Source organism: Desmodus rotundus, chromosome 11, assembly GCF_022682495.2.
Source record: "Desmodus rotundus isolate HL8 chromosome 11, HLdesRot8A.1, whole genome shotgun sequence".
In the NCBI taxonomy this organism is placed as follows: Eukaryota; Metazoa; Chordata; class Mammalia; order Chiroptera; family Phyllostomidae; genus Desmodus; species Desmodus rotundus.
In genome coordinates this window covers 58,544,471-58,832,828 of record NC_071397.1, presented here as the reverse complement: position 1 = coordinate 58,832,828, position 288,358 = coordinate 58,544,471, and the positions used below count along the sequence as shown (strand labels likewise).

The following is a 288,358-nucleotide window of genomic DNA, read 5'->3' as shown; positions in this document are numbered from 1 at the left end:
GAAAGGTTGGTCTAGCTGTCTCAGGGATGGCAGAGGAGGACAAGGAGGAAGGGGAAGCAGGAGAGAGAGAGGCACACTTAGGGTAACTTTATGGAAATTCCCCTTAATTCTCTAAAAATGTTTCTATGTGGTACCAATCCTTCATCCACCAGTGGCTTAAGTTTCAGTGCCCATATCATAGAAAGGTCCATGTCATCAAAGAAGCCAAAAAGAATAATTGGAACCCTAATGTCAATTTGTTTTCTGGCCCTGCTTCTTCTATGTCTTCGTCCTCATTGTCTGGCACTGGCTCCGAAGCATTCATCTCCATCAAGTCATCTCTGTTCATTCCTCTGGTGTGGCGTCTATTTGCTCTTCGGTTTCTCCAAGATCCACATCTTGAAAGCCATCCCATACCCCACCCCCCAACACACACTCACACACAGCTTTGTTGCCGTATCCACAACATCTTTCCTTATTTCCTTGACTGGCTCTGTTGTAAATGCCGTGGAGTCATGCACAACATCTGAGCATAGTTTTCCTCTTAGAAATTTATTGTTTCAGGCTTGATGGCTTTTTCAATAACAACAATCATGTCATCAGTGGTGTAATCCTTCCAGACTTTAATGATGTTCTTCCCATAGAGTACTCTGGGTAATGAGCTTTAAAGGCCCTCATGAGCCCCTGATCTAGAGGCTGAGTTACAGACATCATGTTTGGGGTTAAGTAGACCACTTTGACACTTTTGGTGTTGAACTCATGAGGTTCTGGGAGGCCAGAGGGCACTGCCTAATATCAAAAGAATCTTTAAAGGCAGTTCTTTGTTGGCAAGGTATATCCTGACTTCAGGGACAAAGCACTGATGGACCCAATGCAGAAAAGGGGTTCTCACTCTCCGGACCTTCTTGTACAACTAAAGAACTGGCAACTGGTGTTTACTTTTTCCCGTTGAGGCTCAGGGCTCAGCAGCTTTATAGATAAGGGTAGTCCTGATCATAAACCTATTGCATTTGCACAAAGAGTGCAGTTAATCTATCCTTTACTGCCTTAAATCCTGGTGCTTGCTTCTCTTCCTTACCAATAAATGTCTTTTGTCACTTTGCCCCCCAGAATAGAGCACTTTTATCCACATTAAAACTTATCAAGGCAGGTATCGGGCAGATATTTTTCTTCAATGATTTTCTTAAGGGTATCTGGAAACTCGTCTATTGCCTCTTGATGGGCGGAAGCTGCTTCTCCTGTTATCTTGCCATTTTTTAAGCCAAATCTCTTTCTAAAATTATGAAACCAACATTTGCTGGCATTAAATTCTCCAGCTTTAGATCCTCCACTTTTGTTTTACTTTAAAAGTTGTCATGTCATGACTTCACTTTTTCCCAAGTCATATAGTCTATAGGTATGCTTTCCTTATAGATAAAGGGAACACACACACAAGCTGCATTTTCAATATAAGACTATAAGGTACTTTGCAAAAAAGTGCAAAGCCTGCTGTGTAATTTCCAAATGTCTTTTTCTTTTTTAATAATGGTCCTTATGGTGGACTCATTTATCTTGAAACAGAGGGCAACCACAGCTGCAGACCTCGGTCTACAGCACATATCAACCCATTCAGCCTTTTCTTGTAATGTCATGACTTTTATCTGCTTATTGGGAGCACTTCCAGCATCACTGGTGGCACTTTGTATGGGTCCCGTGGTGTTACTCCAGGTTCACAGTAACAGACTAACCACAGGGAGAAAGATGCAAGAGATCACTTGTTACAATGAGAGGTCACTTTTCACCCACTTAGGCAATTTATTGGAGAAACAAAATGCTCATGTGAAGGAGGTTAGTGCCACACAGCATTTTAAGCGAATACTCATAACACAAGCTCATCACAGTAGCAGTAGGAGGTGGCTAAGTTATTACAGCAGTACAATATGTAAGACAGCTAATTTTATGTGGTTATGACTTAATACGATCTTCACATTTGTTTACATTTCTCTTGACGGCAAATGGAGCCCTATGTAGTCTGTATTTCCATGTGTAAGTTTTGATAAATTTTAACTTTCTATAATATATGTTCATCTATATTATGGTAGTATGATATTCTAGTATCTACAAATAGTCTATAGTTTTTTCTTATTTTTGTTGATATTTCTAAGCTACAAGTTTCATCTGTGAGTTTTCAAATGGTCACAAATCTCTACAGAAATTTTTATTAACTTTTTTCCTTATTGAAAAAGATCTGTGCATAACTAGATTCAAACCTGACAGTTCAAACATAGTTATTCAAGGGTCAGTTGTATTTGTACACATTACATTAAAATTAATTGGACAAAAAAAATGTACAGTAAGTAAATTAACAGCAAAATATTTTCACAGGACTGAAAAGAGATTCATCTACGAATGAATCTCTAGAAAAGTTATGCTACATGAAAAAAGCCAATCCAAAAAGCTTACATACTATGTGATTTCTTTTATATAACATTCTTGAAATGACAGCAATCCGTGGATAACGGATTAGTGGTTGCTAGGGAAAGGAGGCAGTGGGAGCAAGAGGGAAGAGAGTTTGGCTGTAAACGAGCAACAGAAGAGACCCTCGTGGTGGTAGAAATGTATCTGGACTGCATCAGCGTCGGTGTCCTGGTCAGTACTGTACTATAGTTCCACGAAAGGCTGACACTGGGGAAAACTGGGTAAGGGACACAAGGCAGTTGTCTGTATTACATATTACAACTGCATGTAATCCTACAATTATGTCAAAATCAAAAGTTTAATTGAAAAAATGAATGAATTACTTAATCATTTAGGAAAAAATTAAGTTATTTCCCTATTTTATTCATGATACCAAAACTAATTCCAGAAAGAAGAGTTAAGGCTAAAAACAGCTCATTGCTACCATTTACTGAGCAATTACTATGTGCTAGGTATGTTCATATATATCCTCAATTTATCTGTCAAAAAAACCTGTAAAAATGGAGGGCAACCTCCATTTTGTAAAAAAAAAAAAAAAAATGATATTACTACCCACATTTTACCAAGGAGGAAAATCATGTGTTTTCCAAATTCATGCATTAAAAGTGGAAAAATATGCAAACAGACAGACAAGAAACAGCATAGACAAGAAACAGTGTGTTAGGCTTGATTTGGATAAACATGATTATAAGCATTTTAATTTTTTCTTCTATAATTATTTATATGCCCTGAGTTTTCTGTAATGAACATATTTTAAACCTTTAAAATTTTTTAAAGGTTGAGCAAAGGTAACAAATAAAACATTTTTGTCAAGGACAAGTTAGCAGGAATATATGGTTCACACAGCGCAACACAAAAGCTCTAGCTTAGCATAAACTATGTTTTAATAATTGTATCCAGTTATAAGGGTGAGTTGATTATTAATAATGTTTAAAGATGTTTACAAATAACAATTATCAATCAGAAAGGAAAAATTTGGAAATATTTAGAAAATGACCAAATGATATAAATACAACATATTTTGAAACATGGATTTTGTAATTAGTAATTATTGTATTTTTGTTCTCATTTCTACCCAGTTGAAGGAAGAGAAATAGGCAATGCTGAGGCCAGAGCTGAGCACAATCTCCTAGGCAAATGGGACAGGAAGGAAGGACAGAGGTCAATAAAGCTAGGAAGGAAGTAAATAAGACAAGGTGACTCATTAGCAATACATAACAATGGGCAGTGAAAAGCTCAAGTGTAAGGTGATAGAGAAAAACAATGCTGGTTTCAGTGTTGGTTTTGCCATGACCCAGATCTGAATACGCAGCACAGTCATTTAAAGTTCTCTTGGCTTCGTTTTTCTCCTCCCTACAATGAATGGGTGTCCAGAATGACAACAGTGGCGTTAACAAAATCCCAGGGAGGAATCTGATCCGGAAGGCTGGGATGTAGTTAATTCCGATGATACCACAGCTGTGTGACCTTGAACAAGTTACTTAACTCCTCTGTGCATCAGTTTCCATTATAAAATTAATAATAATAATAATAATGCCTATTTCACAGAATTGCCCCACCTAAATCTGTAGGAAGTACCTGGCATATAATAAGTCTCAATAGAAAGAGCAATTAATAATAGTGCCATCCATACTTAGAATTGACCACAACTATACCTCATGGTTCCAGCAAAAACTTTGGTTAGAAAATTAAATTTTTATTACCTCACTAACATAAGAATGTATACTTGAAGGAAATGGTCAGTATGTATAAGAATATGATGCATATGTATCTGGCATTTGGGTAACTGAGTCATCAGACTTGAAAACTTATAGCCTTCAGATGCTAATTCCTACAGTGAATGCCAGTTGTCACATCCACTCTTTCTAACCTTGCACCATCACGTCCTAATATTTGTCATAGGTATTACCCTAAAGCAAAAGAACATAAAGATCTGAGTCATTCTGAAAAAAACAAGTGTTGACCCAACATCTGTAACTGTCAGAAACAAACCACTCTGAGCACAGCGGATGCCCCTGTACCAGGAGGAAGAGAGAGGGCGGCTGACCTCCCGCCTGGGCCTTGCTGCCTTAACTTGCTTCCGGAGCCTCAAGCAAGAACAGAGTGAGATGGCACATGTCCATGTGCACGTTGATTCCTGCCCCTGCCCATGCCCGTCCTCACCTGAATCTCATTCCCATACAGGAATGGCAGCTCAAATAATGTCTGTCAACTGAAAAAATAGCAACTATCTGTCTAAGATTACAGTAGTACCCAGTACAGGAAAGTCCCTTTGGAGGAAAGGTACAGTTGAACAAACAGTATTGGCACATATGCCTTGATATTAAAATCCTAGAAGACCTGTGTATAAGAAATGTAGAGAATTCTTTGTTGTTATTATTTAAGATTTAACCTGCTGAATTTGGTTTAAAAATATAATTTCAGAGCCAACTTTCGATTTCAACTTACATAAGGCCGCAAGCACACAGCAGGCACTCCCTAAGCCACCCTCTAGAGCAGTGTTAAGGGTGCTTTCCAGTCTCAAGCCGGGGTAATTACCTTGATGTTCCCTCAACTTCAATTTACAGGCCACCAAAATTGCTAGTTTGGACATCCCTATAATGTAAAGAAGAAATGGCAGTTAAAGAATTTTTTCTTTGTTTCCCTAGTGGTAAAGAATATTTTTGTTTTATCTGTTTTTTAAATTGTTATTATCATTCTTAAAATCATACACTAAATAGGCGGAGTGGCTATATCAAACCTTAGTATGTCTCATTAAAAAGGGCCATAAATTTGAAAAGTGACTCAGTGTTTATGTCTTCCTGACCACCCAGAAACAAAACTCTGTAACCAGCTCAGGGCTGAAAACCCAAACATCATGAGCCTGCCCCCTTGGACCTTGAACACCTGCTCTTAGTAACATTATAATTTCTTATCAGCTATCTTTTTCCCTACAAGTGTTAGCAGAGATAATCTGTAGTTTTGATTTGTTTCTGCTAACAGGGAAAGCTGGCGAGAGGAGGCTGGGTGCTGCAGAAGCTGCTGATGTAGTGACGGTGCGTTCTTGAGCGCAGTGACTTCAGTGGTGACTCCATCCCTTCAAGCAATTTTTAGAAAGCCTATTTCCCTGAATTGTCTCTTCCTTTTTAAAATAGCTGGAGGTCTTTCTATTTCCAGCTCAGAAATTGGACTGATAATTAATTCAACTTGTCTAAGACAGAGGACCCCTAAGGATGGTCCCACCATAGCATTACAAAGTCATGCCTTCTTCTGATATTCTGATGTTTGCTCACGTGGCGCTCCGGGCAGAAGCAGCTTCATCTTCAGCCTAGAAAGTTATTTCAATACACATGATGTATAAAATTACATGTAGGATTAGTTTTCTGGTCACATTACTTCTTCTAACTCGAGTTACTTTTATTGGTGTTTCCATTATTCCTGTTTTTCTGACTATTGAAAAAAAAAAACAGTAGAATAAACAAACAGGACAGCCAGAAATTGTTAGCTCAAGAAATGGAATTTTTCTCTATGCTAATTTTTTGTCTACTAAATAATTGAAAAGAGATGATATCCGTGAATCTTAGTAGGACCATGAAGTAATTGGCTAAGAGCTATAAAGTCAATGGTCAAATGTTTCCTTGTAATGAATAACTGCATAAACTTTACGGAACTCAACATGTCGCTTTATCATTATGCCAATTTCAAATATGGGAAAACTGAGACTCAGAAAATTTTGGTCACAGAACAGCAAGTGGCCAAGCAAGGACTCAGACCAGGGATACTCTGGTTCCAGACACCTTGTCCTATCCTAGAGCAATTGTGAGTATGTCTATGAGTTTGCATATGCACATGTGTGTGTGTGTGTGTATGTGTGTTGATTAACCTCTGTGGTTTGTTAAACACTGACCTTCACCTTTGGGAATTGAAAGGAGGGAGAGGCACATTAGGGCTTAATGGTTCAATCCTGTTTTCTATGTTTATATTATCCATACAGAAATGAAGCCACTTTAGCCCTGGCTGGTGTGGCTCAGTGGATTGTGCTTGGGCCTGTGAACCAAATGGTTGGCGGTTTGATTCCCAGTCAGGGCACATGCCTGGCTTGCAGGCCAGGTCCCCAGCATGGGGAGTGCGAGAGGTAACCACACATTGATGTTTCTTTCTCCTTCCCTTCCCCTCTCTCTATAAAAATCTTTTAAAAATAAAAATATTAACTTCAAAAGAAAAGAAAGAAATGAAGCCACTTTAAGCGTGATGCTCATCGTGGCAGTTCTCTTCAGAGCTCTCTCCCCTGTTTGAGAAATTCATTTCTTCTCTTTCTCTTCTAGTCTACCCACACTTGGACTTTGTTCTTTGGTAATCACGTGGTATCGAAAATCTTCCTGAAATAATGTAGGTAAATTTACTCTTCCTTTGGGTGCCTCAACTCCCTTGAGGGGCTCTATTTCCTGTCCAGGATGTGCCATCCACAAGCATTTGGAGGCTCTTCTGACAGAGCCTTCATGACTCATGCGTATGCTTTCCTGCCTTATTGTAACTGCAGGCTTAGTACAGGCATGACTATAACCAAAGCTGCCGCAGCGAGACCAACGGGGGAAGGGTGAGGAGGCGATGCTTGAACTCAGCGCACCTAAAACATGAGACCCAGGAGGAAGTGGATGAACAGCCATAGAACAGTGATCCTCTCATTCTTTGCTCGGTGGTATTTGCTACATAACAGAAGACCAGCTACGGGGGTCGTGTTCTATTATTTCAATTTACTACCTGTGTTAAAAATGATTAAAGAGGACAATTTAGGTGATACAAACAAACATTATTTAACACTTCATGACTCAGAGAGAGAGTCTCTTTTCCGAGAACTGCAAAATGGGGCGGGAGGCAGGAAGCTTTTATGGGATAAGAAATCAAGAACAAGAAAAAGAAAAATAGAAAACATCTGATTGTTTGGGGCGAGAAGGCCCAGAGTTGACCTGGCATTTGGGGACTGGCTGACTGAGCATGCTGTTTGTCTGGTGGAGCAGAGTATTTACAGGGACCAGAACGTTATCTGAGTTCCAGTTGGCTCACGTGGCGCCCCGGGCAGAAGCAGCTTCATCTTCAGCCTAGAAAGTTATTTCAATACATATGATTTTTCAAAGATCATTACATAACATTTTAGAATGTCTTCAGCCACATGGCACTCTGTCATACAGTATGAGAGAAGTGTGATTCTGCCAGTGTTGCGTTTTGCTCCAAGTGCATCTTACCTTTCCATTACCCCTTGGTTTGGACATGTGAAAAAGTGAGAAAGTGTTGTCAGCAAGTCAGCTGGCAAACCAGAAGCATGCACACTTTGGGGGAATAGCAAATAGATTGGATAATAGGCTTGGGGCTTGGGACCAGAAGGATCTTGACAAGCCTGAACTGTGGACCAGAAACAATGCAGTAAAAGCCGTGGCGGTTCAGGTAAGACCTGTACCTACCTGCACAATGAAGAAGAGAGGCTCAACTTCACTGAATATCTTCTTGGTATGGGGTGCCCTTCAATGTGCTTTTGCTTATCTCATTAATGTTATCAGTTACAGTGAAATCACACCCTTCGAGTATGCTTTTTACCCAGTGAGGTAAGATAGTGCAAGGTTAATGAGGACAGGAGCTGGGTGAGAGCTTAGTGTTGTATCTGAACTCACGTTATGCGTGGGCGCCTATCTTTGGGTTAATGGCAGTAACTGTGAGGAGATGCAGGGCTGTGGGTTTTCAGTAAGCCCTACGCTGCACGCAGTGCTGCATGTGGAGAACTGTATCACAGCCAGAACTGATAAAAGTGTAACGCGTTACCGAGACCACGTAGGGAGTCCTGCTTCCGACTCTAAAGATTATTCTGTAAGTGTGAGAGGGGCAAATAGGACCACCTTCAGAAGAGCAGAGACTGGAGTCTCATTTTGGTGAGGTACAAGTTCTGAAGTCACCACACTACAAATTATGCATGGTCAACTTTAGCTTTGTAAATTCCTTAAATCGATTTTATATTGCCTGGACCTGGGCAATGTAAAGGCCAAAAGCCAAAAATTAGCTCTTTTTGTTTCACCGTGTACATTTTCTAGGGGTTCCCTTTGCCTGGTTCCCCATGCATCCCGTGGGGGTGGTGGGTGCCAATGTGGTGGGGAGGAGGCAACACTGGGGAGGAGGAGATTTTTACACACACACCTTGTTGTCAGTGTTTGCTGCAGCACAGATACCACTGAACTCCTGAAAGTTAAATGAGCTTTCGATGAAGCTCCACTGTTACCAGGAGAGAAGGAGGCTCCAAACCTTGTCATATAACTCAAGGAATTAGAGATACTGAGTGTTAGGGCAACGTGCTCACAGAAGGCCCCTAGCTACCTCAAAATCTTTGGAGAACTGTCCAATGAAACTCGAATTAGAACAGAGATGATCATTTTCAAACTGTTGGCAATGGCCGTCTGCAGCTTTGAATTAAAAAGAATGTGAGGCAGCATCCACGGTCAGTGGGGAAGCATTCTGCTTGGCAATGGTGTCCAACACTTGAAAGAAAGCCAGTGCCTAGGTGTTGCACAAGTTGGGACGCATAGGGAGCACTTGAAAGAGGCGTTCACGTGGGGTTGGGAACGCAGTTCTCTGTCGAATACACGGAGAAGTCAAATAGTCAGCCTGGAAAGAGAGGGGAGGAGAGGATTTTCAGAGATGAGACAACTTACCACTCTAAACAGCATTCTTCATTCCTGGGAAGGTTCCACTTTTCATTCATTCTCTCATAAGGAAATCCATGCATGTATCCTTCTAATAAATTTCCCTTTTTTGGCTTTAGCTATTTATCCTATTCACCTAGGCTTCTGCTTTTTGTAACCAGAAGGGGTCTATGTCTCGGCGGGGCAGATATATTTCAATCCCGTTTAATTCAGTTCAGCCAATGTTCAGTGAATGCCTGGTATGCTTCTTGTGCCTGATAATTTGGGTCCAGGTATGAGCCGGGCCTATGACTAGTAACTAAGGAAGAGTAAAAGGGAATTTCAGGCATAAATTATGAGACATATATAAATAAAACACTACAGAACATAATAAATGTCCTTAGTTCTCCCCACCCATGTCTTATTTCTGAGTTTTCTTTGACTTTACTTCAAATCGGTGCTAGTGGGCAAGAGGTGTGGGTGGCAGTGGCTGAGATGAAGCCTTTCTAATTGTCATAAGTGCAAACCTGAGGGACGAGGGGAAATTTGACACAGGAAATAGCCAGCAATGGGGCTCTCTGACGATGAGGAACACAATCCAGTGAAGCCCTTTAATTAAGCAAGAGTTTTTTAAAAAATTGTTCAGAAACTACTGCCTTAATCTCTGAAGATAATAAACCTCACTTACAGTCCTGAATTGACTCACTGTCCATAATGACTGAAATACAAGCAGAGCTTTTATCCCACGTAAACCATTACCAGGACATAACCGATTAAAAACTTAACCAAAATCCCTGTCCCAAGTTAGAACCCTTACTTCTAGGAAGAGCCTGAGGGTAATAATAAACACACAACCAGTTTCTATTTACGTTCTGACTGCAACGTCCAAAGCAGAGGAAACCCAAACAGTCAAAAATTGGGGTGGAAACTCTTTCAGTTGGCCTCGAGCAGCCAAACTTCTTCTTCTGGGTTATCTGTGCTTAAATAACTGACGCCAGAACGGGGTGCCGCTGCCTTCCCCAAGCAAACTCCTCTGCCACCAGCCCCATCAGAAGAGGTTTCTGTAAAACCTCCTCCTGGTGTGTGCCTCTGAACTGAAGTTTTGACTTGTGTGTCAGGCTGTCAGAGCCTGGGTCACATGCTCAGAAAAAACAGATCCTGGAAAAAACAAACGATCACCTTTACTCGTGAGGAAACAGAAGTCACAAAGTGGGAAATTCTCCAAACTCTGGAATGTTGTTCAAGAGATTCTACTCAGGCAAAAGCATGCGCATGTTCATTACATAACCCCGAGGACTTATTCCTCAGGTATGAAATTCAGTTCATTAATAATCTAGTCTGGTAAAAAGCTGCCAGCCATCCCCCCCTCAAAACCATTCTTCCCTTTTTATTCTTTGTAATGTAACTCTCTCCGAGTTTAACTGGGCACGTGACACCCCAGCTAGCAACTACAGTTCCCAGCCTCCTTTGCAAATATGACTATGTGACAGAATTCTCACCAATGGATGTAAGAAAAAGATGGCATTTATAGCTCCTCAATCTTTTCATTAATGATAAAAGAACTTAGTCTATATCTCCTCCTTCTTCTTCCTTCTAGGCAACAATTGACCAGCTGCATCGGACCTATTGAGGGACGCATGTGTTTACACTGTCAGAACCAAACCATGAGCCTTGTTCCTGCATGACCTCACAGAGCAGCGGTTCCTGGGTGACTTTGCAGGGCAGTCCTGCCTTCCAGCCCTGTTAGAACACCTGTGGGTTGTCACGTGAAAAAGAAATAAATTCTCTCTTATTGAAGGTGACGTTTTTATGGGCTCTTTGGTACAGCAGCTTAGGCTCTACACTACCTAATACAGTTATTCATTCAAGAGATAGTATGTACAAGTGAAGGTACCCAAAAAGACCCAGAATTTATTTATGAAAAAAATGTGTATTTATTCTTACATGTTTAAACTCAGTCACCTTCAAGTACTCTCCACTTGATGTAATGGAGAGTAACACCTATTTGATGTAGTATCTATCGAGATGTTTTTTCCACTGTTCAAAACAGTTTTGGAACTTATCGATTTTGATGCCTTTTAGTGCTTCTGCCTTTTTTCTCTTACCTCTTCCACAGTGGCAAAACCTTTGAAGACTTTTTTCATCAGGGAAACAAACAAAAAAAGTTACTCAGGGCAAGGTCAGGAGAATGAGGAGGGTGGGGCACAGGGGTCATGCCACTTTTGGTCAAAAACTGCTGAATACTCAGTGTGGTGTGGGCAGGTGTGCCCATAAATTACCCATCATGAAATGGGCAAATGTGTTGAAAGAGTCTTAAAACAAATTCACTGAAGCCCATATGCAGACTCGCACAACACCACCAGCTAGTACACTGATACAGATGGGTTCCTAGAACACTCACCTAGTGCAGGAAGCTTGCACTAAAAGGGGCCCACCCTCCAGAAGATAATTTTGGGGTTTGGGGGGCATCCCTCCACACGACTCTGTAGCTCTTGCCTGAAGTACCAGAGATAGGCTCATAGGCTCCTGGATTTCGGATTGCTGCCTCAAGTAATGCCTAACAAATAGGAGCCCTGTGGGAGGTCTAAGTGACGTTCTAAATCCCTAGGTCATTGCATGGAACGGAGTTAGTCAGTGCTTAATAAATGCTGGCTAGTTCTCTGACTCCTCTTTCTCAGGAACCATGGCAGCTGAGTGTCCTGAAAGAATATTGTTGGTCTTGCTCAATAGGGAATTCTTTAACATTTCTGGGAATGTTTCAAAAGACTCTCACAGATAAGATCATCACATTGTTGTTACAGCTTAAATTTACTCAGATAAGAATTTATCAAAGAGGAGGGAACTATGCTTGAGTCTGATCCTATATATTCCCAAAATATGCAACTTGTTTAGGCGGAGTGCTCATAAAGATGGGGCACCTGGCTTAGATCTGAATCCTTTTAGGAAAGAAACCTTCCTACAATCTTCAAACGGATGCTGACCAAGAAAGCTGCTGAGTTTTCCAGCCATGGGTAGATAATCCTAGGGGCAATAGGAGGTTTCCCACCATCATAGAGGGCACATGATGCCTGATGATTGGGGTCAGTGGGGAGTTTGAGGTTAAGGAGACTCGGAAGGAAGGGAACCATCAGAAGACTTCTGGTGGTGACTGTACTGTAATTATCCGTGAAAGTGTCCAGTCCCATTAGGGCTCAACGACCAGCCTGTTGTTCATTCACTAGTTTAGTGATGTTTATTGAACACTGACCATGTGCCAAATGCTGGACGAGGCACTGAGGGCATAACTATGAATAAAACAAAATCTATAAGGTATACAGAGAAAATTAAAGCAATGGTGTGAGATGGTATGTGACAGGGATGCTTTCTTAGATGAGGTGGCTTGGAGCTTCTCTGAGGAGGGCAACTCTGATCAGAGACCAGAATGAAGTGAGGAGGGAATCCGGTGGGTGCATGTCTGGGAGTACCAGGTGTGCTCAGTGTCAGAGATAAAGGCTCCAAGCAAGGGCTTACTTGGCAAGTTTAAGGAACAGAAAGGAGGTTGGTGTGATGAGTATACAGGAGGAAAGTCATTGGAGATGCAGGCAGAGAGGGGTTCCAGGCTTAGAAAAACAGGCCTTCTCAGAACAGTTATTGACCACTAAGCACGAGGGTTGAGTCTCACTCACTGCAAGTTCCCTAAAATGCTTTTAACACTCTAAACACTGCAAAAAACTGGAATAAACTGGATAAACTGCTCTGGAATAACCTGTACACAGCAACATTAGGTATACCCAGCCATGAGAAATACCTATATAGTTGACTTAGAGATTTTAGCAATTCTCTGCACAGCAAAGCCTGTCTTTGGCAATCAACTAGTTGCATGTATTACAAGAAAGGACGGCTCATTTTTATTTCCACATAACTGCCGATCTTAGAACTAGGGGTGCAACTGCTGGAGATAAGTGCCCGACATGTCATAAGACCTGGCGCAGCAACAGCACCGGTCTGTTTTGGTAATTATTTTGGCAGAGTCAGTAGAAGCATCTGTTGAAAAAACTACTTCTGTATTTTAGGAATACAGAGTCAGGTACCCAGGAAATGCACAGGCCTGCGGCCTGCGGGGCAGGCTCCTCATATTGGTAAAAACATTTTTCACTCTCAGATTCTCTAAGGGAACTGAAATGACATAGCTTAGTCTAGAAATTGTCTTTAGTATGTGTTAATTTGGTGTTGGCTTTAAAACAACTACCTCTCCTTTTTAAAGAAAGATGTTAGATGTTAAATTGGCGGTGGGGGGTGGTGCGGAGGAGGGAAATTTTCTTTTTCCAAAGGCAAGAATGGCCTTTGACTCAAGGTTAGATTAAGATACTCCATAAAGGACATTGAGGGCTTTGTGATGGCAACAGGGAAGCCCAAGAAAAGAGAGAACCTTGCTGAAGGATACATGCCTGAGAGGGAAGGGTGGGCTCTGGTGGGGGAGGAGGGAGGAAGGCAAAGAGTGAAGAAGATGAAGGAGACCTGGAAGTAACTATTATTTCAAGAGATGGCTCTGATAAGCTTATTGTAGAGTGTGGAGCACGGGCAGTGACCTTTAACTGGACTCGGGTTACACTTGCTGTCAGTATTCCATCGTCACAGGAATGGTCCCATTCTTTTGAAAGACACGTACGTACAAAGGACAGCTAGACTGAAACTATGTCTGTAACGGCATTAAAGTTTTCACCTCTTCTGTGTCCCATCCATATAGGTATTTCAGGCCACTCTGCCTTGTAGCCTCCTCCTGATTGCTATGCCAAGTAGGGCACTGTGGCCCACAATTTCAGCATATGAGCACTGGGTGCTCAAATATATTGCAATTGTTGTGGGAGATGGGGATGCAATCTGAGGGGGAAGAGACATAGCTCTTTGTATGGGATGATTTGAATTTCATTGAGATAATTTCTTAGAGATTTTATAAGTGTTTTTATAATAGTCCACAAATATGTAGTTTTGAATAGTTCCATTTTTAATAGTTTCTTCATTTTTGTTTTTCTCTTCTTCCCCAGAAGAGATATCATCTCATATATTTTAAATCTTTTTTAAGGGACTTAATTTTATAGCACCATCAAGACCAAAAAATATGTCAATTTACTGAGGGAGGCCATTTCATTGCTTTAGAACATCTACATTTTGAAAAGTGAACATGTTTCTTTTTCTCCTTGGTCAATTTGGCAGCATGAAGTAACCTATTTGTAGCTGTTATTTGTCTCCACAATTCCCCTTAATAGTAGGTTTCACAGTCTTTCTATTCATGAAGCGTTTCCTTATGTCTGGACCAAATCCCTTTTGCTCTAATTTGAAGCCAGAGACTCGGTAGAGTTCCTCACAATTATCTATTGGGCAGACTGGCACTTGGAGTGTGTTTTGAAAACTCACGTCGGCCTCCTCTCTGGCAGGGTAAACAACCCCGATGCCGGCAGCCTTCCTCAATGGCATTAGAACGCAGTCACGGTAACGTGCTTGGGCACGACTGGACGCGGTGGAAGCATCTCAGGACTAGTTCAAGAAATGCAGTGCAAAATTTATCGGACTTAATCCTGTTATCCCTCATACTTGAATGTACTTTAATTTGCAAAATACTTTTGTAAACAATAGCTCATTTCATCTCCATAACAAATCTATGATGAGTATTACTTTTTTTTCCTCTTTTTTTTGCTTCTTCTTTACAGTGAGGTCACTGAATCACGGGCCCCATTGCTAGTGTATGGGAAAGGAGAGATTCAAGTCCCACTCTTCTGACGAGGAACAGGGGGATTTATACTACCCAGCAGCTGCCTGCTACGTACAAAGCCCTGTGCAAGGAGACAACAATGATTATTCAGTTCCCACAGACTTGCTTGCAGAGGTAAGGAAAATTGAGGGGTAGGAAATGGAATGAGTTGGACTCTAAGTGTTAAGCAGAGTTTGGGTAGGTGGAGAAGAAAGTTAGGAACATTCCTGGTGTGAGGGCACTTGCCTACGTAAAAGTTATGTTGTGCAAGAATATCACATGCTAAGCTTATCTCTTCTCATAGTAGAGCACATACTTGAAGATCGATCAAGTTCCACAGCGAAGACCTAGGGCTGTGAAGTCCCAGAGGCTTGGATTTTAATCCTGGTCTCACCAAGTGCTAACTGCATTGTTCAGGGCAATTTTCCTCATCTTTTTGCTTCATCTTCTCATCTATAACATGGGAGGTTTAAATGTAATAATTCATGTAAACATTCAATGAACTTTAGCTGTTATAGCACCAAAAATGCTAGACTAATAATATGCAGCATTTAGTAAGAATAGAGGGTAGATGGGGGTATTCCTCACTCATATCTCAGTTTCTTATTTCCAGAGGACATGACGTAACTCAAAAGCATTCTTTGCCTTGCCACCAGTTTCTTGTGGTAACTCGTAAGATCATTCTATTTTCACTCGCATTTTATGAGAAAGGAAACTAAGGAGAGATTCGGTGAATGAACCCCTTACCCATTTCACAAACATAACTTTAGTTTTCACTCTTGAATATTAGTGAGTTCAATGTAGCCAAAGTGTGCACACACAGGTACACACTCCACAAACTAGAAGGATAGGAAAGTAAATCAACTTCTTATTTAGCCTGAACTCCCATTTATTGTACTTAATATCTTAGAATATAGGTTTGGAGTATATGTTGCATATGATTTGCATTTCATTGGAATGAAAATGGTTATTTCAATAAAACTCACCTCTCTTTTGTGTCCCCAATCCTGAGCCAGAAGTTAAGTGACACGATTGGAGTCACAATGCACTCCCAGGGATTTGAGCCCAGCCCTGAGTACTCCCAACTGCGGTGTCAGGCATGTGAAAAACCTTCTATCACGTGTACTCTGGATGAAAAGAAAAGTGAAATCACTAATTTAGGGGCCAGTGAAGAGGGCTTTTGTTAGAGCGGTCAGGGAGGCAAGTAAGTGTAGATTGCTGTGAGGTTGGTCGGTGTCTGTTCTCGGGTGGGAGAATACAGCATCACAGATAGTCTTCATTGCCATGGTGAATGGCACATGAGTAAGGCTACGAAGTACTCACGGTTCTTGTTCCCTTCTCCCAATGGACTACTCACGGTGGTGAGAGGAATGCCATTTGGAATTACAAAGGCAGGTGTACCAGATTTCTGTGAGTGCAGTTACAAAGTACCCCGAATTTAGTGGCTTGAAATGATGCAAACTTATTTATTTTGCAGTTCTGTACAATAGAAGTCCAAAGTAAGTCTCACTGGGCTAAAATCAGGGTTGTAGTTGACAGGGTTGATATTGACAGGGTTGTAATTCTTTCTGAAAGCTGTAGGGAAGAATCCATTTCCTTGCCTTTTCCAGCTTCTAAAGGCTGCCCACATTCCTTGGTTCCAGGTCCTCTGCCTCTCTCTCCAAAGGCAGCAAAAGTAGATCTAGTCATTCTCATCCCACACCCTTCTGACATATTCTACTGCCTCCCTCTTCCATTCATAAGAACACTTGTGATTACACTGGGCCCAGCTGGATAATCCAGGAAAATCTCTCTAGTTTAAGGTCAGCAGATTAGCAACCTCAATTTCCCTTTGCCATATAAGGTAACATATTCATAAATTTCAAGAATTAGGACATGGACATCTTTGGGGGACCCAATCCTGCCCACCAGCATAGACAGTAGCACTAAAACCATTTGTCCACGTGATCCACCGATAGCCTCTCTTTTGTCCAAAAATACCTACAGAAATTGGTGTTGTCACTTATTTAGAACAACAGCTCTGCCAACTCACTTGGAGAGGGGCAGGGAAAGAAGACAAGAGTGAAGGCTCTGTGTCCTATGCTCTGTCACCCAACCTTTTCTTTGTCTTGATTATGTACACTAAGGGCTTCTCCTGCTCAGAAGGACCACCACCCCACACTCCAAGGAATACCAAGAGCCTCTGTTCAAAGTTCTGTTGTTCTCTACCATGCCCATTTGCCATCCCCTTAGCCCAGCTAAAGTGGCTCGCAATAATCCCTGGTTCATCCCTTGTTGGCTTTACTTCCTTCCTAAGTATTAAACTTTCGCTTCCAAAATGCCTCAGGGCAACAGAACTCCAACTCTGAACTAATTTAAAGAAAACAGATACATTCAGCTGTACCTTTAAAATGCAAGTCATCAATCCATCTATCCAGCTGAGTTCGTATCATAAGAAAGGAGTAACCAAAAAAAAAGGTATTAGAGCTATTTCAGGAAAATTAAATTTAATTTTTAAGTTATACATTAACCTACTTTTAGACCTTGAATGTTTTTTCTTTATTCATTTCTCTTTTGTACCAGAGTCAGGATCAAACCACTTACATCAAAGAAAATTATCTGGTTTGGCTTTTAATATCTTCATTCCACTAGAGTATACAAATCCACAAGTTTTCATGGCAATATATTCTGAAGTTTAAAAGTTCTCCTGTCTGGAATATATGCCGGGTGCAACCTACCTTAATCCACTTTTCTTTTATATCCTTAACGGAAATGTAAAAATTCTATTTTTCAACTTTATACAGAAGATGTTTAGATACTTAAAGACCCTTATCAATGTTCATCCTTGGGAGGTTTGCCAGGTCGAAATCTGGAGAATGTGGTACATAGTCTGACAAGACTTGTGCTAACGGTAATGCCCTGCAGTGTTTAATCTGGACTCAATGATTGTGAGTGTGAGTGCACATGAGCAACGGCACGTGTGTGCATGTGCGCGCATGTGTGTTTGTTCTTCTAAACACAGAATTACCAGAAAACCCTATCCATATGGGACATCTGGAAATCCTGCCAAACTCTCCTTTTTTTCAGATCAAATAATCCCAGTCCCATTTAATTTTGCTTCAAAAATTCAGATTTATAAACATCAAAATGAACCATTAATGGAAGCAAGAACCACACTGGCATGCACATGTAGCTAAGCATCTAGGGTGACTTAGAGTGGAGCTTTCCTAGAAACAGAAGAATAAATAAATGGCTTTTTTGTTTTTTTCCTTTTCCTTCTATCATTAGAAGTCTATTAAACAGCACCAAATATACCAAGAGATACTTGAGTGTCCAGTGGATTTTTAGCAGTGACCTAGGATGTGTGCCCCAGAAAAGTAACTTGGGTTTTGTGACCAACTTAAAATACGCACATATAAGACATATGCCAATGGAGCCATTGATTTGTAATTGACTCAGGCTTCTCATTAACCCAGGGCTTCAACTGTGTACTTTTGGTTCTTTTTCCCAAAGGAAGTCTTTGATTGACAGAAGATGTTCATCATTCAAATTTAAGCTTCTGTCTCATTATGGGTACCCCACCTGTGGTATACTACTTTAAATTCAATATTTTTTATAAATCCTATAATTATCTTATGAGAAGCTCAATTATATTGCATTGTTTTTGTATCAAAAGCATTAATTTATTAACCATAAGCATTTAAAATACACCACAATTATTTACAACCCTGTTATAAAGTTGGGAAGTGGCCCAGGGCCTCTCTCAACCTCTGGGAAGACCTGTACATATAAAATCCTGTCTTGGCGTCTGAGCCTTTCAATAAGAACGCAGAGGCTCCCATGAGTGGCACTATGCCAGTATCCAAAAAAAGCAGGGTCTGCCTTTATTGGCCTGATGCTTTGATGGCCTTTGATCAAGCCATTGTACCAGAGCGGCCAAGATATAAGGCAAGATGTGGCCTTTCAGTAACCTTCCTTCTTTGTGTAAGGGTAAGACAAGTTAATTGGGCTTGACAGTACAGATGACCCTTTCAAGTCAGGTAAAATGAGACTGTTGTGCTTATCACAGGTAGATAACCATTAATATTGCTTATACTGTGTATGGGAAGAGAAAGGGGCTTGTTTGTTTTAAATGTTTTTCAAGGAAGGCAACAAAGACTCCTGGGGGGTTGCCTGGCCATCTAGGGAGACAATGCTGCCATTGGAAGGGCTCACAACACATTGAAAGTTAGAGAACACGCTCCCATTGATGAATTATTACTATGGATAACCCTGTCTTTGCCCTTTATTTCACATAATTGTCAAAGTTCAGACTCTGGGACCTAGTGCGCTTACTTCAGAGCTTTCTCTAGAAAGCTACATCTGAAAAAAGTCACCTTCTTGTACTTTAGTAGCAACGGAATCCCAGGCAATCTGAGCTGATATTGTTTATATTTTAATAAGCAATTTGTTTGCTCACAATATACTCTGGAACTCTTTTCCCCTTTGTGTTAGTTGGATTCTCTGTGTGCGTGACATCAGTGACCATACACGTGTTCCCTGGGGGAGAGGGAGACTGTGGGGGGGATTGCCCCCGTAAGAGAATCCGTCACTCTGTTTATTAAGCAAGGTCTCTGGGGCTGGAAGGTGGCATCCTCTCCTCTTCCCTGCAGAAAACCAAAAAATTACAGGCTACTTTCAGGGAGGCAAAGGCCATTTGAGGAGGGACAACTTTGGTGTTCACTATTCTACGTTCATCTGTGTTAGTCCAGCTCCTGTTTCAGCACTTCAGCATCTAATGTATTTTTTCTTTTGTTTATTGAAATGTATTTGACATACAACACTTGTGTAAGTTTAAGGTGTACAGAATTAATGACCTGACTTACATATGTTGCAAAGTCATTTTCATAATAAGTTTAGTTAACATCCATCATCTCATATAGATACAAAAGCAAAACTAAAAGATAAAAAATGATTTTTTCCTTGCGATGGGAACTTTAGTGTCTACTCTCTGAGCAACTTTTAAGTATACCTTACAGCAGTGTTAACTATAGTCATTGTGTGGTACATTAAGTTCCTGGTACTTATTTATCTCGTAACTGGAAGTTTGAACCTTTCTACCACCTTCATCCTATGCCTCCCACCCCTCCTCCCCTCTCCCCCCACTTCTGGTAACCATGTGTATGACCTCTTTTTCCATGAATTTGATTTTTTTAAAGACTCCACATGTAAATAAGATCACACAGTACTTGACTTTCCCTGCCTGGCTCATTTCACTTCAGCGTGATGCCCTCAAGGTTCATGCATGTATCCATGTTGTTGCAAATGACAGGATTCCCTTCTTTTTGTGGCCGAATACTACTCCATTGATATCATCTGTTGACAGACACTTAGGTTGCTTCCATGTCTTGGCTATTGTAAATAGTGCTGCAGTGAACATGAGGGTGCAGATATCTCTTCGACATGATAAATTTATCATATTTGAATACATACCCAGAGAATCTAACTTAGAAAGAGAGGGGGGGAGGAAGGAAGGAAGGGAGGAAGGAAGGAAGGAAGGAAGGAAGGAAGGAAGGAAGGAAGGAAGGAAAGGAGGAAGGAAGGGAGGGAGGGAGGGAGGGAGGGGGGGAGGGAGGGAGGAAGGAAGAAGTACTGGGTTTCTGCTCCCTGTGAGCACAGTCCTGGCATTAGGGGCATGATCTAGGGATTGACATCGTGTGTCTTATATTAGCAAAGAGAGATTTCTAAATAACTCCAAGACTTACTGGTAAAACTAGAAATGAAAAATCTGAGGGTTTTCTTTTTTTTTTTTTTTTTGCCTAGCACTAATGAAATTTCATCATTATAGTATTGGCAGGACTTCAGAAAAGTTTTGTCCATTTATTATTCTAGGCTTTGTGAATGGGTAACATTTATTTTGCAGAACAAGTTGACAATGCATATCCAATGGCAAGTAATGTAATACCCTATTTTTGGAAACATATCTTAAGGAAACAATGCAAGAGGAGAAAGTCATATTATTGAAAGTATCTCTAAATAAAGAGACAAGCTTAGAGCACCATTATATATGCTATTCAAAAGTGAAAATAATCTAAACTTCCAACAACAAAGGCTAATTACATAATTAAAAAAATCAATGCTGTGAATATTATACAACCATGAAAATAATGTGTGATGGCTAAGCATGGAAAAATATAAACAAAAAATGACATAAAATTGTGTAATAGAAAAGACCAAAATCATTACATAATTTTATATCTGTTGAAAGGGCCTATAAATAAGTGGAAATAAATTCTTCAGTGTTTTTCTTTTTTGTCTTTTGCAATTTCCTGAACTGATGACAACTAGGTGTGTAGTGGGTGGAGGTTAAGAGGTGCAGGGATTGAGCAAAAAAGAAAAAGGACTCATGGACATGGACAACAGTGTGGTGATTGCAGAGGGGAAGGGAGTATAAGGGGACTAAGTGGTAATGGAAAAAATATATAATAAAGATTATATATTTAAAAAATAAAATAAAATAAGAGCTGATTTAATCATATTCAATTTATAATAAAATCAACTCATGTTTAGCAATTGGTGATTGTTGCCACGGCTATATTAACCTACGTCATTATAAGTGAGGGGATGTTAGAAGGTTAGGTTAGGCACCAAACTTAGTCCATAGAAATTGTTTGCCATCGAAGGTTTTAAGTATGGTGTATGCTTAAAGTAAGTATGGTGTACACTCGGAAATACTGGGATGTTAGAGCCAGCACCCTCTCTTCATGGCATGACCAGCGGAAACAAATCTTTTTTCATCGTCTTAAAAAAAAAAATTTACCATGTGTTTCAGAAAAATAGTGAAAGTTTCTCATATAGTTAAAACAGTATCAGTTCTCACCATTTTTGAAATTAGCCCAAGAGCTTTTAATATTGTTCCAAATTCAATAAACTAAGTAAACTAATAAGTATATTGTGGGTAGGACATAGTCTTATTTAAAAGGCAAAAATTCATTTTTCAAAGTTCTGTGTGTGACAACTGGGCTTGAACGAAGACATCAGTTTCCTTCTTTGTTGTTTGTGGAAGTCTGTCCCTCTCTCTTGATTGTAAGCAACTTTAAGGACAATTTGCTTTTACATCATTTATACCCCCACATATTGCTAGCACCTAGCACATAATTGGCATTCAATAAATATTTGCTAAATAAATAACAAACGAATAGCCCAAGCCAAATTTTAAACAGACCTTTCCCTGTTTTAATTTCTGTGTACTGTGTTATAGTAGGATTTGTTTTATAACCAGCATCTGTGATTAAAAGCCAGAAAGAATTCAGCGTTTAATAACAGAGTAAATTCTGCCGTACGCAGAGCCGGTAAGGCCTCTACTTTCATATTTTATGTACTTCTGTATTATTTTAACTTTCTATTATAAAAACATATTATATTTGCAACTTTAAAAATATGGTAAAATAAGAGGTGAACAATGTTTTGTTTGGGGCATGAACATTCACACTTTGGGAATTTGTGTTCGTGACAGGGTAGAGACTAAAGGAAGTTTTAAGGGCGCTGAAACACAGAAAGCATTTAATGTAAATACTAACATTCCCATAGCTGGAAGTTATAAAAATTAGGTGGACCCAGATCTCCCCAATCCTTGCTAAAGCAATTAAAAAGAAGCATATTTCCCTCCACCTTTAAAGCAATAGATTATTTTCACTAGACCTTGGGGAAAAGGGAGGCAGGGAATCATGTTGTTTTCCACTTCTTGAGAGGTAGTACAACTCCCCGTAAGAGAAGGAAAAATATTAAAATATTGAGGAAGGATACATCACTGCCCTTTTCTTCTTCACCTCCCCCTACCCACCTCTAGCAATTTTGCTCCAGGTTAGTAAGAACTAATAACACTGTTGCTAAACCTACCTACCAGTCTCAGAATTGTAGCTAAGCACTGAGAAGGTTTTAGTCTAAAATTTAACTTGTGGTGACTTAACAATGAGTTAAATCTTCCCACCCCTTAACTGTGAGCTGGACAAAGTGATTTCCTTTCTAAGAGTGCAGAATGGACAGGTGACTTCACAGTGGAGACATCCCACAAACACCCATGTGATCGAAGTCAATAACAACCGCAATAAGTCTTGCTGATAACATGTACCCTTGCGATGATGTGAGGAGACAGCGCTTTACCTCTCTGGTCTTTCTCCTAAAGCCCCCAATTCTAGTCCAATCATGAGAAACACATCAGACAAATCTCAATTGAGGGAAAGTCTACAAAACACCTCGCCAGTACTCCACAAAATTGTCATGGTCATCAAAAACAAGGGAAGTGTGAGGAACTCACAACCAAGAGTTGCCTAAGGTGATATAATGAAATGTAATGTAGTACACTGGGTGGGATCCTTCCTGGAACAGAAAAAGACATTAGGTAAAAACTAAGGAAATCTGAATAAAGTATGAACCTTAGTTAATGTCAGCATATTGAAATTGGCTCATTAGTTATGACAAATGAATCATAATAAGATGTTAATAAGGTAAATGGGGTGCAAGATACATGGGAATTCCTGTAATATCCTCACAAAAAAGATTCTGTAACTCTAAAACTATTCCAAAATAAAGGTTTCATTTTTTAAAGGTAAATAACAACATAGGGATAGGGAGGGGCAATTTAATATACCAATGTTAGAGGTTGAAGATTTCTTCCAACATGTAAGTTCTGATTTTCTGAGAAATATGCTCTAGTCTTTGTGGGTTAGTATTAATCCCAAAATATTCTTTCATGCCATATCCTTTCAATAAGTTTGTTTTTTTTATAATTTTAATTTCTTTCAATAAATTTGAATACACAAAAAAGAATTATACCTGAAGATTGGATGAGATCTTGGGAATATTCTCACTCAAACTCTTTATTTTATGAATGTGCTGGAAAGGAACTAAGAGGCAGGGCCACAAGGTAACCCAGGCCCCCTAATTTCATGCCCCCAAACTATAGAGATCCCCTATAACCAAATGCCTCTTGAACACAACTAATTTTATTCTCAAGTGTGTACCAGTCTGCTGGCCTCTGCCTTTGCTTTTCATTGGTTAATTCCTAAGGAAAGATGAGTCTCACATCCAGAAATTTAGTAAAATTGCCCAGTATTCCCCAGTAACTTAAAAAAAAATTAAAGACTTTATTTATTTACTTGTTAGAGAGAGGGAAAAGGGGAGAGAAAGAGAGGGAGAGAAACATCAATGTGTGAGAGATACATTGATCGGTTGGTTGCCTCTCACACGCCCCCAACTGGGGACCTCACCTGCAGCCCAGGCATGTGTCATAACTGGAAATGGAACCAGTGACCTTTTGGTTCACAGGCCGGTGCTCAATCCACTGAGCCACACCAGCCAGGGCCAATAACTTAAAATTTAAAGGGATCTAGGTATCAGCATGGCTGAATACAGTACTTTAAAAATCATTAATATTTCTTGATTCTTTGCTTTGAAGCCACTCTGCATCCCTGGAGTGTCAGAGGAGGCAGGCATTGCAGACTGCTACTGGCTCAAAGTCTGGGCAAGTTTTCAGCTTATATCTTAGCACATCTCAGAAAGAGAAAGCACTTATCATAGCTTTCAGCCACATAAGCTGCACCTCAGTTACTTCAAAGACATGTGAGTTAGACACCAACTTTAGGGAAAGAACATTTTCTTTATTCTCCAGTCACTTCTTGGAGTGACCAAGTATCTCTGCTGATGTAATTAAAGTGCTTCATGGAGGCCATCTTGCATGGTTGGCAGATTGTCCATTGTACAACTAGGGCAGCCATATGTGACTGTGCTGACTGGGGCTGACACTGCGCCAGGTGTGAATCAGAGTTGATATTTAAAGTGAGAAGAGGTCTGGGTGTTCGTGTTTCCTTTAGCTCTTGTGATGGCTGAAGTTCTTTGGTAGCTACCTTTTTAAACATGTAGATAACACTCTGTTCATGATAGTTTTCATAAGTTTATTGTTATGAAAAAATACATGCAAGAGGTATGCTCTGATATTCCTTCATAAGTGTATGTCCAGCAAGCTTTCTAAACCCCTCCTACTTTCCTAAACAATGGAACGTGGATATCCCAGTGCTTAGGCAAGGTTACTAGATTTTGTAATACCTCTGTGAGCCCAATGAATCTGTGCCAGAGAGAAGTCAAGTTTCTTGACTCAGGATACAAAGTTGTAATAATTTAGAATTGTTGGAATCACTTTTTATTATTAAATCTAAAATTTCAAGCCAATTAACTACAAAGCCAGCCATTATTAGGTGTCATAAAAAAAAATCCCAGTTTCAAGCACTGGATGCAAAGGTTCTGTCAGGGAGATACACACTAGCCCTGCATTTGAAATATTAGAACCTTTTTGCCATCCAGCAAAGATGCATTTAATACTTACTGAGAGATTCTCTCTGAGTTATTTTCACCTATAAAGAGGGGAAATAGTGTTTTTAAATATTTTCCTAGAATCTCATGCCAACACAAAATAATGTAGTAGATATTTTTAGTGGGGGAAATACTTCAGTTTACATGTTTCCACAACTCCAGACCCTAAAAGAGAATAAGTTGCTCCCTTGAGTTGGCTGACTCATCGCGACTATTCTAAAGTAGAATTAAGTAGTCTCATTCACAAGATTCACTCCTAGATCAACACCAGATATTACAGTGACTGTTCTGATTAAATTTCCTGCATCTGGGCTTCTGGAATACAGGCAGACAAGACAGTCCAGGATGAACTGGGTCAAAGGGTAACCTGTCATGCCACTGCCTCACTTTTCTATTTGGTGGCACAACTGTCCACTTATAGAAAGCTAGACATGGCTTATCAGGTCCAAAAGAAAATAGAAGAAAAAAAATTATCCTGTATGAGATAATGCAAAGTTACCTTAGAAAGAGATTTCATCAAGAGAATTTTCTTTCAAAGGTAGCATGATATTTTGTTTCGTGTGACATACTCCAGGCAAACAATATTTAACTTCAACTTTGCTATATGAAGATAAATCATAGGCTAAGGAGACCAATTTCAAAACAAGTGTGTAATTTCCTTCCGATGTCTATTTCACATTTTTCCAGTTGTGAAGTTGGGTATCACATATAACAAAGATGACACCTGAACACATGGAGAGCCATAGTGTTCCACATCCCAGGCCAGTGCTGTCCAATAGGACTTCCTGTGATAATGGAAATGTACTCTATCTGTATCATCAAAATGGTAGCCACTAGCCAGACACTGAGCACTTGAAATGTGGCTGGTGTGACTGGGGAAGTACATTTTCATTGCATTTCGTTTACATTTAAGTAGCCGTGTGAAGCTAGTGGGTACCTCATGGAGCAGTGCAGCTATATCCTCTCCGGAAGGAGTAAGAGTATTATGGCACGTGGATCAGGGTAAGCACTAGTTTAAGTACAAAAAAAGCGAAGTGTGGAAAGTATTGGGCTTTGTGCCCATCAGTTATCATCATTAAATCTCTTCAGCTGTAAAATAGGAATTTGTGACATCATAGAAGGATGTACTTTGATAAAAGTCTAATAGTATTTTTCAGAATTTTATATGAATCATGTATTTTTAACTAACCAACAAGGATTGTTCCTTGTATATTTTTTTTGGTATTCCTCTATCTATTGGTTGCTCTGTAATCTTGATGGTTGCTTTGGTGATATCTGATTTTAAACTAATGTATATTTTTATTTTTTTTACCTCAAAAACATTTTCTTTTGTTTTTCATTGTTGTTCAGTTACAGTTTTCCCAATTTTCCCCCATTTCTCACTCCTACCCCACACCCCTAACTCCCATAGTCAATTACCCCTATTGCCCATGCCATGTATTTTTTAATATAAAAAATTTTATAAAGATTCAAACATTGCTAATAAATAATGTAATTAAATCTCCTGATCAAGGGACCTGAAGTTTCATGTTCATATAAAGTTCTCTGTCTCAACTAAGCCTTTTTGACATCTAAGTGGAGATGTCAAGGAGGCAGTTGAATGTACAAGTCTGTAATTCAGGAAGGACTCAAGACTACAGTTTACTTAACTTCCCTGCAATGTTAAGAGTAACATACTATCTAAATATTCACATTATTAAAATTTTTAATTCCTTTAAGAGATAGCCTACAATAAAGCTCCTATCTTCAAGAGTCTTTTCTATAGGAACTTCCAGTCAAGATGGATGCATAGGTAGACATGCTTTGCCTCCTCGCACAAGCACAAAAAAGAATTACAACTAATCTCAAAACAAATATAACCCAGAACTCTCAGAAAACTGAGTTGTATGGAAGTCCAACAACTAAGGAGTTAAAGAAGCCACATTTATCCAGCTGGGAAGGAGGGACAGAGACACAGAGATGGGGCAAGGAGGCATGAAGGCGCAGTGTGGCATGGAGAGGTGGTGGTGGCAGCGGAATGGGCATGGGTGGTCCCACATTCATGTGTGGTAGATAAAAATGGGGAGGGATACCTTGGGAGTGGGCAACCCCAGCCCAAGGCCAGACTGCACAGCCCAGGGTTCCAGCACCAGGAAGATAAATCCCCATAACTTTTGGCTGTAAAAACCAGTGGGGGTTGGGACAGTAGAAGAACTGCCAGATTTTCAGAAAACTCTGGTTAAAGGGCCCACATGGTCTTAAAACATATGCACACCCACCCACTCTGGGATTCAACATCAGGGCAAGAGCTGGAAGAGCACCAGTCTCATACAGGGAGTGGGTGAAGTGGCTGGAAATGTGACAAGTACCAGGCAAACCCCCAGAAAACAGGCAGTGGCACAGTCTCCAATCCAAGCCCTCCACCCACACACAGCCACAGAGAGGTGAAGTGGGTTACCCCACCCTGGCGATTACCTAAGGCTCCGCCCCACGCAATTTACTGGTGCCTTTTACATGGAGTCAGTGTAGCTCTACCTAATACCAGAAACAAACACAGGGAGACTGCTAAATTGAGGAGACAAAGAAATATGGCCCAAAGGAAAGAACAAAACAAAACACCAGAACAAGAACCAAACGAAACAGAGACGTCCACCCTATCAGATGCAGAGTTCAAAACACTGGTCATCAGGATGCTCAAAGAACTCACTGAGTATGGCAACAACATGAAGGAGAAAAAATGAAGGTTACACTAAGCAAAAGAAAGAAAAATCTACAGGGAACCAATACTGAAGGGAAGGAAGCCAGGATTCAAATCAATGAATTGGAACATAAGGAATAAATAAACATTCAATCAGAACAGAAGAAGAAACAAGAATTAAAAAAAAAAAATAAAAAAAAACAAGAAGACTCTGGAACATCCCCAAACGTGCCAACATCCTAATCATAGGGGTGCCAGAAAGAGAAGAGGAAGAGAAGAAATTGAAAACTTATTTGAAAAAATAATGAAAGAAAACGTCCCTAATTTGGCAAAGGAAATAGGCATACAAGTCCAGGAAGCACAGAGAGTCCCAAACAAGTTGGACACAAAGACAACCACACCAAGACACATCATAATTAAAATGCCAAAGGTAAAAGATAAAGAGAAAATCTTAAAAGCAGCAAAAGAAAAGCAGAGAGTTACCTATTAAGGAGTTTCCATAAGACTATCAGCTGATTTCTCAAAAGAAATTTTGCAGGCAAGAAGGGGCTGGCAAGAATTATTCAAAGTCATGAAAAGCAAGGTCTTCTGGTTATTTGGAATGTGGCCATGGCTAAAGGTTAGAACACTAAAACTATTATGTAAAGTGATATTTAGAATGGGGTTTTTATATCTTTTATCTTTAACTTAGCTACATGGGGGTGTATGAACAACTTCAGAAGTTTGATATTTTTGTAATAAGTATATTGGAAAAAAGTTAATATACATTGAAGTGTATAAAGGACCCATGAACAAAGCCAAAGGCGGGTAGGATTGAGGGTGGGAGGTTGGGTTGGGTGGGTCATGGGAGAGCGGTGGTGGGGGTGTGTGTGTGGAGGCAACTGTACTTGAAAAACAATAAAAAATAAAATAAAATAAAATAAAGATAGAAAGAAAAAAGATAAGATAGGGAAAAAAAGCCATCCTTTTCAATTCATTGGACAACATTGTACAAATTTTCTTTCTACCACAAAGTCTTTAAAGGCAGTGATTTCATTTTCTCATATGTTTAAGATGAACAAAATTAACTAAACATTCTCTAAAATTCTGAAGATAAATCAAAGGCAGTTATGCGTTCTTTTCTTAACTCACTAAAGACTGGGATTTTGCTGCCACCTGTTGACAATTGTAAGTAATGAATCTTGTCCACAAATCACAAATTTCATATTGGAAAAAGTCCTTAGAAATTCATCCATACTACTTCTTTTATTTTATGAATGATAAGAAGGCTCAGAATGGCTAAACTACTTTCCCAAAGTTGCTCACAGGACACAGATCTGAGACTAAAATGTAAGTTTGGGCTGTGGAGGTCAGTGTTTATTTTCCTACGCCAGTTACTACTACCTGTTTAGGTGGCCAAACATCTGAAATGTGTGATGCTCTTTGAGCAAATCATGAAACACTGATGTGCTTAAATCTATTACATTAAGTAGCAATATTTTTTGCCATATGGAATAACAAGTCTCTTCCTTTTAAAAAATATTGTAGCAAGCAGCTCCATTGGATGTGGCAGTCAGACAAGTATGGGCATGCCTGGAAGTTGGGTAAGACGGACTCGCCAGGTGTCTGTTTGCAGGAGTGACTGAAGGGCTTTCTGGGAAAGAGTTCATCATGAGAAGAGAAGAGAAGGGAAGGGAAGGGAGGAGAAGAGAAGAGAAGAGAAGGGAAGAGGAGAGAAGGGAAGAGGAGAGAAGGGAAGAGGAGAGGAGAGAAGAGGCCTACAAGTCTGATGCAAGAGGACAGGGAGATTCTGTATGTGTCACGGAGTGGCTAAAGTCTCATGTTTGAGTCTGAAAGAGAAAGAGTTGAAACAAAAGAGTCAATAAAGCCTAAAAAAGTTTTTCCCACATTGGGCACTGGCTTCCTAGCTGAAAAGAGACAGCTCCCCTGAGACCTCAACCCATTTTACAAGTGCGTCATTTCTCTGGAGGGAGCATGAGTTCCTTCAATACAGGCTTCAAGGGCTTAGCGGAAATGGTCACCATGCAGTCAGGGCGAGGACAGAGGACCACATGGCACCTGGCTGACCAGATTGATTAGCACATGGTAAATATCCCCTGTGACTCCTAGAATAGCTGACAGAAAGGACTAGAGTTTTCTGATTGCTGATGGGCTCCAGAGACAGAGAAATGTTGTTTGCTTTCTATTACTCTGAACACCAGGCTACAGCACTGGCCCGTGTTCACTCAATTATGCTGAATTGAGTATGCTGAACTTACAAACATGCTGTTGAAAAATTGTAGTTAATTTTTTAAGCCCCTCGCCATCATGATAGCATACCCTAAAGGGAACATGTTTGACCTTAAAATGTATTCATCTCTAAACCTTGGTTGTCTTGTATGTAAAATGAAAAAAATATTAACCTACTTTTCCTACTTCCCTGAGAAAAGAAAGTGCTTTCAAATTGTAAAACTTATTCAAATAGATGATGTTTGTTAATTTAATGTATCCTTTGTTTCTTATTGATCTACAGTTAATTGTGACCATTCATGTTCCTTTGGTCAATAAAATATGAAAAGCCAGTGTGTGTTTCGCTGAATTCACTTCACCCAACATGATGATTATGGAACTGATGTTAGCACGGAGCCCATTGTCTGTCTGGCTCAGGTCCCTTCTTATCTACATATGAACAGAGCCCCCTGAGCCATACTATACCTGCGGCATGAGGAAGAAACACACTTGGTGATTTAAGCCAGAGATTGGGGATTATTTGTTACCACAGCATTCATTGGCCTATCCTGACTGATGCAGGGGCTTTGCTAGGATAAATAAGAAACAAATGTAAAATATAAAGAAACAATATGAGTCAGGTGGAGGTGGTTGAAGGAGGGCTTCTTGGAAAGGTTTAAAAAAAGACTAACAGAATAAGAGATGGGCATCAATGTGAGTTATCATGTTCATATAGCTAGCTCAATTTGAAATATGGCTAAGAATCAGGTGGTCAATAATAACTATGTGTTGTTTATGGATAATATCAAAATAGTAATCTCTTATACACTGTAATACCTAAATTAGCCTTAAGGAAAAATTCTTTGCCTGGATTTCCATGAGGCTTGTATATTAAATGAAGGGAGTAATAAAAACCCTACCATGCAGATGTCCTTTCTCTAGGTAGAACCTATTTTATTTATAATGCCAGTATAGGTCTCTATGAATCACAAGCACAGATATGATTTTAAAATACCTGAATTTCTACAAAAAATGAGACATACCCAAGAACGTAAATAAAAACAAATTCTTCATCAACAAATTTCTCATTCCTCCTCATCTCTGCTGAATGTCAGTTTAAACTCTTGATAAAGAAAGGTATCTCCAAATCTTTATTTTACCACTTTCGTCCACACCTTCTCAGTGTTATGAAAAGTGACCCAGAAGACGTTGCTGAGTGAAAGGACACCTTACCAAGGTGGCACAATGAAAGAGAGAAATGACCAAACAATGAGGCCTTTGATGTTGAGCCCTGGGATTTCCCAAGCAAATAGGACTAACCAGTAGTGATGAAAGTAGCAGCTCCAACTCCCATTAAAACAACACTCACGCCTCTTTCCATACCTCCTGAGAAGCCCCAGGGAGAGCAATCTGTGGCTCTTCAACCCAGACAGGTCGAACTTCTTTGCCTTTCCTGAGTGCAATATGAAGAAAGCACCCGCACAAAGGAGATATTTTTGTTGGCAGTCAGATCAGAGCATGTTGACATCCCTGTTTTTAATGATCCACTGGTCAGCCTGGGTGTGTTCACTTTTTCTGAAAGCTGAGTCTTGAGGAAGCAGGGCGAGTGAGCCAATGTTGTGTTGTGAGCATGACTACATCCTTGCACTCATTCAGTGTGTGTTGCTTTGGAATTGGTATCTTGCTGACATAGAGTGCCACCTAGTGATTCACCAACCAGCATTTCTAGTTACTCCAACTGACCAGCAGCGCTGGACTCTTTCCTCAAAGCAGGCCGAGCTGGGCAAGCAAACATCCTGTTGTGCTGAGAGTCAGAGGAGATTGATGCATGTATTGAATGTAGTTGAGGAAAGACTGGTGGGTAGAATTGAGATAAATAATCTAAGGGGGCCTATGTGGACATCGAAAGAAGCCAGGGACTATGAGATGACCAGAGGCAAGCAGACAAAGGGTTTTGAGAGGAAAGTGTGAGCAATGGTCCTGTGGAAAGTCCACTAGCTCTTCCTTCCCTCACTATGGTGGAGACTGCCAGTTCTTCCCCCAAACCCCCTTCTTCCTGGAGTACAGCTGGGCTCCCTTTTCCAGGTACCTTGCAGCTAGTGTCGCCATGTGACTGGGTTCTGACAAATGAACTGTGGGAAAAGCACATCATGCTACTTTCAGGCCTGGCCCAATATAGCCGCCTACTCAAATCCCCTTTTCCCCTTCTGTGGTGGTGTCAAAGGCAGCTCAGCTGCAACCATCCTGGGTCTCTGCCAGGAGCAGAGCCCACCTTCTTCTTTATTACTCCTAGTTACTGACTTGAAACCACTCAGTCCTATAAAGCAAGAAAAAAAGAAACTTCTTGTCCTCTCAGGCACTGAATTTTTAAGATCTCTTTGTTAGAGCAGCAAGGCCTATCTTGACTGTTACTGTTTTTATCACATCCACAATGACATTGTCTGACACACAGCATTAAATCTACTTACTATAAAACCAGGGCACAACTCCCCCAGTTCCCTGACAACAATGGTTATAGGAGCAGTTTTCTTCTCCAGCTTCATCTCTCCTCATTCCCACATTGCTCTGAGTGCTCCAAAAACACTGAAGCACCCTGATCCCTCAGATGCGTCCCTCTTCCTCAGCTCTCAGCATTTGCAGAGGATGCTCCCTTAAACATTCCTCACCTCCCACCTCACCCCCACCTCCTGGGCTGTACCTGGTTAATTCCTACACATTCTTCCAATTGTAGCTTAGACATTACTACCCTGGGGATCCCTTCTCTATCTCTCCAAGACTGAATTAGGCGGTCTCTGTGCTCCACAGCACCCTATCCCGCAGGCCCTACTGCACTAGTCTCCACTCCAAAATCTAGGCTCCGTGAGAACACGAACTGTGTTTGTGATGCTCATGCCTGAATCTCCATTTACTCACATGGTTCCTGGAATGTGGTACACACTCAATAAATATTAATTAAATGAAAGACTTACTTCCAAAGAGGCTATCAAAATCCTAATATAATAATCTGAGTTAACATTTGAGAACATGACAATGATTTTATGTCTTTTTATAATTCCACAATTTAATTCAATCCCTCTATGTAGAGGTTACCTATACATATGTCTTAAGTGACTGTTTTTTTCTTTGAGAAAGGTTTATGTTTCATTATTTCAGGGAAAACTGAGTGAAGTTTTGCTGTCTGACTCAATATGTGCATTTTATCCTAAAAATGACTCCTTTATCCATTTTTCCTAGTTGTACTTCCCTATGCATAAGTAAAGTTTTTCTTGGGTAATAATTGGAAAAATTCCAAAAAGAGAAACATAACAATTAAATGTAGATGAGGAATAAATTTCTTGGTAATTGACATAGATGCAAAAGAACCATTTTAGGTACATAGAGCAACACCAGGTGAAGTTTAGAATTGAGGCTAAGATGTTCATCTGAAGGTGTAGAAGCTTTTAGTGGGTTGTCAAAACCTGTAGGCCAGCAAATAACAATCTGATCAAGAACTCTTAGACTCATGTGAGAGAAGCAAGTTCAGTGGTGGAAAGGGGTGTGTGTATACACACTCAGCATTCTACGCACACACACGCATTCTAAGGGAATAGATTCCAAAGAACTGAGTCTACGAATGTCAAAAGGAGAGAAGAAGCTAAAAAATCCTATTCTTGTTAAGGTTTTGAATTACAATGGCAAATCTCGAGTTTCCAGGTAAATTGTCAGTAACACACTTAGTGTTGGTGCTGTATTATGATGAGAGATTGCCTTACAGTAGATAATTTTTGAAAAATATCTGTATAGTCTTTCTATAGCAGGCTGGAAGCTGACAATCTTAGGTTGTACACAGAGGATGACGGCTGATGGCAGTTGGAAGTGCCGTACACATGCATTTTCGTGGGAATGGTCTTGATCAGAACAAACCGGAAGCAATCGGTACTTCCAGGATTTGTATAGTACCTCAGGGAAGAGGTGTCTAACCCCATGGTAAGGATCTAGGTGACGTGTAGGACAACATACTTGAGGACTAGGAGAAAATCAGTAGCTTAGAAAGTAGAGTAAGCCCTCAGACCTTGGCCTTAGGAGAATACATCACTGCAGTGGTTAAGCCATGGGTGGGTGAGCAGCCTCAAGAAGTCTCCCTTTCGGAACCCTCATACAACATTTGCAGACACTGTCCAATAGCATAGGCATTTCCAAGTTCTCTGTGAATTGGAAACTTCACAAGATAAGTAAAGGGGCCCAAGGGCAATAGGAACTAATCAAGCAGTTGATGCAGGGTAAAGCTCTCATTAGAAATCTAGCACTTAATAGTAAGAGCCACCCCAGCCTGCTGTGAAAGTGAAGCTGCCAAATCTCAGGCAGGCCAGCAGAGGGCAGAGCACTGAACTTGGAAACCCTGATGGGTGGGGCTTAGGAGAGTTTGGCAGGTGTCAGCCTGAACCAGAGCCTGTTCAGGAATTAGAGGGAGGGGATTTCCCTGAGAATATAAGGAAGCCAACAGGAGTGAGCCCACACTTCTGATGAGTAGGTTTCAGAAGCATGACATGGTGACTTTAATTTGCATCTCCCTAATTACTTGTAACCTTAAGCCCCTTTTCATGTGTTAATTGGCCCTTTGGACCTCTTTTATGAACAACCTATTTAAACATTTTGTCCATTTTTTACTGGCCTGATAAATTTTTTTATTCATTTCTCAGAATATTTAAAATATATTCTGCATGCTAGATTTTAATACTTATATGTGCTATAGATATTGCCATCTTTAATGTAGACTTTTATTTTCATTCTCTTTTTTGTTTACAAAGTTTTTATTTAATTTTATTGGCTTAGCTATAGATTATAAATTTTCTAATATGTACATGTAGTTCTTTTGTAATAAAGGGAAAAGCTTTAAAACATGTTAACCAGTTTTTACCTTCAATGATACAAAAATTTTACATAGATTCTATCACATTTCCATACATCAAAAAATATTGAGCCCTATTTTCATCATCAGGGAAGTAGCTTCAGAAAAACATATTCCAAAATAATCAAAATAAATTATTTGGATGAAGAAGAATAGTTAATTTCTCAGGCAAGGGTTATCCAAAATCAGGAACAGAATTTGCTTCTAAAAATATATTATTTGGTTAAAGTTTAATAAATGGAGCAATTGTTTTCAGTACATAAGTCAGAAGTAAATATTTTTTGTCAGAAATGTTAATTTGAGTTAACTTGCTTGATACAATTGTAGATATCTCCCTAGCCTCATTACCGTTTATGTTCCTCTTATATATATTTTTTCTACTATCCAGGAATTTCTTGGAGACTTCAGAATATGCCTCATGGAATTACTTTAAGACACATTTGTATATTTAAGACAGCTTGAAAATTTAAAACATTTGCAAACTGTTACAGAAGTCAATCTAAATAAAATTTGATCACCACAGAAGTACATGATATTATGGTAGTTGCCATTATATTGCATCATAAGAAATTTTTGGAAAATATTTTTCTATGTTAATAAGCTTTACATTCTACATATATGAGGTCTGTCCAGAAAGTATCCCACCATGTGACATGAAAAATAGAGACATTTCTTGAAGAAGATACAAGATACAAGAAACATTTTACATAGGACAATGACACCTCAGTCCCCTTCAAAGTAGGCACTTTGGGACCTCACACAGTTCTTGCAGTGTCTTTTCCACTGTCCAAAACACTCTGCAAAATCCTTTGTTGGAATCACCTTCAGCTGCCCTGTCATATTTTTCTGAATCTCATCGACATTCTAAATCTCTTCCCTTTCAAAGGTGATTTTAGTTTTGGAAAAGCCAGAAGTCGTAGGGTGCCAAATCTGGGCTGTAGGGGGGCTGAGTCACCTGGGTGATTTGATGTTTCACCAAAAATACTTTACAAAAGATGTGGTTCATGGGTGAGCCCATTGTAGTGATGAAGCTGCCAATCGCCAGTTACTCATAGCTACGGCCATTTTTGTCATATTGCATCTTTCAACCAACGAAGAACACTGAGGTAGTCGCTCCTTGTTAAGTTTTCGGCCTGCAGGGGTGTACTCATGATGGACAACACCTTCCCAATAAAAAAACACAGTTAACATGGTCTTGATCTTGCTGCTACTTTGCTGCACCTTCTTCAGGCATGGAGAACCCGGCAACTTCCTTTGGGATGACTGGGCCTTCATTTCCAGATCATACATGTAGCCGTAGACCCACGATTCATTTCCAATGATCTACTTAAAGAACTCTGGTTCATTGGTAGTGATTTGAATCAAGTCATTAGCAGCTGCAGCACAATGTTCTTTCTGCTCTGGTAGCAGAAGCCACGGGACAAATTTTGCCATGACATGTTTCACGAAAGACCCTGCAACAGTTTTTGGAATCCTCAGATCAGCTGCTAGTTCTTGCACTGTCAGTCACAAATCTTTGTTGATTGCAGCCCTACACATTCAACATTCTCAGGGGTTCTGCTGGTTGCAGGCTTCCAGAAGATGGTCACTTTCAACAGATTCTCAACCCTCTTTGAAGCATTTGTGCCACACTTTTATCCATGCTGCACTCATTGCATTGTCCCCAGAAGTCTTCTGAATCACCCAAATAGTTTCTGTGAAGGAACGTTCAAGCTTAATGCAAAATTTGATGCAGATTCACTGCCCTTCTTGCTCAGTCATTTTGAATTCGACAGCCACACAGTACACAAGCTCACTCAAAGGTGTCTACCACCCCCACTGACTACTACAGTGAAGTTGTCATTGCTCCCGCACGTGCATCCCAGTCCATTCTTCTTGGCTGCCAGGTTCCATCGATGTCACACAAACTATTCTCATTATATTAACAATGGCTGGACTTTTTCGGACAGACCTCATATATTTTTAGGTGAAATTGTACTGTGATTGTTTTCTTAATTTCTCTTTCTGATAGTTCATTATGGGTATATAAAAATGCAAACGATTTCTGAATATCAGTCTTGTATCCTGTTGATTATTGAATTCAGTTGTCAGTTGTAATAATATTTTTTTTAGGAAGCAGGCAAGAAGGGAGAAAAAGAAAGACAGAAACATCAATGTGAGAGGGAAACATTGAATGGTTGACTCTCACATGCATCCCAACCAGGAACCAAACCTGCAATCCAGGCATGTGCCCTTACCAGGAATTAACCTGGCAGTCTTTTGCTTCTCAGGACAACATCCAGTTAACTGAACCACACCAGTCAGGGCAGTTTTAATAGTTTCTTGGTAGAATCTTTCAGATTCTTTATATACAGTATTATGTCAGCTGCAAACGACAATTTTACTTCTTCCATTCTAATTTGAATATCTTTCATTTCTTTTTGCTGATTTCTGTGGGTAGGACTTTGAATACTATATTGAATAACAGTGGTGAAAGTGGACATCCTTGTCTTGTTCCTGATCTTGAAGAAAACACTATTAGCTTTTCCCCATTGAGTAAGATGTTAGCAGTGGGTCTGTTATATGTGGTCTTTATTATGTTCAAGTATCTCACTTTGCACAGAGTTTTCACCATAAAAATATGCTAAATTTTGAAAAATGCTTTTTCTGTATCTGTTGATGTAATTATATGATTTTTGTTTTTCATTTTGTTTATATGGTGTATCACATTTATTGATCTGGAGGTATTGTATCATCCTTGCATCCCTGGAATAAATCCCACTTGATCATGAATTATGATTTTTTAAGAGTATTGCTGAATTATGTTTGGTAATATTTATTGAGGATTTTTGCATCTTAACTCATCAGGGATATGGGCCTATAATTTTTGTTTTTTGTAATGTGTTTATCTGGTTTTGAAATCAGGGTAATTGTGACCTCACAAAATGAGCTTTGGAACTATCCCTCCTCTTGAATTTTTTGGAATAGCTTAAGGATAGGTGTTAATCCTTCTTTAAATGTTTGGTAAAATTTACCTGTTAAGCCATCTAGTCCAGAGCTTTTCGATTACTGATTCAATTTCATTGGTAGTAATCAGTCTGTTCAGATCTTATCTATGCCTTACTTCTCGATTCATTCTTGGGAGATTGCATGTTTCTAGGAATTTATCCATTTCTCCCAGATTGTCCAGTTTGCTGGACAAAATTATTCATAGTATTTTCTTAAAATTCTTTGTTTTTCTGTGATGTCAGTTGTTAATTCTCTTTCTTTCGATTTTACTTATTTGGGTCCTCTCTGCTTTCTTTCTTGATGAGTCTGGTTAAAGGTTTATCTATTTTATTTATCTTTTTAAAGGTCCAGCTTTTGGTTTCATCAATCATTTGTAATTTTTTGTTCATTTATTTTCACTCTGATATGTATTATTTTCTTCCTTGTACTGACTTTGGGGTTTGCTTGTTGTTCTTTTTCTAGTTCCTTTAGGTATAAGGTTAGATTATTTATTTGAGGTTTTTCTTGTTTCTTGAGGTGGGCCTGTATTGCTATGAATTTTCCTCCTAGGACCAATTTTGCTGTGTCCCGTAGACTATAGGTCATTGTGTTTTCTTTCATTTGTGTCAAGGTATCTTTTGATTTCTTGTTTGATCTTATTACTCCATTCATTGTTCAGTAGCATGTTATTTAGTCACCCTGTGTTTGTATGTTTTTCAGTTTTTTTCTTGTAATTGATTTCTAGATTTATACCATTGTGTTTGGAGAAGACATTTGATACAATTTCAATCATCTTAAATTTCCTGAGACTTGTTTTGTGCCCTAACATTTATATTTTGCTGCTTTGGAGTGAAATGCTCTAAAAATATCATTTAAACCCATCTGATCCCATTTGTCATTTAAGGACACTGTTTCCTTATTGATCTTCCGTCTGGAAGGTCTATCCATTGATGGAAATGGGGTGTTAAAGTCCCCTACCAGGACCCTGTTACTGTTGATCTCTCCCTTTACATCCATCAATATTTGCTTTATGTATATTCATTCCTATTTTGAGTGCCTAAAAGTTTACAAGGGTTATATCCTCTGTTGGACTAATCCTTTTTCAGATCCCCTCTTCGTTATGAAATGTCCCTTTTTGTTTCTTATTAGAGCCTTTGTTTTAAAGTCTATTTTGTCTGATATAAGTTTCCCCAGTTTTGCTTCCCCAGTTTGCTTCCCCAGTTTTTTTGTTTCCTTTTACAGGAAATATGTTTTCCCATCTCTTTACTTTCAGTCTATGTGTGTCTCTTGGTCCGCAGTGGGTCTCTTACAGACAGCATGTACATATATGGATTTTGTTTTCTTATCTATTAATCTACCCTATCTTTTAATTAGAACATTTAATCCATTTGCATTTAAAATGATTATGGATCGGTACCTAGGGTGTTTTTCCATTTTATTGTTCATACTTTTCTTCTTCTTCTTCTTCTTCTTCAAGTAGTCCCTTTAACATTTTTTATAACATTAGTTTGGTGGTGATGAACTTCTTTAGCTATTTCTTGTCTGGGAAGCTCTTTATTTCACCTTCAATTTTAAATTATAGCTTTTCTTGGTAGAGTGGTCCTAATTTTCATAATTTTGAATATTTCATATCAATCTCTTCTGGCCTAAAAAGTTTTTGTTGAGAAATCAACTGACAGTCTTATGGGAGCTCCTTTGCAGGTAACTAACTGCCTTTCTGTTGCTGCTTTTAAGATTCTTTCTTTGTCTTTAACCTTTAATCATGATGTGTCTTGGTTTGAGCCTCTTTGGGTTCATATTGTTTGAGGCCCTACACTTCCTGGAATTGTATGTCTCTTTCATTTGCCAAATTAGGGAAGTTGTCAGTCATTGTATCCTCCAATAAAGTTTCAATCCCTTGCTCCCTCTATCCTTTTTCTGGTACCCCTATGATGAAAGTGTTGTTACACTTGAAGTTTTCCCAGGGTTTCCTTACACTATCCTCATTTTTTAAATTCTTTTTGCTGTTCTGATTGGGTGTTTTTTGCTACCTTGTCATCCAAATTGCTGATAAAATTCTCTTCTGTATTCAATCTGCTATTAATTCCTTCTAGTTCTGAATTCTTTGATTCAGTTATTGTATTTTTCATTTCTAATTGGTTCTTTGTTATGGTTTCTAGCTCCTTTTTTATTCTTACTATCTCTTAAGTTCTCACTGAGTTCCTTGAGCATTCTTATAACCATTGTCTTGGACTCTGTATCTGGTAGATTGCTTGCCTCAGTTTCATTTAGATCTTTTTCTGGACTTTTCTCCTGTTCTTTCATTTGGGATATGTTTCTTTGTCTCCTTGCTTGGCTGTCTCTCTGTGTTTCTTTCTATTTATTAGGTAGATCTGCTACATCTTCCAGTCTTGGCAGGATGGTTTTATGAAGTAGGTGTCCCTTGGGGTCCAGTGGCACAATTTCTCTGACCAACTGAGCCTGGTGCTTCAGGAGAGTCCCTTGTGTGGCCCTCTGTGTACCCTTCTGTTGTACTTGAGTCTTGATTGGCGTTGGCATGTCCATGGGTGGGATTGACCCTCAGGCTGACTGTCTGTGAGACTAGTCACAACCACAGCATACAAACTGCTGTGTGGGGGTTGGCCCCATGGAGTGGAATTCACCCCAGCAGTCTCTGGTGCTGCCAAAACCACCCTTTGAATGTGCCACTGTGGGGCTAATGAGTCATGCTCTATTGTAGTCTGGAACTAGTCACCAGGTATGGTAGTTCTAGGGCCTCTTAAGAGGTGTTTTTGTTTAGGTCAAGGTCAGTCACTGCCTGTGAATGGCCCCAGGCTGGTGGCAGCTACAAAGTGATCCACAGTGGTAGCTGCCTGTGCTGATCCTGGAGGTACATGGGAGGGGCCATGCTGTGAACCAAGGCAGGCTGTGACCAGTACCAGACCTGGGGCAACTAGGCAAAATGCACAGAGCACCCGAAGTCCTACTGCAGCATTGCTAGTCGCCTGTAATGCTCCACCACTAAAAGAGCCTCAGAAGGTATGGAGTTTAGGTGAGGCAGGGTATCTGGGAGTCCCCACAGTGGGGCCAGTTGTGCTCACTAGGTTACTACAGATCCGATTCTGCATCAGTGCTGAACCTGTGTCCATTCAGCAAAACGCACAGGGCACACTGAGGCCAGCTGCCATGTGCCTGGGGCCTGAGAAACTTTGAGAGTTTTTTAAGAAAGACTGTAGCCCAGGCCAAGGCTGCTTCTTGCTGTTGAAATAGTCTCTGGTGTTGTGTGGTGTGTGAATTGGGTGGGGTGGGGTATCACAGAGTCATTACGCTGGAGCAAGTGGAGTTCACCATGCTAATGAAGGTTCATATTTGGCTATGCGGGGAGGACTCGACCCAGGAAAGATGGCACTTCATGGTCAGTTGTGTTGGAGGAGGGCTCAACCAGGACAATGATGGCTGTCCCTCCACCCTCTCCCCTGAAGCTACACAACTCAGTTTCTCCCTGTGTGTCTCTCGCACTTCCCAGCCTGCTATCCCTTCGCCATAGCCCAGGGTAAGTGCCTGCCAGTGAGTGAGTCTGTGCATGAGCCTCTTAAGAGGACACCTGGGTTTCCAGCAGCCTTTCAGTCTCACCCAGAGGGATGAAATCACTGATTTTCACAACCAGATGTTGTGGGGACTCCTCTTCTTGGCACTGGTGCTCTCCGCTGGGAAACCCTATGTGGGGCTGGGATCCCTCATTCCTCGCTCTAGCTGACATATCCCTCTGAATTCCCAACTGCCACACATGGGGGTACTGCCGGCCTGTTTGGCTTCTCTGCCCCTCCTGTCAGTCTCTACATGGCTCCTTCTTTATGTCCTTAGTTATAGGATTTCTGTTCACCTAGTCTTCAGATGGTTCTCCAGGTTGATTGTTGTGTAATTAGTTGTAATTTTGAAGTGGTCATGGGAAGAGATGTGAACAGCATTTACCTGCTCCACCATGTTGACTGGAACTTCTCTTTTCACTGTCTGTATGATGTATTTTGATGAATAGAAATTCTTAATTTTAATGCAGTCAAAATCATCATCTTTTTAAACCCTCACTTGAGGATATGGATTTTTTTGTATATTGATTTTAGAGAAAGAGGAAGGGAGAGAGAAAGAGAGAGAAAACATCCATGTCAGAGAGAAACATTGACTTGTTGCTTCCTGTATGTGCCCCGCAGGGATCAAACCCATAACCTAGGTATGTGCCCTAACTGGGAACGAGCCTGCAACCCTTTGGTGTGTCAGAAACACTCCAACCAACTGAGGCACCTGGCCAGGGCCACCATTTTTTTCATGGTTGATGCTTCTGTTTAAGAAATCCTTCCCCATTCTAAAGCTATGAGAATTTTTTGCATGTTTTATCATCTAAAATGTTTATTGTTCTTTCTTTTTAGTTAGGCCTTTAATCTACATAAACTTTATTTCTATATATGATATAGCTGTAAGTCCAATTTTATTTTTTAATATTAATGAACAATTATTTCAGCATAATTTATTGTATATAAGAACACAGTTTTTATATACACATTTTATAACCAGCAGGTTCTTAAATTCTATTAATTCTAATCATTTATGCATAATTTTTAAAAATTATGTACATGCAAAGTCATACTCTCTTTAGTCATAACTCATGAATAGCTGTTGGATTTTAATAATTAACTTTTAATTAAAAGTTTCTATAAAATTAATCACATGCTTTTTTCTCATTTATTATCCTAAGGTAGCAAATTATATTAATTGATTTTTTAATGAAAATCAACTTTGCACTCCTGAGATAAATTGACTAGACTCTGATGGATTTTCCTTTTTGTATATGCTGATATTTTAGAATCTACATTAACAATTTGTATTAGCCACTATAAATTTCTTTTTTTTATGCTATTCTACTTATATTTTTATATCTAGGTTGTGACCCTAATAAATGAATTGGGGGATAGTCCTCCTTTATCTACACTCTGGACTACTTTGTGTGAGTGGTTACTTTCTCCTTGGATGTTTGGTAGGCTTCAAATCATCCAGGTCTGGATGGTTTTTATTACTAAGTCATTTAATAGTTATAAAAGGCACTTTCCTTTTCTTTTTCTTTTTATGTAGTGTTTAAAAGATACTGTTTTCTAAGACTTTGACCATAATAATAAAGTTTAAAATTTACTTGCATAAAATTGTTTGTATCTTCTTTGTCTGCACCATCCATAACTCTGTCTACTATCCCATCCTGACTTTGCTTGTTTTTCCATTTTCTATTTTTTACTAATCTTACCAGAGTTTTATGAATTTTATCAATCTTACCAAAGAAATAAATTTTGGCTCTTTAGATGCTCTCAATATATATTTTTATATCATTAATTTCTTTCTTTTTTATTAACTTTTTCTAATTTATGGAAGTTATTTTTCTGTTCTCTTCTAATTTTACAAAATAGATGTATTACTCATTAATCTACATCTTTTCTAATGTCACAATATAAGCATTTAAGTCCACAAATTTTTGTCTTAGTTCTGTTTTATCTACAAACCACAAGTTTTCATTTCCATCAATGCCCAGCCCTAAATATTTTCTGGTATCTTATTTGTCCCATGGATATTTAGAAGCTGATTTTTAATTTCTAAAAATGTTGGGTTTTTCTAGTTAAGAAATGCCCTTTAATTTCATTGTAATCAGAAAACACATTCTATATTAATTCATTGCAAATTTTTGAGACCCATTCGGGGCAGGTGTTTTTAAAATATTTTATTTGTGCTAGAAAGGATGCATAATTTGTAGTGTTGAGTAGAATCAGATAATTTGGGCCACTTATCTGACTTCAATGTGTGTAACAGTTTTAGTGAAAAGAAACATTGTCCCCTAATTCTTTTCTCCTCCCCAATATTTCTGTAAAACTTAACCATATCTCAAAGGTTACGAAATTTAACATTTTGAATAACTTTCAATGAGTATAAAAGCTTACATTCTGGGGGGAAAATAAAATAGCATATCAAGTTTGTCAATCATTGTGTTCAATTCTTCTGTATTTTTTAAAAATATATTTTATTGATTATGCTATTACAGTTGTCCTGATTTTTCCCCCCTCTACCCAGCACCCCCTACTCCCTCAGGCAATCCCCCCACCATTGTTCATGTCCACGGGTCATGTGTAAAAGTTCTTTGGCTACTGCATTTCCTATACAGTACTTTACATCCCATGGCTATTCTGTAATTGCCTATTTGTACTTCTTAATCCCCTCACCTCTTCACCCATTCTTCCACACCCTCCCACATCTGGCAACTTTCTGGTAACTCACTTCTCTTGCTTTTAAGAGTCTCTCTTTATCTTTAACCTTTGGCCTTTTAATAATGTTGTGTCTTGGAGTGGATCTCTTTGCATTCATCGTAATGGGGGGACTCTGTGCTTCCTGGACTTGCATGTCTATTTCCATCACCAAATTCGGAAGTTTTCTTTCACTACTTTTTCAGATAGATTTCCAATTTCTCATTCACTCTCTTCTCCTTATGGCACCCCCATGATGTGAGTGTTATACCTCTTCAAGTTGTCCCGGAGGCTATTTATGCTATCCTAATTTTTTTGGATTCTTTTTTCTGCTTATTGTTTTGAGTGGTTGTTTTTTGCCTCTGTATGTTCCAAATCACCGATTTGATTCTCAGTTTTATCCATTCTACTGTTGTTCCCCTGTAAAATGTTCTTTATTTCAATAGTGTAGCCTTCATTTCTGACTTGGTCTTTTTTATGCTATTGAGGTCCTCACTAAATTCCTTGAGCATCCTCATAAACAGTGTTTTGAACTCTGCATCTCATGGATTGCTCCGTTCCATTTAGCTCTTTTTCTCTGTTTTTATCTGTTCTACCTGTTCTTTCATTTGGGCCATGTTTCTCTTTCTCCTCATTTTGGCAGCCTCCCTGTGTTTGTTTCTATGCATTAGATAGACCTCCTTTGACTCCGCGTGTTGGTAATATGAGCTAATGTATAGTAGGAGTCCTGAAGGATCCGTGGCACAGCCTTCCCTATCACCCAGGCTGGATAGTCAAGGTGCACCTTTTGGGTGGGCTGAGTACACCCTCTTCTTGTAGCTGAACCTTGGTTGCTGTTGGCAGATCAATGGAAGGGATTTACCCAGGCCAGTCAGCTGCAATGACTGGCTGTGACCACTTACTATGAACCTCTGCCCTCTGTGAAGGATCAGCTGTGCAGGGGCAGGGTGGTGGTTCTCCAAAATGGTCTGTAGCTGTCCACTGGGTGCATTGGCCCTGGGGTTTCCAAGGTGGTACAGGCCAAGGTCAGCCCCCTACCTGTGTTTTGCCCAGGGTACCCAGCTTGACCTGTAAAGCAATCTGAGATGACTGCTACTTGTGCTGGGCTTGGAGATTCCCAGGTAAATCCAAGCTGTGACTTTAACCTGGCTCATTGAAGCCAGCTGTTATTTGTTTCATAGAATTTAGTAGTCAAAACCAGCCATTCATATGGAAAAGCAGCTTGGGTGGGTCCATAAGTTGGGTCGGATAGAGCCTCTGTGGATCTCCAGGGTAGGTCACACCATGTTAGCCAGGTTGATAGTCTCAGATATGGCACCAGCCTATGGGCTCTGTTGGGGGGTGAGGGGGGCACTCAGTAAAGAGACAATGGCCTCTGCTCATCCCAATGCCAGACACTTCAGTCTCTCCCTGTATACCACTGGTGCCCTTCAACCTGCTACCCCAGTGCTGGAGCTCAGAGGGAGCAAGTCTGAGTAGGTGAGTTTGTGTGTGGGTTCCCCAAGAGGAATTGCTTAGGGCTCCAGCAGCTTCCTGTACGACTCAATCTCTGCTGGTTTTCGAAGCCAGAAGTTGTGGGGACTTATCTTCCTGGCACTGGAATCCTGGGCTGGGGGGCCTGGTGTGGGTCTGGGACTCTGTGCTGCTGAGATATCCCTCCCAAATTTCTGTCCACGTGGGTGTGGGGCCAGCCTGTTCCACATCCACGTCCTTCTACTAGTCTGCATGGATGTGGTTTCTTCAGTTCCGTAGTTGACTTCCATTCAGCTTGACTTCTGATGGTCCTGAGTGATGGTGGTTCTATATTTTAGTTGTAATTTTGATGTGATTGTGTGAAGAGGTAAGACATGTCTGCCTACATCACCATCTTGACCAGAAGCCTCTGCTGTGTTTTCACTGACTGTCTGATTGCTCTTTAATTGCTCTACATTTTAAACAGAGATTAAAAACTTCTGTTATGATTGTGGACTTGTTACTGTTTGTTATTCTATTAATATTTACTCTACATTTTAAGATATTATTAGATGGTTTTTATGGGGTTGGACCACCGGCATTATATAAGAATCTACAACCTCTCCTATAATTAGTACTGTATTTTTTTTATGTTTTGCTAATTGAAATGTATAAAATGGAACTTCATTGTGATTGTAATTTTCATTTCCATAATTATTAATATTATTGCTCAGCTCTGAGTGTTTATTGACCATATGTGCTGCCATTTCTGTAAATGCCAGTTTATGTCTTTTTCCATTTTCCTATTGAGTTGTATGTTCACTTTTCAGCCCATGAGGAAGTTATTTTTATGTGTAGCAAACATCTTTTCTTAGTTTATGTATTGCCTTTTCCTTCTCTCTCTCTCTCTCTCTGTCCCTTTTTCCATTGTGCAACCCACTTCATGACCGGTAGCCTATGGGCAGAGGCCAGGCAGTGGTTCAAGGCCGCAGTTTACTCTGGCACAGGGCTCTCTGAGAGACCTAGGGGGCAGGCCTGCCATAAATCCAAACCCGTGCTTGCTTTTTCACTCTCTTTAAAGTCTTCTTTGATGTCTAGAAGTTCTTTGTTTTAATGTAGTTAAAATAATGTTCTTTTTGTGTGCCATGTTTAAGAAATTTTTTCCTAGCCCCAGATAAGAAAGATGTTTTTGTTTAAGTCTTAAAATTCTGCTTTTGAAATTTAAGTTGTAATCTTTTTGGAGTTTATTTTTGGGCATCTTTAATACTGGTTTCTTTTGGTTTATTTTGGAGTTTATTCTGGTATGATATGAGGTAAGTAAACAACTTTACTTCTTTCCTCACAGATAAAGATAAACATTTACTCTGACTCTATTTATTAAATAGTTCCTACATTCCCCACTAATACAAAATACTAAAGTTCCCTGTGTTTGTGAAATTGTTTTTAGCTATTCTATTCTATTCCATTTTTCTATCCATGTACATATACCATACCTTGTCAACTAACTGTAGCTTTACAATAATTCTTGATAGGAAAAGCCTTCCTTCCTTAGTATTTTGACAGTTCTTAGCCTTTTACTCCTCCATATAGAATTAACTCATCACATTCCACCAGAAAAGAAATAAAAGTATTGAGATTTTAACAGTGTTGGCATTGTATCCACTAATCAGCCTGCGGGCTGCCGGCATCTTTTCAATATGAAATACAGCAATCCTTGAACATGGGGTATTTCTCCATTTATTTAGGTTTTCTGTCATGTCTTTCAGGAAAATATTCTAATTTTCTATGGTCCAATCTTGAACCTCTTTTAGGGTTTATTCCCAGATGCTTTATGCTTTTTATTGCCACTATAAGTGGGGTTACTTTACATTAATTTTTTGACTTGTTTGTTGGTGCACCTAGAAATACAATCGACTTTTACATGTTGATTATATATCCAACCCCAGTGAGCAACTTATTATTTTGAATAATTTTTGGCAGATGCTTTGTTCTCTAAGTAAATAATTATATCGCAAAGGCAGTTTGTCTTCTCCTTTCTAATCCTCTAGTGTGAGGTGTAGTAGAGGTGGTGATGGTAGCATGCTTATTCTTCTTTTGAGGTTATACAGAGAATGCTTCCAATGTTCCATATTTAAAATGGTTGTGGTAGGGTTGAGTTTTTTGGTCTTTTTGTTTTTGTTGTTACCTTAATCAGCATTAGGATGTTCTCTTCTATTCCTACTTGCCCTTGAAACTTTTTCATGAATGCATATGGAATTTTGTTTTCTTAATGTATACAGATGTTTACCGAATGTTTTTTCTACTTTTTCACATTTAATATTTCTCTCTTACTTTCATGTTATTATCTTTGTCTCTCTGTGTTGCATTTAGTGTTATTTCCCTAGAGCTACCTTTCAGTTCACGAATTCTCTTTAACTTTCTAATTTGATATTTAACCTATCCATGACTTTTTTAATTTCACCAATTTATTTTTCATTTGTAAAAATTATATATTTTTCCAAATCCAATTAGTCATTTTTATACTTTCCTGTAGCTTACTATTTGGAGGATGAAATTTTTTTCTTGATATAATTCATATCTTGGCATTCTATATTATGCATTTGACTTTCCAATACCTAAAACCCTCAGAGAGTCTACTTATGTTGCTTGCTATTTTCTTCTTAATCTTATTCATGGTTAAAAGAATGTCTAGGTAGAAAAAAAAAAGAGCCATAGTAGATACTTCAAAGAGCAGGAATTTAATATAGTTTGCATAACAAACTTTAAGAAGTTTGTTATGCAAATGTGAAGGCCAAAGATTAAAAAAGGAACGGTGATGTTACCTAAAGATGAGTGACTGTCAGAAGCCATTCTTTCTCCTAAGGTGGAAGGAGCAAAAGCTTAAAGTGGTGTCATTCAGGTCCCTTGAATACAGCGCTGCTGGTGTAAGAGCCTGGGCACCCCCTAGTCCCTTTGACATTGCTGCATTTGCTGCTGACTCTTTGGGGGCACAAGTTCCCCACCATGGAGCCAACTGTGCTGCCAGTGCAACAGCCTTCAGTGACCGGCCAGTGCCTGCCATTGCCAGAAAGAACCTACCCAAAGGAAAAAAGTAGTCTCTCTCCTCCTCTTCCTTTTCAGTTTTCTTCCATTGACAGGACCTAGCCAAGAAACCAGCTGACTATACAAGGAAATGTAGTTTACAGGCTCACAGCCCTTTGCAATACAAAGGATATCAAAGAAGTGTGGAAATATTGCCGAGTGCTAGCAGACCAAAAGCTAGTATCATTTCTTTGCATGATCTGTGATTGAGTTAAATCATGGTTGGTTTAATCAGTAGAAAATCCCCAGGCTTCCATTAGAAGGATGCTTTCTTTCAGAGACAGCCCCCTGTGATAGACAATGCAGCTATAGTCATTTGTTTTCAGGACAATCTTTCTGGAATATGTACAGAGAAACTATGTTGTACAATTCCAGAGGGTACCATTTACATCGAATGCAATGAAAATGATGCTCCTAGGTGTTCTTTATCCTGGTGACCCAACTGCTTCCCATTCTCACTCAGATTTTTTAGTGGCCAGTCTGTGTGGAGGGAGTGAGGGAGGTGTCCCGGAGACCCTAGTAATGCATTAACAATTCTTTCTTTAGCGAGACCTATCTAATCTGCCTCTGCCCAGATATGTAGTACTTCTATAAAAAACAATAAAGTGATTCTTCTTTCTCCCTCCCCACCCCACAAAAAAAAAAGAAAAAAGAAAGAAAGAAAAGAAAAGAAACTGTTAAGGCCTGTGTAGAGTTGGGAATTGTCAGCTACCTTTTGGGGATTTGAGCTATCAGCAAGAGAGGGTTTAGAGACTTCAAATTGTCCTAGGGATTGGGGCAACTCCTAAACCAGCTAGCCACCAAACTCTTTAGGTTTTTTTGAATTTCTTTTTATTGAAAAGTGCAGAGGGTAATGGACTGAAGGTGACTGCCCCCCAGCTTATTAGAGGCTATAATATTGCACTGTGGTCTTTTGTGGAATGGTTAAAATATAAATGTCAAATAAGACCAGCACAGTGAATTTGAATTCACTGATTCAAGATGATACCTGTGAAGACTGCATGAGGGAAGAAGTAGTAAATGGAAAATTGGTCTGGTTGCTACTTAGACACTTCAGACAAAACTGGAGATATTGAGCAGGGTGGAGAACCTTGAATAAGCAGGTCAGATGTGCTATTTAGTCTAATTAATAAGAAAAACACCAAGAGGTCATATCATTATCCCAGAGTTGTAAAGGTTCCAGTAGAACTTAAAAATTTAACATTATTGCTCTAAAGACCGTAAGACCATGAAAGACTTTCTGTGTCCAGCTATGGTTGTCTACCTGTGCTTTTATGAGTTTACTATCTGTCTCCATATTATCTCCTTATGCTTATCCCTACCTTTCTTGGTATTAGCAAATCTGGGATGCTGTCTCTCCACTTTGCTTCCTTTCCCCCTCTGTTCCTTCTGAATCTTGACTCTCCTCTCTAATTTTATAGCCAATCATTTTGAACCGACACATTTTTCTGTTACATATATTTACTGAATAGTTTTAAGTTCTCAGTTCTTAATTTAAAGCAGATGAATAGACCATTTTCTTCTCTAGTTAAATAAAACAAGTTCATTTTACGCATGTGTTGGGGGGGGGGGAGTTTCCTCTCTCCAGATCTAGAAACACCCCGAATTTGAGAACTTCATTAGAAATGGTAGATAAGTTCCATGGCCTGAACTAGAAACATGCTCCAGATTCATTGTTGATCAGCTCTCTCTGCCCAAATTTTTCACCTGGATTGAATTTGGCCCTATCATCTCATTCCAGTGTTTAATGCCGTTGGGCATTGAGTTGAGAAGGGAGGAGGAAGTGGAGACAGATTTCACAGCTGCAATGCCATCCATTTAACCATATGCTTATATCAAGAAAAGGGTATTAGAGGGGAACAGCTATAGTTCTTGAAAAGGTCAGACCTTTGAATTTGCCCTCATAGATTGTTTGAAAACAGAAGAAAACTACAGAGAAAGCCCGTTCAGTTGACGATCACTGCCCATTCTCACCTCCATCTGTTCACAAGATTTGAACTGCACTCCCCCAAGACAATTTCATTCTTAATTCCAGAGTTAGTTTGGAAGCTCCTACATCTCCACTTCAGTTCTCACTTAGAATCAAAATCTTCCAATTCTTTGAGACCATGTGATCTAATTCTCTCATGTTATAGACAGAGATACTGATGATGTAAGGACTACATTAGTGGAAGGGCCAAAAAGAGAACCTTACTTTTATTCTTGGTGCTGTTTCATACTTCATGATGCTATGCATGTATTAGATACACAAGAATATAAAAATTTTTATTAAAAGTTGCACTAGAAAAAGGAATATAAATCTTTGGGGAATAGTAGTCAGAAAAGACTGAACTCACCAATTAGTAGCTATCTGGAAACCAGAGTCAAATTAAAAAGATGGATTATCACCCTGGTTTGTGTGGCTCAGTGGACTGAGTACTGGCCTGTGAACCCAAGGGTCGCCAGTTCGATTCCCAGTCAGGGCACATGCCTGGGTTGCGGGCTAGGTCCCTGTTTGGGGGTGTGCAAGTGGCAACCAATTGATGTTTCTTGATGTTTCTCTCCCTTTCTTTCCTTCTCTCTAAAAATAAATAAATAAAATCTTAAAAAAAAAAAAAAAAGCCCTCGCTGGTGTGGCTCAGTGGGTTGAATGCCGGCCTGCAAACCAAAGGGTCACTGGTTCGAATCCCAGTCAGGGCACATGCCTGGGTTGCAGGCGGGTCCCCAGTGGAAGGGCACTCGAGGGGCAACCACACATTGATATTTCTCTCCCTCTCTTTTGCCCTCCCTTCTTTCTATAAAAATAAGTAAATAAAATCTTTAAAAAATAAAGTTAGATTATCTGGCAGCACCCATTAGTCTTTAAGGAGTGCCAACAAGATGGCACTCTTGTGTGAATTAGAGAAAAAGCCTTCCCCTGGGCAGACACAGCCCCTTAGCAGTGGACCTTTGTGACAATATAAAGATAGACCTTCCTCCTTGAATGCAGCCAGTGCCTGCGTGCAGTATGGCAAGTGGAGAGTGAGACGGATTTCAGCTGCCCCTTGCCTCTTGACTAAGTGTCCCTGTGCATTGACCAGAAATCCTTGGAGATGACTATATGTGGTTGAAAGTGATGCCTTCACAAGAACTGGAGATAGGATTGAACCAGCCAAGAAGCAATAAATGATTACTAGCCTGCCTCCCTAGCAGCATGATTCTGGGTAACTCAGTCCAGAGCTTGAGGTCAGGCACTAGAAGGGAGGCTGCAGGCTTCCCTGGAGGTCCTTCTGTCTCTGCTAGCCCCATTATCCCAAGGGCCTAGTGTTGTGGGAATGGGTTGCTCTAGGTGAGAGCATGAGTTCTCCCAGTGTTACTTCTATACTTCCCCTGAAATAGTGTGCAGTGACAGAGGTCAAAGAGTGCTCTGGTATACATTCTGGAGGTAGCACTTCCATTTCCGAGATACTTCCAATAATACTTCCCTTTCCTCCATTTTCTGTGGACAAGGTACAGCATAGACTTTGAGGTTAAATGATGAATTTGAATCTTGGCTCTACCTTCTCTGTGTGATGACTTCAGACAAATTCCTCTAAAGTTGCTGAGATTCCTTTACCTTTATTTTTTTAAATCTATTTTATTGATTACGCTATTCCAGTTGTCCCAATTCTCCCCCCTTTATTCCCCTCTGCCCTGCACGCCTCCCTCCCACCAGCATTCCCCACCCTCAGTTCATGTCCATGGGTCATACATACAAGTTCTTTGGCTTCCACATTTCCTATACTATTCTTAACCTCCCCCTGTCTATTTTGTACCTGCCATTTATGCTTCTTATTCCCTGTACCTTTTTCCTCATTCTCTCCCCTCCCACTCCCCGCTGATAACCCTGCATGTGATCTCCATTTCTGTGATTCTGTTCCTGCTCTAGTTGTTTCCTTGGTTTGTTCTTGTTTTTGTTTTTTTAGGTTCGGTTGTTAATAGTTGTGAGTTTGTTGTCATTTTACTGTTCATATTTTTTATCTTCTTCTTTTTCTTAGATAGGTTCCTTTAACATTTTATATAATAAGGACAAGGACCTACATCCAAGATTACTCTATCCAGCAAAGGTATCATTCAGAATGGAAGGGCAGATAAAGTGCTTCCCAGATAAGATAAAGTTAAAGGAGTTCATCATTACCAAGCCTTTATAACAGGGGTGTCAAACTCATTTTCACCAGGGGCACATCAGTCTCCTGGTTGCCTTTAAAGGGCTGAATGTAATCTTAGGACTGTATAAATGTAACTACTCCTTAACAGTTAAGCTAGAGCTCAGGGGGGTGGGGCGCTGCTGCTGGGTAGAAACAAGGTGCCGGGCCGATAAAACAAGGTGGAGGGCCGGATTCGGCCTGCGGGCCTTGTGTTTGTCACCTGTGCTTTATAATATGAAATGTTAAAGGGATCTATCCTTTTTACCTTTTCTGTAAAATGGACTTTGCTAAGAGGATTAAAGCAGAAAACACATAACACGTATGTGGCAAGCATAAGTCGTGTGCACTCTGTCCAAGAGGAGGGGGATGGTGCTCACGTTCCTCTCCACCCCACTGCAGTCACGGACAGGACATTGCTGAGGGCCTATTACACTATCTGTGCCATGTATTACAAACCGTTGGCTTTAGAGCCCAGAGGAGCTGGGCACCAGCTAGCTGCCTCCATGCAGAAAACAGAAGATGATACCTGAAGTTTGATTTGTCCTTTGTGTAGCACATTCCCGTAATTTCTACTTTAGTTCCCACTAAAATGAAGTCCTAGGGAAATTCCACATATTAACGGGTATTCTTGTAGATCACAGAGTACCCCTACTTATGTATGAAGAGAAAGGTCATCAAAGTGGTTAAGAATGAGTGCTGGCATCAGAGTGATCTGGGTTTGAATTTTAGCTCTATTTCTCCTTTTTTTCTTCTTCTTAATTTGTGAATTCCTGAGTGAAAGTCTTTTTCTCCACTGTAAAATAGGATAATATTCGTTTTTATCTCATAAAGTTAGAGAAGAAAATTTCCTGGCAGAAGAGAAGCACTCAGTAAGCTTTTAGTTATTATTATTGTTATTGTTTTCATTAGGAAATGTGCTGGGTCATGTGTACCAGGTTGCTCTCAAGGAGCCCCCAAAGTGGCAGAAGCATAGGACAATGTCTGGCAGCCCCTGGGCCAGTGGACTAGGATCAGGGATGCTAGGCTGTAGCGTGCTATGTCCCTGTGTTTGTTTGTACTAAGTTTGACATCAATAGGGTGATCCCCCCCAGAACTGAGAATTCTCAGGTTGCTCAAGGAGGGGGGTCTGGGGACATATGCAAAACATGATAATAAAATATCCTGCCATGAACAGAAACACTGAATTAGGGGTGAGACATGGAGTTGAGATAATAATAGAAAAGAACCACAAGACAGGAGTTTACAGTAGATACCATGTCCACTGGGAATTCAGGATGTGAAGGACTTTCTGTTCACACCCATGACTCCTCCCAGGACTTTAAGAAACCAGGGGTACAAAACACATTGAGCACACACCATAGCTCAGGCTATAAAGCTTCTTCCAGGTAGGCCAGGAAGCAAGACCAGAAGACATATCATCTACTAGCTAAGAGATGAAGAAATGTAATTATTAAATTGTCATCACATTGAGGTCAAGCATCTTAATCTAATACCCTCCCCCACCCCAGGGGCAATAGTAGGTGCTCACTAAACAAACGTGTTGGCAGGAGAGGATAGAGGAACCCAACAGAATGAACAAAAGACCCTAGATGATTTCCAGATAATTTCCAGTCCTCCCACTTTGGTCCCTTCTTAACGGGTAAATCTCAGATAAGGGCTCATCCATTGTCATACCGACGACTCAAAGCATCTTCATATTCCAGATGTCAAACATATTCCATTGTCCACCAGGGTGTTGGAGTGAAGAGAGATGTGTTCCCTTCTAGGTCCTCACGGTCCATTATCCCTTCCCTTCCAAGTCCAGAGTGGCAGGTAGTGGAAATTAGGCCACCGTAAGATCTTTGCTTTCAGGAACAGGAAGGTGGGGGAATCGACTAATAAGTAATCCTTGCTGTTCTGGACGCCGGGCGAGGGGTGGAGGGGCAGGGGTGGCGGGTTGCGCCCCCGCAGGGGTCCCAGAGGCGTGGCCCGGCTGCCGGTGGCCCTGGCGGGTACAGCGGTGGCCCGCGTGTCCCGGCGGTGCATCCCACGCCCCGCGCTCCTGCAGAGGGAGCTGTGAGCCCGCCTGGCGCACGCTCTGACGCCCGCGCCCGGCTTCCTCTCGCGGCCGCTGGGCCCGCCCGCCGGGGAGGGGCTCCGGCGCTCGCAGCTGCTTCCTGCTTCCCGGACGTCTCCGCGGTGCTCTGCCGGTCCTGTCGTGCTAGCCCCACCCGAGAGCCCCCCTCGTTCTGTAGCCTGCACGCTCCTGCCGGCGCCCCAGCCTCGCCCCGCAGCCAGGCCAGCTCGCTCGCGTCTGCTCCGGGAGCCCACGCCCCACGCGACCCCCTGCTCTCTCTGGCCATGCTGTCCTTCCAGTACCCCGACGTGTACCGGGACGAGACTGCCGTGAGTACAACTGCCCGTGCCCACCCGGCTCCCCTCCGACCCTGCCTCACCCGCAGCCCCTTGCCCCCTGCGTCCCTCCCCTCCCCCTCGGCCTTTGTTTGCGAGAAACGGCCGGGGGCGCGGGGCTCCTCCCGAGCCGCAGAGTCTCCAGTGGCCGTCACTGACCGCTGCTGGCGGCGGAGCCTGTGGTCAGCAGCCGCTTGGCGGTTGCCTAACATCAATGGGGTCAAGGGCAGACGCCCAGGTAGGAAGTGTTACTGCTTTTTGACTGGAGGAGACTCTTGCCATAAATATGGTGGTAGGAGAAAGAGTGTGTATGTGTAGGTGATATAGAATTTAACCACAAAGCAAACTTTTTAAACTTCCACATTTAAAATCCTCCCAGTTGAAGTTCATTCATTCGATCTTAAAACGTGTATTGAGCGCCTACCCTGCCCAAGGCCAGGTGCTAGGCATTTGGGGATGCAGAGACAGAGAAACGTGGAAGGGGAACAGTGACCGCTAAGTGTGGCCGTGCTGATCCAAGTTTCCCTAAACAAGAAAAGGAGTTCATCGGGTGCGAGAAGGGAGAGAGGCCTTATAAGAGAGAAGGAATGGGCTTTTTCAGGATGAGTTTAAGTTTTGCCTCGTGAAAGGGTTAGCTGCCATTTACCTAAACTGTAGATGAACTCAGGGTAACTGTTCAGATCCAATGGGTGGAACTGGTGGACAAACAGCTTTTTCTGTGTGTATAAAAATAAATCTGGCATCTTAAGAACTGTAGTGCATCCAAATTTTGTAGGCATGATTCTCTTAGGAAAAGCCAGATTTCTCAGGTTACTTAAAATAGAATTAGAAGAAAAATATTTTTGTATAATACAGTTATAATTTTTATTCTGCTTACTTGGACCCAGTTTATGCCAGATTGTACTTTAAAGCACATCTCATTTTAGGTTAAAGGATACTGGGCTTTACAATAAAGAACATGTAGTTTTCTTTTTATTTTTTAAAAATATTTTAGAGAGAGAGGAAGGGAGGGAGAAAGAGAGGGAGAGAAACACCAATCAGTTACCCCTCACACTCTCTGCACTGGGGACCTGGCCCAAAACCCAGGCATGTGCCCTGACTCTGACCAGAATCAAAACTGTTGACCTCTCTGTTTGCAGAATGCCTTACCCCCGACCACACCGGTCAGGGCAGGACATAGTGTTTTAAATTAAGACTTCCAAGTGTCACTGATGCATTCACGGTTTCGTTGACCCCTGGCCATCTGGTAACCATGTTTTCTAAGGCTGTTTAACCTTTTGCGTATTAAATTTACTCTAACAGCCCAAGAAGCCCTATTCCTGTGGTTCAGAAGGTTGTTTCGTTTGTGTTTGGGAGCAAAGCGATCCTGTCAGCATGGAAAGGACAGACCAAGTAAGACCTGAGTGCTGTTCTGGCTGGTCGCGCACTAGTAGGATGCCCTTTGGCAGATCATTTGCTTGTTATCAGCCTTCTTTCTCATCTATGAAATATTAGGGCTGGCTTACAAACTAACCACAGGGCTTACTGGCTTCTGCAGTAAGGATGTTGTCTTTCATTCATTCACATGACAGTCTAGCCCTGCGGTGTGCCAGACTTTGGTGATGGAAGACACGTGAATATCTCCGTTCAGGTCTTCAGGATCTTTGAGTTTTCGGGATTGACAAAAATAGAAACAATTACCCATTATGTGGTTTGATGAGGGCCCTTTCAGATTTGTTTTGTTTGGTTTGTTTTGGGGTGGGGGGGTTGCTTCTCACTTTGTTTTTCCCTATTTGTGTTTCCAGAATCCTACAGTTCATTTATTTATGTTTAAGAGTTTTTGAAAGGGTTAAGTGAGGATTTCATGAAGACATTATACAGATTATGAATAATTAACTCAAAAGGGTATATATACAGTACCATGGATTCTAATACTCTCCAGTTCCTCCTCACCAAAGAACTCATGATAACACTAAGCCTCATGGCCCAGGGGAAATAACTGTGGCCCAGCCGGGACTCTGCTCTGTGGATCCCACAGGGTACTCATCTCAGCCCTGGTAGCCTGCACGGGGTATCTTTTCTCCTGCAGCATGAGTCCCGATTACTAAGCCGTAGGATGGACTTAAGCATTTGCTCACATTATAGCCTTGATTTCTAAGATGGGTTTACTTCTCTCCAGCAGTACTAGACATTGCTGTAGCTCTCTGTCTCTCTCACTTGATTATCTTTCTCCCACGTACTGGGCAGTCTCCTGCTGAACTGTGGGGTTGCAGCATGCAACCCCTCCTGGTGGATTTCTGCTCTGGTGAGCAGAAATTTGGAAACCATGGTACTTCCTGTGTAATGCCATTGCCATCCCCTGTGAGTGCTGCTGTCGGTAATTCATGCTTGCGGCAGGGGTTAGAAGAGTGTGTAGGGTGAGTGGGGAACACAAGAGGATGGGATTAATTTCCATCGGTAGCAGGATATAATATGTAAGTTGAGCCTAGAAGTTGGCCAGTTGGATAAGGTAGAAAGGACATTCCTGGCCCTATGACTAAAATAAAGCCGTAGCTACGTAGGGCTCGATGGCCGTGAAACTGCATGTGTTTGTAGGATGGCAGGAAGGCCTTTGTGAACACAGCATCTGTGGGTGGACACGCTTGGATAGGGTTGGGAAAGAAACAAAAGTGGGGCCAGGCTTCATGGGCTCTGCCTGCTATGGGTACATGTCTGCACTTTATCCTGAGGGTAACGGGCAAGTTGTTGAACTGTGTGAGTAAACTATTGAATAGTAGCAGTGGCTTATCAGGGCTCTCTTTTTGGAGCCGCTCAGGGGAGGTGAGGAATGATTTGCAAACTTAAATCAGATGAGAGAATTAGACACTGCATCACGTGAATTCAGGGGATGCGGCTCTGTGACCACCCCGTTTGTAAGACATGGTCGTGTAGAAGAAAAAAGGGGAAGCAGGCGCCTGGCTGCTGGGAGTGTCTTTGGGACGGTGAGGACAGATGAGATCATGTGGCTGTGAGCTGTGCACAGTGGTTACCTGCCAGGGACCTCTGAGTGAATGGCAAATCTGTGGCCTTTACTCCTACCACCGCCCTGAATTGCATCCTGAATGTGTACAATAGGAATGTCATTAAGCCCCCTACCAGGCTCCTTTAAAACATCCAGCACCACAGTGTGGATATTCAGTAAAGGGTTATTGCCTTGGTTCTAGCCTTTGGCAACACCTTCATTTACTTGGCTATAAAACTATCATGGTTTCCAGTTAATCTTTTTGTTTCCATATGAAAAGTCAAGTCTGGATACGGGTAGATTCTAGTAACATCATAACCGAGGAACATGTTTGAAGTGTCTGGTCTGCCCCCTCTGAGGATTATTGGGGGAAAGCTGTTGGCAGACTGTCTTTAATCCCAACTCTGGTTGTGAACTCAGTGTGGCCCTGGGCATGTCGCCCAACCTTGTTCCTGCCAATCCAGCGTTGAACTGGAAGGTCCTTTACAGGATTCTTTATCTGGTTTCTTATTGGCAGGAAGAAGAAGGTTGTTACTTTACACATAATTTATAACCACTTCAAAGTGTGTGAAAAACTTGAGAAGATAAAAAACTTACATTCAGTTGTGACAGGTAAAATGTAGTGGCTTTAGGTAGGGTTTGAAAATTGGTTTTTTTCCCTGAAAATCAGTAATTTTATGAAGACTCATCAGAAGTTTTAGTCTGGTTTTATGTTCCTTGCACGTGTCAGTCCCCGTCAAGTGTTCCACCTTAATTTCCTATTCTTCCAGGTGTGCATCTCCCCAGGTGTCCCCTTCCCTGGCACCAGGGGAGAGCAGAGGCAGACCCTTTGCAGATAGCCTGGGGTTTTGGTCTCGGGGGATGCCTCTTACTCGGCAGCAGCCACACGGGAACTTTGACCAGAAGTAGAGACAGCAGCTTTCTCTTTTCCGGGAGCGTGTTTGCTTTCCTTAGGGATTAGCCTCTACCTCCTGGTGTGACAGCATGGAGCAAGCAGGCAGACTAAAAACTCATCTGAGGTAGCGGTAGTCCTCCCAGCAGTCGTGGATGGGAAGCCTCATCTGGCACGTTGGGGTCGCTCAGAGACTGGGTCGGAAGGACACCGTCAGTGTGGTGTCAGTGAACTGGTTTAGTCGTGATGGCACAAAACGGAGAGGTTTTGTAATGATTTTTACCTTTGCACAGTTTCTTTCAGCATCAGCACCTGGGGGAGGGATGTGTCCAGATTACTGGTCTAGACTCAGTCTGTCTCAGAGGCCGGCCCAGGAATTTGGGCTTTTCTTTAAGCTCCCAGGTAGTTCTGATGATCAGCCCCCAGGGGAGCCCCCAAAGGCCTCCCCTCAGCCAGGCCCTGCTTTCACCAAGCAATTTTATTTCCATCAGGGTAAAGAAAACATTCCATAACAATACACAAAAAGGAAGAAAGACTTCAGTTAGAAGTGCTCTTTCATTGCATTTAAGTCCACCTTTTCAGCGGATGCCAATTAGAATCATAACTACACATTAGTCACTTTCTTTGTGGCAGTTGAGACTTAAAGGCAAGCCTGATCATATCATATATCGCTGGGAGATTTTCTAATCGTTACTGAGTTTAGCCAGAACGGGAAAATAAGCACACGTACGTGCGGTTTTCCCGCCCCACTGCATTGTGTGATTCTGCGCTGTGCCACCGACAGCACGTTTTCGGGTTTCTTTAGCACAGCAGCCGGCTTTTGTTTTGTGTTGTACAGACAGAGCCGTTTCCTCTTCTGACCTTTCATCCCTCTTCCCTCTCCAGGGAAAACATTCTTTTCACGAAGGGTGGCTTGACACCTTTGAGAACCTGCCAACTCTGGCTCCCGTGGTAATATGGGCACACGTGCTGCCAGTGAGCTAATTGGGCTGTTTTTGTCTGTCCCTTTCCTATGTCTCCATCACATTCAGAAAGTAATCATTTAATTGGGGTTAAACACCGATGCTCTAGTGACTCATTTTGTCTTTTGCAGGTACAGGATTATCATGGGCATAAAATTCCTGACCCTTATGCTTGGCTCGAAGACCCAGACAGCGAGCAGACAAAGGTAATCGGGGCTTATAATTAAAGACAAGGCAGCCTTAGTGGCTAGCACCAAGCCAGACGTTGCTAACCGTGACTCTTCCTTCTGGGTACCTCCCTGTGTTCTCTGCGGCAGGACGGGGAGTGTACATGTCCGTACTACCGCTTTGTGTCAAGTGATTCATGGGAAAAGGTGAAAGTATTTTTAGCCCCAGAGAAGATCAAGTAACTCTCCTGAGTAATGTTTATGGTTTGTAGTGACACTGATGAACCAACTATTTGAAATGAAAATATTAGAAAGAAAGCTTATTTTGACCAAAAGAAAACCTAGAGAAAAATCATGTAAAAGAAAATACTGCCCAACCCATTTTTTTCCCAAAGGGAAGAAAATCTTATTGAACAAATATCAGGTCTTGAAAACTAAAAGCTGAAATTAGTATGATTACATGCTAATTTTTAATGTAACAATAAAAGATGAAACAAAATTATGAGTAAACTAATAAGTATCTTCTTATATTTTATAGAAGTAAAGGATTGAAGGGGAGAATTTTCTGCTCTGTTTAAAAGATAAAGCTTTCCTATTCTTTTGGAGAAACAGTATTTTGAGCTGCAGTCTCATTTCATTAATGAAGTTACTTCTAAGTGCTATTTCCCACAGATATATTTTCTTCCTTGGAGTTCCCAGGCCTCATCATGTGGGACTCATCATTTACACATGCTGTGTGTGGTTAAATAAGTTTGCCTGGGTGAGGGAATAGCGTTTCTCCAATCCACTTCAAGTTCTGTGACTCTTATTTACAACTGTATTTACATAAGAATATGTATACAGTTTTCATTTGCTCACCATTCCAGAATTTGATTACAGTTTCTTTAGAATCCCAGAGTACGTTTACCATTTAAAAAAAAAGTTAAACGCACTGTGGGTGGTTTTCCAGGCCAGTCTCTGAAAAGCCTGTGTCTTAGTACCTCTTGTATTTGCGGCCCCTAGCCAATGTTCTCTGGAGAACTGAACTCGGATTTCCAAGGCAATTCAGATTTGTCAGGAAAGTATTCGCTCCTGATGTGGACCTGACAGTGGGGTGGGATTCCCCCCCTCCCCATCACCCGCTCCACAGTTCCTGGTCAGTGGGGTTACAGATTCCACCGTATCCTTGGGGAAGAGCTGGAGGAGGAGAGGAGTGGGGTGAGCTGAGCACGATAATCTATGGAAGAGAAAAAATGGAGGCAGGACGAGGTTGCTGCTACTCAAGTAGGTCTCATGTCATCTCTTTCTTCTTCCTTCATGCGCTGCCTTACCTGCTTTCTTTTTTCACCACCCTCACCTGTTCTGGCTTGCGTTGCCCTCTCCCCTGGCATTAGTGGTGACGGTGACCACAGGTGCGGGAGGACTTAGACATGGCTTCTCATGGTAGAAACACCTGAAACTGCTCCCCTAATGATGTGAGCATAGCATCATTTTGAGACTTTGTAATGGTTTTTACTGCTGTCTGTGATCCTCCTTCTCTCCCTTTTCCAGTTGAGAATGATCAGTATTGGGGTTTTCATTTTTCTGTCATGAACCATTGCGTTATTGAGGCAGACAGGTAGAGATTCTCAAATGAGAAACAGATAGGTATGTTAAGGAACAGGTGAAGGCTCTGCCTTTACAGGTAAAGCGAGGAGGAGCAGGGAGCAGGTGTGGGGCTGCCTCCTCACCTGGAACTGGCCACGGATGACCTTGGTCATCCAGCACTGGCCTGGGCTGAGACAGGGATTGAGTTTGGGAATGAGAATCCCAGGCGGCCACATAATCTGTGGTGATGGAAAGCACCAGGGAAGGGTAATAAACTTCCTGCGTGTCTCTTGGAAGACTGTCCCCAAGGATTGTCTCTTTGATGGTTACTGTGAAGTACGGGTACATCCTGGATCTCTTCAGTCTTTGATGGTGATTGAGTGATTCAGCAAGGCCAGAGTGGCCCAGCTTTGGTTTCTGTGTTAATGGGTGCACACTTTGCCATCCTTAATTAATAATGGCTGGTCCTATGGTTGACAAGCCACTTATGAGTAGATGACTCTTTGCTAATTAGTGGTTTTACAGTCAATAATGGATGGAACTCATGAGTATATACTGATATTTTCATGGTATACACTTACCGGATGCTTACTGTGTGCCAGGCGCTTTGCTGACAGCTTTGCCTACCCTATCTCATTTCATTCTCAGACCCTCAAATGAACTTTTTATTTTCCCCATCTTACAAATGAAGAAACTGAGTTACTAAGTGATTGAGTAACATGTCCAAGGTCACTCAGCTAGCCAGTATCGGAACCCAGTAGCCCAGGTGGTTTTCAACTTCAGATGTTAAAAATAGCAAAAGAAATAAAAAAGACTCTGGGTGTAAGAGCTTTGGGAATACAAGCTGTAGACATACGAGCATACTCATGTCAGGTGTGTGCTGTGGGGCTTCGTAGGTCCTCCTGCGTGGACCCTGCGCCCACCGCCCCACTCCCACACGAGTCGGTTCAGACAGCATACCTCGGGTGTCGGGGCTCGTGCGAACTTTTGCCCTCCCTCGGCATCCTCCTTACACACCTTCCTCCCTCCTCTCTAAGCGGGATTGTTATTGACGAAGGCTGCTACATCGTCTGCGATCTCCTGAGATGAATTCTGGTCTCGGACTGAAAAGGCAGGGATTGTGTTTCTGATGAACAGAAGAGTGGCCCGAGCGTGTCCTGCCGTGCTAGTTCTGCGCACGAGAAGGTGCTTTAGCCGTACCTCCCTGTAAAGAGGAGGATCTTCCCATTGGTTCCAAAACAAAGAAGCAGCTGCTTGTTACATTTTCAGTAACACCCAGTCAGGAAGTAAGGAAAACTGGTAGCTGAACCGCTCTCGGCAGCCCTTTGATTTCACCTCGTATTTCATATGGGCTCTTCATTTCTGACAGTGTCTGGCATTTAAGGCTTTATCCTTTAAAAAAGAATATCAGAGCAGACTAGTAACTTAGAAAGTTCTCAAAAACAAGGGTGGGGGAGTTGAATCTGGATGAATCCTTTCAAGCTGTCAAATCCCATATAAACACATTTTACAGCAAATGTTCCCGATTCGAGGAGATCCTACACAATGTAACTGATTCGTAGAAGTAAATCCAACCTTGATGTGAAAACTTAATAGAGATGCTTTGTAAAGAGGAAAGAGCAGACCCACGCTGCACAGTAGATATATAATGGAAGCCACACGTATAATTCAAATTGTTCTAGTAGCTACATTTTAAAAAGTAACAAGAAACAGGTGGAAATCATTGTAATACATTTTATTTAATGTAGTGAAGTTGACCCTTGAACAGTGTAGGAGTTAGTGGTGCCAACCCCCAAACAGTTCAAAATCCGGGAATAACTTTTGGTCGTGGGGCATTGGATCTAGGACCACCCCCACCCCCACCCTCTCAGCCCGCAGATCCCAAAGCGTGTACTGAAATTCTGTCTTCAGTCCATGGCTGGTTGAAATGAGAATGCAAAGCCAGGGATACAGAGAACTGACTTTATACTTACTGAAAAAAGTTCCCGTGTAAGTGGACCACACAGCACAGACCTTTATTTATTGGTCAAGGGTCAGCTGTATACTCAGAGTATTAACATCTCAACATGTAATTAATATGAAACAGTAAGATATTTTGCATCCCTTCAGACGAGGTTTTGAGACACGCTGTGTACTTCACACGTGCAGTACACGTCAGTTCAGGCCCGCCCCAGGCGCATCGGGGCTGCAGGTGGCGAGTGGCAGCTGTGTGAGACAGCAGACGCACGGACGGGCCGCCTTTCTTGTGAAGGCAGATGTAAAGGGCATAAATAAATGTTAACAGATTTTCTGAAAAGAGTTTATCACAGGGATTGGAGAATAGTTTAATATTACTAGATTAAATAAAGCCATATAATTATCTTAGTAAATATTAAAAACAAATTTAAAAAAGAAATGAAAGAAAATCTAAAACTATAACCTGGAATAATAGTGTTTTACCAAGATGACATCTCAGTCAAAAAAACAGTCTAAACAGGAGGCCCGAATGTCTGCGTCAGTACTGTTTCTGTAGGTTTGCAAAGCTTCGACCAGTGCAATAAAAAGTACACCAACATTTGGACAGGAGAAAAGAAAATTATTACTGATTGTAGGTTATATGATTGTGTATCTCGAAAACCTAAGGGAAGCAACTGAAAACTTACTATGAATAGAATTAATGAGTTCATTATAAAGCGAATGCATACAAAGTAAATATAACATCAGTAGTACTCATATATACCATCAATAGTGAAAGATTAAACCCGTCTGAGAGCAACAGCAGAAAGCAAATACTTGACAAAGAAGAAGAGATTTCAAGTCTACTGGGAGAGTAATGATGTTACATTGGATTTGTGGAGATCTTAAAAAGGGCCAGCGTCAGGCATTACGTAAGTAGTGAAAAATTGGGAATGATCTCCATTTCCAGCAATAGCGTAGTGTTTCAGCAGAATGTGGGGAATCAAAATGTTGCACTATACAGATTGCTTACTAAGATAAAAAAGTGCTTATGGCAGAATATTAAGTGGGAGAAGGATGCAAGATTGCAGCGCTTCAAATAATTGCAACTTGAAAAACTACTTTCATAAAAACAATTCTAGGAGCATCTTGATGGAAATACAAAACTAAAGAACAAAAATAAGATTAAGGGAAAGCTCTGTTTCAAACCACTTTTATCTACTAAGTGTTTTCTACGCTTGACGAGTCTGAGCTGTAGAGACATTTGAGTGGTGCACAGTGAGAAGTTTCAACACAAGGTGCCGGAGGGGAGGTTTGCAGTCATTAAAATCGTTCGGGAGTAGGTAGGCAGGAGCCAACAGGCAGTTAGCCCGTACTTGCCATTCAGCAGGGTTCCCAGCTTGCCCTTTGCAGATTGTAGGAGGAAGTTCGTGGTGTCTTGTTGTACCCCAGTGTCGTGACACTGAGATAGTTTGAGCCCTCGTCCTCCATCCATGATGTTAATATGCACATGGTTGACTTCCTAATCGTTAACTTCCTAAACTTCCCTCGAGTTTCCTGGGGCAAACCAAATAAGCTAACCCCAAACCCCACACTCTGCCTTTGCTCTTCGTGATCTTTTCTTCTTTCCCCAGTTGGTCTCCAGGCCCCTTCAGGTATGCCCTGCTCAAGATATTATTTCAGATCTTACCCCAGGCCATCCCCCTCTTTTCCTCTGCCTGTCTACAAGGTACTCTGCATGTCCTTCAATGTAGCTGGAAGATTCCCGCCACCCCCCCCCCCATTGTCTCCCAGTAACATCTCCCATCCATGTAAACCCTTCTCTTCATCATCAGCAGTGACCCAGTGGCCAAATCCAGAGACTTTAAAACCGTCCTGTGTTTATCACTGTGCAGATGGACCACAGGTCCGGGAGAATCGTAGAGACTGTTGTTTAGACTGGCCAGGGGACCACTCTGCCGACTCTCAGGCTCTGGGAGTTGCTTCCTTTGCTCTCTTCTCTGAGGCAGCAATCTCACTCTCAGGTCACTGTGAGAGTGCTACACGCATGTTTATTTTTCCTGGCTTCTCCGCCCATTGTAGAGCACATTTACTTTCTGATGGTGATAGATTCTGTTTACGTTGCTTGGACTTGGTTTGCAGCCCCACAGTCTGGATAGAAGCAAGTGCCTGTTACCTCTTGAGGAGTCTCCTCATCCTAACTATCTTTTGTGGCTTCAGTTTCATAGTTGAATATTCCACAATTTGTTACTGAGTTACTACAGGGCAGATAGACAGAGAAAGGAAGAATGTATACTTTTTAGGAGATAGTTGTCTTAATTGTAACTAATTGTCAAGTCTGGCTTTCATAGAAACTGTCCTGGAGCTTTAGCACAGGAGGGCAGGAAAGGTAGAGGCTGTCAGCTGTGTATGTATGTGGGTGACTAATTATTTGTTTCCCCCTGGGGAAAGGGAAAGTAGCAACAGCTCTATTCCTTTTGTGGATTGTACGAGAAGAACTCTAATAGGAATCAGCTAAAAACAAGAGCAGAACATTTGTTTTTGTTCATTCTTTCTTGAAAAGCAAAATTACCATTTGTTTCAGGGAGGATCAAAGGAATACACAACATAGGTCCTCTTTTCTAGGACATTGTTTCCTCTCCCTTCCCACATCCTGTTTTGGCTGAATAGTTAGGGGTGGTCCATTACATCTGCTGATAAGAGGCCAGGGAAGGTAGAGAGGAGAAATCTTTGTCTTGCAGGCTAAGAAACCTGGAAATGTCACCCTTCTCTTCCCCTGTCCCCTTACTGTTTCCTTCCTTGGCAGGAAAGATTTTAAATCTTAAAGGACTTCTGATCATCTCCAGGATATTTGGGTAGCCTAGGATTTCTGTATAGGTATTTTAATGTCAGGGAGGTCAAAGTTTAGGGAGTTCAGCACCTGCTTTAAGTTATGCTTCTTGTCTAATGAAATGTGTGTTTTTGGTTGGTTGGTTTGTTTGTTTCTTGCTTTTGTTTGCATTCTTTAAGATCAACCCTGAAAGTGTGTAGCGTGAAGAATTTCTGTTCTGTTCCCTTCTGGTACCAGCGTGGCCTAGATCTCCCTGCACAGTGCTTTCCCGAGCGTAGAACAGAGCCAGCGTGTGCAGGAACTAGTAGGGAGCTAGGCGTGCAGGGATTCCTTTGTCACATTTCTCCCTGAGGCCACTTGCCCTCAGGCTGTAGAACCAACAGGAGACAGCTTGCTCCCAGGACTTCCAGCACCGTGAACTTCTAGTTCAATGTCTCTGAGCCAGAGACAGCAGATCACGTCTACTATGGGACTGTGGAATACATTAATTAAAAGTATAAAAGACTGGTTTGGTTTATGGTGTCCTTTGAAGACTTGAAGACAAATTGTAACTATCCATTTTGTGGATGGTGCCTTCACCCCGTGAGCTTTGCAGGCATCTACGGTGTTACTTCCGTTGGGAGGCAGGGTGGATGAAGGAACAAGTCCTTGCCAGACGGGACTACAAGTCAGAACACACAAATCGTAGCCCTTGGCCTTCCATTTTCTTGGTCTGTGAGTGTAGTAAGCTACGTTACCTGGATTCATTTTCTTCATCTATAAAATGAATGTAATCATACTCAAATCTTCTAGCGCCAAGGTTGTAATGACACCCGGCTGAGCAAATGCTTGTGGAAATTCCTTTTCCATCCGCAGCAGTGGCCTGTGCAGGCCAGACAGGCAGCTCGGGCACCCCTGCTTAAGTGTGTCCGGGCAGGACTGCGACTCCAGGCCTCCAGGTGCCTTCGTCAGAAGGTCAAACTGCAAGTCTCTCAATTTTAATCCATGAAACTAAGCAGGGTTTTCCTTTTGAATTCTAGTTTTTTTTTAAAGACATACTGAGCATTGCTTTTTTTTTTTTTAATTTAATGGAACTGTGACTCTTCGTTTCATTGTTCTCAGGAATGATGATTAAACTAGGTCAAAAGTACCTTGAAGCTGTTTGGTAGTGTTACTTTTAATTGCTGCCTTCTGAACCCCACCGGCAAAGCTGTGAACACCCATTACTGTGTCATGTAAGGACCTGAACTGAGAGTTCCCACTGCGTCATCCCTGCTCTAGTGGAAACCGGAAACGCTTTGGGTAAATGTATTACCAAATATGATCTCAGTCTCCAGGACTTCTGAGGTCTTAAATGTCTCACCACCTCCTATGGAAGTGTTTAGCCTTATGATAGTTTGTAAACAGAATGCTCATAAACCCGTAGTTGAAATATGTTTTTAGGGAACAACTGCCTTTTGATCTGTGGATGGGATAGTTGTAGGAAGTATGAGGGTGTTACTGGAACGGGGTCAACTTTTTCTAAGCACTGCCTTCTCTTTTCTTTTTCTCTCTCCTTCTCTTGGCCTTGTGCAACAAGGTTTTCGATGCAAGCAGTAGAAACTGATAGTGGCCAAGGTGGGCACCTGGGGGACGTAGGGCAAGCCCACGGGGCCAGCTCCTGGGATGGGCTGAAGGGGCCAGGCTTGGAGCAGGCAGGAACCAAGTACTTGTGGGGGCCCAGGGCGGGAATTTCACTTTCCACGGAGCACTGCGAATGGCCTCAGTGATCTCCAGTCATTCAGCCCTCTGTCACTTGTTCGAGTGACTGGGTCCCAAGCAAGGGGGTTTTGATTGTCACACGCCAGACAACTGTTCATCCCTTGGGCTGGTTCTGCTGGCAATAAGAAAAGCTTGGGGTTATGCTCAGTAGGACAGCTACTAGAGCTACCGTCCCTCTGAGAAGGGAGGACACTGGCCACCCTGCATACCACAGGTCCACCGGTGTCCTTCTCTCTCCCTTCTCCGTATTTGCTTGCTCCCTCCCTTTCTCTCCCTGCCCCAAGTTTACCTGTGTGCTCACTTTACTGAGAATTAGGTTAAGTGGGAGGGGGCAGGAAGGAAGGGGAACACTGTCATAAGCAAGACAGATGTGGTGCATGCTGACGTGTAATTAACTATATTCCAGCTTGGGAGGACCAGAGATGGAAGTTGAGCAAACCACTGAACCTCTGAGCTGCTAGAGGTCAGTGGGAAAGGAAGGCAAGGCTTGTCTCAGCTAGAAGCTAGGTATCCAGCTGTGTTTGTTCACAATCAGGGAAAGCTCCACTTTAGAAAAGCAGACCCTAAATTGTTGATGTAATGCTAAAGTGCTGGTGTACACTTAACATTGATATTTTCCCTGTAGACCATTACTCGGCGTTGGTTTCAATCGCCTACAGTTCCTTTATGAGAAATGCTGATACCAGGTATGGTGTGTTTGGGAGGACTAACAGTTAAAGAAATAAGATACGTCCGACTTGTCCTGGGCTCTTCTTTTCTGTCCGTCTTCCCCACTTAGGTATCCAACACCCATCCACCACCCCATTCTGCCATGACCAGGGGAGACAGCATCTGCCCTAGAAATCCCCCGGGCACTTGTTCAACATCTCCAAGCTCTACCTCTGGAGCGTCTGACTTCAGTAGGAGGCTCTGTCTCCCACGTACCTCACGTAATTAATTCCTAAGATCCAGGAAGCTTGGGAAAACTGCCCTAGAGAATGCTTAGGTAGACACAATGGGGGAAAGGTAATGACACCTTTGATTATTATTGGCCCACTTTCAAGGAGCTGAAGTTTAGTAGACTCCTCGCTGTCGTTTACAGAGTCTGTGAATTGGCGGGGGTGGGGGCGGTGTTTATGGCTGTAATTCTTCTCCTCGGGGAAACCAAGACATATGCCATGGTAAAGGCGTCTGGGACTCTTCTATATAATGTGGCGTGGGGCTCTGACTGTTTGAATTGGATCTCTAATCACACACAAGACTCTTTGGAGTGCCAGTTCTGACTCCATAAAAGCTCGTACTTTTCTCTTTGCTTTCATCTCTGCTGACGTTGTCCTTGTTCAGGCACGCATTGACACTGAGCTAGATGGTCAGTCGCCTCCTAAATTGTCTGCCTGCTTCCACAATTTTCTTTCTACCTGTCTCCCCCAGAAACTAATGAGGACCCTTAGAGATTATGGAACCTGTTCATGGGAAGGCAGTGGTGTATTTTCATTAAAGGAACAGCTTTAGCCATAGAAAGACAGGTTTGAATCTGAGCTTTACAGTTTCACCAGATGTGGGACGTTGGTCGTGTTGTTTAACCTCTCTGGGTTTCAGTTTTCTGACATAGTTTGGAGGCCACTGTATGGTTGTAGCGAAAATGAAGTGATGGTGTTTTTGAAAGATGCAGCACAATGGTAGACACAAGTGGGCACTTACTAAGTGTGGGCCGTTGCGCCAGTTGTTGAACAGTTCAAATAGCATGGGTGTTTGGTGCGTCCAAATTGAAAGAGCGTGCTGACAATTTACAATAGCCAAGTACTGGAAGCAACCTAAGTGCCCATCAGCAAATGAGTGGATCCAAAAACTATGGTATATTTACACAATGGAATTCTACGCAGCAGAGAGAAAGAAGGAGCTTATACCCTTTGCAACAGCATGGATGGAACTGGAGAGCATTATGCTAAGTGAAATAAGCCAGACGGTGAGGGACAAATACCATATGATCTCATCTTTAACTGGAACATAAACAATAGAAGAAAAAAGCAAACAAAATATAACCAGAGACATTGAAGTTAAGAACAATCTAACAATGGTCAGTGGGGAGAGGGGAGGGGACAGTGAGGAGAGGGGATTACGGGAACTACTGTAAAGGACATATGGACAAAATCAAGGGGGAGGGTGGAGGTGGGGGAGGGAGGGGGGTTCAGCTGGGGTGGGGTAGGGGGAAAAATATATACTTAGCATTTTACTATTTTTTTCTGTATTTGAAATACAAAATTCAAGTCAGAACACTGAAAAAAAAAAAAGAAAGAAAGAAAGAAAGACCGTGCTGTAGAGCCGTCTGGGAAAAACTCTTCTTTCCAGCTGTGGGCTCTTTTCCTCCACTTTCATGGTTATGCTGTGGTCCGATCATTTTTCTTTTGGGATCACTTTGGTCATTTGTATTTCCTAGAAAATGGTCTGTATTGTTGGCACTTTAAAATTTATTAGCACAGGGTTATGTGTAATATTTCTTCATTATAAGAGACTTTACTCTCCCTGTCTGTGGTTTTCTTCATTGTTTCTAAGTTTGAGTTATTTGTAACTTCTTTCCCCTTTTTGGTTAGTTTTGCCAGAGCTTTGGTAGAATGTGTGGTTTCTTCTTTTTTCTAAAAAGCATCATTTCTAGCACTTAGAAATTATACGCCTTTGCTTCTCTAGTTCATTATTTTTTTATTGTTAGTTTAAAACTTTTTTTTGAATGTTTAGTTTAATTTTACTATCTCTCATTTACTGATAAAACGCCTTTTCGAGGCTTTCCCAGTCGGCCCTTGGGCAAACTTCTGGTCAGTCAGCCCTCTCCCAGACTGCATGAGTGCACCCAGCCTCACCCTGCTCAGCACACTGCAGGCATCCTGGGAGAGCTGCATCAGTCAGGACTCCTGGCGAGCGGTCCCTGGACCCAGCTCACACTAGCTCGTATAGAAGAGCTGAGTAGCTCACATAATTGATGACCAGGGTATATGTGCTGTAGATTCAGCCTGAGCCAGGAGTGCACATGATATTTCTGGGTACCTGTCTCTTTGTCTCTTAGGTCATCTGCTTTTTCTGATCACTTTCTGATCACTTTCCAGCAGCCTCTCCTGTGTGGTAGGAAAGATGGGCCTTGGCTCTCTGTAGGTTTCACACAGTCCTTATGACCCCAAACCTCATAAGGTGACATAACTTGTAGCTCTCAGTGTTCATCTCTGTCCCTGCAAAGGATTCTGCTGGCTTAGCCTGGGTTCATGAATACTTTCCTGACTGTTGCCTCTAGACACAAATTGAGCACTCTGCTTATGAAAATGAATAGGGCTTACTTATCTGAAAGATGTAGAAAGGAGATAACACAGTTAGAATACATGTAGAGGCATCAGTAACATCATCTATGGCAGATGGTGGTACAACTTACCAGTACCTAGAATGATGAAGTCTGATCAAGAGAGAGAAAAGTTTGGCGAACCCCAAACTTTCTTATGGCATAACTGTCACTTTCTAGACCCAGCTTTTGTTTTACTTTGTTTTTTGTTTTTGTGGGAGGGTGACACTGAGCACCTCGCTGGGGCCAGATGTACCGTGTCAATCACTGTGATCACTGCCCTTCGGTACACGGCCCGCCCAGTGCACTTCACACTTTGGAATCCAGTGCTGTGGGACCAGACCAGGTCAGCTACCCCGCATGAGGGAGTCATACTAACAAGCCTCTAGACCAGCTACCAGCCTCATCCTGCATGGATCAGCCCCAGGCCTGGGGGAAAGGAGTGCTGCTGGCCAGCAGAGGTCCCATCCCCCACGCTGTCAGTGGGAGGGACTTCCCAAAGGTCACAAAAAACCCAAATGTCAGCTTTGAGTGTTTTTACCACACCCCATGAACTTTATGTTATTTGTTTTTAAAATATTTTATTTATATTTTATTTTTAGAGAGAGGGGAAGGGAGGGAGAAAGAGAGGGAGACAAACATTGATTCTGTTGTTTCTCACATACACCCCAACTGGGGACTTAACCTGTGACCCAGGCCTGTGTCCTGACCGGGAATCGAACTGGTGACCTTTCACTTTGCAGGATAATACCCAACCAATTGAGCCACACCGGTCAGAATGCCCCTCATGAACTTTAATTCTTAGTGGGTTTGTCTTTTTTTCTAAATATTCCTGTTCTAATTTGGATTCCCTTATTTATACAAGAATTATTCAAGAGAGGATGTGTATGTGTTTAACTGCTTCATGATCGGGTTTTAAGCTAGGTTTGGGTTTGGGGTGCAGATCACCTCTCTCCTTGCCGGGTGTCTGCCCAGGAGTGTGTACACTGCAGAACTGAGCTACATGGGGCTAAAGTTTCAGCTTTGAATGAGCTCTCTGCTAATGACTAGATTTGAGAAGGTTGAATCTCAGGTCAAAAATGTGTATTTCCGCTTCCTTGTGGTTGACAGTAACTTGCCCCCATGAGGGAAGTGATGTGCTCAGATGGGGACAGGCAAGAAGGTGGAAAGGGATGTGGGGGGGCTTCTGGAAGGTTCCACCTGGTCTGCTAAGTGTGTGCAGCTGGGAGCTCGTGAGGAGCGTTCCTTACCAGAGAACAGATGTTCTCAGAGTGAAAAAATGAACCCACCCTGGGGTTTTAATGTTAAAAGACAAGCCCAGTGGATTTGGGGATCTCACGGATTGAATTTGATATTTCTCCACTTTGGGAATGTGTCGGGAGTTTGTGAGGCCAGGAAGAGAAAGGCACCTCACGTAGTTGACGTTAATGGCATTTGTGGTCATAGTGCTTCTTGGGCTTTAAGGATTCCTTTGTTATCTGGTATATGCTAATTTTTGTAAATATTCAGTGAGTGCTGGAAAATAGGGGCATTCTTTTCTCTTTTAAGTATAGAGTCCTCACATAGTCTCATTAAGTACACTATTCCATTTATAGCCTCAATTTCTAGGCATGTTTCCTAAAGCAGCTGCATCTATCAATGATTTTCTGTTCGGCATGACCTGTCTCCAGGGTTTTTTTATGTGACCGTTTAGCCCTACTGGCCCTGGGTCCTCAGGAATGAGCTTTGCCACCTTTTGACTTCTTTTTTATGGGGTGATCCCTGCCTTTGGAGAGTTGATTCCAGATTCTGCTAAACTTCCAGCAGAGGGGATCCAAGTGTACTTCCCCCTCTGGCCACCAGGGTGCGTGCAGCCCTTCACGTGTGGCTGCCATCCCGGTGTTCTGCCAGGCTATGCTGTGACACGACAGCCTTTCTTTCTCCAGAACCCCCTAGTAGTTGCTTAAACAAGGTCATCCTACACACACACACACACACACACACACACACACATGCATAAACACACACACACGTATTTGTAATTTGCAGCAGAAACTCCTCAACGTCTGTGGGGTACAGATAGCCCTACCCCCAGTTTTCATTGGCATTGTATTTGGGAAGACTGGAGGTCTTCGACTGGAGGTCGAGAGCCGTGCCTGCGTTGGTCGTCTGCCTGGTACTCCCTCCTGGTCGTCCTGGTGGCAGGGCCTCCCCAGCCCACCCCGCACCTTCACTTGCTTTCCTGTAGCACTTATTTTTATCCTTGATTTAACTTTTTAATCCCATGTTTTGTAATTATGCTACTTTGTGTATATTTATAGCTATTTAATGAGTCATATGCATCATTTTTACTCATATATGTAAGAATTGTACTTGTAAAAGGACTCGATGTATTTTGTGGACTAAAATACAGTCTGGTGTGAGGACACCTTGGAAAATTCTTCCTGAAGACAGGTGGGGTGAAGGGCTATCCAGCTGTCACACTGAGCGGCCCTCTGCCCCCTTGAAGTTTTATGTGTACAACACGGTACCGTTAACTCCATGCACAGTGTGGTACAGCACCTCCGGAATGCATGCATCTCGCACAGCTGAAACTTCCCTTCACTTTGAAGCTTCCTCATAGTCAAGGCAAAATGATGTATAAACAAATGATGTGTTTATACATCATTTTGTTCATAGGTTTTTTTGTTTTAACAGCTATTCTTAGGAAAATATGTTCAGATTCATCAATCGCTACAAAATCTAAACTGTGACCCTCTTTAGAGGCTTAGCTGCAGGTGGTGTTAATGGGCTTTCAGGCCTCAGTTATTGTAATGACGTCCCAGAGTGTGACTTGGGTGCTCGAACACCTGAGGAACAAAGAGTTTCATTCCTCCTGGTTTTTCCACTTGTCCTTATACCTTTCCTCCTTTTCCCCCAAATGTGTTCTAATTTGTCAACCAAGAAACACTAATAAACCCATCAATGAGCAAGAAGGTGTTTTTCTGGTTAAAATATCAGAAATTTCATTGGCATTCTGTGGAACCCTAAATTTCACAAAGCTCCTTCATGACAAGGGTTTGCTTAATTGTAAAGGTGTGTACTTGTATTATGAAAGATCTTCAGACTTTAAGGAATTTGAACACTCATTTTGCATTAAGGTATTTGCCTTGAAAGGGTGCAGTCTTTAAATATTGCTCTATTAAAAGCAATTGAGTAACATTTGTGGGTGGGAAGTGACAAAATTGGATGCAGTAATCCTAGAATTATTTAGTTATTTGGTGGCATTATTGTGCCTGGCATTACGGTGTTATGAACATTTTAAACGTGAAGAGCCCATGGGTCTGCCTTAACCTGAGATGGATTCTGTTGCAGCAGTTGAGATTACACTATGAGACACCTGAAAGAAGCAAAGCAGTTAGAAACGTGATCAGAGAACTCGATTCCACCTTTCCAAGGAACACAGACTGAGCAATCTGTGGCTCTTGGACCCTCCACGGTCTTCCTAGAGCCTGGATAGGGCCTAGATGCAGCCTCCTACACACACAAATCAGAAGCATGGAAAACTGAAGTCTGCAGGGTGCCCTCCTCAGAGCACCACCCCCATGGAAGGGGAGGGGCCAGCCAAGGCCTTCAGCGTGCTGGGGTCTCAGGGCAGGAGCCCTAAGTAGCTGGAATGTCTTGGTGAGTCCTTTCTGCAAAATGCCATCAAACCCACACATCCACGTGGCCAGTGCCCGTTTTCTCCATCCTTCTCCCGTTATAATGGCCATTCCCTCTCCTTTCAGGGACCAGCCATTCCATGTGGCCTCTCCTCTCACCAGGCTATTGCCCCAGCTTTCTAACTGACCTCCCTGTTTTTCACTTTTCCTCCCCTAAAGTTTTTTCTTCACCCTAAGCAAACCAGATTGCATAACTACGCATCTCCTTAACTTGTCAGAGTTAGGGTATGCTTAGCTACAACTGATGTGTTGTAAAAATCTGTGTTGCCCTTAGAACACAGATTCCAACTTCATAACTGCCCGGCAGGTGATCTGGCTCCTGCCTGGGTAAGTAAGTGTCCTCCTTCCCATTGCTTCCCAGGATGGGTGGCAAATCACCGGTTTTTAAATTTCCAAAACAGGAGGATTGATACTTTAGTGAAATGTAACAAAGACATCTCAGCAGGGTCACATGGCTTGTAGCACTCCCTCACTCCCAGTTTCTGCTCATCTCCTCCTGGGCTGGTAGCGAGTCATTCAGGACCAGCACAGTTTGGGTGCTACTTTGAGTAGCAGCATCTCTCTGCAGTGACCCTGAGGGCTAGCCACTCTCTGTATCCCTCTGGCTTGCGTTTTATCTCCCCCAGTACAGTGTTAGCTCCACAGTGACAGGGAGCTGGTCATGGACTTGCCACTCCTCCATCAACAATGCCAGAACCAGTGCCGAAGCACACTAGTTTCTTACTAAATCCTTGCTGATGCTCCAGCAGCTCGAGGTGCCTGTCCTGGCCAGCCAAAGCAGGAGAAAATCACAGGAGACCCAGGCTCCCCACCTTCTCCCCCCGTGGGTTCACTTCCTCTCCACATCCAGGATTGGACATGGAGTCTGCCTCAGTTACTGTTACAGTGACTGGAATAAAGTAATTCCAGCGTCAGAGCTATTGCTAATTCACTGCATGACCTTGACCAGTGACTGCAATACGGCATATCTCTATTTTCATGTCTGCCAGGTTAGCATGGCATTTCCTTCTCCCATGCCCATGAAATCAGGTAATACTCCCACACACCCTTAGTGATCTCCAAAATGCTAAGCCAGAGTGCCTTTGCAACTGTGTGTCACTTTTGTAACTAAAAATCAAGAGCTAATTTGTAACTTTCTAAGTGCTTAGTTATACATAGGGTATGCCTGGCTACAACTGCTGTGTTGTAAAAACTGCCCTTCCCTGCCTTTATGGCCAGGTCTTCTGGCTTCCTGCAGGCCACCTCTTGCCCTTGGTATAAACCATTTGTTGCAAATATTCAGTGCCACCTATTTTCCAATTTTTTAAACTATTCTTTAGCTTCAAATTTTAGGGAAGTTCTGTGAAGTTGACAAGGTAGTAGCTCTTGGAAAGACGGTAAGTCAATATCAAAATTGATAAAATAGTGCCTAGGTACCTCCGACTGTATTTCTTTAACTCTAACGTTGTTTGGGATCACCGGCCACTGCCCCAGCAGCCCGGAGCCTTGGTGCAGTGTGCGTGGACTTCACTGGCCAAGTGATCTGTGCAGCAACGGGGTGTGTGCGTTCAGAACCAGAGGTTCCTGGCTGCCTGATGTCGGGCACCTTTTTAACTGCTCTGAGACTCGGTTTCCCTATCCATAAAGTTGGCCAAATTAAAGAACCTTCGATTATGGGTTCCAAATGAGGTAACGCTTGCCTGGTACATAGTTTGTGCCATGTAAATATTAGTTATTATTATTTATTGAGAGAAAATACGCATTCACAGATACATTTTGAAGTCTTTTTTCTCCAGTTTTATTTGAGATATAATTCGCGTACAAAATTGTATATCTTTAAGGGGTACTGCATAATGACTTGACTTGCATGTATATTGTGAAAAGATTAACATATTAACTTTAGTTAACATCTATCATCTGATGTAGAAACAAAGAAAGTATATTGTGGTGAGGACTCAGGATTTACTCTCTTAAGAGCTTCCGTACATGTCGCATGTCGCGCAGCGGTGGTGACTCCAGTTGTCGTGTTGGGTCTCACATCCGTAGTGCTCCATAGTGCTTGTTTGTTTTCTAACTGCGAGTGTGTGCCTTGACCCCTTTATCCAGTTGCCTGCCCCCCACCCCTGCCTCCCCTAACCTTAAATCTGATCTCTTTCTCTGAGTGTTTTGTTTTGTTTTTTAAGATTCCACATATTAGTGAGATCTTTCGCGCTGACTTACTTCCCTTAGCCTAATGCAGTTAAGGTCCATCCGTGTTGTCACAAATAGCAGAACGTCCTCCTTTTGTGGCTGAATATATCCCCTTGTATATACTTATAAGTCACGTTTTCTTCATCCATCCATCAGTGGACACTTCCACGTCGCGGCTATCATAAACAATTCTGTCCTGGACATGGGGGTGCAGGTATCTCGTCAGCATAGTGCTTCTGTTTTCTTTGGATACATTCCCAGAAGTGGAATTGCTAGATCTCTCTAGTACATGTTAAAGTGTAAGGTTTCTCATGGGAAGTTTTGTATCTTACTGTTTGCCACTTGAATTTTTCCTGCAGGCTTTTGTGGAGGCCCAGAACAAGATCACCGTGCCATTTCTGGAGCAGTGCCCTATCAGAGGCTTATTCAAAGAGAGAATGACTGAGCTGTACGATTATCCCAAGTACAGCTGCCACTTCAAGAAAGGAAAACGGTACGTGAGGCTGCTTTCATTTCGTTTGATTCCACTTTTCTGATCGAATGCTTTCTTAAATGGTAAAACAAATTCTAAATACCTTCCTAGTTTATCAGTTAACTCATTATAAAATCTATTCATTTCTATGCTTAAATATAAGAATAATGTCTTTCAGCCTATTGTCCAAATTATTAAAATAAAGATTAAGAAATTTAGTAGATGTCAACTATAATTAAAAATAAATTTTAAAAAATGAACATAATCACCAAAAAAGGAGGAAGAAAAGAAACTTAGTAAAGATATGTCCTGGGAAGAAATCTGGAGCCTAAGGGATTTTTGTTTTGCATGCGTAGTAACTGGTGAGATGGGACGACTCGGACAGCAATGGAGGTCTGTTTGCCTATAAAACAGGTTATCTTTGGCTTATACTACTTGAAAATACTTTATTAGATACACTTTTTTATCCACAAATGAAAATTGTCCATTAAGTAGAATCTTGTAATTCTCTTGTTCCTCTCCTTTTTACACTCATGTAGACATTCTCTTGTTTTTTTAACCCTCTTTGGAGGTACCAGCAAAAATTTACTGTAGAATTTCTTAGGTGCCCGTCTCCCCACCAAGGATCAGCAAAGCACGATCCACATGCCAAGCCCCGCCACCACCTGTTTTTGTAAATAAAGTTTAAGAGGCACACAAGTGTATGCATTCATTTCCGTGCTGTCCGGAGCTCCTCTTGTCCCACTGCAGAGTTGCGTGGTAGCGGCGGAGACCTGTGGCCCACAAAGCCTAAAAATCTGCCAGCCCCCCCCCCCACCCCCGGCAGTCCGGCTAGGGAAGGGAACCAGCATTTTGTTTTAGAAAACCTGCTTTCTTCTCAATTGAAAAGAAAAAAACTACTGCTTTATTTGAATATTAGTATTAATTTTAGTAAATAAAAGTCTTTGTTTCTATTTGTCTAAGATGCAGAATTTGAATACAATTTATCTGAAAGCAATTCAGATAATACACTAGGTCCAGGGAGACGGTAGGACCGTCCACCCTAGTCCCCTGGCCCAGGCTCAGCCTGTTTGTGGTTGTGTCACTGTGTGTATGTGTGTTTTTCTTCTTTTGGCTTGTGTGCATTTGTTTTTATTCCACCCGTAGAAAACTCTGTAGCTAAATAAAGACTATCTCTGCCCCCCAGGTATTTCTATTTTTACAATTCAGGTTTGCAGAATCAACGAGTATTATATGTACAGGATTCCTTAGAGGATGAAGCCAGAGTGTTCCTTGACCCCAACGTCCTCTCCGATGACGGCACCGTGGCGCTTCGAGGTGTGTGCTCCCCAGCCGAGCGCCCAGAGTCCCAGGGCGCTCACGTGACGCTCTCTCTGTGTTGGTGTGGTCACCTCACCTCTGAAATACCAGCCAGAACGAGGACCGCACTGCAGAACAGATGCACACACAGTATCAGGAAAGCTAATTTTTGCTCAGTGTATTTGGAATACACAAGAAGTCACCTGTGCTTCTGAGGGCCGGAAGCAGGGCTGGAGAGTGCCGCACTGGTCCCAAATTAGCTTCTTGGTCTCCTGGGGTCCTGGAGTATTATCATCACTTCCTATAACATCCCTGAGAACTATCTATGATTGGGGAAAAAACTTAATCCTCATCTATAAGAAATATAAGCTATACAAAAAATGTTTCAATTATAAAAATAAAATAGGAAGGAATGTTTATGAGAGTTAGTTCCTTGGGAGGGGGGAACTGATAAGAGTTTTACAATTTAGATAAATGTCAGTATGTTAGAATTAAAAGTAAAAAAATATAATCTTGTAAAACTTGGACAGCTGTCCCCTAATGATGCAAGTTTAAAATCTGAATGAGTAAGTTTAGCCTGCAGTTGCGTTATGTCACTTAAGATAACCTTCGCCACAGGCATAAGCTTAGATTACCCCAGGCTCGTGCCATAGCACTAGTTCTGGGGTCAGGAAGTTTGCTTTCTGTGGTTCAGTAATGGCAGACTGTGAGAACCACACTGTGGTAGCATTATAGATGTTTTTAGTGAAGTCGGCTCATCTTCAACTTCTGTTTTATTTTAAAAAAGCGCAGGTGTAGGTTCAATCCTATGGAATTGAGCAGTGGGAACACTGCGGCCCTATAATCAGAGGGGATTACCCTGTGCAAAGACCCTGTTGTAAAGGCATTCAGTTAGTTAGTGGTTCCCCCCTTCCTCTCCCCAGATAGGCCATGCGTGTAGATGATGATTCTTTACCAGCTAGTATCGAAAGTCAGGTGCCGGCCAGCTTATAGGGGTATTCCTCCATGAATTGGAGCTTGGAGTTAAGTGAACTTAATACACTGGTTCCATGTAATAATATACCTTCTATAGGAATTCATTTAGTTTTAACAAAGGTCTATCTTGCAACTCATCCAGAAAGACTTCATTGTAACAGAGTCTCTCCTCTCTTGCTCTGATACTCCCTTCTAGTGACGTTTAGTGGGATTTTTGCCATGTACAGGTTCTGGTGGATGAAAAGGAAAATTAGACACGGGACCTGGCTTCAGTTTTAGATACTGGTGTTGTGGGGAAGTAACAGTGTGGGTCGACATTCAGATTCTTTTGATAGTAGATATTGTGCATTTTGAAATATGTATTTCAAATCACAGTGTTTTATTTAAATTTTTCCTGAAACATTTCTAATTACATATAAATAATTTAAACACTACAGTGTTGTATAGAGTGGAAAGTGAGTAATTTCTCCTAACCATCTTTTAGATGCTTTTCTGCCACTATGCACATATGAGCCTGGATATTTTACAGGAATTATAAGTGATTAATAAGTAGGCTTTTTGAAATTTTAAACAGATTTCCCATTGATAGAAGTTTCATGTAAAATAGTAGGAAATCTCTGAAAATAGTTGGGTTTCTGAGGATAATTTTGGACCCCGTAGTAAAGCTCAGCAAACATCACAGAAGGGGAAATCCCCGGTGTCTGTGTCTGGTACCAAATGCTGCATACACTGTTCTCCATAATTATCAAAGCCACAGTAAACACGTAAATAAATATCCATCAGGAACCCTCCTGTACTGATTGCAGTGTTCTCTCACAGCCCTGAAGAGCCGCACACAGTCGCGCAGTCCGTGGGTGGTGGTGCTCTTCTTTCCTGTGGTTGCCTTTGGAATGTGTGCCACGTGAGGCCTGCATTGCAGACCCTTGGGCTTTATCTGCCCGGGCTGGCGGTGGTCAGATAGTGTGGATGATAATCCCCGAGGGCCGGCAGCGCTCAGGAAATGAGGTTATAAAGACTGAGCTCAGATAGTTTGGAATCCATTCCAAAAATTACCTAATGGCTCCAATTTCATTCTGATACATGGTATGTCATAATTCAGTCATTACTCTAAAAGCAGTCTCCTTATTTCTTTTCCCTCTCGTTCTTTTCAGAATATAAATAAAATATGCTAAAAGTCCAAGATACGCTCTGCTTTTAACTGAACTGCCTATTGAATTATAGAAATGTAAAAAATGGAAGCACCTTAGTGGTCGTATAATCCAGTACTTCATTTTACAGATGAAGAAACAAAGACTTGCCCAAGGTCATAAGACAAAACGCCTGTAAGGCCTGGGCTCAGCCCTCAGAGTTTTTCCCTCCACGTGCTGCCCCCACGTGTGACAGGGAGTTTTGTCCGGCAGTGCAGAGGGCAGTGAGCAGGGCTGGGAATAGCATCTCCATCACTGTTTGATTTCTCCCCTGTTCCACAGGTTACGCATTCAGTGAAGATGGTGAACATTTTGCCTATGGTCTGAGTGCCAGTGGCTCAGACTGGGTGACGATCAAGTTTATGAAAGTCGATGGTGCCAAAGAGCTTCCAGATGTGCTTGAAAGAGTCAAGTTCAGCTGTATGGCCTGGACCCATGATGGGAAGGGAATGTTTTACAACTCTTACCCCCAACAAGATGGGAAAAGTGATGGTAAGTCAAGACTTCAGATGGAGGCACAGCTTTGTTATGAAATAGAAGTGTAACTCACATAACTTCAAAAGTGAAGCTAAACCCTAACAGGGGTTGTTGGTCTAGAGCCAAGACTCCTCCAGGATGTTGTGTCAGTTAGCTTCGTTGTATAACAGATCACCCCAAACTTTGGTGGCTTACAGTAATGACAATTTATGTTGCTTGAGTCTGTGGGTTCACCAGGCCGTTTTTCCAGGCTCAGCTGAGTTCATGTACCTGTGGTCAGATCAGTTGGCTGATCTTGGCTTGACTCTCACATGTGTGGGGCCTTGGCTCAGCTCCACGTGGTCTCTCATCCTTGAGCAGGAGAGCTCTCACAGCAGCTCAGCAGGATTCCAGTGGGGAGAGCTGAAAGGCACGACCTCCTGGATGCCTAGGCTTGCTGCTGTCATATTATCACTTCCCTGAATTCTTCTGGGAAGAATAATATCTGTTCACCACCTCTTCAAAGGGCGGTGAAACAGATACAGGGAACTGCGAAAACTTGAGGCCATTACTGCACTCAGTCCTTCACAAATGTGTTCTATCTCCCAAGGGGATCATGGAGAAATGGATTTTTTTTATTTAATGATGTTGAGTGATTATAAAATTTTCCTACTGCAGTAATCATATCTCTTCCCCTGATTAGAAGTTGCAAGTCCCCTGTTGGCTGCATTTATCTTGACACTTTTCTCCTTGTTAACTTCCGATACACACCTGTTCTCTTCCTTTGCACAAAGATCCTATTGTGTTCAGTGGTCCCTCTTGCTTTCCCCCTCACCCCTCATCTTCCCAGTTAGGATTGGGAAGATAGCATCATCTCAACATCATCTTATTTATTACTCCATTCCGTATTTCCGCGTGGGGCAGAGCATTGTCAGGTTGTCTTGGCTGGTCTTCACAGGTGGGTTTCATGGTCCCTTTGATAGAGATTTGGAGTTGGGTTGCAGCGTCTCATTACTTGTTCCAGGGCCTGGGGCTGCCAAGAAGCACTGCTGCTCCTGGGCGTTCTACTGCCCATGCTGTCCCCTGGTCATGCCTTCTGCATCTTTGCCATCTTTAGGTGTGCTTCCTTTTCTGTTTACCCCCCAGTTGAATTGGGAATAAGGCTCTAACACTTTTCATCTCTTTTGGCTATGTTTAGCGTCTGCTGCCTTTTGATTAGACTGCTACAGTACCTTTCTCTGAATTCACCTGTGAACTACAAGAGGCGCTAAGAGGTTCTATAATCAAAGATGTTGACTAAGGAAATACCTCTGTGCTCTGTGCACTGAAATAGCTGCCTGTGTTAGGAGTGCCAGTGGCTTAGAGTTTTTCCAAGTGATGCGAGATCAAAAAAGTATGTAACTGGCCATATCTTGTTAGAGATCAACGTTGTTAAATTAACTTGTGAAAAACATGAAGATTTGTAGTTACCCTCAACTTTCAGTGGCAAAAATAGTGACCTGGTTGAACTAAGGAAAGCCAGCACCGCCCAGGCATCAGTTGTTGCCCCGTAGCCCAGAACCTCAGCAGCCCTTAGGTGGCGTGGTGGAGGCCTGCGCGGGAAACGCAAAGCAATTCTGGCTGTGCACTGCTTACTGGTGTTCCTGGAAAACCCTTGGAAAGTCACCAAGTACTCTAAGGCTTTTTTTTACATTATGGTATTACCTTAGCTTTTCTCTTCATTGTCCTGAAAGCTTGGTACATTTTCAGAATGAAAAAAAAAAAAATAGTTCAGTCTCGTAACAGCCTCAAAAATCAGCGGATATGTGTAAATTACTTCCAGGATGATATCCAACTAATTCTTAACTTTTTAAAAAATAGCTTTTAGAGCAGTTTTAGGTTCACAACAAAATGGAAGGCACAGAGGTTTCCCGTACATCCCTGTCCCCCCACATGCGTGCCCTTCCCAATTGTCAGCATCCCCCACAGAGTGGGAAGGTGGATGAGCCCACACTGACACGTCGTAATCGCCCCAGACCCGCAGTTTATATTTGACTTCAGTCTGTGTTGTGTGTTCCATGGGTGTGAACAAATGTGTGAGGATCGGTACCCACCATACAGAGTAGTTTCACTGCCCTAATAATCCTGTGTCCCCTATGTATCCTCCCTCCCTGCTCCTAACCCCTGATCTTTTTACTGTCTCCGTAGTTTTGTCTTTTCCAGAATATCTTATAGTTGGGATCGTAGCGTATCCAGCCTTTTCAGATTGGCTTCTTTCACTTAGTAGTATGCATTTAAGGTCCACGTACGAGTGAACTTTAGAAATCAGTTTGTCAATATCCATAAAATAACTTTTTGGGATTTTGATAGGGATTGCATTGGATCTATAGATCAAGTTGGGAAGAACTGACATCTTGACAATCAATATTGAGTCTCTTCCTGTCCATGAACATATGGGATATCTCTCCATTTATTTAGCTCTTCTTTGACTTCTTTCACCAGAGTTTTATAGTTTTCCTCATGCAGATCTTGTACATATTTTGTTAGATTTATACCTAAGTATTCCATTGGAAGGATGTTAATATAAATGGCATGGTATTTTTAGTTTCAAATTCCACTTGTTCATTGGTGGTGTACAGAAAAGTGATTGACTTTTGTATCATAACCTTATATCCTGCAACCAGACTCATAACTGTGTTTCTAGTGTAGTACATATGTGGGAAATAGATTCTCTTAACATTTTTTTAACTCCTTCAGGCACGGAGACATCCAGCAATCTCCACCAAAAGCTCTGCTACCATGTCTTGGGGACTGATCAGTCAGAAGATATTCTGTGTGCTGAGTTTCCTGATGAGCCTAAATGGATGGGTGGAGCTGAGGTATTGTACTATGGGGAAATGTTACCCCCAAAACTGTCTGATGGGTTGTGTGTGTAAATATCCTTGTTTTGTGATGACCTTTATGAGCGGTAGACGTCCTTTGAGAGAACAGTCTTTTTGTTAAAAACACTGGCATTCAAATTGACGCTTAATAATGGTGATGATAAACCTTTTAACTGTAATTGCAATGTAAAAGTCTTACTAGTAAAAGTTGCACGTGCTCCTGGTAAGAAATGTACGAGTGCAGAATAACGTAAAGTGTAACAGCAACGTGGTGACACTCGGGACCCTGCTTCTCAGGGGTGAGGAGGGTGTCCTGTCAATTTTCCTCTCTTCTACCAGCGAGAAAGTAGGGAGAGCAGTGTGTTTTCCTCTTTTACTGCTTGTGCTCTTTGTGTATGTTGTTTACTTGTTTCTACAGTAAAATACGTGTCCCTTAGATGTCTCCCCACCTTACGGATAGTTCTTACCTTCCTTGGGGATCTTGCCAATAACCACCTCTATCGAAGTGACGTGTCTGTGAAGTTACTGGCCTAGATTTTACTCTGTATCTTGATAATCAACTGAAAGAACTTAGTGGTGCTTGGAGTAGGCATTTACTCCTGTGAGTTCACTGGTGGGTGCTAAGAAATATAGGTAGGCTGTCATCCCACTTTTAGTGGGAATGAGGAATCCACTAGAAACTTTTTAGCTCGTTGAGCCACTTAGCTCTTCCCTGAGAGACAATTAGAACTTTTGTAAGAAAGAGATGTTTTAAATGCTGCTCAGGGATCTGGTTCACGGGCGCAGGCTAGGAATCCATGGTTCCTGTGTAGGGCCATGTGTGTTGGTGCACCTCGTTCCAAACTGTCCTTTTACTTATTTATTGTGTTTCTCTAGACTAGGGCTTGGCACACTTGCCTCAGCCCAGATCTGCCTGCTGCCAGTTTTTGTAAATGAAGTCTTGTTGAGACAGCCACACTCCCTTGTTTACACATTGTCTGTAGCTACATCTGAGTTGTAGCAGCAGAGTTCAGTGGTTGTCACAGAAGGCCATGTGGCCCCCAGAGCTCACAGTAGTTACTCTCTGGCCCTTTATAGAAATGGCGTGGTCATCTGCAAGCAGTGTCCGCGGCATTCTGGCTGAGACAGACAAATTCACACAGACTACAGAGTCCTGTGGAGGAAAAGGGACAGCATGGCCAAGAGTGGACAGCACGGCCACTCTCTCAAGAGGAGAGCACCCCAACCCTTGCCTTGACAGGCTTTTATTGGCTTAATTTGCATAGGAATATAGGGTGCATATGGAAAGCTCATCAATCATTGTCAGGCAGAAATGATCAAACAATAGGTGACATTCAAAGAACTCTGAGGGCTTATTCTGAGTCAGGGTCAGATGGCTAAAAGGCCGTAAAACTTCGGGGAAACAAGCTCATTTCAGGCTTTGACCCTTATCATTTAAATTGAGGGTATTAGCAAAGCAGGTTTCACAAGATTTTATGCATTCTTTCTTAGGCCTGATCTCCCCAGGGAACCCACCCTTTCCAGCACAGGGCTGTACCACCCTCTGTCATTGTTTCAGGCTTAAGTCAGGGAGGGGAAGTAAGGCAGCCAAGAGATTAGGAGACTCCTTGCAGGCAGAATGAGGACTCAGGCTATGTCAAAGCCAAGGGGCAAGGGTCCATCACCCCCTTTTTCCATTGCCCCCCAAGTCCTTCCCTGAGGGCCCCTTCGCAACCATGCCTGTCTTAGGTCATTCCTCCTTTGAGGAATCTTACCCATCATTGGCTAATGAGTCATCCGCCTGCGGCCAAGCAGGGTGAGGTGGAAGGGGGTAGAGACGGTGCCCCTACAAGGAAGATAAGCTTTGTCTCCTAAGTGGCTTATGGTCCCAAGGTCTTTTTACTCAGCCTTAGCCTCAGGGGATCACAGCCACAGAAACCAGGCAGGGCGGTTCCCAACGAGAAAACTCCACCAGACTTTAATACAGTGTGTTCAAAATGAATTTATAGGACTTCCGGTGTATTACCTGAAACTGTGCCCTTTTTCATGCTTTTTCTTTCCGGCCTACTTCCCCACCCTGCACACTTTTCTGGTGCAGTTCCTGTTGTATTTCGCTCACATTGCTTCTAATGGCTTTTCTGACTCCGTTTGCAAATCTCTCTACTAAGGTTTCTTCTTCTCACTTAAGACTTCTGCTTATTATGGATAATATGTCTTTGTCTATAAAATTATGTACATTTGTACTTTCATCTGAGTGAAACAGTTAGGGAGATGTAATATGCTACCAAAAAGCCTAAAAATATTAGGTCATATGTTTCTCCTCTCTTTGGGAGAGGGGAGTTGATGTAGAAAACATAAACATAGTATACTTTAGTAATCAAATTGTATTCCCTCTGGATTTATCATAAAATCAAAACCACACTCTCCTAGAGAAATCTTTTTGCTTCAGGGCTAATAATTTTGTTGCACCAGGCCTATTTTAATCAAAGTAAACTTATTTGGTTGATACAGTAACAGGAATACTAAAAATAAAGCCTGAATATCAAAGTATAATAAAGCCTGAAAGTATATTTTCACAAATTGATCTAAAAGAAAACAGCCTAATGGTGGAATCCATGTGCCACTCCAGTGGCTCAGATCTCTTTGTTAGCACTTGGTTGCAGCAACTAGTTTTTGTTTAATACTTCTTTTAAAACCATGCTACATGTACATAACCTAAGATTCGCTAGTGTAATCACTTCACGGGCAGAGTGGCGATGAGCGCATCTGCGCTGTTGTGCAGCCGTCAGCACCGTCCACCTCCAGAGAGGTTTCATTCTGCGGAACTGGAGATGCTCCCGTTAAGCAGTACACCCCCATCCGCCCTCCTCTCCAGTCCCTGGCGACCACCAGTCTACTTTCTGTCTCCGTGGCTGTGGGTGCTCTAGGCACCTCGTAAATGTCATCATATAGTATTTGTCCTTTCGGGTCCATTTCACTTAGCATAATGTCAAGGTTCGTCCGTGTCAGAGCTCATGTCAGAATCCCCCCTTTTTAAAGCTGAAGAACATTTCACCAATGTATATGGCACGTTTTGCCGTTCATTCACTGATGGATACTTGAGGTGTTTCCATAGCACTATTTGAATAACGCTGCTATGAGCAGCAGTCTTTAAAAATACAATGGCGATACATCATTGTATCATGTAGAGATACATCACATCTACATTTAACGTCTGTATATTCAATTCTGCTAAGTAGGCAACTGAAAAGAAAAGCAGATTTAAATAGTTTGAGTGATCCTTCTACCACTCATTCAATAGACGTTCACTTTCCGTAAGTTGTCTAATGTAACCTTTACCACAACCCGGGGAAGCGGCGATCATTCCGCCGCATGGACAGGATAGGGCGGGTGACCTGCACGTCCACAGTCAGCACTGCCTGCAGGGCATGTGTGGCCTCTGTATCCTCCAACCCCCACGCACTCCTGTCTCTAGTCAGGAGGAAAAGTCACACAAAAACAACAGCAATGGCTGTTTAAACAGTGACAGTAGGTGAAGAGATGCAGCTGTAGTGAACAGAAATAAATGAAGTTGTTTTACAAAAAAAAAAAAGGACAAATTGGGACCTAATTAGTGATCCTAATTAGTGAATAGTGCGAAGAAAGTCTGTAAGAAAGCCGGCTTAGCGAGCACAAACTAGGTGGAGACTTCCCCCAAGCTCTATTTCAGCTGCCTGGGTCGTCCTATTGGACAGACGTCACCCCACCAGTTGCCAGGGTTGGCTGGGCAGGCCTGGCTGACATAGGTGGGTGTCCCCATCCTTCCTCTCCCTGCCGTGTGTGATCTTTCTGAGCTGCGAGGACTTCCTGCTGCACAGAGGAGCACGCTGTCACCTGGACATGACTCCTGTAGTTCTGTAATCTGTAAGCCTTCAGAAGCCTCAGGCCCATCCTCAATTGATGGTTCAGTTCCAGGTCAGAAAAAGCTAGATCATGAGAAAAATACCGATGTGGGGAGTTGCTTGTCCCTGGCATGGAAGTGTGAGAAGGCCCGGGGGCTCCGCGAAGCTGGTGTGTGGTCACTGCCTAGACCCAATCTCCCATGACTCCACACAGATGAGCACTCAGAGCAATGAAGAGAAATGAACAGTTTCCCAACAGTTTCTCTAGTGACCCATGCTGTTGAGAACAGCAGTAGTCCTTTCCACAACCAGGCAGCAAATGCATGTGTTGCAATTGTGGCTTTTATTTTTCAAGTGGTTGCCTTTAGGATCATCATTCTGACCTCGAATTTCATGACTACATTTCACAATGTCTCTGAATGGAGAGCCAGTGTTACTGAGATGGTGGTGTCCTGGAACAGGGATCGGGAGAACTTTTTTCTAGTCCTGCCCCTGTGGTGTTGGGTAAGTCCCTTCATCTCTCCAGGTCTGTTTCCTCCAGGGCTTTTCAGCTCTGGAAGGCTGATTGGAGGATTATCACAACCTCTCAGAGACCCTGAAGCAGGCTTCCTGGGTAAGAAGGTAGCTGCTGGATTTGAGAGCACTGGGACCTGGAGTGTCGGGCATTGTGGGTGTGGTTCGAGGCACACGTGGCTGGCTGGCTGGGTGTGGAGTGGGTGTCAGTTTCTCTGGCTTGCTGCCGTCCCCCTCCTCTCTGGCTGCTGCAATCCAGATTCACTTCCCTTTGTGCCCTAGATGCTGTCTTCTCATGACTCGGCTGCCTCCTTCACAGATCGCTCCTCTGCTTTCCCTCACTGGACAGGTCTTTCTTGGCTTGAGCAAATCTGTAAATTCCAATCAGGAAGCAGCTTTACTTTTCCCATTGTTGCCTAGGACAGAGCTCTCCCCAGGACGAGCACCTTCCACCTGGCAGAACCCATAGCCGTCTGGACACTTTTGGGTATTAGATCTGTTACTGCAGGGTCATTGCAGTCCAAACCAAAATATCAACTCCAGTTTACATGCTTCTTCCTCTCCCCAGCTCAAGGCTGGTGAGCAGATGGGGCAGGGATGATTCATCCTTCCCCTTGTTTTTTTTTTTTTTTTTTTTTTTAAGACTTGCATGAATAGTCATAACAGCCTTGTTCATGATAGCCCCAAACTGGACATAACCCAAATATCCACCGGAAAGTACATGAATGACCAAATTTTGGTATATCTGCAATGGAGAAATACTCAGTGGTAAAAAGGAATGAACTGTTGATATACCTAACTACATGGATGAATCTCAAAATAATTATTTATGCTCAGTGACAGAAGCCACAAAAGAAAAAGTACACAGTGTTTCATTCCATTTATAAAACACTCTAGAAAATGCAGACTGGTCTGTAAATGCAAGGGCAGATCAGTGGTTGCTTGGGGGCTGGGAGGGAGGGAATGTGAAGGGGCAGGAGGAACCCCTGGGGATGGTGCGACTGGATCTTGGAAATGACGTTTCACAGGTGGGGCCATCCTGAGCAATGGCAAGATGCCCATTTCCCTTCCCTCACCCTGGTTTCTTTGTCTTCAGTGGCCAAGCAGGGAAGGGGAACAGGAGTTTTGCTCATCGGGAGCCTTTTTTCAATCTCTCATGGCTGCTCCCTGTCCACCAGCTCCCTTAGGTGTCCTTTTGTAGTGAGATCCCCTCAATCCTGGGAACCTCTGTATTTCGGTGTTCTCCCATGTGGGTTACAAAAGGCTGGCCTTTTGACATTGTCCCTCAAAGCTTCTGCTCCTGGGAGGATTCCCTTGAGATTGCTAGCTCTCTGCCATGTCCTGCCCCTCTCCCATCCTTTTCCGAGGGACCTTTGAGGTGACCAGAGGCCAGCTACCTTGTTGGCACCTCCTGATCCAGGGAAAGCCAGAGCCCTGGGTTACCCCATCCTGGAGGTGCAGGCCGTGTTCACCCCTGCCCTCCTCACCTGCCAGCCTCCTGCTCTCAGTCCCTCCCAGCAGCATCCTTATGTCCCTGGGGATAACACACAGCAGATACTTAGGATTTGGCTTGGAAGAACAATGATATCAATTATTATTTAATATAGACCGTGAGGCTTCAGTTGTAGGGCAATGATTGCAGAAGGATAGAGGTTGTCGTTTCCTTCTTGGTCAGAAAGGAAAAGAAAAGCTTTTTATTTAAAAGTATTTGTAGAGCATCTCCGGGGAGAAATCACAAAGAAATCAAGCACTTTCAGGCACTTTTCCCAGCAGAGGGTGCTCTAGAATGAAGATTCTGAAAATGTATCAAGTCCCTGTGGACAAGATTAGGGAGAAAATACCCAGCCTCTTTGTGATTATCTAGCTGAATCCTATACTGAGAACCTAATTCTTGAAGGAAAAAGAGGGCTTTTTGTAAAGAAGTAATCCTAGTTCTTAATATTCATTACATATTTCTCCATAAGCCATTTTCATGTGTTCACTTGTGACCCTTTGAATTAACATACACATACTTTTATGTACACATTTTTAGGTATGTATTATACACGCATTAACATGTGAAATCATTGCCTGATGCTTGACTCACCATAGGCACTCATGAATGTTGATTTTCTTCCTCCCCTGCTGAGGTTCATGCCCACAGAGACCGTCTGGGCCTGGAGTGCACCCAGCCTTGCTTACAGAACATAAATGGTCAAAGGTCCAGGTGTTCCTCAGGGACCTGGGCCTCACCTGTCCCTTACACGTTGGCTAGTTTTGCGTTGGAGTGGTACTTGCTCAGCAGCCCTCTTCCCAGTCAGCACAGTTCATGCATTTATTCTCCAAATACCTAGTAAGCCCTTGCTTTGCACCCCCTGCTGTGCTAGTGCCAGGCGACACTCCAGAGCAAAGAGCAAAGCGCTGGCCCTTATAGAAGATGGTTTGGTCTAGTAACCTAATCTATTTCAATATTTTCATATGATACAAAGAGTGTGGGGGGTCATGACAGAATTTCTCCCATGTTTGGTTTGTGTGTCACTTCAAAGACACCGTTGTCCTCTTGACCTGAACCTCAGAAATTGAGCTGTCAGCAGGTGTTCTTACTGGGGACCCTTCAGGTCCTTATGCTGTCTGCGGAGAGTCCTGCACTTTCCAGTGGCTCCTGGAGACTGACTCCCTCTGTTCAGCATGGGAGCGGCTGAGTGGCTGTCTTTATGTTAGCCCCGGGGTGGACTCCTAACTGGACTGTGTGTGCCCAAGGCTCATTGTCTGTGTCCTTTTTTTCATCAGCACTGCATGAAGTGATAATATCCATCATGCTGATTAGCACGCAGCAAAATCTCAGCAGCATGCTTGGGAAGGCAGAAAAGTCAGGAAGCCAGACTAAAGACCTGGATGTGAGTAAAGCTAGAAGGCGGTGCTGTTCTATGTGTACCTGAAACACATAGATGGGAGGGTTGGTTTTTGTCACAATAAGGCAGGATTTGCTGATCAGCCACTTTTCTCGCCTGACCCCTGTATTGCTCAGCAAGGGAGAAAAGAAAACAAACAGCGGATTCCTATATAACCGGGCTTATCTGCCAGAAAAACAACCAAGTAGATTAGAAACAGTAGTGGCTCTATCATGTGTAGAATCTCTGCATTATTTACTTCACTTCGAATGGGTTATCTTCTCTTTCCTGGAAACTTCTGCTGTATCTGTTTGTGGCATACCAAACAGCCTATCATACCGTGTGTGGATTGATTCCTCTTCCCCCCACTGCTGTAGTACCATACTGTATTCGGAAAGCTGGGTATTTGATTTGATGACTGCCTATTGGAAATGTTTGCTAATGCACATCACGTGTGTTTATGACTCCTCTGCACTTCTATTACTGACATAATCTCTTTTTATTACAAACCCATGATGAGCTCCATGAAAGAAAAGCCATCATTGTAGGTGATTAGTTTGACATTTAACAGTTTTTCTAAGTTAAGTTTTGCAGACATGCTTATTATTAAAGGGATGTTATGATTAACAGCTATTACAAACGGAATTCAAAAGCATCTCTGAAACAAAATTGACAATCGTGTTCCTCTCAGAGCAGAGAAGGTTAACTCTCAAAGCTATTAAAATCCATTTCCGCTCCTTTTGTTAATTTCCTGGACAACTTTAAGTCTCACTGCTTTTTAGTATACTTATTTTATATACACAATTAATTATTTTATTATAATATATAAAAGAAAATACTTTCCTCAGTTTGAAAAAATGCATATAGATTCAAATTATGAGTAAACTTTCTTTGCCCTCCTCTCATTGGATTCTAAGTTTATACACACACTTCTTGTCCATAAAGTTTTGGTTATTAACACAAGTCCATGTAACTGCGGTTTGGCAGCTCTGGCGTAAAATACCTCACGGGTTTTCTTTGAAAGTCCACATACTCTGTGTATATGTAAATGTTGGTTGTGTGTCCTGTCACTTCGGAAAGCAGACAAGTTTGTTGGTGGTTAAATGAATGGGAGTTTAAATCATTAATAAGTGATCTGTTAATTTTCTCTAAATAAAAGATGCACAAAGAAAAGCTAGCTCATTCAGGTCATTTAGAAAGCCTGGCTGTTTTTATTACGTACTGTTGATACTGAAAATAGACAGGTTCATTGACTTAAAAGGTTTTATAATGCTAATAATGATAAGTAGTAATACAGCTTTCTTGCAAAAACAAAGATCCTGTTCACTAGACAAACTGCAATTATCACCGTATTAGTTCCAGTTCACACTTATTTCTGTAGATTCATAGTTTTAAAAGCCTCAGATAAACCGATGGCAGAGCTGACCACGACCCGTTGTGAAAATGAAGCCCCTGGACGCAGACCCTGAGGGTCTGGACGAAGTGCCATTACACCCACATTAGGCGTTAACTGGACATTCCATAAAAACATTATTCGGGGCCAGTTTCCCTGAGGTGTGCTCTGGTCGCTGCTCATCTCTCTAAATTCCGGGGTTTCGTGGCCACTGGGTTTGTAGGGGTTGTACTCTTGAGTATGCTGGGTCACATGGACTATATGTTTGTTGGACCAACACATGTGAACCTGACAGAATAATGTGGAAAATACTATTTGAATGATGTCTGTTCTACTAAGGGTTTCCTTGGTAAATATTACTATCTTAGCATAGCTTAATGTCACAATTTGCACAACTAAAATTTCTTAGTGAATTAATGTGGCTCCTTTACAGAAAGTATAAAGTCCGATACCCCTATACGTTATGCTTTTCCTGTTGATAAATGCAGGTGAGTACGGTAGCTGTTGTTACTGGGTGTCCCCTTCAAAAGCAGCATTTCGTGGACTGAAATTGACACTGTTTCATGAGGCCTGATGGGGCCCTTAGCTTTCCTGCTTATCTCTGTTCCCTTTCACATTCAGGATTTCAGGAAAGTCACCTTATGTTAATTCTGTTCATTCTTAATTCTTTTAATTTTCACTTTTAATTCTCTAATGAGATTCAGGTGTCCTCGTCAACACGATTTTTGTCTTCCCCTCCCAATGATTTCCAAAATTCATTGTTTTTAATTGCCTCAAAATATAGTGTAAATGTGAGGCCACGGTTCAGTAGGTATTGTTATTGGTTAAATTATGCCAGAAGAAGGTGTATTTCTAAACTGTATATTTGGGCTAGTAGTGACTTGTAAATGATTCTGAGAGCTGAGACCTTGAGCGTTTGAAAACTCAGGTACACATCCACCTCACAAATGCAGTCAGTGGCTGTGGGACATCTCGGGTTGTCCAGAGGGGAGTGGGAGTGAGAAATGCTGACTTCACTGGCATGCCAACAGCAATGTGCCTCAGGACTTCCTGCCTTACATGAAATTTAGGCTGCTATTTAGTAGAGCCAGAAAGGCTGAGAAAAACTTATTGCATGTGCTTGAAACAGCCATCATCAAAAGTTCGGTGTGGTTTTTGCAGTGAGTTTTGCGGCCTGATCTTTCTCTTGGATGAATTACTACAGCTGAATTAAATTAAACATCACTTATGATTGATGTAGCACTACTTTAAACACTTAACTCTAAAGATTCTGTCTTTAGAGCTTCCGGCCAAGATGGAGGCGTAGGTAGACACACTGTGCCTCCTCGCACAACCAAAAGAAGGACAACAATTTAAAAACAAAAACCAACCAGAACTGACAGAAAATCGAACTGTATGGAAGTCTGACAACCAAGGAGACAAAGAAGAAACATTCATCCAGCCCAGTAGGAGGGGCAGAGACGGGCAGCCAGGCGGAGAGGACTCACGGCAAGGTGGTGGCTGGTAGACCCAGCAAGGTGGTGGATTGTGGAACGGGGCTGGCCTGGCTGCAGCTGGCAGACCCTGGAGCCCCACATTCACACACAGATAAACCGGGAGGAACGGCAGGGGATCAAAACAGACCACGCAACCCAGGGCTCCAGCTCGGGGAAATAAAGCCTCAAACCTCAGATTGAAAACACCGTGGGGGTTGGGGCGGCAGCAGGAGAAACTCCCAGCCTCACAGGAGAGGTAATTGGAGAGAGTCACAGGGTCCTAGAGCATGCACAAACCCACCCACCTGGGAATCAGCACTGGAGGGGCCCAGTTTAATTGTGGGTAGCAGAGGAAGTGACTGAAAGCCAGCAGAGAGTGGAGCAAGCACCATTGCTCCCTCTCAGCCCCTCCCCCACATAGAGCGTCACAGTGCAGCGAACCACCGTTACCCCACCCCTTGAACACCTAAGGCTCCGCCTCTTTATGTAACAGGTGCACAGAGACAAAAAAAAAATGGCCTAAATGAAAGAACAGATCAAAGCTCCAGAAAAAATATAACTAAGCAGCGAACAGATAGCCAACCTATCAGATACACAGTTCAAAACACTGGCAATCAGGAAGCTCACAGGATTGGTTGAATTTGGTCACAAATTAGATGAAAAAAATAAAGGCTATGCTAAGAGAAATAAAGGAAATGTACAGGGAACCAATAGTGATGGGAAGGAAACTGGGACTCAAATCAACAGTGTGGACCAGAAGGAAGAAAGAAACATCCAACCAGAAAAGAATGAAGAAACAAGAATTCAAAAAAATGAGGAGAGGCTTAGGAACCTCCAGGACATCTTGAAACGTTCCAACATCCGAATTATAGGGGTGCCAGAAGGAGAAGAGGAAGAACAAAAAATTGAAAACTTATTTGAACAAATAATGAAGGAGAACTTCCCCAGTCTGGCAAAGGAAATAGACTTCCAGGAAGTCCAGGAAGCTCAGAGAGTCCCAAAGAAGCTGGACCCAAGGAGGAACACACCAAGGCACATCATAATTACATTAACCAAGATTAAACAGAAAGAGAGAATCTTAGAAGCAGCAAGAGAAAAGGACATGGTTACCTACAAAGGGGTTCCCATAAGACTGTCAAGTGATTTCTCAAAAGAGACGTTACAGGCAAGAAGGGGCTGGAAAGAAGTATTCCAACTCATGAAAGGCAAGGACCTACATCTAAGATTGCTCTATCCAGCAAAGCCATCTTTTAGAATGGAAGGGCAGATAAAGAGCTTCTCAGATAAGGTCAAATTCAAGGAGTTCATCATCACCAAGCCCTTATTATATGAAATGTTAAAGGGATTTATCTAAGAAAAAGAAGATAAAAAACATGAACAGTAAAAATGACAGCAAACTCAGAGTTATTAACAACCACACCTAAAACCAAAACAAAAACAAACTAAACCAACAACTAGAACAGGAACAGAACCACAGAAATGGAGATCACGTGGAGGGTTATCAACAGGGGAGTGGGAGGGGGAGAGAGGGGGGAAAGGTACAGAGAATAAGTAGCATAAATGGTAGGTAAAAAACAGACAGGGGGAGGGTAAGAATAGTATAGGAAATGTAGAAGCCAAAGAACTTGTAAGTATGACCCATGGACATGAATTATAGGGGGGAATGTGAGAGGGAGGGGATGGGCAGGATGGAGTAGAGTGAAGGGTGGGAATGGGACAACTGTAATAGCATAGTCAATAAATATATTTAAAAAAAAATTATGTCTTTATTAAAGCATAAAGAACAAAATTTTGAAGTATTATTTTGTTTTGTCTTTTATCCTTACCTAAACATGCCCATTGATTTTAGAGAGAAAGGAAGGGAGAGAGAGAGAGGGGGAGAGAAACATCAATGTGAGAGAGAAGCATTGATTGGCTGCCTCTCACACGCACCCAGGCCAGGGACAGAACCCGCAAGCCAGACATGTGCCCCAATTGGGAATGAAACCCACCACCCCTTGGTCCATGGGACAATGCTCCAACCAACTGAGCCACAATGGTCAGGGCAGAATACCAAAAGAAGGAATTAAGACTCCCAGAAATCTTCCTTGCATCCCCTGGCATCTTCAGCTGACTATTAGGTGGTGCATGCGTGGAAGGGGACTCCATGGTGCAAGGTAACGACTACCAGGAAGCTGTAAGCCAACAACTGCCAAAGTCTGGGAGACTCACATTCTGACCAAAGTGGAAAGACCTTTTGAATAGCCAGGGCATTCAGCAGAGAACCCAGAGAGCCATGCCTCCGAGGCAGGACTGTAGACCTTACCAACAAAGCCTGCAAACAAGCCTTGAGTGGATCAAGCTGATTTACCAACAAATTATCTGCCTCAGAACTTATAAAGAAAGAAAAATCCAGACAACATTCAAACTATTCAGAATCCAATAAAAATATTACTATTTGTAAATAAGCAGAAAATTGTGGCATAACCACCAGAAAAATTAGTGAATAAAACAGATCCAGAAATGCAGGTAGTAGAATTAGCAGACAAGGACTTTTTTTTTTCAATTTTTAAATTATCTTATTATTGTTCAGTTACAGTTGTCTGCATTTTCTCCACCCCCACTCCCCACTTCCTTCCCCTGCTTCCACCCTCCCCCTTGGTTTTGTCCCTGTGTCCTTTATAGTAGTTCCTGAAAACCCTTCTCCCCAGTATGCCTTCCCCTCTCCCCTCTGGCTATTGTTAGATTGTTCTTAACTTCAATCAGACAAGGGCTTTTTAAAAGCTATTATAAAAATGATTTTAAAGGGATTTTAGTAGTGTTATTATAATGAAGAAAGGAAAAAATATAAAAAAGAAATATTCTAAAGGTGATGATTTAACTATCTGAATTGAAAAATTCTCTTCATGGGTTTAACAGCCGTTTAGATACTATTAAAGAAAATATCAGGGCATTTGAAGACAAGACAATTGGAACTAAACCATGAAGAGGGAAAGATGAACACAGTCTTGTTGACTGTGGAACAAAACCGACCGATTCGGCCTTACATATCTGAAGTCTTAGGGATGAGGGGACACAAAATACACAGGCTGAGGGAAAGTAGGTTTCCTGTTGTTCACATGGAAAAATAATACAATAATTAATAAATACTAATACAAGAATAAGCCGTTTTATGTACTCACCACTGTAAACCTACTTTTGGTCCAGCCTGTATAAGAGGAAAAAATGGCCAAAATGTTTCGAATGTGATAGACATGCCCACAGATCCAAGGCACTCAGCGAATCTCAAGCAGGGTCCTATAGCAAAGCCCGTTGTGGTCAGTCTGCAGAAAACCAAAGATAATCAGAAAGTCTTGTAGAAAAAGATAAATGGCGTTTTATCTGCAACAGTGCCAGGAGAAGACAGCGGAAAGACACCTTCCTAGTGAGGCCGCACTTGACTGTCACCCTGACGACTGTAGACCCTTCCCACACATCCCGCCTCCCTTACCCAGACCAGTTCGTGTCCTCCACAGCATTTATCATTTTACATGTGTTCCACACAATTCTATACTTATGTGTTTGTCTCCTCCACTAGGCTGTGACTTTTTATTGATTTGTTCACTGATGTATCTTTAACACCTAGAAAATGACTTGAGCATAATAGCTGCTTAGGAAATTTTTATTGAATGAACAGATGGCAGTTGTTAAGCAGGATAGGGTTCTCCAGAGAACCAGAACCAACAGGATCTGTGTACGCGCACAGAGAGAAAGATTTATTTTTTAGAAAAAGGCTAGTGTGCTTTGGAGGCTTGACAACTCCCGATCCTGCAGGAAAGCCTGGCAGGCTGGAAACCCAGGGGAGGGTTTCAGCTGGAGCCCCTCTCCTGGCAGAATTCTGGAGATTTGGGGAGTTAGTCTTTTTCTGTAAAGGCCTCGGGCTGATTGGGTCAGATTCTCTCACAGTTACGCAGGATAATCACTTTTATTCAAAGTCCACCAATGGGAATGTTAATCTTATCCAAAAAGAATACCTCCACAGAAACATCTAGAATAATGTTTGACCAAATACCTAGGTACTGGTGTTTGGCACATTAGAGCCAAGTTGACACATTAAATTAATCGTCATAGTAGAATGTGGAAAAATGGGAACTGTTACGCACTGCTGAAAAGGAAGAATGAGTTGATACAACACTTCATTTGGCAATATCTAATAGAGTTGAATTTATGCATTTCCTACCACTGAGCAATTCTACTTCTATATAGAAACATTTGCGTAAGGGAAACACTTATATAAGGCACAATAAACATATTCAAGAATTTTTCTAAAGTGTTGCTTTTAATAGGAAGAAAATGGAAAAAATTGTTTATTGGTGGGAAAATGCATCAGTTAATTGTGGTATATTCTGAGGTTGGGATATTATACAGCAGTTAAATGAAATAAATGTACATAAATCAACGTGGAATGAAAAAATTAGTTTCAAAAGGATACATATATATGTATAGTTTGATACCATCTATATTTGGTGATATATTTGGCAGCTATATTTGGTACCATCTATATAGATGATACCATCTATATATCTACCAACTCAAAACCATAATGTCTGTTGCATTAGTTTTTTATCAAGATTGTTTTGGTTACTTAAGATTCTCCTGCCTGATGCTATAAAAGAAATGCACAGAAGGACAGGCCTTTGTTCCCGACATCTGTGGTGGAGATGACTACAGACACGCACAAAGAGTGGTTCCGTGGACATTGTTAATGTGACCATAGTGAACCACAAGTGAACTTCCTTGCATCCATGCCCATTTTGCTAATTTTTACTCATTTAGGACAACTTTTAAAATATGTAACCTGTGATGAAACTTTAAAGTCAGGCATAGTAATATATACAATGACAGATTGTGTGTATTTTCAGTTAAGAAATAGGCTGAGGCTCTGTTCTAAGACCAGTTCCTTAGGAATGAAAAAGCTCTGGGGGTGCCCCAGGGCCAAGACCAAGGACATCGCTACAGGACAGAGACCCTGTTTTAAGACAGGTCGTTCCTGCTTTCTGGAACAGCACTGAATCACAGTGAATCATGACTGCACCTGCGCAGGAGATGCTACATGACCCCTGCTTCATTATAACAGCATTATAATAAATTAGCATTGTGGGACCCTCCTGCCCTGGTGGCCAATCAAGGAAAATCATGGGATTTTTGCATGCACGATACAACCCCACCAAAACTAGCCAGGAAATATCCGCCCTATAACAATAGAATCCCTCCAGCCTCTGAGGTGAATCTCTGCTCAGAGCCGACCCACTCCCGTGTTCTGTGGAATGAACTATCACTTAATAAATCTCTCTTTCTTCTGTTATTAAAAAAAACAAATAGGCTGAATTTTAATAAAACATCATATTGAGTCATTTTTGATATTCAGTTTTAGCTATTGATATTTTGTACTTAAATATTTCACTGTTTTGTTAAACTGTGATTATGAGTGAAATAAGTTAAAATGGATGGATGTTCATCTTTTTTTTCTGATAACTTTTGAGTTTAACCTTTATTTTTTACTTAATATTTAACAGCACTCTCACCAAAAATACGTTCTAATCAGCCCCCTGCGTTGTTCTAATTTCCCTCCTAGTTGTCAGATGATGGTCGCTATGTGTTGCTATCGATAAGGGAGGGATGTGATCCCGTAAACCGACTCTGGTACTGTGACCTGCAGCAGGAATCCAATGGCATCACTGGTGAGTTATCTTTCAACCACAAATAATTACTCCAGAAAGCTCCATTAAAAAGCAATAAATATATTTTAGAGACTGTGACACAGATTTTCAAATTATACACTTCTAGTTATTAGATTACTCATTATTGGTATCTAATATATATTACATTATAATACTATATAAATTTTTTATTATTGATTGGGCATTGCATCATTTTTAAACCTCTCTGAGTAGGATTTGCACCCTAACATTCGTAGATATTACGGAATACCATTCATACATATAGCAGGATGAAGTCAACCACTTTTGTCCTAGTGTTAAATATTTAATAAACCACTTAATAAACCTACTTTTTTTTCTGTTTTTTTAAAAAAGATACATCCATTTTGATCTCAAGAAAATTGGACCAGCCCCATTGGTGTAGCTCAGTTGGTTGGGCATCCTCCTGTAAAGCAAAAAGTCGCCGGTTCAATTCCCAGTCAGGGTCCATGCCTGGGTTGTTGGTTTAGTCCCTGGTCAGGGCAGGTATGGGAGGCGACCAGTTGGTGTTTCACATATCAAGGCTTCTCTTTCTCCCTTCCTTCTTCTCTCTCTAAAAATAAATAAATGAAATCTAAAAAAAGAAAAAAGAAAATTGGCTCAACCACATCAGTGTTCACATTCCCTGACAGGAGCAGACTACACCCTAGAATTGTTCATTCACGTGGCAAGTCCGAGTGTACAGAGCACTGAGCAAACCTCAGAAGACGGAATCTGAAAGAGACAGGAACAGCGGCCACCGTGCTGTTGTCCTGCCCGGTGTTCCCGTGTGACTCAGATGGAGGGCGGGGCTTGGCCTTCCCTTCTAAATGCCGGTCACAGTGGTCTTTCTCCAGAGAGTTCTGGTTTCGTTTTCTATTTAGTACTTCAATTTTATATAGTTAAATTAGTAGGTAGACTTATTATTAAACAATACAAGTTACCAAATTAAAAAACAAATTGCTTAGTTTAGATACAGAGAAGAAAGTGTTACCTACATATCTGTATACTGAACTGCTGTTGCTGTGTCCACTCTAATAGTGGACAGTGATGCTGTGAATGAAACTTAACTTACTGGTGCCAACAGAATTTGAGGAAACCCTCTGTGTTTTCCTCCTGAGCTCTTGGTCCTTTTTTCTTTCACCTTATGTAATTTTTATCCCCCAGTTTGTATCATTGCAAACGTTAGCAAAGAGTTAGAGAAGAGGGTGTGACACCTACAGATGGGGAGTCCTGAAGGGAGACAGAGCAGAGCTGCACCAGGCCCTCATAAACAAAACTCCAGACAGTACGGCCATGAGCGAACACGCGGAAGAAAAAAGGGACACATCTAAGAAACCCTAAGTGGCTGTGATGCATTCCGATTGGAAGACCCTATCCCCTAAATGAGCCGGGTCCTGGCCTGCCTTCCCAACGTGCCCTTTTCTTGAGTCACTTGACCAGTGTCTTCTCTGCTTCCTAGGTGGGCTCTATGGGAACCACACATTTCTTGTCAAACTCATTCCTAGGTATTTTGTGTTTGTGAGATGTTGATGGTTTGTGAAGGTGTCTGTCAAGGTTTAACCAGTAGGAGATAGATAGGAAGAGATTTATTGTAAGGAATCGGCTTTCATGATTGTGGGGCTGGCTAGGTAGGTCTGAAATCAGTAGGGCACGCTAGGACTCTGGCGGAGGCTGGAGCTACTGTCCACAGTAGAATTTCTTCTCCTTCAGGGAATTCTCCGCTCTGCTTAGAAGTCTTTTCAACTGATTGAATCAGATGCACTCAGGCTGTACGGAATAATCTCCCTTACTTAAAGTGAATTGATCATGGTCTCTAGTCACAACTACAAATACCGTCACAGTAACACCCAGCATAGTCTTTGATTGACTAACTGGGGACATTAGCCTAGCCAAGGTGACCTGTCAAAAGAACCATCACAGTGAGCTCACGGCAAACCATGCGGAGAGGGATAGAGCTGACAAGTCTTACAATACTAACTGATTTTATCTTGAATAAGGTTACTAAGCTGACCAGTGTTTGGAGTTCATTTTCAGTATTTAGAGAAGTATGTAACATCTATAGATAAGAAATCAGAAACTGAAGTGGACTTGAAGCTGTTGAGGTACACGCTGATGAATTGGGATCAACTTGCAGAGAGCTCTCCAGGTATAGCCGCCAAATTCTGGGTATAGCGCTGTGCCTGTCGTATTTTTTAAATCATTGCTTTACTAGCATGAAATTTGTGGATAGCATTAACCAATCAGTGTAGTTAATTCTTTCAAGTGGCAGTCCTGGGATTCTGAAGGCTCTTGAGAGTGGCAGTGGTTGACCAGACCTAAAACGATGAAATGTGTATTGGTTTCCACCTATGGGTTCAAAAGTCAATTGTGCAGGACAAGATTAGAGAGACTTGGTTTGGGGGGCAGGGGTTTTGTGTGTGTGTGTGTGTGTATGTGTGTGTGTTTTAATTGATCTCTAGTGTATTATAACATGATTATGACTGTTTAAAGAAACAAGTTCTGTGTGTCAATTAACTTTGAAGATATTGACTAAGTATATTTAGTTTATAACAGGAGAGACATAGCAGATTGAGAGAGTGATTGTTAGTTTTTTTTAAAAGTTCCTATTAAATACAGCTGGATATATTGGGACAATAACCATAAGACTTTCAAATCAAATTTTAATTTTAATCTCTGCTCCATCACTAAATAACTTGTGACCCCCGGAGATAGGCAAGTTATTTTCCGTCTCTCAATATTTGCATGATTGCAGAAGGGGAAGTAATATCCACTGCATGAGGAATTGTGTGGAATAACAAAAATGCACAGAAGGGGACTACCAGGGTTCCTGGCATATAGCAGGTTTTCAAGTTTTCCTTCTTTTTCCCCACGCACCCCCCGTTTCTTGACTGAACAGGGAGTATTTGGAATGGCCACACTTTGGTTTTAGGTAGCATAGTAAAATAGATGACCGCGCCCTGAGGTAAGCATCATCCTCAGTGCTACAGCGGTTTGGAACACAGTTCTTGGTATTGGCTTATTCTCTGCAAAGCCAGGTTCATAATCAGAAGAGTCTCTTCAAGAAACCCTAAGTGGGCGTGCCTCTAGTGGGAGACCGTAGGGGACCCTGTCTAATTTTGCAGGTTGACAATTGAAAATTCAGGGGTTTATATCCCCAGCTGGTGACTGTTATCTGGTATCTTTTCTTGCTATTTTCTCACCTGCTCCTCCATTTTTATTTTGCTTTTTAAACTAAGGGGAAGATTAACACTTAACTTCAATGCTAAGTGTGCTCGTTAACCCTGAATAGCTGGTGACTGAACACTAAATCCAGCGTTATGAAATCTTTAATTTTATATGACTGAAAGTTATACTCCTTTGGGTTAACTAAAGACTTTCTGCTATGATTTTAATCTTTTTACCTTAAAAGCAAGAGGAACTACCAGCACTTTTCTACCTTTTCTATCATTTTTGTCAGAAAACCATTTTTGCCAAGGAAACCTTTTTACCTTGTGTATTTTGAAATGAAAAGCACCAAAAAAGTGGCTGGTGGCTATTGAATATCATAGAAAGAGACAGCACATAAGGAAAACAAAACTACATAAATATAGGATGGAAAAAAATCTTAGAAATTTGAGAGTTAAAAGACTTCTCTGCAAAACCGACACCTTTGTCATTGACATGACCATGTAAACTTGAACTCCTGTTCTCCGACTTGCTGACCATCTGCTGCTTGCTGCTCTGTGAGCAGGACGGCCCTGCTGTTACCCTTTGCCTCTCTTTGGAACCTCCTTTCTGCCATTTACAGTTGCATGTTTGTTACACGTTTGAACACGTTTGTTACAATCTGTAGGCTTACAATCTGCCTTTCCACAGGGCCTGCAGGTGAGGCCGGTGGCTGCTCCTTTCCTTACCTTCCTGACTCACCGCATTTGTCACTGGGATTATTTGGCAGAGTTGTACATACTGTTTATTGCACTTCATGTGTGCCAGATTCTGAGCTACAAACGTAGATATTGCTTTGTCTTCTCAGCAACCTCTGAGGGGCACGTGTTGTAATCCCTAGGAAACCGAGGTTGAAGAAGCCAGGGAGCTTCCCTGGTGCCCCTAAAGACTCAGACACATATCGGGCGAACTCCCAAGCCCATGTTCCCAGCATCCCTGTGTGGCGGCGTGGGCGGGAGGAAGATGTCAGACCAGGAGGAATGGCAGCCTCTGGTCCCCTCCATCTCGGAGCAGGACCCACACTTTGCATTTGTTATCCTTCTTACAGGTTTTGTAAAGTATAAAAACACATTTTGCTCCTCTAATTAGAGAGCCTCCAAAACATTTTCTCCCAAACAGGCAATAGTGTTGACTTTCAAAGAAAGCAATAAAAGTAATGACGGCGCTCGAGGGAGAGCGTGAGATGACTGACTTTAGGGTAACCCTCCCTCCGTAAACAGATCATTCCCCCGCCAAGAAGCAGGTTTATAAAAAGTAATTTTAACTTTAATGTTGAGAGGTTTAGGAGTTGAATTCTGTTGGCTTCGGAGTGAAATACCATTTACAGACAAAAGAACCTCAGAAAAGGTGAGCAAACGTGAGATGGTTTAGCCATGTCTTTTTTCTTTAAGTAATTCCTCTAGTTCCCATTTAAATCAGTCACATCCTAACTTACACATAGCGAAAGTGAATGAGCCCCATCGTTCATCTGAAATGCTATTGCTCTTGAATTAGGTCGTGTCCAAAGCCCCATGGAGCGAGGCTTCGGAAAGCTGCAGGATTGAGTGAACTCCCATCTTTTGCACGCTGCCCGGGCAGGGCCTGCACTCTGAACTGTTTTTCACATTTCCAGCTGGATGGGTATCAATCAGTCCAGCCACCTGCCCTAATCTGAATGAATTTATGACTTTGTAGTATCTGTTTATGACTAGGTTAATGCTTCCAAATTTGGTTGCAGATAAGACCACAAATTTTTGGATTTTCTTGTGTTCCCTGGAACTCGGTTATTTAAAACGCGCGTGCCGCATCTTCAGGCTCGCTGGGTCACACCGAGGTCCTGAAGGAAGTCTGCCCTGTGTTTGGGCTGTGGTGGGTATGTCAGTGGCTTTTTTGCAGAGGTGAAAAGGGTCGTAATAAATACCACTGCAGTGACTACAAGACCTTTTCAAGCAGAAGCCCTAAGGTGGTTTCTTTGAGGAGTAAAGGTTTCACATTACAAAGCGTTTTCTTGTCAGAGACATTTAAGGAATCTGGCATTTCCCTGAACCAAGATTCTGTGTCTACAGAAGTCATAGTCCAGAAAATTAGGTTTTATCATTCTTATTATACAATCAAATATGCTTTTCTGAGTGTCTACAGGTTTCGCACTGCCAGCTAGTTTTTTACTTATTCTTATAAGTGGTAGTGTTAGGTTTTTTTCCTTTTAAAGCATTGTTTTATGTAAATAAAGATGCGAATTACCGTTGAGTGGTCACCTGCTTCACAGGTTAGCAGTTTGTCACTGAAAGTAAAATTGTAACTTTCATGCAGAGCTTAACTTTCTTTGAAAATTAATTGTATGGACTTCTCTTTGAGGGAGTTTGTCAGATTATATATTCTGAATAGCCTTCCAATTGAAAAACTAAAATGTAAAAACTTTATAAAGCATCTTTCTAAGTATATTGCTAACCTGGCACAAAAGAAGAGAAACCTTAGAGGCCAAAGACAAAATGAAAGCAGGAATCCTGGATTGTCCCTGGATGTTTGTGCTGGGCCCTGGAGGCTGAGCTTCCCTCTCTTGACCACCTGTGGCAAGAGGGGTGGTAGATAAAGCCTCTGGTTCTCCATGGCAGAGAGTCTAATGAGGGGGACACCCTCAGCATAAGAGTGACTGAGAAATAAACCTGTGGGAAGTAGAGCTGGGGAGTGAGGGGAGGGAGCGTATGGGAAGGAAACCTGCCTGTCACTAGTGAAGGGGAAGGGTAGGCAGGATGTTGGTTCTCCTAAAACAGGAGAAAGGCTGACCTCCGCGTGGTTCACATTGTCTTCATTGTCTTTATGAGGTCCAGAGATCCCCATACCAGGAATTTAAAGTGCACCCAGTTTCGTTGCCTCCCAAGAGGCAAACAGTGGGCAAATACAAATCTTCTCTGAACAGTGCCACTTCTACTCATGTTTCTAAGAATTCCCACAGATAACGTTTCAAATCAGTTCACAGTCAAAAATCATAAAGCCAATGAAGAAATTCGCCAGCATGAGGAATAGAGCCAGCAGGAATACCGGTATGGAATTACCAGATTCCTACTGCAAAACGAGTGCATTACATATACGTTTTAAAATAAACTATTAATGTGATGTAGCTCTTACAAAAAAAATAAAAATAAATAAACGAGAAGCTTGGCAGCAAAACAAGAAACAAGATAGTGTAAAAAATGACCAAACTGATTTGGAAGAGGACTAAGTATAACTTCTGCAAATAAAGTTATGATTATTAACATTAAAAAAACAGTTATTAGGTTAAAGACTAGATTAAACCGCTGAAGAGGGAACTAATCAAATAAAATACAAATGTAAAGAAATTGGCTAGAATGTCGCCCACCAACAGGTAGGAAGCATATGGGTAGTTAAGAGACATGGAAAAGAGCAAAGCTTTTTAGAAATTTAAGCCACATGATTGGGACTGACCAGTCTGTAGAGGACGACGGGCCCCAGTTGTCATTATGAAAATGATGTGGCGTCTTAATCTCAAAATAGGCTTTAAATTAAAAAAGCATTACTAGAGATAAAAGTTCATAACCAGAAAAGGCTCACTTCAGTTCTTATTTAAGTACAATAATTCTGTCTTTGTGTACATCTAGCTGTGTGCATGATTTCAACATACAGAGGGCAAAAACGAATAGAAATCCAAGTAAAAATAGATAAATCTGCAATTATAGAGGAACATTTTAACATCTTTTCTGGAACTGATAGGGGGAAAAATGGCCCCCTAGATCAATTAAATACATAGATTTGAAAAATATGATTAACAAATTATTCACTGTATTTTTCAGACTATAAGACCCCCCCCTAAATTTGGGAGGAAAATGGGGGTATGTCTTACAGTCCGAATGTAGCTTACCTGGCTTCCGGGGGGGGGCGGTGGAGCAGGGTTTTTCCCCCCATTTTCCTCTTCTAAAACCTAGGTGCATCTTAGAGTCCAAAAAATACATTAATAGCTATATTTAGTATATCACACCAAAAGGCTGCAAAATACATTCTTTTTACTTACACACAGAAACACTTAAGAAAAAAACAGGCCATAAAGCTTTTCGGAGCTAATTTTAAAAGATTGAAACCATACAGAGTGTGCTGCTTGAGCACAGTGGGATTTAACCAAAAGTCAGTAACGGTCACCAGAGGTTGAAGATCCCATAAACATCCTATCGAGTGAAAGACGTCAGGTACAAAAGAACACACGTTGTATGGTTTCCTTGTATGTGAAGTTCAAAAATAAGGTAAGATTTGGCAATAGTGTCTAAGGATGTATTTTAAGGCAGAAAAAGAACAAAGGACAGTAAGATGGCCATAAAATCCGGGATGGTAATTACCTTCAGGAGAGGCGGGGGCTTCTTCAGAACGTCACAGTGCAAGAAGTTCCTTCTCATTCTGTTGTCAAAACTGGATTGGTTATCCTAGGTGCCTGTTCTGTATCTCTGGACTTTAGAATAATCTTGTCAAATTCCGTAAAAATCTCATTTGGATTTTGATTGCAACTGTGTTAAATTTGTAGATTTTCCCTGGGATTATTTGCATCTTTGAAATATTGAGTCTTCCCTTCTAGGGTTATGGTAGTGTTTCCAGTTATTCAGGTGTTGTTTGTTTTGTTGTTATTTTTAAGAATCCTTAGAAGGTTCTTGTTTTAAATCCTTAGAAGAATTTTAAAGCTTTCCTCATATAGATCCCACATTTCATGTTAAGTGCATTCCTAAATATTTAATGAATTTTGCTTCTGGTGTAAATGAGCCCTTCCCCTGCCCCACCATATTTTCTAACTGGTTATTGCTAGCATGTAGGAAAGCTATAGATTTTTTTTAAAACTGCTTATCTTATTATTAGCTTTAATTTCAGTTGTTTACTTTAAAATATTTGCTGAGGTTTTCTTGTGGAATAGGTATTAGTAGTCACTTCATGATAATTTTTTCATCTGTTCACTGGTTCTAGTTTACAGTTGAGAAAACGGGGCTTGTCTAGGGCTACAGAGATTGCTCAGGTCACACACCGGAGTAGTGTTGGAGCTGATGTTTCAATCCAACTGGTGTGAGCAAAAAACTGTTTTTTTTACCATGGGATTATATTTTTCTTGATAAATTTAATTCCATAATCAATTACATGTAAAGATATTATCTATGGAGATGAGTGAGATAATTAATATAAAACTGCCTTGAACGATTCAGGAATATAAATGAACTATCCAAATTAATGTAGCAATTTCACTGTGAAATTGAAGCTAGGAGATGGATTGGAGAAGAGCTATCATCTGGCATTGCCTTCCAGTTCTTTAGAAGTCATGGAAGTTTTTGTTTATAAAACTTTTGAGATGTAGTCTGAACATCCGTGTCTGATACGCTGTGAAACAGGTGTCTTCCCAGTGGCGTCTTTTTTAATGTTAAAAGCGGCATTTGGTGAGCCATTTAAACGGTGATGACAGTGAGCCACGTGTAAGATTTTTTTAGTAATGTCCATCTCCAGACTAGATCTCAGCACCAAAGGGCTGGAAAGTTGTTCCTTCTTTTGTTCAACCCCAATTTTATTTTGCACCTTTGAAGTACCTGCTACTGTATTTAGGTGCTGAGTATTAAATAATGAATAGAAAAGACAAATTTTAAACAAGAAATGAGTATATATCTTGAGAGAAGTGCTATGAAGCATTGGACTGGGCCCTGGAGAGTGGGCCAGGCAGAGGGAGCGCCCCGCCACGAGGTCCTGAAGTATGTTTTAAGGAGCTTAGCAAAGGCAAGTGGTGCTGGAGAACAGAGGTGCAGCATAAGTCGGAGCAAGCTGAGGTTGGCTAAGTGGGCAAGACTAAAACGTGCCAGACCAGGGAGACCACAAAAAGGAAATCGGATTTTGTTCAAGAGTAATGGGGACGTTTTTAAGAAGGGCACCAACAAGGACCGATTCAGGATATTACGGGTTTGCGGTGGCCATTATATTGAAAAGATCCAGAGTGGCTGTGGAAAGACCGGACTTGAGGCTGCCAACCAGGGCAGGCTAATTCTTTGTTGTAGCAGCTGTCCTGTGTGCTGAAGCGCATTTAGCATTCTCTCTGGCCTTCACACTGTAGATTCTAATAGTAGCCTTCCTCTCACCTTCCAAGCTGTGACAACGAAAATGTCTGCAGACATTTCCAAATGTCCCCTAGAGTGGGATCATCCCCGGTTGAGAGCTACTGGCAGAGGCCCAGAGGGAAGTGATGAAGATTCGGAATGGTGTGGTGGCAGAAGAGGTAGAGAGAGGTGCGCAGATCTGGGGTCACTCTGAGGGAGAAGAGGATTTACCAGATCACGTGGCACAGTGGGCCGAGAGGAGAGGTCCTTCACTCTCCCTCATTGCCAGGTTTTTCAGGAAAAAAAGGTTCTTCACAGGTTTTAGAACCTTAAAATTTACCCACACTTGTCCTCTTTCTAAAACCTTACATTGTCCATATATTGTGTCCACTTTGTATTCTGTAAACAGGCAAGACCTGCCCTCCCTTCCCTACACACAAACCACACAGTTTCACATGCTGTGGAGGTGACAGGGATGCTTGCTCTCTCCCCAGGAATCCTGAAGTGGGTAAAACTGATTGACAACTTTGAAGGGGAATATGACTACGTGACCAATGAGGGGACAGTGTTCACGTTCAAGACAAATCGCCATTCTCCCAACTACCGCGTGATCAACATCGACTTCACAGATCCCGAGGAGTCGAAATGGAAAGTGCTTGTTCCTGAGCATGAGAAAGATGTCTTAGGTAAGACTGCGTGCTGCTGGAAACTGTGCTGTTGTTTTCGTGAGAATGTCAGCAAATGGGTGCATCTCTCATTCTCCGGTGACCGATGACAAGGTAAAGAACCTTCGACCTCTTGATTTTGGGGCATGAAGCATCCGAACAATTCAACCAGGTATGTACTGTATGACATCTTTTCAGTTACTGCAGTATTATGCAGCAGCTTTGTAATAACTGTGAAGGTATGAATCCAAACTTGCAAAGGTGGTGCTCTTTTAAAAAAAGCAGTTGTCTTTGCGTAGTTATTGTTTGATAATAGTCACACATTTAATTTTTTAAACCATTTGGATTCCAAAGCCTTAGCTTTTAGCTTTTGAATAACCTACGGCTGTATTATACCAATTGTAGGTTAAAGAGTGGATTTATAGTCCTTTTAGTAGAAAGAGAACAGACTAATGTCAGATTTAGCTGAAATGCATTGCAGTTGCTGCTATGTGCACTGAGCCCCATTAACCTCTTGAGACTCTCACCTCTGCATCAGTCATTTCAGGGTGCCTTTAAGTTCCCTTTCATTCATTTTCTCTGATTTTCCAAAAATGGCATGCTGCTTTATATCCTGGAAGCTGCATTTGATTAGAATAAGACTCACTCATTTCACTACAGTTTTTTACACAAAAGGAGAATCCATTTATCTTCAAGCCAGTGAAGAGTTTACTAGTTGGAGGTGAACTTCTGCTAATGGGTTCAGTAGGGATAAAAGCTAGGGCCATCCCCAAATGGGAAGCTGTAAGGTAAATAATTAGGAAAATAAATCCTCTTGAGATCTGCAAAGGCGCCCTGTCTCTGATGAAACAGTCCTTCCATGTGTTTCTCATTGAGGTAAACGCATAGCTGCCGGAGTCTAACAGACCCATGTTCACACGGCCTGAAAAAGTAAGGGGCTCTTTCCCCCCTGGCTCAGGGCAGTGTGCTCTGGGCCTGGCAGGTATGTAAAGCAGGTGTGCAAAGCTGTAAAGTAGTGGGTAGGGGGAAAGGTGTGCAGATGGTCATACCGACTGTCTCAGGGAGGGCCGCCCGTGGTCTCCTTCTGGGCCCTTCCTTCTGCATGTATCTTGGCCCAGGAGGAAGCACTACTCTGGTCTGTCCTTGAGGTTCTCCCCCACTCCTGGGTATCTGTCTGTGCCCTTCAGCCCTCTTCTGCACTGAGGTCTCCACAGCCCTCCAGGCAGTTCTGTTGTACAGAACCAAGACGACCTCATGCTTGCTCCTTTCTGCAAAACCAACATCTGCGCCTCCAGGACAGCAGCCTGTCCATGCTCTTCCCTGAAGCATTCAGTCCACCCTTCTCCTCCTGCCTTCTAGATGCCCCAGTCCCAGTCCCTTCCGCCTCTCAGGTTTGGATTAGGCACCAGTCTTCTGTCCCTCAGGCTGCTTCTCCCAGCAGGAACGGAGCTGTCAGCATGACTGGGCTCTTTCCAAGGAAATTCCTCCCCTTGTCTCTTCAGAATCTTCTGTCCACTCTCTGCCCTCATTTATATTTGGGTGATGGGTCCATGGGTCAGGGATCAGGGTTCTGGCCATTTCCTTTAATATCTTCATGTGAGGATCAGGTTTGTAGTGAGTTTGGTAGCTTGTGGCCAAATTGAGACAGACAGACTGGCCCCCCCAAGGGTGATAATAGCTGGGCACTAGTGAGTGCTTCCTCAGTGCCACATGACTTGACCTCATGTTGGCAGGTCCAAGTGAGACTTTGGTAGCATAAGTCTTCACGTTGGGTGTCCTGGCTGTTTTTCAAGTGCAAGTCAGGTTGGATCAGTGATTGTCGAATAGGGTGCTATCAGAAACATAACTTTCCCAAGGCATGTAACTTTTCTGCCCTTTAAAGCCACAAAAATGGTTTGACCATGCCTTAAGGTGACATCCCCTTTCACTTGTAGATCTAATGAAATGCAAATCACTGCTTAGAGATTTGGTGCAGTGATATATTTTTATAACCTTCCTTCTGGAAGATTATAAGCTCTTCAGACTGGAAAGGGGAAACCTTCAATATTCCTTAGAGCTCATCAGTTCAAAGAGAAGCCCAGTTGAATTTGCTATATATCATTCGCACAGAATGCCCTGTTGAGAATAAAAACTAGAGATGACTCATAAAGTACAGCTGTAAAGTCAGAGCGCTTATTAATGACACTCTACAAATCACCTTGCACTTTTCTCATTCACTGTTTTATAATTCTGATGCACTTGTAGTTAACACAGATTAATTATTCTTTGACAGAAATAATTTACTTCTGTTTTCCCCCCATACTTTCTTTAAAACTTTAAGGCCACATGAAATATATTATTCGATTGAGGCACTTTTTAAAGTAAAATTGTATTGGAGAATGAGCAAATGACTTTCAGCTGTAGAAGTTCTTTATGCCTTCACTTTTGAGGGACAGTTTGCTGTGGTAATCTAAACAACCCAACGAGGTCGAAGCCTCTGGGGATCCTCCCATCTCCCTCTGACAGATAGATGCCTTGCTCGTGATGAAAATTGATAATGTTTTAAACATGAACTATTAGTTGCGTGGGTTTTAAAAAATAAGCAGTGTCCAGGATCCCACAACCACACTTCCCACCATGAAACCCAAGAGAAGCTTGTCCACATGTTTGAGCTGTTAGCTGCAGCCCTGTCCCTGCTTCCATTCACACCAGCATCTCTCGCTTCGGAAGGCCTGGCCTTACCTCAGGCCAGTCTTTGTCCAGAAAGAAGTGGATCGTGTTCTGTGTCTGCCCTTCTGTTTCCTCCTTCCCCCTTCCCCTTGCCCAGCCCCACTCTCCCAGCTCTGCCAGAGGACAGCACCATTACTGAAGCTGCAACCCTGGGAGTTCAGGAGGGTGCATCTCTTTCCCTTACTTTCCATTTCCCCATTTCCCCAAGTCCTGGGCATTCTTCTTGAGAAACAACTTTCATTTATTTTCTTAGGTCTCTAGACTTGATCCCTACCTGGTTTGGTTTGACTGGCTTATGTCTCCTGTGGCATGACACTGAACCCAAAATAGATAGGCAGGGCAATTGATCATACTCACTTTATCTCTATAATCAAAAGCTCTTGGCCCAAGGTGGAAAATATTTGTTTCCTCTAGACATAACAGTGATAACCATTTATTAAAGGAATATGCTGGAAAGGAGACGAACGATTGAAAGCATTTTTAAGTCACTTTGCGGCCTCATTGCTGTGGAGCACAGTGGAGAGCTCCAGGTGACATCAGTGTGCTTTCCATTCCTTTTCAGAACGACATTGGCCTTGATCTGTTATTATCTTTTCAGAATGGGTAGCCTGCGTCAGGTCTAACTTTTTGGTGTTGTGCTACCTCCATGACGTGAAGAACACTCTGCAGCTTCACGACCTGGGCACGGGTGCTCTCCTGAAGACCTTCCCACTCGAGGTCGGCAGCATTGTGGGGTACAGCGGTCAGAAGAAGGACACTGAAATCTTTTATCAGTTTACTTCCTTCTTATCTCCAGGTGAGAGTCCAGTGTGGTTCAGTTTAAAAATCAGACTAGTTCCGGCCGGTGCCTTCAGTTGATTCGAGCACCGTCCCGTGCACCAAGGGGTTGAGGGTTGGATCCCTGGTCGGGGCGCTTACCTAGGTGGTGGATTTGATCCCTGGTTGAGACGCGTGCGGGGGACAATCAATTGATGTTTCTCTCCCTCACCCCTCTCCCCTTCCTTCTTTCTCTCCCTTCCTCTCTCTGTAAAATCAATGAACATATCCTCAGGAGAGGATTAAACAACGAAAAAAAATCAGACTAATGTTTGGGTTTCTTTTGGGAAATGGGAGTATAATGCTATGTTGTTGAAAATCACATATGCTCTATTACGGCCAAATCACTTAATGGAAATAAGACAGTAAAACAGATGCTCAGGAAAAAGGGACATGCAGCCGCCGAAAGTGCACTGTCATCAGTCTTGTATCCTGAGCCTGTGCTCTGGGGACAGGACCCACTGTTGTTCTAGATTGGTTTAAAAAATTAATACGAACAGGTGCGACCATAGATTCACCTTGGTTTACATGTACCAGGCCACACGTGGTACAGACATAAAAGCTGAAAATAAACATCAGGAGTCACATCTGACAGTAAAAATTGTTTTCTAGAACAAACAGAATAAATTCTGCAGTTTTAAGTTGGTCATGCTCACTTTGCTTTGTTCCTCCCCCCACACACACACTTGGCTACACCGTTCTGTTAAAGCTGAAACATGCACCTACTGTGATCCGTCGCAGGCGCCTGGTTCAGCCGGTAGTTTGCACTTGCCCGGGCAGACCCTATCCTAAAACCCCTTTGGCTGAAAAAAAATTTCTGCACATTTTCTTGTTTGATTTTCAAGTTCCTCCATAGCCCTTTTTGTCGTACCCATTTTTGTTTCAATAGTTTGGTCCTTGGCAAATAAAGCAGACCTTGGGGAGAGCTGGGCAGGACTGAAGTAGCTCCGTCTTCTTCCTGGGGTGTGGCCAGATGACAGTGATGTCCCGTCTGCACTCTGTGTGTGTGCCTCGGAGTCACAGGGCAAGCCATGCACAGGCATCTGATCACCTGACAGGTTGCCATCAGGGATGCTGAAACCAGGAGAGTGCTCTCTGAGTCGGTCTGGTGACGTGCCTGGGATGCACAGCAGGCTTTACCTTCCCCAGTGCCTTTCAGAGGAGCTGGCAGGCTAGGAAAAGTGCCTACCACGTGTGGAAACCCAGCCAGGAGCCAGGGACTGACAGGCTAAGAACCCCACGCCGGGGAGTCCTGAGCCTCACCTGTCTCCCGCAGGGACTGGGGTGCAGCGGCAGCCAGTGGACAGGAACCAGGAAAAGCCAGCTTCCTCCAGACAGTCCCACCCACTGCGGTAACGTCCATAGTTTAGTTGCTCCGGTTACATTGGTTCTAGAAATTTTACACCAGAAAATCTCATGGCTCAAACAATTGAAATGGATAAAGGACAATGTGAAGAACAGAGGAGGGGGTGACTCACCTGCTCTTAATAAAAGCCAGGGTCACCGAAGGCCTGTAAACCTCCTTGGGTGACCCCATGTGGTCCATTTATTTCAGGAACAAGCTCATCATTACCTGGATAAGAAAGGACTCATTGTCCCAGTGTAAAGTGGTGGGTTGTGTGCCAAGCAATGAAATGTTACCCGTGACTGTGGCTGTGAAGTTTGAAAAGGGAAGTGTGTTCTTAGTTCTGCACCGCCAGGCTGCTGCTGAACAAGCTTTAATTTGTTACCATAATGCTTTGTTCTTTCCTTCGTCTGTTCTTCTTCAGTTTGCATCTATCTTTGTTTTTTCTCTCTTTGATGCAATTCGACACCTAAATCAGAGAACAGGATTTCCAGACCCAGGCCTTTTGGTCCAAGTATAAAAATGGTCATCAGATAATTAAACTAGGTCCCTTGAAAGCAGGGACTGTCAGCATGTGTGTGTGTATCCGTACACATGCATACCACCTTAAAGGCAGTCTCGCCCTGGTCTCTAAAGGTTAGCTGTCCACTGCTGCAGTAAACAACAGAGATACAAAATTATAAGGAAAGCCCCAGGGCCAAAAATAACTGCAGCTCCAGCTGCTGCGGACATGTGATACATCTGGCAGGTTTACACCACAGCTGACATTTGTCCCCGTAGAGGTACATAATTAAGATGTGCTTTGAGCCCAAGCCACTTAGGACTTTTGTACCTCGAGTCACACAAAATGCCCTGGGAGAGAACGGGCAGCCAGGGCAGTTTGCAGCGCAATGCTCTCACTCCCTGCGGCTCCAACTACTTAGTGGTTGAGCCAATTAATTCCGTACTCAGGAAACCTTGGAGGGTTGTCTAAGGTTAGCTCCAGACAGACTTGCAGTGGTCATAATCTAGTACAGCAGCCCCAGGCGCGTGGCTCTGGGAAATAGTGGTGAAAAACTAATCTTCCCAAGCTGCTTGAAAAAGGCAAAAAAAAAAAACCCTTTTCAGACTATTTTTTAGAGCAGATTTAGGTTCACAGCAGAATTAAAGGCTAGGTAGAGAGGTTTCTCTTACAACCCCTGCTGCCACACGTGCATAGGCTCCTCCACTGTCAAGGCTACGCCCTTCCAGAGTGTTACAGTTGTTACAACCAGGGAACCAACATTGACCCAGCAGCGTCACCCAAAGTCCGTAATTTACCTTAGGGTTCATTCATGGTGATACACATTCTGTGAGTTTGGATAAATGTATGCGGCCTTGTATCCATCACCCCAGTGTCCCACAGAATATTTCACTGCGCTGAAAATTCTGTGCCCTGCTTTTTTACCCCTCCCCCCATCTCCCAACCCCTGGCAACCACTAATTTTCTTAAAAATTTTCTCCATAGTTTTTTCTTTCTCAGAATGTCATATAGTTCAAATCATACAGAATGTAGTCGTTTAAGATTGGCTTCTTTCTCTTAAGAATACACATTTGAGGTTACTTTATGTTCTTTCATCTCTCGATAGCCCATTTCCTTTTAGCACTGGGTAATATTCCATCGTCTAGACGCAGCACTGTTTATTTACACGTTCACCTACTGAGGACGTCGCAGTTGCTCCTGAGTTTGGGCATTCATGAGCAAAGATACTGTAAACATCCATGAGGAGGTTTTTGTGGGGACGTGAATAAGTTTTTGACTCCTTTTGGTAAATACCAAGGAGCACAAACATTTTTAAGAGACTTGTTTTAGTGTTTGGTTTTTTTCTTTTAAAACCATTAAAACTCAACCTAGAATCAGATAAAGCAGTATGTACATGGGTCATCTTTTGCAAAGTTCTCTTGCCTTTTCTTTGCATATGTAGTGTTTCACATCCCTCCGATACTTCTTTCACAGTTTCTCCTACAGTGACCATCCTCCTAAGTCCCATTCTTTTAGCTCCTTGCATTTATTTTGGATTATAGCAGGAACATCCCAGCTGATCATCCCTAACTCTTTCCTGTTGCTAGAATAACCTTATTAAAGCAGTTATTTTCGTCAGAGACCTGCCTCCTAACTCCAGACACCTTAAGGGACTTCGGTGATCCAATTCTCTCTTTCATCCTTAAGTTTTGACATTGATTTCCTAGAGGTCACCTAACCAGTCCTCCCTGGCTCATGATTCTAGGATGTTTTCTCCAAACTACCCCTTCCTTTGTACTTAAGGAGCCAAATCAGGACACAAACCATCGTTGCATTATAAGGATTCACGTTACAATGTGAATGTGTGACGGCTAATCCAGCCTAACCCAGATGGATCTGTGAATAGGAAGTATTGATCACATATATTAGGCAGATCTACCTTCAGGGTTAACCCAGCCTCCTCCAAAAGGACAGAAGAGTAGAGGTCAGGCAGTAGCCAGCCCCTGTGGTGTATATACTTCATTCTGCTGTTAGGGGATTTATGTCTCAGTTTTTTTCTAGATAAACCAGCATTTAGAGTGTGTTTCCTATTCGTTGTCTTTCTCTAGGGATTTCGCATTCTAGGACTTCGATGCCTTGTCTGACTGAGCTCACTGACCCAGCGGTGGTCAGAGCGGGGAGCCCTGGTCCCAGGCCCTGTGAGGGTCCCTGTTCTGGAGGCAGCAGTGGTGCCGGGGTGAGGCAGGTGCTCGGACAGCACGTGCTTGGTCTGCTGTCTCTGTTCTTAACTATTTGGTTGGAGAGGGTTTCTCTCTTCAGAGATTCAGATTTGTTTTTTATTTTGTGGAAGGGGGCAGGTACTGATCAAGAAGCTTTTCAAAACTTCACTTATATCCGAAGATAGCCTTTGGCCTCAAATCACATTCATCTACAAAAGTTCACCGTACGCCCAGAGTGTAGTTTGGAAACAGTGAAGAGAGACTTTACGTGTAGGTTCGGTGAAGAAAGCCAGTACTACAGTCACGTTACAAATCTCCCCACCGTCAGTGTCAACCATACGCCCTGTTACAGTACCTGGAAATAATTTGTTAGTGTGACAGTTAAGATAATGTTCTTGGGGATTAGCAGTCCTGCTGTTAAGGAATCTAAATGTACTACTCTTTGCCAGCGGGCGGGGGCAGAGTATTGCTTCTCAACTGTTAGTGAAGAACACACACAGAGGCTCTGAGAGAAAAAACAAGCCACCATTTCAATACCAGATCAATCAAGTAACATGTGCCCTGTGGGACACGTGATTTCTGGCTTTCCAGCAAGTGTGGGGATCACTAAATTGATTTTTCACATCCTCAACAGCACATGTTTAAAGTATTACGTGGTAGGGCTGTTTGCACACCAGACACTCTGGATGACTAATTCTGTTTCATAAACCACAACAGTGTTGTTTTCAATAGTAGGACTCGTCTTACTTATTGTTCCCTGGATTTAGTTCTTAAATGTTGGAGTGTAGTAGCATTAACGTCAGGAAGTGGAATTTTAATTAGTGGTTAAGTAAGCTGGAAATCTTGGTACGCATTTATCCATTTCTGTTGTGCCGAATTACAGGGATAATCAAAATTTAAAAAGCAGTGCAGTGCCCTGACCCAGTGGCTCTGTTGGAGCATCGTCCCATACACCGAAAGGTCATGGGTTCAGTTCCTGGTCAGGGCATGTGCCTAGGTTGCAGGTTTGATCCTTGGTCAGGGTGCCTATGGGAGGCAACCAATCAATGATTCTCTCCCTCTCTCTTCTTCCTTCCTCCCTTCCTTCCTTCCTTCCTCTCCCTTCCTCTTTTTCTAAAATCAATAAACATATCCCAGGTAAGGATTTTTTAAAAAACAAGTAATTCAGAAATGGCTCCCTGAACATCTGTGGTCCCTGATGCTGCCCACTTGTGTCCGTGAAGGAGTGGCTGTTGGGTAGGTAGCAAGAGCTTCAGATTGCCATCAGGAGACCCCCTGACCACCTGTTGATTTGGGGCAGATCATTTGAGTTTTCTGTCTTAATTGACTCTCCGATAAAATGGCTCTGCTTGAAGTTTCCCACGTTTGTTGTTTTTTGGATTTTTTTTTTTTTTACCTGTACTTCTGAGTGACATGGAAAAGACCTGTGAAGTTTCCACAGTTGGGATTTTTACCTCTTCTCATACTCCCCAGTGCTCTGCTCTTGCTCCTTATGGCATCTGATTATGCTTGGTGATCCTTGCCCCCCTCGTATCTAGTGGATTCGTAGACTAAACTAAGACTTCCGCTTCCTTCTAGGCATCATTTATCACTGTGATCTTACCAAAGAGGAACTAGAGCCAAGAGTCTTCCGAGAGGTGACTGTGAAAGGAATCGATGCTTCCGATTACCAGACAGTCCAGGTATGGAGGAGTGTTTGCTCTTGATGATGTGAATTAGAAAAGCTGACTTTTAGGCAGGGCCATTCACATCCCAGCCTGTCGGAAGCTGTGGAGGCAGTCCATAGTAATGTGGATGGCAGATGTGTTTGGAGCTCCTGCTATTTCTGGGCATCGAGCCAGGCACAGCCCCCGCCCTCCCAGAGCTTACAAGTTCTCCCAGAGCCGCACTCTGACGAGGCTCCAGAGTCCCTTGTCTGGGGGATCTAACCTCAGTAGCTATCAAAGCAACACAGTTTGTCGGTATTAGTATGTTTGCTTGAAAGTGGATTGTGTTCTCGCTCAAGTCTTGTGGTGTCATAAATAACAACACAGATTTGCTCTATGTAAAGTATTTACTCAAGTGCAGTGAGTCAGTCTTTGCAGTCTGAAATTCATGTGTATTTCTGCCTGGCACAGAGTGGGCACTCCATGTAATGTTAGAAGGAATGCACCACAAGCTCAGTCTCTGGTCACCATCCTTTTAGGTTAAGAATCTCTGTTTTTATCTATCCAGCTCCCCAAAGGTACTGAGTTTCCCAGAAACTGAATCACTTATTGATCGATGGCATAGATTTTCTCTGATCCTTTGCAGTGAGAGGTAGCCTGTCAGGCACCAGGTGTTTATCAGGGTTCTCCCACCTGCAGGGGAGGACACAGGGACTACAAATTAGGAATTTAGGGATGAAGGAAGGAAGGTTAGAACAAAGAGCACGGGATGCTCCCAAGAATGCTTCTTTGAAACTAGGGCATTGTTTTATCTCGGTGAATTATTCTTCAGTCTAGAAATAGTCTAGATGGTGGGCTAGATCTCAATCATAAAAAAAATAAAGCTTTGCTTACAAAAAGCGATGGTGGGCTGGATCTGATTCCTAAAAAAAATAAAGCTTTTTTTTACAAAAGGTGATGGTGGGCTGGATCTGGCCCAGCTCTGCAGCTTGCCAGCCCCCTGATGTGTTTTGGGAGCTGGCAGACTGGCCTCCCGTTTTACTGGAGAACATCCACACCCATTTGTTTACGTAGTACCTGTGGCTGCTTTAGTGCTTTAGCTGGGTGGGTGCAACAGGGACTGCATGGCCCACAAAGCCTAAAATACTTAGTGTTTAGCCTTCCAAGAACACGTGTGTTGATCCCTGATCTATATTAACAGTATTTATGAACTCAGAATGTTCTCAGTAGCTGCCTAGGGCCTTTGTCATGAAGCTGTGTCGGGCCTGAAATATGTACAACCTTGTTGGGTGACATTGGGCAAGTCATTTAACCTTTCTGCCACAATTTTTTCGGCTGTAAAATAGAGATAGTATCTGTTTTGCAGGATGTGTATTAAGTGTCTGTCAAATAGAATATAATGAATGTGTTCCTGTCAGTATTGGCAATAAATATAACAGACTTTTAGTCTTCCGTATCTGTTTTGGCTTGTTTCTTCTTTCATTTTCAGGGTGAGCTATTGCCTGAAGAGAGATCCTGTGGGGGCCAGTAGCCCCTGTCTGGTACTTACGTGGTTCGTTAATTCAGCCTAGTTCCGCATCAGACTGTTGCAATCACTTTTAGGCTTTCATTCTTTGCTGTTTTCCCTTTTCTCCATGTGTACAAAATTTGCCTCTGTCAGCTGTAACATTCAGCCATCTCAGGGCCTTCTGGTCTTGCCTGAGCCTCCCCAGCCTCAGGGGTTTGGGTGGGTATGTCTGCAGTGGCCAGGATGTGCAGGCACAGGGACCATCCTGCCAGCAGTGGCCAGGATGCCCGGGCACAGGGACCGTCCTGCCAGCAGTGGCCAGGATGCCCGGGCACAGGGACCATCCCCTCTTCTGCCCTCACAGGTGCAGCCTTGACTGTGCAAGAATTGGGCTGAGTTGCCTACAAGAGACCCCTGTGTCTTGTCCTCCTCATCTCTACTACACAGTCCCTTAGGTTTATATTAAAAACTAACAAACAAAATTCTCTTCCATCTTCCCAAAGCCAGCACTGCCCAGGTGTACAGTGACCTCTGCAGTTTGGGGAAGAAGGGGGACCTGGAATAACAGCTGTCAGGGAGGCAGCTTCTCACAAGGAAGTAACTCTTCTCAATGAGGATACTTGCAACTGTTCCTCTTATCAAATAGCTGGGGGGGGGGGGGTCCTACTCTGGTAATACTAGTATTCTTTACAGGTAACACGCAAAGTAGACCCAGCTAATATGTATTGTTTGCTGTTGTAAATGAAAAGATAAAACTTTACAGCTGAGCACGTGCTTGTGTGGAGTGGAAGTCTCTCAGCCGAGTGCACAGCAGCCTGAGATTTCCAGGTTAAACTGGGGAGGAAACGTGCTTGGGAGATGCCCGTTGCCTGTGTCATCGGAAGTTCACTGAATTCCTTTGCCTGACTCTCTACTTCACAATGAAAACTCCCCTGACACTAAGCTACGCAAATACTTACAACCTTTTGTTTGTACTGTGGCAGTAGTGGGGAAAGAGATTCACAGTGAATATTTAAAGAGATGGTAACTGGGCAGAACCCCTTGGTTTACAGATCTCCCTGCTCTGCTCCTCATTTCCATGCTTTAGAAACCGGAGCCGTGCCTGTGGGCAGAGGAGCACCTCTGTCTGTAATGCCAGTGGAAGATTTCATATCTGTCGATTACACACATCGCATATTGCACTGAGTCATTAAAACAGGGTTCTCTCCTGTGTGAAGGTGCCTTTGAAGCGCACGGCGCCGTAGACTTGTTTCACGTAACACCCATTTTGCAGTGGCTGAGATTCAGGGGTGTGCAGCAGGGCTCGGACACGAAATGTGGGTGTCACAGATATGCTCCGTTTTGATTAGGCTGTCAGTGGTGTCGCCGCCAGTGACCGACCACTGTCAAAGGGGCCCTATATGGGATCTGTTCCTGAAGGGAGAGCATCCCGACGCTGTGTACTAGAAACAGTAACATTTTAGAAAATGGATATTCTCTTTTTGTTTTCAGTCACTTTAGGGTAATGCTGCTTTTGATTCCCCGTGACCCTGGTGTTTATATTCATTCCGTGTGTGGATTAAAAAGATGATCCCTGCACTGTTCGCCACTCCTTTTCACAGTGGGAGAGGCACCATTGTCGGAAGCAAATACTGCAGCCACAGATTACCCTGCACGGCTGGCCAGTGCAGTCTGTGGTGGTCACGACCGTGCACAGCTACCTGCTGGTGTAGCTGGTGAGCTAGACCAAGCCAAACAGAGAGAAGGGAGGGGTCAAAGGACCTGCAGATGCGTGAGCCACCAGGGGCTGTTCTTTGTGTGATCTGCACTCACTCAGGGCCCGGAGCGTCTGGAGAGGGAAGGGCTGGGGAAGGATATGGTATCGGATTTTGCTGACAGACGCGCAGAGCTGCTCCCTATATAGCCTTCATCCATTCCCAACCACAGCTGTGGGTAGAAAATCGATCTGTATCAGAATTATAATTTTGAAAGATCCTGGAACACTGTTCATTTTTCTTCCTGTCTGGGGTACGTTAGGAATTTACTTTTGGACAGGTTTATCCAATCTACAGTTGAGTAATCTTTTCTTTTTCCTTCTTTTATTGTGAATGACAGGATCACGTAATTTTGACTAGAACCTCTGTGCCCATGTCTTCAAAAAGAAGTTGAAATACTGGACATTAGAAATTACATTTGTTAACCAGGTTGGGTAATAAGTGACTTACCTGAAAAATCTGTCTACATTTATAATCAGCAATATGTTTTATTTTAAACAAAACTGAAGTAATAGGGAAATGTTAGTTAAATTTAGTTCATTGACACATATTTATGACATGACATTCCGTGCTGGGTGGTACCGTTTGAATACAGAGAAATTTCATACAGCCAATTTATATTAATTTATCTTAAGTTAATTCTGGAAATTTATAGTCAGACTGGAAATGTGAGACATAGAAATCTGAAAGGTCAGATACCCTAAGGGTGTTGCCACAGTGACGGAGGGAAAGCTGCAGGCTTCAGTCCCCCCTCAACTGGGGGAGCCCCACTGGCCGGGTCCTGGAGGAAGTCTTCACAGCAGAGATGGAAGCTGCACAAGGCTCTGGGTGCTTTCAAAGCTCCTCCTGACCCACCAAGACTCCTGAATGACTTTCTTACCACCCTTCATTCAGAGACTGGTTCTGCCTTTCATAGCAGTGTAAGCTCACAATTTCACAGTAAATTCAAGAAGAAAGGAATCATGCCCTCAGTCTCCTGTGCAACAGGGTTGACCTTGGCAGTTACCTCCATGGATGGAATAGTGTTTGTGCTGTGATTGAATGTGGCATGATGAAGAAATGTAGAGTAGCAAAAATGCAGCTTTTTGGTTTCTCAGTATCTCATTTTTGTTTATCCAGCTGAGAGATTGGCGTTTTTCCTCCTAACATGAAACAAAACTTACAGACCTGAAAAAGAACAGTGAACTAAGTATACTGTGAATAAACTCCATTAACAACAGTTTTCCACATTTTATGAAAGACAGTTTTTAGAAGGAAGAGCCAATTTAATGAGGCAAAGACAAACTTAAGTCAATATAGTACAAAATAATACCTTTGAAACACCAAGAACATCCCAAAGGTGGTTTGCTGTGTAGATGAACAGAAGTGTTAAAATTAGATGATTCTTTGGGTTTACCAAGATGCCTCAGGGTAGTAGGAGTGGAAATGTTTTTCCTTAACCTTGATGATAACTGATTTGTTATCGCTAGCTACAGGCTTTCCCATTCAGAGAGCACGGTCTCAGAACGTGATACTGTTCTGATGCTCATTAACTCTGAGCATCAGAGCTGAGCACATGGCACGTGGTTTTGAATGTTGACTCATCCACATCCTTGGTGAGCTTTTGAACTAGTGACAGTGTTTTCTCTAACACCATATTCTCAGAAATCTTCAAAACATGTTAGTGAAGAGTGAATGGGGGAAGATTTTCAAAAAGAACTTTTTGAGGGACACTGTGCTTACAATTAGAAAGCTGCTTTAAATTTAGCCAGTTCCTGAACTCTTGTCTTGACTTTAGCCGAAGTGTGATAGGAGTATAGGGGGTGATTTTGAGCATTAAACATAAGATGATCTCTGGCATTATGAGGAAGCCATGTAAGTTAGTGTCCAGCTGGCTCTTCAGATGTTTCATTCTGTGCTAGAGTATTCTTGCCTGGGATAATGAACTCTAACCACCCTCATGTATGTACCTACAAAGGAAATGGACACAGGCTGTCCTTCAGGCCCCTGCTTTCTGGAATGAAAGCATGGTATGAATCAGCCTTTCAGGAGGTGAGCAGGCCCCTAATTTCATAGCTGCCTCTCATGCTTTTCCCTCAGTGTACATTTTTTTGCCAATATGGTTTTGGGCTCTGGAAAGTCATATGCCTTCCAATTACATTGGTGTTCATCTAGCTGAGCCCTCTCATTTTACAAATGAGAAAATTAAAACTCAATCGATGTGTTTTAACAAAAGCCACACTGTTAATAATTGACTGAGCCAAGACAAAATGTAGAACTCCAAAGCTGTGCTAATCCTGCACATTTTGTTCTCAGGGTAAGTTATTTGCACTCTCTACAGCTCAGTTTTTTGGTTTGGACTTTTTTTCACCTCTAAAATGAACAAATTAGAATAAAAGGCCTCTAAATCCTTAAGATTCCTTACCTCTAAAATTATGTTTTGGAGATCCAAGATGGCAGAGTAGTAAGTGAAAACTACACTAACCTCCTCCCAGGACCAATCTGGAATTACAACTAAATTGTAGAAAAATTATCCCAAATAACTGACTGACCACTAGCTGGAGAGAAACCTTATAACCAAGGACAGACAGAAGAAACCACTTCACCACAACCAGACTGGTAGGGAGTGTGGAAGAGACATGAGAGGGCTGGCTGCGCTCCTATGGTGGCAGCTGAAGTTCCAGGGGGATATTTCAGCGGCTGGAGGGATCCACCTGAGAAGTGTGAGGTCTAAACTCCAAGCTGGGCTCCCCAGACTATAGCACCAAAGCCTGAAAGGAACCCAGATAACATCCAGCTGTGAAAAGCTGCATAGTTTCTGTCTCCCAGGGAGAGACAGTTGGAGACACAGAGAACCTCTTAAAGGTTCAAAATTAAAGGTTCAAAGCACAAAATTTCATTTGCAGCCAATTTCATTTACCCTGGGCTGTGGCAGAGGGAGGGCAGAATAGACTACAGATGCTTGAGGTGAGTCTGGGTTTGGTGGCTCTGGGGAGAGAACTGGAAGAACAGCCTCAAGGATCCCTTCACTGAGTCATTCCCCATACTGCAGAAGCCATCTTTCTCAGGCAGAGCACTCCTCTCCAAGTGACATCAGCCTGAGAAAAAGCAATAGCCCTGCCCACAGGAACTACTCTGCCTCACCCTGTGGTGCTTAAGACAGACTGCTAATTATAGCTTGAGGCTATATCACTGATTAGGTTAACATATAAGGTGGAAAATACAAAGAAGCAGCCAAAATGGGAAGACAAAGAAACCCCAAATGAAAGGACAAAAGAATTCTCCAGGAGAAGAACTAGATAAAATGGAGGTAAGCAATTTATCAGATAGAGAGTTTAGAGTAATGATTATAAGGATACTCAACAACATGAAAAAAGATATAGAAACCATAAAAAAGGACCAGTCAGAAATATCTGAAATTAATACACTGGAAGGAATAAACAGTAGGTTAGATGAAGCAGAGATTACATCAGTGATTTGGAAAACAAGGTAGAAAAAAACACCCAGGCAGAGCAGCAAAAAGAAAAAAGAATTTTTGAAAAATGAGGAAAGCTTAAGAAACATTTTGGACAACATGAAGCAGAACAACATCTGCATCATAGGAATACCAGAAGGAGAAGAGAGTGAACAAGGGATTGAGAACATATTTGAAGAAATAATGACTGAAAACTCCCCAAATTTGGTACAGGAAAAAGACGTACAAGTCCAGGAATCTCAGAGAGTCCCAAACAAGTTGGACTCAAAGAGGCCTACACCAAGACACATCATAATTGAAATGACGAAGTTTAAAGACAAGAAGAGAATCTTAAAAGCCACAAGAGAAAAGCAGGTAGTTACCTACAAGGGAGCAGTAATTAGACTCTCATCTGATTACCCAACAAGAACATTTTAGGCCTCAAGGGAGTGGAGTGAAGTATTCAAAGTGATAAAAAGCAAGGACCTACAACCAAGGCTACTCTACCCAGCAAGGCTATCATTTAAAATCAAAGGAGAAATAAGGATCTTCCAAGACAAGAAAAAGCTAAAGGAATTTGTTAGCACCAGACTACTACTACAACAAATGTTGAAGGGCTTGCTTGAAGAAGGAGGGGGAGGGGAAGGAGGAGGAGAAAAAGAGAAAGAAAAAAAAAAAAACAGAGGAAAACAGTCTGACATTAAAATGGCACTAGATATGTATCTATCAATAATCACTTTAAATGTAAATGGCTTAAATGCTCCAACCAAAGGACAGAGGGTAGCTGAATGGATAAGAACACAAGATCCATATATATGTTGCCTTCAAGAGATCCATCTCAGATCAAAAGATACACACAGACTAAAAAAGGGTTGGAAAACGATACTTCATGCAAATGGAAAAGAAAAAATCTGGATTAGCAGTACTTATATCTGCCAAAATAGACTTTAAAACCAAGGCTATAGTAAGAGACAAAGGATACTACATAATATAAAGGGACCAATCCCACAAGAGGATATAGCTCTAGTAAACATTTACACACCCAACATGGGAACACTTACATGCGTAAAGCAAGTCTTGATGGACATAAAGGGGTAGATCAACTGAAACACAGTCCTAGTAGCTTCACAATCCACAGATGGCTTCACAAGTGAATTTTACCAAACATTCGAAGAATAACTAACACCTTTCCTTCTCAAACAATTTCACAAAATTCAAGAGGAGGGAAGACTCCCAGACACATTATATGAGGCTAGTATTATCCTAATTCCAAAGCCAGATAAAGACTCTACAAAGAAATAAAATTATAGACTAATATCCCTGATGAACATAGACACTAAAATCCTCAAAAAATATTAGCTAACTGAATAAAGCAATGCATCAAAAAGATCATTCACCATGATCAAGTGGGATTTATTCCAGGAATGCAAAGTTGATACAACATTTGCAAACCAATAAGTGTGATTTACCACGTAAACAAAATGAAGGATAAAAACCACATGATTATATCAGTAGATGAAGAAAAAGCATTTGATAAAATCCAGCATGCATTTATGATAAAAACTCTCAACAAAGTGGTAAAAGAGGGAACATATCTAAACATATATTACATATATGACACACCCACTTCCAGCATCATACTCAATGGCAGAAACTACAAGTGTTCCCCTTAAGACTGGGAACAAGACAGGGATGCCCCCTTTTCACCTCTCTTATTCAACATAGTATTGGAAGTTCTTGCCATAGCAATCAGACAAGAAGAAATAAAAGGCATTCAGATTGTAAAGGAAGAAGTAAAACTGCCTTTATTTGCAGATGACATGATACTGTACAGAGAGAACCCCATTATTCCACCAAGGAACTACTAGAACTGATAAATGAATTCAGCAAAGTAGCAGGATACAAAGTTAATATCCAGAAATCAGTTGCATTTTTATTGCCAATAATGAACTAACAGAAGGGAAATTAATAAAACAATCCCATTCACAATTCCTTCAAAAAGAATAAAATACCTAGAAATAAACTTAACCAAGGATGTAAAAGACCTGTACTCAAAAAATTATAAGACACTGAAGAAAGAAATTAAAGAAGACACAATAAGTGGAAGCACATACCATATTTGTGGGTAGGAAGAATTAACATCATTAAAATGTCCATGCTACCCAAAGCGATCTATAGATTCAATGCAATTCCTATCAAGATTATAATGATGTATTTCAGAGAACTAGAACAAATATTTCAAAAATTTATGTGGAACCACAAAAGGCCCCACATAGCAACAGTGATACTGAGAAAGAAGAACAAAGCTGAAGGAATCACACTACCTAATATCATACTTTCCTATACAGCCATAGTATTCAAAACAACGTGGTAGTGGCATGAAAACAGGCCTCTACCTGATACATCAGTGGAAACAGAATAGAAATCCCAGAAATAAACCCACACATTTATAGTCAATTAATATTCAAGAGAGAAAGCAAGCACATACAATGGGGTAAAGGTAGTTTATTCAATAAATGGTGTTGGGGATATTGGAACAGATACATCCAGAAAAATGAAACTATACCACCTTCTTTCACCACACACAGGAATAAACTGAAAATGGATCAAAGACTTAAATGTTAGACCTGAAACCATAAAAGTCGTAGAAGAAAATTTAGGCAGCAAAATCTCAGATTGCTTGTAGCGATATTTTGTCAGATATATCTTCCCAGGCAAGGGAAGCAAAAGAACAAATAAACAAATGGGTCTACATAAAACTAAAAAGTTTTTGCACAGCAAAGGAATCATCAACAAAATAAGACAACCCACAGAATGGGAGAACATGTTTGCCGATATATCTGATAAGGGGTTAATATCCAAAATGTATGAAGAACTTACAAAACTCAATGCCCAAAAAACAAACAACTTAATTACAAAATGGGCAAAGGGCATGAACAGACACTTCTCCAAAGAGGACGTACAGATGGCCAATAGACACAGGAAAAGGTGCTCAACATCACTAATCATCAGAGATAATGCAAATTAAAACCATAGTGAGATATCATCTCACACCTGTCAGAATGGCTATCAAATAAATCAAAAAACAAGTGCTGGTGAGGATGTGGAGAAAGGGAAACCCTTTTGCACTGTTGGTGCGAATGCAGACTGGTGCAGCCACTGTGGAAAGCAGTTATGGAGTTACCTCAAAAAATGAAAAATAAATCTGCCTTTTGACCCGGCTGTCCCACTTGTGGATATATATCCGAAGGAACCCAAAGCACTAATTCAAAAAAGCACAAGCACCCTGTGTTCATTGCAGCGTATTTACAATTGCCAAGATATGGAAGCAGCCCAAGTGTCCATCAGTAAATGAGTGGATGAAACAACGATGGGACATTTACACCATGGAATATTACTCGGCCATAAAACAAAAGGAAAAAAGAAAATTTTCACCTTTGTGACAGCGTGGATGGACCTGGAGCACATTATGCTAAGTGAATTAAGCCAGTCAGAGAAAGACAAATGCCATATTGATTTCACTCATATGTAGAATCTAATGAACAAAGTGAACTAACAAGGAAAATGGCAACAGATTCATAGATGGAGAGCAGGATGACAGCCAGTGTGGCGGGGTAGACTAGGGGGTGGAGGGATTGAGCAAAAAGGAAGAAGGAATCAGGGACAGCAGTGTGGTGATTGCTGTGGGGAGGGTGGTGTAAGTACTAAATGGTAATGGGAAAAATACAATCAAGATTAAATTAAAGAAATAAAAGTACCGTATGTTTCTACACCATGTCTCTAGTGACTGTAGGCTCCTATGGGACCTATTAAATAATAAAAATACCCTCTGTGTGAAAGGGGAGACTGTAGGGACCCATACATTTATTTTTTAATGATTTACAAATATGAGTTTATTCCCCTTATTGCATGTTAGTGGAGATTCTCATTGCCTTATCCATTTATTTATATCATACACATACACACGTGTGCACACACACACACACATACATACATTTATATTTTAATCTTAAATGTTCGTCACCATATTGCAGCTTGAAATTCCACTTAAAGTATGCTCAGAAGTAAAACTTGTGTTTATGTTTTTGCTTTTTCATTTCATTTCTGCTGGACTTCAAGATCTTACTTGGATTGGCATTGGTGCCACTCCTGGCGCCAGGAGGCTCCTAACTCAAATTCAGAACAGTCTCAGGTTTATTGGAAGCGCTGGCCCAAGCCCTTTGTCTCTGGTGCAGGGGAACTAATTTCTGTACCCAAAGCAGGCGCCCTTCTCGACTGCTTTCTCTTGGAGGACTACGTCCATTCCAGCGTCTGTCTGGGTATTTTTGCCTTTTTAATAGGTGAAGTTAAACGAAGAACTAATAGAATGTGGAGGGTATCTAGAAATGAGAATCTGAGAATTGTTTAGCTCCTCTCCACATTGAGAAGGCTCAGCAGGAGAGAGCTGGGGTGATCTTTCCAAGCGTTTCTCTGAGGGTGTCAGCCCTAAGCCCGGGGTACGTCTTCTGTAGGTTGCCAACTAGACAAGTGGTCTCTGGCCTCCTGCTCTATCTTTTAGGGCAAAAGATAAGAGAGCATAGGAGCTTAGTGTGGGGTCTCTTTCTGCTGCACAGTTTCTCCTCTCCCCTCCGCTTTGCCTGGCGTTACACTGATGGTCCTCGGAAGAAGGAGGTGGGGAAAAATAGACCTAGCACTGCCATTATTCCACTATCTTCCCCAGACGCAAAACCGTTACAGGCCGAACTCTGTAGGTGTGAGGAAGGAAGGAAAAAGTTTGCATTTCCTCTGGGTTTGGAGAAGTAGACTAGATCTACTGTTTACTCCTAGGGTTCACTGAGGGTAACAGGCAGACTAGAAATGTTGTAATGGGAAAAGCATGACGTAAAATACCGTAAAGTGGAAGCATCAGGACAGGACTAAATGGGGACACACACAGGTTCCCTGTCTTTTGCTCCAGACTGAGTTCGCAAGGGCAGGAATAAGAAGAGAAGCCTCTGTACAGGAGTTGGGACTTGGTTGAATACTGAAAATGGAGTAAAGAAATTAGCAGCACAGGATGGAAGAGGAGGAAGGAGAGCCTGGCAGAGGTGAGCTGAGCATGCCGGTCGAGGGCTGGGGTGGCAAGCGAGCCTGAGTGCCGCGGAGGACTGGATCAGGGTAGGGACTTGGGGCAGTGAGGTGGCGCCTTTACAGGGACGGACTAAGGACAGCATCAGGAGTTAGGTAGAGGAGTTGGATATTGGAGACTTACAGTCCAAGGAGAGGTCCGAGTTGGGGTTTTAAGTGTGGGAATGTTTGGCCTAAGTGTGTAGCTGAATCCAGGGGCAAAGACAGAATCACAGGGAGGAGCTTGAAAAGAGTGAGAGGGCCCAGGACTGACATCTAGAGGTCAGTGGGAGGAGGAAGAACCAGCCAAGGAGCCTGAGAAGCAGTAGGGGGGGGGGGGGGGGGGGGGCAAGGAAAACCAGCAAAGCAAACCACGGACCAGGGGACCTGAGCGAAGGAAGAGGTGGTAGAAGGAGGGAGTGGCAGACGACACTCTGAGTGTTTGGCTGGACGGATAAAGAAGGAAGAGGAGTTCTTGGATTTGACAAAGTGTGTCCCTTGGTGATGTTGACAAGAGCACTTTCGAGGAGCAGTGAAGGCAGAGGGTGGATGAACAGGGAACACTGAGACAGGGGAGAAGGTGTACATGGTGTCGATATTACAGATTTGCTGTGGGTGACTGGGATTGAGGTGTTGGCAGATTAGCTTTGCTTTCAAACATTGTCATATTGTGTTATTTTTCTAGTTATTTTTCTAGTCACAACAATCTTGTATTAATGCTATCATCTGAAAAGCTTAGATTTTAACCTTTTTAAATTTTTTTAAGAAAAAAGTCATCTCTGGTAGGTTAACTGAACATCTCTGACCTTTAACAGCTGTGGCTTATGTCTTTCTCATTCCAGATTACTTTTCAAATTTGTGGTTTTCGAGCTGCAGAATAACTTGTACAGCTATGCTAAAAAGACATAGCAATCCAAAAAATCGAACTTTAACTTCGTGAAACATTTTACAAATGGAGCCTTTCATAGCTTTTGTGGCAGTAAGTTCAGGGTCAGGGGGAAGGTCTGAGAGGACGGGGAAAGACAGAACCACGAAGACAGACAGACTTTGGGGAAGTTGAACTGCATGCGGCACAAGGTATTATTAAGGTGGGAGAAACCGGGTTACAGTGGAATGTTGACAGATTGGTTCTAGTAGGAAGGGATCCACCACAGAAGCCAAGGGCCTTGGAGAGGCGAGGGGATCCCCAGCCCTGGTGGTGGCACTGGCCTCCATAGAAGGGATGTTTACCCCCTTCTAGGAGGGAAGAGAGAGAACACGGGTGCGAGAGTGACCGGGCGCTTCAGAGTTGCAACTCCAAGTACTAACTCCTCACTTTCCTTCTGTGAGATGTCTTAGGTTCTGAATTCTCTATCTTCTTACCTATTCTTTCTTGTAACAATTTTTGAGTTTCACAGAGTAGTTTTGAGCCAGGTGACTAAGTTGGAGTTGTCCTGTGCACCATGTAGGTCCGATCCCCCATCAGGGCACAGGCTGGGTTGTGGGTTCCTCCACAGTCAGGGCGGGAACGAGAGCAGACGATCGATGTTGCTGACGTTGATGTTTCTCTCCCTGTCGCTTCTTCCTCCCTCTCTCTCTAAAACCAATAAATATATCCTCTGGTAAGGATTTTTTTTAAGTAGCTTTGAGACTTTGAAGTATATACATTTTTTGTTGTGTACTCAGAGTAGGAGTGGGAAGACGCTCAAATATTGAGCATTTGAATTTTCTGTTTCTTACAAATGGGTTTCCTCCTGGCTGCTCTTTTCTGTATGATTCAGAGCAGGCTAGACCACTGCACTTCACAAGCACCTCTGAAACCACGGGCCTAGCGTCAGGAAAGTGCACGTCACGTTCCGTGGGCTCTTTGTCAGACGCCCGACGGGCCCAGCCTGAGGAGCCTCCCCACCAAGGCTTTGCCTGCCCGTGCAGCACGGAAGGCACTTCACATCCCCTGGTGGCCCACAGTCCTTTTGTCTAGAAGCATCACACCCCACCCCCAGTCACGTATCATTGGTCAACATCATGTCCTGAGGACAAATCAGCTCCAGAGTGGACAGCTGGTGATGTCCATCCTCCTGTGCTGGAAGGAGAGAACAGCACACGTGGGACTCGCCCTGTTGACACCAGCAGCCCTCCCCCTCCCCCCTCCAGCAGGCAGAGTAGGCCCTGGGGGCGTTGGGCAGTTGCCAAGTACTTGGCCCCGTCCTTTGACTGCAGTACGTAAAATTCTGTCAGTGAAATCCATTCCATTATTATTAAGCTTTCATTTTTCCAAGTGTTTTCTTTAAAAATACAAGCAGCTCTAGAAAACCTATTGAATGGTCAGTCACCTTTTTTCCTCCAAGGATCTTATTATTTTCTCTGGCGGACTCAAAATTGTAGGAGAGTTTCTCAACACACTATTTTAAGTAATGCTTATTTTCCTTCTTACTAAATATAGAACTGCCAGTCAGGTTCTGCTTGGCCTGAACTGATGTTAACTGCAGGCTGACCTGCGCAGCCTTGTCTTACAGGCCTGCTTCCCACTGGGCCTTTTGGAGCTCTGCCGGCAGCTCTTGGGCCTCCGTTAGTCCTTGGTGGGCACCTTTGGTCCAGGAAGCCCTCAGATGTGTAGGGTCTGTGAGAGGAGGGGAGGAGGGCAGGACGATGCCGGAGGCAGGGAAGCAGCAAGGGGCCGGCGGGGGTGGGGGGAGCTTGCCAGCCACTAGGCACTGGCTCAGTCTTCCTGCTCCACTTGTCCACCCACCTGCTCCCTCCCCTCCCTGACCACCTGCCTCTGTGTCGTACCCCTGCAGGACACCTGCCTCTCTCTCACCCTTCAGGAGCCCTTCCAGGAGAGCTGGGATCCTCCATGACTACTCTCCTCCTCGGCTCAGGGCTTGCCCCACACTGCAGGGCCAGTAGCAGACTTGGTTTGTGGAGGTGAAACTGGCCCTTTCTGCTCCAGTGCCTGTCATATGCTGCTCTTTCCTCAGTGGGAAAATGTCAGTGTGATCTAGCCAAACTCTCCTTGGGATGACCTTGGTGAAGTACAGCCTCTTGTAAACATATTATCCCCACAGGATTGAGAGTTTATGCTGGTATCAGTTTGGGAGAATGATTTATCTTCTTTTTGATACATTAGCAGGCAGGCTTTTTGGCTGGGGTCAGTGTTAGCAGGCAGGGCCACCAGTTCTGTGATCAGTGGTCAAAAGGAAGTGAATATTTGCTATTGTTTCCTAGGATAAAGTGGCTTCTTAATAAACTGCGTATGCCTTGTGATTACATTCATCTGCCAGTTTGACCAGCTTGGAGTGATGCCCACAGACCCCACAGTCGGCCCCTGCCCTATTCCCTCAGCCACTCACCTGCAGTCAGACGGCCCCCTTGCTTTGCTTGAGGCCCCCACACCCCAACATTGCCCCTCCCTTCCTCTGCCACTCCTTCACTTCCTCTGATCTCCGCACTGCTCAGAATCCCTTCCTTCTCCCTCTGTAAAAGACAGCAGTGCTTCCCATCCCCCTCCTGCAGCCAGCTTCACTGCCAGCCCATTGCACTTACCACCAGCTGACATCATCTTCTCATTTGTTTACATATTCTTTAGAAAGTGGTTTTGCCCACTGCTGTGTCCCCAGAGCACAGAATAGATAACATATAAGTACTTGAGTGAGTAGGCCGTGATAAATGATACATTCTGATGTTATCTCCTGATTGCCTGAAACCTATAAAGAGGGAACATTTCCTTTCTGTAAAAGTTTGATATTGGGCCATCTGCCTCTCCTGTCCCATGGTAATTGGTCCTGTCCACTCAAAACCAACAAATATCATCATAAAATGAATGCTTGCTACCGTTTGTACTTCTGTGGGACTTTTTGCATGATTTAGACTTCAAGAGTATTTTGGGTCACAGTCTATGACCCAAGCAGGAAACAATACTGCCCCTCCCTGTTAGAGCATCAAAGGAAACATTTTTTATGTTTCCCTAGCACACATGTATTGCATGGTGCCTGCTCACAAATGTTTGAGAACCTTTTGGACAACTTGACCTATAAAAACAGTAATTCCACTAACATGTTAATTCAGTTAATCCAGTCCTTATGTTTTATGAAAGTTTGTGATCATTACTTTGGATATTTTTTATTACTTTTTTAAGACTTTGAAAGCTTAATTTTCTCTCTTCGGCTTTTAGCTTTTCTAACATTTTCCAAAGGAGCTTCTTATTTTATGCATTTAATTTTCCTTTCCTTCTTCGTTTCTCATATTATTATTGATTTATATGCATGGTTCTAGTCATCATTGTTTGTGTTTCTTGTGATGTCTTCCCAAGCTGTTACTCTGAGTGAGGTTCTGCAGTCCCTGTGCCTCAGCAGGTGCTTGAGGCAATGATAGTTATAGTGACTAATAATAATTTAAATAAATTGAAATTTTCAGCTGAGCAGATGACATTAATGAACATGTGTGACTATTTCACAAACATTGAGTAAGCTACTACCTTGTGATCTGGCAGTGCCGGAAATATAAGGAAGGATAACTCGGGGAAATGCAATCAAACATTTTTAGCGATTTGGTGGCGGGAAAACTGTGTGGAAGTGGATCACAGGTTCTGCGGGAACCCAGATGTGGAGGAGCATCTGAGACCGCACCCTGGACCACGGCTACCGGGAAAGGAGCTTCAGGCAGACAAGAAAAGGGCGCTGGAGGGAGGAGAGCTTGAACCAAAACACCATGGCTGGAACCCAGGGGCAGGAAATGAGCCTGGAAAAGGAGACGGGTTCATACCCTGAGGGTCTGGTATGTATCCAAATGGGGTGAGGTTTTACCCTCTCTAGGATGGGGGCTTGAAAAGGCCTGCGCCAAATGTACTGATGTCTACTGGGGGCCCAGAGAATCAGGGTCAGGAGTCAGGGAGAATCATGAATGCTGGCAGGGTTCATGACTGATGGTTGATGAACCAATGGGCTTGGCTTGAAAACCCATCGGTGTGGATAGTCTTAAGGAAGCACTGTCATTTAGTTGGGGCTGAGGAGAGGGGCCTGCATCATGGGAGCCAGAGGGGGAGATTCACGGAGGATGGCATGGTGTTATGGAGAAGTCACAGGGGACACAGTGTCCAGCATTGGGATTGGCCGTGAGCATTTGAGAGCAGCCAGTGGAGGTCAGGTAGTGATGGACTGAAGAGGCCGTGAGGGGAGCCAGTGGGCACAGCTACCTCTAACCGAGTAGGGATCTTCTTCCAACCCTGGGCCCTGGGTGTGAATGCCTAGGTAGTAGAGATTTTACAGGAAATTCACTAAGTGAAAGGTTTTATACTCAGCGCTGGCTTTGCAGCCAGCTTCCCCACACACAAAGCCAGGTGCTGCACCATCATATGATGCCCCCCGTCCACCCTCCTGGACGCCATCCACCCACTGTCAGCATGACGTTCTGTCCTAGATCTTCCATGAACATGACCCAGGCATTCATCTGGCGCCGTCATTTTTCTTAGACTTTGATTTTTTTACTGCCTTCACCTTGATTACCGGTGATAATAAAAAAGCGTGTGTGTAATTAAAAATATATTATTTCCTCATTGTAAAATGAATAGACAAGATCCTTCTATCATGATGGCGCTGGGGTAAATGAGGTGCAGTGGGGGGTGGGGGGCATTTCATAGCCCCCCAAAAAGAAAAAACTATATATGGTTTCGCTGATGAGATTTTTGCTACTCTTACTCCACTGCACAATTATAAAACATTTCGCAGAGCCAAGTTTGCTTTCTAAATCATGGAAGAATTTGTGCTTGTACCTTCGCAGCAGAATTTCTGAACTTCGTGATTTGCCTTCATTTTCCCCTTCCTCTTTTCCACCCTAGTGAGTTGTCCCCCACTAGCTATTTGTGATGCTCCTATGAGCCTCTAGCTCCCTCTTCTCTAGCTGACCATGTCTCTGCACCTGCCTTTGCCAGCGCGCATCCACTCCTGGTCCCACGTTTTCTAGTGAGCACAGCGAAACGCACTGTGGTACTCATGGCTGATGTTGGTTAAGCGATTCATAGTCTTCTGTGATGGGTTTCTTCCTTGCCTCTTGCTCACCTGAGGGCTTCATTTTGGTGATTTGTATTTGTGTTGTCTGAGAGACTCTAGGTAGAAATAGATCAGAGTGTATTAACAGCATTAGATGTGTCCAACAGAAACTGGCCTGTGTTTGTGCAGGAGAATTTTACTTCCAAATCCACCTTTTCACTATTCTGGTTATTCATTTTTCTGCAATAAAACACTGTGTGCATTTGCTTCCCGCAGGGTTTTGCTATATCTCAGTTTCCCCTTGTATTGTACAAACGGCAAATGATAACTGGACAGCCGAGCCAGCTTCCTAGTTCCCGGGTTTTTGTCATTGCTGTCCCCAGTGTAGGGCTATGCTCCGCTGTACGCAGTTCCCTTCGTCCCTGCCGCCATGAGCTGCTTCATTGCACACCCTGCGCTCTCTCCTCCTCACTAACAGCTGTCTCTCTTTAGTTCCTTTGAAAGAGCGCATAACTACCAGCCACCAATTTCTAGAGCTGTGCAGTTTTTTTTCTGCTCCATTACTGAACAATCTGACCAGTTTGCCTTTTCTCCACTTTGGTTACTGATTTTATTTTTCTAATGCAATAAAATAAATAAGCAGCCTGCTATAGTTTTGAGTTAATGAGGGTTTGGAATGGATTTCAAGTGTTCTTGTCTGGTTTTATGATGCAGGTACGGACTCAGGCAGGGAATTACATAACTAAACAATTGCAGAGCCATGGAGCCCTCTGCCGTGGCGTGGCTAGAATAGATTAATAGCTGTGCGTAAGGAAAATGTCAGCTGTCACATACTTTTCTTTAATAATAAGTTGGAAATTTATAACCTTGTCCATGCTTATGTGGCCTTCTAAGTCCCTCAACTAGAGTTAATTTGTACTTTATTACTCTTCAGCTTATAAGCATCTTGTTGCCAGACTCTAGGTTGCTCTGTTTGTATGGATTTTTTTTCAAGTGAACTGCCATTTAAAGTACTCTTATGCTGTTTGATAGAGCAATGGGTCCAGTTGGAGCTTTAATTCATGCGTTTTTCTAGCTCTTGTTTCCAGGTGCTTACTATCTTTGGGTACCATTCCAGGTACAGAAGTAGATAGACTCGCGGTACCAGAAGGGAGAAGCATGAGGGCACAACCTGCTGCGGAGGGTCCAGGAGGGGCCCCTGGAGGAGGGCCCAGCGGGGTTGCTGACCCCTTGTCCATGGTGACTCAGTGCATGGAGTCTGGAGTCAGGCAGCTCAGGTTCAAATCCTGACTCCATTACTTAGGAGATCTGTAACTTGGACTAATTACTGGTCTGAGTCAGAGTGACCCCCTCCAAGAAATGGGGGTGTTCATAGTACAGACCTCATATGTACATTAAAGTGAGGGAATATTTATAAAGCCCTTAGAATAGTGCTTGTTCCATGGTAAGATCTACTCTTTTAAACCAAGTAAAATAAATAACATATTTTGACCAAAATAAGGACTAAGGAAACCTCTATTGTGAAAAATACAGAAACTTGCCCTGGCTGGTGTGGCTCAGTGGATTGAGTGCCAGCCTGCAAACCAAAGGGTCACCAGTTTGATTCCCAGTCAGGGCACATGCCTGGGTTGCAGGCCAGGTCCCCAGTAGGGGGTGCATGAGAGGCAACCACACATTGGTGTTTCTCTCCCTCGCTTTCTTCCTCCCTTCCCCTCTCTCTAAAAATAAATAAATATTTTTTAAAAAAGAAAAAATATAGAAACTAACTGGCAGATATTTTAATATTTGCTTTTAAATGTATGGAAATTTTAGTTGGTAGTTAGCTAACAGAGGAATTTATTATCACTACGTTCTGTCTCTAGAGCCTTGGCTAACTTCCGTTTTCTGTATTTTCAGTTATTTTGATGTTTTCAGGGAAGAAGAACTTTCCAACACCTAGAGGGGCTCCAAAGTGAAGTGGGCAGCCATTCGTGCTGTGGTGAAGTTCTTAGCACCAGAAATAGCCACGCAGGTTGAACCTGTCTGAGATGGAGCTTTGGGGATGCCTGCATTGGGTAGGAGGGGGGGTCAAACAAGTGAGGGGCTAAAAGCCAGTTCATTTTATCTCCTTCGTGGTCATGCTTTGGTCTACAGAGGCGTGCAACATTGGGAGCAGGGGCCTGGGGGTGTGAAACGGAAATGTCAGTGGGGAGGACAGTTGGAGAGGGATTCACAAAGGTTGGAGGCAGAGAGTAGAGAGTTTTCATTGCTGGTCTAAATGTGGAATTGGTTTTGTAGAGAATGGGGAGGTATTGCATGTTTTCAATAGGGGAGTGGCTTAGATTAAAAGGAAGATCTCAGGGAGAGTAATATGGTAACGGGTGCCCAGACTGGGAAGCAGGAGGCCTGTTAGGTGCAAGGCTACCATGTAGGCAGGCGGGCAGAAGAGGGTGTATGAGACGAGTCCAAGATGACATTGAGCCTCAGGAACTGGGGCAAGCTGGCTTAGGGATTGGATATCAGAAAGATAGTGTTTCATATGCCTTTCTAGCTCATTTATTCATTCAGCGAGTGCGTATTGAATGCAAACAGTGCAGAGCTCATAACCCCTGATGATGGATTTGTCCTGCTGTTTTCATGAAGAGCAAAACAAACGCATGTGCATTCCACGTGCAGTTTAAACCCCATTGTAGTGAGCCTCATCACAGGGCAATGTGTACATTCTGCAAGCACACCCCAGGTACAGCACCCATTAGAAAGCAGGCTGCTCTCCCTGGACCTCTGCATGTAGCAGGTCCTTCACTTGAGTGAAAATGTCTAATGAAGTGTTTGCATTGACCACAGAGAAATCAGAGCAGTAGAACTGAAGACAGCTTTTATATTCTCCTCTCAGGTCGTATTTACTCTTTATAGCCCTGAATGTCTTTCTACCTTAAAACACCTGAATACCTCTAAAATAAACTCATCAAAGTGCTCATAGCCCAAGATCCAGATGTACCTCTACCACCATCCTTCTTTCTAGTGTCCAGCACCTTCCACTTTCTATGTCACTTCCGGCTGCATGGTTTGAGACTGGGAATAGGCTTATTATTCAAAAGAACAGGTGGCCAAGCCTTAGAGAGCTGATGCATTTCCGCGGACTATCAGCATAGCACTTAGGACATTGTTAGTGCTCAAGAAATGTGCCAAAAGTTAAAATAGATTTTTAATAGACCGACTTTGCTGTTTTGATGCCAGCATGAGGTGCCCTGTAGGAATTTTTAAATCTCCAGTGTTACAGAAATCTCTAGCCGTCCTTTGAAAAGTAAACCAAAACGGAATGGAAATTTCCCTTTACATTTTCTGCCTAAAGGTGACTCTTAAACTCCTCCCCACTCCTCCAGAATTAAATGCCTGGAAAATAGATGGGATTATCACTTTCTGGTGCCTGACTACTGTTTTTAACCCAAGCACAGTGCAGAAATGTGCAGTGCTGCTCGGAGTCCTAGGAAGTTCTCCACATACGACTTGTTTTACAGGAAGAGGGGAGCACGGAGGTGGCCTTCTGCTCAGTTCTTCGGGCGAAGGAATGTCTTGCTCCTGGCTCATGTTGACTGCAGGACTTCTGAGCAGCTCTGCTCCTTGTCAGCTGTATTTGCCACACTCAGCACAGGCCACACAAGTGGCCCCAGTCAACTCTGATAAAAAGGGAAGCTCAGTACCCTTTTATGAACATTCTCCTTTGAACCTGTCAGGCTCTAAAATTAGGCAGGAGTTGCTGTCACCAGACATTCTTCCCTCCGAAGGGCGTGCCCTTTGCGGCTTACCTTTGCAAACTGGGCACGTCCCCATGGCTGGAGATGCTGCGAGTCCGGGCATTTGCCTCAGATGGCAGCAAGCCTGAGCTAGATCCAATGTGAGGGTGAAGACTGTTTTCAGGAGCCTAAATGGTTGCACATCTTTGAGTATCTTAACCAGGTTGAATTTGTTACTAAATGTATTCCTCTCAAGAAAAGTAATCATTTTGGTAGAGACAGCTGACCTTTCATGACTGGTATCATTCTCTTGAAGAGCAGTGGTGTTCCCTCAATTTATGTTTACTTGCTCCTCTTTTGCCTTTAAAGGCACGTGTTTTTATTCCATCATTTGAAACCGTATTCAGATGTTAAGACAGCTGGGCACCTATCCCGTGACTTCTGTCTCGTGCCCAAACACCCTTCCGGAGTAAAACCATGTTCTATCTGGTCACGTCTCTGGAAAGGCATGCTTGGTAATAAAGATGGGTCATTTCTGACAGTTTGTACTGTGTACTTTATATAAACGTAAATGTTTTCTCTCTTTTCCTGAATTATATAATAGCACAGGAGAAATTTGAGCCTGTTTGTACACCACAGAAAGGACGAGAATACAAAAGAAAGCTGTGGCAATGGGAAGGGTGAGGCAGTTGTGGGGTTGGTAAGAAATGGAACCAAGGCCGAGTGGTCCTTCTTTGTCTGGCCTGAGTGAAGTTGGCAGAAAAGTGGTTTTGTGGGAACTCCTGGTAGGTGGCCAGATAGGTATAAAGTGTAGGGGATGCAGATGTGTGGTATGGGGAATGGAAGAAAATGGAAGACACCAGAAAGAACTACTCTCGAATTGGTTTAGGGACAAAAAAAGGTACCATGAAGACATTTTAAAAAGACATAGGAATCCAAAAAAAAAACCCAAAACAAAACAAGGGAAAACATAAGGAATTCATCTGGGGGGTGCAGGGGAGACATAAGATGTAAATTCAAAGCCCAGGAGTTCAAGTGTCATCAATTTAGCACAAAGTAAGTTGGCATTTCCTGAGTGCCCAGCAGCCCAGAGGAGAAGGAATCAGTAGGCTAAGTAAGAATTAAGAGGTTTTCAGGCATTAGTAACACTGAAAGTGCTGGCCAAGGGTTCCAAGCTGGGCAAGAAAACCCAAGGGAGGCAGACAGCCAGACGAGGTACAAGGGACTGAATGTCATAGTAAGAGTTCGGGGGGGAAAAAGGTAGGTGCCCCAGGAATAAGGAAGGAGGTGGTGAAAGAACAAATGGCATCCCAGGGGGAATGTCCAAGTTCCTTGCAGAAGAGTTTGAAGTTCTCAGGGCAAAGGTGAAGCCAAGGCCATGGGTGTTTGTAGTGCGCGTTGGTTTACTCTGCAGACGGTAAGTCCCGTGAAGGAAGGCACTATCCAAGTCTTGCTTGTCTTTGTCTCCAGCACTTAGTGCAGAGCCCAGCACATACGGGCTCAGCACTTATTTGAATGGGTAGGATGGAAGCACAGGTCTTGACATTGAGGCATTTAAGCCTATGGTGGAAGGGCAGGATGCTGGACAAGTCATCAATTTCATTGATAAAGTCACTGAAGAATATCATGATGCTCTGGGTAGAGTACTCCAAACCCTCTCCAGGTCTGAGCTGAAGGCCCCGGATGTTAGCTCATTAGCCCCAGCCAGTCAGTTGTAATGTGTTCCTCGCACTCAGCATTTACACGTACCACCCACATAGTTACACTTTATTAGAGACTGCTAATTGCTGCTTAATCAACTTTAAATAAAACTGTGCTCTTCTGATGATTTTGAACTCAGCAGAGTATTCTCTGTGCCTCTTAAACTGTCGAATTTATCCATTTCTCAGTATTTCTCTCCAGGTCAGAACCAGAGCTTTTTATACTACTGTTCTTGGCAGGTTTCAACAAACTGCCAGGCTTGCGGCCACACTGTTGTGCCTTCTCCGAATCCGCACGGCCTCCCCGCTTGCCCCTCCAAGCACTTTGTAGCATCTTTCTAACCTGAAAAGCTTTGGACAAAATACGGCTGCAAGTCACATTAAGTGTAAGGGCTTATGTCCTTGACTGCAACATAAACGCCAGCAAGATGTTGCTGAGCAGAGTTCTCTCCGCATGTCAGTTGGAAAGAAACTGTATTTGGCCAAAGAGAAAGCTATCTACAGATTTTCTATCCAAGACAAGCCATTATTAGCTTTTGGTGGCTTTTCGCTTAGTCTATGAAAGCATTTAATATTCTCTTCTTATCCTCGTTCTCTTATTCCTTTTATCCATAAAGTAATGAATATAGAAATGTTGACTGAACTTGCCTGAGGTTGCTCAGATTTGGGAAGGTTTTATGAGCCTTACTTAAAAATACTGGAGAAATGTCTTTGACCTAGAATAATAGGATTTCTACATGGTTTCTCATCTACTCTCTAATATACATTTTATTGTTGCTAACATTAATTTAACACCTGTACATAGAAAAATGAAGGCAAGTTGAGTATCTTAACATTTAAAGAAGTTTAATGTGAAATTTGTTTCTTAGAAATCTCCCGTATTGAATTGTTTGGCAGGGAGGCCAAACCTGACTTTTTCCAGTGCTGGGAGCGAAAAACAAACGTGTTTTGTGTGCCTTGTGAGGGTTGCATTTTAGGGATAAAGAACTGAGGCCAAGGGAGAATAAACAATACGCCCAAGGTCACCTAGCTAGACAGCTGTGGAGTAAGAATTCAAACTCAGGTCTCCCTATGTTCAGCCTCACGTGCTTTGCACCACTCCACGCTCTCCATAAAAGCTGAAAGATGCTCCCACATCAGACACCCTCAGTGGTCCAGGATTTCCACTGTGCTGCTCTGCATCTTGAAGAGAACATTACTACCTGTGTACGCTTCCCATGTAACACCATACAGGTGTTCACTAACTCTTCTCTTTTGTTCTAGATTTTCTACCCTAGCAAGGATGGCACAAAGATCCCAATGTTTATCGTGCATAAAAAGGGCATAAAAATGGATGGCTCTCATCCTGCTTTCTTATATGGCTACGGTGGCTTCAACATATCCATCACACCCAACTACAGGTAAGCATGGAACACTCTTGGCACTTCAGCATGTAGTCGATCCCCTCCATCCAGTGGAAGGAACCAGAGCATAGTCTATTACATCATGTTTTTCTAATATATTTAATCATATATTTCTTGCTTGTCCTTTTCACAAAGAGGCAGGGTTATGTGTTACCACATGCGTTTTGGGTCGGGGATTTCAGGATCGTGACAAGGTAATCTTGTGTCTTCAGTAGAATAGGTTGTGTGAGACCTAGATACTGAAGCCGTAGCTAGCTGCCAGGCTACAGAAGGTTGGTATCAATTGACTTTTGAACAAAGGGAGCTCTTACCTTCAGTGTTGGGCATTTCCTACCACCCCACTGGCCCAGACTCTCTTCAGAAGGAAAGCTTTTTCCAGCTTATGATTATGTTGTTTCAGCAACACAAGTCTTAAAATAGACTGTCTTAACATTCAGCCATAAATATATTTTCTTTGTACACTATTACTTCATTTTAAACTGTTTACACTGTTTCTATGATTATTTCCTGATAACTTATGTTCAGGAAGAAAAATCTATACATTTGCTACTGTTTATATAAATTTCTCCTGGCAGTTATTTGCCAATTTGATTTTAATATCCCATCCATAGTATAAAGTGGAATTTGCTTTGAGCATTTTTAATAAAAGCAAGGAATTTCCTACCAGCAATGTCAGTTTTAAGCCAACTTCTAAATAGTGCCTCCCATGGAATCTGCTTCACAGATTCATCTTTCTTATTTGGAAGGAAATTCATGGGCTGATGTCCATGAGGACATAACTTCAGGTAGATTCCATCAGCTGTCCCAAATTTAAATATAATAAAGTGTTACTTTGTTTTGAGTACGTGCTATCAGTAGAGCATTCTGCTAATTATTTAGGATTTGATGAAGTAAGAAACATGATCCCTGCCCTCAAGTGGTTGGAGCCACATTGTGAACTGTCTTGAACATCTGGCTAAAGAGTTTGATTTTTGTCCATTTCTCAATGAGGAGCTGATGAAGGTGAGAAAGATAATGTAGAGCAGCATTTTCAGAAGCTCTGTGAGCATCGTCATAGGAGTGCGCCAGTGGTTGCTCCTCATTCGCTGTGCAGTGACATCGCCTTTCTACATTCTAGAATGCTGCCTCTGCACCAAGCACCACCCTAGGCAAAGCCTGAGCCCACAGATGAGCTTCCTGTCTCTTCCCAGAATTTCTCGGGCGATGAGATTCGTTAGCATCCACGTCTGTGTGGTAAAACCGGAAGCCGTATTTATTCTCTGTGACTATTAGTTTAAGAATGCAAGGCAATAGCTGTTGGTTCATTAGATTCACCTAATCCCTACAACAAAAAATACAGTGTGTCATTGTTTGCCCCTCTTCTCAAAGTGATGAAATTCAAGCTTCAGCTTCAAGTCACAGTGATGCCTGAGTGTAGGCCGGTGAACACGTGCCTCATCCAATGAACAAGTTGGAGGCTTGCACCTTGAGCCCCACCCCCACTTGTCTTCATTTGTGCAACAAGCATTTATTAAGCCTGCTCTGTTGGGAATTGGGAGATGAGTAAGGAAGGCCCTTTCCCATTTTGATCCCAGAACCCAGTGGCTGTGCTGATAGTTTCAGTAGAGGCCATCACAGGTGCATGAACAATGTCGAAGAAAAGACCAAACAATTGAAAGTCCATTTGGCCAGTCTCTCCGCCTACCTCAGCTCTCCTTTTCTCCTCATCCTCGAGATCCAGGAAATTAGCACTCACACCAGCTAGAGCCTCCCTCCCAGGTTGCAAAAGCCCATGGTTTCCCCAGTTACGGAAAGAAGAATGATAACATTTCTCAGAAATAGTTCTCAAAGACAATTTAAATTTAAATAACAGCAGCTAGAAAAATAAATGTCACTCAGCATTTTTAGGTTCAGAGTGGAAAGAGGAGGAGAAAAACATAAACTCCAAATTTTCCAAAGGACTTAACTCTGTTTCCCTAGACGCTTTGTGCTCTAGTTTCTTCTGTTTATTCCTGGGAAACATCCTCCAGCCATGAGCTCTCCATTCTTATTTCCTGGTCTGTGTCCTCCACCTCCTCCACCTCCTCCACCTCCTCCACCTCCTCCACCTCCTCCACCTCCTCCACCTCCTCCACCTCCTCCACCTCTCTCAATGTGTGTTCTCTAGTTTAACATCTAAGTTTCTATAAAACTGCTTAAAGTCCATGTTTCAGAAAGAGTTCCTGTTTTCAATTTGAGCAATATGGAGAGAGATACTGGGAGCAAAGCAGGGGCCATTACTGGGTGTTCCCATGAGCCTGGCACCATTCACACCAGGCCCGGGTGCGAATACATGGCTGGCAGTATTTGGTTTGCCAAGATACCTGTTAGAAGATAGATTCAGTAGGAAATGAGGACCTCTTTTTTTTTCTCTGTTTTCATTATGAATTTGGTATTTCCACTTTCTATAGTGAAATATTTGCCAATATGGTAAAATGAGGTATGCTGAATACTCGTGAACATGTGTGAGCTTTGCAGTTAAACATTAATTAGAAGTTATATGCTTTTACTTTAATCAAGTAATACAAAAATATTGGTCTCCAATTTAAATGACATTGCACATGGAGTGTTTTCAGGGATACTTGCTTTTTGGGGGGGGGGTGCAGGGAAACACCATGGTCCTTACTAGGCGGCTCATGGAAGGTTAACTATTTCTACTGTTTCTCAGCGTGTCCAGGCTGATCTTTGTGAGACATATGGGTGGTGTCCTTGCCGTGGCCAACATCAGAGGAGGCGGTGAATACGGAGAGACGTGGCATAAAGGTGAGGTGCTTTCTCTTTGGGAACAAGGATGGCATAGTCAAAGCCAGGTGTGAATGAGCTGAGGGGACTGTGGGCGGAAAAAGCATTTTGACTAAAGAAATGAAAAATAAGGATATTTTCAAACACATTGCAGGTACCACTCCCCCTTTAAAAACAACTGCATCTACTTTTTCACTTTTTTATTGAATTATTGGGGTAACATTGGTTAATAATACCATACAACGCACCACCTGTACGTAGTATTATATGTTTACCTCCCCAAGTCAAGTCTCCTTCCATCTCCATTTATTCTCCCCATAGCCTCTTCTTCACGTTTTATTTTCCTTTGTATTCTGCTTACTGAAATACCTACTTTTCGGCAGCATTCACTAAAGACCATAATCACAATTGTTTGCGTTGCTGGCAGTGCGTCGAGCAGACTTTTGTCTGTCACTGTCAGAAGCAAGTCGCGGCAGCCCTTTCGGGTGTTTGCTCTGTCTCCCGTTAGCCTGGCCTTTACTGTTCAGCGTTATTTGACTATCTCAAAACAGTGTTCAAAACAGGTCGTTTTCTTTCACAAGAAAAGAGCAACCCAGAACAGAGCTTTCCTGCTCTCAGTGTGGCCATCCTCTTGCTGGTTTTCTCCATTTCCCCACCAGCACTGAGAAATGGCGTGCTCCTGGCAGTGCTGCTGTGACTGTCACCCGCAGGTTTTAGACACACACCTGTGTCACTGTTCTTCCGGGGTTTGAATGGGTCCCTCTGCATCTCCGGCCTCCTGAAGCATGCCTTCTAGTTCGTTGAGGCTGTTGCTTCTGTGCTCAGCTTCATTTCCAGATTGTCACAACTTTTTTAAAGAATAATAATTTTTATTTTTAAAGTCCTACCTCTTCCTTTTCTCTGTACATGGAGCACACCCCCTCTCCCTGGCTTTTGTGTATCTGGAATTCACAGAGTCACCAGTAGCCTGAAGAAGATGATTTCCACTTGCCTTATTCCCGTGTCCCGTGGAGGGGATTTTGGCACCTTCACACCCACCAGCTCCGTGCTCCTTCCCCTCTCTTCGTCAGCCATCACTTAGAAGAATGCCAGCTGGGACAAAGGTAGCCACTCGAGCTTGGGGTTGGTCAGCTGCACCACAGGAGAAATACCAGAGACCACCCTTCATCCACTTGTTCTTCTCTACCTTCCCGACCCTGAGGCCAATGGCTCTGGTTTTCTGCATCAAATCAAATCAGCAGAGAGGATGGCAGATCTGTAAAGAGATTTTTCATAAGTACCTGTTAGATGACAAGATGTAGGAAAGGCCTAGGCCTGACTGCTGGCCATTCAGCAGGCATCCCAAGGGCTGACGGGAGACAAACTATTTGAGCATCTTAGCAGGAGCTGCTAATCGACACTTGGGCTCTGGGCCTGCCTGCCGTCTGAGGGCGACTCCTGCCCAGTCATCCCCAAAGGCTTTATCAGTTGTCAGTGTATTTGAAACAGCATAGGATTCACTGTATAATTTTAACTCTGACCTGATGCTAGAATTTAGTTGCACTAAAATCATACAGTGAAATTGTGGTATTAAGAGATGACTGATAAAAAGAGAATAAACAGAATAGAATCTCTGTGTACTGTATGTTTGATTTACATACCAAATCCACATGCTAAGTCCAGACCCCTTAACTCGCCTGGTGTCCTGGCCGGAATGTGTGTGGTGTGCCCAAACATGCGGCCACCTGCACAGACCCCTGTGGTCTTCTCCTCAAAGAGCCTGGATTCTTCTAAGACCCCCTGGTCACCAGGGGCCCGCTGTGCTCTGACAGGGCAGAGTGCCCCTGGTCCTGGCCAACACTTTCTTTCTCATCTCTGGAAGTTAGAACCAGTTACCACCCAAATGCCTTGGGGAGCTTGACTGAGGCTAAAAGCAGACCCTATTTAGACTGATTCATAAACTTTCTCCGAATTAAGGCAATGAAATAACCAGAAACGGATCTTTTCCAGTTAGAGCCCAGTGTACTGAACATTGATAAAGCTAAATTCCATTCTGCGAATGCTCTTTAAAAAATATAGTCATATACCCAAAATAATATTGTTCCTGCAAACTAAGTAATCCTAGCTGTTCTAATTCACCAATAATTTCTTATTAAAATCTTAATAACATTTGTTTTGATATGAAAAAGTTTCTTCATTAACACTGCTTCATCTTTAATTGAATTTCTGCAGATGTGTTTAATCTCAAAAATCTAATTAGGTCTGTCTGCCTTTTCTTCACTTCACAGGCAGTTATGTTAGGCATCTGTCCCTTTGAGGTCTTGCCCTGGGCCATTTGGCTTTTACTTTTAGATATTCCAGAAACTTACAGATGTTCCTCTCTTTAAGTAATCACCCTGTGAGGTTTTGTACTTTGGAATGACTTCTAGAGGAGAAAGCCCAGATTCCCTGGGTACATGTTTGAGACCCTTTTTATTCAAGACTTGAGAAACCTCTCCACCTAATTCTTATTTACAACAAAATTGGAGAACTTATTCCTCACTTACTCATTTCAGACTCCCACAAAGAGGGATGAGAAGCACGCTTCTGCAAAGCCCTTTCATCTTCCCAGGGCAGGGGGGCCAGGTGGGGAAGGCCGGAGAGCCCAGGGGCCCATCAGCCCATAGTCATGTTCTGGTGGGACTCAAAGGGGATTTGAGCACTGCTCCAGGTCTTGTTTCAGGTTCAAGTTCAGCTTCTCCAAAGTACAAGTTCTTTTCATTCTCACTGACATAACAGATCATCTCTATTTTCCCTGTGGCACATTTGCCTTTTAAGTCCTAGGAGTTATTAGAAAAAAATACAAATCCAGATGGATTAGCAACTGTGGAATTGATTATAGATTTTCACGATGCATAACAAAATAAGAGCCATTTCTCTAAGTGTAGTGTTAGCCCATTGTGTTTAAATCAAATGAGCAGTAGTTGAAACTTTGCCCCACATCAATTGCATTCCCTTCAGGTTAAACTGTTGCGTTTCTAACGTTTCGGTGGTTGATTAACCATCTTCACTTTGGTACGTCGTAGGTGGTATCTTGGCCAACAAACAGAACTGCTTCGATGACTTCCAGCGGGCTGCGGAGTATCTTATCAAGGAAGGCTACACGTCTCCCAAGAGGCTGACTATAAATGGGGGTTCAAATGGAGGCCTCTTAGTGGGTAAGAACTGAAGTTTATTCACTGTAGTTACTAATTAGCATTCGGAGTTTTCAGGTACACTGTCATTTGTCTCATGGATGGAAGCAGTGGTATAGTGAGAGCAAAACCCGTTTTTATTTGGGCCTAAAGACCCCGCTGAGCCCCATCCTCAGACTTGACTCGTGATCGCCTGGAAAGCTGTCTGGCCTCCCTGCTCTGGGCTCTTCCAGGCTGGATTGCAGGTCTCTCCCAAGCTGGGGAGGGGGGGGGCCGTGTACCCACACACTGGAGCCACAGGTTTCAAGGGTTCAGGCAGCACAGTACTGAGCCTGATAAGCCCCCTGATTGTGTTACTCAGAACTTGTAAGATGTGATGATCACTAAACATTGGTTGAATAACTATCCCCGGTGATGCTAAATGCTGTGGGGGAGAGAGAGGGATGACATCAGGAAAATGAGGTACATATAAAAATGGATCCACAGCATGATAGTAATGAACTAGTTCACAGAAATAGTTCCCAAAGTAATGAGCGCCTGGGGTGCCGGGCCCAGCCTGCGCTCTGATGTGCACGCAGCCTGGGAGATGGGGACTGGTGATGTCCACTCTTAGGGAGGAGGACACACTGGGGCACTGAGAGGCCGAGCAGCTTGCCCCGTGTGCCGCAGTTGGAAGTGGTGGTGCTGGGCCTGGGGCCGAGCACCGTGGTTTTAGATTCTGCTCTTTCAACCTCTCTGTGGCTCTGCCTCTAAGTACCTACTTTTTTGGTAGTTAATGAAATTTTAGTTTTCATTTTCTCTCTCAATAGCACTGAACGTTGTAATGAACATTTATGGTAGACCTGAATTTTGCTTGCTGGGTCTTACATCTAGTGTCATTAGGACATGGGGAGCCATCGTACCTGTGTAGAATAGCATATATAAGCTCAGCTTAAAACACACGTGACAGTTGTCAGGGTTTTCAGTTTATGGTTTTGGAGGAGGGCGGTCAGGTGGCAGCACACACAGTGTCCGTGCCTTGGAGAGACACTGGGTCATGCCAGAGCCTGAATTCCCATTCTTACTCTTTATCTACCCAATAGAATATAGAACATTTTCCTTTGGAGGTAAAATATATACGCCCAAAATAATTTGCTTTAAATTTAGAAACTATGTTGATAAAATTTTTATGGACAACACAGAAGCCCCTCTGCCTTCCAGAGCTTTCAGTCTAGCCTGAGCAGGCATTCAGCCCGCAGAGGCCCTGAGGCCAGCACGCGCTCCGAGGGTGAGCAGCGGTGAGGAGGGTGAGCAGCGGTGAGGCGGCTCCCGCCCACGGCCGGGTACAGTGAGCGAGGGAGAGTAAGGGGGCAGGGGCTGAACCAGGCAGGACCGCAGAGCCAGACTGAGGGACCCAGATTCCTGGGAAATGAGAAGCCTTTGGGGGAGTTTTTAGAGGAGAAGTACCATAATTTGACTTGTTTTTCCACAGGATCATGGATTAATCCTATTATGGTGATAGTGTAGATGGAGGGAAAGTCAAGGGCAAAAAAGCAGGCCAGGTAGGAGACTTCTGTCTGGCGAGTGACACTAGTGGCCTGGACAGGGGTGTAGTGACAGAAGCAGTGAGAAGTGGTCAGATTCCAGGTAGATTTTCAATTGGAGACCACTGAATTTACATATGGTTTACATATGAAGTATAAATGAAAAAGAACTAAAAGCAAATCTTAAGATAGGAGGCAATATTAAAAATACCATCTGATGTCAGTAGTGGGAGACTGTTTTATAATTTACTGGTTCATCCAATGACTCCTTCGTATTTTCAGAATTTCATATTCAGGATTGGTCTGTGTCTATTGACAAACCTGGTCCCTTAAGGAACCTGCAGAGATGGAGCGCCCCCATCAGGCTTCTGAGTGTGTCTTCAAAGGACAGATTCCTGTGCTTCCTGCCTCTGAGTGAGAGAATGGGGGTGTCCCAGGGCAGGACTCAGGATTCAGTATTATGAGTGAGCTCTGAAGTCAGAATTGGGCTGGGAGCTGTGTTTTTTGCCAGAGGCAGGAAAAGGCCAGATGCCTCGACACAATGTGACTTCTTCCCTAACTGCCTTACACCTGGTTAGGCAGCCCTAGGTCCCACTTTCATAGCACCTGGATTCTCAGTGCTGTCATGGCCTATTCGCTTCTTTATCTTCCCCACTGAGGTATTCACTGCCCTGTCCCCAGGCCTGGTGCCAGACATATGGCAGATGTTCAATAAATATTTGGTAAATTATCAAGAAAAAATAACCATTTAAGTAACTTTAGTATACGGAGAAGAACATTTTTAAAACAGGACAAGAAGGCATGCCAGTACTGGTTAGAGCCCTGAGCTGAGTTTGAGGCCCTATTCTGCTTTGAACCAATTGAACTACTTCTACTCAAAACACCTCATCACACCAACCAACAACTCTGTAGACACCACCTTCAGTTCTGCTGCTACTCAGAGTTAGTACAGACCCCACAGAGGAAGGGCTCAGACCCACAAGACTGCTTCACTTCAGATGCCAATCACATGTCCTGGGCCTCCCATACTTCTTGTTGATTGGCTGTACACGGGGGTTCCAAGGACCCCCTTCTCAGGTTCAATTATTTGCCAAAACAACTCTTACAAACAGTCTTTTCTTGCATTTACCAGTTTGTTATAAAGGATACAACCCAGGAACAGATGGAAGAGACACAGAGATAGGGTAAGGTATGGGGGATGGATAGGTGTCAACTTCCCATGCCCTCTGGGCACACTGCCCTTCTGGCACCTGAATATGTTCACCAACCTGGAAGCTGTCCGAACTCCATTGTTTAGGGAGTTTTACAGAGGTTCTATGTGTACACATATGTACACACAATTGATTAAATCATTAGCCATTAGTGATTGCTTCAAGCTCTGCCAGGGGTGGTTGCATGTGGCCCAACACAAAATCATAAATTTACTTAAAACCTTTTTTTGCTCATCAGTTTTCATTAGTATTTGTGTATTTAATGTGTGGCCCAAGACAACCCTTCATCTTCCAGTGTGGCCCAGAGATACCAAAAGGTTGGACACCACTGCTGGCCCCTCTGCCTCCCCAGAAGTCGGTGGGGTGGGGGTGGCCTGACAGTTCCAAAGCTCTAATCACATGGTTGGTTCCTCTGGCAACTGGCCCTGATCTGAAGCTGTCTAGGGGCCCACCAAGAGTCACCTCGATAGCATAAACTCAGGTATGGTTGAAAGGAGCTAGTTATGAATTGTAAGAGATGCTCTGGAGTTCTGTACCAGGAACAAAGACCAAAATATATATTATTATATCACAATATCACAGGCTTGTTTTGAGGTCCCAAACAGGTTTCTTAGCCTTCTGCATCACCTGTGAAAGCAAGTAGTAATGGGGGAGGAGGAAACACAGGCTTTTTTGAAAGTCCTTGAGTTTTTCCAATAGCCCTCTCCCCACTGAGATTCATTTTGGGGAGTAAATCTCTGTTACTGATGAGAATACTCCACCCTCAGATATATTGGAAGAAGAGGGGGAAAACTTGTGGACCATTAGACAGGTGATTTATGATGGTTTATTCCTCTGCTCTAAGAAAAAAGGCAACCAAGGTTCTGAAAGCATCCAAGTATTGTTTGGTTTGGTTTATTTAGGTATTTTACCATAAACTGCCTTCCTTTTCTTTCTATCTTGGTTTTTAGCTGCTTGTGCGAATCAGCGTCCTGACCTCTTTGGTTGCGTTATTGCCCAAGTTGGAGTAATGGACATGCTGAAGTTCCATAAATACACCATTGGTCATGCCTGGACCACCGACTATGGGTGCTCAGACAGCGAACACCACTTTGAATGGCTTATCAAGTAAGTTTTAATTCATATTGACGTATATGTTGCTGACAATTTGATATCCTTTTGACTGATTATTCAGAATTCTGGTGTTTGACTCCTTGCTCTGCTCCATGTCTCTTCCTTGCATATAATTTACTGCAAAAGTAGGGGAAGTGATGGGAATACCTGTCTGTCTTCCTTGTCTTGGTCTTGTCTTTAAGAAAAACAAACTACAGAGATGCGAAAGAATTCTAAATGTCCTCCTGTCCCCCCCTTCTCTTAAACACCAGTCTCAGGTACTGCTGTGAGGGACTTTGCAGATTAAACTAAGGTTAGTAATCATCTGACATTGAAATAAGGAAAGTACCCTGGATTATCCAAGTGGGCCTGTAAAGGCAGAGCACTTCCTCCAGCTGGAGTCAGGGGTACAGTAGAAAGGGAGGTCACAGAGATTGGAAGCATGAGAAGAACTTGACCCACCAGTGCTGGCTTTGAACATGAAAGAAGGGGGCCTCTAGGACCTGAGAACTACGGCCATCAAGAAATGGGGACCTCAGTGCTTTAGCCTCATGGAACTGGATTCTGCCAACAACCTAAATGAGTCCAGAAATATATTTTTTCCCCAGAATTTCCCAATCAGAACCCAGCTAGCTGACACCTTGACTTCAGTCTGGAGAGGTCTAGAGCAGAGAACCATGCTGAACTAACCCAGATTCTGACTCACAGGACTGTGGCATAAAAAATGAGGGTTTAGGGATCCAGGGAACAGGACAGACCAGATGCCTGCTCTTCAGGAGCTTGCAATTCTGTCTCCTTTTTTTGGTTAAGCAGCTACCACAGCTCTGGCAGGTCTAATGCCCTTTTCATTAGGAGAACCATCAGGAGTGAGGCTAAGTCACAGTGCCAATTAAGTGTGGACTTGGAGAAAGCCTCTGTTTCGGGGGAATGGGTGTAAGGAGATGCTACAGAGGGCAAAGAGGTTGGTTTTGATGATGCGGCCACAGTCAACCCAGAACTCTTACAGCTTCTTCCCTCACACCCGAGGGAAGATATCCTGCCCTGGCGGAAAGGATACACAGATCACATAAGTCCAGAATTCTCGTTCCAAAGATGCTCCAGTCATATGTCCAGTCTCTCATTGGTTAGCATCGCCTCTCAGCTGGATGACATGGAGGGGGAGCTGCCCGCGCCTGCAAATTCCCTTTGGAAGAAATGAAGGCAATGGGAAAAATGAAGAAGAAATGAGCAGAGGGCCCAGACTGTTGAAATGAGAATAAAGCAAGCTCAGGAGTATGACAACAGCTTTGCAAACTTGGAATTTGCCCAGATGATTAAAGAATTTGGGCTACTTTGGATTGTCATCCACTTACCATATATGACTGATTCTGTGGAAGAGCACAGGATATGTGTTTGTGTTACGAAATGCCCACTGGAAAAAATGAGAATTGGCCAAGAAAGAAATTGTGAGCCCTGACTGCTGTGGCTCAGATGGTTGGGCATTGTCCTGCAAACCAAAAGGTCACCCTTTTGATTTCCTGTCACTGGCAGGTCCTTGCAGGCAGGTCCCTGGCTAGGGGAATGCAAGAGGCAATCAATAGATCAATGTTTCTCTTGTACATTGGTGTTTCTCTCCCTCTCTCCCTCCCTTCCTCTCTCGCTCTGAAAATAAGTAAAATCTTAATTAAAAAAAAAAAGAAATTGATGTGATTTCTGTTCCTAGCAAGTGTGTCCTTGAAGGTACATGAGCATAGATTACAAGTGGACTTGACAAAGTATCTGGAGAACCAGGCATTCAACTTTGACTTTGCATTTGATGAAACAACCTCAAATAAAGCCATCAACTGGCTCACAGCAAGACCACTGGCACACACAATTTTCCAGGGCAGAAAAGCAACCTGTTTTGCATAGCCAGACAGGAAGTGGCAAGACACATACTATGGGCCGGGGCCTCTCTGGGAAAGCCCAGAATGCATCCTGAGGGATCCGTGAGATGGCCTGCCAGGACATCTTCCTCCTGAAGAATCAGCCTCACTACCAGAACCTGGGCCTGAAGTCTCCGTGACACTCTGTGCTCAACAAGAAGGCCAGGCTGTGTGTGCTGGAGGGCGGGAAGCGGCGGGTGCAGGTGCTGGAGCTGCAGGAGCACGTGGTTAACTGTGCTGGCAACATCCTCAAGGTGATCGACATAGGCAGTGCCTGCAGGACCGCTGGGCAGACATTCGCCACCTCCAACTCTTCCTGCTCCCACATCTGCTTCCAGATGCTTCTTCAAGCCAAAGGGAGAGTGCATGGCCTGTTCTCCTTGGTGGATCTGATAGGGAATGAACAGGGTGCAGAAACTTCCAGTGCTGACCAGCAGACCCACATGGAAGGCACAGAAATCAACAGGAGTGCTTTCACTCCTTCAGAGCCCTCCGGGCCCTGGGACAGAACAAGGCTCACACTGTTCCGTGAGAGCAGGCCGACACGTGCTACGGGACTGCTTTACCTGGGAGAACTCAAGGACCTGTATGATTGCCCTGATCTCCCCAGGCATAAGTGCCTGTGAATGTACCTTAAACACAATCAGACGTGCAGACAAGGTCAAGGAGCCGAGCCCCCCACAGTGGGCCCAGTGGGGAGCAGCCAACTCAAATGGAAACAAGAGACAGAAACCAGCTCTCACAGGTCCCTGATCACAGGCAAGTTACCTAAAAGGAAGAAGAGGAACTGTCTGCCCAGATGTCCAGCTTTCAAGAAGCCATCACTCAGATCCAGGGGCTGGAGGACAGGGCCATGGAGGAGCTCATGGAGATTGTACAGCAGGGCCAGGCTGCCTTGAGCTCTCCGGGATGACTGTGCAGCCAGACTACGACCTGCAGGCCTGTGTGCACGAGGCGGAGTCTACCCCGGCCCAGTGGCCCAAGCACTTCTGAGCCCTGCAAGATGTCATCACGGCCTTGCTCCTGGCCACGCAGCTGGAAGAGTCAGCCTACAAACAAGCAGCAGTAAATGGCCCCAGTGACAACTGCAAATAAAGATGTTTGGTTTCACACTTAAAAAAGAAATCAGTGTTTAAAACATTACTAAATTTGTGGTACATCAATCAAAAACCACTTTTTTGAAAGGTGTCATTATACCTTACATCAATGTATATGGGATTTCCTTTTTTAAATAAGAAATATGGAAATGAAGGGAAATATGTGCAAATACAGTTAAGCTTATTTGTGCTGTCTGCGTAAGTACATGTATTTGAAACTACATGTTACGTTATGCAAATACTGCACAGCTTCCCTCTCTCATATCCCTCAGCCACTTTGGCAGGAATGAGAAAAGAGCAGATATTTAGGTTCTCAAGACTGCAAACTACATTCTTTTTTGGCTCTTCGCTCTCTTTGCTTCCCACACATAGGCGTTGGGGGATTATCAGCAGGATTTAGGGATTGCCCTTGGAATAGCACAAGAAACCCTGTCACAGTCTTTTCAGCCCATTTGAATGTATTGAGCTTTTCTTCCATTTTGTGTGCTTTTTATGGCTAGCTCTCTCCAACTAGAAATTCAGCTAAAATGACTGAAGTTTTGGAATTGGATATTTTTAAACTACTAAATTCAGTTCTTTGGCCAGGAAGAAGAGGATTTCACTTTGTAAACCTACTACTTCTAAAAACACAAGTAGCCTCATGGACACATACTGGTAAAAGCTAAATATCTGAAGAAGCGATTGTTCAAATTAACTTGGAGAAAACACCCATTTAGGAGGGATAAGTCCCATTTAAACTCAACTGAAAATACTGAGTTAGGTGATATAAAAGAATATAAAACATTTGATGGAACCTGATACTTCTGAGATTAATTTGAAAGCAAAAAAAGAAAAAAGTTCTAAGTATTTTTTTTCTCTTAAGATATCTGTGATGTACGAGGTGGACAAAGGTAGGTTTACAGTTGTGAGTATGTGAAACATAGTTTATTCTTGCATTACTTATAATTACTGTTTTATTTGCAGTACAACTGTAAACAGACTTTTGCCTACCCCTATATATTCCTGCTGTGGACTTTAATTTTCCAACTGAGCACTCACCATCGTGCATTTCCTCTTACCTGCTGCTCCCAAAAATGAGCAGAACTCAGCCCCACACACTAGAGCCAGAAGGGGTCTCACAAGAAGCTGCTCGAACCCTCCACCCTTGGAGTATGTCCCATGAAGCACCACCTGGGATATTAGTAGGACCCCCCCCAAAAAAAAAGCTGGATAAATAAAGCCTAACAGATATTTTTTTTCCTACAGAACTTCTGAGTCTTTAATGTACACAGTGGTTGTGAATCTTGGGGCAGGGCGGGGTGGGGTTATAGTAATAGGCAGAGTTTTCCAAACCTGTTTGCCCGCGGAACTGTTATCGGGAGCGCTGGGGCTGGTCCAAAACCACTCTGAAATGCGGTCAGAAGACCGGGCCATTGCCACCCCACCTTATCTATTGGAGACTAAACCCCAGAACGTTTAGCCTTGACTTGGTTAACTGAGTAGAAATTTTACTGTTTTTAACTACCCTTCAAAATAAAATTCAGCTAAAATATTTGATTATATTCATTAATGCTGAACCCTTTGAAAACCATGACACCCATATTGAGTAAAATGTAAAGACAAACTGTCCAGAGATTTCCCTCACTTAACTACTATCAATCACTGTTGAATTCAACTATGCTTTTATTCTAAAGCCTTTGTTGTTAACATTACTGGCCACTTACCTTGTACTTCAGCAGATGCCTTCTCTGCTCCTCCGCAAACTCATTTACCATTGGCCAGAGGCAGCTGCTTCCTGCTGGAGCCAGCAGGACATCGGCACCCGCCCCAGGGGTACGGACTGGCAAGTAGGCCCAGGGAGGGTCTGTGATCTTCCTAAGACTGCCAAGCGGAGCCTGGAATAAAGGTTTTATAGATATTAAAGGGGCAGAAAGCTGATTTCAAATTCTTCAACATAAGAAAGGCTTGCACCTATTATATCCACAACTAGTGTTTTAGAAAGAAAATCAGTCCACTTAGTAGTAGTGAAAAAATAAGTCTAAAGACTATGAAAATACTCAAGACAGTACGTGTGCATATAGGTGGGGTTATTTCAACAGCCCTGTGAGTTTCTTTTCTTACATAGTCCTCCCAAGTAGGAGCCAAGTAAAAGACAGAGCTCTTCCCAATTTCCTGTGGCCTGGCCAGTTACGCTCTAAACCACGGACAAGCGCAGTCTGCAGGGGTCACCCATGTACTAGTTAGCTGCAGTCCTTGTTGTGAGTGACGCTAGGTGGGTCAGCCGCACAGGTTACTGTGCCCAGCAGCCCTCCTCGATTATCCTAGTGAAAAAACAACTCAGCTTTTCATACTTAGCATCATGAGAGTGCCTTGCCTTTCAGATATTCTCCGCTGCATAATGTGAAGTTACCAGATGCAGACGACATCCAGTACCCATCCATGCTTCTCCTCACTGCCGACCATGATGACCGTGTGGTCCCACTTCACTCCCTGAAGTTCATTGCCACCCTTCAGTACACTGTGGGCCGCAGCCGGAAGCAAACCAACCCCCTGCTTATCCACGTGGACACCAAGGCGGGCCACGGGGCCGGGAAGCCCACCGCCAAAGTGATAGAAGAAGTCTCAGACATGTTTGCATTCATAGCACGGTGCCTGAACATTGACTGGATTCAGTAAATGGATTTTCCCACTCCCTCCAGACAGCCGCAGAAAACCTCAAGGGCTTTCACACCGTTAAACCGAGAAACCACTGGGCACAGCACTCCCCACGTGAACACGGCTCCTGCACGCACAGACTGCAGTCCAACAGAACTGCTGCAGGACCAATTTTATCTTTTCTAGGCTTCTCCTTTTTAGCAAGCCCTTGGCCCTTTGGGTTCGTTTTTTTTTAAGGCATGTTTGGGTAAATAACTAAATGGCAGCCTACACATTGTGAATATTAGATTGCTGAATTAAGATTCATAGTCAGGCATACTTCATATATAACATCTCAGTGAAATTTGCTTCTATAACCAACCAATATATCTCTAAATAAGTGTGAGAACTGTTCTCATGAAGACTTCTCTGCAGCGACAATAAATGTTATTTAAGCGTGGGAGGCTTTATTTCCGCTTCCTTTGTGTCGAGGGCAGCTCCAGAAGTGCAGTCATTCTGGATCATGTCACTTTTCCATGGGAGTAAGCAGTTGGCCTTTCCACACAAGTTAATTTCTGAAAATGAAGTCATAGAATGTTAGCCCCAGAAACCAGTTGAAGGCATCAGTTGCGGTTCCTCTGTTTATGGGTGATGAAGCTATTTGAGGTGGTTCGCTGTCTTACAGGTTAGCTACTCAGCCACCTCCTAATCTGAAGCTCTTGATTTCGGTACCTCCTTTGAAAAATCAGTGGACCAGAAACTAAAGATTATGCATCATTTTGTCTACCCACGTGGTCACAAAGCATAACTGGAAATCAGAGTACTGGGATGTAACACTGAGAGAACACAGGAGTGAAATATCCAGACAGATACACTTATCCAAACTTATCTTACACTAAGAATTCCAGCATTTCCCAGGCTATTCCCCCACACCACCACAGAGCACTTTCTGGAAATAGAAAGTCATGTTAAAAAAATGTGTTTGGACCCCTCACGACCACCCTGAATCCTTAAGAGAAGGATCTACTATTCCTCAAACTATTGTCTATAAAAAAAGTTTTAAGGCATTTGTTTTACCATCTTACGAAACCCCTTGGGCATCAGTTTGGGAAAAGCTGGTCTAATTTATGAGAAGAAAAGTTTCACCCTGGCTGGTGTGGCTCAGTGGATTGAGTGCCAGCCTGCAAACCGAAAGGTCACTGGTTCGATTCCCAATCAGGGCACATGCCTGGGTTGCAGGCCACGTCCCCAGTGGGGGGTGTGCTAGAGGCAACTGACCAACATATCTCTTGCACATTGATTTTTCTCTCCATTTCTCCCTCCCTATCTCCCTCCTTTCCCCTCTCTAAAAATAAATAAAATCTTTTTTTTTAAAAAAGTTTCTTCTTTGTCTTGCTTCATCAGACATGACAAAAAGAATTACTATGTATTTTGTATGAAGTATCTTAACCTTAAAAAAAGAAAAGCTCAACCTGGCTGGTGTGGCTCGGTGGATTGAACGCCAGCATGTGAACCAAAGGGTCAACAGTTTGATTCCCAGTCAGGGCACAAGCCTGGACTGCAGACCTGGACCCTGGTGGTCTATTGCTTCCCCTCAGGCTGATGCCATTCAGAGAGGAGAGCTCTGCCTGAGAGATACGGCTCCTGCAGTATGGGGAATGACTCAGCACAGGGATCCTGGTGGCTGTTCCCTCAGTTCTCTCCCCAGAGCTACCAACCCCAGACTCACCTCAAGCCTCTCTAGTCCACTCTGCCCTCCCTCTGCCAAAGCCCAGGGTAAGTGGCTGTAAACAAAATTTTGTGCTTTGGCCCTTTACAAGGCTCTCTGCATCTCTAGCAGTCTCTCCCTGGGCGTCAGAACACTTGCTGCTGGTTCCTTTTCCAGCTCTGGTGCTGTAGGCTGGGAGCCAGCTTAGGGTTTGGACCCCACACTTCTCAGGGGCAACTGCCTGGGTGCTGAAATATCCCTCCAAGACCACCTGCTGCCCGTGGAGCCCAGCCAGCCCTCTCAGATCTCCTCCACACTCCTACCAGTCACATTGTGCTGAAGCATTTTTTTCTGTCTGTCTGTGGTGGTAAGGCTTCTTTCCAGCTACTATTCAGTTGGTTAGTTAAGATGATTTCTCTACAATTTAGTTGTAATTCCAGATTGGTCCTGGGAGGAGGTTAGTGTAGCTTTCATTTACTCCTCCGCCATCTTGGATCCAAAAGACACATTTTTCATTTTCACCAATAACTACTGACTTAGATATTTTGAGTATGTTGGCTACCTCCTGCTATTGGAGGCCAGGAGTGCTGCTATACATCTTCCAATGCATAAGACAGCCCCACAGCAAAGAACTAGTTGACCAAAGTGGCAACCAATAGTACTGAGAAATTTCACAAACCTCTTTTGGCTTGCTTGATCTATCACAGCACCTTCTCCATACACTACACAAATCCTTTTTTGCATTTTCACCTCTCTTGAAATAATAAAGCACAATATGCCAAAACAGTTACATATCTTCTTCCATTTTCAATATTAAAATGGCCACACAAAAATGCACCAATTTTGATAAGGTTTTGCAGATGCACACTGATATGACAGCTGTCACAATACAATCTAACAAAATGGTTTTGAATGAAGTGAAAGACAACTAAGCACTACTAGCACCATCATATGGAAAAAACCAAATGAACTTTTTGGCCAACCCAATATATATGGAAAGAAGCAACTATCTCTGAGAACAACCTGAACACCCACAGAACAGATTCTCTACAGTGGAGGATATCAAGAAAAAGCCACATTCAAGAGGGGCAGCAGTACAGTGTCCAGTAACCAGGAGGGATATCACCACTTCAGTAGTCTCCCCCAACAAAGAGTGAGACATCTGGGACCCACATCAAGCTCCCAGCCCAGGAGCCTGCCCGAGGCAGAGGAGCCCCCTAATATCTGGTTGTGAAAATCAGCAAGGCTTATGTCCTAGAGAGTTGAGGGCTGTGGGAAACAGAATCCTTGCTTAAGGGCCCCATGCACAAATTCACTCACTCTCACAGCACAGACAAGAGTTTGAAAGGCACCATGTCGTACCTGAAAGAGATATATTGACTGATTTTAAGATACTCACCAGGAGGATTTCTTGGAGTTCTCTCTGGGGACACAGGCAATGGTGGGCATTGTTCTTTCTTTGCATTGTTTGCTCTCCTTCCACCGAGCCAGCACCTGGTGGACACCAGGTCTGACACTCTCCATTAACCTGCTGTTTGCTCTACCTGGCATTTCCCTGAGGACTCACCCAGCACAACCACTCTCCAAAAGCAGCACATCCCCAGCACCCAGGAAGTAGCACAAGCAGGCCTTCAAAGCAGCACCCTGCTCCCAGCACCCAGCAAGCCTCCCAAGTGGTGCCCCAACCCCCAGCACCTGGTGGATGGCATGAAAGCAACCCCAAAGTGGGTTGAGGGACCAGCCCCTGCACACCAACACACAATAGTGAAGCCAGGCCTCTCAGCCACTCACACTGGAGGCCTGCGATGCATCCCAGCGTGCCAGCAGCAGTCACAGCCAAACCCCCTCAGCCAGCAATGCTGGGGCTCTGCCCCGCACACCTGCATGCTTGCAGCCATTGGAAATGGGCCTCACAGCCAGGGGCCTGTTGGACCCACCGGTGCAACCACAGCAGTTGGGGCTGGGCCTCATAGCTGTGCCAGGGGTCAGCCCCATCCTACAGAGCACCCACAATAGTCATGGCCCAAACAGAACAGGAAGGTTCATGCAGCCCACACAGAAGACACCCCTAAAATACCTGGCTCTGGTTACCAGAGGGAATTGTGTTTTTTGGCCCCACAGGCCACTCTTCTACAGGCCACTCTTAACACTATGAGATGCAGCTGACCTACATAATACATAGAAACACAGAGTCCTGGGCAAAAGGAGGAGACAGAGGAATGTGTTCCAAATAAAAGGACAAGACAAAACCCCAGAAACAACTAAATGAAACCTAAATAAGCAGTCTACCACATAAAAAATGCAAAGTAATGGTCATGAGCATGTTAACCAAACTCAGGAGAAGTATGGATGAACACAGTGAGAACATCTATAAAGAAATAGAAAATATTTTTTAAAACCCCATCAGAACTGAAGAATACAATAAATGAAATGGAAATATATATACTTGTGTACTAGAGGAAATCAACAGCAGATTAGATGATGTAAAAGAACAGACTAGCAACAAGGAAGACAAAGTAAGGGAAATCACCCAGTCAGAAGAGCAAAAAGAAAAAAAATCAATGAGAGCTTAAGGGGCCTCTGGGACAACTTTAAGCATACTAACGTTCACATTATAGGGGTCCCAGAAGGAGAAGAGGGAAAGAAAAGGACAGAAAACCTATTTGAAGAAATAATGACTAAAAACTTCCCTAACCTGGCAAAGGAAACAGACATCTAAGTCCAGGAAGCACAAAAATTTCCAAACAAGATGAATCCAAAGAGACCCACACCAATATACATTATAACATCAAAAGTTAAAAACAAAGAGAATCTTAAAAGTAGCGAGAGAAAACAACTAGTAATGTACTAGAGAATTCCCACAAGACTATCAGCTGAATTTTCAGCAGGACTTTGCAGGCCAGAAGAAAGTGGCTTGATATATTCAAAGTAATGAAAGGAGAAAGCCTGCAACCAGGAGCACTCTACCCAGCAAGGATCTCATTCAAAATTGAAGGAGAGGTGAAGTTTCCCAGACAAGCAAAAGCTAAAAGAGTTCATCACCACTTACATGCATTACAATAAATGCTAAAGTAATATCTTTAAGTGCAAAAGAAAAAGTCCAAAACTAGAAATAAGAAAATATGTGAAAGAAAAATCTCACTGGTAAAGGCAAGCATATAGTGAGAGTAGTGGATCAACCACTTACAAAGCTCGTAGGAAGATGAAAAGAAAAAGTAAGAAAATCATCTATATCTACAATAGTAAGGCATACATATGCCAACAAAATTTAAAATATGACATCAAAAATATAAAATATGGAGTGGGTGGAGTAAAAATATAGTACTTGTAGAATGCATTTAAACGTAAGTGACCATCAACTTAAAAAAAACTGCCATATACACAGGAAGTTATATTTGAATCTCAGGGTAACTACAAACCAAAAACCTTTAATAGATACACAGGAAATAAAGAGAAAGGAATTCAACCATAACACTAAAAAAGTAACCAAATCCTGAAGGAAGAGAATAAGAGAAAAAGAAGGGGACAGAGAAGAACTACATAAACAACCAGAAAACAATGAATAGAATGGCAATAAGTACATACCTATCAATAATTACTTTAAATGTAAATGAACTCAATGCTCCATTCAAAAGACATAGGGTGGCTGAATATATTTAAAAAACAAGACCCATGGCCAGGCTGATGTGGCTCAGTGGATTGAGTGCCAGCCTGTGAACCAAAGGGTCATTGGTTCGGGTCATTGGTTCGATTCCCACTCAGGGCACATGCCTAGGTTAACAGGCCAGGTCCCCAGTAGGGGTGTGCGAGAAGCAACCACACATTGATGTTTCTGTCCCTTTCTTTCTCCCTCCTTTCCCCTCTCCCTAAAAATAAATAAATAACAGAAATCTTTAAAGGAAAAAAAGAAATCTTGAAAAAAATAAAAACAAGACCCAGCCATAATGCTACCTACAAGAGACACACTACAGATCTAAAGAAACACAGAGACTAAAAGTGAAGATATGCAAAATAAATATTTTGTACTAATGGAAACGAAACAAATCTGGGCTAGCAATACTTATAGTAGATTAAATAACCTTTAAAACAAAGACTGTGACCAGAGAAAAAGGAGGACGTTACATAATAATAATCATTCTAACGAGATGCTCTAACACATGTAAATACCTACACGCCCAGTATGGGACTACCTAAATACATAACGCAAGTATTAACAGACATAAAGGAGAGACTGACAGTTAGACACTAATAGTTCGGGACTTTAACACTCCGCTTACGTTAATGAAGAGATCATCCAGACAAATCGTCAACAAGGAAACATAGGCCTTAAGGCCATCTGCTCTAATGTGTCATTTAATGGACATTTACAGAATGTTCCAATGAAAAAGGTAGAATACACGTTCTTTTCAAATGCACATTCTTTAGACTCGATCTCATGTTAGGCCGCAAACCAAGTTGCAATATATTTAATAAGATTGAAATCATATCACGCATCTTTTCTGACCACAAAGGTATGAAACTAGAAATCAACTATAAAAAGAAAACTGGAAAAAACACGAACACGTGGGGACTAAACAACGTTCTGCTAAACAATGAGTGGGTTAATGAAGAATTCAAGAGAAAATAAAAATATCTTGAGATAAATGAAGATGGAAACACAATGTTCCACCATCTACAAAACACAGCAAAGCAGTTTTAAGAGAGAGTTCGCAGTGATACGGGCCTATCTGAAGAAACAAGAAAAGCCTCAAATAAATGATCTAAGCCTGCACTTACAGGTACTAAGAAGGAAGGACAAACAATGTCCAAAATGAGCAGAAGGAGGGAAATAAAAATCAGCATGAAAACAAATGAAATAGAGACGAAAACAAACAACAGATCAATAAAACTTGAAAGCTGGTTCTGAGAAAAGATAAACAATATTGTTAAATCTGTAGCCACTCTTCAAAAATAAAAGGAGAACGAACTCACATAAAATCCGAAGTGAAAGAGAAATTACAACCAACACCACAGAAGCGTGGTGGCAGAATGCTCCGGTTACTGGGTTGGCCAAAAAGTCCGTGTGCTGTTTTCTGTAAATTAAATGGCAAATTTTTCATTTTCACCAATAACTTTATTGAGTTGGATATTTTGAGTACGTCAGCTACCTCCTGCGTGGTAGAACGTTGATTAGTCTCAATTAACGTCTCGACTCGATCGCGATCAACTTCAGCTGTTCTACCAGACCGTGGAGCAGTGTCCAGCAAGAAATCTCCAGCATGAAACTTCACAAACCATTTCTGACACATTCGATCAGTCACAGCACCTTCTCCATACACCGCATAAATCTTTTTATGTGTTTCAGTTGCATTTTTACCTTTCTTGAAATAATAAAGTATTATGCAAAAACGTTGCATATTTTCTCCCATCTTCAACGTTAAATGGCTACACAAAAATTCACCAATATTGATGATTTTTAAATGCACTCTGACATGACAGCTGTCACAATACAATCTAAGAAAATGGTTCTGAATGAAGTCCAAGACGCCTAAGCACTGCTAGAGCCAGCGTATGGAAAAAACCGAATGAGCTTTTTGGCCAACATGATATTTCAGTCAAAGAGGTCAGAGAGGGCCTCTTTAAAGAGGCGACATTGGAACACCTCCCTGAAAACGGTGGGACAGAGTGGTGAAGGCAGGGAGGCTCGGCACAGGTGAGGCCATTCGAGTGTTGAGCGGGAAGAGAACAGGGTCAGGCCCAGCAACCATGCAGAAGACTGACCGTAGGAGGACACGAGCAGAAGTAGGAGGACCACTCAAAGAGCAGGTGGGCTTCGCAACCTTAAGGAGTTTGGGAGCTGGGGCGGCAGAAACCCACCATCACAAAAATAATTAAGGCCTGCTACCTCAAACTACCGTACTACCGCTGGACGAACCTCGAAAACAGGATGCTAAGTGAAAGAAGCTAGACACAGATGACCACATGCTGTATGGTTCCATTCATACGAATGTCCAGAAAAGGCAAATCTATAAAGACAGAACATAGGTAAGGGGTCGCCTGGAGCTGGGAGTGGAAATGGGGCTGGACTAACTGGGGATCTGACTGGGGTGATGAAATGTTCTAAAACTAGATTACAGTAACAGTTGCCCACCCAGTGAGTTTACAAGAAAGGAATTGCACTCGATAGGGGTGAGTTTTATGGTATGTGAATTATTCCTCAACAAGTTGCCAAAATAAACTCCGGTAGGGAAAGCAAAAGGAAAAAGGAGCAAATGAATCTCTGGATGTGCACCACCCACGGATAGCCACCTAGAGAACTGCAATGTCCAGTAGAAAAAGCAGGTGACAGCAATTGAGACTAAAGCTTTTTTTTTTTTAATCCGGTTCAAGCAAGGAGGAAGAGGACTATTTATTTGAGCACTGGTTCTTATGTCAGAGTTCACCTCGGGGGGCACAGCCGTCCCTCTACGGAGTCTGCTGCAGCACATCAGCCTGCTGATACCACCTCCTGCAAATAGCGCCCTGAACCCACTTCACGGGCTCCCCCTGCCCCCTTTCAGGAGCGTGGGGCCCCCTGCTGAGGCCCGCTGCAAGCAGGCAGGGGACACAAAGGCAGGTAAGCAGGCTCCCTTCAAGGCTTTAACTGACTAAGAAAGCTATCATTTTCTCCACTGTTCAAGAGAAAATGTCTTGGTGGCCATGTATGAGAGTTACTATGCCAAATAACCTTAGGAATTGCACACAAACTACCTTAATGGTGATAAGCAATTTAGAATGTGAATTACATTTAATTGACAATGTAACTACTACACTATGCTCTGGTTCCAAAGAATATTAAAGGCTTTGGTGAGTATCAAAAGCAAGAGGTTAACCTGAAAACAAGGTCAGTATCAAAATGTAACAACACTTCCTTCTGGGGCAAATGACAGACATTTACACAGATATCGCCACATTTCTTTCCCCCAGGATGTTCAGACATTGGCCCTGCAATTGGCCTTTTTCAGAACTTGGTTCCCTGCCATCTCGGTTCCCAGAAGTCGCACGTACCTGAGACACTCCAGGAACAATGGGGATACTCCAGCTTTGCCACTGATCTGGTCTTGCCTCTTAGAGCAAAATTCCCTCTAATTCAGCCAGGATGGTTGTTAAATGTGAGTGTGTTTTGAGAGGGAAGATGGCTGCAAGGGGCTTCATCGTTTGCTAACACCTGAACTCCCGAGTTGGCTTTGCAATTTCTTACTGAATGGCAAGGCTGGGCTGGGTAACACGGGGGAAGCAGGTTTCAGGTTTACTCAGTGAGGGAAAGAATGGCCAGAGTCAGGAGGTAGGAAAGGGATGATTCCAGAAGGGAAGTTAGGGAACAAATACTGCGGGAGGAGTTTGCCTACCTCTCACTCTTGCTGTTACCCTGAGCAGTCCCACCATGTCAAGAGCTGCCGCTGATCCAGGTGGACATACAGAGGTTTTGCAGCCGCAATCAGCCCAAACAAGTGAAGAAGGAAGACACGTAGGACCCAGAACTAGTTCACAGAGACCTCGGCCACCGTACGTAAGCCTTGTTTCCAGTACCAGTTCTCTCTTTTTTATCCCAGAAGCTTGTATTCCTTTTAGAAAAGTGTCTTTCACTAATATTTTCCAAAAACTGTTGCAAAAATAAATGTTACCTGTAGTTTTTTCACTTCGTAGTTTAGATGTACAAGAACATTGCCAAAATTGTACAGAGGGAACCCATCTGCCCTTTGCACCCAGGTTTCGCTCATGCTAACATTTTCCGTACTCAGAACAAGGATCAAAACTAGAAACTGATGCCAACACGGAACTATTAACTACCCTACACAGCTGATTTGAAGGCAGTCAGCTTTCTCACCGGAGGTCTTTCTGCTGCCCCGGCTCCCACGCTGTATTTAGTTGTCGCGTCTCCTTCACTCCTTCAGCCTGGGATGGCGCCTCCATCTTTTGCTGCCTCTCAATGGCCTGAACACCCTTGAAGGGGACTGGCCAGTTACTCCATAGAGTGTCCCTCACTTTTAGTTTGTGTGGTGTTGTCTCATAAATGAAGTTACTCCTTTTTGGCAAGAACACCCCCACTGTGATGTTGTGCATAATATCAGGGGTATTATGGCACGAATGTCTTGTTCCTGGTGACATTAATTTGGATCATTTAGTTGAGGAGGTATCTGCCTGATTTTCCCACTTCTGTAGTTACTACGTTTCCCTCCCAAAGATTGCCTTATAACTTAGTGATAGTTATACTTTGCCTAAATTAAATATATATTTAAATGCCATCTTTTGGAAGAGTATTTGAGGCAAATTACAATGCAAGATATACACAAACAAGGTTCTCAGGAGTCCTCTCTCAGCACATAGTCCTTACCTGTTTATCCTAAGCTGGGGAGAGGGCTTGCTATTTCTTTCATTGCCAGGTTCTACTAATTCCACCTTCTAAACATGCCCCGGCTGTGTGCTCTGCTCTCCAGCCTCACCGTGTTTCATGATTTGTCTCCCTGACTCCAAGACTTGCTCCTCTCAGATTGGATCTACTCACTAACTCCACAGTGAGCTTTGAAAAGCAAATAAGATAGGTCGCCTCCCACTTGGAGCCTTGAGTGGCGTCCCACTGCCCTTGGGCAGAGAGGATCAAAGCAGCGATGTCTGGCATGGGCCCCCTGGATGAACTGGTGATAAAATGATCCCCTGGGCAGCTGAACAAGTTCATCTTCCAACTGCAAATCAGAATCAACCGGGGAGCTTGTTAAAAATGTAAACCCACAGGCTCCTACCCACAGAGGTTCTGACTCAGAGGAGAACCTGGGGACTGCACCGTAACGAGCTTCCCAGGTGACTCAGATAGGGGGTCAGCTAAGGAACCACTGTTAGACACACCAAAATATTAGTTCTTAGGGAGAGCTATGAGAAAAATTTTCTCTAGTTTTCAGATTTCTGTAACGATGTTTCAATCCTGTCAAAATTATTAAATGTACCTAAATTTATTGAAATTTACATTAAATAAAAAATCAATGAAACGAGAAGTCCTGGCGTATTCTAACTTCTGTTGAATTTGCACACATTACAAGAATGTTGTAATTTTTCTTGAGAAAGGTGGTTGTTTAATTGCCTAAGTCTCATTAAATTTAACTCCCTAGTGGTATGGATAGAATCCTTTTGGAACCATAATATGCAGTCTAATTATTCTGTTTTAAAGACCTCAACCACTGCAGTGTCCAGCAAAGCCACCTGCCAAGCTCTGGCCCCGTGTTTTAAAACCCCGGCGGGGCAGAGTGCCTGGCGGTGGAGCACAGGAAACTCTCACGTGGTGCCGGCACCCAGGGTCTGAAAGACAAATGCGGCCAGCCCCAGTCCTAAATTTGCCTTTTCAGTCGCTGCTGACATTTTCAAATTTAAATAAAGAATTAAGCAATTTCAAAAGCTCGAGCAAGCAATTATTTGTCAAGTTCATTATACTTGTAGAAGGAACAAGACATTCCAAAGCCCTGTGCCCAACTTCTTTAAGCTTCAGCATAATTCCCAATGGTCACTCTTAGCCTAGTATTTTTTTCTTCTTTTTTAAAAATTTTTATTTTTAGAGAGAAGGGGAGGGAGGGAGAAAGAGAGGGAGAGAAGCATTGATGTGAGAGAAACATCGATCAGTTGCCTCTCCACGCACCCTGACCTGTGGACCGAACCCGCAACCCAGGCATGTGCCCTGACTGGGAATTGAACCAGCCGTGGCCTTTTGCTTTGTAGAATGATGCCTGACCAACGGAACCACACCGCTCAGAGCAGCTTGGTATTTCCAAACAAAATACATATTACACCAGTGAGATTTAAATGTACAACGTGAACACATTTTATCTCCCAACAAAATAAGAGGAGTGACATTTAATCAGATTTTTTCAACATGCACCTCCCTCCACTCTGGTTTTGCAGTTGAACTTACAGGGGAAATGCTGGCAGAAGGAGGAGGTGGGGAACCGCAAGCCGGTAACGTACTGGCCTGTGACAGGCTGTTGCTACCTGGCTCCCGAAACTCCTCTGCTGGGAGTCAGAACCACAGGAATGGAGATGCCCCCGCTCGGGCCCAGCACCAGCACCTCCACCACCCCTCCCTTTGTTGTTTTTTTCTTGTGACAAATACGTACATTTTTTAACTCTCAAGGAAAAATGGGTATGTAAATTATGACAAAATCTTGATTAAGGAATAAAGTTTCTTTTGGTAGTACTTTCTGTTTTGGTAACTTAATAAGAATAATACAGGCATTGATATAGATCTTAATGGAGACTGCCCATACGCAAAACAAAGGAAAACGGAAAGTGTGATGCCTTTGAAAATTCAATGTTCTGTTATGTTTAACTACTTTCTGTTGAGTTTGGTGTCTAAAATGTAAATCCAATGAGCTCCAAATGGGAGAACTGACGGGTCATCTGCTGACCACTGCCGTCCTGTGCAGGGCTTCCCATTTGGGATTACTACAGCGTTTTTGTTCAATGGTTGAGTCATTACCACAGTGCCAAATCACACTGCATTTTATTTGTTTGGAGCATGTCTCTTAGAAGAATTCTGGGCATCTTTCAGAGTTAAACACACATCTGAAAGTGGGAACCAGAAAACATAAAAATTGTCAAAGGAGCAGAAAAAGTGACATTAAGCACCTGGATGAACCGCTGGAGCTGAGAGCTGAGTTTAGCCCTGAGTCTGTAGACCCTGGACAGACTTCGGCAAGTCACCCGCAACTTCAGGAGCGGCAGCTTCTTTAGCAACAACAACAACAAAAATACTATTGAACTCAAAGGGCTTTTATATAACTTAATGAAAAAAAATGTCTTCCCTGATAAAAACAGTCTCTCCTCTAGCTGGTGTCTTTTCTCCACCCTCCATCCAGGGTACAGGCCTCTCCACCCGTGAAGGTCTCCTCTGTGACCTGCCCTGATGACTAGGGATGCTCAACAGACCCGTGCATCTATCTGCCCACTACATCCGGTAACCCACCACCTGGCTCCAGCGTGCTGGCAACGTTCCCTCACCCCGCCATTTCTTCATCCTGACCTTGGGAACCAGGTAGTCCTCTGTCCTCCCAGAACCTCTGAATTCCTTCAGTGGGCCACTTCAGGACCTCTGGCTCTCTGCACACAGCTTGCAGGCTGTGGAGAGCTAGGAACAGCCTCAAGCCCATCAGTCAAGCCAGCTTCTCTCTCAGGGATGCACCACAGCAGGTGTGCCAGCCTCCTAGAGATCTGAAGGGGTGCAGGGTACAGCTCCCTTTATTTTTGTCTCCACCTATTTACCGTACCTCCTGGATGTCAGCTCAAACAGGGGTGGTTAGAACACATGTGTGTCACTGCCAGCTGCCCTCCATTTTCTCCCCCTTTCTCACATGCCATCTGCCCTATGTCATTCGCTTTCTCTCTGTCACTGCCTTTTACTGTGGTCCACAGGACGGCTCTTAATAAGCAATAAAGATATCGCCTCTCTCCACAAAGCTTGCCTTTTAAAACAAATGCTTTTCTTGAGACCCAGAAGTCTTACTCAGGATGTCAAAGGCTGGATATCGAATCTTTTTCTTTGCATTCCTGCGCTGGTACTCCTAATCCTCCCTCTAGGCAAAGCAGGTATTTCTGGCCGGAAAATGTAAATCCATGCCTTCTTTCATATATTTCAAAGAACACACTCATTCTTCAGAAAAACCTCTTCCTGTAACAGTTTCTCTGTCTGCCTCACGTTTCCTCTCTCCTGATTGAACAGGGCTGAAAAGCTCCCCTGAGAAGATTAGCTTAAACTGGGAACTCGGGGAGAACAGGGAGGGAAAGGGGATAGCTGAGGATGAAGCAAGCCACGTGGCTTTTGCTTTACCACATCAACTCCCGCCTTTGGTCATGTGTATATACCAAGACGACTGAATCAAACATGCAGTCTCCTTTCTTTTAAATGCTGTTTCAAAAGACGGCACATCCATGCTGTAAGAACTTCGGATTCGCAAACCTCGCGCAGCTGCAGAAAGGTCTTTTGCTACCTAATGGTTCATTGCCACCCATAAAGGTTTTGCACAATTCTCAATTACAGTTCTATGAAATATTTTGCGAGATTCCTTACACAGACCTTTTATTAGGCTCTGTCTAGGGCACAAAGCTGTAGGTAAGGTGGAGATGAGTAAGTCAGGGTCTGCAAGCCAGGGATTTCCAACCTAGTGAGAGAGCAGACAGGGGAGGTGAGCAACTGCATAAGTAGCTGTGAAACAATGGAAAACAAAATGCTATGGAAACGCTCACAGTGGATGGTAAAGATCATGTCTCACATGTGACCCCATTTGGTGACACTGAGGCATGAGCTAGCAAAGGCCCTGACATTTGTTCCACAGCCAGTGCACAAGTGGCCTCCATGAGACTGAGTTCTCCTGATGACCGCCTTGAGCCAAAACATCTTGGTTTCTGACCAAATGGTGGAGGATGAAGTGGTAGCAAAGCCCTCAGACAGAATGGCCCGTCTCCATGCCAAGCTTTGTTAGAAGCTGAATGGTGGGCAGGAGCCAGTAATAGCCTATAGGGGCCGGCACAGAAACTTGCTGCCATTCATCGTGGTGTTCTAAGCTGCTGATTTAGCATGTACATGTGCTTTGGAAACCAAATAAGTGGAGGCTAAGGTTGCTATTGTGCTGTGAAACTTGAGACCCATACTCTTTCCCCAGAAATTGCATCCAGATGGAAGGCAGATAGGGGTCTGCAGAGAGTAGTGACCAAGGGAGAGCACAGTGAACAGGGTGAGCTGGCCAGGGCTAGTTGTCAAAGCAAATAGGGAGAACACTCAAACCAGGAGATCACTCAAACCAGGAGTCTACTGACAGGGTTAAATATTGCATCCAGAATTTGTTATGCATTTGATAAATCCTTTAAGAAAGAAGATGAGGAAAAAGAACCAGAAAAGGTAGCTTTGGAGGGAAATAATAAATCTTAATGGGAGAAATCAAGCAAAATTTAGACTAAGCAACCCAAATATTCATTGGGAAAATGTTGATAGGAACATGGACATTAAAATAGATGTACTTAAACACCTCAGGGTCTCTTATTTCACATCACGGGCCGGGAGCTGGCAAAGCCCTATCGCAGTGACCGGGGTGCAACCCAGGGCCTAGAACGTGGCCAGCGCACTGTACTCCATTGTACCGTAAACTGACAGTGGGGAGTGACGTGCTTAGGAAAATGTTGTCCAGCCCAAAGTCTGGATAAAGGTGAGTGAAGAGGCCGGGTACGTAAGGGCTAGCCAGCCCTGTCCTGGGAAAGGGATGCTGAGTCCAACTGTTCTGTGTCTCCATGCAAGTGAATAAACTGGTGTTCTGGGTTGCCACTTGGATCTGACAATCCAGTGAATGAGAAGAGTCTACAAAGCAAAAACTTTCACTGGCCCAGTTCTAGTGCATTGTCTTCAACAAAATCCCAGAAAGATGTATGCATAGGAACTGGGCCAGTAAAAAGTCTTGCCACATATTTTAAATATAGAAAGAATATTTTTAAAAATCTGTGACACAAAAATTAAGTAGAAAGGATAAAATCTAAATGGCATATTTGGACATTAACCGAAGGAGGAGGACAAAACTTAGACTAAGCACTTTCTTGGCGTCAACACTCTGTGAATTACAGGTGGCCCATAAGAACAAGGACGGAGAGCCGACAGGTGGAAAACTTAGCAGCCAGCCCTGTGACATGAGGACAAAGACTCAGAAAACACTACACTGCCACCAGAGGAAGTGGGCACTGTTTAGGTACAATTTCTCCTTGGTTTAATAAATTCATCTAAGGCAGAAGATGACAAGACATGGCAGTCAAGGGTCCACACCCCACCCAAAACGCAGTGATGGAGCTAGAGAGATGCAAGGAGGGAAAGAAGCTATGCCCTGGAACGGTCACAGTACGTGGAGGCCAGGGGTCTGATGACAAGTAGGAAAATCTTACCTCAGAGAACAGAAAACAGGTTGAGAAACTTGAGAAGAACTTGAAACAATCCTCAGGAAGTGATATCACCCGCCTAAACCTCAGATTCACAGCTATGAAATAAGAAAGTTTGATTAGGCAACTTCTGAGATCAGAGTCAGCTTGAGAATTTCATTACTAAATGATATTTAAGAATCAGCAGAAAGCAGGAGAATTAGGCCAAAGCAGAGAAATGTCTTTTGTGACAAACTACATTAAAAACAATAACAAGCCCCAGCCCAGAGTTTGAGCAAAAAATGGAGTGGCGTATGATTTATGCACAAAGGTTTTTTTTAAAGTGGGTTCTATGGGGTCATAAGGAAGGAGCTACAGTGCAAGAAAAGGTTGATGGAAGGGAGAGGAGGTGAAAGGAAAACACGATAATTTGAGACCTTATATTCAAAATTAATTCATACTTAATATCTCGACTTTTCGTTGGTTTTAAGGGTGGAAGAAGATACAGTTGTCTCAATTTTAAAAAAAAGTTGTAAGCACAGTTTTGAAGCACTTCACCAAGATGCCGTAGTCACTATGTTTGTTACCATTGAAATGGTTTGATGGGAACACCAATTCTCTGAATTCCCAGTGCACTCAGCACTTGGGGACGTTGGAATATATGTATGCTATGGAAGCAGCGGTTCCCAACCAAAATCATAGATGATCTCTTGAAACAATTAATATGGCAAAATAATAATCTTGAAATAATGATGGTAAAAATTAGGAGGGCCAAACAGCCCCACATGCAAAGGAACAAGATGAAAGTACCAGAAGAACTTACACTTTTAGTGCCTTTTGGGTTACTGTCAGTATGGGTACTAGCGCAAACGTGTGAAAGGTTTTAGCTAAGCTCTCTGAAATCACTCATGCTTTCACGAAGATGACAGAGCAAGAGGGAATGCATTTCAAGACTGAAATAATGGTAATAATGCTAGTGTCAAACATCCTAGATATTAGACAGCCCTAACACTTATTTCTTAAGAACATGTGCCAATTTTCTGGGAATCAGAGTATGAAGTTATCTCCCTGATGCCTCCACCCCTGCCCCTGTCATCTTTGCAAAGATCGGCAATGAGATATGATAAAAGTTTCCCGCATTAAAGGGAGTCTACACCGCAGCACTCCGTCTGCTGTCACGATGACGGGCAGCTGCACCATGCCAAGAAGTAGCCTAAATGTTTAATGAGGCGGGAAAGTCATTCTTCAGTTGTAATGCAGACCCACTAGGTCTGAAAAGATCTCCTCTGTTTGTTTTAAACTGGGGATGGTTGCTGAATATTTAATGAGTGCCACAATATTCAGCTCCGTGAGCGGCCAAGCAAGGGTCAGGTTGTGGATGCCTGCTGCTCCCTGCAATTTCAGATTCCCTCAGGCTTAGGAAAGGTGGAAGAGAGTAAGGTCAAACCAAGTCAGCCTCCAGCAGCACCCTTTGCAGCCCTGTGTACGCAGAAAGGGAAATGGGAGGCCACATGCCTGTCCTCAGGGAGCCAGCTTCGGGGAAAATGAGGAGTAGGCCTCGCATTTATTCACAGTTAATCATCTTTAATCCCAAAGGTGAGGAGAACAATAGTGTCAGGAAAGAAAGCAATCAAAAATCCTTGATGTGATTATGCTGGAAAGGATATTTTACATCTAGTTGATCCCATTATTTACTTGTTGAATTAAGTACCCTCTGTAGCTGAAGAGTCCCAGTGCAAGAAAAGAGCACTTTTGTGAACAATTTCCTCATAACCAGACACAACCTTTAACTGACCTCAAGTCTGTTGCAGTAACACGGGGGAGAGTCAATGGTGGTCTGGATAAGTATGGTAGCAGTAGGAGTGGAGCCAAGAGGCATTTTCTGATAGACTGAATGTGGCATATCAATTTTTTTTAAAGAGTCAAGGAACAATCTAAGATGTTTGCAAACCGTTTTGGCCAGACCATTTACTGAGACAGAAAAGGAATGAGGAAAAGCAGTTTTAAGAGGAAAACAAAGAGTATAGTTTTAAATGATGTTAAATTTGAAATGCCCTTTTGACATCTAGACCTGGAGGCCTACTGGGCAATGCGATAACACTGAGCTGGAAGTCTGATTCGAGATATTTGAGATTCACCATTGTAACAATGGAATATGACTAAATAAAATTACCTGGGGAATGTAGATAGAGAATATTTCTGATAACTGAGCTCTGAGACACTTCAGTATTTAGTGGTCAGGATGTTGAAAAGAACTATCAGAGAAGACTGAGGACTTAGTTCTTCAAGTTGTCACTTCAAGATTGCAAGATGGCGGCTGCAGACATAGATCTGACTGAGGAAGGGTGACATAGGTGAGAAATACCAGCATTGCTTCCTACACATCCCTTGTTTCCAGGTAGGAAAGTTTTCCCACCCAGCAGACTTCCTCTCAGTCCCATGGGCGAGAATCCTGTCACATGCTATGTTCTCAGCGGAAGATGAGCTGGCAAAGGGAGCTTCTGGCACTTTTAACACCTTTGTGGGAAGCAAATGCTACGATAATGACGATATGAAGATAGCTTACGGTTCGCTCTCAGTTGGATCAGAATCAGTTGATACTGATCAACTGTGGACAAGATTAACAAGTATGAATTAAACATTTTAAAGATAACTATTAAAAAATAGAAATAACATGAATAGCTTCCTTATTTTTGGATAGAAATGAAGGACATTTTAGGAAACGGGGATTTAGAGGGGATCTGTGACTGAGCTGCGGCAGAGAGAGAACTAGCCCTCTAGATCTGGGTGCCCAGCCCAGCACTCTGTCCGCAAAAACGGCCAGTCCTTTGATTTATTGTTCTTAGAGTTACACCGCATGATTTTATTACTACCGTAAATGAACAGTCTTTCTATGTTACACACACAAACACCAATCTGATTCATTGTCGTACGTCATTTATTTTATTTTCCAGCAGCATTGATAAAGTTGCATTGTTCTATCAGTACTTTCTCCCACCTTGCTTGGACCCAAGCTATGCATGCATACGGTACCCAATGAGGGTGATGGAGCGGTCTAATAGAGAAAGCTGACAAGTCCCTATGAGTATAACGTGTATGACCGTGGCAGCGGCTCTACCAACCGTAAACTCCCACATCTCTCACCTACCACTGCCCACCTTGTTCTCCGTACTTATCTCAGGGCCACTTTCCCTTCCAGTGTTTCTTTTTCATCATAGTAAAATATATATAACCTAAAATTTACCATTTTAACCATTTTTAAGTGTATAATTCAGTGTCATTAAGTACATTCACATTGCTTTGTAAGCTTCACCATTATTTATTACCAGAACATTTTAATCATCCCAAACAGAAACTCTGTACCCATTCAAAAGTTCTCCCCACTCCCTCCTGCCCACCAGCTCCATAGTAACCACTTAATGAATTCGCATATTCTAAGTACCTCATATAACTAGCACTCTATAATATTAATATTTGTCCTCTTTTTGTTAGGCTTATTTCACTTAGCACAATATCTGCAAGGTTTATCCATGTTGTAGCACGTATCAGAATTTCATTGCTTTTCCTGGCTGAATAATATTCCATTGTGTGCACATACCACATTTTGTTTACCCATTCATCTGTTGATGGACAGTTGGGTTGTTTCTATCTTTTTGCGGTTCTTTCTTCATATTGTTAAGACTGGAGAACTTGCCTTCCCTTTACTTATTGTTATTCGTCAAGCTCATATTTGTTCTTGGTTTGTTTGCCTACTATCTTCTTTACTGACCTTACTATCTGCAAACTACCAGTAGTTGCCATGAATCATTCTCATCACCTCACTCTCAGATATGAATCTCCTTTCTCATGTGTGATTTTGAACACTTTGTCTTCCAACTCAAAAAGGTAACCCCCAGGTGTTTCTCAATTCACATCTAAGAACAACCAGTAACAAACTCTCTTTCCCCCTCACCCTAATTCAACTGGATTTATTTCAGTCCATACTCTGGTTCATGTGAACCAAATATTTAACCAATATTTACATGTGACCTATCCATTCTCATAAAATAGATCTTTCTATCTGGTTGGAATCCCTCTGTCCCTTTCCAATCATTTTCTCAAATGCACCTGAAACGTTTCCTTAAATGTTCAAAAATCGTTTCACTTAAGAGTCTATGACAAACCCCAGTTGTCACCAATTGTACCAACAATGTTCTTGGTGTTTGAAAGCGGACCTGCCTACTTGTGGCACTCTGATAGACGGAGCTGGACAGAGCTAACTGGAAATGGCTGCATGGTTGTTGTGCAAGTAAGAACTTGGATTAAGGGTGTAGTGATCATGTTTTTAATTTTACAATGTTTTGACATCTTGAGGGCTTTACTGGTGGGAAGGGAAGTCCCTGCTAGGGCTAGCTAACTTCTAGAAATAATAACTCACATGCAAATCTTTTCATATACAAACCAACCATTTCCAAGTTCATATCCCCAACTACCTCCTTTAACCAACTCTCATACACCAAGCCCTAAATATTTCCCCTGCCCTAAACCAACCCAGGGCCAAGTACCAGAAAAACCCAAGACCATCCCTTTAGCCCAGAGGCTGCTGACATTAGTCAAACAAACCAATCCAACCTGCCTTGCCTTTCCTGCAGGAAAGGCTCTGGGCCATGCTTTCTCTTTGCTCCTTCTGCCTCCTGAACAGACCTGGTGCTCTCTCCTGTGGCCCCAAGTGGCCTCCTCCCCCCACCCCACACCTTCTCTTGGAAACTGTCAGTAATAAATTCCTCTTTCCATGGCAGCTGCCTCTTGTGTTGTCACTCAGTCACCTCCATAAATTAAAAATCCCGAGGGTACAACTGGAAGACAAAGGGCCAGTCAAAACCGCCAATGGTATCCAAATATTCAAAAGGGGAGTGAGAGTAGCGCAAAAGCTCTATCAGCTGCTTCTACCTACGGAGAATCCAAACCAGGCTGTGCGGTTAAGAACTGGCCTTCGCAGGCCTGATGCTATCTTTCGAAAGCCCTGTTTACAAAGTTGGCCCTTGGCAGTGTCTGAAAACTTGGATTTTGGGAGGGTTCCCATCATTAACAACTAAGAATGGCTCTCTATTTATCCAAATGGTGTGGTTTATAACGAACACATACTTTCCTTTTGGGGGGTTGGAGTTTGGGTATCTGCCTGGCAGAGGGTGACCCCAGTGAAAGCCCTGGACACTGAGTCTCTAATGAACTTCTCTGGTGTGCAAAGTTGCATATGTGTTGTCACGTCTCATTGTCGGTAGAATTAAGCCCATCCTATGTGGCTCCACTGGGACAGGACCCTTGGAAGCTTGCACTTGGTCTCCCTGGACTTGCCCCATGCAGTTTTTCCCTTTGCTGACTCTGCTTGGCATACTTTTGCTGCAGTAAATCATTGCCATGAGTACAGCTATGAGCTGCGTCCTATGAGTCATGATAGCCATTCTTCCAGTTCAGATGCCATTATTTCCCCTTTTCTAATCAAAGTGAGCCTGCTCCACAGCCATCATTCACTGTGGCTGATATATACTGTTGTCAATTTTGAGGTTCTTTGTTCTCCCTGAAATCGTGGAAGAGCCCTGAAAAATGTTTCCGGTCTGTGGCTGCAGCTATTTCACTGCTGAGTCTTTTTCTGAGGCCCATGCTCTCTCTAGTGGTGTCCCTCTCGGTGTCCTTCCTGCTGTCCACAAGCTGACATGTGGAGATCCCATCCCACCCTCTCCCACCCCGTCTCTAAGTCCAGACAACTCCAGGATAATGTAGGTTCTAGAGATTCCATTCCAGCTCCTTTCTTTCTTGCAGAGTACCCCCTCCCTCTCCCTTTCAGACAATTAGCTGAAGTCTTTGCTCCTTAGAGTTTGGTACCCAGTCCCTGGTAACTGTTCATTCCTTTCAGGAGCTATGGATCCCAGAATGCAAGAGCAAAGATCTAATACCTGGTAATGGAGTTGAGGGTGTGGGTGCATGTGTGTCTTTGTGTATAAGTGTGTCAAAAAAAAAAAAGCAGAGGGTGTTCCAGGTGCTGTGGCTCCATTGCTTGGTGTCATCCTGCAAACGGACAATTCACAGTTCAATTCCCAGGCAGGGCACATGCCTGGGCTGCAGGTTCAGACCCTTGGGCACATATGAGAGGCAAGGCAACCAATGTTTCTCACATCGATGTTTCTTTCTCACCCTCTTTCTCCCTCCCTTCCCTCTCTCTAAAAAATGAAATATAAAATATTTTTCAAAAACAGAGGGAGAAGAAGGGGGAATAAAAGAAAATAACTGTTTTCCTACTCACAACACTTCTGACACCAAATATGTAGTGTGTTTTTTACCCACATCAACCAATTTTCCAACATTCTGGACACCAGCTGGGAGTCCTAAAATTTAATTCAGTTCTGTCACTAACCACCTGGAATTAGCATCAGACTCCACAGGTTAAGGGCTCAGCCTCACAACAGTGCCTCTTCTTCAAGTGCCTATTGCAAGTCTCTGGTACCTCTGACCAACCTGGCTACAAATTAGGGGTTCCCACTGCCTCCTCCTCAGGTTTGGCAATTTGCTATTATGGCTCACAGAACTCAGGGAAACACTTTGCTTGCTATTTAAGGCTTTGTTTTGTTTGTTTTTAGAAAGGATATCCAGATGAACAGCCAAATGCAGCGGTACATAGGAGGGGTCCTGAGCACAGGAGCTTCTGTCCCTGTGGGGTCGGGGTGTGTCAACCTCTTGGCACATGAACGCATTCACTGACCTGGAAGCTCTCCAGACTCCATCACTGAGTGGTTTTATGTAGGCTTTGTTATGTAGGCACGACTGATTAAATCTTTGGTATTGGAAATGAATTTCCAATCTCTCTCCCCTCCCCATGGGTTGGGGGGGGGCTGACTGTTCTAATCCTCTAATTGAACGGTGGCCTCCATCCTCCAGAAGTCAGTTTATTAGCATACATGCTGGTGTGCTTGGAAGGAGCTTATTTTAAATAACAAAAGATGCTCCTGTCATCCCTGTCACAAACTCCAAGGTGTTTAAGAGCCCAGAGGGAGAACTGAGGACAAAGACCAAATATCTATTTTTTATTATATTCAGTACCAGGGGATATTAACTATTTATTCTTTGCATCTTCTACAACTGTACAAATAAAGGAGAAACTACTATATCAGTAGGTTGTCCTGCCACAAAAATAGTAAAATTTTTAAAGGAACATCCTGACCAAAGACATTTACTTACTAGTACCAGTCAGCAATTTTTCTTCACTATCATCTCTGCTACTGACAGACAATTCACTATTACTCAGCCTTTCTCTGATCCGTAATCTGCACAGGACATCGCCAGTCTATTCCTTGCTTACGACATTCGTAGCCAACAGTCCGCAACAACAATTCATGACTGGGAAAAGAGATTGCTAACTGAAACAACAGTTGGCAATAGAGGCATTAAGATGAACTCCGGAAGACTAATAATCACAGGTGACAACCACAAAGGCATAATCAACAGATATATTTGATGTAGGCATCCCGATTCCTGTTGAGAGACTGAGCAAAAGGATTTACATTTCTCAGCATCAACTAAAAGGCCAGAAAGAGGTACCCCCGTCCCCTCACACTCAATACAAATCTGGATCCCGTCCTGAAACCTCTGTAGGGCTGCTCGATGCGATTGCATTTTAATTCTCAGTCTGGGCCCAAGGTAGGTCCACTTTGTGCCAAAGCTTTCTGTACAGAGAACACTGCAGAAGCTTCCAGAGTGGCATTAAATATGAGGCAGGATTCTCCAATAAAAGGAATCAAGGCTTCTTAACGAAACGGCTGATCGTAGAGCTGTGGAAATACAGGATAAACTGGGGACATCTCTTAGCACCATAAAGGAAGGAAATGCTCAAAAATAAACAAATAAATAAATGTTAAAAGGACAGGACATGTCAAAGGGACTCAAGAGTGAGGATGACAGTGCTTCAATTGGACAAAGCTGGAACAATTTGAGCAACAAAATAAATAACATAACATTGGATTGTAACCCAAAGAATAATGTAAATATCCATGAGATCCATGCTAATATAAATAAGTGAATGAAGAAATAAATGGGGGAGAAGAGACAAATCCCCCTTACAGAGAATTGCATATAATTTATGTAGATATTCCACCCTTGAGTAGGTGGAGCTTAATCTTCTTTCTTCCTTAATTTAGTGACTTGCTTCCAAAGGACCGACTGTGGCAAAGGGTAGAAGTGACTTTAGAGTGGACAATGTGGCAAACACTACCTTGGTCAGGTGATCAAAGTTAGCACCACCCGTGATAAGTCAAGTTCATCACATATACTCCTTGATATGATGTGACAGGAATGGCACTTTGCCTCTGCGGTATTTGTCCCCCAAACCTCTTACCCCAGTCTAGTCATAAGAAAACATCAAACAAATCAAAAATCAAGGGACAATATACAAAGTACCTGACCAGTACGCTTCAAGGCTGAGAAATTGCTGGAGACCAGAGGAGATGAAGGGGCCATTACCACTCCATGGTGCAATGTGGTATCTTCAATAGGACCCTGGACCAGAAAAAGAGTAGGAGTGGGAAAGGTAGTAAACTGAATAACGTCTGCAGTTGAGTTCATAGTATTCCAACACTCTGCTCTTAGTGTGACAATATATTATGGTTATATACGGTGTTATTATAGGGGAAGTTGCTGAAAACTGCAGGAACTCTCTGTTCTATATTTGTGATTTTCTATAAGTCTAAAACTATTCCAAAATAAAAGATTTTAAATACATAATATTATGTATATACTAGGTGTGTATTATATAATATATAATGCATTGGCCAGTTACTCAAGCAAATAAAAGTGTCTTCTCCATTCTGGTGTTTCTATTTCATTTATTCTGAATTGCTTTGCCTGGAAGCTGACACCTGATTCCTTAAAATTGACCAGGCAGGATAAATGGATCTAGAAGAAAGCTTTCTTCTCCTGAACTAAAATGAATATTAGAGAAACACTTCCAACCCCATGGGCAGAGCTCGTGATGCGCTGGGAAGGCATCTGCCAAAGATGAGCAAATAAGAGTTATAGGTCAGCGCCGAGAAGGCTTCATCTCAGTCTTTTGTATTTAACAGTTTGCTTCCATGCTGTAATTCAGCACAAAGAAACCACAAAGGAACCAGCAGTCTGTGCCATTAAGAATTGCTGGTGAATGTGTTATTTGCAGCTATTAACACTTCTCAGTTGTGAAGTTTGGTAATTATTTCTATACTCCAGAGCTACCTTCATTTTTTGCTCCAGTTCTAAAACTCTCTTACAACAAGTAGCATATCTTCACCTGCACTGCAGGATTAATTTCACCTGCAAAATCCAATTTTAAAAACTATTGTTTGAAAAACATTTGGGATCATTTTCTCAACTAATATCTTTGTGAACAAGGTAAAATTTTCTCTTTCGCATGAAAATTTAAAATGTAAACCTGTTAATAATATCTCACTTTATACCACACATTTGCAACACACTTTCATGCACCTAAATTCATCCTTACAATAACCTGAGTAGGCAGAGCAGATACTATCAGCGTGCAAAGTGGGGCGTGTGGGCTTATGTCACACTGGGATCTCGGCAGTAGACGGGTGGGAAAGAGAGAAGAGCTATAGTGGGAGGAACTGCAGTTCGGAGAACTGGCACTGTTATGGGGCAGCCTCCCTGGGGGAAGCACATGCAAATTACAGCGAAGGGAGGGGCTGGGCGGGCCAAAGACGTCTGGAGATGGTGAATGGCAGAAGGAATATCGTGGAGCCCGTAGAAGCCCAGCTGATGATAAGGTCCCCAGAGAGAGAGTCTCCTATGCCAAGGCTCCTATCCTCGGTAGAATATTAACCAAAACCAAGCAGAACACCTTGCCCAGGGAACTTTTTACTTTGCCCCAGATTGCCTCAGGAACTACACAGAACTCAGTCTTCTTCTGGAAATCTCAAGACACCAGCTTTGAAGCCTGGAGAGACAGGTTGTAACTTTCAATCCCACTTTTCAAATGAAGAAGGAGGTTAAGTGATTTAACCAAGGTGGGCTACGCAACCAGACTGCTTGCATTCAAATCCAGATTGCTCCACTGCCCAGGGTGTTAGCTCAGCTGGAGTTGGTGATACTGTGGTAACAAGCAGACCCTCCAAGATGCAATGTTCAGACAGACTAGAAGTTGTTTTCATCCATGTGATACTCCAGGGAGGGTGTTCCTGATTGCTGGAAGTGATGCAGGAACCACGGCTCCTTCCACCTGTGGCTCTGCTACCCCTGTACCCTGGGTGCCTCATCATCATCTTCATCCAGCTGGCAGAAGGTGAAAGAGCATGGCAGGGACACTCCTGGTTCTAAGAAGCTTTAGTCTAGAAATGGCACACATCTCTCACATTCCTTTGCTGGTATGTAGTCCTTTGGCCACTCTTACTGCCGAAGAGGCTGGGAAATGTCAGCTGGGTATGTTCCCAGGAAGAAGAAACAGGTCTTGGGTGAGAGGTGTCTGCTACACTAGCGGTCTGAGTTCAGCAGGGTTACGTAGCATCTCTTGCCTCACTTTTTCTCGACTATAAAATGAGGATTGTAATATTTCCTGCCTCAAAGAGCTTCTATGAGGATTAAATAAGTTATGTGTGGAAAGCACTTGAACAGGGCCACGATCTCAGTAAGCACTCCAGAGAGAACTAGCTTTTGTCATTGTCATCATCAGCATCTTCGTTATCACTCCCTTCATCACGACCATGATTACTGAAAACTAGGTGGCTGGGATTTAGTCTCCAGCTTTTGACTCAGAATCCAGGGAGAATTTTTTCTGCTCTCTAGATTGCTGCTACAATCTTGAGCATCTGTATAAATGACTCAATTCTCAACTTTCCTCCTGAAATAAATATTGTTCCTCTAAAAGGCACAAATGAGGAAATCTGGCCACAGTAATTGGAAGCATCTATTTGGGCTAATGGAAGGACATGGTAGGCTTATTTGATTTCAGAAGTAAGATTTCAGGGTTATTTTCCTACTTTGAAATCTTTCATTTTAATGAAAGACAGCACAGAAATGCTGGTGAGAAAATCCAACTAAGGGCTCATCGTTCCCTGCGCCTGAATTTTCTAGGGGAGAATATACATATTTAATTTTTTTTCAGAGAGCATCTCTCCCAACACTTTCATATATCAATGACATTAAAACAGCCATGGAATGCTTACTAGATTATCCTGTGCCCTTATAGCCTTTCGGCTAAAACAGATTACATCATTCCATTTTTAGTTAATCCTATTTCATTTGCTAGAGTATTGAGAAGAGTATCAGGAAATGAAAATTTCCTTCCGTTTGAATAAGCCAGACACTTTTCAATCAGGTAAATAAAAACAGAAGGGCAAATATCATCAGTCATGAACAGTAAGTCTTTCATTCAATATCCTTGGGCTATTTGACCATCTAATGCTGCTGACCGTCTGCATATAAACTGGGGATTTATTGTAAATGTACTGTGGTTATGGTTCATTGTCGGGCTGCCTGGGTATGTTGCCAGTGGCCTGGACTCGTCTATTCTCTTATCTCACTCATCACACAGGAAAACCTGCAGCCCAGTTGATTCCAGCAAGACTGTCTTTGCTAGAATAATGTGACACTGGGTTTGAAACATCAATTTATTCTCACCCAAACAGGAAGCATTGATAAGTAGACCTTGCAGAGGAGTAATCTGGCCACCTCGTTCACCTCCAAAGTCATGAAGGTGGAAAGAGAAAGTCTGCTCTCAGATTCTCTCCTTAATAGGCCACCTCTGTACTCAGGAAGTTCCAGGAACCGAGCATTTCAAGAATGTGGTGAAGGAGAGAGTGCTATGAAGTGCAGGCCTGGAAAGAATCCTGGACACTTTTCTGAGTGCACCTCACCTGATTGGGTGACCACCAGAGGTCTCTGGGAGGTACATGAGGGGACTTTAGATACGATACTGTGGCAGGGACTGTGAGCTGTCTGCCAACATCTGTTCCCTGCTCTTTAAAAGTAACGAAATTATAGCTGTGTGCATGGCTGCCCAGCAAGATTACATTTCCCAGATGCCCTTGCAGAACGCGTGGCACATAACTAAGATTTCACCCAAAATAAATGCGCAGAAGTGATATGTGTCACCTCCAAGTCATAAAGCGAGCCTCCACCACCCTGCTTTTCCCTTCCTTCAGGTTAGACTCTGAATAGAACAGTGACTCCACTTTGACAGTGTGGACAAGGACAGCTCCACGGGATGCCCCTGCAGCGTGCTCAGGGAATGGCAGCGGCAGCGGGGAAGTATTAGAAATGCAGACTCTCAGGTCCCACCCAGACTTACTTAAATGGAATCTGCCTTTTAACAACATCCCTAGGAAATCCATATAAACTATATATATAAACTCTAAAGACTCCACACACAAAAAATGGCTAGACCCAATAAATAAATTCAATAAAATAGGACAAAAAAAGTAATATTCAGAAATCAGTGGCATTTTTATACACAAATAATGAACTATTAGAAATAATCTTATTTACAATTGAATTTAAAAAAAGGAACCTAGGAAGAAATTTAGCCAAGAAGGTAAAAAATCTGTACTCAAAAAATTATAAGATACTGAAAAAAAAATTGAGGGAGATACTAATAAGTGGAAGCATAGACCGTGTTCATGGATAGAAAGAATTAACATAATTAAAATGTTCATACTACCCAAAGCAATCTATAGATTTAATGCAATTTCTATGAAAATACCCATGGCCTGTTTCACAGAACAAATATACCAAAATGTGTATAAAACCACAAAATACCCCAAATAGCCTCAAGAATCGTGAGAAGAACAAAGCTGGAGAGAGTATTGCTGCCTGACAACAAACTATACTACAAGACCTTAGTAATCAAAACAACATGCTACTGGCATAAAAATGGACATATAGATAAATGGAATAAAATAGAGAACCAGAAATAACCCTATGCCTTTATAGTCAATTAATATTTGACCAAGGAGGCAAGAACATGTAATGGGGTAAAGACAGTCTATGTAATAAATGGGGTTGGGAAAATTGGGCAGATACAACAACAAAAAAAACTAGACCACTTCCTTATATCATACACAAGAATAAACCCAAAATAGTTTAAAGACTTAAATATAAGATTCAATACCATAAAAGTCCTAAAAGAAGACATAGGCAGTAAAGTCTCAAACATTTCTAGTAGCAGTATTTTTTTCTGATATATATCCTCAGGCAAGGGAAACGAAAGAAAAAATAAACAAATTGGACTACATAAAACTAAAAAAACTTTGCAAAGGAAGCCATCAACAAAATGAAAAGACAACCCACTGAATGGGAGAACATAATCACCAATGATACATCTGATAAGAGGTTAATATCCAAAATTTATAAAGAACTTACAAAACTCAGCACCAAAAAACAAACAATCCAATTAAAAAATGAGCAAAAGACTTGAATAGACATTTCTCAAGGAAGACTCAGAGATGGCCAATAGACATATAGGAAGATGGTCAACATCATTAATCATTAGAGACATGCAAATTAAAGCCACAATGAGATACCATCTCCCACCTGTAAGAATGGCCACTCCCAACAAGTCCACAAATGACAAGTGCTGGTGAGGATGTGGAGAAAAGGGAGCCCTCATGCACATGGTTGATGGGAATGTACATTGGTGCACTATGGAGTTTCCTCAAAAAATTAAAAATGGAAGTGCCTTATGACCCAGTGATTCCATTTCTGGGAAGATATCTGAAGAAACCCAAAACACTGATTCAGAAGAATATATGAACCCCTATTGTTCACTGCAGTGCTATTTACAATGGCCAAGATTTGGAAGTAGCCCAAGTACCCATCAGTTGATAAATGGATAAGGCTGTGGTACACTTCACAATGGAATACTACTCAGCTGTAAAAAAGAAGGAAATCTTACCGTTCATGAGAGCATGGATGGACCTAGAGGCCATTATGGTAAGTGAAATAAGCCAGTCAGAGAAAGACAAATACCATATGATCTCACTAATATGTGGAATTTAATGAACAAAATAAACAAATAAAATAGAAATAGACTCTTAGATACAAAAAACAGACTGAGAGCGGTCAGAGGGAAGGGCAGCCTTGAGGGGCTGGGCGAAATAGGTGAAATGATTAATTAAAAAATAACCTCATAGACACAGGCAAGAGTATGTTAACACCAGAGGGAAATGGGGGTGGTAGGGGGTAGAAGAAGATAAAGGGGAAATAAATGGTGACAGACGGAGACTGGAATTTGGGTGGTGAACACACAGTACAACATACAGATGATGTATCATAGAATTGTACACTTGAAACCCATATAATTTTATTAACCAATGTAACTCTGATAAATCCAATTTTAAAAACTTTAAAAATAAAAATCACTGCTTCACCCTGCTAGTTTAACAAGTAAAGAAATAATTGCACAAATAAAGATTTCTCTGTCGGTGTGAAAAAAATCATCATTTGTAGTTAATATTTGTATCAAGCTGTGAAGTTAGATGATGATGTAGATAGATGGATGATAGATAGGTAGATATGGATATATGTGTATAATACATACACACACTGTGTTCTCATATGTTACTTATTTAATACTAGCTACAATTTACATTCCTTGGGAGCAAAATGCCTCCTCCAGGGTTTCTTCTCCTAATGCTCCAGAACATGAAAACAGGCCGCTATATACTGTGGACAGACACTCAAGGAAATTTAAGAACTAACTGATGAAGTTATTGCAGGGAATGTCATCATTTCCTTTGTTCTTCTAGAAAATATGGATGTGTTTTTTTATGAATCCCCCCAAAAAGCTGCTTCTCTGGGTTTCATAACATTATTTTCTTCTCTAACACATTTACATTCCCAAAACATAATTCTCCAAATTTAATGATAAGAAACCGACGGCTAAAGATTTAAGGGATTACATCTTACTGTGAGAAACAATTCTCTCATGCAGGAATTCAATTTTGCTATGAGAGCTGGAAAGGATCTTTTTGTCAACACAGATGTCTAAGACTTAGTGTTTCTGTGTTGACGCAGGCATTAGCAGAATTCAAGGCAAGCTCCTTAATGTCCTTGGAATACACAAGATGCAGAAATAGGCAGCTACCTGCTGGAGAATAAACAAACACACACCTGTGTATATTTTGCACTGGGCTTTCCAAGGGAGTGGTTTAGGTATTACAGTCTCTCACTGCAGAGCAACCTCTCTTCAGTCCACAGGGCCACATGCTTGTGACTCTGCCAACACATTTTTTTCCATGAAGCACTTTGGACCACGCCATAATGAGGATCTGTGAGTCTCACAAGGTCAGTAAAGCTTATCAGTAAAGACCCAGAGTCAACAAATCAATCCTAGCCAACTGAGTTACAGGACCGCTGTAATAAGAGCACCAACATCAGTAGAATCGCAACCAACAAAGAAAAATAATGACTTTCTCGATCTGAGTGCAAGAAGTGACTGGCTTGTTAACTGGCAGCAGCAGAACCGACAAGCATGGATGGTGATCTCCGAGACTTCTCAGAAATGCTGGATTTGTTTTAGTCTTTATTTTTTTACCGTGAGATCCACAATACAAGTAATTTCATTTGGGCTCTTTCTATCTATTTTTCCCACATTAGTCTTATTTTTTTAATGTGATTCTAATCCTAGCTGTAATAAGAAAAAAATTGTTTTCAATAAACTATTATTTGTAAAAATAACTAACCTAAGGACTAATAATGGAAATCAGCATTCACATTATTTTTTAGAGAGAAGGGAAGGGAAGGAGAAAGGGAGGGAGAGAAGCATTGTCGGTTGCCTCTCGCACACACCCAACTGAGGACCTGGCCTGCAACCCAGGCATGTGCCCTGACCAGGAATTGATCCTGACACTTTTACTTAGTTGGACGACACCCAACCCACTGAGCCACACCAGTCAGGGCTGTCTTAATCCTTTAATGCATATTTACATCTACAATTGAATAGTTCATAATGTATTACAATTATGACACTTGTCACATCTCTATTATTTCTTAGCAGATAAGAATAAACCAGTGAGAAACTTTGTTGGGAGCCTTTCGGGAGCAGATGTTTAGGTGTGTATGCTCATGTCAGGCTGATCCTGAAGAAGATGTTCACCAAATAACATGAACAGCAGTTCAATAAAACATGGCTAATAATATTGTTATTACTGGGAGCAGTAAAACACAGTAAATAAGAACACATTTTTAACAGATAATGCAACAATCAGTATATTGAATGAGTGTTGGAATTGTTTTAATGAGAAAAGTACATGGAGTAAAAGTTTTGAGAAGATGGACTTAAATATGTTTTTCAAATCAATTTGTTAAGGTATAATTTACATACAACAAAATGCATCGAGATTAGGCATAAAATTTGATGAGCTTGACAAATGAATACAACCATGTGACCATCACCACAATTAAATATGAAACCTTTCCACCACCCCAAAAATTCCTTGTGCCCTCTTTCATTTAGTCCCTCTTCAGGACTAAACCCCTGGCCTTGGGCAACCACCACTCTAATTGCTGCCTCTATAGATCATTTTTGTCTTTTCTAGAATTTCATATAAATGGTACCATACATAAGTACATATCCTTTTGTTCAGCTTAAATTTTTGAGATTCATCCATATTTTTGCACAAAAAGTAAATTTCATTGCTGATTTGCTATTCGTTGGGCATAATTTATTTATTTGATCAGTCATTTTTGACTCATAATACAATGTAGTGAAATTGTATTTTCTACTTTATTAACAGTTAGCTGCTGATCTTAGACTAGATGCATCCTAGGGTCATCACTATGAAAACGTGCAGATGGTTGGCCTGACCATGATTTTGGTTAAACTGATATAAGAAAATCACATTTAAAAGCTTAAAGAATTGAGTAAAGAATGAACATGCTATGTTTATTAGGGTTAGTATTATATTCAATACTAACATAATACCCTTTGCAAGTAGCCACGATTCTTTTCTGTTCCTTAGGGACACTAGACTTTTGATATAATGATTTTAAAGTTAAATTATTGAATATTCTTATCACTTGCAATGTTTAAAGTTTTAAATATTTAAAACCCAAAACAAAAGAAGAAGTAAAACAAAATATGAGGGAAAAAGCACCCCAAGACCCTAGCCCTGAGAAACTCTGCTATGTGTCATCCGCATTTGTCAATCAGTTCAGCAGAGCTCTGAAACTGACTTAAAAATCTAAGTTCATCCATATAGATGTGAATTGGATCACAGCAGGTAAAAATAAAACAGCTAGCTAGTTAAAAGCACAATGGCAAAGGATTTATTCATTTGATTTTTTATATCACCAAGTTTGTGCAATGAGGACAATGTTTAAAATATACTTAAACACAAAAAAATTCTCAACTGAAAAAATAGTACAAAATCATAAGCAAGCCTTGTTGAATTTCTTCTCTTGAAAAGAAACTTGTGCTACCAAACCATTCTTGTTATATTTCACAGAAAATAGGGCAACATATTTTAATTGAGTGAGCAGACACTCAGTGATAACATGGTGAGCAAGGCAAATAGATCCCTGGCTTCCGTTGGGCTCGCATCTACTGCAGGAGTTGGGGAGAGAGCAGGCAATAAAAAAATTTTTAGCCCACGTATTTGAAAATGTAAGAAACAAATAAGTGATAATGAGAAACAGAAAGCAGGGACAGGGGAGAGAGGACACACAGGCCATTTTAGATGAGGTGTTCTAGAACGGGCTCTCTGAGAGAGAGCTGAGGAAGTGAGGCAAGAGCCGTGCGAAGGTCTGGGAGGGAAAATACCAGGCAGAGGGAAGGGCAGGGCAAGTTTGGAGATCTCATGTTGTACTCATGAGAAAAACCCCAGACACATCCCGATTGAGGAATATTCTGTAAAACACTAACTGCTGCTTCCCAAAACTGTCAAGGTCATGAGAGCAGGAAAAATCTGAGAAACAGTCAAGAGAAGCCTGAGAAGACACGATGACTAAATGTAATGCGGTATCCGGCATGGGGTCCTGCAACTGGGAAAAAAAAAACCAAAAACCAACCCTTAGATTAAAAACAAAGAAAATTTGAACAGATTGATCACTAGTAAGGAAATTGAATCATTAACAAAAAACCTCCCATGGAGCAAAATGTCAGGACCAGATGGCTTTCAGGGTGAATTCTACCAAACATTTAAAGAAGAACTAGTATCAATCCTTTTCAAACTTTTGCAAAAAATAGAAGAGGAACAAACACTTCCAAACTCATATGAGGCCAGCATTATCCTGGGGGGTGGAGGGAACACTACAAGAAAAGGAAATTACAGGCCAATATCCCAACGTATATACAAAAATCCTCAACAAAGTATTAGCAAATCAAATTCAACAATATAAAAAAAAAAAGACCAAAAAAAGATAAATGAACTCATCTGTACACACAGAGAACAGCGAACAGTTTGGTGGTTGCCAGAGTCAGTGAGTGGGGGATGGGTGAAATGGGCGAGGGTGGTCTAAAGGCACAAAATTCCCATTATAAAATAAACATGTCATCCCCATGACATCCCCATTAATAAAATATATAAATATAAAACATATTTATGTATTTTATAAATATAAAATATAATGTACATTATATAATGTACAGCACGTGACTATAGTAAACAACACTGTATTGCATATTCGAAAGTTGCTAAGAGGGTAGATCTTAAAAGTTCTCATCACAAGAAAAGAAAATTTGTACCTATGTGTAGTGACAAGTGTTACCTAGACTTAAAGTGGCGATCCTTTCACAATATATACAAATACTGAATCGTACTGTGTGTACCTGAAACTAATATAGTGCTATATGTCATTTATGTTTCAATACAAGGCTCAGCAAATCTGGATAAACTACATGGACTTTAGTTAACAATAATATATTGACATTGGCTCGTTAGTTATGACAAATGAACCATACTAATATAAGATGTTAACAATGGGGGAATTAGATGTGGGATATACAGGAACTGTTGGCACCATCTTTGCAACTTTTCTCTAAATTTAAAACTATTCTAAAATGAAGAGTTGATTTAAAAAGAAGATGAAGAAGGCCTGCCATTCAGATGAGTTAAGAAACGGGGTTGTGATCTCTAGCTCCAGACTGGTAAGAATTCCCCTCCTTTTTTCCTTCACTGGTCTTTATAAGTGGAAAAGTTGTGGGGGTTTTTTAAGAAATATTTGACTTGTCATTCTCAGTCTGTGGTCTCCTTTTCCTATGAGTCAATTTCTCCATCTATAAAACTGGGATATTAAGTGGTGGTATGGAAGAACACCTTCAGCAACAATGAAAAAGCAATCCTGTGTTTGGGTATGTTAACTTGTAAAATTGGGTTCTTACTAATGTATGCAAACATCTCCAACAGTGATAGGCAAATCTGCTGCCCCTCTTCTGCATGTGAAACTTAAAGTGGACCTACCTCTGTAATAGTACAAAAGCTACTTTCTCAGGCCCTCTTCCCCAGAGCGGGCTAGACCCCCAAGCAGGACTGGCCCTAGTCGCTCTATGAGCCTTTATCCTCAGGACTAGAAAATTACTGGAAGATCCCTGAAGGTGCAGAGCCTCTGGGAACTTGCAAAACAGGACATGCCAGACCACAAGGACTACTGGACCCTGCACCCAAAGATAACCTCGAAATAAGCTGCAGCCAAACCGAAACATCCGGTTCTACGACCACCCCATTTACCCCATAAAAACTCACAGTCCCCACCCCTCAGGGCTGGTGCTAGTGCACAGCTGCGCACCTAGCCCTTGCCCTCCCTTGGGAAAGTAAAAGTAAAAACCCTTTACTCTCTGCACTTTCTTCTCTTTGTGAATTCTTTTACAGCCCTCCTCACCGACCACCCTAACACTCTGGATCCTTCCTTCAGGACGCCTCATTCAATTCACTTAAAAAATGATAACAGTTGCCCTACCGTTCTGGCAGTTTCTGAGTCTTCCAGATAATGCTGGTGGAGTCTGAGACAGGCAACCAGCAACTTCTGCTGAGCCTCGTCAGGGTATCAACAGCTCATCTATCGTTCGAACTGTTCACCTTGGATGTTGTCAGAAAAAGTGAATGGAAAGATCCATCAAGTGACAATTAAAAAAAATAGAGCAATGTCATACGAAAACAAAGAACTCTTTAGAAGGGTCTCTTTGTTTTTCTGCCTTGGTACAGCTTCATGTGTAGGTTTGTCTTTCATGAAAGAAAAGACCAGCATACAATTAATCAGGGACAGAAATGAAGAGTCACGCTGTCTAGCTTTACTTCAATCGGAAACTATTTCCAGCAGAGCTTATTTTGGCACTGCTAACGCAAAGGTAGGATCTTTAGGGGACATACTCCTATTTTTATACTGAGGAAATAAATATAGCAACCAGGCTATCACATCATGAGTGTGTGTATTTGTGCGATAAAGTAAGTAGCAGTTTTGACACAGTCAGAAATCTATGAATTAACCTGAGGTAACACACCAAGAAGAGTATAGAACTACACACATCCACGCTTTTGCTGTTGGGGATATTTACAATCAAATGGCCTGAAATGCATGCGAATGTCAGGAGGAATTAACATTTTTCACCTAAAAGTTGTTACTATTTTGCTCTGCAGCATCTAAATGCTTTCTGTGTCTGGGGAATTCCCCTCCTTACAAGTTTTGGTTACAGGTAAAGGCCACCTCCTGCCATCCAAGCTGAAGTCGCCAGGTACTGACTCTCACAGCATCACTGGCAGCTAACAACTTGGTCCTCAGAGGTTTCATGTACCCGCTCCGACTTTGAAACGGGGTGCTGGGGAGCAGGAACAGCAGGGAATTTTCTCCCGCAGCACCTGGCGCCAGGCACGGAATGTTCCCTCGTCCAGTGCACAGGCTGTACAATTCAATGTTTGGCCTACTGGTGGCGGTGTCCCCACTGAGCTAACTTTGTGGCTTAATTTTGGATGGCTAGGATCTGGATAAATTGGACTACCTGATATCAGTGGGGATAGCAAAAATCCATCCCCCTTGGTATAATATGAATTACCCCACATTCTCTTAATAAATTTCTAAGTCAGAGTGATCTCGGGGTCTGGTCTGCCACTCTCCGGAGTTTCAGCGTGGGTTGCCTTGGAAGCAGACTCAGACAGAGACTGGAGAGCAGGAGCTGGATCAGTGTACGGTCTTGGAATTGCCACCTGCAGATAAGAAGGGAACAAAGCAGAAAGGGGGTGAGAGATGTGGAGCCGTGACAGTGGTATGCTGGTGCTCGCTTGCGTGGAAATTGGCAAGTGCTGTAACTCAGGGCTTTCCTCTCGTCTCGAGAGCCCACTTACAAGCCCGTCTTTGGCTGTAATGCAATCTCAAATAAGGTCTCTGCTGAAGCCACAAAGTGTTTGAAAGCTGGGGTGGCTCTTCAGAGTTGTAGAATCTGTTGTGAGGGAGCTGGGCACCTATACCCCTGCATTATCAGTCACTGGTTGTGGGCTTCCCCTCGGAGGGGGCAAGACCTTGGCCAGGCTCTCTTCAGCTGAGGTAATTACCAAAGAGGGCTGGCCGCTGGAGGCTCTCTGTAGGCACCATCCTAGCCCCTGGGGTAGTAAGTTCTTCAAGAGAAGCTTGCCACAGGTTCCATATGGCCTCCCCATTTACAGCTCTCTGAGCACCAATGGCTCTGCTGGGTTGGGAGCAAGTGGCAGAGCAAAGCTCGTCTCAAGCTTGTGAGTGGGCTTTGACTTCATAGCCTGGAAGCTACAACAGGTAAAAGAGGCTTTGGCAAAGACAGATGGATTTCCTGTTTTCCCTCCATCCCTTGAACTGAATGTTTAAGAATTATGGACCATCACTCTCTTTTATTAAGCTATCCACCCCAAAGTCCTTTAATTCATCAGCTGCTTCATGCTCCATTATGGCAGTGGTTCTCAACTGAAGACAGTTTTGCCCCTAAGGGGACATTTGACAATGTCTAAAGACATTTTTGGTTGTCACAACTGTGGGAAAGGGTACTACTGGCATTTAGTGGGCAGAGGCCAGGGATGCTGCTAAACATCCTGTAGTGAACACACAGAACACCCCTCAAATCAAAGAAAGACCCAGTCTAAAATGCCAATAGTGCTGAAGCTGAGAAACCCTGGTCTGTAGCAATAACCACTCACTGGGCGCGTCCTTCACTCCGATGACCATGGGGAAATAAGGAAAGGAACTCTTTCACCTCTGCAGGGTCTGAGAGTCAAGAGTGTCCCTCACCCACACCCACCTCCCAATTCTTCAATCCTAGCTAAATTTTTATTGCCTTTTACCCTCACCAAGCCAAGTAATCAACCTCAGATTCCACCCTATTTCTCTGAAGTCAATTGCCTGCAGCTATCCCCTTATCAGTCAGGACACCATTGCAAGAAAAATAAACCAAATCACTGTCAGGGCTCCACATCTCTCATCCCCTTTCTGCTTTGTTCCCTCCTTATCTGCAGGTGGCAATTCCAAGACCATACACTGATCCAGCTCCTGCTCTCCAGTCTCTGTCTGAGTCTACTTCCAAGGCAACCCACGCTGAAACTCCGGAGAGTGGCAGACCAGACACCGGGGAAGGAGAATGAGCTCCCTTTATGGAGAGAAAACAGATCACTGTTTAAATCATGATAGCCTCCAAATGCTCGCCTAGGGGGAAAAGGAATGCAGCAATCTCTTATCTTTTCAAAAACACAGATAAAGGCTGTTGTCAAAACAACCCCGAAATGCAAAGAATGTTAGGTCACATCACTGCTGTCCTGGTTATTATGTTATGACTACAGTGATGTAACTGGCAGTAGCGGAATGTCTATACAGGACTTTATAGTTTCTATCTTAACTCTAATTTTAAAGTAAAAAAAGAATCACAATTTAAATTCACTTCAGAATAACTGAGTCTTCAGGGAAGATACATATTTTTGAAGAATAAGTTTCTCTCCACATCTTGTCTTAAGAGTATAAAAGTTTGTTCAGTTTTTTAAATTTTTCCTTCCAAATTGATTCCCCTCTATCTATATCTTACCAGAACAAAAGAATGACAAGGTTTACCTATGGACTAGCTGATAAATGCAATCAGGTAATCTCTGCCCTGAAGAAATTTAGGACCTGCCTACTCTCTGGGATGCAAGGCTTGAGAGAACCCATTAGGGGCTCATTGCAGGTGCTGCTTTCCTCAAGGGGTTTGGGAGGAAATAAAATACCATGAAACGCAAAGAAATAATGTAAAATAGAAATTATGAAGTCCCCTTAATTCAAATAATTTCTAATAAGTCTTCAACCAATGGCAATGTCATGGAGAAAAGTACCCTATATTTTACATCAAACTTTAAAAAGAAATAGAACATAGGAGTGGGCCACATATTTTGAATGAGAAAGGAATAAACAGATGCAAATGCCTGTTGAAGAGAAGAGGGTGACCAATGTACCCAGCAGAACAGGTTTGGACAGCATGGTTCATCTCCATCTCAGAATGGAGACCTACCACGCAGAAAATGAGGTTAAAATGAAGAATGGAGGAATCCTGACAAACCACAGAATAAGAGATAGCCTATGTTTAAAATAAGGGCATAATTTAAAATGAAGAACCAACATTCTCCTTCTAAAGAATCCAGGAATTTACTGACAAGCGTGGACAAGGAAACTGTGTCGTAATTCTTCCTTAGAGAATTTGGGATTCTTTAGCCCAAGACATACCACAGATCCAGAAGGAAAGGACCCACCGCATTTCTGAGGAACATCATGATGCCTCAAGTGGTAGCAGAGATTTTACAAAAAGAGCAAGGGCAGGGAATGGAAGCCACTTAGATTTTTCTTTGGGGTAGAAACAGAAGAATAATTCAGAGTTCCCAGGGAAGTAGCTGCATGCATATGATGAGCCATTGTGAAAATTAAATAAAGGTGAACTAGAACCAAACTTAGTATTCAACAATATTCTAATAATATTATGAATAATCAAAATAAAAGATCACTTAGCAGGTGCCAGACAGGGTGGTAGGTCTGTGCTCCCTCTCTGCAGATGAAGAAACAGGCTTGGAATGAAAGGGGCACAACTGTCAAAGAGCAAGATTAACACCCAGCTCGGACCTCTGATGTCCTGGTGGGAGTAGTGCATCCTAACTCCACGGTATAACCTAGTTGGGGGAAGTCGTCTCTTCCTACACTTAGAAGACAAACTATTTCCGTTGCTCCTATTTCCTCTTCTCAGGGTCAAGGCCTAAAGCTTTCAGGAAGAAGTCATTGATCAGCTTCAATTTCATTATGTTAACACTTTGTCAGTATAAACAGTTTTTTGTTTGTTTGTTTGTTTTAATGCAAGGTCAACATCAGGCAGGCTGATTTTATTTCTTAAATAAATTTATGTTTTATATTTTATTTTAGACTTTTTCATAATATATATTTTTATTCAAGTATATATACAGAAACTGTACATGCAAAAAGTGTACAGTTCACTGCTTTTCACAAAATGAACACACCTATGTAACAAGTTTTCAGATAAAGCAATGGAACATGACTTGGTCCCCAAAAGTCTTCTTGTGCCATCCCTCTTGCTAACCTTCTCTCAAGGGTAACAATCATTGAATAGCAACACAAAATTAGTTTTGTCTGTTTTTGTACTTCATATAAATGAAATCACACACATTCATATATTACTGTATTGAGCTTCTCTAATTGAACATTATATTTATGAAATACATTCATATAGTTGCATGTGGTTACAGATTATTGATTCTCATTGATATGTAGTATTCCATAATTTATTTGTCTATCTAACCACTGGTAAGTCTTTATTGGCTCTTTTTTTCCTTCAGGTTTTGATGGAATAAAAACTGCTATGAATATTTCTACGTATCTTTCTGGCGAACATGTGGGGGTCAGTTTGGGAATTATTAGGATCCATTGGCTATATTTTTTGCTTTGAATGGAACTTAAAAATATATAATTTCTCTTTTTTCAGTGTGTATTTATTTATTAGATGTTTGGTAAATATTTGTGAACATCTATTTTACATATTTTGTGTTACATTTTTCCCTAAAAGGTGATTTCCTCAAGAAATGGCACACCCTTAAGTTCCTTGAACATATCACACACCACATGTTATAGGAATTCAACGATAATCAAATAACATGCCAATAAAGACTCCTATTTTTAATTATCTTTGGATTATTACAGTTGTCCCGGTTTTGCCCCCTTTGTCCCCCTTTACCCAGCACACCTCACTCCCTCAGGCAATCCCCACACCATTGTTCATGCCCATGGGTTATGGGTGTATAAGTTCTTTGACTACTGCAGTTCCTATACTTTACACCCCATGGCTATTGTGTAACTACATATTTATACTTGTTCATCCCCTCACCTCTTCACTCATTCTCTCACACACCCCTCCCATCTGGTGACCATCAAAATGCTCTCTGTATCCAGGATTCTGTCTCTGTTCTTCTTGTTGCTTAGTTTGTTTTTTAGATTCAGTTATTGATAGGTATGTATTTATTGCCATTTTATTGTTCATAGTTTTGATCTTCTTTTTCTTAAATAAGTCCTTTAACATTTTATATAATGGTTTGGTGATGATCAACTCCTTTAGTTTTTCTTGTCTGGGAAACTCTTTATCTGCTTTTTGATTCTAAATGATAGCTTTGCTGGGTAGAGCAATCCTGGCTATAGATCCCTACTTTTCATGACTTTGAATATTTCTTGCCAACCCCTTCTAGCCTGCAAAGTTTCTTTGGAGAAATCAGCAGACAGTCTTATGGGAACTCTCCTGTAGATAAGTAACTGCTTTTCTCTTGCTGCATTTAAGATTCTCTCTTTATCTTTAACCTTTTGCATTTTAATTATGATGTGTCTTGGTGTGGGCCTCTTTGCATCTATCTTGTTTGGGACTCTGTGCTTCCTGGACTTGATGTCTGTTTCCTTCACCAAATTAGGGAAGTTTTCTTTTGTTATTTTTTCAGATAGGTTTCCAATTTCTTGCTCTTTCTCTTCTCCTTCTGACACCGCTATGATGCAAATGTTGGACCTCTTGAAGTTGTCACAGAGACTGCTTACCCTATCCTCAATTTTATTTTTATTCTTTGTTTTTCTTGTTGTTCTGATTGGTTCTTTTTTGCTTCCTTATGTTCCAAGTTATTCATTTGATTTTTGACTTCATCCACTCTACTGTTATTTCCTTGTAAATTTTTTTTTAATTTCAATTACCATATCCTTTATTACTGACTGGATCTTTTTTATGCTGTTGTGGTCCTCACTAAGTTTCTCAAGCATCCTTATAACCAGTGTTTTGAACTCTGCATCTTATAGATTGCTTATCTTCATTTTGTTTAGTTCTTTTTCTGGAGTTTTGATTTGTTCTTTCATTTGGACCATGTTTCTTTGTCTCTTCATTTTGGCAGCCTCCCTGTGCTTGTGTCTATGTGTTAGGTAGAGCTGCTATGACTCCCTGTCTTGATAGCATGGCCTAATGTAGTAGGTGTCCTGTAGGGTCCAGTGGCACAGCCTCTGCTATCACCCAAGTGGGGTACTCGATGTGTGCCCTTCATGTGGGCTGAGTACAACCCTCCTCTTGTAGTTGAGCCTTGGTTGCTGATGGCAGGTCAATGGGAGGGATTTACCCAGGCCAGTCAGGGTGTGACCATTGACCACCAACCTCTGCCCTCTGTGGAGGATCAGCTGTGCAGGGGCAATATGGTGGTGCTCCAATGTTGCCTATAGCCACCCACTGGGTGCGCAGGCTCTGGGGTATCCTGGGCGATGTAGGACATGGTCAGCCCCTACCTGTGTTTTGCCCAGGGTCACCCTGCCTGAGCTATAAGGCAATCTGAGGTGGCTTCTACTTGTGCTGGACTTGGAGATTCCCAGGTGAAACCATGTTGTGAATCTAGGCTGGTTGCTGCTAGTGCTGGGCCAGGGTCCACTTAGCTTGGCTGTCTGGCTGTTGCTTATTTGAGAGGATTTAGAAAGTTGTGAAGCATGAGCCAACACCAGCCATTCACATGGAAAAGTCACTATTAACAGCTTGGGTAGGCCCATACTTTGGGTGGGACAAAGCCTCAGTGGCTCCCTAGGGTGGGACAAATAGCATTAGCCAGGTTGATGGAGCCTCATATATGGCACCTGCCTGCTGGCTGTGTGACTCTGTCAGGAGGAGGGTTTGGAAAAGGGACAATGGCCTCTGCCTCCCCTTCTGTCTGGGAGAAAACTGTCCCCCAGCTCTCACCTTGATGCCAGACACTTCATTTCCACCCTGTATGCCACTGGTGCCTTCCCAGCTTCTACCCCAGTGTTGAAGCTCAGAGCAAATGAGTCTCAGTAAGTCTGTGTATGGGTTCTTTAAGAGGAACTGCTTGGGACTCCAGAAGTTTCTTCCACCAAGTCAATCCCAGCTGATTTTTGCAGCCAGAAGTCATGGGGACTTATCTTCCTGGCACTGGAACCCTGGACTCAGGGGCCTGGTATGGGGCTGGGACTTCTTGCTCCTGAGATATCCCTCATGAATTTGTATCTACTACAGATGGATGTGGGACCAACCTGTTCCACAGTCTGCCCCTCCTACCAGTCTGGATGGATATGGTTTCTTTAATTCCATGGTTGTCAGACTTCCATTCAACTCATTTTCTGATGTTTCTGAGTGATGGTTTTTCTATATTTTAGTTGTAATTTTGATGTGGCTGTGCAAGGAGGCAACCTGTGTTTACCTATGCTGCCATCTTGACCAGAAGCCCCTAGTCTCATTGATGGATGTACAGCAGACTAGGTTCATAGTGAATGAAAAGTTACTGGATAATTATCTTTTAAAAATCTTAAATCCAAACTGGGTAGAATAGATGATAAGGAATACAAAGGTCAAAAACTAAAGGGTAGCATGTGGAGAAGAGAGAACACTGATGTTACTTTCATCTTGAGGGCATGTATTGAACTGAGTGAATAATAACTTTGAAATGTACCACCTTCTGGGACTGGGGAAGAGGAAACACAACCAAGAGCTGAACCAAGAGTAAAGCTAGAACCCAAAGGGTATACTCTCAATGGAAGGATGAAGTAGAAATATTCTTTATCTGCCAGGGGATTGTAAAGATAATTGCTAATGAGTGGAGAAAAAAAACATAGTTGTCATAAGAAAAATATCCTTTTTGTTGTTGTTGTTTGTTTTGTTTTTAGGAAAATTTTTATTGAAGTATAATATACACACGGAAAATACAAAACTCCAAACTGCTCAGTCTGATGAAGAAAAATATCCTTATACTAGTCTATAAAGCAAGATTCACATAGTGTCATCGGAATGGTATTATCAGACAGACCACATAGCTTAGAAACCATCAAGAAGATAATAACTAGAAACCTTGAGCTGTGTGGCTCAGTTGTTTGGGTTTTGGTCACTGGTTTGATTCCCAGGCAAGGTATATACCTGGGTTTCAGGTTCAGTCCCCAGTTGAGGCATGTACAAGAGGTAACCAATCAATGATGCTCTCTTGAATTGATATTTCTCTCTTTTTCTCCCTCCTTTACCATCTCCCTAAAAATTAATAAATAAAATCTTTAAAAAATAATAACCTGAAATATCCCATATTTAAAAATAAAGACTATACTTCTAAACAGTAATCAATTCTTTAATGAAGATATTATAACAGAAATCAACATAATTTAGAATGATACAATAATGACAATTCCACATATCAACACTTTTGTACACAGCTAACACGATAATTAGAGAGATATAGAACTTTTGTTGAACTTATTAGGAATTTTTTAAAAGGCTACATATTAGTGAAAAAATAATTCAACTTAAGGAATTAGTAAAAGAACAGCAAAATAAATTCAAAGAAAAACAGGAATAAGAAATAACATAGATAAAAGCAGAAAGTAAAAATCATAAAACAAACTTACAATTGTAGAAATTAACAAATCCAAAAGTTGATTCTTTAAGATGATTAATTAAATTGTCAAACCTGTAGTAAAACTGATAAAAAACAAAAGAAAGAGGTACAAATAAATAATATTGGGAATGAAAAAGAAAACATAACTACAGATACTATAGATATTATAAAAGGATGTCACAAGTGACTTCATAGTAATAAATTTTAAGTTAGAAAAAATATACAAATTCCTAGAAAATTATAACTTATCAAAACTGACTTGAGAAGAAATGATATAACTGAACCCTTCTAGAGAAATTGACTCAATGATTGAAAATCTTCCTAAGTGGGAGGTAACAATAGGTTCTTCCTTAAAAAATTCACACAGTCATGGAAAACCACAGCAGCATCTATCCATATTTGTTATGAGGGTATCTAGGTAAATTTGAACATAGATTAGATACTTACTGATATTAAGGAATTATTATTAATTTTAGATATGATTCTGGTATCATGTTTAAAACAAGTCCTTGTCCAAGTACTGGAACATTTTAAAGTATTTGTGGATGAGATGATATAAAATCTGGAATTTCCTTTAAAATGATGAAGTAGGTAAGGATCACATGGAACAAGACTGGCCACAGTTGATTATTGGTGGAGGTGGGTGGTCAGGGGTTCATTATATCATTCTCTTCATTTTTGTGTTTGTTTGAAATTTTTTATAACAAAATTTTTTTAAGTTACCAGGGATGAGAACCATGACTTCCATATATTTTATAAATATTCTGTTGACCTATTCAATAGTTCATTTAAAGAATTAAAAAGTGAATTCAGCATTGCCAACATAAGTGATACTACTTCTTATGTTTATGTTGTATGGGAAACACTTTATGGGAAGGTACTAAAGGAGATGAATGCAAAAGCCTTGTGAATTGAGTGTCTTGCAACACATCCTCTGCTGGTCTCATCTTTGGAAAGAGGCTTCTCTGAGTGGAGGAGGCTCCTTCCCTCACTCACTCCACTGCCACAAGCAAAGGGAGTGTTTCTTTGTTTCTTCTTCACTAGTTGGGACTCTGCAGCATGGGGATGAGAGGCCAGATGAGGAGGGCAAAGTCACACCTCCTGTGTCTCCAAGGAGACACATTACTCTTATATTTTGGCATAACTTAGTCATATCAGTTAATTCAGAAGGGGCTTGGCTTGCACTCCTGGGAGGGAGCTACCTCATGTCTAAGGAGCACAAAATAATGGGGATTGTTTTGTTTGTGGCCTCACCCAATTTAAGGTATCTTCTTAAGTGCTCAAATACTAGCTGGAAATACTGCAAACCTCAACCTCCCTTATCCCTTTGCTCCTGATAAGATAAAGGGAGTTGGAGTCCTTTAAAAACAAATTCTGCCTATTCTGCCCTTCAAGAGTCAAGATAAAACAAAATGGATTATTATGCTTCACAGGAACATGGAATAATTTCAGTTAAACTTGAGATTGGTGTTTTTAACATGTCAGATTGTCATTTAAAATTCATTTTTCTGTACAGATCAAGAAACAAAAGAGGTTTTAGAATGAATCCCAAAGGAGCCGAGTAACTAGTTATACTGGGTGGATTTTTAAAAGCCACAATTGAGAAGTGGTCTATATATGGTGTTTTAGATGAATTTTCATGGCTTTTCCTTTGTCTGATAGGCCTTTGTTCTTCTCCATGGATTAAGTAGGATTTAGTCAAGAGTTTCACACCCAGGACCAACCAGCTGAAGGACAATTTTACATTTTAATACATTTAAGCTCCTAGGTCTAAGTCTTTCCTTCCTACAGCTGACAGTTCCACTTCTCATTCCCTCCTGTCCTGACTCTGGAAAGTTTCCCCTGCCCCTTCTAGGACACAGTGCACAATTCAGTCAACCCTGGTCCACAGGAACCAATAACACATCCGTGTAGCTCAGAAATGTCATTAGCGCTTCCAGAGAGGACCTCCTCACCCTAGTCCTAAAGATCAATTTACTCTTTAAACCAATAATCCCAATTTATCAGGATAATGTACCATATATACTTTATAAAGTTTACCTAGTAGTAAATCTTTTATAGGGAATGTGTTCCAGGGCTATATATGAGGCAGAACAGAAAGAAGTTAGGGGAAAACTCCCGATAAGTGGAACAAGAAAGTAGGAGTGGACATCACAGGCTGATAAGCCGCTGAATCTTCTCACCTGAGCTCCGCCTCCTGTCCATGATCAAAGGGAAATAGTTTATGGCAGGAGATTCCTGCGGTGGTCAAAGAAGTCAACTGCAATGACTGGCTAAAACCAGATCAATCCAAGATGGCGGAAAAACTGACCAAAGACCCACCCCAAAGCTCATTATACCGTCATTTTAATGAGAATTGATATCACAAGTGAAAGCCCCCCCACAGGGGAACAAATGCCTTGGCACTCCCGAAACAGACCGTGTTAAGAACAAGAGAACCCCTCCCAACCAGAAGGTGCAGCCAGAATTTGGCGCAGCAAATTCAGAAACAGACCGCCCTAGGAAACATAAAATCGCAAGGACGGACTGGCTAGGCGCACAGCTCACTCTTCGGAGTTTGCTCACGTCCACTCAGGCGTGTGCTTTCACTTCTTTCACGCTGGCCCCGTGAGACTTGCAACCAGGTAACCCGCGAACTGGCCTCTTTCTTTACCCACATAAAACTTGCTTTTGCTTTCACTTGGACTCATTCTTGAACTCTTTCCTGCGTGAGTCAAGAGCCCGGAGGTCCCAGACGGTGCTGGGGCAGCCCAGCCCCCAGCACACGACCAGTTCGGTGACGTATACATACATGGATTTTTGTTTGTTTGTTTGTTTTACTCAATAGAGAAATGGTAGTTCTTGAAAAATTGGAGGAGGGGACAGCCTCTCTTACCACCCCTTTCCAGCCATCTTTGCCCGGTAGGTCTCCTTTGTCAGTTTTGTCAGCTGGAGGGTGGCTGCGGGCTGTCTACACACAGGGCCACCGGATCCGACCCGTTCGTGCCTGTGCCTCCTAGAGGCGGGGGAATTGGGAGCTGCTCAAGCTAAGATCATTTGCTTTGGCTCCTATTTCCACCATGAGTTGGTTCATTTGTGTTTTCTTCCCTCAGTCACTCATTTTGGTTAGTGAACAGGCCACATAATGAAGAAATTCATGTGTGTCTGTGTGTGTGTTTTCGGTAATTTAGGGGAAAAAACATATTTGAAAGGTAAACCAGCAAGAACCCAGACTAATGTCCTGTGACTAGGCTTTCTGCTGTGTTAAACATCTGTTATAATCACATACTTGTTGGTGGCCAACTGAATTCCAAATCAAAACATGCACAAAACAGACTAATACAACCTATCCCCAGATTCCGGGGAACAGCTTGCGGTGGCTCTGTTTCATCAAAGGAAGCCTGGCTCTTTTGCAAGAATGGCTTGCTCACTCTGCCGATAAATTAGTTGTATTAATGTGCCAGAAACAAAACAATCTGGGAATGATTTCTATAAAACTTGATATTTCATCCAAAGGTAATTAGCACAGCCAGGGATTTTTGCCCTTGCTACTGTGAAATAACTCAGAGCCAGAGGTTGAGTTAATCAAAGCTAATCTTTTGTCCACGTTTGAAGAAAGGTGCCAGTTGATTTGCCTTTTGTCTGCATAATAGTTTTTGAGAGGGCCATAAATAAGCCTCTTATTTTTTCAGTTTGAGGGTTTTTTTTAGAGAGGATCAGAGTATGGAATCTGACAGATTAGAGATTAGTTTGGGAATTTAGGGGGATCAACAACTATGCAGATTTTGTGACGAAACAGTTATTGGATAGATATTAGACACTGGCCTTTAAAGCTGTCATGTAGCAGGTCCAACGCTATAAACATAACCTTGCCTTTATCTGTTCTTTGGGAAGCTATAGAGGATTGTGGTCAAATATGTTCATGTGGACATGAGAATGATTCCGTTTAATACCACCTCCATCACTTTAGGTTCCATGTGAACGGAAGCTATTTGCTGGAGACCTCTCAGTGCCTTAATTTCCCACCACAAACAGGGGTAAAGATACCTATCAATCTCGCTGAGAAACTGAATGAGATAATTTACGTAAAGCTCCTAGCACAAAATCAGTGCTCCACAAGTGGTAGCTGTTCTTACTAGCTGCTTAGCTGTTCGATGGTTATAAAAATTACGTTTTAGGTGATAATGAAGAGTATGCACCAAATTGGAGGAAATAAAAAGAATTTATCTTATTTGAATTAGTGTTAACTCAAAGTGTTAATGCACTCATTTTCTCCATAACTCACACTGCCTTGCTCATGTATACTTAGTAATTACTTTTTAAAAACCCCACTGCTTCATATGTCTGAGACAGCTGAGGTACGGGAAGCTTTCTGAATGCATGATGATTTGACTACAGCAAGCTGACTCAGAAGGTGGCAAAACAACTTAGTGTTTGGGTACAGAACATGATTTCTATTTTAAGTATCTTAATCTCTTAGACCTCAATTTCTTTACCAGCCAGGGTTTGAGATGAAGGAAACAGGGAAGGTAATCACTTGCCCTCTCCTGCTTCTCCACTAAGTGGTGGACCCAGGATTGAAAGATGAATCTCTTAGACGCCAAAATATGTGTATTCAACCACCATAGTACACTGCTTCCCAAGTTAGGGATACAAATAGAGAAGCAACGTAGTACAAAAAGTGTGGCCTCTTTGGAACCCACTGCCTGGCTTGGAGCCCAGCTCTGCCGCAAGTGCTGGAAAACCTTGGGGAAAGTACTTGATCATCTCTCTGTGCCGGAGCTTCCTTATGTAGAAAGTGAGCATGGAAACGACACTTGCCCATAACTTTGTGGGAAGATTAAAGATCTCAGTATGTGTAATCTGCTTAGAACAGTGCCTGACCTATTACAAGCAGTTGTTACCTGTTATTTACCTTGATGAACATATGGAAACATCCTCAGGTTTTATTTTTTTCTTTATTTATTGGTTATTAGATCTAAGGGACATTGTCTCATTTGCAACACATCTTTTACTTTGTCCTTAAAAACCTGGGTATGTGCCTTTTATCTCTCACACACTGACTATTTCAAACACTGCTCACAGATTCTCCTCCCCTCCTATTTCACAGGGATTTCCGAGGATTGAAGGAGATATTTCTAAATCAAGTAATATCCCCTTGAGGACTGTAAGTGGTAAGTGATTTATGTTTGGGGCAATGGTTCCAAAATCACTAAGTTTAAAAAAAAATGAGTTATTGGAACTGCTTTGTAAACTGCTGAGAACTATAAAATTGTAAGGTAAACTCTAACCCAGGGAAGTTAAATCTAAAGTCAGCACTTAAGGCAAAAAATAAAGATTGTTAAAATTACTCTTGAGCATCTCTTAGAGTACAGAACAGTCTGTTTTTCAGTAAACCCATTATCGGCTTTTTTTCCTCCAGCTTTGGAACAGATCACATTTCTTCCATTGAATACCAGATGAAGTCATTGGTTTGTATTTAAGCCAATTTTGCATGAAAAACACATACAACATAAACCGAGCACCTTGTATGTACTCTCACATTTATTCCTCACAGCGACCTTATGAAGTAAGCATTCCTATTTCCTTTGTTACCTGTGAAAGACTGAGGCAAAGCAGAGCAAATGACTTGCCCATGGTCACCAGCAGGTGGACTCTGCAGCAGAATTTTGATCTGTTTCCTTGGACAGGGAAGCCCCTATTTTCCCTCTACAACTGCTCCCTCTGCCTAGAATCACTTTTATGTGGCACCGAGGATACCAACTGCCTTTTACTCCGCTTGAAACTGCTTAGCATCTATTAGAGGAAACATTGAGTTTAGAGCTCCTGAACTTGAATTGAATACAAGAAGTTGGAGGAAGCCCAAAGAAGACTAAGGAACCCATTCAAAAGAACCCCCAGGAGAGATTTGGTTGAAGCGTGGGAAGATTTAGAGAGGGACAGAAGGATATTACTGATGCCACTGGGTTTTAGAGTCATAAGTAAGTTACACAGGGAAGCCAGGAAGAGTCAGTCCTGCAGTTGTGTGGCTTGGTTGCAGCCCTCCTTGAAGACAGGCGGGATGGGGGCCTCCCAGACTCCTTTTCACCTCACAGCTCTAAGAATCCACCCAGGACATCACTAATAAATGTAGCAAAGCCAGACAGATTTTGTTTGAGGCCAGACATACTGCTCAGCTGATTCCTGGAATTTCTCTCTAAAGGGGGACCAGACATGACTGTCTTCCTCTCATTTAATGATGGAGAAATGAGGCCCAGGCACTCAGTTCCCAGGAAAAGTGACTGTTCAACAGGCATGTTTGCTGGACAGGTGGCCCCAGGGGTGCTGGACTTACATATTACCACTTTCTCATGTAGAATTCCAAGGACATCAGTAAGAGTGTCCACTCCTACCCTCGGGCTGGAGGAAGTGTGCAGAGTGTGCTTAGTGACACCTGCCCCCCACCCCCCCACACCTGCCCAAGAGGTTTAACCAGGACATAATCAGGGTAATGTCCCTGATAGCTAGTGCCGCCTACCTGTGGCCACAAGAATAGCCCGCTGCTTCTGTACAAATAAACTTGTAAAAGAAACCGATTCACTCAAATTTCTGGTCCACAGTAGTCAGGATCCCTTTTTGTGGATTTGCTCTTTCTTAAGGGCTCTTTTTTCTTTTAATTGCTTTATTTCTGACTATACATTCAATATAGTTAATATTGAAAAAGAAAAAAACAGAAAAGTATACAAAGTATTTATTTTTTAAATAGAATTCAGATATATAAAAATATTCTGTGATATGGATAACAGTAACAGTAGTAGTGATGAAATAGCTTATGTGCCTGATGCTGTGTTAAGGGCTTCAGTTGCATCATCTCCCTAATGAAATCCATCCTGGACAGGAAATTCTTGATTCTTCCCCCAGCTCCAATCCAGTACAGCATTTTTAAGGAGTCAGATGTTTTTCCTTTCCTTTGAAAAAAAAAAAACTAAAAAAAATCTAATGCCACTGAACATCAAAATCAGCAAGATCATCTTATCATCTTAATTATAGCCTTGGAGGTATGGTTAATATTAAACCCTAAAAAGAACTAACAGAAATTAACATGAATGATGAGCTAGATCAATAAGGCCCCTCTGGGCTCTGCTAATCTGAAAATTCAGCAAGGGCCCATCGCCCTTCCTCACCAGGCCAATGGCAAAATTATCAGTCTAGTTGCAGAACTGTGTCGAGTTTGTGCTTCAGCTGTGCTTTATTCTGATGACCTTCTGTGAAGGTCTGTAATTCTTTTCAGTTCTGTTGTTTTCAGTCTGAGACTGCTAAGGATTATGCTGATACAAACATCCTGCTAAGCATGATGAAGGGTACCAACGCATCTAAACAGTAAGGTTTTCACCTACAATTTCTTAATAGGATTATGTCTGGAATATAGTGTAGTATCGGAAAATAATCAATGTTTTAAAGTCCTTACAGAAGACTTTAAACCTCCATCCTTTTGTTTTCTCTTCACTTTAGTGGGTTTGTATTTATGTTTTTCAGCCACTTTCCATTTCTTTACTTACTCTGAACATTAATTCTCCCCTCTGAATCTTTAGAGATAATTTGTGATTTTAAAATCCCTTAGGGCTACTGGATTTTAAAATGTGACCCCTTAATTAACATCTTAGCAAAACCAAGCCCTGACAGAGGGCTCACTATTGTGAGACATTTTACATAAAATATTTTCCTCTTCGTGACTCAATTCCAACTATGACCTAAAAGGCAGGAAATTAGACATGTCTCAGTCACTATTCCCATACTTTAAAGCAACCATATCAAGACATGTGAGTCAGGCTTAAAGCTATAAGATGTGGGCAGAATATATTTCAAGCCTGATCTGCTTTCTTTCCTGAGTGTATTTTCCCTGGAACTTGGGCTTTGCAATCAGCTGCCACTTTCAAACTGCTGTCACGCCATGGCAATGAACCACAGAGCCGCAGCGAGGGCTGAGGGACACAGCCCATTTGTGCCCAGAACTGCTTCTGAGACAGGGCAGTCCTTTATCAATGTTTGCTGAATGAATGAATTTGTAACTGATGCAGTGATTTGAAAAGCACAGAGAAAAATGGGCAACTCTGCTCTCTGCCCCTTACCATGAATCAAGCCCCCCAAAACCTCAGCTCCTCCCAGGTTCCGTAAGCGGCAGCGTCACCCAGTCACTGGGCTCTTGGTCTCAGGGATTGGCTGAGTGTTTGAGCAGAGTGAGGCCCCTTCACAAACATTGACTTGGACCTCAAAGGCTGAGCTTAATATTCTTTCTTAGAACCTCTTTGACACAGAGTATCGAAATTGCTACTAGATAGTAATTAGCACTCCGTCCAGTTTTCTGAGAGAGAACAATTGCTTGCATATCCCAGAAATTAAGATTTGTTTTCCAGTTATAGTTACTTGTGTAGTAACACTCTCTTTATGGGATGCACAGAAGAATATTCTCTTTGAATGGTTATAATATATAAAATAGTTTAATCGTGCTCTTTCATATATTTAAATTTTCTCATTTCCTAAGTGAACATTTAAATACATTTCTTTATTATTATTTATTCTTCATGTATAGCCTACTCCATACATATAGGGTAGGGCAAAAGTAGGTATACAGTTGTGAGTACAAGTGTAAACAGTTTATTCTTCTATTATGATTAATTATTGTATTATTTTTCATACAAATATCCATAAACCTACTTTTGCCCCCATGCTATTAGACTATTGTCATTTTCTCCACTTTTATTTATTTTGCAATTAATTTTTATAGAGAGATAATTGACTACAATTATGTTGTACTTGACCAGAGAAACAGAATTCCATACTCGGTTACTGCTCATGTGCTCATTGTTCGGTGTTTATCCTTCTTGAATCGGCTCCACAATGATATTGTCTAGCTCTGACTAATTTTTATGTCAATCAGCTTTACTTACAATTTGAAATATAACTATTATTTAACCTTTATAGTAAATTTCTTAAATTTGTGTCTTGTTCAGAACAAAATTTATGTAGAAATAATGATGGCATACTTTGATGATGTAAAAATATAGGTATTATTATTTCAAAAAAAAATTAATATTATAGCCTAACCTAAGTCCTTTGCTGCCTTCACTATATAAAGATATACTTGGGATGAGGAATAAAATGGCGAAAACTGCCTGGGCCTCACTGGGGCATGCAAAAGTTCATGGTTCATGTTTCAAAAAATATCTCAAGAAATGGATGTTCAGAAGCACTGAAATTCTAAACCAACCAGAGGCTCCCTGGATAAAGGTGCTCACTAAACTCGTAAGAATCTTGCATTCCTCAGAGATCCCCCAATCTGCTCCCAGAAGGTATTCCTAAGGGCTTTTGGGTGAATAAAGGTGCAGACTCCTTCCGTAAGATGTGACCTTCACCCAAGAGCTGGAAGCTCTTGAATCTCTTAAGGGACTGACACTAGTAGTTCAAATGGAGAAGACTCACCCCAAAAGCCCAAACAAACTAAAGATATGGACACAACATGTGGCACTTGTTTCAGAGAGCAATAGAAATGACTGAGGGTTTTCCTGGGTGCTGATGGAGAGCTAATCAAGATGGCTCACTCTGCATGGCTGCATCTCAGAAGGTTTCCTAGTCCCCTGACCAAATCCCAGCTGCCCTAAGGCCTGCTGGGTTTCTATCCAGCTAAAAACATTGCCATTTTCCGTCTGGAAGCAGCTGACAACTTTCACTCTGAAATGAAATTTCTCTCTGAAACAGCCTGAAATCTAGCTTAACGGAAGTCCTACGACTAAGGATATAAAGAAGAAGCCACAATGAGACTGGTAGGAGGGGCAAAGACACAGAATGGACTGGTCCCACTTCCATGTGTGGCAGATGAAAATTGGGAGGGATATCTCAGCTGCAGAGGTCCCCCCTGGGGAGTGAGGGGTCCAAGCCCCACCACAGGCCTCTAGCCCAGGGTTCCAGTACCAGAAGAGAAGTCCCCATAAGTTCTGGCTGAAAAAAACAGCAAGGATTATAGCTGAATGACAGGGAGGGCTTCTGGAATCCCAGGCAGTTGATCTAAAAAGGCCCCCTCTCTTCCGCGGACTTACTCAGACTCACTTGCTCTGAGTTCCTGCATTGGAGCAGCAGCTCAAAAGACACCAGGAACATAAGGGAAGGAACCATCTGGCATCAGGGCGAGAGCTAGAGGGGCAGCTTTCTCTGAGACAGAAGTGCTGGCAGAGGCCATTGTTCTGTATCTGAGACCTTTCCCCATAGAGCTGGTAGGTGGGCACCATACTGAGTCTCCATCAGTCTGGCTAACACAGTTTGCCCTGACCTGATGATTCTCTGAGACCCTGCCCCACCTAACTTGCCATCCTAACCCAAGATGTTTCTATTGGTTTTCCCATACAAATTGCCTATCTTGGCTCATGCTTCAGACTTTCCTAACATCTCTCAAACAAGCAGCATCTGGCCACATACCTATTGCTAAGTGGGCCCAGGCCTGGTATTAGTGGAAGTTGGCCTTGGTTTACAGCTTGACCTTTCCTGGGCACCTCCAAGTCCAGTTCAAGTAGCAGCCATCTGCAGATTTTTCTGTAGATCATACCAGGTGGCCCCAGGCGGGACACAGGTAGCAGCTGACCTTGGCATGTACCTCTTGGGAGGTCCTAGAGCCAGTGCAACCAGTGGATATCTTCAGACCACACTGAGTCACCACCACCCAACCACCTCCACAAGCAACACACTCAAGGGGTAAAACCAGTGAGCACCAGAGCTCTGCTGAAGTTAAGTCATATGCTATGTGAGATTGACCCCTGCACAGCAAATCCTCCAAGTAGTTCCTGCCAGTCCTTGCAGATGATTTGCCTAGGTGTAAATCCCTGCCATTGCGATCCCAACAGACATTAAGGCTCAACTGCAACAAGAGGTATACAAAGTCCACACAGTCCACAAAGCGGGTACACCTGGAGTCCCCAGCTTGGGTGATCAGGAGGCTGTGCCACTGGACCCTGAAGGACACCTGCTACATTAGGCCACTCTACCAAGCCTTGAGATGCAACAGGTCTGCCTAATACACGGAAACAAACACAGGGAGACAGCTAAGACAGGGAGACAAAGAAAGGAACATGTCTCAAAAGAAGAACAGAACAAAACTCCAAAAGAAGAACTGAAGAAAATGGAGAAAAGTAATCTACCAGATGCAGAGTTCAAAACACTGCTTATAAGGATGCTCATTGAACTTAGGAGAAGAGTAGATGAACAGAGTGAGAACTTCAACAAAAAGATAGAAAACATAAAAAAGAACCAGTCAGAAATGAAGAACACACTAATTGAAATGAAGAATACATTACAGGGAATCAACTGTGGAGTAGAAGAAGCAGAAGATCAAATGAGAGATTTGGAAGATAAGGAAGCAGAAAATACCCAATCAGAACAGCAAAAAGAAAACATAATCCTCCCCAAATGAAAATAGCATAAGGAGCCTCTGGGACAACTTGATAAGTGCAATGGAATATTACTTGGCCACAAAAAACCCAAAATATTTCCATTTGCATCAGCATGGAAGGATTTAGAGGATGTTATGCTAAGTGAAATAAGTCAGTCAGAGAAAGACAAGTACCATATGACTTCATTTATATGTGGCATCTAAAGAACAATACAAACAAACAAAATAGAAACAGATTCATAGCTAAAGAGAACAAACTGATGGTAGCCAGAGGGGAGGGGATGGGGGGACTGGGTGAAAAGGTAAAGGGACTGAGAAGCACAGATTGATAGTTACAAAATAGACATAGGGACGTAAAGTAGAGCATAGAGAATATAGTCAATAATATTGTAATAACTATATATGGTTCCAATTGATACTGGAAATATCAAGGGGAACACTTTGAAAAGTACATGATTACCCAATCACTATGCTGCATACCTGAAACTAATATAAAATAATGTTGAATGTAAACTGTAATTGAAGAAATTTTTAAAAACTAAAAAACAAAAAGACAAAATGTTAAAAGCAGCAACAGAAAAGCAGTTAGTTACCTGCAAGAGAGTCCCCATAAGGCTATCAGCTGATTTATCAACAGAAACATTGCAGGCAGAAGGGATTAATAAGAAATATTCAAAGTGATGAAAAGCAAGGACCTGCAATCAAGATTACTCTACACAGCAAAGTTTTTTAGAATAGAAGGACAGATAAAGAGCTTCCCAGAGAAGAAAAAGCTAAAGGAGTTCATCATCACCAAACCAGTATTAAAAGAAATATTAAAGGGTCTTTTTTAAGAAAAGGAAGAAGAGATATAAAATATGAACAATAAATTGGCAATAAATATGTATCTATCAATAATTACATTAAATGCAAATAGATTAAATGTTCCAATCAAAAGACATATGGAGGCTGAATGGATAACAAAACAAGATCCTTATATACACTGTCTTCAAGAGACTCACTTCAGATGGAAAGACACACACAGGCTGAAAGTAAAGGGATGGAAAGAGATATTTCATGAAAATGGAAACAGACAAATAAAAGGTGTGGTAGCAATACTTGTAGCAGACAAAATAGACTTTAAAACAAAGGCTATATAATAAGAGACAAAGAAGGACCTAGCAATTCCACTTCTGGGTATTTATTCAAAGAAACCCAAAATACTATGCTGAAAAGACATATACATTTGTATGTTCATTGCAGCATTATTTTCAATAGCCAAGATATGGAAGCAACCTGAATGTCCATCAATAGATGAGTGGATAAAGAAGAAGTGGTGCATGTATACAATGGAGTACGACTCAGCCATAAAAAAGAATGAAATCTTGCCATCTGCAACAACATGGAGGGACCTGGAGGGTATTGTGCTGAGTGAAATAGTTCAGAAAGAGGAAGACAAATGCCATAGGATTTCACTTCTAAAAACAAAATAAATGTACAAGCAGAACAGAAACAGACTCATAGATACAGAAAACATTTTGACAGTTGCCAGATGGGAGGAGCATTGAGGGGAAGGGTGAAAAAGGTGAAGGGATTAAGAAGTACAAATTGGTAGTCACAGAATAGTCATGGGATGTAAAGTACAGTATAAAGAATATAGTCAATAATATTGTAATTATTATGTATGGTGTCAGATGGGTACTAGATTTATTGGGGTGATCACTTAGTCATATAATTTCTAATCACTGGATTGTACACCTGAAACTAGTATAATATTGTATGTCAACTGTAATTGAAAAAATAAAAAGTTATTGAAAGTCAGAAAAGAAAAAATTATAATAAAAAGAAAATAGGGATAGAGAGAATTCTACAGGAACTAAAAAATGAAAGAACAGGAGAAAGAAGGGATAAAAAGGAAGTAGGGAGAAGGGGAGGGGAGGAGGGAAGAAGAGAAGAAGGAAGAGGGAGGGGTGCTGAGCAAACCAGTCTGGATTCATATCTAGAAGTAGGGGCAATTAGCAAGCAAGTACCTAAACCTCAAAGGTTGAGGCTAGAGGAGGAGCAAGTTGAATCAAGGGGAAAGAAAAAAGGAAGACTCTGGAAGCATCAAATTAAAGCATTCCCAAGATAAATGGATTAAACGGGACTTGGGTTAGTACTTAACCTGCTTCTGGTTCTTCACCTTAAGTGTTTCTCACACTGCAGTTGCAACTTGACTTGTACAAGCTGAGTTGACTGTGTCTTGTCCAGCTACAGGGATTTAGTTAAGAGAACATCTCAAAGGAACTGAAGGGATGAAGGCTTTGGATCTTGGGCTCATAATCATTGAAGCAGAAATGCAGCTGGAAGTCCCAGGGAGCCTTAGACCCGTGGCTGATCTGTGAGGCACCATTTTATCTGAGGTTTTGTCCTCTGGAGACTCTGCAATGAAGATCAAGGCAACAGGGCAGTAATATTTAACACAAAATTTATCGAACTACACTGTGAGCACTAATATGTTGACTATCTGAACAGCACATATGACCTGTATTAGTTACCAGAAACTTAATGGCTTAACATAACACATTTACCATCTCACACTTTTGGTGGGTCAGGACCCTACAGAGGCACATTTTACCTGGGTCATCTGCTTGGCGTTCCACAAACCAATGAAGGTGCCTTCTGCTTTGCATTCTCATCTGGAGGCTTGACTGGGGAATAATCCTTTTCCTTATGTTTGTTGGACTGAGGACCTTGGCTTCTTGCTGACTCTTGGACAGAGGCTGCTTTCAGCTTCTAGAGGACACCTACATACAGTTCCTTGCCAGGTGGACTTCCCCAACATGGCCACTAACTTTATCAAGCCAGAAAGGCCAGTCTCTAGAGAGTTTGCCAGCAAGACAGAGTCTTTTGTAATGTAATGTTTTCACAGGAGTGACATCCATCACCTGTGCTATATTTATTGTTTGCAAGCAGGTCACAGGTCCCAACTGCACTCCTGAGTAGGGGATGCTACAAAGGTGTGAACACCAGCAGGTGGTGGGAATCGTGGAGCCACCTTGGAGTCTGTCTGTCACACAAATACACCTCTGCTGTTTCTGAATTTTTAAAAATTAACCATGAATATAATCCTTAAAAATTGTAGTGTGAAATAAATAAATACAATAAAAGGTAAATAAATAAAATAAATAAAAAGTAAAGTCTAAACCTGGAGTATACCTGATGTCAAAACTTGTGACCTTCTCACTTCAAAGTTACACACACACACACACACACACACACCATGGATTAGATGCATTATAAACTGTGTTTCCAACATTTCTGAGTGAACCTCTAGAATGAAGAGTAAGCAAAGGCCTTGGAGTCAAGTGGTTTCTAGTCACAGACATAGGAATGTGGGTACTTTTGTTTTCAGTTCCAGCATCATTTAAAGGAGGTTAATTTACCACTTGTATTAACGACTTCTGCAGTTATTCTGGGGACCAAAAGAGACATTGACTACTCAATAAGTGTTGGTTCCTGGCATCACTGTCACCCACGTGTTTATATGAAATGAAAGCAAGGACCTTGAGAGAAGGGAGGAGATGCAAATCCTTGAGGAAGGTGTGTGCTTCCCCGGCCCTCAGCAACCACCGTACAGTTTAATCCACCGAACAAGACAAAACTTCACGAATTTCACAGGAGGAAAAAGTGCATTTGATGTTTGCCTTAAATTGCATGCATTTGGTTTATTCCTGATTTGAACTTTTTTTGATCATTTGCACTTTAATGTTTTTTCCTGTGGTTATCTATAATCTTTACCCAATTGCTTTTTTTAGATGTTCATTGATTTGAATCCAGATACCAACCTTTGCCTGTCCTATACATCCAATATTCCCATACCCCTCGGGTCATGTGTTTCATTTAGTGCGTGGTGTGTCCGTGTGGTGGGGGTGGGGCGCGGAGGGGAGGGTGGGAGAGTGAGGGAAAATTTACAGAAGCTTTTCAATCCAGTAGTCCTCACCACCGCTCTTTGCCTAGTGTAACGGCGAATACCGGGTTTATTTGATGACTGCGAGCAGTGTTCACTTCCGAAAACTGGTCTTTGCAAACTTTGCCCGCAGCGGCCGCTAGGTTTGATCAGCAGTCCCTCGGAGCAGTGGCCACGGGGCTTGCTCCCTGGGGCTTGCACTGCCCGGGCCCGCCCTCCCTGCCCTGCGTCCCGGCGCGTCTCTGCCTGGCCCGGGTCTGCGCCGCTGCGCTGCTCAGGAGCTGCCTCCTGTCACCGGGCGCCGGGGCGCTGGGAGGGCGCGGGCCGGGTGGGCGGCGAGGGGCGCGCGAGCCCCGCGCTGGGGGCTTCTGCGCGAGGCTGGGAAACTTCTGCGGGCGCGCGGCGGGAGCTCTGAGCAAGGCCGGGGAGTGAAAGGTAAGAAGGGGACCGTGGGGCCGCAGTGGCAGCTGTCCCCAGCCGGGCACCTCGCAGCGCTGGGGACAACTTTGCCGGCCGGCTTTCGCCTAGGCCCCGCCCGGAGACGGGGACTGCGGGCCTCGGACCCCCGGGAGCACCGGTGCTTCGCCACCCCACGTTGCGCGCTGCCCGCGCCGCCGCCCGGCGCCCGGCCCCGCTCAGGCCAACTGCGAGCCCAGATTCCGGGCGGCGCCGCGCGCAGCTCCGCGGCTGCCGGGCGGGAGCCGTCCGTAGGGGCGAATCCGTCAGCCCAGATCTTGTTGGCCCTACTCTTGCCCCAGGCATGTTTGGAGTCCAAAGAAAGAAGGCCGGGTTTTCAAGCAAGGAAAGCTGGCCCGAGGGGACCTGGCAGTCTTCTGTTTCACCTTGGGGAAGCCGCGCAGTGTGACTGGGAGTTTCCTGTCCCTCGTCTGTAATGGCCACGACTAGGGTTGGGGGGCACTGATTTGGGGCAAGAGAAAGCTGCCTCATCAAAGGGGGACACTGACCTGTTTTCTCTGTTTGGGGATGCCAAAATAAGGAAGGGAGGGAGGGAGGAAAGAAATTTGAAAACCTCATCACCAACTCGGTTACAGAGGCATAATACATATTAAGGGTCTGTATTTTAGGAAAAGGTTAAAGGCACAAAATCAAAATGCAGTAATAGTGCTATGGTGAAAAAGAAATGTCTTAGCCAGGAGATATTTGCAAAACGTAAAAAAAAAAAAATCTATATGTAAACAATAAACGGAAAAGTAGAATTAGAAGCCCACTTTTGAACGTAATTTAATTTGATTTACTAAACTTTTAGAATGTGACAATCTTCCTTCCCAACTTTTTACTGTAACTCATGTAGTTAGGTATTTCAAATTTGCAGGCTTACACGTCGTAATTGGGTTTTATCGCTGCCTTAAAATTTTTTGCTCTCTGTTCATACTAAGGTTTGGTGGCTCTTTTGTTGTTTTTGATACCAGGGACTGTTGCACGTATACATCCCTGGTGGGGCAGTACAGTAACTTGGCGTTGTTCTTTGCGGCAGTAGAAAACCAAACAAGAACTACGTGAAAACAAAATATAAACAAAACAAAAATTGGACCTCTTTCCACGTTTGCAAAATGAGGAGGTCTTGCTGGTCCCAGATGAACTCTAAGTCTCTTTTCTATCCCAAATCCTCTTGGGATACTAACATTAATTGAACTCGAGAGTAAGACATTATTCATCCTAAACTTTTATACATACAGGCTGGGAGAAATAGTTGAATTTCCTTCATCTAATCAGCCTCTCCAAATAGCTGAATCATTGTGTACCCTATGCTTCTAAATGGTGATATTCTATGCTATTAAATGAAAATGTGTCATGGGAAACCAAAATCCCATGCTTCTTACCACAAGACTGACTAATAGAGCTGAGCTGACACACCGGAGCACTCATGTAACTTACTTGGTAACAGTCTGCAGGGAAGGTCAAGAATGGTTATGAAGCACATGCTGTCGTATATGAGCACGGCAACGTGTAAGCAACTTCACAGTCAGGAAGTTTCAAAACTGCTTTGGAAAATATCCGTGATAGGTTTACAAGCCTGCAAGTTGCAATTGAAATTATTTTTTGTAATTATAGTTGTTGGTCAGCTGGGATTATGACTTATAGAGAGTATATAAGAATTTACAAAAGTATATTGAATCATTAAATAGATTTTTTATAGGGGAAATGTTTCTTTTATCTAAGGAAAATGTCTTAAAGTGAAAGGTATAACAAGTATTTTCTAAATTAAATAACCAAAAGTTTCTAACTTAAAGTCCCTGTAGTAATGTTGAGTCCTCCTCAGCCCCAGAGAATTCAGGGAGTAATTGTTGGGAAACCCAAAAGTGAGACATCAGAATAGTAACCCCTAGTGAATCTCACATGCACTCTGAAATTGGGGGTAGGAGAGTTTAAGTCAATGAAAGATAAGCAACTGACCAAGCCTATGGAAGAGTCTCTCTCCGAGCCTCATTTTCCACTCAGGACAATGCTGAGAGCACGACAATAATTAGCTTGCAGAGTTGTTGTGACTCCTAAATGGGCCGTGTACAGAAGACCTAGTGCCTAGCACGTGGTAAGGGCACAGCTAATCCTGGTTTTCCCTGTCCTCCTTAGGAGGTGTTTGTTTATTGACTAAACAAACTGTAAGATAAACAGGTTACAGTTTTTGCTTTTAACTTTAAAAAACTCTGGCAAAATGTTGACAATTGTTGAATATGGGTAATGGGTATGTGGGGATTTACTATATATTCTGTTTTCTCTGTTTTTATATATATTTAAAATTATTCATCAGAAATAAGTGTGATTCTGAAAAAACACATTATAAGACACATTTCTAATCTTGCATTTCATTTTAAATCGTAACTTTTTAAAATATTCTATGTAGACTGGGAGGATAAAGACAATTACATATAGGGAGTGGTGGGCGGGCAATGGAACTAGAGGACAATCCATGGTGATCTTCAATTTTTTTCTCGAATTTTTTGTTATAATAAATACCCCAAAAATGAGAATGTTGATGTTGGTGAATTCTGGTTGTTGGGCTCATAGACTTTTATTATATTCTTTGAAATCTTTGTATTTAAAATTTTTTTAATTAATGTAAAATCACTTTATTGTTTTATAAAATTATAAAGAATGCAAATAACACAGATATGCACTCAAAAAATCAAAGTAGTATCCTAGCACCCACAAATTGCCATCCTTAACATTAAGTGCAGCCCATTCCGTATGTCTTTCTTTGCATATACACGAATAGAAGGAGACAAATGCATTAGCATGCAATGTGCTACTCCAGAGGCACATAAAATATTTTGAGTTTCTATGGGTTTTTTTTAAATTTTTGATTGAGGTTCTAAATGACAATCTTGTATTTTGATTTTTAAGACTTCACACTGTAGGTCAAAATATAGCATTTATTTAAACTCAGTATGCAACAACTGACTTTACATGTTTTAAGTAGCTTACATTTATTTGTACCTAAGAGGTATTTTTAGCTATTTAAAATAGACCTCATAAATTTGAAACTGGGCTTAGTGTCACCATTTGAATTTCACTAAAATGGAAGCTCCATGAGGGCAGGGATTTATTGAATTATTGCATATATTAATACCATTTTCCTAGCTGTTTGAAAGTTAATGATACAGTCAGTTATGCCATAATGCTTGTTTCTAAGACAAGCATAATTCTAATGCGACTGAAATATTAGGGAACAATTTGAGCATAACGTGAATTTTGCACTTGCTTATGCACGACCGACTCAGCAGAAATACCCCGTGAACACATTAAACTGCAACCAGCTGAGCCGAGCCATGTAGGAATCCACAAAAAAGCAAACATACACACACCTCAAACATCTACCAGCTACCTTGGCTCACTGCATGTTATCCTGAAAGACTGTGTTTTGCTGTTCTTTGGCACTTGTGAACTTTCCTATATAAAAACAGTTATTCAGCATCCCAAGAATGTCTAAACATCTGGCTTCAAAAATGCCAGATAGTGCATGACAAAGGAAAGCTTCAATACTGAAGAGAAGCTGGAGATAAACATTTTTAAAGAGCCATGAGAATATGTGGTATCTCCTGAGCTTCAAGAATAAGGGAATGGTCCACAATGTGGATCTGCGAGGCAATGCCACAAAAATGAAAGAAACATCTCTGGCGGGAGTAACTTCAAGTTCTGCAAAGTCAATAACAACAAGGCTGAAAGAAATAGAAAAAATGAAAAGGTTTTTCAGCATGTGGAGTGAGCACCAAACAGTGAGCGATCTTTCTCACAGAGAGAAAGCTTCTTCTATCTCTATACAAACGCCGTGAAAGAAATCAACATGCCCTGCGGAAGTGCTCTTTGTAGCATTAGTAGTGGCTGGTTTGGTGGTTTCAAACACTGCTGGCCCTAGTGTGGGGTCCACCTGATTATTTAGCCAGAAAAAAACTAGAAAAGATTATAGACAATTAGCTAGCACACATGAACTTGTTAGATGTGTTTGCCAGGAAGGGACATGAGAACCTTAACTAAAATAAACACAGAAAAAGTGAGTTAATTTGCTGAATGTAGGTCACTTGGAGGAGAGGGAAATGAAGGTATCCACTCTTGACTCATATCAAGGAAAGACTGTTTAATGTATCCTTGAATCCATTTCTCTTGGTATCTTTCATCAGGAACCTCTGGTGAGGTTCTGACTTAGTAGCAGCTGACCCAAAGTAAACGGCTTCCTGCAGCCCCTTTAGCCATTTCCAAGACATGGAAAAGTCAGAAGAACTTGAAGCCGAGCATGTGGGTTGTTTACTTAAAGCAATCAAATGACAAGCTTGAGAAAGAGAGGTTTACTGCTGTTTTTTCAAATCAAAAATTATAGAGTGTCGATGATTCAACATAAGACCCACCCTTTTAACCCTCTGTTGCTTGAAAAATTGTAATATCATAAGAGGACGTTTAAATTCATTGCACCTAGATCTGAAGGGAGAGGACACAAGAATGCTCTTGATTTATTCTAGTAAATCCATATTTAGATTTAAACTGTAAATGAAGCCGTATGGTACGGTGGTTAAGAGCGCAGGTACTTTCATCTGCCTGCCTGGCAGTAAGTCTGGGCTTTGTCATTTGTGTATCCTTAGGCAACCTCCTTTATTCCCTATACCTCAGTTTTTCTCATCTGTAAAATGGGGACAATAAAACTACGTAGTTCAAAAACTTGTAAGGTTTAAATGACACAATATTTTAGGGTTCTTAGAAACGTGCCTGGCACATGGTAAGTAAATGCTCAGTAAATGTTAGATGCTGGTAGTAGTAGTAATAGTGGCATATGAGGATTAAGAGCATTGCATTTCCCATTGCTCAACTCATCCAAACTTGGTAGAGTCACGCAATTCAAGAATTACAGAGCCATTTGTTTTGAGTATCTGTGGGCTGTCTTTTGCGTGTAGTCTCTGGATGTGTCTGAAATGTCAAGTTTTTGCCCTATACGCATGGCTCAGTTTTACAAGAACTGACTAAGTTGAAAGTCCACCAAGGAGACACAGTATTCCAGGAATTTCGGAGATAATAAATTAGTGCTATTTTAAGTGACTAAGTTTGCGTTAACAAACTTTATTTTATATATCTGGTAACAAACAAATTACCACAAACTTAGTTATGAACGACATAACTATTCTGGAAGTTGTCCATGTGTCTAAATGCTTAATGGTGTTGGGGCCACCGGACTCCATGAAAGGAAAAACTATAAAGTGGTGCAGGGAACTACGGTGAATTTAAATGTACTTGAAATTCCTAGGGCCTCTCACAGTGTCTTGTTTTCCTGATACTACTGAAGAACCATTCTCACCTCATTTGCCTGATCTAAATCTAGCAAGGATTGAGTGTCTTCTCCATAGACCTGTATTCCAAGTTCATTATAAAATGTAGCTTATTAGATTAATGGAAAGCCTCATGTGTAGTGAGTACTCATAATTGTGCGTGTATTCATTTTCTATTACTTTGTAACAAATTATCACAAACGTAGTCACTTAAAACAGCAGGTTATTATCTCAGAGTTTTTGTGGGTCAGGAGTCCAGGCGTGGCTGAAGTGGATCTGCTGCTCAGGGTCTCAAAGCCTGCAGTGCAGGAGTCATCCACGCTACTACACTCCTCATTTGGAGCCCAGGGTCCTCTTCCCAGTTTTGAGGTGCTTGTCAGAATTCAGCTCCTTGTGGTTGTAGGACTGAGGTTGCCCATTACCTTGGTAACTATTGGTTGGGGACTTCTTTTAGTTCACAGAGACTGCCTGTAATTCCTTGCCTTGTGGCCCCCATAGGAGGTTCACAATATGGTGTTTTTGTGGAAAAAACATATTTCAGTAGGAATATGTCTCTCTAATTTCCAATCCCTTTCCAGTCCTACAGTGGAGTCTTACATAACTTAACATAATCACAGGAGTGACTATTCCAGCACCATTTGCCATATAATGGTACCTAATCAAGGCAGCATCTGCCCCATTCACAGGTACTGCACACTTAAGCAGAGGGTATTTACAGGGTGTGCGCACCAGTGCGGCAGGAATCTTGGGGACCATCTTAGATTCTGCCTACCATAGTATGATTAAGTGGAAAATCATGCATGGCTGGAGATAATCAAATGTGACTTTGGCTGAGATGTGAGAATCACAGCCTCTAAGCATGTTCTCTAATTACCTCAAGTCTCAAGAGGAGCCAAGCTCTCATTGGTATGGGAAGGTCAAAGGCACACTCCAGTCTAGGAGACTCGTGGTGCATGAAGAGACTCACGTGTTATGTGAAAAGAAAGGCTGGTGTGAACCCCGTGGGGTCTAGAGAGCCACAATCAATCTCCAGTATAAAACTTAGGAGATTATCTGTCTAGGATTTCCAGTGTGTTCCATGAGGTATCAGCAGAAGATGGAAGTGAGAAAGAGAAACCATGTAAATATAATTGCTTGGGAAAGTGGAATTGTAAGGCAAAAAGAAAAAGCAGGATAAAGGCCAAGAGCTGTGATGGGGTTGGCCCTCTGTGTAGGCAGACACCAGATGGCGACATCTATGCCTTGGATAACATCTGACTGACTGGAACAAGTGAATATTGTAGCCAGTATCATTTACATTTATATCGACTTAATCTTAGATAATTTTTCCGCATTTCTATACTTATACATTATACATATGCGCGGTTTGCACAGTGACATGCCAAGTCTTTTCATTTCCTGTCTGTGCTACTTGAGAGATTCTAGACCAACACAGCCCTAGAGAAATATAATGCAAGCCACATGTGAAATTTTAACTTTTCTAGTAGGAACATTAAAAATAAGGAGAAATGGACAAAATTAACATTAGTAATGTTTTCTTTAACCCAGTATTTCCAAAACGTTATCATTTCAACGTGAAACCAATATAGAAATTATTCATGACATATTCCTTATCTTTGTACTAAGTCTTCAAAATCCATCATGCCCAACACACCTCATTCAGACCAGCCACAGGCAGCCGGCGGCCCTGGGTTGGACAGCACAACTCCCCAGTTTCCTCGAAGGCTCCTGGTTGTGAGCGCTTAACGTTGACTCTCATTTCTCTCTCTACTCACTTTCTAGATACTCTTGCCAGCCCCAGGCTTTATTCACTGTTGTCCCGTGAATAGTGACTGTTAAAAGTGTCCATCCTGCTTCTCAGCCTGCTCTGAATTTTAGACTGAGGGCATCAGATTAAACATGACTAAAGCTGAGCCCCCCTTTTTCTGATTTCTTTCTGAACTTTGGGATCTCCTACAATTCCAAAAGGTCTTCCACCTTTCTTTGTTCCTGTCTCAGTGGAGACGCTTCCTCTTTTGACTTCTTCCTCACAGTCTAACTTTCCTTTCTTTTTAATCCAACACCCAAACCATTGATTCAGTCCCCTCTCACTTGGGCTTCCTGATTTATTAACTTGTTCGTTCCCGAACTGTTCCAAACACTCTTTCCCACCTGAGCACTGCTGTCCTTATCAGTCAGCGAACATTTCTTGAAGACTCACTCCGTTCTAGATAGAGGGGATACCAAGCATATACAGGGTGGGGCAAATTAGGTGTATACTTGTTTTGATGGAAAATAATACAATAATTAATAAATAGTAATACAAGAATAAACTGTTTCACGGACTCACAACTGTAAACCTACTTTTGCCCCACCCTGTATACCTACATACATATCAATCAATGAAGCTGATATTTTAAAAATATACATACTATGTTCATGTCTTTAAAAATTATTTATGTACAACTGAGAATAGTCAAGTTATGATATATAATTATAATAAAATATAATGCATATATAACAAACATTACATATTTTATATATTATATATTATATCCATCAAGATAACATAATATGTAATGGAAGTGTACAGAAATAATAAAGGCCACAAAACTCAGAACCTAGAAGGGGCACTTCAGGCCACTGTATCAAGGAAAGGCTAGTGCAAAATATCCACAAATCTTGAGTTTTCTTGCAATAATGAGTGGTTAGGAAGGAAAATGTCTTGCTTTCTGAAGAAACATGGAAGTGAGAATACACAAGGAGAAAAAGTGCCTTTCCAGACCCTAAAAATAAGCATTAAAATCCAGATCCTTTACTCTATAGAATGTTCTGATGTCTCTCACCCCTGCCCCCCTTTCCTGTCTTTTAGTTCAATACTCCTTAACCCTGATTGCACATCAAAATCCCTGGTAAGTTTGTGGAGAAAAAGAAAAAAAAGCCAGTGCCTGGGCCCCAACACAGGCCTTCAGTAATTAATTAAACCACCTCTGTAGCTGGCCCCAGTGTAAACCTGCTGTTAAGACCTGCAGTCTTCATTCCATTCTGCCACTCCACTGTGTGTTTTGACCCATGTTTGGAAGAATCTTCTATTCCACACAGAGGCATGTTATTTTAGGGCTAAAAGGACCTCATAGTATTTTGTCCAACTTTTTCACCTTAGCACTGAGGAGACAGGTCTAGAAATAGTAAAGTCACATATCTAGGGGTACAGCTAAAACCAGAGCCCTTCTCTTCAGTAGTAATGCGAAATGGACCAAGAGCGTAGCAGAATGGTGTGCTAACACCGGTACTACAGCCACGGATAGAACGAGAGAGCAAAGAGCGATGCGCTGAGTGACCGCCAGCCGGGAAAGACAGCCCAGTGGTCAACAGGAGTGGCCAAAGCTGAGGCCTGCAAACAAGCAATGGTAATTCAGAGACCATTCAAGAACAACATAAAATAATGGCTCTCAAACAACAGTGTGCAGAACGATCAACTGGGAGCTCATTAGAAATTCATCTTCCTGGGTCCCTTCCCTGGCTCCACCAAGGCTTCCCAGGGTGGAGCCAGGGAAGGATCACTTTTAATGAGCCACCCAGGTGATTCTGATGCAGGTGATCTGAGGATATGCTGGGAAAGTCTGAAGTCTGAGCTAAGGTTTACAAGACCGTTGATGGCTTCCAATAACTGGCTTCTTGGTATTTGGAAAGTGAAGACTCAAGGGTGGGTTGGTTATAGGTCTACACCTACCAATAATAGGAGGTCAGGACACAAAGTAGGGAAAAATAACAGAGACTATCCCAAAGGAATGAGTAAACTTAGAATTATTAACTTAAAGAGGGACAGCAGCCAAAAGTGATCATTTGTGTTTCTGTCTTCAATTGTAGTCCTCTAGGGGAAAGAAAGAGTTGTTAAAACTATATTGTCCAAATGGCTCAGCTCTTCACACGCAAGCAGCAAGTACAGTTATGGTACTGCTATTTACATAAAATTTTGCCAAGAGCTTTTATTATGTATTTTGAATCTTCCGGGACCCTTTAGAGTGGACGGAATAGGTAACATTGCCCCTGTCTCACTGACGAATAAACATCCCTGAGCTGCTGTAAGTGGCAGGGAGGAAACTGAAGCCCACGTTTTCTAAAACCTGGTACTGTGGAAGCAGAATGAAGTGGTTTAGACTGTGAACTTCAGAGTCAGGCAGACCTGGTTGGAATCTTAGCTCCAATCTTAACGATGTGAACTGAAACAATTTATTTACCTTCGCTGACTTTCTCTTTTCTCATCTGTAAGATGGATAGAATAGTACCTTCCTCATAGGGTTATTGTGAAGGTTAAGCGAGATAACTTTTTAAATATGTCTGGCACATAGTTGCTGAGCAAGCATACCTCCGTGAGGATAAGTAGAGAAAGCCAACTTCATGTAAATGACTATTTCACAAATGGAACACATACTAAAGTTAGGATCTGATTCCAATTAATGAGAAGAATATTGATGGAATTTTGAACTTTTAGGTTGCCTAGCAACCACAACAACTCAATACCACCGGTTACCAAAGTTTTTAATCGGGTCAGTAATTCAGCTGCTTTACCTAAGGAGCTCAAGGTTGTAAGAAGACAAAAGGATTCCCCTGTGAATTTGGAGTTATGCCAGACATTGTAAATAAGTGATGTCTCACTTCCTCAGTGTCTTTGTACTGAAGTATCTTGGATGTTGGGATCTTCCCCACTTCTGTTCCCCTAAGTGACTGACTGTCCATTCAATTGGATTGAGACTGGGAATCCAGAGCCTCTACACCAATGTATTCAATCAACAGCCATTGGGTGCCAGGGGTTAGATATACAAAAACATTTCTCTTTGTCCCTTCAGAATTTCAGATTCTAAGAGAGGAAATTAGCTGATGTTAAATAATTATAGAGCAAATCATTCCATGAGTGGCTTTCCATACCTTTGTCCCTGGCAGTATCCTAAGCATTATAGATTGAACAGTACGAGCGGATATAGCAGGTCTTAAATATCCAGTGTTAGGGTCATTATTTTCCTGGCAAACCAGTCCTGGCAGAATATCCCACTTTGGTCTCCCAACACTAATACCAATGTTAATATTGGGTTGACAGGCTTGAAAGGGGGCCTTGGCTGCTGGAGAGACATGAGGCTGAGCAGAGCGGGACTTGAGCTTCCACCTGCTGTGAGGACTTACTGCCTGTTTCACCTGAAGCAAGCGGCTTACCCAATCTTGTGCCCTGCTTTTTCATTTGTAAGCTGGGCACGATGATTCAGATCCTGCCTCCCTCGTGACAATAAGTATGATGCAATGAGATAATGTACAAATTCTGAAAAATCTATGCAAAGTCTGAGCTAATCTTTATCAGTTTGCCACCAAGTTTATACCTTCCTTTACATTTCTTTATTCCTTTTATATAACTACTCAGGGTCTTAAAATTTAAAAAGAAAAGGTGGGGGTGCTGGTACTTGGAATTACTGGGTTTATTTGCATTTAAGTTTGTCTCCATCATTTGTATCACCACGTGCTAACTTCTTTTGTAAGGAAGATTGATTTTGTTGCTTAATATATCCATTGTGTCACTTTGGCATTCTAGCATTTATTTACCCAAAAACATGACTTCAGGCCTACAAGCCTCTCGCAGTTGGTTGATGAATCATGTTCAACATTTGTCTACCACAGCTGGCACATACCAAAGGGACACCCATGCTCCTCACCTGCCCCTGTCACTTCCTTCCTCTTCTAATAAAGTACATCTGTTTTGGTGACTGAATGAAAACACACCAAGTGGAGAAAGGCTGGGTGTGGAGTAATGTAATCAGGGCAGTGAGACAGTATCAAAGATAGAAGACGGCTTGGTGGCAGCTTACTGAAACAGAAGCTGACTGGGAAAGACCCGAAGCACATTTCCTCTCGTAACCATAAAGGGTCACACTCTGAGTAGACGCGACCCAGTATATCCCCGAAGCCAAGGTATTAAGGGGACAAGATATCCATAAGCTCCCTTCTGAACTGCCATAGACAGTTTACATGGCCTTTCCCCATTAGGATCATTTTAACATTTTGTCAAGGATTATAAATTTTTAAGGAAGTTCAAACCAAAGTTCAGAGCTCCACTAGAAGAGCTCTTTAATATTGGCGTTAGAGGCTATGTTTGGTATCCTGAGGAAGTGATTAATGGAAAATACCCTCATTTTAGAAGTAAAACAGCAGGGAGATTGACATTTACAGTCTGGTATTTCACAGTTCTCAGTACCCATTTTATTTTTTAAAATTTTCTTTTAATATCCAGTAGTATATAATTTTGTGTTTTATTTAAAAGATGAGAAGTTAAACATGATCAGGGCTGGCCAGTCTGCCTTGAATCTCACGGTCTCAGAGTGTCAGGAAGAGGCGATAATTTGGGTGAGGCAGAATATTTGAACTGTATTTGAAAGCAAGTTGAGTAAAAACAATATCACAGTAAGTTATAGGTCTATGTCACTATTATTATTATTACTATTATTGCTTCTTTTAACGATTCTCCTGGTAGCATTCGTAAAGTCATTACTTGCTGAGAAAAGAATCTCCATCCAGGAAGAAAAGTCAGGAACTTCAGCAGCAGCAGCATCTTTCTTTCCATTTCTAGTTCTGCTGATGATTGCACTGTCCCTTTTTTTAAACTTCAGCGAAGTCATTTTCACCTCTGTGTGTATATTTTTTTCTGTGAAACAAAATATGTGATACCTGATATTTTATTAACAGGTGTTCTGGAAATAATCTGTCTCAAAAATAACACTAAATATAGCACACAAGTTCAAGGGTTTTGAATGTTAATTGTGAGAAAAAAATGAATGTAATGAATGCTTCACAATGAAACCATTTATTGTTAAGAAGACTGGTGGTAAATGACACATATCCTACAGCTCTTCATCATGGTTAAATATGTGACTCAGATCACATATTAGCATTTTTACCATATGGCTGAAAGGGTAGAGAATATATGTGTAGGGAAACAAGTTGGTAACATTTTGACCATCTGGTAAATAAATATGCAAGTAGCAGGAATTTTAATATTTGTTTAGTTGTAAGGATGCAACCTTACATCTAAAATAGTGTCTAATACAGTAAAGTAGAACTGAGTTTATAGTTCTCAAATATTTATATCTAAGTCACTAAACATTTTACAGCCTACTATGTACTCTTAAGATCCGACTTCGGTTATGCGTTCCCTATGTTTATTTATTTATTAGGACTCCGTAAAGTGCCTCATTTAAAACATCTTCCAGGAGAGGCCGCAGGATGGAACTCAGCGCACAGGCTCATGTGCTGCCGCTCTGCTCTGTCACCGCCCAGTGGTCTGGGATAAAGCACTTGGCCTCTCTGGTTGAGATACTGTCCAATATATCTCTCAAAGGGTGGGCCATGGAGGGCCATGGATTGATGCACAAAATCATGTGGGCACCTCATCCTAAATTCCAACATGTAGTACCTCCTCCCTCCCTACCAGAGAAGATTCTGAGTCAGTTTGTCTTGGAAATGATCTATGACTCTGCACTTTTAGCCACTGTCCCAAGTGATTCTGAAGTATATTGAACTACTGTTATAGAAACTAGCTGATTATACCACTCAGCTCCTTTGGAAAATATAGTTAATGTAGTTATGTAGTTAGTTAATCCTAACAAATATGAAAATGTCTGTTAATAATTTATTATTATTAATAAGTGTACTCTAAAAATATACTTTCCATATCCTAGAAATGTAACACTTGATAGCATTGGTGCTGAAAATATTACAACTTTATTGAAAATAGTTTATCTTCAATAAGTAATGCTGTTGATGCATTAAATATACGTCTCAATTCTCCTTGTTTAATTAGATCCTTTTTGGGTTTTTTGCACAGGAAACCACAAAATATTAGTGGACTACATCGAAATCAGAAGCCCAGACGAACTTACAGAGGCACCATGGGATTATTAGTTTTCCAAGATCCACACATTCCACACCCTTAATCACCACAACGCCAGGGTCCAGGCTTTCTCTGGTTTTGTGAGGATTTAGCAAAAGTTGGATGATGGAGAAGCAAAGGACTTAATTACTCATTTCAGAATCATCTAACATCAACGAAAAAGTGAACCAGACGGTAATACAGCCATGGAAAGAAATTTAAGTTTATGGAAGAACCTGATAGATGAACACCCCGTCTGCACAACCTGGAAGCAAGAGGCTGAAGGAGCCATTTATCATCTTGCCAGTATTTTATTTGTAGTAGGTTTCATGGGTGGCAGTGGATTCTTCGGACACCTTTATGTCTTCAGTTTGCTGGGGTTAGGTTTTCTCTGCTCTGCTGTCTGGGCCTGGGTAGATATCTGTGCAGCCGACATATTTTCCTGGAACTTTGTACTCTTTATTATCTGCTTCATGCAATTTGTTCATATTGCATACCAAGTGCACAGCATAACCTTTGCCCGAGAATTCCAGCTGTTGTATAGCTCCCTTTTCCAGCCTCTGGGGACCTCTTTGCCTGTCTTCAGAACGATTGCTCTGAGCTCTGAAGTGGTCACTTTGGAAAAGGAGCACAGTTATGCCATGCAGGGGAAAACCTCTATTGATAAACTCTCTCTGCTTATTTCAGGAAGGTTTGTACTCTTGGTGCTTGAATGTCTTTCTTCTAGTTATTAGCTTCTCTTCCTTTCTGCTACATTTCTATCTCAGGGTAGCGTAGTCTTGTGTGTATTTAACACCCTGTGGCATGGGAAAGCCCCTGACACATGAGTCATGGACATAGGCATTCAGAGTACATGGTATTATTTGCCTGAAGCAAGAAATAATCTAGAGCCTTGATATTTCTTCTTAGAAATCAAATGTATGAATTGATTTATCTGGATATGCTATGTGTTTCCAAGCTAATCACTGAAAGTTATGAGGATGATGCCAGCTTAAATTAATATAATACTTATGCTGGCGTGCAAAATATTTTAAGTAGACTCTAATAGGGCATTCTTTTAAGTAATAGAGAACATTACATTTGGTAATGATCAACTCTTTCAGTAATTTCTAGCAATTGCCTGTTTGCTGAAGCAATGTGGGTGCACCTCATTTTAGATAAATAGATAGATAGGTAGGTAGATAGGTGACCCTTGAACAACACAGAGGCAGGGATGCTGGCCCCCACACAGTCAAAAATCCATGTATAAATTTTGACTCCCCAGAAACTTTACCAATAACCTATTGTTGATCAGAAGCCTTACCCATCACTTAGTCAGTTAACACATATTTTGCATGTTATATGCATTATATACTGTATTCTTTCTTTTAAGTAAGCTTGAGAAAAACTTATTAATAAAACTGTAGGAAAGAGAAAATGTGTTTATGGTATTTATTGAAAAAATTGCATATAAGTGGGCCAGCACAGTTCAAACCCATGTTGTTCAATGGTCAATTGGGTCAATTTTATATAAATTAGTACATAATATATTATATGTAACAGAAAGTTTGGGGGAGGGAACAATGTGATTATTTATGTTTTTTAAAAAGGTTAAGTATTTAATTTACGCAGGTTTTTACAGTGGTAATCTTTTATGTTCTTCAGTGTTCTACTGAATTTAAAATCTGAGTGCACTGAAGAAACTCTTTATTGAAATGCATGCATAAATGGGCACATATCATAACTGGACAGCTTGATGAATTTTCTGATGAATTTTGCCCAGTATTCCAGAATTTACCTGTGTGAGGAACATCAGTACATGAATCTGAGAGATTTGTCACTTACTGTAATGTATGATTTAATATTTTTCCCTTCAGAATTTTTATAGCAACAAAAGGCATCAGAGATCTGAAATATTGCTCCCCGCCTCGCCCCCAGTTATGTGTTGGCTTTCTCCTCCTCATAAATGCTCTTCTCTGTGTTTGGGTAGGGTCAGAGTGACAGCTGATGGCGAATTTCTGCATTACATTTTCCCCTTCCAGTTCCTGGATTCTCCTGAATGGGACTCACTGAGACCCACGGAGGAAGGCATTTTTCAGGTAAGGGGCAACAGGTGCACACGGTGAACACGGCCCCTCCCAAGCAGATAAACAAACACAGCAGCAGGTGACAGCGGAATAATTTATGTTCAACTCTGGAATGTAGAGTGCAGCATGCGTGGCTTCCCAAAACCACCTGGTTCTGGCTGGGGAATGTCACTTTATAGGTCCAGCAACAAGGAGAAAAATGGGTTTCATATGACAGAAAGGAGTTCATGAGAAATATTCCGATTTTGTTTTTTTTGCTTAACTCCATATATGGGAATTAAAATATAATTCATTGAGATTTGACTGTACCCTAAACACTGCTGCTGTGATGGCTTAAAAAACACCAAGAAAAAAACCCACCCTTATTACAAAATTAGTGATTTTTAAAATTTAAAATGCCGTTGGTTTGCAACAAAATGCTAAACCTCCTATCTATGTTCTGCTGCCCGTGTCTGGTAGTTTTGAAGGATAATTAGTTCAGTAGGTTCAATTCATTATAGTATATTCTATTCCCTTATGATTGATACATGTAACATATGTGAGTCTACAAATACAAATTCATGTACATATGCAGAATAGGTAAATAAATTCTATTTTGTACTACTGAAACCGGATGAGGGTTAAATGTCCACAGTCCTCAGTACTGACTTGGAAATACTTCTCTAGCATTAGCCAACTTTATTATATTTTAGTATAAGGAGCTCTTCAGTGAAATGCAAAATATAGATATCAGAATTTAGAAAACAGATAAATTTGAGATGGGCACAATGTTGTGGCTGTTCATGTTATAAATTGTATGTATAGTAATGAATTTGGGGGGTCAGTGGGCTCTTTTAACCTAAAAAAAAGCAGAAGGAAAATTTATTTAAAATTTGGCGCACAAAAAAATGTGGCAGAACTTTTCTTGTTCCCTAATCCTTGTTTATATGTGGTTTTACTTATTTATTTTTTTAGGTAACCCTCACAGCAGAAACTGATTGCCGGTATGTGTCTTGGAGGAGAAAGAAATTGTATTTGCTCTTCGCTCAGCATCGTTACATCTCCCGCCTGTTTTCAGTTTTAATTGGCAGTGACATTGCAGATAAACTCTATGCCTTGAATGACAGGGTGTACATAGGAAAAAGATACCACTACGATATTCGGTTACCCAACTTCTATCAACTTTCAAGTCCTGAAAAGCCCAGGTCACCCCTGACAAGACATTTTCAGAATTCCAAACAATATTGTGATGAATGACATCGAAGTCTGAAGTTTTATAATTATAAAAAAAGACTCTCTTCATCCTTCCCCAAAATTAAATAGCAAAATAAAGAAAATTGAGTTCACTCATATTTTCATAAATCAAACCGAGAGGCAACATGCCATTGCCTGCTGTTTTACTCATCTCAGCTTCTGCATTGTGAATAAATTTTGCCAATTTTTCTGTATTTCTCATTTGGCTAAATGGGGGGAGGATGAATATGGGGAGTTTGTCCTTTTCTGCATCAGAACTGGGAGAATGAATGGTGCATTCTCAGCTATTTCCTCAGATTTGTTCAAATCTGTTCTCTTGCCCCATTAAATGAGCTGTTGCTTCTCTCGAAGCAGCCAGTGAGCACTCTCAGCAGGAGAGTGGACTGATGTGGAAACACATCTGAGTTTCCAGAATTCGCTTTTTGCTACCTCCTCTGGTGAAAGCGAGCTGGATTGTTGTGGTGGGCCGCAATTATTCATTTAAATGTGAAGTTACTTAATGTGACTAGAAAGCAGAATAAACGTGAGATGATAACATGCCAATCTTGAAGCCTGTTTTGTTGCTACAGATCATTCATCGATTTACTCTTTACTGTAACATATTCTAAAAGAGGCATTTCACGGAAAACAAAATTGCATAATAATTACTAAGTAAAAAGAATACCGTAAAGAAGTAGTAAAACTGTTGCGCTGCATATTTATTTCACACACGCAGCTGACAGGGCAAGTGTGAGTGGATTGACGAGCGTAAGGGACACTTAGCAAATGCTCCCCCACCGAACAAATAAGGAGTCTGCCTTGCAGCCATTCTGGCAGCTTTGTAAAGAAGAGCTTAGGAAAGAGATCCTCAGTCACAGATCTGATCCCTATTTTTGGAAAACTGGTTTTTTGAATATTGCACACAGGCCATGTTCTTTCGTGGAAAGATATATCATCCTAAGTTTGACAAGTGTGTACTGAGCACCTACCATGCGTCCAGGTGCTGACCTGGGCAGTGGGGATACATCAGGTAACTGACAGGACCCATTCCTCACAGAGCTTACATTCTGGGGGTGAAAAAGACCGATAATAAATCAGAAAAGCCTAGAGTTAGAAAGAGACAGTGCCACGGAAAAAGATAAATGAGAGAAGGTAGATTGGAAGGGGCACTGCCCTTCAGTAGGATGGTTAAGGAAGGGCTGAATCAGAAGGTAATGTTTGAACAAAACCTGAAAGAGGAAAGGAACAATCCGTGCAGATAAAGGGCAGTGTGGGCAGAGAGGAGAGCAGGCGCTGAGGGGTGAGCAGGAGCAGCTGGAAGGCCAGCAGGGCTAGGGCAGAGTGAGTGCCCTTAGGGAGAAAAGGCAAAGATGTGATTGGGGGCAGATTGGACAGGGTCTCATAAGTCCTGGTAAAAACTTGGACTTTTATTCTGAGAGTGACCAGAAGCCACTGGAGAGTTTTAAATAGAAGAATGACGTGATCTACCTAATGTTTAATAAAATCATGTTAGCTAGCCTGCTGAGAATAGACTGGGGGAGGGGGGCAGGGAAGACAAGAGTGGACTTGGAAGGGAAGATCAGGGTTGAGTGTGATATGCCAACTAGACACTGAGGTAAACAGATGAGTCTAGAGTTCAAGAGAAAGGTCTGGACTAGAGATAAAGTTTGGGCAGCATTTCACAAAGAGATGATATTTAAAGCCGTGAGACGAGATGAGATGGCCAAGGGAGTGAGTGTAGATTCAGAAGAAAAATATTCCCAGGACCTTTCCGTGGGGTTTCCCATTGTTAAGAGGACAGAGAGATGGGAAAAGTCAGCAAGACTTGAGAAGGAGCAACTAGTGAAGTAGGGAGAAAATCAGAGGTGTGGCCTCCTTGAAGCCAAGTGAAGACGTGTTTCAAGGAGAAGGGAGCGATGGCTATCTCCAATGCGGCTGACAAGTGGTTTGAAGTATGAGGATAAACCATTGGGTTGAGCAGCCTGGAGTCTCCGGTGAATTTGATAGGAGCAGTTTTAGTGGAGTCACTGGGGACAAAAATTTGACTGAAGTAGGTTGAGGGGAAATGACAGGAGAGAATTTGGAGGAGCAAGTATAAGTAAGTTTTTCAAGGAGTTTTGATGTGAAGAGAAATAGAAATGGACAGCAGCCTGAGCAGGGCATGAGGTCAAGAGAGAGGATGTTTTTGCTGTTTTTTCAAAGATAAGAGAAACAATGGCATATTGGTACACTGAAGGGAATGAATCAGAAGGGGCGAATTGCTGGAGTGATGACCTTGAGCAGGTGAGTGGTGATGGGATCCCATGACCTTAAACAGGAACACGGACAGTGAATCATTGGTAAAGAGAGAAGGCAGAATACATGGGAGGATAGTTGCTGGTAAGTGAGAGATGTAGGGAGAACTTGTGAAAGTTCGGTCATAACCATTTCTATTTTCTCAGTGATCTAAGAAGCAAAGTCAGCAAGGATGATGAGGGAAGTATTGGGATTATGTAAAAGCATTACTTTTTCTGTGTGTTAGCCTCTGCCCTAAGTGGTACAGTGTGACAAGGTCTGAATCATTAATCTGGATGAGCTACTTACTGAGCTATTCAAGTTTGGCAAGAACTAAAGGAAAAGCTGGAGGGGGCTTTCTGTCCCCCGGACACTCAGGGCCATCAAGGGCGGCTCTCACAAGCAGACACGATGGCAACTCTCTGCCTGGTGCAATTGAAGGCCCTTCAGGAAGCACTCACGGGCCTGTCCGCGGGCTTCACAAGGGCTCTGGGGGAAACTCACTTATTTGAGTCTTTAAGGCTTTGTGGTATTAAATATTAAAATAAAGCTCCCTAAGTAGAAGCCACACCTTAAATTAGTAACAGCTGATAGTTTAACAGGGGTTAATTATCAGATAGCTTTCTAACCATGAAAGTCAACTGAGGGACTTCTGGCCAAGATGGAGGCATAGGTAGATACACTGTGCCTCCTCCCACAACCGAAAAAGGACAACAACAAATTTAAAAACAAAAACCAACCAGAACTGCCAGAAAATCGTACTGTATGGAAGTCTGACAACCAAGGAGTTAAAGAAGAAACATTCATCCAGACCAGTAGGAGGGTCAGAGAGAGCAGCAGCCCAGGAGAAGAGGACTCCCAGCAAGGCAGCAGCTTGCAGACCCGGTGGCCCCACATTTGCAAGTGGATAAACCAGGTGGAACAACTGGGGAGCGAGACAGACCGTGAAGCCCAGGGTTCCAGCTCGGGGAAATAAATCCTCAAAACCTCTGGCTGGAAAACTCTGTGGGGGTTGCTGTGGTGGAAGAAGCTCCAAGCCTCACAGGACAGTTTGTTTGGAGAGACCCACAGGGACCTAGGATGTACACAAAACCACCCACCTGGGAATCAGTACCAGAAGGGCCCACTTTGCTTGTGGGTAGCAGAGGAAGTGACTGAAAGCCAGCCGAGAACCCAGCAAGCAGCATTGTTCCCTTTTGGACCCCTCCCCCAAGTACAGCACCACAACGCAGTGACAGGGGTTGCCCCACCCTGTCGAATACCTAAGACTCTTACCCTTACTAAGTAACAGGCGCTCCAAGACAAAAAATCATGGCCCAAATGAAAGAAGAGATCAAAGCTAAGCAACAAAGAGATAGCCAACCTATCAGATACACAGTTCAAAACACTGATAATCAGGATGCTCACAGAAATGGTTGAGTATGGTTGCAAAATAGAGAAAAGAGTGACAGCTATGAAAAGTGAATTAAAGGAAAATGCACAGGGAACCAACAGTGACAGGAAAGAAAATGGGACTCAAATCAACGGTTTGAACCAGAAGGAAGAAATAAATATTCGACTAGAACAAAATGAAGAAACAAGAATTCAAAAAAGTGAGGAGAAGCTTAGGAACCTAGGGGACAACCTGAAATGTTCCAACATCCGAATCATAGGGGTACCAGAAGGAGAAGAGGAAGAACAAAAAATTGAAAACTTATTTGAACAAATAATGAAGGAGAACTTCTCCAATCTGGCAAAGGAAATAGACTTTCAGGAAGTCCAGGAAGCTCAGAGTCCCAAAGAAGTTGGACCCAAGGAAGCACACACCAAGGAACATCATAATTACATTAGCCAAGATTAAAGATAAGGAGAGAATCTTAAAAGAAGTAAGAGAAAAGGACACTTACCTACAAAGGAGTTTCCATAAGACTATCAGCTGATTTTTCCAAAGAAACTTTGCAGGCAAGAAGGGGCTGGAAAAAAGTATTTGAAGTCATGAAAGGCAAGGACCTACATCCAAGATTACTGTATCCAGCAGAGCTATCATTTAGAATGGAAGGGCAGATAAAGTGCTTCCCAGATAAGGTCAAGTTCAAGGAGTTCATCATCAGCAAGCCCTTATTATATGAAATGTTAAAGGGACTTATTTAAGGAAAATAAGAAGATCAGAAACTATGAACAGTAAAATGACAACAAACTCACAACCATCAATAAACAAACCTAAAAAAACAAAAACAATCTAAGCAAACAACTAGAACAGGAGCAGAATCACAGAAATGGAGATCACATGGAGGGTTATCAGTGGGGAGGGGGAGGTAGGAGAATGGGGGAAAAGGTACAGGGAATAAGAAGCATAGATAGTAGGTACAAAATAGACAGGGGGAGGTTAAGAGTAGTATAAGAAATGTAGAAGCCAAAGAACTTATATGTACAACCCATGGACATGAACTAAGGGGGAGGGGGATGCAAGTGGGAGGGGTGTTGCAAAATGGACAGGAATAAAGAGAGGGAAATGAGACACCTGTAATAGCATAACCACTAAAATATATTTAAAAAAAAAAAGAAAGTCAAGTAAGAATGAAGCCAGTCAGAAATAGGATTTAGGTTTTTGGTTCAAATCGTGGCAGAGTGAGAAGAATTTAAATACGAGTTTTCTAGAAATCTAACCATATTTAGGATGAGGAGAAAGGAGTGCAAACAGGACAGGATAATGGCTGACAGAGGAAGTAAAGAGATGCTGTGAAACCTTCACACTCTGGTGTGCGGCTGGCACCATCCCTCTGTATTTACACATACGCCGTTTTCCAACTCTTGGGTTTGCACCCAAGTTTTCTCACTTAAAAAAAAAAAGTCAAAATCCTATAGTGACCTCTATGTATCAAGTCTGCATGTTTGGTTTGAAACATCCAGCAAACCACCTGTCACTATCTCAAAATAACCCAGATGGTAAGAAGAGACTACTGATATCCTGGAAAAGTACCCCTAACGTGCACCACCACAGTGCACTTAAAATTTAATTTCTATCGAAAACTGGATTTATTTTGTCCTGGCTGGTGTGGCTCAGTGGACTGAGCACCAGACTGGCCCCTGGCTGGATTCCCTGTCAAGGCTCATGCCTGGGTTGCAAGTCAGGCCCCCATTTGGGGACATGCAAGAGACAACTGATCGATGTCTCTCACACATTGATGTTTCTCTCCTTCCCTTCCCATCTCTCTAACAATACTTAAATAAAATTTAAAAAGAATAGGTTCATTTTAATCTCTGCCTAATTGTTTCCAGCCTTAATTTCCTTTGATTTGTTTATTACTGGTAAAAATGCAATAAGATGAGGAACTGGTTGTTTTCTTGTGTTAAAAATGTTTTATAATTTTGTATACAAGATCTGTATATACATAAATAAATGGAGTGCCTTGTTTAAAAAGCATTAAGAATTTCAAGACCACAACAGTAGCGTATTAAACCAAGTGTGGGGCTCTAGTAAGCTTGAGGCTCTTCGTAATGGTACCTTTGTAAAGGTCGCATGCCTACAAATCTGGCCTTGGCCACGAGTGTTCCCTAGGACTTGAAGGAATTGGGGTGATTGCTGTATGCTTTTCCATTCTAAATTTCATGGTCAAGAAAGACTCTGAGAAGTAGACTGAAGAGTAAAAGAAGTGGCTTAAAAGGAGCCCATAGACACCTCCGCCCAGCCACCAAGGCAAGCCCCCCGAGCACAGTCCTTACTTCAACTTGATATTTGAAGGCTCCCTGTGCCCCCAGGGGGCTGGTCCTTTGACCCTGATTTCACCACTGTCCAACTATAAGAAGAGAGCAACGTCATGTGTCCTGAACTCTGCACCCCTAGGAACGCAAGGTGCTGAGGTGAATCTACCATGAAAAAACAGTATGATGCTCTCTGAGCACTTATGGGGTGAAGAATTTTCTCTCCTCTTCGACAGGGGAGCAGCAGGAAATTCGTTTGCTCTCTGCTCATCTGCATAAGCCCTGGGTGTCACGTCGTGACACTGCACAGAACCGGAACGACAGAGTTGATTTGACAGAGCAGTTACAAAGTGCCTCAGCCAAGCTGGCAAGAGCCATAAGAAAAACATACCGGGCAGATGGTACATGTGATTGTAAGAGCAACACATTACACAACATTATGTACTTGAGACTTGCGGTTTGACCAGGGACAGAAATATATATGTGGCATTGGTTTGCACTTTCTAACTGGGTTTCATGTTCCTTTACATTGCACATGATCATACAACAAATCAACCTTCAGAAATGGTGTTCCCAACTGAATTTTTTTTAGTAAAAGACAATTTTCATACAAATTAGGTAAACCAATAGGCCCAATTAATTTCATTATTTTCTTCATTCTACTAAAACTTAACACATGCATATCAATAAAAAGTACAATGGATATTAGTTTCATATAGATCAATTATAATAAAATACAGGTTTAATTTTATAGAACTTCATTACTTCAAGACCAAAAATCTTACAGTAATGAAAAGATGTGGCAAGACTGAAATATTGGTTACTTTAGCTCTTAGTTCCACATGAGCCTTACCATTATTTTAGTGCTGGTTGTACATTTGCATATAATACCAGCATAATTTGAACATAATTTGAAGTTTTATTATGCTAAATTTGTGTAGTTTTAAAAACTGCTAGCTATTAAAGATTGACAGGGAACTTTCTTTTTCTTCTTAAAACTGATTATCTGTATCTTGAATTATAATTTTCCCTTTATTTCTTTTATTTTTTAAATTTTTATTGAATTTATTGGGGTGATGTTAGTTAATAAAATTATGTATGTCTCAGGTATACAGTTCTATAATGCAGCATCTGTGTATTGTATTGTGTGTTCACCACCCCAGGTCAAGTCCCTTCTATCATCATTTATCCCTCCTTTTCCCTCTTCTACCTCCCCTCTCCCCTCTTCTTCTGGTAATCACCATACTGTTGTCTGTGTCTGAGTTTTTTTTATTTTGCTGAATTCCCTCACCTTTTTCACCCAGTCCCCGTAAACCCCCTCCCCTCTGACAGCTGTCAGTCTGTTCTTTGTATCTATGAGTCTGTTTCTATTTTGTTTGTTAGTTTATTTTGTTCATTAGATTCCACACATAAATGAAATCATATGTTAATTGTCTTTCTCTAACTGGCTTATTTCACTTAGCATCTTCACTCTGTTTCAACTCAAGTTTTGGTGATCTTAATAAATGTAATTTTATTTTATTTATAAGATTCCAAAAATATTTTTACATAATTTTATAGTAGGATTTTAGCTCCACTTAATATAACTCAAAATGTTTCATCACTTAACATGATATTATTATTACATATAAAATTCTCTCCCCAAATATATAATTACAAGATAATATCTTACATATATTTAATACTTTATAGTTTACAAAGCAAGTGCCTACATGTGATTTCATTTACTTGCTCCTTGGAAGAATTACATTTTACGGATAAAGATTAGAGAGGTTGCATCACAATAAATGGTGACTGCAGGGTAAACGGAGGCAGTCTGGCTTCCTCACCCAGATGTCTGGGCAACTAAGGGAAGCAGTTTCCCTTAACCTTGAATGGGCCTGGTAAGCAGTGTTCTCATAGCCTTGAGACTGGGTCTGAGAAACAGTTCCCATAACATTGAGCAGGCTCGCATGCGCAGAATCTTGCTGTATGATAAAATATCCAGGCACCCTGCCGGCTTTGTCTGTGTTTTAGTATTTAAGGGAGTTGGGACTTCCTGTTGAGAGACACACGGGGACACACGGGGACACATGAGGACAGATGACATGCAGTGTAACACACAGAGACATGCAGGGGTCTCGCAGCTTGCAGCGGGAGCCCACCCTTGAATACAGGCATGCCAGACATCCCAACGGCTCTGTGAATATTCTTCCATCTGGCTGAATTCTGGAATCTTGATCGGTCGCAACACAGTGACACTCAGCTTAAGCCAGTTCTTCCAAATCAGTGTCTTTGCAGTTTTCATGCTACACTGACCGTGGTCCTCAGTGACTCGAAGAGAATTAAAATGTCCCCAGTCTCAAATAAAAAAAAAACACCTCAAAGCCAAAACTCTAAACGTCTACTGGATTCGTTAATGATAGTATGGGTTCCAAAGATGAACCTTTCTTCTTCAGCAAGTCTCCTGGGCTGAAATGTCCTTTACAAGTGAAATGTGTAATTCAATGGAACTATTAAAATGGCTATACATTTATATAATGAAAGAGCATGTCCAAGCTTCTTGGATGCAGTTTATTAAGTTCTTCAAATTTTGGATCTGTCCCATTTTCCTTTCAGATATTTCCATGGCTCATTTGAGATCACCCAAGGAATGTCACTGAGAAGCCTTCCTTATCTCAGGCCACTAAGCTTGATTTGCCACCTCGCTCACTTGTATTACAGGTAAATTAATTCAGCGCCCCTTGTAGTTTCTCTCTCTCTTTTTTAAGATGGAAAAAATTTTTATATGGAGTTGAATTTTGTAAACTGAAGCTTTTTCAAATAGCAGCTAGTGAAGTGTCCAATATAGAAAGATAATATTTTTGGTGTGATAGCAGCAGGGGTTTCTGAAGAACAGGGTATTACCGTAGATAGAATTGGTTCAGCTGAGATGAAAGTTTAGCCAGCGCACCAGCAGAATATCTATTGTTCTGAGGAAAGTATTTTCCCTGCTGGTCTACCTCTTACCTACCATTTGGGAACAGTAGCTGCTTTGTAAATGTTTGTCAAGTAAAAAGAAAGTAATCGTATCTGTTCTTGAATCTGCCTCTGAATTTTAATACTGAATCCTCTCCCAATTTGACTTCAACGATGCAATGCCATTGGCAGTTTTATCATGAGTTAAAATGTAAGAACTTTAATAATGTCCTTTTTCTGCATGGTACAGAACTATTATTTCTTTAAATGATTTTCAAAGCCACATTTTTCTTCATGATATTGTTGCAGGGCGCTTGAGCAGCACTTGTTCAGAAGGCACAGTTACCGATTTTCAGGTTCCAAGGTCATTCTTTAACTTAAAAATCTGCAAGCTGATTTAGCTTAGATTGATCTTGGTATTTTATTTTTCTCAGAAATGTATTGTTTGAGAGCTTTTCTGACCTCATCCAAAGTCAATCTTCATACTTCTATTATATTTTTCTATGCAAAAATTGCCCCTGCTCTAGTTCTTGGTATATGATAATTGTTTGTTAAATTGTTTTGGAAAAAATGAATATAATACACAGCTGATATAAATTGAGGAGAAATTGATCAGACACGTAGTAAACATATCTTTCTTTAACCAGTCATTGATCTCATCCTGCATTCTCACCCTTTTCCCCGTAATGGCAGAAAACACTTGATCCTAGAACTTGAAAGTAGTTTCTTTCCATTTTAAAGTCATTTAAAATGAACCCCTCAGTCTTTCTGTGTTTCACTCCTTGCTGCAGGGATGCAGGGCCAAGTTTACAAGGCTTCATGGCAGAGCAGCAGAAGTGTTCGACCTCTCTCTGTTCCCTGATTCCTTCCTGGATCAACTTCAATGTTGCTTGGCCATTTGGTCTCTGGGCATCAGGGCCGATGGCCCTGGTGTGTGCCTGGTCCTGCCTTTGCTTCTGACAGTGGGGTCTCTGCCCTCTTCCCACTGCTGCATCCTGACTCAAGCACTTCCCACCCATCCGACCACTCAGTGTTTCTAAATGAGTGAATCAGTGCACTCAGGGTTAAACCATCATTTCTTCCCACTTTTTCCAAATCTATCTTTTCCATCTTTTTCCTGTTCCATTATCAATCAGCTAGAAGGGAAGCGGAAGGAGAGGCCAGTTGGGGGTAGGCAGAGTATGAGCATAAGCAGGAAGTAGGGTGTCATTGTTATGATAGGGCAGTCACCATAATTCTAATAAAGCGATTTTTAATGTAGTAGAATGTTAAGTGTCATTTTGTTATTTATTCCTTCTATTAGAATGATAATATGACCATATGGAATAGAAAAAAGATAACAGTTTCATTATCCTAATACAATTTCTATTAACATGTTGGCACATATTTCTTGTTATTTTCCATTTATAATAATTTAAGTTGTAAAACACAATGAAAAATATTTACTATTTCTTCTATTGGAGAGCTATACTTGAAAGCAAATGCACTCAATTATTCCACCAATTAATATTTACTGAGTTTCAAACATATGTGAATCACATGCTAGTTACCATGGAGATATGAAAGATAAATTGGACACAATTCCTACCCTCTAGAACCTTCTGGCCTAGAGGAAGAAATAAGCTTATACATGAATATATAAAAGATAGCAAGTGATAAATGCCATAATAGAGACAGAAACTGACTGCTTTGGGGAGTCACATTTCTGTAATATCACTTTAAAACACTGCCAACAAGTTGTCATTAATAATGCAAGTACTAAATGCCAAGGCGTTTTTAATGATTTCAAGATATGCGTCTTATAGTGGTCATTAATAGTAATATTTCCTACTACTAGAATTTTTCCTACTCAACATCAATTTTCTAGGTATTAGAAGTTTTATTTATTCATTAAACAGTCATATGAAATCATCTGGATTTCCGGACTCACATTGGAACACTCTGTTGCTTTTAGATGCCATTTTCTGAGCTTATAATATATTCATTACACTTCTCTTCAGATAACTTAAAGTGGTGTAGTTGATGTAAAAAAATATTAAGAAATCCCTAAGTTGTAGTATGCAGTAAAACTGCGTAAGAATAGCTTTATATATGGCATGAAAATCAAAATGGTGTTCTGTCAGAAAATGCACTACCCAGGGTATTTTCATTCTTCTTCCCACACTCTGAAGGGACTCAGTGACTATAAAATCCATATCTTTTCAAAGTGTGTGAGGGTCTCTGTAGTTTCCAAACCCAGTATCAGCATAACCATTTTGTGTGGTTTTAAATTGTACTGAATATGTTTGTATTGGACTGAAAAAACGTTTCATCTTCTTCACCACTTTTTATGCCAAAAGATAAAACTGCTGGTATGTGGCTCATAAATATTTTATTAGGTTTTACGTACGCATTAAACTAGAAAGGTGTCTTATTTTCATAAATTTAGTACCACAATTTAAGTAGTAGTAATAATAAAAATTTGCATTTAAATAATGCTTTTCTCCTGGGAACTCTGAACGTTTTTAAATATCAATTAATGCTAGATGGCAGCCTCATTATTCCAACTTTTTTTAATTTCATCTTTATGATGTTTTGCTTTGGGTTTTTGTTTCTAGCTGATGTTAATTACCAGGCTGGCTATTATCAGGCCTCATATTTGCCTCCAAAACTGTCCCTTTTTGAGGATTAATCACATAAGAGAATGTTATTGCTCAATAGAAACTCTATGATTAAAAGTTGTACTTTGACCAAATATAGATTAAGTCATTCCATGGTTTCACTTTCAATCAAAAAATTTTTTTAAAGATTTTATATTTTTAATTTTAGAGAGAGGGATGGGAGGGAGAAAGAGAGGGAAAGAAACATCAGTGTGAGAGATATATTGATCGATTGCCTCTCACATGCCCCCAACTGGGGACCTGGCCCGCAACCCAGGCATGTGTCCCTCCTGGGAATCGAACTGGTGACCTTTCGGTTCTCAGGCCGGTGCTCAATCCACTGAGCCACACTAGCCAGGGCTCAATCAAAATCTTATCTATACCACCAGATTACATGTTATTAAGAATTTCCAAAAATTATTTTTTATCATCAACTTCTCCTTTCTAATCACAAGTCTTTCAAATAAAGAAGTTATTTACACGCTTAGAAAACCATACCTTTAAAAGTATCATCCTGTTGACTTTCCCTTCTCTAAAACTAGAGGTGCTTAACTCGGGATTCATAGACAGGCTTCAAGGGTCTGAATTTCTAGAACAAAACACGAGAGAGGTAGTGACAGTGGTTGGTACCAGGCTTTTGAATATGCACTTCCAGGGGGACTTGCCTGAATCCAAGATCCAGTTGTTTTGCAGATCCAACCTGAGCTCCAGCTCTGAAGCTTCTTTGGGACTGATTGTGAATTCAGAGCTACTTCTTTGATCCTCTTTTGACACTTAAAAAAGAGATTCTGTTATGCTTAGTTACTTATAATAAATTTCTTCTCTCTGAAATAGCTTCTTAAAAATTAGGAAATTTTATTAAATGCTTCATCTACTTCCTTCATTCATGATTGTTAGTATTTTAAACAAATGAGGAAGACAGAACAAGTATCAGACCACTAGTTTTAGGTATTGTAGTCACTATATGCATACTTCCGCCAACCCTAAGATAATGAATTACTGTAACAGCTCTGTCAAGTGCCCGGTGTCTAGAATCTATCCAATTGCATATTTCATGAGTTTTATTTTAAAGCCAGTATCTCATTTCTGGCTACTCCAGGGAAATCCCAAACCACTGGAAATTTTAGCATGTGCCAAAGTCTTGCAGTGTACAAATTTTGTTTGAAATATAAGTCTTGTGTATATTATAGTCCATCTATTTTAAACAAGGAAATACATCTTAACTATTATATGTGTTCATAGAATATTTCAACTATTTCATTAGTCTAGGGAATTTTGTTGATTGAAATTCTGACAATTTTCACCAATCATGTACCATGTGCAGAACATAATAAGGGGCTAGAAGAGATGCACAATTAAGCTACCAAAAACTGGATGCCAGGCCCTTTTAAAAACATAGTCTCTAGCCCCGGCTGGTGTAGCTCAGTGGATTGCGCGCAGGCTGTGAATCAAAGCATCACTGGTTCAATTCCCGGTCAAGGCACATGCCTGGGTTGTGGGCCAGGTCCCCAGTGGGGGCCATGTGGGAGGCAACCACACATTGATGTTTCTCTCCTTCTCTTTCTCCCTCCCCTCCTCTCTCTATAAAAATTAAAAAAAACCCAAAAAGCGTAGTCTCTAAAGGTCAAAATAATCCTGTCAACTAAGAATTATTTTCCCAATTTAACATACAAGTAATTGAGGCTCAGGAAAGTTTGATAAATGATTTGAACTCACTGTAAAACCCATGGTTTAAATCTAGGTGCTAATTCTAAAGCCTCCATTCTTGGAACTGCCTTCATAATTCACTGCCCTCTTAAAGTTCTGGGTCATGTTTTAAAATTTTACTTGTGTTTTATTTCTTTTAAGAGTTGTTGAATGAACCCCTTGATAAGAGTTCAATGACTCAAATGTAATCCAACTTTCTTAGAGATCTTCTCCCCAAATATAGTATAAGAACTAGTCAGACATTTCTTAGACTGTAGGCCTCGAATGCAATAATAATGTGAAAGATTACATCCCCTTGCTTTGAGATGTTGTTCCCTGGTTTTTATTTAGCCAAATATAAAACACCTGTTCAGTACATAACACGTTTGGTTATTTTGAACAAATTAATCAACTGAGTCAGTTTTGTTGTTGTTGTGTTGGCTATTGTCATGTTTTTCAAATTTTAATTAAATTATTGGGGTGACATTGGTTAATAGAATCATATAGCTTTCAAGTGTACATTCCTCTAATACAAGATCCGTATATTGCAGAGTCAATTTAGAAAGTAAAACAGCCCTGGCTGGTGTGGCTCAGTGGCTTGAGCACCAGCTTGCAAACCAAAAGGTTGCTGGTTTGATTCCCACTCAGGGCACATGCCTGGGTTGTGGGCCAGGTTCCCAGTAAGAGGTGCATGAGAGGCAACCACACATTGATGTTTCTCTCCCTTTCTTTCTCCCTCCTTTCCCCTCTCTCTAAAAATAAAAAATATATTTTTTAAAAAGCAAAAACACCTATTAAAATGGCTAACATTCAAAAAAGTGATAGTAGCAAATGCTAGCAAGAATGTGGAGCAATAGGAACCATTGCTCATTCCTTTGCTCATGGGAATGGGAAATGGCCAGCCATTCTGGAAGACGGTTTGACAGTTTCATAGAAAGCTAACATAGTTTAACCATATGATCTAGGAATCACACTTTCTGTTATTTATCCAGATGAGTTGAAAACATGCCCAAAAACTTGAACATAAATGTTTACAGAAGCTTTATTCACAATTGCCCAAAACTTGAAGAAACCAAGATGTTTTTTAAAATGGTAAATTGATAAACAAACTGTGATACATTCATACTATGAAATATTAGTGATTTTCAGTGATTTAACAAATGAGCAATCAAAACACAAAAGACACGGAGTGACATTAAATGAATATTGCTTAGTGAAAGAGGCCACTCTGAAAAGGCAATATATATGATGCCAACTATGTGGGATTTTGGAGAAGGCAAAACTGGATACATTCAAAAGCATCAGTGGTTGCCAGGCACTGGGGAGGGGAGGCAGGAGAGGGGTGAATAGGTGGAGCACAGGGGAGTTTCGGGCAGTGACGCTATTCGGTGCGGGACTGTCATAGTGGGTGCATGACATTGCCAAAGGAAAACTGTTTCCTCTGCTCACAGTACTTCAGACATCAAAGGTGTTTGTGTTTTTCCCATACCAACCAATTCTCCAGCTTCCCAGACACCAAACGGGTGTCCTACAATTCAATTCTGACACTAACTACCCAGAGCTAGTGCGGATCTCACCAGTTAAGGACTCAGTTCCACAAGACTGCCCCACTTCCGTTGCCAATCACAAGTAGTGGGTCCACCGGTTCACACTTCGGCCAGACTTGGCTTTAAATTGGGATTCCTGTGACCTTATCCTCAGATTTGATAATTTGCCATAATGACTCATGTAACTCAGGGAAACACACCATAAAAGATATAATAAAGGATACAAACACACAGCCAGATGAAGAGGTATGAAGAAGGTTCCTGAGTGCAGGGGCTTATGTCCCTGTGCAGTTGGAGTGCATGACCCCCCAGCGCTTATTTGTGTTTACCAACCCCGGAAGCTCTCTGAACCCCTTAGTTTAGGGATTTTTATGGAAGTTCCATCACATAATTGTGATCAATTACTAATTCAGTCTCCAGCCCCTTTCCCCTCTCCAGAGGACACAGCATGGGGCTGAGAGTTCCAACCTTCTGATCATGGCCTGGTCTTTCTGGTGACCAGGACCCACCCTGAAGCTATCCTGGAACCCACCTAGGCTCATGTCATTAGAACTAAAGACAATCCCATCACCCCGCAAATTGCAAGCAATTTAGGAGCTCTCTGTAGGATGCTTTTACCATCCCCATCACTCGGAAAGTAACAAGAGGTTTTAGGAGGGCTGTGTCAGGATTTGGGGGTCAAAGACTAAGTGTTAGAAAGAAGATGCCCCTAGCACCCCTATTACTCAGGAAATTACAAAGGTTCTAGGAGCTCTGTGTCAAGAACTGAGAGGAGACCCAATCTGTATTTCTCATCATGTCACAGGTGGATACGTGACATTATAACCCATGCAAAACCCATAGGACAGTACAACTCAACAATAACCCCAATGCAAACTCTGTTAAATACAATACACTAATATTGGTTCTCCATTGTGACCAATGTATCACCCTAATGCAAGGGGAAACCGTAAGCAGGGAAGAAAGGGAACTTCCTGTATATCTACTTAATCATCACTAAACCTAAAACTGCTCTAACAAAACAAAGTATATTAATTTTTTAAAAAAGAAAAAAATTAAAATAGAGGTTGTTTGGCAAACTGCTCAATGAAAACAGTAATGGAATAGTGAGAGGAACTTAGTACAGAAAGAATCTAATTAAATCACTGTTTAATAATCCATCTTTGATCAGAACTGTCTGCCATGAGACCATTTCAAAAGAAGCTATAGTCTCCATGCAATTAGGAATAAGAGTTGAAAGGAAGTCTACACTGATGTAAACCATGGGTAGATATAGATAAGAAAGATAATGCTATATACTTTCAAAATCATTGACTCCCTCAGGACTTATTTTCACAAAATGTGTTCAACCTGAAATTTGATATCTCATCAAGTTTTTGTCCAAATAGTAAAAGCCGGTGAGGATGCCCATGGAGAAGCAAAGATAGAAATAATTGTTTGTGTCAATCTAAGATGTACTAGCCAGAGTTTCCGCAGAGGAGGCTGGCTGCACTATATTTTGTTATTTATGCCTTGTATCCTTTCCATTCCACCTTTCTGTGCAAGTTACAACCTTGTGTCACACTACTTTTCAAGTAGTATTGAGAATCTCTCAGTCTGACCCTTTCTATGACCAGCAGAAGACCAGAGAGCCTAAAGCATTCCCAAATCCGAATTTTTGTGTCTGGAAGTCTTCTTTTGAATTTTATAGAGCTAGTATTCATATGTTACAGATTAAAAATTTAACTATAAAATTATGCTTTTAATTCTTAGATCGGTTATAGTGAAGGGTTTGGGATGAGTTCAGCCCCTGTGTCTGTGAAACATAAAACACAGCGTCTATCAAAGGTCAGGGCACAAGTCTTATGGTATCGCATCCCGTGTTCTTTTCATAAAGTATGCAGTCTTTTGTATGACTCCATAACCATACCTCTGGGGCCTGGCTTTCCTGTCTGCAAGAGTCAGACCCGGGTTCTACTGTTTTAATAAGTGTTCTAAAATTGTCATAAAGTAACATATAATCACTGTAGAAAATTTAGCAAGAGAGGAAGCAAGAGTAGTTGAAAGAAGAGGGAGGAAGGAAGGGAGGGAGGGAAGGCTGGGTAGAAGGAGGGAGCAAAAAAAAGAAAAGGCACTTAAAATCTCAGCACTTTAAGTTAAGGAATGTAAGATTTTAGTACTTACTACCCTGGATATTTGTAATATTCTACACACTCTTGTAACTTGCCTTTTTATGTTTTACATCTTTTAGTGAGAGACTATGTCTGGAGTTGGAAGGTGGCAGAAACTGTAGCTAGTGTTGGAATTAGACGCCTGGTTCATATCCTGGCTCAGCTTCTCAGTAGCTGTGTGATCCTAAGCAGACTATGCCACTTCTCTGTTATCTCAGTTCCCCATCTATACAATGTAGATACAAATAATAATAACTGCTACTTATAGGGTCCATTGTGAAGATTCAATGGCATAATAAATTTAAAGCACTTATCATAGTGCCTGGTACAATGTCTACTCTATATCAGGGTCAGTAAAAAGCCAACAGTAAATATTTAAGGCTTTGCAGGGGCATGTGGTTTCTGCTGCAGCCCCTGAATGATGCCTTTGTTGCACAAAAGCAACTGTAAAGGAACGAGGTGGCTGATTCCAATTAAACTTTATGGTTTCTGAACTTGAATTTTATATCATTTTTACATGTTATGAAATATTATTTTTCTCTTGATTTTTTAAACCATTAAAAATGTAAACATTTTTAGCTCATGGTCTGTAAAAAAATTGACAGTAGGCTGGACTTTTGGGCCATAGTTTGCTAACCTTTCTTCTATAAAATTAATACATTATGTGTATTATCTTTATATAAATTATTTTTAATGGTTGTTTACAAGCAGATTGTTTGGATGTCCTATAATTTACTTAGTTCCCTAATGTTAGAATTTAGATTATTTCCAGTGTTCATTATATAAGTGACACTCCAATGAATACCCTGCAAAATCCTTGTGCACGTTTATCACTACATCTACATCCTAACGTGTATTTAGTGATAGCTACCGAAATGGCTGGCAGAGCATCAAGAAAGAAATACGCTGAAGAAATGGCCTTGAAAACTAATCTTATGTATTTATAGTAAATTTCAAACATGTTAGAGGAGCTTTATAAATATAATATGTATTCATATACATAGACCTTCTATGTATCGCGTACCATTCTAAGCCGTGTGTGTGTGTGTGTGTGTGTGTGTGTGTGTGTGGATATAATAATCATTTAGTCTTCAAAATAATTCTAGGAGGTACAGTTGCAGTTGTCACCAGCAGCAGCAGCAGCCCCATAGAACAAAGGAAGAAGAAACTGAGGTGTAGAAAAGCTAAGTAACTTCCCCAAGGTCACACAGGTAGCTGGTAGCAGAGGCAGGATTCAAACCTGGTTCGTCCAGCCTATGATTGAACACAGTGCTGAACTGAACCTTCACGGGTGAGACTTGGCGCTCCTAGTACACTATAATGTACGTGTAGTCTTTTGTATATTTCGAGCATGTTTGGCACGCACGTGGGACCTCAGATCTAATAATAGGCACAAATTTTATCCCATAATGGGACCTTGGGTGGGAACTGTGAATGCCCATCTAACCTTTTTTTGTCCTCCAACCCTGCCCTCATGCCAGCTCTTCATTAATTTGCCCTGAGTGTCTTACCCAAATAGTTGTCCTCTATAAACAGTAAAGGTTGATTGGAGCATATTTTCACATATTCTTTTCCAGTTTAAGGCCCCAAATATATCAAATTTACGCGGCAAATTTGGTGGAGCTTTGCTTATAATGGAGGGCCCTGAAAAGCAATTGGAATGCAAATTTCGGATAAATACTTTCCTTTGTAAACGAAACAGTGGCTCGAGTCAAAAGTCTCTCCCGCGTGGCCCTCGCAGCAGCAGCAGCAGCAGCAGCAGCAGCAGCAGCAGCAGGGCTGGCTTGCTCCGGCCCCTGCCGAGTCCCCGGGGCAGGTGTCCTGCTTCTTGGGGGACCAAACAGCCAGCCTCCGCCGCCAAGCTCAGACGCGAGACGCGTGCTCTCCCAGCCCTTCCCTGCCTGTGCCGAGCTGCAGGCGACTGTCCCAGAACGGAGTTCTGCGAGTGAGTCGTTTGACTTTTGAGGGGAAATGCAGATCTCAGTTCTCACTTCTTATCCTGATTTCTCACCCTGCTGGGACTCCCGCTCGAGTTATCCCCCCGGGTATGAGGGACCCACGCCGCGGGTCCCGAGATGCCGCCCACACCCCCACTCATGCCCAAACAAGGATAGAATCGAGAAGTCGCGAGGAAACGGGGAAAGAAAGAAGCGGGTGTTTCAAATTGATCCCGGTCGCGCAGAGACAGAGGTGCAGTCGCGAGGGGAGTGCGGGAGGAAGCCCCGGGCTCCGCCCGCCGGGGTTCGCGGGGGCGCCGGGCGCGTGCGCGGTGAGGCCCCAGCCCCGGACGCCGCTGCAGCGATGCCTATTTTAGTCAAAGCCGCTGCCTGCACGGGGATCCGACTCGGACGGAGGAGCCGCCGATCAGCCCCGGCTTTCGCCTCGGGCGCCCGTGGAGCCGTCGCACCCGCGTCCCCGCGCCCCGCTGGTTGCGCCCCAAACTTCGGCCAGCCCCGCCCAGGCTCGGTGCCAGGGACCGGCCAGGTAAGGAGCAAGAGGCGCAGCTGCCACCGAGATCCCGGCTGTTTGCAGCCTGGCGCTCCCGGGGCTAAATCGGGAAGCGAAAGTTGGATGTCTGCTCCACTGTTAGCAACTTGTCTGTCCCCAGCGGCGGCCGCCGGTTCTCCGCTCACCCCGCGTCGGGCCCCGCCCTCTCCAGGCTGGCCGCGCCCTCTCCGCGTTCCCTGCCCTTGGAAGCCGCTCTTCTCCGGGGTGTAGCGCGGAGGCCGCAGACCCTCGAGACTCAGCTGCCGCAGCTCGGGTTTGGGAACGCCGGCGTCCCCGGGCGCTCGGGTCTCATCGGGTGCCCGTTCCCGCGCTTTGCCCCGGGGCACACACATCCTTGGTGACCTCGGCCTGTCTCTTCCCGCGGGGCTCCGGGAGTTCACTGCCCCTGAACCCACTACGGCTCCCCCCCCCCACCCCCGTAGGGCCGCCGGGTCCTGCGCGGAGGCGGCGTACGGTCGTGTGAGGTGGAACACCGCGCTCAGTGCACGTCTCTCGGGGTCCCAGAGCTTCGGGTCAAGAGAACACTGACCCTCCTTCTTTAAGGAGCCAGGTGAGCGGGGCCCTGGGGCCGGAGATGGCTAGGGAACCCGAGATCCTCGCCACTACTACCCCCTCCCCCCCACACCAGTTGTCCAGGCAAGTCATAGAAACTGCTTGTCTTTAAGTGAGAAGACTCTTAACGACTTAATGCCCTTTGGGATTCCGAAGATGTACGAAGGTTCAGTTATAATTACAGAGTGAACTGGATAAGTATACTAGCACGACTTCTGCTCACTGCTGTTATCTTTTTCATTTTTGTAGTTTGGTGAAAGGTTAAGGTTAGTTTCAGCATTTAGCTATGTAGCCCTGCAGACGCTTATTTGAAAACCAATAGACAAACAGGACTTTACTAACCAGGTAGTTTTAGGAATTAGACTCCGAAAATTAATAGAAGAAAGCAGAGTTTTTTCAATTTAATCAAAATAATCTGAACGCTTACCAATTTACAGTCTAATCTTCCTCATTAGACCCACTCATTCTTTGAGTGTAAACCACTTTTATCCACTAATTCGGACCAAAGGGAGCTGAAACTGGCAAGATCCTATCAATATTTATTGACAGTAGATAGTTGGCATTTCAAAATAGGCATACAGATAAAGATACACAGGCAAGTAATAGACAATAGATAAATATACAAGTGAATAAATGATATATAATATTAATTAGTATGCAATGTAAAATTCATAGAAATTTAAATAAATATATAAACTATATGTATATCTTTAATAAGGCATAGTGCATCAAAATATGTTGTAGGATGATCTCACCTTTTAAAAATTTGTATTATTATTTCCCTCGTTTTTGGGTCTGTAGATTGTAGTTTTCCTATCATTTCTCTTGGACCAGGAATTGATACATTTAGTGCCACTTGCAGAACATTTAAAAGCCTGAAATTAAACTGCAATGAATTAGTTGGCAATACAAGCAAAATCGGGTGGGTTGGAGGGGTGTGTATGTAAATGTGTATTAGAGACACAGGCTATTAAAACTTGAAGAGGTTTCAGAGACCACCTAGCCCAGCCTCCTCTGTTCCCAGAGAGAAGCAGACCAAAGCGCCAGAAGAGATTTTCCTGGTTTATGTGGCTCTCCGGAGCTGGTGGTATAGACACTGACTCAATTCAGGAAGAGTAGGATTCTTCTGCCTTATTGGTGAGGTTTGGGGAGACCGAAAAGCGATTTCTAACTGTGTTCCCCAATGTTTGTGTCCCTTTCCTATGGCTTTCACTTCTGGCATTCTCTACATGGATGAGTACGACATCGTCCCTACCTCACGGAGACCATAGGGTAGTCAGAAGAACAAATAGGACAATGGGAATGAAAGCACATTCTAAAGTGCAATAGAAATGGTAGTTTTTTTTAGCTTATGTGATGCTAGTGCATAGGCCGACATTGACATTAGCTTAAGAGTGATAGAGGACATTTAATATCATTCTCCCTCCTGCAGAAATTATTAGATTAATTCTGGTTTGGTCCTTGAAAGCAAACTTTGTGTAAGTAGAGTTATTAAAATAATGATGGCCCTCCCCCAGTCCCAATAGACTTATATTTTTATTGATTCAAACATTTGGAAGGTAGTTGAATTTTTATGATTTCTTTACTTTTGCAGAAAATCAATATCTAAGTCAATACAAGATTTCTCTTGTATTTATGAGCTATTTCAGAATTATGTAAAAAGATCTTTAATGAATTTGATCATTTCATTCACAGTTTGTAAGTTGGTGTGTGTATGTTTTTTTAATCATCTTAAGAGATGTGGAATTCTTACACATTTTCATAATAACATCCTTTCAGAATGCCCGACCTGTGCCAATTATTCCTACCACTGAAAACCTTTACTTTAGTATGACAGAAAAAATGAATGGGAAAGTATGGTTAATTGACTTTATTTGGAAAAAATACATATTTTAAATTAACTTTAAAGGTATTTTTGGTTCCCATTTGGAATACTTTTCTTGAACCAGAATAATTCACCTATTCTGTAAATATACATAGTTTTCGTCAGGGACCAATTCATATAATTAATAATAGAAAAGTAGAAAAAGTTTTTTTAATCTATCTAGAGGTATAAATTAGTAAAAACAGTTTTTGTTCCTCAAATTTAATACCATTGTTTCTTACAGTGTTGAATACATGTCTTTACTAAGTAAAATTGTTCTAACACTGTATGAAATGTATAGAAAGAGTTTTTTAAATCCCAGAGATGGAGGACGGGTAATACGGTCAGAAAGTAGTGCCACTTTATGTAAAATATATATTCTTTGAAACGTATTTCCTACAGATTTTAATATCAAATAGTTAAATGTATATTTATGACCTAAATGGAAGTAAAATGGAAGTTTATTACTTTTCAATCTGTGAGATGAAACCAACTAGGATTTTTATGGGAAAGAAAGTAGAGATTCAAATTAGACACTAAAAGGAGTAAATGTTATATCTTTCTTTATATGTATAAATGATTACAGTAATATATTTATTATATACACATATGAATGTAGAATGTATATATATGTAGGATACAGTGAGTTCACAACAATATAAAAATAGAACCTTCCAAATATCCTAAGCCTTCATATTTAAATACGAGGTTGTTCATTGTTTTTAAGTTTTCCAAAAAATCACTTATTCCAGTTATTCTTCCTGTTTTTATATTCAGTGTCACTATTGGAAATATGGCGGGAAACCATATTAAATAACTTTGTAATTGTTGTAGTTTATGAACATCAGTGCCTATCTTTCCCTAGCTCATTCTACGCTTCCTTTCTCCCTCACCATCATGTATGTTTATATAAGATAAATAGATATGACAGATATGTAGATACACATATACACACATATGTATATATCAGAGAATAGTTATGCGCTATGCTAAATATGTTATGTATTTTATTTTATCCAGTGGTAAAGACAAATGTTAATCATAAAGTCAAATGAGGCATTATTATCATCATTTAACAGATAAGGATTCAATATGTGGCAGAGCTGGGGTTGGACCTGGGTCCATCTAACTCACAGGCGGCAAACACAGGGCCCGCGGGCGGAATCCAGCTCCATACCTTGTTTTATCTGGCCTAGCACCTTGTTTCTACCTGGCAGCAGCGCCAAGCTCCTTGCCCCTAGTTAAGGAGTAGTTACATTTACACCATCCTAAAATTATGTTCTGCCCTTTGAAGGCAACCGTGAGGCTAATGTGACCCCTGGTGAAAATGAGTTTGACACCCCTGGTAATTCATTAGCCCAGAGAAACCCATTTACCAATGTTTACCCACAGAAACAATTTTGGTATAACATCTATCAGGATGATAAGATACAGCTGTCATTTTTATGATTGTCCTATTTGTTTTTACAGGAATTTTCAAGATGAATTACACTGAGTCCAGCCCATTGGCCGAATCAGCAGCAATAGGTTTTACACCTGAGTTAGAAAGTATTATACCTGTGCCTTCCAATGAGACCACTTGTGAAAACTGGAGAGAGATACATCATCTAGTTTTTCATGTAGCAAATGTTTTTTTTGCAGTCGGGTTGATTATTCCAACTACTCTTCAGCTCCATATGATACTTCTTAGGGGGATGTTAGCTATCGGTAAGATACCTGACTGAGATTTTATGTAACTTTTCTGTAGCTGGCATAAAACGGGTTTTGTACTGCGAGCTTTAGAGAATTCCTTCTCAGATCTGTTGCATACCAAAAATATGTCTTTATTATTGAATTAACAGTATATCAGGTAACTTGGAACATAGGCCTTCACAGGCCATACTGCTCCCTTCCTTTCGATGAACCTTTGTATGTTTTTCATATGTTGTTTAGATTCCGCAGATATCAGAAAATCCATTCATGTGTAGAAGTGTGAATTTTGGAGTCAGATTGTGTGATTTGAATCCTAGTCCCAACACTTGCTAACTGTGTAACTGGAGCAAGTGATTTAACCTTTGTATACTTCAGTTTCCCCATGTGTCAAATAGGGTAAAAATAATACCACCACCTAGGGTTGTTGTGAATATTAAATGAGTGTGTGTGTGTACACGCTTGACTTATAATAGAGACTAACACACAGTAAATACTACATAGTCTTAAATATTATTATTTGAACAGGGTACACTTAATATGGGCAGCAGAGCAATGTCAGGAGCAAGAGCAATTACCCAGACACAAGAGTTTAAATAAAACTTTTTGGGGGCCCCAGTAACCCTGATGAAACAGATTAAATTGATTCACATTGAAATATTAAAACAATCAGATTTATTATTTGAGCCCAGGATTCTTGGCAAATTTCTCTGTGACTATTTCCCTAATGATTCATTCAGGTGCATTTTTGAGCACCTGTAATATGTCAGACAAAGATTGAAGAAGACGATCTTCATCCTTGAGAAAGACACCTTTGAAGGCTGGAGAAAAACAGATGGGTGGTCACATGTGATGCAGGTGTGCCCCGCGCCAGGGAGCCCTGGAGAGTGATAGGCTTAGCAAGGATGGTGGAGCGAGGCTTCCCGAGGAAGTGACATTGGAGCTGGCTTTTGGGAACAGGGTTTCTTTGAGCGTGAGTGTATGTGGTATCCAGGTAAAGGCATGGAGGAGAGGGCAATTCAGCATGTTTAGAGAAAATGAAGAGTAGCTTATTGTATATATGAACGACGACGTGGAATGGCCAAGGAAGAGGCTGGAAGGGTGGTTGGAAGGCAGCCTGTGGGCCTTCAGTGTCTGGGTTACCTCTGAGTCAGATTGGGACTGCACCAAGGGGAGCGAGCGTTGAATGAAGAAGATAATATACACTACAAAAATCAGAAGCTAATTATGAATTTGAAGACAGTTTTGGAGGTGGAATGGACCGAAGAGGTCATTTAGTCCAACACTTTATAATGAAGAAACTGAGGCCTGAATATGTTAAATGGCTCACGGGAAACCGTGGTCCTGGCCTGACTGGGGCTGAAATTCAGCTCCTCCCCCTTCCCTTTGGCCTTTCCATTATGTTACCTTGTCTCATTTAAGTAATAATATTTAATTTTTTTTCAAATTTTGCTATGAAATATTTAAAGAACATTTAAAGTTTTACATGTTATGCTGTTATTCAGCTGCCTCTAGTTAGTCTGAGGAAATAAAAATTTGCAAATGAATAACTTTTTAACATGTTAGCATTTTTGTGTGTGTGTCATTGATATGTTTGTATCATATTGATCATTTTAAGTTAAAAATATATATTGATGCTCTCACCATAAAATTAATCAAAAGAAGCTGTTGCTATTTTATTTGAAGTAAGAGAATCGATAAGAAAAACTAGGAAGATTCTCACAGATGAATGGATAACCACCAAGTGAAAATTAGGATGGTTAGAAGATTTGGGTAAAATAGTGAAAACTCACCAGAGTCATCATGGAAATGCAAGATACGATTATACAAAACTCCTCACTATCAAATTAAGAGTTTTCGGATTTTATAATACTGACAACTTGATACTGGCATTCCCAACTAGTAGGATTACGAATTGTTAGAAAACCTTTTGGAAAACAATTCTCCAGTGTTACTAGAGCAATGAAGTTCACTCCCGTGACTCACTGTCAGGTAAACTATCCAAAGCAAAGAGCCACAAAAACATCAATTTTTACAGATAGAGATGTTTGGGCTACTTACAGAAATTACAACTCAAGTCTCAGCTGTCCACCAATAGGAAGGTGGTTGAATAAATTATGGTTTAATCAGTTACAGGCATTAAAAACTACATACACATAGAGTTTTTAATACAATGGGAAAATTGCTGCCATAAGTAAAAGAGTAGGTTTTAAAATTATATACAGTAGTTTTGCCATTAGGTAAAAATGCATAAAGACTGTAAAAAGATATTAAATATCAATACTGGTTTTCTTTAAGTAATAGAATTATGGATTTTTTCCTCTTTTAGAAAACATTCTCTACCTATAAATTTTCTGCAACAAAGCATGTTTTTCTTTTTTCATAGTCAGAGAAAAAACAAAATGAAACTTAATGGGATGTTTGGGAGGTATTTTTAGAATGTGTTTGGTTTATTTTACAAATTTATGAAGCTTCACGCTGAAGCTATTCTAAACATCTAACATTTAATTTTTTCAACAGGATGCTCCCTTTACATCGTCTGGGCCACTCTCTACCGATGTGCCTTGGATGTCATGGTCTGGAACTCCGTGTTCCTCAGTGTCAACATTTTGCATCTTTCATATCTTTTGTACAAGAAAAGACCGGTAATTACTTAACGTTAATTAGTAAGGAAGAGATTTTAAAGCTAAAAAGCTTTTAGAGTACTTTGTTCAGACTTGAGAATGAGCATCTAACATTTTCAGTCCCTTTAATATCATTCCAGATGAGGCTCTCTGTTTACACAGGGCTGAAAGTGAAACATTTGAACACTATGAAATGTGTTCTACAGATGAGGCTTTTAAACTTTTTTAAATCATTAGTGCAGTTTAGACATGAAACAACGTGACAGTTTTCTCTCTTTTTTGACATACAACTTCATTATTTCTTTGTTGATATTCAAATGTCACTTGCGAATATCTTCGCCCAGTTATAAAATTATTCATAGGCAACTTCTATAAGCATACCAGCGATTTACAAATAGCTCATGAAATATTTTTCATGCTAGTTTTTTTTTTTAATCCTCACCCAGGATATGTTTAGGGAGGAAGGTAGAAGGGGAGGGAAAAAAAACATTGATGGGAGAGAAAAACATCAATTGGTTGCCTCCCCTACACACCCTGACTGGGGATCAAACCCGCAAATTTATGGTGTACAGAACGACGCTCCCGCCACCCAGCCAGGGCCTCATGCTAGCTTTTAAATGTCATGACTGTATTTTTTTCTTACGCCCAAAATATTCATTTGAGGATATCATCATTTTTGATGAGTTGTCATCAGAACAATAGGATTTAACTTTTTCTCTTCATCGCTGATTTATCTTGCTGTGTTTCCTTGGTCGTACCAAGAACAAAAAGATATAAATAGAATAGGAAAATAGTGTGGCTCCCAGAAATCACTTCATACATGTTTACTGACTGTCCAAAGCACACACAAATGTTCAGTCAAGTAAAAAATACAATGCTTGCCCTAATCTCACATTCAAGGCCAGACGTGTGGAAAACTGCTAGAAAACAAGACAATTTATGGGAAATCACAGTTTGGATGACACAGATGATATATATATGATAGGCATTCCACTAGATTGTAACCCAATCTGTTTTCCCTAGTGTGTTGGATTTCTCCATGTTACGCTGTATAATGAACAACCAAAAATCTCAGTGACAGGCACAAGCAACAGGATTTTTCCTCTCCCACCTTATGTGTGGACTGGCAGCTGTGTGGCAGCTGTGTTCCACGTGTCGTCTTCATTTCAGGGTGTCTGCTGAGGCAGCGGGTTCTGTTTGGGCATGCATTCTCATAGCAGAGAGAGGACAAGAGAACAAGAGAGAAATACCGGTGTCTCTTAGAATTTCTGCTCAGAAGGGGCATATGTCAATTCCGCTCATAAAGCCAGTGACATGGCCACGCCTGATAATGTGGGGGTAGGATGAGGTAAAGGGATGTCCAATCCTCTTGCAGGGGGTGGGAACAGCAGATAGTTGGGAATAATCATATCTACCACGCTTACTGTTGTATTCTCTGTTCCTATCAGCCGTGCTTGGCACATGATGGGTTCTCAAAAAACACATTTGATGAGTAGATGCTTTTGAAGAGAATTCAGGGCGTGTCATGAAGGAATTGGGACTTGAGCTAAGACTTGCGGGATGAGCAGAGTATGAATATGAGTCAATAGATTTCTCAGTTCGTATATTCATTGCTGTGCCACACTGGCTAGTGTACATACTGGAAGTGAGACTTATCTGTGCATAAGTTATTTTAAGCACTCATTGCCAGTGCTCTGGAGTGCAGGAGGTAGATGACTGGAATAATGAGGGTTACTGTTTCTGAACATCGGAACTGGCTGCAACCCCAAGTTTAGAACGTAAAGTTCAGAAGTTGCCGATGTGATGGGAGCCTCAAGTGAGTAAATCACTTAGTATCTGAGCTTTTGTTTCTTCTTGGACTATAAACCTACTTTTAAAAAATATATAAATGCTGGTTCTTTGTTACAATGAGACAGTGGGACAAGAAAGAGCACTGCAAAGGCTGCCTTGACCTCTGAGCAGCTCTCGTCATCTGGGTCTGTAAGCTTCATCATGTGACTGCCATAGATTTTTGGGACTGACGATCACTTGAACCCCAAAGTTCTTTGACACAAGGTCCAGCTTTCCCACACCAATGCTGGGCCCGAAGGTGGATGTGACCTGAACCTCAATTGTCTGACAACAGAGGCGACCGAGCCATTTCGCTTTTCCCTTCTTCCAGTAGCCAGCCTTTCTCACTAGTGGTTCCCTATTCTACAGATTTTATTTTAGCTTAGGATGACATTGCTACCCTGAAACGCTTTTACACTCTGCACTGTGCTCCAGAATAAATGAGAAGCAACGATTACAGCTGCGGATGCTTGTTTTCCTATAATGGTGCATTAAATGATAATTACATGTAGGCAAAATGCTTAATATATGTATTTTCATAAATGTGTTTCCACATAGATTCCAATTTTGTGTGTTTATTTTCTTGCTAAATAAAGTTAGTGTAATTTCTGTGAAACAATATTGTCCTAAAAATGAAAAGGTCTTGTGTTAATGATACAAATACTAAGAGTGGGAAGGCGAATGCCGTAACAACATTCAAAACCTCCACAGTTGCTTTGTAGCATGTGGGGGGAGATGGAATCCATAGTGCAAACCTTCCCTGTGAGCTCTCTGACCCGTTTAACTGCAGAAATGCCCCTTTAGCATCGAGACTTCTCTCACCACTTCCCCTCTGTGTAAGATTCCGTTGGCTGAGATAGGAAGGGTGATGGTATGTATTACAAATTTACTCTCTAAACATTAGACCACAGAAGCCAGTGTTTTGGCATTGCTGCGTTAGTACAGCTTCTCATCATTGCTGCCTTTTAGGTAAAGATTGACAAGGAACTCAGTGGCATCTACCGGCGATTGTTTGAACCACTCCGAGTGCCTCCAGATTTGTTCAGAAGATTAACTGGACAGTTTTGTATGATCCAAACCTTGAAAAAGGACCAGACTTACGCTGTGGAAGATAAAACCTCAGTTGATGACCGCCTGAGTATTCTCCTGAAGGGAAAGTAAGTGGTCTTCTCAGGGCCTCTGGGTAGGACATGAATGGAAGGGAATATTGGAGGAAGTGGTCCCAGAGTTTGGTGGTGAACTTTCATTTTATGACTGCATTTTGAAACACTACAGAGCAACATACTAGTTATGTAGAATTTGCCGCTCTCAATCTAGTTGGTGTCAGGATTTTCCTCTGCGAACATTGTTAATCTTTTTTGACCTTTTATTTAAAGCTAATGAGTTAACCCCTGGCTGAGTAGCTCAGTTGGTTATAGCTTTGTCCAGATACACCAAGGTGGTGGGTTCAATCCTCAGTCATAGCACATACAAGAGGCAACCAATGAATGTATAAATGGGTGGAAAAGCAAATCAGTCTTTCTTGCTCTCTTTCTAATCAATAAATAAATCTTACAGTTAATGAGTCAAAATTGAAGGAGGTTTAAATTAGGTGTTGAAGTTCAAGAAACTTGTTTGTGTTTCAAAGGTGATTTTTTTTTAATATCTCAAATATAACTTCTAGGAATTTCAGTTTTCTGGAGAGAGAGAATGTGTATTGTCCTGGCATGATAATCACCGCCACCCTTTCTGTCTCAGAAGTGTCTGAGTGGGGGTGTAGTCGCTGAGGTCGATACAAGAGCAGTGATACCCACTGGAAGGTGCATGTCTAGCTCGAAACTGGAACCGTCTTACTGTTGGTGAAATTTATTTTGAAGTAAATAGTTGTCTTCAGGAAGTACTTTTAATTTCGTCAGTCATCTGTGGAGTCTTTAAAACTTTAGTAGAAAATGCAAGCCCATAAGATTATGAGGATTTTAAGGATTGTTGTGTTGTTTATGAAATATTTCTTATTAACATTAATTTCTGTCATCAGAATGAAGGTCTCCTATAGAGGACATTTTCTGCATAACATTTACCCCTGTGCCTTTATAGATTCTCCTGAATTTAGATCAACTCAGATGCACAAAGGTGAAAAGTTCCAGGTATGTTTTGGCATGGGTTTTATTTGGGTATTTATTTATTTACTTATTTATGTATTTATTTTAAGTTGAGGGATATTTGCGTCTACAGCCATACCACCCAGAATGCACCCAGTCAGTCAAAATTGAGGTGTATTTGACATGTAACATTATATTTGTTTCAGGTGTACAACATAGTCCAATATTTATATTGCAAAATGACACCCCAGTCAGTCTAGTTAGCATCCATTGCCATACAGTTATATTGTTTTCCTTGTGATAAGATTTTAAAATCTGGCATGATTTTTACAAAGATTGAAACTAGTTCATGTCTCATTAAAGTCCAAAGGATATAGAAAGTGACCACAATTTATTGAAAAAAGAGTTTACTCTGTGGTATATATAGCATGATCTCATTTTTATATGACTTTAAATAGTGCATATATGTGCACAAAAAGAAGTCTAGAAAGATCTATCCTGATTTGTTCAGTGAGTGCTTTTGGTCAAGTGTTAACACCATTATTTGGTTTGTTGAGTTTGATTGCTTTTTTGTTTTCTTTCTTTTTGCTTGCTTGAATTTTTATAATTTTCCATGGAAAACATCTAATACTTTTATTACAGAAAGAAGGAAAATGTTGTGATAATCAGTGTTCCTAAAACATGTAACTGGTTACTTTTACGGGGGAAAAACAGAGAACCTGCTTTGCCCTAAGAAATTTATGTTGTTAATCATTATGAAAATCTAATCACTTTACTCTTTTATATTTACTGAATGTATTTAAGGGCAAAAAATGAGGTTTTTCATAGTTATAACAATTTGAACATGGACTACTCAGCGTGATTCTTTTTGTGTCTTAAAAAAAATTGCTCCACAATGTGGCACTTTGTTGTGACTCTTTCTGTAAGTACCCAGCCCTCCTATTCTACTTTCCTCATTCTTGGTAAGGAAGTCACCAAGAAGGTGGGTGATTACTTCCTTTAGTCCCAGCCTCCAGATGCACAGCAGTAAGGGGAGACCCTCTGAACAGGGCTGCGTATGAGCAGGAGGGTAAACCTGTCTCCGTAGGTTTAGAAATGGGGTAGAAGGGGATGTTACTGCCTGAGGGAGGAGAAGTCAGTGATTCTCGAGGACAGATTGTTTTTGTCTCATTTTGAGGTGGTATTCAATTTGGGATGCTGCACAGAGGTACAAAGGACACTTTACAGACACACAGCTTAGCCCTGCTCCCACGAACAGCACAACTTGTTAAAGGGATGTACACTTACTAGAAGGTCTCAGAGAAGTTCACTAACTGGTTGCAATGCTGCTCCCAAGCTGGTTGGGCTTAAGCTGCAGAAGAAAGCAAATGCTATATCCCGGCTCCTCTGAGTTTCATGTTGTGTTTACCAGAGTCAGCTGTGCACTGAGATTTACCTTCCCATTGTCTCCTTAATCACCACAGCCTACAAACTAAACAGGGCCAGTTGTTTCCTCTCTCCTTCTGCCCTCTGACCTCCTTGCAATTTCTTTTTCCAAAGCCTGACTTTTGCCTGTTGCGTCCGTTTCTCTGTGTATAGTAGCAAGTGCTATTATACAGCAGCTCCGTCTCTTGTGGTCCTGAAGAGACTGGGGTTTGGTGAGAGGGTAGGAACTGATCCTCCCTTGTTTCCAGAAGCAAGTGGTCCCTGAGAGGCCAGGGATGGAACATGTACTGTCCTGTCTACTGGACTTCAAATTATTACATTTATAATTAAGTTAACAAAAAGAATTCCTACCACTATTTACAGTTACCTTTCTTGGGGACTGGGGATTGGGATTTGATAGTTGATAAATGTTCCTGATAATTACTATGACGACTCCAAAACATGAGTCAAATGGTGGTGTGAAGGGTATGTATTCAGCCTTCCCAAACACCGGTCTTTCTCTGCATAGAGTCTACTGTGTCATTTCCTAATCGGTCAGTGGATAGCAATTACTCCAGCGTCATCGAACCTGTGTCTTGTACAATTGGGGCAGACTCCATCAGAGTGAGCCCTCCAGAGAGACTGTGTTTTGTTTATAAAATGTTCCCATTGGCAGTTACACAAGAGTAAAAAATAGCTGTTGCATATCTGTGTAGGAGTATATTGCCTCTTACTGAAGCAAGTTCCCAAATGACAAATGTCATGTCTTCCCAGGGCCAGCTTCTTACTACCTGTGCCCATGGCAGAGGACACCTGGAATTATCGGTGGTCAGACTGCTCCACCCAGGTGCTCTTTACCTGCTCATCTCATTTTCCTCTAACCTTGAACCGTTACAAGTGTTCTAACCGGGAGCTACTTCCTTTAAATTTTTGTTTCTTTCAATTTATTCTTTGGTGGTGGTACTAAAGAATTTTACAGTAGGGTTGAAAGGGAGGAAGAAAGGCAGGTGGCCCCAACTGTGGCAGAGTTGAGACAACAGATTCTGAACTGATGGCTGCTGCCTAGGTGCTTACAGTCGTTTTGGTGCTTCCACACCAAACTGCTACTTAGCACTTGAGTATCATTATTGTAAGAGGCAGAAGTTGTCTGTTATGTTTGGTTTCTTCTTCTTTGTGCAGTCCTTTTGCATTCAGTGAGCTTTGCTACTTACACCTTTTGCATTCAGTGAGCTTTGCTACTTACAGCTTTTTCTTCTGCATTCCTCTCTGTTCCCTTCTCATAGTTGACAGCATGGTCTGTGCTCTGAAGCTCAGAAATCAAACTTTACCGACTTTAAGGCAAGAAGAATGTCTTGGAGGCAGATGTCCAACCTCTTGTAAAATAAATGAACACTAAGTTTTAACTGGTATTTAAATTAAACCTTACCTTAGTATTAAATACATCCTTTGATTAAGCAGTGAAACAGTTTAATCTGCCAGTTTCAACTGCTGTATTTTCATGCTTATGAGAACTCAACGAGAATTAGTGGAATAGGCCATTTCTGGGACATTTTCATGTTCCTGGTGTGTGAAAAGTTGTACAACACATGGAGAAAATAACAAATTCTTCCCTGAAGACAGTCAGCCAGTCATACGGTCAGGCTGCTGTTTCCGGTTCGAGCACATTCAGTGGTCCCTTCAGACACCCTTGTTCCTGCGTGGGGTCCTTGCACTGTGGGAGGGTGCAGAGCGGTTTGCAATCTAAAGTGAGAGACTGACCCAGAACCTTATAATCTCAGAAAACCCCGTTACAACTGCAGAGTTGAACTTGACCTCAGAGAAATTGTTTCACATCTTCCATTGCCATGTTTGCTTCCGTTTCTTCAGTGAGATTCTTCACAAGAAGTCACGTATGGCACTGCTGAGGTCCCCTACTGCCTCAAGAAGCAAATTTATCTTACAGAGCTTTAAATGTTCCAATATTGACTTATAAAAATTCCTCATTAAAATATGTTTTACTAGACGGTTGTGGCAGGAAATCATTAACTACTCACTTCCAACTCAGTACCTGCTCTTACGGACTTGTAAGTTATTCATACATACTGTGATAGCTTATTATTAGAATACTATTATTAAGTTTGAATTTAATAATAATTTAAGCATGTTTAAAGAATTTTTCAACCATCAGTAAGAAATGGATTTGCTAAGTAAATTATAGTATCATATTAAAAGTATCATTGCCTCAGTGGAAATAAGATTATTAAAATGGTTAAAAAGAAGTTTTAAATGCCTTATTTGTCACCTGAATACAATCTCTTCTTCTCTTCTCCTGGGTGATTTCCAACTCCTTTTTAACTCCTTGTCCCATTGTACATGAATTATATTTTCTAAAGTCATGGATAAAATCTGCAAAATGAAGGCTCCTCAAGTCCCCAAAGCCTTTCTTCAGCACTTACGAGTGCGGCCGGGCCGCCGAGAATACCCAGTGCTCACCTTTCTCTAATCCTCCCATGGGATGTTATCAGGCGCCTTGCACTTACCCGTTTCCTACTGTTTCTGGGAACTCCTAAGGACTGGAGTTGACTTTACCTGTCTCATCCTATAAGTCTGTTTCATTGTATGTTTTTACTTATGGCTTCTTCCACTGGAATATAGGCTCTATGACATGCAGTCAGCTGTTATTTGTCTGAGGGACTTTCAGAGGACTGTGAGCCCCCTTTGCGGTCACGTGGTCAGATTACTCTGTTTTTGATCAACTCAGAGAATAGTAGACACAGTGGGTGGGCTTTGGCCTGGTGGGAAAATGCGCCTGGGCTGAAAGCGCTCACTCCCCCACTGATTAACACGTGTTCATGAGGTCGTGTTTTGGTGCATCTCATTTGGCATCTGAAAAACAGGGAAGAATATTACCTGTCTTATCTTAAGGCACCTTTGAGGATCCATTTATATGATAGATATAAAAGCACCTTAAATGTTTAAATGTACAATGCATATATAAAATGATGGCATTACATGCAACCGTCATTCCCTCGCCGTTCTCTATCACTCTCCCCTGTTCTATATTTGTCCAAAATGGTGCCACCTGAGGGTGTCTTATTTATTTATTATCAGCTTCCTTCGTTAAAATGTCAGCTTCACAGGACAAGGATCTTGGCTCTCTTGTTCACCATTGTACCAGGGCCATATTTGTTAGTGACGGCCTGGACCCTCGACCAATTCACGAGTCACTATTCTCATTCTCTAGAGTAAGTTTGCTGAGTTGGCTGAAGAAGGCCTTTCTTCTGTAACTTGGCCTCATGAATCTCACCTCAGTGTGAGATTCACAGCTTTGCTTCAAGCTGTATTCTTAAGCCTCTGTTGTAGTCTTTAGCCATAAATTAAACATCCAGTCGGACCAGCAGCCTGATACTCTCTACAGCAGCGCTGTTGACACAGTGGCCGTTCCTCCGTCACCAGCCCTCACAAACAACCACTACAGAACTCCGAGGGTTTGCTTTTATTTAGTCTTCAGGTTGTTTGGTTTATAACATAATTTTACACATAGTTATAGAGGCTTATAACTCATGGATGGATCTCATTTTAATTTAATATGACAAATCATTGCTATAATATTATCCACTAAATTAGTCTACTCTTCTCCTCCCCCAAATTGCTATAGTCATAATTCACGCACAAAGATGTACTTGTTTCTTCCTGTGTTTCTTCGTCAGGTCACCATTGTTGCAGACGATAACTGCAGATTTTTATGCTGGTCAAGAGAAAGATTAACTTACTTTCTGGAATCCGAACCTTTCCTATATGAAATATTTAGGTATCTTATAGGAAAAGACATTACAAATAAGCTCTACTCATTGAATGATCCCACCTTAAATGATAAAGTAAGTGTTTTACTGAGTGTGTTTATTTTGTTAAATAAATATGTATAGTGAAGTATACCTCACTTAATACAATATATGAGGGAGGACCCCCCCAAAACTGGAACTATCTTCTGGAGGGCAGGCCCCTTGTGGTGCAGGCTTCCCCACTAGATGAGTGTTCTAGGAACCCATCTGTATCAGTGTGCCAGCTGGTGGTGTTTTGAGAGGCTGTGTTGGGCTTTAGTGGATTCTTTTGAAGACTCTTTCAGTGTGTTGGCCCATTTCATGATGGGTGATTTACAAGCACACCTGCGCACACCGTGCTGAGTGTTCAGCAGCTTTTGCCCCCAGAGGGCATGACCCCCATGCCCCACCCTCCTGTTCTCACCCCCAAGCAACCTTTTTTTGTTTTCCTGAATGAAAAAAGTCCTCAAAGGGAAACATTTTGCCAATGTGGAAGAGGTGAAACAAAGACCAGCAGAAGCACTCAAAGGCATCAAAATGGATGAGTTCAAGAACTGTTGTGAGCAGTGGAAAATACATCTCGATAATGTGTTTTAAATAGAGAGTACTTTGAAGGTGACTGAAGTTTAAACATGTAAGAATTAGTGCACAATTTTTTATAAATAAATTCCATTCTTGGGGGGTCCCCATGAGTTTTTATTGATTAATCATATGTTAAATGAAGTGGAAAAGCCTTCAGGGGATTATTTCTCAAGAACAAGGAAATGTTCTCAAACTATTATATTTGCCATTACCTAGTGAGGTGTCTCTAAATGTCAGGGACCTCCATGGATGGTGAGGAGGTGCTGTCCTCTTCATAAAGGGTCATTTGAGGACTCTATGGGAGATGGTTAGTGAGTTGTCATGGGAGCCGGCGAGGAGTAAGCCAGGGAAGGCGGGGCAGTGGAGAGGGTGCCGGGTGCTGACTGAGAAAGGCCGGCAAACCCCAGTGAACAGGAAGCTGTCTTTGTAACCCTGGGTCCTCCAGTCTTGTACATCCTCCTGACCAGGCACCTTCTAGAAAGCCCACAAGTGACGAGAGTATAGAATGGAGGCCTGTAGCAATTCAGTTTAGATTTTCAGAGCTGTATAGATCTTCAACAACTTACAATTTCATATTCCTTTCCCCACCTTTGCTTAGAAGGAAATTAAAATGATCACAGAAGAGAACTTGCACAAACATCATTCCTGGGATAAGCACTGCTCTCCAGGGGTGAGGAATATGGGAGTGTGCTCTCTTAAGGTCGCCTTTTCTAGGCTGGTTATTAAATTAGGTTGGTGCTTATTTTTAGATTAATAAATAGGATATTGATTGTATTAAATTTATTATAATGTATTTATAATAATATCAGAAAATAAAAATTATAGCTCACATTTATTGGGCACTTACTATGTACCACATAGCCTTTTATTTCAAGGAAAAGTAAATGCCGCTGATAGGGAATATATGATGTAAGTCCCATAGATGTCAGAAATCTCAAAACTTTGCTTTTTAGAAGGCCAAGAAGTTGGAGCACCAGCTCAGCCTTTGCACGCAGATCTCCATGCTGGAAATGAGGAACAGCATTGCCAGCTCCAGTGACAGCGAAGATGGCTTACACCAGTTTCTTCGGGGCCCCTCCAGCGTGTCCTCTCTTCGTAAGTTATCCCCAAACTGATACTACTTTGGGATTCCGACGGATGTCCCAGGAAACAGACCAATGACAATGTCGAACATAAAAAGAACTTTGCAAATAACTTTAGCAACCTGGAGGTGTCATTAGAAATAATCAAAATTTTTCTAGCCTCCCCCCATATTTCATATCAGCTAAATCCAAATTTAGAGTTCTTACTTCTGTTTCAGAAAGTGTTCACTTCTTTTGCCATGTACTTTTCTTAAATACTGGTTTACCAGAATACTGTGAAAGAGTGCTTATGGTTTGCTGGATATTCAGCTTTGTTGTTTTTATGATTTTAGTTCTAGCAAAAGCCTAGACCCAGCAGTGTGCTGAAAATGCTAGCAAGCAATGGCTGGGCATTTTACTGCTGGCTGCTCATCTCAGCAGGCAGCTGCGAGCTGCGAGCGCCAGGAGTTAACAGGTGACCAGGTCATGGGATATCCCTGAAGGTGAAGGAGGCCACTCAGCGCCCCTGTGACTCACTCACACACCCACACACCACCGAGAGGCAACTTTTTTGAGATCCTTCCATAGTTTAGATTGTTTTAAGACATTTCAAGCACACTGATGACACAGCTGTTAAAGATTAGTAAGTAAAATGAGAGAAGCTAGATTATTTTAAGAATTAAATGCTTAGAATTATTTTAAGAATTATTCTAAGAATGATAGTAAAAGAACTTTAGACAAATTCATGTTCAATAGCAAAAAGACACTCTCCTATTGCAGAAACCAAAAACTACTTATATTTCCAATTGTATGTTAATCCAGTGTAACTGATGTGTATCCAGGTAAATACAGATACACATTCAGCAATCCTAAGTGTTTATGTAAATGATCTTGTAACTTTGGATGCTTCAGATGAATTGGATTCTAACTGTTGCATGGTTTAAATTGACAAAGGTTTGACAAGTTCGTGTAATTGGTGTAAGCTTCCAAAGCAAGGCTAGGCATATGAATGCTTTGTGGACCGAAAGGAGATTTCAGGAGCAACACAAATGAGAAATTGGGAGTGGTTGTATTTTATTCCAAAGCTACTTTTTGAAAATAACTGAGGTTGACCAAAGCCTGCAGTCTACTAGCATATCAAACGTATTGAAACAGTTTGGTGGTCAGTAAGCATTTTGAAAATGGACCCATCTTCATTACCTGTATAGTGATTACGTACTAAGAAAGGTCAGCAGAAAGGAAATACAGTTAATACTGTATGTGGCTATTTTTCCTATAGAAGAGCTTATTTTTGTAGCTCTTGCTTTTGTTACATTTTACAGTCTTGCTCAGGAAGCGTGAGAAATGGCAGTGTATGCTGTGAGCATTTGTTGACTTAAAATCAGTTTTGTCTTTCTGTGGTATTTGTTGTATAATCTAAATATTTGGGGGGTAAAACATTGTAGGGGGGAAGTGTATGTAGAGTATGTTGTTTAAATAGAATTAAAACATGTTTTCAAGATTTACATTTGTACTTTACTTGCCTCGAGAAATCTGTTTGCTGGTGTTCCGTGGATCGGTCACACATGTTGTCTACACAGACCTGGGCTCTTGCTCTAATAATTATTAGCTGTGTGACTTGGAGGAAGTCACATGACCCTTCTCATCTGACAGGAGCTGTTGTGTCTCAGCACAGGCCAGGACCTGGTCACACCTCCTGCTCTGCTCTCTGCCCTCCTCCTTGTAGGAAATCACGAAAGCACGGGTTCCATCCGGTCATTCCCGCAGGACAATGCAGGCTCGGTGTTTGTAAAGCCGAGCGCTGCCCTTCCTCGCAGGGTCGAATTGTCACTTCTCCTTTCCTCGTTCCCTTGTCTACCTAGACTCGAGGGCTTTGCTGTACTAAAAATGTACCTGCTTACGTTGTTTATTTAATTATTTAGCCTCAGATTTATTATGCAAGGTCTTACATATCGATACCAATGCGTCTAGCTACACGCGTGCATCTTTTTGACTGTGTGTGAACTCCACACAAGTCCACATTCATACCTGCTCCCTGTGACCAGTCTTCCTCCTGAGTCTCTTGGCTTCACTCCTGCAGTTTCATGAAAGACGTTGGGACTTGAGCACAACATTGACACTCACTGTGAATTACTCAATTCACTCTAGCATGTGATTCATTAAAAACTGGTTCTCGTTTCTCACTTAGGTTTTAGCTCAAAACTACTGAAGGCTGTCGTTTTTCTTTCGCCAGTCCTATCAATATGCCATCTACTTTTCCATGTCACAAATTACACTCCTTGTAAAACAATGCAAAAATCAATCTCCTAGGACTGTTAGGCTGACATAACAAAATTAATCACATTTTGAGCAAGTGTTCGGTCTTAGTAAAAGGTGGGTCCCTAACACTAGTGACTAAGCTGTTATTATTCCGAGTGTCTGATGTGCAAATGGACGGCCTGGCAGCTGCTCTCAGAGGCGCCACCAGTTTTGTGAATGCTCATGGGGGGAAGGGAACAAACGGCCATTGACAATAGCAGCTCTTATTTTTTCAGGTGCTCTCTATGCATAATCACACTGAATATTCACAGTAATCCTGCACAGAGGGAGGTGAATTAGTTGTTGCTAGAAGATGTGGCACTAACAGACAGTCCCCTGAGTCTCCGGCTGTGACGGGAGGCTGCTTTCTTGCTCATGTGCACACTGGATGCTGCTCCAGGCCCACGTCCAACTCACCCTGGGACGCCGAAGGAGCAGTCACTGTTTGGGTCACTGCCACTCGTGGCAGAGGGAAGACGGTGGTGGCAGAATCACGCCATGGCTCTTAGAGCTCCGTCGTTGAAGTGGCTCGTGTTCTCTGCACCAGAGAAGGCATTTGGCCAGAACTGCCCTCAGTGAATGGACCTTTAATCCTCGTGCAGGGGCTCTGCGGGAAGGGGCCTGATGAGGGAGGGAAATCGGGTATTTTGACAATAACACAACCTATCACAGTGAGTAGTATTTCATTTTACAGATGAGCAAATTGGAAATATGAGTGCTTATCACTTGTTCCAGTGCCACAGGGCAAGGTGCCGAAATGCCACCTGAGGTATCCTGTCTGATCCCAAAGCCCATGCTGTTAGACCATGTTGTCTCTGTGTATTAAAAAGAAAAAATGCGTTTAACATTTGACTAAGAGCTTCATAGTTTACAGGTCACTTTGACACCTGTTCTTGCATTTGAACCGGACAGTGATGCTTGCAGACACAGCGCTGTTATTATTCGCCCTTTCGCAAGATGAGTCCACCTCCCCTCAGCGAGAAAGTAGTGCTTGCCCAAAGTCACTTCCTTCCCCTCCAACCTGCTTCTTTGGAGAAACCTACCATCCCCCGTCCTTCATGATGACCAGGCAGTGCTGCAAATAGGGTTTCCTAGACTGGTTAATTTCCATTTCAATGAAATCTTCGTCTTATTCTTTGTACATAGGGTTCAACATAGGAACATTAAAAATTAACTAAGGAGGAGGAGAGAGGAGGAGGTGGAAGAGGGTGTATAAGGGGGAATAAATGGTAATTGAAAAATATAATAAAAAATAAACTATGAGATTTTCTTAAATTAACCAATCATATTCTCCAGTCTTTCAGCTTTTGGTTAGCTTTGACTTGGCCTCACATGTTCTTACAGAGTTACGAGCAAAGCTACTCTTCTAAAAATTACATTTATTTGGTACACTTTCCTAATTAAACAGCTTTTACATTACCCCGTTTAGTCATTAACTCAAATGAAGAAGTAGACTTAAGCATTAAAATGTATGTGAACATTTCTCATAATTTTTTCCAAGTCAGGATCGGCATGTGTCCATTGCGTTTGGCCAATGCATCTCCAAAGTCTCTTTCGTTCTCTGAGCTTCCCTTTCATCTTTGTCCGACTCTGTGTGAGTGTTTCTGCGTTTTTGTTTTGTTTGGGGTCTTTTTTGTTTGTCCTGTAGAACACTGATTCATAAACATAAATGAGTGTATGCATCGCTTGGAGATCTCATTAAAGATTCTAACGCAGACCTGGGTGGGGCTGGCGGGTCCACCGGGTTAACAAAGACTGTGTGATGCCAATGTGCCTGCTCCCTGGACTACACTTCTGAGTAGTGAGGCAGTAGAATTCCCTGCATTCTGAAATTTTGTTGATTTTATATGTGTGTCTTGTATTTTCTGTCTAGCGACTTGCATACTTGCATAGAGAACCTGGCAAAGGCACTGTTTTAAAGATCTTGACCAGTACGGGCTATAATGCCTCAAACATATTTCAGAACATTACACAGCATGTGTTCGGTCTAACAGAAATGCAGTTCAGAAAAAGGTGAAGGGGAACTTCGGGTGAACGATTTCAGTGCAATTTCCGCTGGTCCCATTTCTGACGCTGTGCTCTGTTTTCACACATCGCATGATGCTAGATCCCGAGCAAGGTCCCTGCCCCCTGCCACCCAGATTCTGTATCGTATCCCACCTCAAATTGTTATTCAAAGGGATGAAAGGCAACAAGATAGTCTAAGAAAAAATGGTTTCTCCTCGTTTATGCAGTAGCTCATCATCCAGTTCATTTCACTCTGCTCGCTTGCTTCATTTACTTGAGTTTCGTGGTTGGAAGTGTCATAGGAGGACAGGAAGGGACAAGACGTTCAGATCGCGTGGGAAAGATACAAGCTTTCTCCTCTCTGCTCCTGAACCAAGGGGCTTCTCAGGGTGCCTGTCATCTTGTCTTCCTTAGGGGGTTTAGCTCCCCACATGGAATGTGTAAAACACACGCACATATGCAGATTGATTGGCCTGGGCAGGTCCATCACTGATAAGTGGTGCTGAACACAGGCATTGTCATGGCAACAAGGAGGACATACTGTTTTCCCTTTAAAGTTACAGAACTTTATTTTAGTTCCTTGGAGTTAACCTATTGTTGGGTTGGTTTGTGTTTTAAATCCTGAGGCAATATAGGCAGTATACTCCATTGGAGCTCATTTTTAGAAGGTTTAGTTAGTTTAAACCATCTACTTTTTCAGAAATTATACTTAAAATTTATGATTTTTAAAAGATACTATGAAATGTGTAGAGAGATATTTCTTATTGACAAAAAAAACATTTTCAAGTACTTTTTGTTTTAAAGTCAAGATGGTGCTTCGGACAGTCTACTGATTTCATGTGCTTCGTGTCAGATATGCGCAAATGTGCTTTCAGCCAAATCAGCCTGCATCTGCAAACACCAGCAAAGTGTCTGACATAAGGGCCTTCTCTCAGCTCCCTTATCTGTTTACTAACCTGGAAAGATACACAAAGACAACACAGCATTCTCAGTTTCAAGGCTAGTTTCATGAAATAGTCTGTTCAACTCAATTTGTATTTCATTCCCCCTGTGAACCAGTGTAGACTTACAATGAGCTTTACATGAATTATGAGGACAGGTGGCGAGGAGGTGTGGCCAGGCAGCAGGAATGGAGAGGAAGAGCCTGTGAACCGTTCTCAGACCCCCCAGGTGGCTGGTGAAAAGGGGCCCCCCACTTCGTGGGTGAGTGGACTGCAGCGGAGGGCGAGGCTGCGGCTAGCGCTGCAACGAAGAAGTGCAGACACTGGTTTCCCGTACGAATACCGTGCCCGCGTGTGGGCGTGAACCGTTTGGGGGTGTTCAACCGCGGCTGTAGCAGCTGACGCACCCTGACGCTTGCACGTTCTCATCCAACCTGCACCCCGCCCGGCGGCGCGAGTGTGTTGCGTGTTCCCTTCAGGTTGAGGAACGTGACATGTATCTCCCCTGGGTCCTGGGTCCCCCAGGCACTGGGGGGCTGTGCTGTCCCCAGAACCCCACCCTCAGCAACCGGTCAGAGGGCCTGCATCCTCACACAGCATTTTCTCATCTGTAAAATGACTATTATGGCATCTTACACAGTTATACATTTTTCATCTTTTAGTCAAAAATTTGAAAAATTATCAAGGTAATATGTACCCGTATATATTGAACATAAAAAAAAGCCTTTCAGTGGAAAGAACTAACCCCTCCAACCTAATTACTCCCTAGGAGCCATCACATTGGAACAATTTTTGTCCAAAAATGTTGAATAGTGTGCTATTATTTATTCATTTAGCCATCACATTGGAACAATTTTTGTCCAAAAATGTTGAATAGTGTGCTATTATTTATTCATTTAACCACATAACTTTTATCTACTAACCTAACTTAGCGCACTTTTAACTCCCCTCTCCCCTTCTGCTCAGTACGGTGATGTCGCAAGATTTGTTCTTTTATTGTTTACTTTTGTAACATTAAATAACACAATAAACCGCCATTTCTTTTTCACTCGGAGGCATTTTTAAAGGTGAGGACATGAGCATCACTACCTTTCTCTTTCCCCCTTCTACCTTCAGGCTATTCCAGGGATCATCTTTAACTTTTAAACAGTCAAGATTGATAGCACGTGCATTCTGTTCTCTCTTCTTTCAGTTTTTAAAAAATTATGATAAAATGCACATAACACAAAATCTCCCATCTTAGCCATTGTTGAGTGTGCAGCTCAATGGTATTAGTACTCTGTTCTCCTTTGGCAACAGGAAGTGGTCTTCCTTTGTCTGTGGGTTGTTTTGCAGAACTTAAAGCAAATAAAAAATGTTGACTTTATGATGCCCTCTTCAAAACCAAACAGTTGGCTGTGACTACATTTTTCTTTTTGGTTCCAATTCATGATCCCTGTTCTGTTCAAAGGAGACCGTTCCTAATGTCAGGCACTAATGGTTCTGCTTTCGTACACGACAGAGATCATGCCACAGTCTACTCCATATTTTGACCTTCCTTTTTCCCCTGAAGTTTGTTTTCTTGTTTTGCTTGTGGGGCCATCTTACTCACTGTATCCCCAGTATCTCCTAGCTTCTTACTCATTCTTTTAGGTGAAATCCCTTTATTTCTTATAAAAATTTGAGTGGTTCTTCCCCATTTGAATCGTGCCTTTTCAGACTGCTTTCTGTTTTTATGGGTCTCTCTAGTTGCCTTGCTTTTCCCCTTATCCTTGCATTTTCATATCTCTTCACTCTCTCAGTTCATCAGTTCTGTGTTTCCTATTGCAGAAAACCTCTCTCACCGCCTCCCCTCCTCCTGCCTCACCCTGGACTGGTAATTCTCTGGGTCTGTTTCGTGGCTGCCACCCTGGAACCTTCTTCCCTGTTCTGAATCTGGCCACCATCTCTGCAGCCCTGTAGCTTCCTTTCTCGGGCAGGAAGGAGCAGCAGGACCGTCACTGTGCCTCAGCTGCTCAAACCCATGACTGCGCAGCCCCGGGCCCTCACCACCCCTCCGAGTAGTCAGGCATTGGCCAGAGAAACCTCCTCACAGGAGCCCCTAACTTCTGCAACCTCACCCCTTCCCTGATTTGTACACGTCTTTGCTTGGGGCCCTCGCTGCTGGTGTGAGTCCCTCCAAGGGAAGTTAGGTGCAAAGGCGATACCTATTCTTCAGCATTATTGTTCAGAAAGCTTCGATCCAAACTCAGTTATTAGTTTAATCAATAAACTAATCAACAAACTCAGTCAATTTCTTAATTTAAAAATATCTTATGACCTCACTAAGTATTTTAAATTAAAAAAATTATAATATAAATAATCAAAGGCAGGAAAAGGGATGGTAGTCCTTTCTAGCAAAGAAGCTATTAAATCCTTCCCCATCCCCATTCATCAGAAATTGTATAATATAATTAAAATTCTGAACCCCTGTAAGGTTTTTAATTACTTGCTAAAGCAGTTGGCCAGATGGTTAAGCATAATAAAAATAAGAACACCTTGAAAGAAATAAAGAAAATGTCAACAAAGTTAAACGGGGGGCGGGGGATATTACATTATATTGAATAGTTTACAGAAGTGACACTCCTTTTTAATAAGTGCTTCTGAAGCAGAGAGAAACGTCACTTGACAACTTCATATTATGGTACTGCATTTATCTGAAGATCGAACTTGATGTCGCTTATTTATTCCCTAGAGCAGGGGTGACCTTCACTCCGGATTTAAGAACAAGTATGTCTGTTTACTTCAACTGCTAGGAGAGGCTGTGGGGCCCTCATAATGAGAAGCACACTGAAATAGCAAAAAGCTTAAGAAGGACAGAATTCTGTCAAGGGCAGTTTCTCCTGTCTAATCTTTTATGACTCCATACCAGAATTTTGACTGTTGTGTAGGATCTCCCTGGTCCATGTATCAAAGGCTTCCTATGGTGTTCCCTCTCTCTCTCTCTCTCTCTCTCTCTCTCTCCCTCTCTCTCTCTCTCTCTCTCCCTCTCTCTCTCTCTTTCTATCTCTCTCTCTGTCTCTCTCTCTCTCTCCCTCCCTCCCTCTCTCTCTGTCTCTCTCTCTCCCTCTCTCTCTATCTCTCTCTGTCTCTCTCTCTCTCTGTCTCTCTCTCTCCCTCCCTCCCTCCCTCTCTCTCTCTCCCCCTCTCTCTCTCTCTGTCTCTCTCTGTCTGTCTGTCTGTCTCTCTCCCTCCCTCCCTCCCTCTCTCTCTCTCTCTGTCTCTGTCTCCAAGATTGGTTGACAATCAATATATTAGTTTCAGGTGTACAGCACAGTGGTTAGACATTTATAGAACTTGCGAGGTGATCTCCCTGATAAGCCCGGTACCCACCTGACACCACGCATAGTTGTTACAATATTATGGACTATATTTCCTGTGCTGTACTTTACATCCCTGTGACTTTTTGTGGTCCTTTGACTTGGGACTTTAGGAAGACAAAAGGGCTTGGGGGCGGGCAGCCTGAGCCCACTCTCCACAGAGGCCCGTGGACAACCAGCACTTTGTAAAAGACCCCTCAAGCTAGCAAGCTTCTGTCTCCTTCAACAAGGGTCTGCCACCAGCTGCCGTGTGAACAGGTCTATGAGGACAGACCGCTTCCCGGACCCATATGCTCCCGTGGGTGTCCACGGTGCAGTCGCCCCTGCGCTCTGGCACGAGTGAAGGTGTCCGCTGCTTGGCTCAGGCCTCTTCTAAGCCTCAGTCTTCCACTTAGGCTCGAGCCTGTGTTTTTGAGCTTGAGGGTTTTCTTTCTAACCCTCAGAACTGCTGCCTGGTGCTCCAGTTCCTTCTGACCCGAGCCCACGGGGAGTGGGGGTACAGCTCACAGTAAATTCTGCTCTGCCGGCTTTGCCTGCTGGGCACACCAAAATCTGTGGAAAGGACCTGCCAGTCTTGGGGGCAGATTTTTTCTCCCCTGGTGTAATATGAAACACTCCTCAAGCAACCGTAATTCTCCACGTAACTGTTCAACAGTTTCACACCAGCTAAGTCTGGATTGCAATTCAGTCTGAGACTCTTTGTTTTACATACTTTTATAATAAACTCTGTTAATTGGCAGCCTGGGCCAATTGGAAGGTGGTTTCTAGCTAATAGCAAAAATAATAATAATTATTATCTCTTTTTTATTATGATAAGTACCAAAGGAAATAGTTTACCACTTTTATGTCCCAGCTGTAAAACTGGTTTTAATAGAAGAATACAAAGCAGTTTTCTGGAAAATGTATGGAATTATTTGCTTCTCTAGCATTTGGAGTAAATGAAAAGTAACAATATTAGACAGAGCTCATGGCCTCATAGTAATGTCCTTGAGGGGCAAAGGTAGTTTGAAAAGCACTTAGCTGAAGATAAGCTCGGTTTCTTCCCCTCTCCCCTCCTCGTGCTCGCTCATCTAGGCAAGACATCGGGCCTTCGGGGCAAATGTCTGATGACACATCGGTGCGTAAAATTAATGAAAAACCAGGCAAACTTGTAGAAAGAATGTATTAATGTTCGACGTGTGAAATGTAGGATAGTTCCCTCAAGGCAGAAAATTCTCTCTCTCTCTCTCTGCACTCTCTAAATTGGGTTTGGATTTATTAGTGGGCAAAATAATGATGTCTAGCAGCATAGGGATGGCCTCTGAGTCTTTCCACAGAACTGGTAGGACTCCTGCTGAGGTTGGAGGACACCAGGTCTAGGGGCCAGGTGAGCTCCTTGCTCTTAGAAGCCTGCCTTTCTTCCGGCCACAACAGTGGCAGATTCCCAGGTGGGGCCAGGTGAACGTCCTACTTGGCCCTCGGTGCTGCAGGAGGCTAACCGAGGTTGGTACCAAGTGCGGGCACTCTCTGCGACCATGATTCCTATCAGAGTGGCAGGCAGCCAGCTGGCGCTGGGTAGCTCCTGGCAGACAGTGAGGACGTGTTTCTGTTGCAAAGCTCAGGTGCATCTGCCCAGTGGGGAAAGAGCAAAGGGCACTGTTGCTGTGGGAACTGGGGCCTGGGGACTTGTGGGTTCTCACCCAGCCACAAAGCCTGAAATGAAAGTGAATGTGGTACTCTCCACGTGAAAAGTGCTTTAGCAGAAACCAGTGCAGCCTTGCGGGGCTATGAGGGCCATCTGGTTTCTCCTTCCAGAATGCGTTTCGAAGTGGTGCACTCCCTGGGGAGAAAGGCATTCATCCGTAGCAGCTGCCCCACTTCTTTTGTTTCCCAGGTTGTGCGGGTTTAGCTTCAGGGTATAAAGTAGAAATAATAGTATGAATGTGGTGAATTACTCTGAAAAATGCATTGAGTTCCTGACAAGTAAAAGAGTAGGAGACTATGCCCGATTGGTTTTTATTCCCCCAACATTTAAGCCACCCTCCAGCACCTTGTAATTGCTCAGAGATTTGTATGGCTGATTAGATGGAAACCTTGTAGCAGGTGATGGTACTGACGCACCTTGTTGGCAGACAGCACTCTTCGCTGTAAACACCGTCAAGTCCGCCGATTACATGGAAGTGATTTACCTCGGAACATGGTACAGCATGCAGTGGTAACAGTCCTTTTCCATAGAGAGGGCGCACTGCCTGCACGCGAGTGCTGCTGGTGCCCACTGGTAGGGTGGGGGCTTGACGCAGCAGAGAGTAAGTGTTTTGGCCCTGTGTCTCTCCCATGTCCTCAGGACCAGCTTCCTGAAGGCCCCATGCAGTTGCAGAGGATGCATTTTTTTCATGCACTAAGTAATCATCGAGGACCTGCTATGTACGGGGTTCTTCTGAGGCCACAGGAGCGGGGAGGCTTGTTTCCCAATAAGGGAGAGATGCACGTATTTATGACCACAATAGAATGTGTAAGGGCTGCCGCTGTCTAGAAGGGAGTAGAATCTCCCCACAGAAGGAATTAGGGAAAACTACAAATGAAGGAGGTGAGTTTTGAACTCCACCTTGAGGAATGGATAAGATTTTGGTGAGTAGAAGTGGGAGTGGAAGGACCATTCCAGGTGGAGAGAAAAGCAAGAGGAGAAGAGAAAGAGGATGGGTGGGATTTGGGGGTTAGTTGAGTTTGCCAGAGCTTGGACTAGAAAGTGGCCCGACCTGGAGACCCCTGGATGCCATTCCAGGGCTGTGGATGACTCTTGCCTTGTACCTTATATAGTAGACACCCTAACTCCTCCTTTCCCAGGCAGATACAGTGGGAACAGAGTAAGTTCTTTCACAGAGAACTGCACGTTCTTGGCAAGTTTTCACTAGGCCGTTTACACTTGTTGTGGGCCCCCTCTTCATTTTCTCTCAGTGGGAAAGTGCAGCAATTAGTGAGGCAGTGAGAGGGTCAGGGCATTTTGGCCCCGTTGTAGACGGCAGCCTCGGGATGCTGTAGATTGTCGCCCCTGCTTTGATAGATGGGCTTAAAAACTAGAGGTCAGTTGGTCCCACTTTCCCAGTCAAAATAACCTAGACTTGTTCCCGTGATGTGTAGTATACAGTTATTTCTGAACACTCTACATCATTGATTTGGTTCAGTGCTCTGAGACAAGCCATATTCCTTGTTCTGAGGGTTCTATCTGATGGCAAATACTCAGCCTAAGTTAATATTTTATGAGACTCAATTGTAACTTGAGGCCCTGATTCGTGTGGCTCAGTGGGCTGGGCATTATCCTACAAACCGAAAGGTCGCCAGTTCGATTCCCAGGCAGGGCACATGCCTGGGTTGTGGGCCAGGTCCCCCGTTGTGGGTGTGTGAGAGGCAGGCAGTTGATGTATCTCTTGCACATTGATGTTCCTCTCCCTCTCTTTCTCTCTCCCTTCCCCTCTCTCTAAAATAAATAAATAAAATCTTTAAAAAATCATAACTTGAGGCTGGAAATGTGATGACAGGTATGGCTACCGTTAAAAAAGACAGCTATGCTGCACTCAGGGCCATTTAGACTGAGCAACGCAAACCCCTGTTCGAGTGCTAGCCCCGTGTCCTTCCTTTGCCAGCCCCATGGGCACTGATGAACTTTTAACAAGTTATCTAGTTATTCACTTATTGCCCTCCGAGACGATATTAATACACTCATTGACTGACATGCAAATATTTACAAAGTGTTCATCATATCCCACACACTGACCTAAGTAAGAACTTTACAAATGTTAAGACATTTACTCCCCCTGACAGCCATATGAAGTAGACAATATCATTACTGTTCCTGTTTTACAGATGGGGAGATCAAGGCACAGAGAAGTGAAGCAACTTGCCCAAGGTCACACAGCTAGTATTCATTGGTACTTGAGTGGACATGTGAATTGGAGGCTGTGTTTGGTGTGTTGGTATCACCCACGTGGAAAAAGATAAAAAGACTTGCCTGGGTGGATTCTGGCAAGCTGTGCTCTGCGATAGAACTAAGTTCTTGCACCATTTTAATAGAGGCTTATTTTCTACAGTTCGTCACTAGTTGTCTTTCGAGAAACTCAGTATTTTAATTGACTGTAGTTGTTTGAAAGTGAACAATTTCTGTGTAGGCACACCAAACACAAAAGCAAGACCAAAGCCCAGGCCTGCATTATGGCCTTTTATTTTGGAAGATGTGGCTGTTGGTGGTGACATTTCCCCAGATGTATGGCAGTGACTATATAGTTAATAAGAAATGACATTTAGTGACATTTTCCTTAAAAAAATTTTTTTTTTTTTGGAGAGGGAGGAAGGGAGAGTGAAACAGTGATGAGAGAAAGAAGCATCAGCTGGTTGCCTCCGGTAACAGGTCTGGACCCGGGCTCACTCGCACCAGACCAGGGATCTTGTACCCCAGGACCGGGTATCAATCCTAGGCTTGTGCCCTGACCGGGAATTGAACCCACAATCTTTCAATTATGGGATGTCACTCCAACCAACTGAGCCACACGGGCCGGGGCCATTTAGTGACATTTTCTATGTGCCCAGCACCCTGCTAAGCACATTACATGATTATGTGTTTAATCCTCCCAACAATCCCATGAAGCAGGTCCTGCAAATATCTCTTTTCTCCAGATATGGCAGCTGAGGCCTGGAGAGGCATAGTAATGCAGCACCTATCACATAGCTAGGAAGCAGCAGCGCAGGGACTTGAACCCTGGAATTGTTTCCTGAGCCTCTGGTCTAGACCGCTGTGCACACTGCCTGCCCCTGTGCCATGCGGCCCACTGCAGTGTGCTGTCAGGGCTGGCCGGCCCTGCTGGCTGCTACTGAATCTTGCCAAGGACTAACAGTTGATCTGGATAAATTTCTTGTAGCCATTCTGCTTCCTGTCTTCATAGGATGCTACTGCATGCCTTTGCCGTACAGCAAGTGTTTGAAGAGTCAGATTGCACCCATTATTCTTCCAGCGTCAACCTTATACCCAACCTGAGTTCAGCATTTGCTCTGTCTTGCTAGCAGGCATCAAAACGGTGGCACAGGTGTTGGGGGGCAGATGGACTTGACAAGGTAGATCCTGACATCAAAGGTGGGAACTATATGGAGGGGAGCTTATGTTTATGATGTCATGTGAATTGCTCATTAAGCACCTTGCGGAGTCTATGCACCTATTTATAATAAGTTCTCTTTTAGACAATATGTGTTTCTACATCAGGCATGATGTCCGTTATATGGTAGATGCTCAATAAGCTTTGGGTGAATGTGTGAATGAATGAGGGGGGCTGGATGAATGGATCATTTATTGCTTGGTTCCTTTGATTAGATGGCATCCTAAAAGGCCCTGGGATGTTCTTGCCTTTGTCACTACTGGGGACTGTATTTCCTCCCCCTGGCTCTCCCCCTGCATGCTTGGGCCCTCTCCCTGTCCCGAGTGTCCCCTGTCCCCCTCCAACTCTGTGTCAGTCCAGGGAGTGGCTGCACAGGTGGTGGTATGACCTGTTCTCTTAGGTGGTGCCACAGATGGTGTTAGGTTCTATAGTTTTAGAATAAAACCAGCCTTTAGGGAAATTAGGAGTTAAATCGACTTTCTAGGGACTCCAGTCACCATGTATGATATTAATATCGGAACTCTCTGAGTCCTAAACAGGCGTTAGGGCAGCCCACAGGGAACTGCGTGTGTCTGAGAAGCTCCTACCATGCAAGCACACGCCGTGGAATTGGTCCCACCTCTGTTCCTAGAACTGAGGATCACTTCCTGACTGGGTTGTTTTATTGGAATGCTAGATTGCAAATACAGTGTTAGGGACACTGCGCTCCTGGTACCAGCGATAGATTCCCAGGCGGGGTTTATTTTCCAGTTGGAGTTCAAAGGTGATCCATCACGTCAGCCTCAGGACAGGCCATGCAGTAAGTGGCTTTCCTTTCTGTGTCTTTGACAGATGTGCCGTCCCCACACCAACGAGCCTCTGCCAAGATGAAACCAATAGAAGAAGGGGTGGAAGATGATGACGAGGTCTTTGAGCCCGTGCCTCCAAAGACACTCAAAGTCCATCAGTTGCCTTGATCGGAGAGAAGAGTCAAGTTACCAAGAAGAAAAAAATATATCTGGAAGAGATCGTGGAAAATACCAGCACTTTTTCACCGCTTTTAGATTATTCTGCTTTAGGACATCCAGACGGGTAGAGTGTGAAGGCAGAAAAGTGAGGGAGAGCCAAAAATGGGCAGTGTATTTTAGCTCTCCTTTTTATTGGTCAGCTTTCTAAGTGGTCGTTTTCTGAGCCTTCTGACTAAAACCAGTTCTATTTTGAGATATGGATTTTCACAGTATTTTCTAGATACACTATCATTTTAACTTAAAAAAAATCTTAGTGTTCTGTCAAATGCTTTCTCACTTATTTTTCCAAGTTGTGATTCATCTTCCACACGGGCGAATTTTTCACTATAGTGTTGTCCATTTAATAGCTTTAACAAACAATGGCATTTTGAAATTGCAATTGAAATAACATTAAAAAGCAGGGAATCTCAGGCTTTGCTCAATTGATTTTTTAGGTGGAAAATTTTAAAGAAAAACGTGATTCAACTGGAGTTTATTTTTCTCCCAGGACAGACACATCACTCCACGAGATC

General features: G+C 42.0%; 4 protein-coding genes and 1 non-coding gene across 6 annotated transcripts; 3 read left to right on the top strand and 2 right to left on the bottom strand.

Annotated features, from left to right (window-relative positions):
- Positions 1–46,505: 46,505 nt before the first annotated feature.
- Positions 46,506–46,638, bottom strand: LOC112297483 (small nucleolar RNA SNORA42/SNORA80 family). Its single transcript, XR_002974052.2, has one exon. It is a non-coding gene; the product is annotated as a small nucleolar RNA SNORA42/SNORA80 family (small nucleolar RNA).
- An 8,307-nt stretch (positions 46,639–54,945) lies between these two features.
- On the top strand, positions 54,946–159,999 carry PREP (prolyl endopeptidase). The gene is made up of 15 exons (XM_024551771.3): positions 54,946–55,191; positions 60,163–60,237; positions 77,779–77,912; positions 79,078–79,208; positions 81,635–81,844; positions 84,545–84,666; positions 100,374–100,479; positions 110,222–110,413; positions 113,700–113,897; positions 119,541–119,644; positions 144,048–144,184; positions 146,874–146,968; positions 149,992–150,123; positions 153,784–153,940; positions 159,287–159,999. The coding sequence occupies exons 1-15, from the start codon at positions 55,147–55,149 to the stop codon at positions 159,579–159,581; spliced, it is 2,133 nt and encodes a 710-aa protein (XP_024407539.2). The 5' UTR covers positions 54,946–55,146; the 3' UTR covers positions 159,582–159,999.
- On the bottom strand, positions 148,124–195,360 carry LOC128779522 (uncharacterized). Of its 2 annotated transcripts, none has more exons than XM_053913871.2 (5): positions 195,046–195,360; positions 183,568–183,666; positions 158,630–158,800; positions 155,843–156,218; positions 148,124–148,202 (listed from the first exon to the last, which is right to left on the bottom strand). In XM_053913871.2, exons 2-5 carry the CDS (start codon positions 183,625–183,627, stop codon positions 148,177–148,179), a joined length of 633 nt encoding a protein of 210 aa, XP_053769846.1. In that variant the 5' UTR covers positions 183,628–183,666; positions 195,046–195,360; the 3' UTR covers positions 148,124–148,176. The 2 variants fall into 2 exon arrangements, with proteins under 2 accessions (XP_053769846.1, XP_053769845.1); XM_053913870.1 differs by lacking the exon at positions 148,124–148,202 and adding an exon at positions 154,709–155,108.
- Positions 195,361–219,587: 24,227 nt separating this feature from the next.
- On the top strand, positions 219,588–236,787 carry POPDC3 (popeye domain cAMP effector 3). The gene is made up of 4 exons (XM_053913980.1): positions 219,588–219,724; positions 232,907–233,642; positions 234,921–235,029; positions 235,972–236,787. The coding sequence occupies exons 2-4, from the start codon at positions 233,158–233,160 to the stop codon at positions 236,251–236,253; spliced, it is 876 nt and encodes a 291-aa protein (XP_053769955.1). The 5' UTR covers positions 219,588–219,724; positions 232,907–233,157; the 3' UTR covers positions 236,254–236,787.
- Positions 236,788–255,470: 18,683 nt separating this feature from the next.
- Positions 255,471–288,057, top strand: POPDC1 (popeye domain cAMP effector 1). The gene is made up of 9 exons (XM_024552136.3): positions 255,471–255,627; positions 256,074–256,201; positions 259,538–259,774; positions 262,277–262,401; positions 265,180–265,367; positions 266,225–266,333; positions 271,382–271,549; positions 273,028–273,169; positions 287,671–288,057. The coding sequence occupies exons 3-9, from the start codon at positions 259,549–259,551 to the stop codon at positions 287,793–287,795; spliced, it is 1,083 nt and encodes a 360-aa protein (XP_024407904.2). The 5' UTR covers positions 255,471–255,627; positions 256,074–256,201; positions 259,538–259,548; the 3' UTR covers positions 287,796–288,057.
- The last annotated feature ends 301 nt before the right edge of the window (positions 288,058–288,358 follow it).

Excerpts from the sequence above, each read along its gene's own strand:
- PREP (XM_024551771.3), top strand. The coding sequence starts at position 55,147 with ATGCTGTCCTTCCAGTACCCCGACGTGTACCGGGACGAGACTGCC. Across the intron at positions 84,667-100,373 it reads AATGGATGGGTGGAGCTGAG|TTGTCAGATGATGGTCGCTA; the intron begins GTATTGTACTAT and ends TTTCCCTCCTAG. Across the intron at positions 153,941-159,286 it reads CACTTTGAATGGCTTATCAA|ATATTCTCCGCTGCATAATG; the intron begins GTAAGTTTTAAT and ends CTTGCCTTTCAG.
- LOC128779522 (XM_053913870.1), bottom strand. The coding sequence starts at position 183,627 with ATGGCCCCTTCATCTCCTCTGGTCTCCAGCAATTTCTCAGCCTTGAAG. Across the intron at positions 158,801-183,567 it reads CCTTGAAGCGTACTGGTCAG|GCTCCGCTTGGCAGTCTTAG; the intron begins GTACTTTGTATA and ends CCTTTATTCCAG. Across the intron at positions 156,219-158,629 it reads GGCATCTGCTGAAGTACAAG|ATCCACCAAGGAGAACAGGC; the intron begins GTAAGTGGCCAG and ends ATTCCCTATCAG.
- POPDC3 (XM_053913980.1), top strand. The coding sequence starts at position 233,158 with ATGGAAAGAAATTTAAGTTTATGGAAGAACCTGATAGATGAACACCCC. Across the intron at positions 233,643-234,920 it reads TCTCTGCTTATTTCAGGAAG|GGTCAGAGTGACAGCTGATG; the intron begins GTTTGTACTCTT and ends GTGTTTGGGTAG. Across the intron at positions 235,030-235,971 it reads CGGAGGAAGGCATTTTTCAG|GTAACCCTCACAGCAGAAAC; the intron begins GTAAGGGGCAAC and ends TTATTTTTTTAG.
- POPDC1 (XM_024552136.3), top strand. The coding sequence starts at position 259,549 with ATGAATTACACTGAGTCCAGCCCATTGGCCGAATCAGCAGCAATAGGT. Across the intron at positions 259,775-262,276 it reads TAGGGGGATGTTAGCTATCG|GATGCTCCCTTTACATCGTC; the intron begins GTAAGATACCTG and ends TTTTTTCAACAG. Across the intron at positions 273,170-287,670 it reads CTCCAGCGTGTCCTCTCTTC|ATGTGCCGTCCCCACACCAA; the intron begins GTAAGTTATCCC and ends TGTCTTTGACAG.